This window comes from Aptenodytes patagonicus, chromosome 13 (genome assembly GCF_965638725.1).
Source record: "Aptenodytes patagonicus chromosome 13, bAptPat1.pri.cur, whole genome shotgun sequence".
Classification (NCBI taxonomy): domain Eukaryota; kingdom Metazoa; phylum Chordata; class Aves; order Sphenisciformes; family Spheniscidae; genus Aptenodytes; species Aptenodytes patagonicus.
This window is the reverse complement of record NC_134961.1, coordinates 1126935-1410328: the sequence shown is the minus strand read 5'-3', so window position 1 is coordinate 1410328 and position 283394 is coordinate 1126935. Positions and strand designations below refer to the sequence as shown.

Below are 283394 nucleotides of genomic sequence, written 5' to 3'. Positions count from 1 at the left end.
TTTATAGCCGTACTTACTAGGACTGCCATTTAGACAAACATTTTCAAATAAAATCGATTGCCATATAAACTGCACCAGACAAAAATGCACTAAGCAGGCAACAGTACACATCTTACCTCAAACACAGTCAAACTGTACATCATTACATAGTCGTTTCTTGTACTTGACAGGAAATAGAGGCAGAATCTCCAGGCTCCTATCTGCTGGGCAAAGTTATTTAAAAGCTCCTCTGAAAAAATAAAGTATTTAAAAATTACATTAAAATTCTTAAGCTGTAAACAAATCCATAACAATGTATACTGGTAGCACAATAACACTGAGCATGGGAGAAACCCCGTGTTCAGGGAATGACTCGAATAACCTGGAGGAAGGGGGGGGGAAAAAAAAAAAAAATCACACTCCAAAGTATTAAAAGCAATCTAACAATAGGCTTTAATGAAAACAAAATAGGCATGTCATTTTAGAATACAGTTTGGACATAAATCCTACACCAGACTAATAGCTGAATATTAAAACAAATCACACAAAAGTTACATTACGAGCATTACCATTTTATCTATAAAAGCCAAGCGTTGGGATACTAGGTCACTGTGAAAGACTAGGAGTACTTCAGATCACAAACAGCGTTATAAAACCCCCTTGTTTTAATCCAATTGCTCCAAGAGCCATTGACTTTGTTGTAGGCCAGCATACCAAAAACCTCTCCAAACACGCAGGTACAGGATTTGATCATCTCACACCAAGTGACTACGTACCAAATGCAGCAAAGGGAAAAGCTGCAAGGGCTGTTTTACAGGCTAATCTAATTTAAGCCTTAATCAATTGGTTTTGTTCCTGCAACTTAAGCAAGAAAATGGGGGATGCTGAAGGCTTTTACCTTTTCCACAGTAGGAGATCTCCACAATAGGAAAAAAAACCCCACAGCTTGCCTAGTTGCTTATTCTTTATTTTACCAGATTTCTGAGAGAAGTCTTTCATGCTGATCATACTTTTGGCACTGAAGTTAGAGATGACAGAAGATGAGAATAAAAGCAAACAGCCTATTTACACCCATTAACCACAGATGCAAGAAGCTAATCTAGAGCACCTGTAAGATCTCTGCTGGTTTTCAGGAGGACATATTTAATAACACCAGCCAAAATGAAACCTCACTGTTTATTCCCACTTGTCATTTCATATTAACTAGGACAGTCTTCTGCTTTCCCTTCTTAATGCTGAACAAATCTGAAGTCCGTGCTCCATCTCTAGGCAGAAGGTAGAGGTTTTCCAGGACACTAAATTCAACAATGTACAGGCAGAGAAAAACGTAACATCCTTCTCCTACCCTAATCAATTTACTACCCTTGATAAAAAACTACATCTCCATGCTCACAGCAGTAGAGAGTTACTGCTTATCTATAGGACCTGCCATGGGATCTCCAAAACCCAAACTAAGTAAGCCTTTACTTCAAGTTCATACATAAGCAGGAGAGGCTAAGATGCTGGTTCGGTATCAGACAGAGCGCTTTCATCTGCTGTATTTGTTTAACGTAACCAAGTCACCTCTGCTGAGGTCTGCGGGCAGCAAAAAGCAAAGGGGACCATCCTTTAGAAGTGGCATGAACTCACCTATCTCGCGTTTCCGCTCATTCGTTGTGCAATTGTGGAAAAACTCTGTCATTAGACTCTCCAAAGCCCGTAGCGAGGCCTCTTCAGATGCCTGGGAACGACATTAAAAGGAAAGAGTTAAAACTAACTTCCCCTCTGACTTGCACTCAGGAGGTCAGTATCATTCATGTCACAGATGCACCCAAAAACCAACAAGAGCACGAAGTCCAGGTGGAGGGCAAAATAAGCTGGAATTTAAACTGCTCATTGATGTCAAGTAGCAACAAGAGTTGTCCACTGCAGGTGAAAGCTTTGGACATGAAGGACCATTTGCTCAGCTGCATTAAGTAACAAAAACAACATGAGAAGGTTTTTTTTGTGTGGCATTTAGTAATTTTAAGTTAGCTCGTCCTTGTCAAATAATTCTCACAAAGACAGCAAGTTCAAGTGAACATGCTTTCACGATGCTTTCAGATGTTTAGAGATAGTAAATACAGCGATAGCACGGGGAGGCTGTGAGAGAGGACTCCTGACACCTATTCCTATCTTTGCCTCGGTGCCACGCTGTGCCACGCTGCCACCTGCCACACCGATGGTGCTCAGGAAGTAGCAGCTTGGAAGATTAAGGAATTTCCAGCACTTTGAAAAGCAATATACAAGTATTCAGCAATTTGAGTCAAGAAGAACATCCCCCCCATCCCCAAATTTAGCTTTTATTACCGGAATTCATCAGTTATAGCTCAGTGTTTTATAAGTCCTAAAAAAAAATTATCAGAATTAGTATACAGCCGTTGCAAGGTCACTATAGTTTTGCAACTCTCTGGAGTTGGGATGGTTTTATTCTCGTAACAGCTCACCACTGAGCTTAGCCTTTCTAGCTGCACCGCGCTTCCCTTACGGTCTAAGCCTGATAATGGATAGCCTTAGAAACAATACTGCTACGGTACAGACCTCGCTATTAGTCATTCCTCTAATGTTTTCAACACATACCATCAATAATAAATGCATCAAGATTCAAGCCCTGACCTTCCTCTGCAAAGGGGCAAAGAAACAAAGTAAACCATTAAAGAAAACTGAAAGTTCTGCCTCAAAAAATAAAAACAGAAGCAAAAACCAGGTCTGGCAGTCTTCTGCAAGAAGAGATGAGCAAGTGAGACAATTTGCAGAAACACTACGGGCTTCTGCTAGTTCCCGTTTCCACGTACAGCGGTTTCCCCAAGGACCACGGCAGGGCCAAGCAGCAGGAGACCCTCCTCAAACAGCCTGGGGTTGGATTAACCCCCCAGGAGAACCAACAGCTCAACACAACAGTGTGGGAACGCAAATTCAGCTCTGTTCTCCAAACAACTGGAAATGGATGCTCTGTAGGACACCGTGCATTTTCAGTTACTTAGCAAAGGAATACTGAATTTCATCCCACCTTCCCTCTTCCTTCCCCTCCTTTTCCTTTTTTTCTTTTTAAAGACCTGCTCTAGAAAGCAAGGACTATTTTAGCAAGAAACACTGTTAGTGGGAAATTGGCTTAAAATAACCTACAATCAAATCAAAGCCACTTTGCCAGCTTAAGCAAGATCAAGCACCCATTATCACCTCTTTAATCCATTCATACATGGTCTCTGCAAACAGTCCCTTGCACTGTGAACTTCCCCTTGAAGCCGGCCAGTCAGCCACCGAACAGCCTCCTCCTCCTCCTGCCAGCCACCATTTCCTAGATAACAGCAACACTGTGGATAAGAGCCTCACTTTAAAAAAAAATACTTGATTAAGTGTAGTCCTTAACGGCGTTAGGATATAGCCAAGCTGCCATTTCGATGCATTTCTTTCTGGGACATTGCACGCTGTTGCAAGTTCCTCCCAACTAGATCCAGACATATGTATCCAACATTTTCGTAAATCCCTGCAGTTTACTTCTCTGCGGCTCAACACGGAGTAAGTCTCACCAGCAGTTTCTGATGCCAAACCCCCAAAGAGGAGTTTCCAAACACTGGGCAGATCAATCTGATGCAAATTCCTCTGTAAGAAGCACTGTTCTCCCACTCCACCCCTCCACCGGCCAAGATCAAGATCACCTCAATTCACAGAGAAGAGTTAGCTCTTCACACAGGATTGGAGGGCTCAATCATTTTCGGATAGTTAATTCAATCCTTCTTTAGGAGAAGTAGTTGAGATAAGTCAATTTTGAATCTTTTCCAAGATTCAAGATTTATTTCCTACTTTTGGAAATAAATTGCAGAGTTCTCATAAATCCTGAACATCCAACATGTCCTCCACTGACTTCAAACTGCCTCGGCACTGAGATTTTGAACGTGACAGAGCCTACTCCTAGGAACACACTTAATCTTTTATATAAAAACACCACCATCACAATGTTCAACGTGTCAAAAGCAAAAAAGAAAACACAGAGAGCACAACGCCAGCATTTTATGTAAAAAGCCCAGGCTGGCCAGAATCCAAGGCCAACTCAGGCAGAAAGAAACAGCGTGACCTCCGAGATTGTATTCTTCTCCTATTTGACTTCTCCCGGTTCTTCCAGAGGTTTGGCCAAAGGAAGGTGGAGTAGCACAAATTGTCTGAAGCAATCAAAACCCAGCCCACGACGGGCTCTGCAAACAGGAGAGCCTCCCAGGTCTTCCCCCAGGTGCTATCTCATGGCCACACCAAGCGCACCCCCTTTGAGCTATTGGCAGGACTTAAAAAAAGGTAGAGCGCGGCTGTTCTCCATTTGCTAATACTTTTGCATATTCCTCAAGTTAAGCATTCCCAGAGCATGCGGTAATCACCCACCTTCCAAGCAAAGGCTCTGATAACTAGGTCATTGAGATAAAGAGGACACATGCTGCTGGAGAGCTGCAGAGGAAATTTACTGTACCTATATCCAGACACCGCAGAAAGTAGATTATCTAGTGAGGCTATAATAAAAGTAGAGCTGTTTGTAGGACCTGTGGCTGTACCTGTCTGTAATATTTCCAGCTGCACCTCAGTATTATCGCTCACGTTAATATGCAGTTTGCTTTCTTCTAGAGCTCCGCGTTTACTCTGCACTGAAGAAAAGAACAGGCAAGTATCACCGGGGTCTGCGAAGAGAAATGCCGATGGATCCTGATACCGAGCAGCAATGCACGGACATTAACGACTGCCTCAGACCCGCACAGTCAGGACAAGATCACACCCCACGGGCCGTCAGAACCAGCAGCACTCACTTCACTTTGTCTGGGCTGAAATTCAGCCATTTGGGTCATATGCAAATTTCATTTTTAAAGTTTTTCAAGGAAAGCCATGAAGCCTGGACCCTCATTAGCAGAATTTACTTACAGACTTTCTGGGTAAGGGCTGGCAGTTTGCCTCACCTTCATGAGGCATTACAAAGTATTCAATTATTAAACCAGAAATACTTCCCACTCATTTTCACAAGTTGTAAAATCTGACCCCTCCACCCCCAATGTCTCAGGCTACTCAGGGCTGGATCAAACTGCCAGGAAATGCTGTTTGCTCTCTTCTGTCAACCATTTAAGAAAAAAAATGCTCAATTCTGTGAATCCCGTTTGCAGCGCAGGTAATGTGAGCTTTTTACCCTGAAAACCTTTGCAATTCACTAAAAACAGTCACGGTAAGATGTGACGTGCTACCATCCACACTAGCTCCGCTGCTCCCGATTGCCCAAATGCTATGGCTGAGCTCAGACCTGCAGGCTGCTGCAGGGAGGATCTCAGCTGCCAGATTCAGCAGCTCCTCCAGCCAAAGATGATGTCCTCAGTCACAGCTTGGTTAGGTGAACAAGTTAGTGTACATGCAAGTAAGCAAGCGGGTCTAAATGCGAAGTGCACCAACAGTTCCAGGTTCCTGTGTTCCAGCAGGACATCCACACTTTGACCTAGAAATTGTTTCCAAGATAGCATCTCGGAGAGATGTCTCATAGCCGATTCTCCCCAAAATAGGTGCCATCAACTGCTGCTGTGCTACACTGGGGCCGCACCGCATGGACCCGGCAAGCGTCAGGTCTGCCCCAAGTCTGCTGTTCCTGGAATTGCCCCGTCTGATCTGAGCATGACTTGGTATGGGTCAGGGTGGGAGAGAGCCACTGTCAATCTACATCCTTACCATCCCCATTTTTGCCTCGTTACGTTTGCTAAAGGTGTTTCATTAACAGTTATCAAACTAGAGGCGTGTAGCTGCTTACTCATGCCATTTATCTATGAACTCCAACCTTTAATAGCAGTCTCGTACAACCAGATAAATGACAGATTCACAGCTGAGACTACAGCTTCCTATTCTGACAGAAATCATGAGATTTGCTACCAAGAACTTGCACATTCAAAGACATTCCCCATCCACCAAAGTACCAAAAGAAGGATCTACAAAACCTGGATGTACCAGCTGATTTCAGGGCTATCGTTCAATTACATTTTAAGATGTATGAGCCATTAACTGATTTCTGTTGATTAAGGAAAAAAAAAAATCAATAGCTGCTAACTTACTGCATTTTAGGCTGTTCAAACTCCAGTTCACTGCACCTCAATAAGGCTCTAGAGAAACAAAATCTTTGTACCTTGCTGCTTAAACCAGGACTCCGTAACAAGTTCGGTGTAGCCTGTAGCCTATGACTAAAGCATTCGGGTAGGACGAGTTACTCGTCCAACTCTGGCAAAGAACAGATTTTTGGATTGCAATTTGGACATTGCACATTTACTTTAACAGACAACACAACACTAATTTTAGTTTCCATACAGCCAAAGACAACCCCCCGCCCCCGCTTAAAAAACGTACCTGATCATTCTGGAAGATATGAAAGTGCTTTATAAAGCTATTTCAATTTTCTCCAGAAGTGCTTTCATTTAGAGTTCACTTCCTACCTTTTTACTTCATTTTACGTTCTCTAAAGCGATTGTTTCTTTTAGAGGAAAGCTTTTGTCTAATGCTTTGCCCTAAAAACACAAGCTGTTAACCTTTTAATGTTTGCTATTAACAGCTCAGTAGAGTATCGATCATACAAACGATGCTCTAAATAGGGCAACTCAGGCTGATGACGACTGTAAGGGGGGGGTTATGTCTGTTGATTTTTTTTTTTTTCTAACATGTTTGGAAATGGATATCGCTCCAAGACAAAATTAAGGTAATCCCTCTACAAAGCTTTTTTTAGTAAGATGTTAATTGCAGCTGCAATGTTACAAAGGTGACTTCAACCACCCTTCAGGCAGCACTGGAACACCTTCCTCTGAGGCGGAAGAATGGATTTTACACCACAAAAGCTGAACCTTAAAAACACCTCTTTCAGTGGCAGGTAGGAAAAACGCTTGCACCGCTGAACCCCAGAAGCCTTCACTGCAGATCTCAACCCCCTTCAACGTCTCTACTCTTTAAGTAAAGAAGATGGGATCCCTCTCCGTTAGGGAGCTGTTATTCACCACCCCTCTGCACCCCATCATGTTTTTAATTCAGACGCCCACTCTTGTTCCATCCCTCCCTTCAGTACCTGCAGTGCTGCAGCGCTTTTCACGCTGTATCTAACACCTACCAGCCCATAGAGCCTCCCTACACCATATATTGACAGCAAATGTAGATATTTTTCCAGCACAGCCCTGACTTCCTAATTTTTTTGGAGCCTGCTTCTACATCCCCTTCCTATCCAGCACGTCTCCTACCATCACCAGTGCAAGACACACAGCCCAGCACAATTCAGCGTCCTCCTGCTTATCAGGGTTTGGATCTTATCACATCTTGCCCAGCTCTGCTAAAATGAGTATCGGCTACATCTACCAGCTTGTGCTCTTAACTGGCAACTCTTCCAGGAGAGCACACAACGTGAAACCCCCTTGTCTGCAGTGCTCCCAGCAGGAGTTGCTACAATGCCACCAAGAAGCCAGTGCACAGGGTTAAGAAGGGAAAAGAAAAATCAGGGAAAAGAAAAATCATGCACACACCACAAAGGCAGCTGCTAGTATAAAGTAACTCATCATCACCGTGCCTTCGCTAAATGACACTGCCCCATCCTCTTCCAACTCGGAGCCTTCTGCTTCCGATTTTTTGCAGCTACTTAATAGTACAGTTATACACACAAATGCAAACCACTACACTTTAGCTGCTGAATTTTCTTCCTTCCTTTTAGTGTTGTAGATAATTTTTAAGGAAACTCAGTCGAGGCTAATTTAATAATACATATACCTAACATGCGCATGTACTAAGGTAGTAATTTACGCGTTTAAGAATTACCAGGGTGTCTTTCAGAGCCCCTCCCTGCCCAAGCCCTAACATAACATGATAACGAACACGTAAATTAGTAATTACACTCTCAGAAAGATGGTGGGTCATTTCAAGCCTACTTATGTGGGTCACAAAAGCCTTCCTTTTGTAGCTGTCAGCAAAGCACAGATATCACCACCACTTCAGTGAACCCCTGGAACAGCCTTGGGTCACTCGATGCAGTGAAGTTCATGAAAGAACTGAAGCACGCTATTATTTTTAGCAACAAAAGCAGAATTATGAAGTGTTTTAGAGAGAGTTGTACGACACCCAACACATCCTCTAGAAAGGAGGAATGCACGCTACCGAGACACAGAGCTGTGCAGCTCAAAGGCAGGGTTACTTACGACATTTAATCATTTCCAGCTAATGATTTTAGAAGGCTGGGATTTCACACTTATTCCCAGGGTCTCCTTAAGAGTATAACTCACACAGAGGTCTTAAATTAGGAGACAGCACGCAGACCCTGCAACATACGTGCTCCCGGCAGTACACTGCTGATGGTATCAAGACACAGCTCAGCCTTTATTCTCAGTTTCCTTGTTGCATTTCAGACATGTTTTTGTGGTTTAATGAACTGAAACTAGGCTCTGCTTCACTCTGTGCTTTGAGAACAGTTCAGGCTCCTGGTGCCATTTCAAGAGATCTCCTGGCTGCAGAATACAACCCGCTTATCTGGTTCATTTGTTTCAAGAGCCACAACTTTGGCAGCTCACTAATGAGACGTAAATTTTGCAACCTCATTTCTGTTATACCACAATTTAAGCAAAAAATCTACTATAAAAGTCACGAATTACTGTTCTACCTCAAGGTGATCGACGGAGGAATAAAGGCACTACGCTACTCTCCATCTCCCTGCTGTGATGAAGCTGATGTCCGGCACCAGAGCTGCTCTAGGCCCTTCTGCCTGTACAACTCACCACCCCAGACTGCACTCCAGAAATCAATGTATTTTATTTAAACATCAGCTAAGGACTAAAAATGACCACAGGCTGAACTCTACTGCGTGGAACAGGCTATGGAGAGCCAGCAGTGATAATCTGATTTCTCGAACAGGACAGAGAGATCATCTTACCTGTAAACACTGCCTGCTACACAAGTAATCAGGCACCTTTTTGAATACCGAAGAGATCTGATTTCTTAAATCCTCTTGTACAGGCAGGTTCAGTTAACCAGGCTTCAGGTTTTAAGGTTGAACTTTGACTAACAGGCTCAAGTGTCCAAGCCTGATTCTTTCTAAACCACTAACTCTTAATTGACATAATGAAGTCCAGCAGCCAGCGTGTCCTCTACCAAGCATTTTGCATTTACTTTGCTGTTTACAAAAGACTCTCGTTACATGGAAACACAGCAAGCATAGAGCATTAAAATTCAACACCTAGAAATTCTCTTAGAAACCCACCGAAAGAATAAAATAATCATAGCAAGCTGGCATAAGCAAAGTAAGATTTAGACACAGCGCCGTTACAAGCCACGCTCTTGCCGAGGATGAGCACAAGAGCAATTTATGGGCCCCTGCCGCCCGGGGAAGGCAGGCTTGTCACGTGCCAATGACTTGCCAATTGATTTATTGTGGTTTAGCTGCTGGAAAAGACTTAGCAACACATTATTTCCCCAAAAAAGTAGTTGCTAAAATAATAATATACAGATGAGAAGTGTAGAAGCATCCAAAGCAGACTACTCGAGATCGATATTCTGCATCATACGACTGCACGTCACCATAGCACAGGGGTCGCAGGTGGGCACAGGTAGCACTAGAGTCACTTTTTGGACTTACGACTTGAATTTGACAATCCAGCTACAGTCATTAGACCTTCCTCAGCAGACACTCAGTTCAAGACTGTTCTCAGCTGCCGTCTGCCACTTTTTAAGCCACCACTGACAACAAATTTTCGGTTTGGGTGTTATCAGAAAAACAAGCCATAAAGTCACAGTATGCTCTTCAGATGGACACCACACAAGGTTGGTCATCTGCCAAGGGTGGTCAGCTGGGCATATGCCACTTTCTGGATGCTAAAATACTGCAAGGTGACTCTGGTTCTCTCCCAGATTTAAGCTCTTCCAGTGAAGTCTAGAAACTCATCTCTAAAGGGAACGGTTTGGGTCCATCCTTTCACCTCACCTCCTCCCTTTGCTGGGTCCCCCGGGATGTGCCACACTTCAGACGAGCCTGTGACACCTTGGAGGGCGATCCCGTCCTTTCTTGTAAGGAGATGCTCATGCAGGAGCTCCAGGACCACAGTCACAGGGTATAAATCACTTCCCTTTTCTCTGCGTAAGCAAATCTAGGCTTGCACAAACAGGACCACAGGGCTGGCCCAAGCAAACGCATGCAACTTAACTCATTTTGAGATAACACTTCCCCTGCCATTTTAGGTGAAGTAACCTGAGTTTTAAAAAGGCAGGTGGGAAAAAGATCCCAAGGCCATACTATTTTGGACACAAGTATGTTGGGGGGGAGAGTATTTGTAGAGGGAATAAAAAACTCCTTATATGCTTGCATCTTCTTACTCAAATGGTCCAGAACAATCAATAGATGAGCAGCAGCATGTAAAATGAACTTATGAAAGATACAAAGTATGGCCTTTTTAGTTGAAGTCCGTTTCAAAAAACACACCTATCTAAGTTTTAAGTGAGTCTTACTACAAAGAACACTATTCTTGCTTTTACAGATGGATATTTGACACTTACAAATGCTAAAAAGCTTCCTCCTCACCACTTGTTCAAATGTGGCAGCTCCTTTGACCAGAGAGGAGACTAGAAAAAAAGATGCGTAAGTGATAGGAGTCGTAAACCTGGTACTCTTGCACCAGGTACGTAAACCTGGTATCAGCACTAAGCCATCCAAGATTCATTAACAGATTTTTAAAAACACTTCTCAAATACTTTCCGTCTGCAAATCTGCAAATAAGCCTTTATCTATCTCAACCTACAGACAACTCACAATAACACCCAGACGAACACTCTGAATTGCAGATGTTTGCAATCCTAACTTAAGGAGTCTCTGAAAGTATGCACATATGCAGAGTTGGAAATGGAAAGCACTAGGACAAGCAAAAAAGAAAGCAAATGTAAGAAGAAAACAATTATTCAGCATATTTCTTAAAGTGGCACTTCTATTCGGATGCACAAGCTACAGAAAGGCAAACCCCCGCTGGGGTTCTAACTGCACTGACACATCCCAGCTGCTCATTTTCCAGGTAGCGCTCCGACATCCACTTCTGCCTGGCAGGATTAAGACCACACAAAGTGACATCAGTGCAAGGTTTACGGTAAGCTTGGGAGAAGGATTATACCTTACCCAGTATATTACACCAGCCAGACCCGATTTCCAAGGAGGTATGATTACACTACACAAAAATACAATATTTTGTAAGACCCTCACCCCCTGTCAAAGAGAAGAAAAAAAGACTGCGATACTGCAAGTTTAATTCCTGCAAGAGCATTAAAACTTGTGTTGGGCATTTAAGAGTGTACAATGACAGTATCACGGGTAACGCTTACCATGGGAATAACTCTGCAAGACTTTGTTTTAATTCTGAATGTTTCCAAAGGACAGCACATGCAGGAAGAACATCTAGTCCACTTAAAGAAAAACAAGATGTTGGTATCTGCAATGCTTCTGCACTTCGGGGTATTTCACAACAGCAGTCTGCTTCTCACCCTTGCATCTCCTGCAGCTCTGGGGCAACCGTCACGTGCAGCTTCCGGGGAAGGCTGCAGGGCTATCGTCCTCCCTAGGACCGGGGGGCTCCAACGGGCCAACACAGGGCTATCGTCCTCCCCAGGACCCGGGGGGCTCCGATGGGCCGACACAGGGCTATCGTCCTCCCCAGGACCGGGGGGCTCCGATGGGCCAACACAGGGCTATCGTCCTCCCCAGGACCCGGGGGGCTCCGACAGGCCGACACAGGGCTATCGTCCTCCCTAGGACCGGGGGGCTCCAACGGGCCAACACAGGGCTATCGTCCTCCCCAGGACCCGGGGGGCTCCAACGGGCCAACACAGGGCTATCGTCCTCCCCAGGACCCGGGGGGCTCCGATGGGCCGACACAGGGCTATCGTCCTCCCCAGGACCGGGGGGCTCCGATGGGCCGACACAGGGCTATCGTCCTCCCCAGGACCCGGGGGGCTCCGACGGGCCGACACAGGGCTATCGTCCTCCCCAGGACCCGGGGGGCTCCGACGGGCTGACACAGGGCTATCGTCCTCCCCAGGACCCGGGGGGCTCCGACTGGCCGACACAGGGCTATCGTCCTCCCCAGGACCCGGGGGGCTCCGACTGGCCAACACAGGGCTATCGTCCTCCCCAGGACCCGGGGGGCTCCAACGGGCCAACACAGGGCTATCGTCCTCCCCAGGACCCGGGGCGCTCCGACGGGCCGACACACAACTAGGCTTCAGTCAACACGACCCGGCCCGGTTCATCAAGCACCAGCAGGAAACAAGAAAAAGCAGCTGAAACTTTGCCACAAGCTGCTGCAAAGCAGCCTTTTCCTCCTTCACCTTTCCCCCATGACAAACTATTTCTCTTGGTCTCCTGGGTTGCTGGCGGGAGCAGAGGAGCAGCCGGTGCAGCCCTCAGACAAGGATGGGAGCAGGAACAGCCTTGCTGCTGAGCACCTACCTCACGCTTGCACAACAGAGATTCTAGGATATGGATGGCATCGTCCTCCTCTTTCTTCCTCTGTGTTTGCAAAAAGAAAGCCAAGGAATTGTAGAAAATCCAATCTTCTCTCCATGAGCAAAGGAACTGGGGAATGGTATGAGGGGAACGACAAATCTAACCACTACAGAGCAGCTCTCTCTACTGTATCCCTTCCAGACCTTGATTTTAAACACACTGCTCTTCAACACCAGCTACTACTCCAGGAAAACAACCACTGAGGCAAACTTCAGTGGAAGAAACCGCCCTCGGTCCCAAAGAAAAGGACTAGTGGTATTGCAATGCAGAAGAAATCTGGTTTTACCCATTGAAGCAGGAGAGAATCAACCAAGCACAACGCAGATTTTTCAGACAAAATTATCTCTCGTAAGAAAAAAAAAAAAAACCCCACTCTTTCCTCCAGAAGGCTGCATCCCCTGCATTCAATGCTGACTTTGGCGTCCTGACAAAGCCAGTATACAAAACAGATGAGTACGCTCCTTTCTCAAAAGAGGGGACAAAAAGGAATCATGACAATCCCTCTCGGAAAGAAATTCACGCTGCAATTAAAGCCGCAATAAAATATTAAGTCAAACTGCTAAAAATACACACAGGCTTGCAGACCCAGCCACAAACTTGGAGATGCTGAAACAAATAAAAGATAATTTGGGGCATGAACGCAGGGTGCTGGGAAATGGCAAAAGAAATGTAGTTCTGGGCACAATCCCCATAGGAGAGGGATCAGGGAAGATTAGGGGGAAAAAATTAAGGAATTTGTGATGTTGCTAGAAGAGCCTGAAACACTTCAGGTGGAGTGAAAGTTTCCTGTCCTGATTGTAAATAGAAAACAGAAAACTAGATAAAGCAAGCAGTAAGAGACGTGTGTGTGTAGGGGGTACGGTTGGAAAAAAGTTGCTTCACCGCAGAAACACCTTTCATAAACATTAGGCACTCCTGAGCCCAGGCTCAGAGAAGCTGCACCGTTCCCGACCTTCCAGAGGGCAGAGGCTCTCACCAGAGGACCCACTCCATTTCTGACCACAGGAAAAAAAACCCCAGGGGCTGCCTGGGTGAGTAAGCAACTTCTTGAACATCATCATCATCAGTAGGTGAAAAAGCCAATTGCTACACACTTTACCTCTATAAATGGTATTCTTAGCATTTTATTTTGACAGAACAAAGCTGGCAAACACCTTATTTTTTCTCTAAAAGTAGAAGACTGCTATGTTAACACCTGGGATGCAGTAGTGACCCAAATACAAATACAGTTACTAACAGGAAATATCTGCTGACTGATAAAGGGTAATGATTTGGAAGGATTTTAGGACACATTATCCTACCAGCCAGGTATCAGTCTATACACATAAAAGCTACATTTTTTTTTTTATTTAGCATATATTCTTAACATGTTAAGAAATATAATAATAATAGCAGCTCCTTCTCCCTAATCTAAATGGCAACACCTAATAACGTGCATTAAAATAACCAAACAGAACACAAATTCCTCGGAGCTTTTGGGTATCCGCACACTGAGCGATCTCCTTGCAGCGCCGAACCCCACTGCATGAGCTTAGTAGTCCATGCCAGGTTTTAATGCTTTTCTACTAAAATAATCCCAAGAACCAACACTCATCTATCAGCGGATTGCCATGATCATCACCTAGCAGAAAGAGGTTTTTCGAGCTAGCTTAGTAGACCTTGAGGCTCAACAATTTTGCCTTAACACCTTTTAGCCCATCTGGAGACAGCGCAGCCTACATTTAGCTGCCCAGGTCTTTGAAATACAGCATACGTACTGTAGTTATAGATCCTGGAAGGTATTATGTATAACCATTCCACTAAATCAGCTATTTTCTTCAGAGAAAAAGCTTTCATTCTGGGGGAAGCATCCTTAACAGCCACGCTCGAGACCAGCTTTCCTGCTACAAGCTCAGTTCTGATTCCCCTTTCTTCTAACTCTGCCAAAAGGGACACACAGGTTCAGCCTTCACCCAGGGCCACCGCAGGCAGACGCTACTGCCGAGGGTGTCAGTGTCAGAGCAGGCAGAGCTGCCCACCCGGCCACGCACCACACCGTGCTGCGCTCCGCAGCTCCGCAGGCTTTGCTGCAGAACGAGTAAACATGTGAAACAGTTCACCAGCATTAAGTCTCGGCTCCCGTTTCATGATTTAATAAAGCGGGGATAATAAAGGGGCACAGAAAGTTACGACGTGACCTGATGGCCAAAAAAGGAAGCCAGATGTTGGAGCTGAGGCTAGAACTTTTAAGTTCCTATTCTCTTGTTTCTCTACTCAGTAGAGTGAGTCAGAATGGTTTTAAAAAGGGTTTACTTTTATTTTTAAACTATGTACTTTAAGGGGATATACAGAAAGCTGACAGAACTTCAGACTACTACACCACAGAGGTCTAGTTTTGATGCTGCACATCAGCTGGCAGTGTCGGAGCAGGCGCTGCCTGGAGGAGGGGACGACACGCTCCAGCTCCCTCACGGTCTCAAAAACCTCCCCGTCAGCCCGCCTGCCACAGCACAGGCAGCATGCTCGGTGACAGGGAGCTCTACCATCTTCTCCATCTCTTGCTATGGGAAGATATCCCCATAGCTCACCTGCTTCAGGACCAGGCGGCAGCAGCCCAAACACGATTTAGGCGTCTCTAGCACGACGGGACAGCCAGGCAGAGGGTTTTTGCAAAAGCAAGAAGCTGCTGCCGCCTCCTGCCCCAACGATGTCCTCAGCCACCTGCACAGTGGGCATGAGGAGTGGGCCCACAAACACAGGACAGTTCACAGCCCACAGACCTGATCTAGCCTTAGGGCCACCAGCTCAGCTACGCTGACGTACATAATAAACGTGAGCTATTTTGGTAATTCAGCAGCAAGCTCCTTGGTAACCAAGAGTGCCAGAATAACCTATGGCTCACCAGCAATACCTGGCTAGATATGCTGCAGTCCAGACATACTTTGTTCCTTAGCAAATGGAAGGCTTAAACCATCGTCGGGTCTCCAAAGGAAGCTTTAAGCCCAAGAAAATGACAGCACTTGCTGCTAAAAAAAATTGGAAGGTGATAATAGGGGCTACAAAATAAAAGCTAGGATGCTGCTGTGGAAAACTTAGAAAGATTCAAGCTACGCACGCCCACTGCCTGCTTCCATTTTTGCAAGCTATATTTGCTTCATGCAGAATAGGGACACAAGCTTCTTTGGATCTGCTGTTGCTACTTCTATTGTCTGCTTCCTTCCCGCTTTGCTCCATGTTTATGAGGCCTAGTGATAACCTGAAAGAAGAGTGACTAGTTTTGTAATTAAAGCCAACATCTTTATGATGAATTCTATGATTCTATGATCTTTGAGAAGCCTGTTTGCAGTTCTCTGACCGAAGGGTTGACTTCATCTTTAAATCTGCTACCTAACACAACAGCATTTCCCGGAAGAAGTCCCTTTTCCTAAGCTGCTCTTCTAGTTGCTGCCAGGATACGAGTCCCAGATAATTGAAGAATACATTCGCTAGGAGGCAATCACCTGACTTCCAACCTCACATGGGAGTTACAAATGCCCTTGCCAGCTGACTGATACGGCTCAGGAGATCATAACTGAGCTCTGATGGCTTCAGAGGTGGTTCATCTTTGCTAGCGGAAGCAGAAAAAGGTGAAAGAACGAGTGATGAGACAAATGCATAGCTTATTTGGATGCAAAACACAAAGGCATTCAAGGACTAGGTCCACAAACAGTATTTATTTTGAAGCTGTTCACTAAAATCATCTAGAAGGATCCTAAAAGTTGACTAGGAAACCATATTAATACTTTCTGCTCTATTAAAGAAGAGAAAAGCTTGAAGAGTGCCACCTGAGCGCATAAGTTGGAGGTAGTTACTCTGTGTTTAGAGGTTAACTTGACTCCACAGAAACCCACTTGAGAAGCCTGTATTTTACAATGCTCTATTTTCTCTACAAAGATGCCACAACATCATCAACATTGACACATCTTTTTCACAGAAAGCCACAAACTGGGTGCTGTACACGAACTATTTAGCAGACATGCAAGTGCATTAATAGCCTGACATGCCACAAGCATGCAATAACCAGCACAGATGGTACGACGACCAGAAAGCTTGACAGCAGGGCTGCTCTTTACAAATTCCTCAGAAAGCAAAAGAATGATTCAAGCTTCCTGTGAAACTAAATAGCTTTTTAATGGTGGCTTAAGATTTCTGAGCCGTCAGTGGCATCTAAGCGCACTGAACTGGCACCTGTTCTACAACATGTGTACACTTTCTGAGCACATTGCGCATCACTGGTTTCCCCTCCTGCCTTGACGGGTGCTCTGACTTCACAATTTGTTTTTCTTAACATTCCTTCCCAGTTAATCAAGCTCTAACTCATTACCGCTCCCATTGCTTACTCCCTTCCATATCAACCCAATTCAACTTCAACCAATAAAATCTGCCTCCACAAGCCTGTACTTTTGACAGCAGACTTTAATTATGTTTTATTTGTTCCCAGAACGCCTTACAGCCTCTCATCTTCACGCTTTTCTGACTGTTTCCGGGAAGGAGGGTACACCAGCAGCAGAACGTGCCCATCTGTAAGCTCCAAGGAAATGGGAACATAAGGAAAATCTTGCATGGTAGTCACGTGATGAGTTACAACAGTAAATTCTGCAGTATTGCCCGATGACGGCTTCTCAACTTCCAACGCCAGTACTCGGCTTGTAGCTGAACCAAATATTGGATGTTCAAAGAGAAAAAGAAAACAAGCTGTAATTCAGGAGGCTAAATGCGCGTATCTGTATGAAGGCAAGGGAAGAACTAAGAAGCCCTTTTGCCACCTGCAATTATTAGTGCACACCCTGAAGCACAAAACTCTCCAACCTCTTCCCACGTGCAGAGCTACAGTTTGTTATATACGACTGGTCTACCAAATTCTCCGAACTTAACCACAGCGTTTATTCATCCTCGTGAACCAGGGGTATTCACTAAAAAGAACCCACCTCGAGAATATCACCCTTTGCTCTAGCTTTGGCTGAAGCTAAATTCAGAAAGACCTGAGACATTTGGCAGACAAGTCAGGAGTCCGTCCCGAGCAGGTAGGTACATCCCTCGGACTGATCAAGGTGCATGCAGACCCAGTAGTAGCAGGCTGCTACTTGTATTTATCGAGGCGATCGTATCCCACCCCAGCAGACGCTGTATGGAATAGCAAAGCTTCTGAAAGGGACTAATGAAATTCATTTTAAATGGGCTACAGAGAGCAAGGTTTCAATAAACTAGCAATAGATGGTACCAGGAACACAGCAAACAGCATGCAGATGTGATTATTTCGGCTCTTGGGTGAAGAAATTTGCAACTGCAAACCAAGATCCCAACTTCCTGAAGAAAAGGGGTGCAAGGCCTGAGCCTACATTATCTAAGACAGCTTAAGCTAGAAAGTGGTTGAAAACTAGATCAGTAACTACTGCCTTGGCCCAGTGGGGCTCTCTGGCTGAAAGAGGACAGGAGGCAGTTTTCCATGAGCAGATCCAGGGCTGCGGAACACATGTCTACTTGCTGATCAACTGCAAAGTACATGTTTGTGGCTTTCCTTGGTTAACCCAGTAAATTTTGGGATATAAGGTTTCCCTGCAGGTAAAACAAGGGAAAAATAAGAACAGCAGTTGTCACTTAGCGTACCGCTGCCAGCGCTTGGTATGGCGACAGTGAGCAACATCCCCATCCCCTGAAGACAGATTTCCGCCTACCAGCCCTGCAAGCCTGACTGCGTGCACCCAAAGGATCGAAGACGTCTTCTTTTGCTTCTTATCAAGAGAAAAAAAAGATTGTGCAAATCAAAGCATGCCATATCTCAGCTCTGTATCTCTCAGTAGGATCGCACGTAGCTGCGACTGCCGCTGCTGGAAGGCGGCTGAAGACCAGCATCTGCAGCGGAATTAAACAACGCTCTGCACAGAAAGGAATCCGGGTCATTTCTGCAGCTTCTCCAAGGCTAAATTGGAGGCGAACGGGGCACGTTCACGGCTGGCGCTGGAGAAAACCTGTGACTCTCAGCACCCGCTGGCACAAACGCTCCCAGGAAGAATTTCTGCCTCCGCAGCTTTTTAAAACTCGTTACCACGGCGGCTCCGGGGGTGAAGGCCGCCCTCACCACCCGCAGGCCCCTCGGGGCCTCCAGGGCCCGCAGCCCCCCGGCCGGGACGCTGCCCAGGCGGCTCCCCGCTGCAGGCCCCGGGCCGCCCGCTCCCCGTGCCGGGGGCAGGCCCTGAGGGCTGGCGGGCCCGGGACAGGCCGCAGGCCCCGCCGGAGCGCCGCGGAGCACCCCCCCCCACCCCCGGGCTCCGCGGCGGCCCCGCTCCCCGCCCGCACTCACCATGGCTGCCGGCGGCTCCCGCGGGGCGGCTCTAGGCAGGGCGCCGCGCTCCGCTCATGTCATGGCCGGCGGCTGCCGGCGGCGGGGCCTCCCCGCCCATGCACCGGCGAGCCCCCGCCGGCCGCAGAGCCCCAGGCACCGCGGGCGGCCCCCCGCCCGGAGAGCCGTCGCCGCCGCTGCTGCTGCCGCCGCCGCCTCCCAGCCCCCGGGCCTCCCCCGGCCGGCGGGGACGGGGAGCCCCGGGGCGCTGGGACGGGCCGCCGCAGGGCAGGCCCGCGCGGGCCGGGAGGGCGCGGCGCTCGCCGGCGGAAGGGACGGGACGGGGAGCGGGACGGGGAGCGGAGCGGGGCCGGGCCCGGCGCGGCGGCTGTCGGTGCGGCCGGTGGCTACGCCAGGCGCATCCTGCCGCGCACCGGGGAGGCGGCTCTGCCGGCCCCGCCCCGCCCCCCCGCCGGAAGCCGTCGCCGGGCCCCCGCGGCCAATCAGGGCCGAGGCGGTGGTGCCGGCGCATGCGCACCCCGCCGCGGCACGCCGCCGGCCGCCATCTTGGAGAAGGGCGCGGTGCCTCGCGGTGCGGGGTGGGGGAGGCAGGGGGGGAAGGTGCACGCCCGGAGGTGCGCCTCGCCCCGCCCCAGCGCGGCTGCGCATGCGCGAGAGGCGCTTCCCGCCCGGCAGGAAGCGGCGGTCGGGGCGGGGTCTGTGCCCGCCCTTTGCCCGCGCGTGTCAGAGGGGAGGGAGGGGGGACACGACCCCTGGGGGCGGTGCTCCGTCTGGCCGCGCCCCCTGAAGGCGGGGCTTGGGTGCGCCCCGTTGCCAGCCGCCGACCGCGGGAGAGGGGCACGCGTTGCCTGGCAACGCGGTGGGGCAGCCGCGGGCCTGGGCCTGCGCTTGGGCCCGCGCCCGGGCCCCTACCCCGACCCTCAGGGCCGCCTGTGCTGCCTCCCGGCTCCCCCGGGCCTCCCGAGAGAGTTACAGACATACAGGGACGCTGTCTGTGTTTACTGGCTTCGTGCCCGTGTGACTAATTAGATAATTAAAATGAACTGGGGAGGGGGGGTGAGGGAACCCCCAACCCTGCAAGTCCTCGTCAGCAACGATAACGAAGCTACATGGTGTAGAAACCCATTCCTAGACACCTATTCCCATCCCCCAGTTTTAACTCAACATGGGGCTCTTTGTGGCCCTCGGTTTTCCAATGCCTGACGTGGCCGGGAGAGAAGACGTTAACGGAGAGATCCAGAACAGCGGGTGAATTTAAGAAAAGGAAATCCAGCCCCTAACCGCTGCCTGACAAAACCAAGGAGGTGGGACCAACCGGAGCCCCAAAGCAGCGACGTTAATGCAGACCAAAATACTTCTTATGCTTCCCAAATTCTCTTGTGGCATTCGCTGTTACAAGAGATCGCTGAAACCGGCAGCTTAATAGGCTTTAGAGGGGACAATATACATATGGGGATATTGCAAATGCTTGCAGCTACATTAGAGGATTAAACAAAACCAGAGAGGGAGGAAAATAAACCCTCCATGGGGGTGTAACTAGCCACGAGGCTCGGCAAGAAGATTATGGTTGAGCAGTCCCGCGTCTTTTCCACGGCAGATTTTCTTCCACGTCCACGCGTTGAGCAGAGCGCTGACCCCACGGGCCCCCGTCCCGCTCGCCCCGATCAGCCTTTCCCTGTGGGTGGAAGCGCTGTTCCTGGGCCGCGCAGGCTGATAAAAACTCACCGAGAAGGAGACGTGCGGCTTGCAGCCGAGCAGACACTGCTTGGACGCGTGGGATGTACGTCTGTTTGCTACCGCGTGCTGATGAATGCACCCCCAGGCAGAGCACCATCTCCAAAACCTACCTCTCCAACACCTCCAAAACCCCTCCGGCATCTCCAAAACCCCTCCAAACACCTCCAAAATCTCCCCAACGCCTCCAAAACGTTTCCAACACTTCCAAAACCTCTCCAATGCCTCCAAAACCCCTCCGACACCTCCAAAACCCCTCCCACACCTCCAAAACGCCAGGCCGAGCCAAGCTACGTGCCGTGCCCGCCAGTGTGTTTAACAGAGGCTGGAACTGCTTTGAGACACCACCTCAGTGATGGTTACATCAAGATATTGCAGCTGCGCTGGCAGAGGGCAGGTTACCATGGTGACCATCAAAAGGATAATCTTATTATTGCCGTTTGTTATTCCAATGGGGTTGTTTGTTGACACGTGCTCCAAAGTGCACATTGCCGGCTGGGGAAAACCAGCTGCCAGACACGGATCCGCTGAGCCATGCACACCTTGCCTCCGAAGCCGTGGAGACCCCCTTCTTCCTCCGCTGTGTTTTTCGGGGCGGGTTTTGGGTTTTTTTTTTTTTTTGGCTCTCCAAACCAGAAGCGGCTCCAGATCCCCCGGGCTGGGGCAGGAGGGATCTGGCGTGCTGCAGGCACAGGGCAAGCTGGTGGGGACCAAAAGAAAGGAGAGGAACCTTCCACCAAACCGCTGCAGGGAGCTTTTCTCCTTTAGTCCTATTTCCCCTGCAAAACCCAAGGGGGGGCAGCACCTTTTAGCACGGGACTTGGGGCTGACAGTGAGCTCCGAGCTGTGCAAGCCTTCGTCCCTGCGTCCTTCTGCCCCAAGGCAAAGGAAGGCGTCCTTGTGCCTCGCACTGCTGTGGCAATAACGGGTCCCACCAGCCCCGCCTGGGACCTCGCGGTGGTGTTGATCCGGGAGAAAACCGGGTGCGAGGACCGCGGCTGCCACCAGCGTCACTGGAGCGTAAGGAGGACCGCGTCCGGGAACGCTGCTGTGCCAGACCCCCTGCCTCCTTCATCCCATTTCTGGGGCTCTGCGCATTGCTGGAAGGGCCATTTGTTAAAGACAATAAATAGTCACCCTAACCACTGGCTGTCTGCAGCCCTTACATTTTAATTTGGGGCTCCTCCATCTGTTTCCTAAAGAGGGAGGCAGCAAGGCTCAGACGACGCCTGAATCAGCCCCAAGATGGGAGAAGCCATCAACTTGGGTGGGGTTTTTTTTTTGGTAACTTCATGTTTTAAAAAAACAGAAGGAAGGGAAATACCATGGAGCTGAATGGCTGCATTGGGAGACCAAGGGAACAGAATTCGTGAAAATCATTTGTTACTGCAAGGTTTATCCCTCAATTTTTATTGTAAACACACACAGAAATGCACTGGAACATGATTTGAAGCCCTTTTATCAAAGCCTCCTGCCCAGCTCCAGCCTTGATTCCAGCCCGTTCAATCACACAGTCAAATATTCACCACATTTAATTGCTTTATTCCAGTTTTGCAGAGTTTGGGTTTTGCCTCCAGGGTTAGTCTGAGCCTGACACCAACCCAGCAGCTGGCAACGCTTCACTTCGCATCCAGCCGCCTATCTGTTTCCATCTCCTTTTATTGTTCCCACCACAAATTGAGCTGTAACTCCTTCTGAATGCGATGTATAAACGAGCATCTTACCGCCCCGCCACCTAATATAATTTGGTGAAAAAAGGGTTAAACCGTATTTTATAAGTACAGTAAAGCAACTTTGAAATGCGAGGGAAAGTCTTGTGCAGCAAACCCCAACCACTCCCTGTGTCTCGCAAGTGGCTTCGCAATAAGTTTGTTTATTTAGCAAGCTATAAAAAATACAGCAGGTTAAGGCCCTGAGTACAAATACCTGTGGAAAGTACAGATGTGCGTAATTAATTTAAAAAAAAACACTGCAGCCTGCTGCTCCGGGAAAGGGGTGCTCCCGAGACGCCTCTCCCCACGATGGGTGTCCTTCCTCCTCCGCCTGCCATCGCTCGGTGCCGGGTGTGGGCACCCATAGCCTGGTGTCCCAGGGGAGGAGGGCGATCAGCCAGGGCTGTCGTCCCGCACCGTCCCGCATTCCCATGCTGGGCAGCCCGGTCGGGACTGTCCGCCCCGGCCAGGGTGGCTGCGGTGGGCAAGGATCTTCTGTGGCCGCCACGGCTCCTGGCCAGGTCTTCCTGCCTCCGCTCCTGCTCTGCTCCGCACCCCGTTGGGATTAATCTGGGACTATTTGGGTTCTCGGGTGCTGTGCTTTCAGCACACTGATTATATCGCCGGGAATGGCTTCCCAATTCCCGTTGAAGGACAGCTGCTTTAGGCTGGGACAAAACAAGCCCACGGGACCAGGGGTCTGAGACATGACAGGAGGTCATAAGCAGGCACAGGGGGGAGCGCAGGCAAGGCCATGCTTCAGACAGGCCTTGCAGGTCCAGCGTTTCATGTCTGTTTGAGAGGGAGGCCTGGAAATTCATCCTGGTGTCCAAATCGCCCCTTCCAACGGCCCCAGACCTGGAGGAGCAGGGTGGGAGAGGGGCAGCAGGCAGCCAAGGCAGCTTGCTCTCTCCGATAAGAGACTCCACTTCTGTTACAGGCAAGGGAGAAAGGAATAGTTTTGGGCTGTGGCTTTTTTTAAACCTACACAAAGTTCAGAGTCTATCCCTGCCATCTTCCTAGACTTCAAAAAAACACACAGGCAATGCAACAAGATGTCCCGACCTGCCCTTCTGCGCCTCTCCCTGTTCTCAGCCTCCCACGTTTTTGGGAGGGGACCAGCAGAGGTGCGGGTGGTGGCGGAGGAGGACGGTGGAGCTCAGGCTCCCCTGGGCAAGGTCCCACCCCGAGGGGTCTGTCACCCACCATGAGCCCCTGTGGGGCATCCACCAGGAGCCACATGGATTCGTGACTGGCCGCTCGGTCCCACACTTTGGCGGGCGCTGGGAGGCAGTTAATGGGATTTATCGAGCTGGGTGCGGTGAGGGGGAGCGGGGTCCCATCAGCCAGGTGCTGCTGCAGACTGGCAAGGTCTCCCCTTCTTCCAGGAAGCGTGGGGTGGAGGGGGCTGCGAAGCCAGAAGCCATTAGGGGCTCCCCGGGGCTGAGCACGCTCGCCTCTTCCCTTCCGTGGGAGAGCAGCCCTTTTTCTCCATGTTTCTGCTCCTCTCCGCTCGGCCCATTAGCCGAGGCATTAAATTTTAACATTTTTTGTTGCTCTTTGCAGTGTGTTCCTGGTGAGTGGGTGCCTGGGTGGGTGCCAGGGCCCTGGCGCCGCACCCAGGGGGCCTGGGAGACAGTAGGAGGCTGGCTGCGGCGGCGGTACCTGCCTGCACCCCGCGGGCAGGAGAGGGGCTCCCCCAGTGCCGGACGCCTGCGGGATGCTAATGCTTCTCCCAGCTCCCAAGGACCGGCACAGCAGCAGCATCGCTGCAAACACACTGCACAGCCCCATCGTCCCGGACCGACATCCCTGCTCACTCCCCGTGTTGGCAGGGGGTGACAAGACAGTGCTGAGCCCCCATCAGCCCAGCCAGCAAGGGCAGCCAGAGCCCGCAGCATGGCCAGCCCACAGGCGATGCTGCCTGCAACCCTGCCTGCTCCCACATCACCTCTGGGATGAGCAACCACCCTGTTGCCCAGCCCTGCAATTCCCCGTGCCCTGCGGGAGCGGTCCCTGACCCTGACCGCCCACCAGCTTCACCCTGTGCCCCTGCCGATGCCCCCAGCCCTCGCAAAACACCCAGTGTAGGTGGGAAACCAGTAAAGGGCAAGCTCTGCTTGCAGGCACAGCCCACCGCTGCTGCTCTGGAGGGGGTTTTCGATGCTCCACGGCTCCCATGGTGCAAACCGCCCCAAGGAGCATGCAAAAGGGACCTGCTCTCCCCACCCCATCGCACAAGCTGTCCCCCAGCCCCTCTTTGCTGTGGGTCTCCAGCGAGCGCCCTGCGGGGTGAGCTCCGCTCGCCATGGGCAGGTCCAAGGAGAACACGAGTCCTTGAAGTGCCTTGGGGTAACGGATTCGGCTTAGTGGCGGGAGAAACGCTCAGGCTTGAAATAGCTGATGGAAGTGGACGGCTCGAGGAAGAGCCCTGCTCTGAATCACGCCGCTCCCGCCGCTCCCACCTTTGGGCAACGTGCGCTTGCCCGGCACGGCCGTGCACACGCGTGTACGCGGAGCTCAGCTAATGCACCTGCAAACACACTGAGCAGAGCTGGGCACGCGGCCGGGCGCTCAGCAGAGCCATGCACACGTGCAGACGCACACCAACTCCAGCCAGCCCCGCGTGTAAGCACACCCACAACCATGGCAAGAGAGCACAGGCAGCTGGGCTTCCTCCCTGTGCACCCCTGGGGGGCACGTCTGCCGCGTCTCAGCCGGCCACAGGCGCTGGAGGCAGGTCTGCTGGAGGCAGGCCCGAGGACTTGGCCGTGGGGCTGGGGTCTCTGCTGAGCCCCGGCTCTCATCCCGGATCAGGACCAGCGCGGGCAGCTGAATCCTGCCAGAGCTGCGAAGCACAGGCACCTCACAGCCTCGCGTGTGGGACCTTCTAGCCCAGCACCCTTCTAGATGCATGGAAGAAGGTGATGGAAATGAGTTCAGGATAAACCACCCTCTAGGTTCGGTCCCCTCTCTCCTGGGGCAGCTCTGCAGTGAGGACGGGACCCGTGAGCAGCACAGCCAGGAGCTTTCTGGCCATGAGAAATTAAAAAGCCATTGATTTTTGCCATTAGAGGGGGTGTGGCTGGAGCAGATGCGCTGCAAGCAGAGCCGCGCACTGAATAATTCACGGCAAGAGATGACGAAGCCTGTGGCCAGGCTGGGGAAGCCTCTCCGTGTCCTCCCGCTGCTGCCTCCCAAGGACGCGGCCTTTGCTTCTGCCCCAGGGCGTTGGATGCGGGCTGGGGTGAGGGACCAGCACAGCTCTTGGATTCAGGGACCTGGAGGGCCTGCGCTGGTCCCTGAGCTGGTCCCAACAGATGGGGAATGGCAAGACTCCAGAGCTGCTCGGCGAGGGCATGTGGCCACGTGGGCGGGGGGGCTCCTGACCCAGCATGCTGCCCCCGAGGTGGCCTGGCTTGTCCCCCGGGAGTAGCCGGACATCGCTGGCATGGCTGCCCTGGCTTGCACCAACGATGCAGAGCCACCCCTTGTGGGGCAGGGACACCCACTGTGGGGCAAAGATGCCACTCGTGGGGCAGGGACACCACTTACGGAGCAGGGACACACATTGTAGGGCAGGGACACCCCTCGCAAGACACCATGATGCTCCTGCCGTGCCCAGCCAGGACTGGTATGCTGTGCCCTGCCATGCCCCACCATGCCCGGCCACGCAGCAGGGAGCAGCCCCTCCGGAATGGCTCCCAGGCCACCTTCTCCACCATCGGCAGGGCGCAGGGCACCCACAGGCACCCATGAGCACCCGGGCTAAGAGAAATCCCATCCCTGGTTGTGCCATGTGTCCCGTGCCAAGGGCTGGCTAGGGCAGAGCCCGGCGAAGGGGAAGGACAGGGTGCCAGGGGACAGAGCACGGCTCTCTTGGTGACACCTGGCGCGCCGGGCGGGTGGGCTGAGTTTGCCAAGTCTCAGCTGCGGCGCTGGCAAGCCCCAAGGCAGCAGCGCAGAGCCGGGAGAGGGTGGCTGAAGCCTGGGCAGGGCCAGCGGCGGCAGCCGAGGAGTTAACTTCCCAGCCTCGCCGCATGAATCTGGAGCTATTAATACTCGCACGCTGGTTTAGCTGTCAGAGCGAGCGGCTGCTCTGCCGGTGAGACGAGCCCCACGGAGCTGCAGCTCGCTGACGACTCAACTTTCCTCCGTGAGCGTGCGGGGCTCTCAGCCCGGCCGCCTGCCTGTCGGACCCTGCCAGACCCTGCCGGACCCCACCTGCTGCAAGCCCCTGCGCAGGGGACACTTTGCCTGGCAGTGCCACGGGCACCGTCCTTTGCGCCTGCTACCGTCTGGTGCCACATGGGCACTGGGTGCCGGAGAGGGGCAGCCGCTTCGCCTGGCCTCTGAAGCACTGCACTGCGGGGCTTGGCTGGGGCCTCGTCCCACCCTGCCGGACCCCTCGGCCCAGGCGATGCCACCCCAGGTCCCTGCCCACAACCCCTGAGGACCAGTGCTGCCTCCGGCCGGGCTGCACAATGGGTGCCGGGGTGGCATTGGGCATCGCCTGCCCCGGAGCGAGAGCGACGTGGGACACGGCACAGCCCAGCGCTGCCTCTGTGCGTGGTGAGCAGCCAGCCCCAGCACTCAGCCCAGCTGCATGAAGGGCTCCCCGACACCACGGCCCCGGGCGGGTGAGCGTGAGCCTCTGGCCACCAGCGGCACTGGCGAGGGGGAGGAAGATGCCAACACCCCTCTGGCGCTGCCTGGCCTGCGGTCCCCCTCGCCTGGGCACGGTGGCCGCCAGAGCTGAGCGATGGATTCCTTCTGCTTCATCTGCTTCCAGAAAGAGGAGCTGCAGCCCCTGCACCTGCACAGGTCAGTGCCGCGGTGCCCGGCTAGGTGGCACGCCGCTGGTGGGGACACGCCGCGAGCCCATGAGGGTCATGGGAGCACGGCATTGAGCCGCGCTGGGAGACAATGCCTGGCATGAAAGCCGCCTGCCTTGGCCGTGCCAAAGTTTCCCTTGGAGCAGGTGCATCCTCTCCTGGCTGGAGGAGACCGGGGCCCAGCACTGTGCCATGCCGTGCTGTGCCATGCCGTGCCATGCCATGCTGGGGAGAGGCTGTGTGCACAGCACGTGTGCGCATCCGGCATGTGCTTCCCCAGCAGCAGCTCTCCAGGGCACGGGGTGGGCGTCCCGTGCCGTGCTGTGCCATGGCAAGTGGTGCTGGTGTGCCCATGGGAGCAGGGCTGTTGGCAGCGGTGTGCGAACCCACGGCATCCTGGAGCCATCCCACCCACTCCTGCTCACCTGAATAGGGTCCCTGGCTGGACTCTGCTCCCAGGGCCTTGCTGCTGCCCCTGGGGCAGGGGCTGGCTGGGGGGTTAGGGAGCCAGGGCAGTTGGGGCGTCCTTGAGGAGGGCCAGGAGGCTCCCCAAGTCCTGGTCCTCTCGGCAGCGGCGCTCGCCTCCCCCCGTCCCTGAAAGCTCCTCTTCCATCCGTGCTGCTGAGCGGCAGCCAAGGCGAATGTGCTGGTGCCGGAATTAGCCAGGCAGCCGGCAGGGATGCGAGGTGTGAACGCCGGCACATGTCATGCCCAACTGCTCCTCTGTGGCACCAAGCCACTGCCGGCTCCTGTCCCGTGCCGCCACTCCCGGAGCAAAGCTCCTGCCCCGCCGTGGCCGGGAGCCCCCCACAAGCACTGGCTGCCCACAGCGAGGTCCGGGGGGCGGTGGTGCCGGGCTGGCGGCCAGGCAGGGCTATCGGCTGGGCTGTGGGCGCGTGCCAGTCCAGGCAGTCTGTCCTTCCTCCCGGTGTGCAAGAAGCCGTAGGATTTGTTTTGGTGTAAATCATGTTTTTTGGAGCCTCAATTCCTGTGAGTCGCTGCCCACGAGCTTGGTGCTGGCTGGGAAGGTGCCGGGAGGTGGGGGGGGACTGGGGGACCAGGGATGGGAGAGGGGCCTTGGGTGTGGGTGCTGCTGGCTGGAGAGGGGCGCGGAGCATGCCTGGAGCTCCTGTCTCACAGCCCGACCCGGGGTTGGAGCCGACCGGCTGCATCCAGCCTGTGCTGGGCCACAGGTGGCACGAGTTTGGCATTCTCAGCCAGGGAGGGGAGCGCCCGGAGTGGCAGTGTGGTGGCCCGAGGTCCTGCGTGGTGGCTGCAGGGACCACCCCTCCCTGCGCAGGGGGACGGTGAAGGATGGACACCCGTGGCTTGTCCCCAGAGACCTCTTCCCATCCTGCCCTGCTTCAAGGGGGGCTGCGCCGGGGGGGGCTCTCCCTGTCCCTGAACGCCCCGCCAGTTGTCACCAGCCCGTCCCCAACAGCCTTTCCCTGGGCCTGCCTCCAGCCCCTGGGGACAGGGCTGTCATCGCCTGCCACTGCTGGCACAGCAGCTACTGGGGTGGGCTCCCCCCGGGCTCTGGCTGGGGAGTGCCAGCAGAGGGACCGACCCGCTGCTCCCCGCTCTGCCACCGACCCACCACCCAGCCGTGGGCCTGTCACCCTGAGCTGGAGGGAGCGCGTGGGCCCACGCACGTGGGTGCCAGAGGCAGCGTGCCTGTCCCCGCAGCCTCGCTAGATGGTGCCAGGAGAACAGGCTGCGAGTGGAGGCGGCCGGCGGGCGGGCGGTGCTGGATGGTGCCAGGCTGGCCGGCGTGCCGGGGTGCCGGGGTGCCGGGGCAGGCCCCAGCCTGGCATGGCTCTCCCTGTGCTCCCAGTTTAGTCCTGCTTGCTGCTTTGGCCCCAGTTGGTGATGGGACGGGAAATGCTGCAACGGGGAGCTGTGGGCACAGCTGTGCCGCGGCCCCAGGCAGCGATTCAGCCGGCGTCTGTGGCTTCAGACCCAGATGGGGGGTGGGAGTGGGACAGTGCCGTGACCCCGCTACACCCCCAAATCCCACCTCCCTCATGAATAAACCCATTTCTTCTTTTCAGAAGAAACCCATTCAAAAGAAAACCGTTCTGTTGCCTTTCACCCCAGTAGCTGAATAGTCATCATTATGCTCCAGAGTCAACACCATGTCCAAGCTCCCTGCAAGTGGCCGCAGGCAGATGGTGCTGTAGGTCCTAACCCAGCCTGTGCTGGGGGGGGGGCAGCACGCAGGACGCTGTGCCCCCCGCCTGGCTGGCTTGGGTCCATCCTATGCCCCTCCAGAGCCTGGGACGGGGCCTGGGGGGGCTGCGGGAGGGGAGGCAGCACCCCAACGGCCGCTGGCAGCGGCTTGGCACGTCCCCACCACACAGCTGAGCTGCAGATTGTGCCCCACGGCGCCTGGGCTGCATCTCCTCCCTGACCTTGAGAGCAGCCGCTGGGAATCTTGTCCCGGCAGCCACAGCAGGGGATGGCAGCACGCCGCTCGGGGGGACCACCGAGGTGGGGGGCACTTAACCCCCTACCCCAGTGCTCCAGGAACCAGCTCCCACCAGCCCCTTTTCCCCTTGAAATCCCCCTGGCTGGCCGCTGTCCCCGGGGGCCGAGGGGGCACCCAGCCCCCCCAACATGGGTCGTGCATCCTGGGCTGGCGATGCAGAGGGGTGCCGGGCGAGCAGCCCTGGCCGCACAGGACGGACAGCGGGCAGCGAAGGTCGCGCCGGTGCCTGCACCAAGTGGTGAGGCAGAGCGAAGGGCTGGCCCGACCACAGCAGCAGGGCAGGAGGTTTTGGGGCTCGGTGGATGCTCGGTGCCGGGGGGGGAATATCCAAAAGCAGCTGGGAGACACTGCCGGCGGCTCCCTGGGCTGAGCGCATCCCCTCTGCTGGCGCTGCGGCTCCCGGCGTGCTCCGCTCCCACGTCGCCCTCCCGCCTTCCCTCTCCGCCTGCTCCTTCCCAGCATCCCTGACAGCATCTTAAGGCAGGTTTTAGCTCATGTCACCGGAGCGTGACAGGCTGCGGGTGGCCGTGGCACCCCGACCCACGTGCTATGCGGGGCACGGCCCCTTGGCTCCCACCCTGCCAGGGGGGACCAAGTGATGGCAAAAGGACGAGTGACCTTCTCGCTGAATTTGGAGGGGATTGGTCTTGCTAGAAATATTTTGGGCTTTTCAGGTCATTTCCCCGCCGCCCGCCCTGTCCGAGCACGTCCCCCGTGGCACAAGCCAGGATATTTCCTTTCCGAGCAGAAATCCTGGGGGCATTCGTGGTCCCTTGGGGAGCCGTGGGCTCATCGCATGGTTTGGAATTGAGCTAGGTGATAAACATGTTTGATCCGGCTCCTTTCGTCTCGCTGATCTTAATTAGTTACTAACATTCTCTAAGTGCTTTGAAGACCACGAGCTCGATGCAAACACTAACTGGTGCTATTGGTGTTACTATTATTCAATCTGTGTGTGACCCACGTGCTGGCGATGTGCCTGTCTGCAGCCTGGCAGCCGCAAAATGAGCCTCGGAGCCCTGCCGAGCCCCACAGAGCCCCACGGAGCCCTGCTGAGCCCCACGGAGCCCTGCCACAGCCTGGCTGGTCCCCCACCGACAGCTCAGCCTCTGTGTACCTGGGGCACGGCACATCCTCCAACACCGGGGCGGTGACACCGGGAGCCGAGCCGCGTGCGGGGCGTGTGATGCTGTCCCTGTAGCCCCCCGCGGTCCCGTGCAGGCTCCCCGGGCACCGGCGCCTCACGCCTGACCTAGAAACAGCCCCGAGCTATAAATAGGGCGAGTCGAAGGAGAGCTCAGAGGCGCAGCTCGAAACGCTGCGAGCAGGAGGCTGCGGGAGCCGGGGAGCCGCAGCCGGGGGACGGTATGGCAAGGGCAGGCAGGGGACACAGAGAGACGGGTGCCTTGTGCGGGTGCTATGGGAAGGGGTGAGGCTGGACCCACTCCATCCCCAGCGGCTGATGGAGCGGGGCGTGCGAGAAAGGCTGCGGTGGCTTTTACCAGCTTACGTGGCAGCACAGGGAGCACCCCAGCTCTGCCCCATCTCCCACACTGTGCCCGTTGCCGGCGCCTTCGCCCCTAAGATGCTCTCCTGCCCTGTGCCACCCCTTTCGCAGCCCCACAGCGGCTGGTCTGAGCACCCATCCAGCACCCATCCAGCCTGCCCTGGCTTGCTGGGTCACTGGGCTCCGGTGACACAGGGGACGGCATTTCTCCTCTCGTGCCACGCGGATGCCCCCATCCCGGTGGGGATCATCCATACTCAGAGCATCTGAGCCACGGGTGCCGGGAGCTGTGACGGGGACCAGTGAGCGGAGGAGGTATCGAGGGGACCGGCAAGCGCTCGCGAGCCACAGCCGCCTCTCCCACTGCCCAGACCCGAGGCCGGCCATGCCCCGTGCGGCTGCCGGATGGGAGAAGGGTGGCAATGTCACAGCAGCGCCTGGCACCGAATTAAAGGAGAGTGTCAGAATGTGATTCAGCCTCTTGCTTTAAAGTCATTCATAAAAAGACTAATTGCTCTGCGTGCTAAACTGGAAGCGGATTAGAACCGCCAGTGAGTCATGGCGATGGCTCCACTGCCCTCCCCGGCGGCGGGGGGCTCGGGTGGCAGCGGGACAGCCCCGGTCCCAGTGGAGAGGGCGCAGCCGGCTCGCACGGCCCACGTGGTGCATGGGAACAACCCACCGTCACCCCTTGAAGCGTGGGGCAGCCCCACGGCTGTGGGTCAACTCAAAGTGGCATCGCGGGAGCGAAGGGACCCGGCGCCCAGCTAAGAGCCAAGGAAGCCCCAAAGCAAACCATGACCTGTGTTAAAACGTCCCTGCTCAGCCCTGGCGAGCACAGAAAGAAATCCGGAAAGACTTGATGTGCCCAGGGATGCTCCGAGGAGGAGCGCAGTGCCTACCCCTCGCCTTCCTCCAGGAGAGCTACCACCGTCCCCTGGGCTGGAGGTGCCCGGGAGCTCCTGGTGCCCGGCTCTGGCATCGCTTGCTGAACGTGTTGCCAAACTTTAACAAGGCTGAAAGGAAGCCCGCGCGGCGCGTCTGCCTCGGCCGGCTTTCCCTGGCTCGGTCCGAATGGTCCCGCCATTCGGGAGTGCATGGGGGGAAGCCGCGTGTCCTGCACGTGTTTGGGAGTGGCACTTCAGAGGGGCGAGCCGGGTGCTGCCAGCGCCACGGTGGGCATCACCCGTGCCGGGGGAGAAGAAATACAAAGTCCTGGAAGGCTCAGGGAGAGCAGGAGACGGGGAACCTGCCGACAGCGGGATGTGGTCCTGTGTAAGGACATTTCTGACACACGGTGCTGACAGTGGTGAACCCTAGATGTTCACCATCTATCGGAGGTGAACTATCGAGTTCACCTATATCGGAGGTGAACTATCGGAGCTATCAGAGCCTTTTTTGCTGCATGCAGAACGACGAGTGGGGTGGGGAAGGGGTGAGGAGCCCGATCCCTGGGCGAGCAACTGCAGAGGTACCTGTCCCAGCTGCCGCTCGCCGGCGCGTCCCGCCCGGGGGGTGGCTCCGCCGGGCTGAACCCCGCCGCGCTCGGAGCTCCGAAGGCCGGCGGGGAGGAGGAGGAGGAGGAGGGCTCTGCTGTGGCCCCCAGCTCCTGCCCCGGGACAGGCCGCTGCTCCCCGCACCGAGCAGCCCCGGCTCCACCCGGGCCAAACCCACCCGCGACCCCCGCGTGGGCCTGGACCCACGGGCCGGAGGGGTGCCGGTGCTGGGGTGGGGGGACTGCCCGAGCGGCCGGGATGGGGAGCGCCCCGCATCCCCACCAGCGCCCGGGGGACCGGCGGCGGAGCCCCCCCCCGCGCCTCCCCGGGGGCTGCGGGGCGGCGCCGGTGCCGGGCGGAGCGCGGGGCGGGGCGGCGCGGGGGGCGGCGGGCGGCGCTGCCCTGCCGGGGGGCTGCGGGGGGCGCCGCTCTCCGTTCCGCTCCGCTCCGCTCCGCTCCTCCGGCGGCGGCGGCGGCGGGGCCGCGGCATGAGCCCGGCGGTGCGGGAGGCGAGCGGCGCGGCGCGGCGCGGCCCCGCGCGGGGGGCGGGCGGCGGCGGCTCCTCTCCCGCCGAGGACGGGGCGCGGCGGCTCGCCCCACCGGTAAGGCGGCGGCGGCGGCGGCGGTGGGGAGGGGGCGCGGGGGGCGCCGCCCGCTCCGGTACCGGCCCGCGCCTTTGTGGCGGGGCCGCCCTTTGTCTGCCCGCACGGCGCGGGGGGGGGAGCGTGGGACGGCGGCGGCGGCGGGTCCCCGCCAGCCAAAATAACCATCACGGTACAACCGGGGCTCCGGGATGAATTGGGGGGGGGGGGGGGGGGCGTCGCCTCCCGCCGCTCCCCGCAGAGCCGGGGGGGGATGGGGAATCACCGGGCGATGCGGGTGCTGCCCCCGGGGGCTCGGCCGCCTCCCCGGCAGGAGCGCGGGGTCCCGCCGGCGGCCGCCTCCCGCCGCCGGGTCCCTCCTCCGGCCGCTGCCACCTGCGCCCCGGCCCGGCCCCCCGGCCCTGCGGCTGCGGGGACAAACTCGGGGCCGGAGACGGAAGCGGCGTGAGTCACACTTGAAAGGAGTTTGTGCCGGAGCGGGGATGGAGCCGGGGGCCGGGGCGGCGGCGGGGGGGCTTGTGCCTTGCACTTGTTCCGGGGCCGCGGGCGGGGCCGGTTTCCGAGGGAGAACGGGGTCCCGGTGAATTTGGGGGGCGGGGGGGGGGGGAGGCTGTGGAAGGATGCGCTGAGATAGAAAGCGGCTGGAGGCAGGGGAAGGGGAGCAGGGAGGGGAGAGCGGGCGAGAGGTGGCCTCGGGGGCAGCTCAGGCCATCCCCCCTCGTCGTCTCCCCTCGTCGTCTCCCCCCTCGTCGTCTCCCCTCATCTCCCCTCGCCGCCAGCGCGGTGCGGGCGCGGGAGCCGGCCTCCAGCCCGCGCCAGCCTCTCGCTGGCTGCGGCTCGGGAAGGGGGAGCGTGACCCATTTTCCTCCAGGTCCGGCCTCGCTGGCACTGTGGCCACGGGCGGGCGATGCCAGCCGGGAGTCCTGCCGCAGTTCAGGGATGGGTGAGCGGTGTGGGGGGCCGGGGTGGTTCGTTCTCAGCACCCCTCTGCCCTGGATCTGGCTTTGGGGTGTCGCCTGCTGGGAGGCGAAGCCACCTCAGAGCTGGGTGCCCACGCGCCGAGCCCCCGACCCACCTGGCTCTCGGCGTGACCGCGGCATGGCCGTGAGCGGGGTGTTTCCGTACCCTGCCCGGGATGCTGCGGGAGGAGGCTGCCTGGGGGGCGAGGGAGCGAAGGCGAGGCAGGGGAGAGGTGGGAGCATCCCCCTCGGCGGGGGCCACCGGGGCGATGCCCGGGCTGCGGGGTTACAGCAGCCCCGCAGCGTGTAAAGGCCGTGAAGCCCCTTGGCATGGAGACAGGGCTGGTTTTTGCAGCAGGGTGACGCGCCCCGCTGCCCCCGAGAGCGAGAGGGGCCGGCTGGCCCTGCCGTCGGGGACTGGGCGGGCGACAGGCAGGTGCCGCTCGGGGAGTTTGTCTTTGCAGATCCCAAATGCACGATGCTGCCGGCACTGGTGGAAGAGTTTTGGGAGGGAGATGATGACAGGCTGATGAAACCAATCAAACAATGAAGTAATCATAAATCCCCGGTGCTGGCGGCGAGGCGCGGCGAAGGCGGGAGGAGCTGGAGGCTGGAGTAGCTGAGGTCGTAACGAAGCCATCCCGCTCGTCAGGAGAAACCCCGGGAGGCCGAAGCGCTGAAAGGCGGCCAAGGTCCTGCTGTCAGGGGCCGATGGACAGAGACGGCGCGGTGCAGACGAGGGCAGGGAAAATCCCGCTGGCAGCTCCAGGAGAGCAGTGCGGAGGGCACGGAGGATGGCAGCGGGAGGGGAGAGCGGTGGCTCGCCGGGGAGCAGCAGCTGCCTGTCCCTTGGGAGGACGGCGAGGGCTGTCGGAGGAGAGAGCCCAGGCGCTGCTTTATCTGCTCTTCCCAAATTTTTCTTGCGGAGGCTGTCTGTGAAACCTGAATCCTGGGACCAAAGGCTGAAGAAGCTTCTCACGGGCTCACGGCTGGGATGGGAGATGATTCCTGCTACGGGGGATGCTACGGATGGGTGTGACAGGGCCTGACCCTGCCCCGCAGCCGAGACGTCCCCGCCAGGAGAGCAGCTCCCGCCTGCTGGGAGCCCGCACGCTTCTGGGTGTTTGTGGGCTTTGCTGAACCCGATCCTGGTGCCGGGCAGTCTGCTCTGGTCCGGGCAAGGAGCCGGTATGAGAAACTCCGGATAACTGGGAATTCAGTACCATCGTGCGGAGAAGTGTCCCAAACTGGGAGCACTGGGAAGTCACCATTGCTGCGGGTGCTTCGGCGGAGGTTTGGTGCTGGTTCAGGCTCGTGGTGCAAGTGGCACTCGAGTGTTTCCCAGCGCCTTCCCACCGCCACGGAGCCGGCAGGAGGTGAGAGGATGTGGAGACGTGCCCCATCCATCGCCTCTGTGGGGGATGGCTGCCCCTCCGGGGTCGCAGGATGCTGGCAGAGGGGCTGTTCCCAAAATGCTGCCTGCTTGCAGCCGCTGGCCGGTTTCCCTGTGCTGTGCGTGACCAGCCACCTCCCGGACACACTCAGCTTGTCTTGAGCGGCTTTGGACGGCCCCGGGGTGGTGCGTGGGCGAAGGGACCCTCTCCCCGCCCGCGTTTCACTGCTCTTGGGTTGGGTGGGAGGCAGTGGCCGGCCCGGGTGGAGGGCAGTGCTGCCTGCAGGCAGCCCCCTTGCCCAGCCCAAGGATGTCCGGATGCGGCGGGTACCCGTGGCCCTGAGCCCCCGCGAGATGCCTGTTCCACTCCCGTGCCCATGGAGACATCGGCCTCGTTAGGCGAAGGTGCCTTTGCGAGCCCTCCCTGGGCGCCGGCATGCCACTGCCCCCGGGAAGCGCAGCTAATAACGCCTCGCACCGGCGCGCTGGTCCCAGCGGCACGGAGGAGATGAGAGGATGTCCTCGGAACGGGGTCAGGCAGGAGCGGAGGCGGCGGAGGCTGGAAATGGAGCGGGGCACTGGGAGGCAGCAGCTCGGCACAGGGCATGGCCGAGGCACTGCCTGCCCCCCTCGCCCCGGCGGCACCCGGCTGCCGCGCGGGCAGCACCGGGGCGGTGCGGGAGGTGGGGGACCGGGAGTGGGAACAGCCCCGGCGGGGCCAAGCGCTCGCTCGGAAATTACTTTGCCAGCTCAGCGGGTGGTCTGGAGAAAATCGGGGAGGTTTGAGAGCCGGCTGGGGTGCGGAGGGAGTGAGCTCCCTCCCGACAGGTGCCCTGGCCTCCAGCCTGCCGGGCTGGGGGGGAGTCAGTGTTACCCGCTAATAACTAATGTCAATTACTCCATAATTAATGAGCACGCTGCTGTTGTAGTGAGCGTCGCAGCAGCGGGAGGGTTTGGGGGTGGGGATGGGGGGGAAATCAAAGCTCTGCAAAACACGTGGTGCGGCCGGGGCACCCGCAGGGGCAGAGCAGCGTGTGCCTGCGCCCGCCCCGCTGCCGGGTATTTCTCATTTCTCCCCTCTCTAAAGAGAAATCTGGGTCCTGTAGAGACCCTAACCCTGCCCCGCGTGGTTTTTCCCTTTATCTTCCCAATTCCTTGCCCCAGAGCAGCCCATGGTGCGAGTCCTGGCCCCTCACCGGGCTTCCAGCGCGCCGCCTCGCCATAGAGACCCCTGCGTCGGGCTCAGCCCGAAACCCTTTTCCTTTGACCTTACTCAATAACGGGGTTGTTTTCCTGACCTGTCGGTCTCTGATGTGGCCGGAGGGGTGTTTTTCCCCTTCCCCTCTTAATTTCCAAGCAGCCGCTGCTCCAGCAGCCTCCTCTGCCGGGTGCCTGGGGCAGCTTTCCCGCGCGGCCTCTGCTCCTCTCAATGAGCTCTTAATGAATTTGCAATTACTTATTGGCAGAGCCGATGCGCCCAGGGCTGGGCGTGCAGTGGAGCGGGATGCGGAGCGGGATGCGGAGCAGGGGAAAGCACCCCCTTGCAGGGAGCAGCGTCAGGGTGGGAGCGGGTTGGCGGTGCCGGCCCCGGTGCCCGGTGGGATGCTGGGCTCCGGATACGGGATGCCATCCTTCCGGGAGCTGCTCCGCGGTGCTGGGGATGGAGCCGGGGAGGTTTGGGGAGAGGAGCGGCAGTTGCCGACAGGAGACGAGTGGCTGCCTATAAATACCTGCCAGGGAGCGAGGAAGAGGTGGGTGGATTATCCTCCTCACTCAATGAGATAAATGGTTCTGAAGCTTAAACACAGAACAATTTTAGTCTGAATAGTAGGAGAAATGGTTCAGGACGCGGAGATGACGGCATGAACCACCTGCGGTGAGCGGTGGGGTCCCGGTGCCGCTTGGCAGCATCTTCGGTGCTCCTTTGCCCTTGCCCGGGGTCTCGTGCCGCGGGAGCCTTCGCCAGGACTCAGCCAGGATGCACATTGTTCCTCCCCGCTTTTAAAAGCTCCTTCTTCAAGAACACCCAAAACAACTGAGCCAGAGACCGTGTGCTGGGAGGGCGGTTTTGGCTTCCTTCGGGCGCGGCGCTGGCTCCTCTCCTCCGGTGCTTCGGGGCTGTGCCGTGGAGGCGGGAGAGGAGCTGGTGTGCTGGGAAAAGGCCCCATTTCTGCTCTGGTGTGACCTGATCTGGCACGCAGCTGCACGGGCGGTTGCGTCGGCATGACTGGCATGGGCACAGAAGGCAGCCAAGGACGCGGGACCTCGACCCCGGCCATGCCAGGCTGGCGGCATCTCTTGCCGCGTTGGCACCGTCCCTTCCGTGTCCCGCTGTCACCCGCCGTCCCCGTGAGCGTGCAGAACCAGCTGTAAACAAGCCCTCATCCCCTCTCCCCGCTGCTGCCCCGCTTTGCTGCTTACGTCAAAACCGACATGTTTTCAAAAGCGTTTCAATTTTTAATGAAAACTTCTGTGTTTACGCTTTTTTTGGCCTCGGCACGTTGGTGTTTTGGCCACCATCGCTGTTTGGTTTTCTCCGGGGTCGGCGTTGGCTCTGTGCTCCCGTTAGCCTTGACAGAGTGGGGTGTGTCGCACCGAGCCAGCAGGAACAGAGGCACCGCGGCAGGATCCCGGCAGCGCCCGCGTCCCCGGCAGCGTCCCCGGCAGCACGGCCCCGTGCCTGCCTCGCCGACCCGCACCGCAGCAGGTTTGCCTGCTCCATAAAGCACCGCAAACGCCGCAGCCACAGCCCTGGGGCGGCTGCGAAAGCCTGGCAGGCAGCAGGCAGGCGGGCAGCAGGCAGGGGACCTCGTGTGGTGGGACACCCGTTTCTGATGGGCGTTTCTCCGTTGCCGGTCGGAAAGGAGCTGCCTGCAAAACCCAACAGGTTTAGCCAAGGGAAAAAGCAAATAGCCCTTGACTTGGAGAGCTCTTTTAAGCAGCCGTCAGTCCTTCACCTCCTCTCTCCCGTCCCACCAGTGGGGTTTTTTTTTCGCAAACCCCAACTTTGCCAACTTGAATAATTGCATTTCAACACCGGTTAATGAAGAGACATTGACGAGCATGATTGTAAATTCAAGTGTAGACAGAATTCTTCTTCGCAGGATGCTGGGAGCTGTTTTTAGTCATGCATCCATCGAGCTGCTGCGCTGATCCACCTCCACCTCCAGCACCCAGACGCTGAAATGGTGCTCCTCTTCCAGGAGGCCAATAAAACACTATGGAGATGAGCTGCTTTGGAGATCTTATGAGTCAAGCCGTTACATTTTTGGAACATCATGATGTTGAAGTTCCTTTTCTATTTTTTGCCCAACTTCCCGGGGGGAAAAAAAAATAATAAATTAAGAAGCTGAGCTCTGCTTTGGGATGAGAGGCAGCACGGTGGTGGGAAGAAAGGAGGGAGAGGTCGGACATCAGGCTCAGCCTTGTTGGGAAAGGGCTGGGAGGATCCTCGTGCGTCGGGCAGGACCCTGACCCCGGGGTGCTGCGGGTGCTTCGTGGGTGCTCGTGGGGCGCCTGGCACCATTTGGGGTGGCTGTCACAGCCCCTGCGTGGCTGTGGCACGGGGCTCAGCCCGCGGGCATCGCCTGGGCTCCCTCCCACGGCAGGGCGGTTCACGCGCACCCTCCGGCACGGCTGCTCTCGGCCTCCGTCTTTCGCAGCCGCGGGCTCGCTGCCCGCAAAACACCCATATGGGTGTTTCGTGGGCGGCGAGTCCACGGCTGCAGCCGCCGAGCGCCCGCGCCACGTCCCCGGCTGCCCGCACTCCTGGCTCCGTCCTGGCGCCAATCGGACCCCCGGGTGCCGTTGGTCCCAGAGGCAAGTGGGATTCATTTTGAGCAGGAGTTTTCTTTCTCCCCCCCGGTGAGATGCTGCATTAAAAATCTAAATATAAACCAGCGCCCGCTCGGCTGCTGCCCCATGATTTTTGTCAATCTGCTACCGAATCAAAAGCAGCTGGATTTATCTGCCGAGGTACCCACCAGCCCTGGGGGGCCCGTGTCTCTGACGGGGCTCGCTCTGTGCAGGGCGGTCGTGCTGCGTTCTCGTGTGTGCTTGCAGCGTGGGGCGGCTTGGCGGGGCACTGGGTTCGCGCTCTTGGGGGGTGATGGAGGGCGATGCGGCGCCCTGAAGACATCAGAGGAGATCCCGGGGTGGTTTCGCTGCCACGGCGGTGTGGCACGTGAGTCCAGGCTCGGCTCTCGTTGCGGGGATGGCCAGGGCGAGGAAGAACCGCCGCTGGTTTGTCGGGAGTGAGAAACATCGGTGCTGTCGTCCGTGCGCTGCTGGCCGGGCTCTGCACCAGAGCGTCCGGCACCCTGGTAGGGGAAAGCCGCGAGTCGGTGCCGATGGATGGTCAGAGGTATATGGCGGAGTGATTTGCTGCAGAGCCATCGTGTCCGGCTCGGTGCCTGCGGCATGGCTCTGGCCCTGCTCCGGAGCATCGCTGGCTCGCGGGCAGGCTCGGCTCTGGAGGGGGCTCAGGCGCTCTGCAAAGGCGGGAGGGTGGAGGGGACAGGGCCAGCTCCTGAGGTCCCTGTGGGGGACTTCGGCAGCAGGGGGGAGCCCCAAAAGGCCTCAGCTCCCATCCTGTGCGGTGGCTGTGAGCACACCAGGGCTGAGGAAACGTGTGTGTGTGTCTGTGTCTGTGTCCCTGCCCTCCTGGCTCCAACCCACACGGCTCTGCCGTGCCCTGAGCCCTCGCTTTGTCCCCAGACATACCCCCGAGTCAGAGGTGCGGGGACCACTGCACCCCCCCGCCCTGCCCCGCATGGCTGCAGCCCCGCCGGAGGCTGGAGCATCCTCTCTAGAGCCATTGGGTTGGTGGCCCCTGGGGACAGAGGGGTGGCACCCAGTGGGTGCTGCTCAGCACCGCCCCGAGCAGCCCAGTGCCCCTTTGCAAGGTGTCATGGCTCCCAGCCCCGGGGATGGGACGGGACGGGACGGGGCGCGGTGGCTTTGCAGCACCCACCGAAAGTGGTGACGCGCCTCTGCCTTGCAGCACAGCCATGAGCGCGGGTTCGATTGAGCAAGAGCCGTCGCGCAAGCTGGCCTGCTGCGGGGTGCCCCTCATCACCGAGGACATGCAGTCCCTGGCCATCCGCACCCTCTCGGGCACCGACATCAGCAAGCACTACGACCTCATCCGCGAGCTCGGCAAGGGCACCTACGGCAAGGTGGACCTGGTGTCCCACAAAAGCACAGGTGAGGGGAGCCGGGGGGGGCGACGCGGGGGTCGCGGCTGCGCTGGGAGCGGTGTGCCCGGCATGTCCCAACCGTGCCCTGGGCTCACCCCCATCCCCTGCCCACCGCAGGCACCAAGATGGCCCTGAAGTTCGTCAACAAGAGCAAGACGAAGCTGAAGAACTTCCTGCGGGAGTTCAGCATCACCAACACGCTCTCCTCCAGCCCCTTCATCATCAAGGTCTTCGACGTGGTCTTCGAGACCGAGGACTGCTACGTCTTCGCTCAGGAGTATGCCCCCGGTGGCGACCTCTTCGACATCATCCCGCCGCAGGTGGGAGCCCCCACCCCTCCCCGGGGAGCCTTTTTGGGGTGTGGGAGCTCAGTATCCCCATGGCGCTGAGCAAAGCTGCCGCTGTGCTTCGGTGGCCACGGGGGAGGGGGCCCCATGTGCGGGGACTGGGCATCCCTGTGTGGGTCAGCCCCGACCACAAGCGCCTACAAGGAAGTCTGGGACCCATCACTCTTCCCCTGGGTAGCCTGAGACCCATCACCCATCTCCTGGGGTGGTCTGGGACCCGTCACCCATCCCTAGGGTGGCCTGGAACGCATCACCCGTCCCTAGGATGGTCAGAGACCCATCACCCATCCCTAGGGTGGCCTGGGACCCATCACCCATCCCCTGGGGGTCCTGAGACCCATCACCCATCCCTAGGATAGTCAGAGACCCATCACTCATCCCTAGGGTGGCCTGGGACCCATCACCCATCCCCTGGGGGTCCTGAGACTCATCACCCATCCCTAGGGTGGCCTGGGACCCATCACCCATCCCCTGGGGGTCCTGAGACCCATCACTTGTCCCTAGGGGGGCCCGGGACCCACCACCTGTCTCCCTGCCGCAGAGAGCACCCCAGATAAAAGCAGCCGCGACCGCGTCGGATGTGTAACGACATACAGATATGGTGGTCCCCGAGCTGGGTAGGATCACCACGGGGTTCGGTGGCGGGTGGCTGACGCCGTGTCCCCGCGCCCACAGGTGGGGCTCCCCGAGGAGCTGGTGAAGCGCTGCGTGCAGCAGCTGGGCCTGGCCCTCGACTACATGCACAGCAAGAGCCTGGTGCACCGGGACATCAAACCGGAGAACGTCCTGCTTTTCGATCGCGACTGCCGCCGCGTCAAACTGGCCGACTTCGGCATGACCCGCAAGGTGGGCTGCCGGGTCAAGCGCATCAGCGGCACCATCCCCTACACGGCGCCCGAGGTCTGCCAAGCCGGCCGGGCGGAGGGCTTTGCCGTGGACACCAGCATCGACGTCTGGGCTTTCGGGGTGCTCATCTTCTGCGTCCTCACCGGTAACTTCCCCTGGGAGGCGGCGGCGGCTTCCGACGCCTTCTTCGAGGAGTTTGTGCGGTGGCAGAAGGGGCGGCTGGGGGGGCTGCCCTCGCAGTGGCGGCGCTTCACGGACAGCGCCCTGCGCATGTTCCAGCGCCTGCTGGCCCTCGACCCCGAGAAGCGCTGTCCCGTCAAGGAGGTCTTCTACTTCATCAAGTGCGACCTGATGGCCGAGGTGCGGCGCCGACCCTCCTACCGCTCCCGCAAGCACGCCGGGGACAAGCTCCCGGCCGGTCCCCATCGCCACGAGGCGGCCGGCTCCTGCACCCCAGCCCCGCTCAAGAGGACCGTCCTGACCGAAGGGAGCGGACCCCGCGGCTCCGAGCCGAGCGCGGCCCCCCCGGGGACGGCGAGCAGGACAGACGGACGGCAGGACAAAGGCAAAGGGCAGATGGTCCTGGCCACAGCAATAGAGATCTGCGTCTGACGGCACCGGGGTGGCACGCGGCGGCCGCCCGTCCCGTCCCCCCGCCCCAGGGACAAGGATGGGGGAGGGGGTTGCTCGTGGCGGTGGTGCGAGCCGGGACCAGGCTCCGGGTCTCCCAAAGCAAAAAAAGAAAAGAAAAACAAAGAGGAAAAGGACAAAACTGGTTGCGCTCCGTAGCGCCGAGGATGCTGATCCCCTACACCCCGCCCGGGTGAGGCCGGCGGCAGGAGCCCGGCCAAGGGCACCGCTCGCTGCCGGGGAGGACGTTGGTGCCGCCGGCCCCTGCCACGGCCGCGCTGCCCCCTCCAAGACTCCCCCCAGGGTGGCACAAAGAAGGGTCTCCCAATATGGGGAGGAAGAGCTGGGGGGGAGGGGGCAGCGTGGGTGGGGGGCCACTGCCCAGGGGTGGGGGGGGTCCGGGGCAGCCAGTGCCCACCGGCTCTCCCCCACCCCGTGCCCAGCCCCCAGCCGGGGCGAGGGAAGGCCGATGACCCCACACCGTGGAGGAGGCCTTTGGGGAGGTTTGGGTGGGCGGTGATTTGCCCCCTTCCACCGGTCCCTGCCCCGCTGGTGGGGACCGGGAGGGGATGGGGAGGTGGGCACCGGGCCGGTGATGGGGAGCCGGGGGGGGGGGGGTCGCCGGCAGCTCGGGACCCCCAGCAGCCCCGGCTGCCTCCCCACCGCGGGAGGTGCTGGCAGCCATTGATGTAGCAAGTGTCCCTGTCTGTGTGTCGTCGTGTGTCCCAGCCGCAGCCGCTGGCAGCCCCTGGCAGCCCCTGTCCCCCCTGCCCTGCCCCGCGCGCTGGCCCCGGAGCCCCGGCCGGAGGGACTGGTCCCCTCCCAGCCGGGAGCTGTGCTCCAGGCTTCGGCCGGTGGCCGCAGTGCTGGCTGCCCGGCGGGTCAGAAGCTCGGGGACGGGCTGGCTCTGCCGCGGTGGTGTCCCCTCGTCCCTTCTGCAGACTTTTTTGTACCCAGGGATTGGAAAAGGCGGTGGTGGCGGCACATCGCCAGGGCAGGATCTGGGGAGCAGGGGAGGGGGCTCCAAGTGGCCTCCTGAAGGTCCCCATGGCTCCCTGCGCTGTCCCCATCACCCTCCTTGCTGTCACCCCTTCCCCAAACCCCGGTTCCCCTCCCCTGGGGCTGGCAGGGAGGAGGCAGCGGGGTAAATCCCCCCAGGCTGGCTGCAGCGAAGCGGGGTGGTGGTGGCAGGAGCCGCCGGTGGCCCCTTAGTGACAAGATCATGGGGGGGGGGGGGGTGTCACAACCCCCCTCCTGGTTTTAGGCACCCAGGGCGGCGGGGGGCTCACCCCGCTGCCGGGGCAGGGAGGCTGGGGGGCACCCTGAGGCGGCAGCGCTCAAGCCCTGGCACGGTTCGGGCTTCCCTCCCATTGGGTGGGTGCCGTGGGGACCCCCCCCCCGTCCCCCCAATTCCCACACAAAGGGCTATAACGCTATTCAGCAGCAGCAGCAGCAGTTTACACAGCAGGCGGGCGCCCGGCCGGACCCCCCGCCACCGCCGCTGCCCCCCACCCCGTCCCCGTGGCACCCACCCCTGCCCGCCCGCGGTGCCAGGGCCGAGGGCCGGTTTTAGAAGTAGCATTGCCCTGATGTAGAGACGCTAGGCGCGGTTTTTTCTCCTTTTTGCCTTAGGTCCCTCGATGTCCTCGATCTTTCGTGCAATAATGTAGATAAGGGATCCCGGCCGCCCCCGGGAGGGCTCGGCTGTACCTCCCCGGGCGGTCTGTCCCGCGGGGGGGGGGTGCCCGAGGGTGATTTCTGTTCCCGTCGAGGTCGCTGTGTCGGTAGGTTGTTGGGTTTTTATTTCCAATTCCCTCGGCTGTCGGGTTTCGGACCTTCTTCCCGTAGGAGAGGCTGTAGTGTCACAGACGTTACCTCAGTTTGTCACTGTTGAAAAGGATTAAAAAAAAACAAAAAAAAAACCACAACAAAAAACTAAAACCGTAAAAAATGACAAAATACATAGTTATAAAAGCAACAAAAAAATTCTCAATGGCGGTGAAGACTTTTCTTTTTTAAATAAAACAAACGTGATGCTGCTTGTGCAGCCGCGGGCGGGCGGGCGGGGGGCACTGCCTGCCTTTGCCCTGCCGTGGCCTCGGGGCTCGCTCTCCCCCCACTTTCACCCTGTCCCCGTCCCGTCCCGTCCCCCCCCGGTGCCCGGCTGCCGTGGCCACCCCAGGGCGGGAGGGAGGGAAGGGGAGCGGGGAGCAGCACAGTGGGGCCGCGGGGCAGGGCGGCAGCACCCACGGGTGAGGGGCACCCAGCCGCCCTCGGTGCAGCCCCCCCCCCACACAGGCAGGGCTGCCTGACGCCAAATGTATTCCAGCCACGTCCGCAGGCTAATTTCAATTTCCTGGTAATTATGCAAATGAATGTGGATTTAATTAAGGGCAGATTTCATTAAAGTCTTCTTGGGGAAATGAAACAGGGTGGGGGAGAGCGAGGAGGATGAGGATGAGGATGAGGATGAGGATGAGGATGAGGATGAGGATGAGGATGAGGATGAGGATGAGGATGAGGATGAGGAGGCAGCGTTGATGATGACTACGATGATGATGATGATGACAGGGAAGGAGAGATGAAGGCAGTGCCCGTCCTGGAAGATAAACAGCTGCAGGGGATGCCGATGGGACGGGATCCCACCCCTTGGGAGCGGGGGTCCTGCCCGCTCCCTGCCATGGGACCCCCATCGCGGGGGCGCTCAGGGTCCCCAGGCCAGAGGCGGGGGGGGGGGGGGCGGGCTGCATGGGGCAGGCGTGGGGCACGGCTGGGGGGCAGCGCCTGGGATGGACCCCGGGAAGATGCAGCAGCGGCTCCTCCGGTGCATCTCCATCCCCGCTCCGGGGACGAGAGCAGCAGGCAGCGAGCCCTCTTCGGCTGCCGACTTCAGCAGCGAAGGCTTTCATCTCCTTTCCCTTCTCATCAGGGCAGGGAAAGCATTTCTTCGACACGCGATTCAAAATTTTTTTTTTTTTTTTTCTTCCCCCAGCTAAAAATACAGATTTGGCCACGCCAAAAGGTCTAGGAAATCAATGTCATTGTCACCAGGCGCTGGCTGGAAGGACCCTCCCCTCCCCGATGGCAGACAAAAAAGGAAACGCTGCCATTTGACGTCTTTGAAATGCACCACTCGGGTTGCTTTCAGCTGAACTGTCTTTAATTCAAAGTGAAATGGCTAATTTTATCCCAGCAAGGTCGGGGATGCTGAGAGCCCGTCAGCGCCGGGAGGGCGGGGGCTGCTTGTCTCCAGGTGAAACCTTCAGACCCAAAAATGTGGCAAAAGCAGTGGCTCGGCAAAGCCATCGCCTGCCCGCGTCCCCTCCGAGTTTGCTCCCGGGTTTGGCTGGGAAGGCGGCCGCCCCCGTGCCGCGGCTGCTGACCTTGGGCAGTCCCCGAGCGATGGATGAGCGGCGCAGGCGCTGCCCCGAAAGAAAATAACTAATAGATTTGTACAGGTCCTTGAGCCGGACGCGAGGCCGGAGGGAAGAGGCACGGGGTGGCAGGTGTGAAAACGACGTGGGTGCTGGACGCAGGATGGGTGCGGCAGGTCCAACCCCACTGGCGTCCGGTAAAACCAGATCCTTCCCGAGCTGGGAAGGCCAGGGGGTCCTGGCCATGACACTCGGCGAAGCCTGCCCGCCTCTAATTTCATCCAGCCCTCAATTTCTGGAGCTGAATTTTGTCTGTTTTTGCTTAGAGATGCTAAGTGAGCCACTGCAGCCCCAGCTAAAATACTGGAGGCTGAGAGTAAAAATAACTGTGAATGATCCGCTCGTTTGGAGCACAAATGATCAATGCCAAGCCGGCATCGCCAAAAAAAAAAACCCCAACCCCAAACAACCCCTTTAAAAGGAAATATTTTGCCACCAAGACGCCGCTTCAGCTCCCCGATGATTCGGGAGGGGCTGCAGGCTGAGGCCCACTGCAGGCGTCCCATGCATCCCGAGCCGGGAGGGGAGCGCAGGGTCTGGGCTGCCGGCGGCTTCCCCAGCCGCCGCACGGAGACGTCAGGGGGACGCGAGCCCGGTGTGGCGAGAGTATTCATTAAATGCGCTTCTTAGGGCTGATCCGCTTTCAAAGAGTTTCCAAAAATAGCGACGGCACCAAGCTGAGATGGGCGTTGGAACGAAATGTGACTCATGTGCTACCCAGCGCCTGAGCAAAATCGGACGAGCTCGAGGCCGCCGCGCAAAATGAGCCACCCGAGCGAGAGCACGAGCCGACGCTCAGGGATGCTGCCGACAACGGGGTCTGCTTTAGGACGCACAAGGGCATCCTGATGCCCTTTCCGGCAGCTGCAGAGCCGCCTACGGAGGGGATGCAGCTCGGGCTCATCCCCTGCCTGTCCTTTCCGCAGGGCCCCTCCCCTGTCTGCGTTTACCAGCTGCCAGGGAGATGACAGACAGATGTCAGTCAAAGCCTGATGGCCTGAGAGGGCCCCTGTGGGGACAAGCTGCCAGAGTCAGGCAGCAAAAGCCGTCCTGAGGTGGAGAAAAATCCAGCCCCGCGCCACGTGGGATGGTTCAGCAGGGCCACAGCTGGTGGCAGAAGGGAGAGGTGACCTTGTGTGGCAGATCCAGCCACCTTCGGACAAAGGGAGAGCGGAGCTGGCTGCGCCTCCATCCCCATCCCTCCCTATCCCTCCGCAGCCCATCTCCCGGGCAGGTCCCTGCTCGGTGGAAACAGCCCCACGAGCATCCCACAGGGAATGGCTTTGGGCCAAACCCTGCCCGGTGCCGACTGCCTTCGCTCCAGCCTCAGCCAGCCGGGAGGATTTTGGCACGGGGCAGAGGAAGGCAGGAGGCCGCCGGCATCTCCGGCTTGGCTGCGTGCTCCCTGCAACGGGTTTGGACACATTTTTTTCACCCAAAGGTGTTTCTTCCTGCGAGAAACCCAGTGTTTTTCACCAGGGTCTTTTTGCTGAAAAATGGGTGGGTTTGTCAGCTTTTTGATCACAATTTTGGGGTACGGTGAGGCGCCAGGGCCCAGGGGAAGCGATGGGGAGCACACCCAGCCTTACACAACCCCCCGCCACCCGAACAGTTGGGTTACGGGCTCCGGCTCCGCAGGCCTCCCATGTTGCCATGGCAACCGCAGCATCCCAGCCTCGGCAAGGACAGGAGATCTCCGCCATCCCCACCACCGCCTCACCCAGACACGGCTCAGGATGCCGGCGCGGGCAGAGGCAGCACCCCTGCCCTCAGGCCCAGCTGCCAGCTCAGGCTGCCAGGGGCAGCACCCCAAGCCCACGGCTGAGCGTAAGGTGCTATTTACGCTGGCTCCTGCGGAAGCCCGCACCCACCCACCGCTTCATCCCTCTGCTTTGCACCTCCCCGTCTTCTCTGCTCCCAGCACTGGACCGTCCCAGACAGCGATTTAGATCCCCCTCCCTCAACCTCCTCTTCTCCAGACTGACAGAGGTCCGGCTCCCTCTGCCTCTGCTGGACTCGCTCCAGCTCGTGGCAGATCTGCAGCCACTGGAGGGACTGGCCCTTCTCCGTCCTGGTTTGAAGAGCACTGCAAGGACCCCGTCCCAAGGACCAAGGTCTAGTTTCAAATCCTTGCCTGCTCCGGATGGGGCACCGTGGTGTCCCGCTCTGCGGAGCTCCTCAGTCACATCCACCCTCACGGGCACTGCTTGCTGAGGCTGGCCAGGATCACTTGTACGTGGCAGGACTGACTGGCTGACCCAGAAGATGCCTTTGGGACGCTTGCTTGGCTTCAAGTCCAGGAGGACTTCAATATTTGGAGGCTGTCAGACACGCTGGCTGAGAGACTCTGGAGGCTGGGCATCAGAATACAGTCTATGATTGTTTGAAAAGTTCAGCAGCAGATATCCAGAAGACAGTGGTAGTTTAGTGGTCAGGAGCTTCTTGGTGGTCTTTAATTTGCTTCATAGCACCACCGTTCAGTATGTTCGGGTCCCTGCGTTTGGGTATCTCCCTTTGGGGGAGAGGAGCAGCTCCGCAGGACCCAGCGGCACTTTGGTTGGCATCAGCTCTAGCCGGTTGAAGCAGACCAGGATTCTCTGTCTGCTTGCAGGATCAGGAACTGAACATCGTCTTGGCTGGCTTCCAGGCTTCCCGAGGGAGGCTGGATCTTGTGGAAGGACAGGCACGGGGTCAGAGACTGGAACCAGCACAACAGTCACATTAGTCTTACAGCGAGCTCCCTGCAGCGTGAAGTATCCAGCTCCGAGTCATTACCCAGCTTTCGACTGGAGACGACCCACAGCCATTCTTGGGAGCCACTTGTTCACGGCAAAGCGTTCTCTGCTCTACCATGGGGTGAGCCTAGTCCACTGCAGACCAGATCTGCAGGTCTGAACAGCTGCTCCACGGCTCTCAGGTAGACATTCACTGGCCAGGCTGCTTTGAGAAGGTATCAGCATCTTGGTGCACAGCCACCAACAGCTCAGGATCTTCTGCCAGAGCACTGGAAAGGATGAATCCCACACCCAAAGTCACTGCTCAGAGCATGGAAACGCAGCTGCCTCGCAGTAAGAACTTCACAGCCATGCGGGTGCCTGCAGCTGTGTAGCACGAGCTAAATGCATTCTCCGGGCCCGAAGCAGTGGCTGCCAGCTGAGGGCTAACGTTCAGCTGAGGCAGAGGGGCAGGGACATCCATTCCGCCCTGCCCTGCTCCCCCCTTCCCTCTCTAGGTCAGCTGAGGAAGTCTCCCAGATTGCAGCCCCAGACAGGTCAGCCAGGACACCGCAGCACTGAGATCTCCTCTGTTAGATCAGCACTAGCTGCATAACAGGGTTATGTTACCCATAACAGGGTCTGCCACAGTGCACAGGGTGGCTTCAGTCCAGAGGCAGCAAACACGGAGCATCACCCGCAGTGGAGGAAGGTCTTGGGCAAACTGGTCACAAGCAGGTCCACTGGAGCCACCTGAGGATCCCGATCAGCTGTGGCAACGCGGCGATCTCGCTGGAGACAAGAGCCTTCATCTTCAAAATAACCTTTGAAAGCTCACAAAGATCTCAGGAGGGTCCTGACGGCTGGAGAATGGCAAACATCGCACAGGTCTTCAAGTGGGAGGACCGCAGGGGGTCAGTACGAGAGGTAACCCCCAGACCCATCCGGTCACCCGGCAGAGCAGCCGGGCGCAGCCCCAGGGCAGGGCCAGGACCCCGGAGCCCAGCAGAGCCCCACCGGCACGAGCCCCCCGGCCCACCCGAGGGCTTATATACCCCTCCCGGCAGCAGCAGCTGCACGTGATTGGCCAGGGCAGGAGAGGGGAGATCTGGGATTGGCCAGAGACAGCAGGGCAGCGGGGGATTGGTCAGGAGTCCCCGCCCCCCGGGCCAATCCCAGCCTGCGGTGGGTCTCACAGCCGAGGCCCGGCCGGTCTCCTCCTGCAGGACCTGGGCCTGCGGCTGTTTTACACGCTGGGCGCAGGGACGGGCGGGTGGGCGGGCGGGTGGATGGATGGATGGACACAGACAGACCGACCGACCAACTGACCAACCGACCAACCAACCAACCACCCCACCTACCCTACAGCCCCTCCGCTGAGCTCCCCAGGAGCACTTGCAAGCCCCAGCAGCCCCCAGCTTAACCCCGCCCCGTGCGAAACCCTCCAGGCAGAGCCTCTGCCCCGCTTTAACGGAGCAAACCCGTCCGCTCTTTGGGACGGGGAGCGGTGCTGCCGCTGGGTCGCGGCCGCGCCGGGGCCAGGTGAACCCGCGCAAGGCGCTGCAGGCGCCGGTCTCCTGCACGACCCAGTTAGAGCAGTTCAAAGAGCTCCTCGTGCACCGGGCTGGTGCTTCTGCCTGAGCCATCCGCTGTTCCAACCAGTTTAATTACCCGCGTCTGAGTCATCCCCGGCCCTGCTTTATCAAAGCTTGCAGCCTTGCAGACAAACTGCCCGTTGTCCTCCTCCAGCCCCCGTCGATGGGGAATTGCCAAGTACCAATTAATCAGCGGCTCCTGCTGCGACGGGCCTGGGAGATGGTGCCCCGGGAAGATGGAGATCAAGGAACGGAGAGGGCCCACTGCCCGCCCGACGGGACAGAGCTGGGACTAGAGCCCGGGTCCTAATCCCACCCCAGGGAGACGATGGGGAGGCACCTGCTTCCCCCGGCGGGGACCAGCCACCCGCCACCCCTGCCATACCCGCGTCCTGGCCGCTGGCCTCGCTAACGCCCAAAAGCATTTCAGCTCTCCGGCACGGCCAGGCCTCTCGTGCGGTGGCTCAGCAAGCCCTCTAGCTGCAGAGACACCTGGAAATCCAACGGTGGAGGCCCTCGGCTATGCCAGCTGGAGCGAGGCAAATATTTGTGAGCGTGGGATCTGTGCGGACCAACACCATCCGGCCCGGTGAGGATGGCCGATCCGGCGACAGCTCCAGCAGGTCCGTCAGCTCCTCCCACTTCCCAAACCAGCCGTGGGCCTCCGGAGATGAAAATCGGCGCCCAATTTCTAGGCCACGCCTATGCAGTTCACGGGGGAGGGCAGTAAATCCCGTTTGCTGCGCGGCGATTTTCAGGCCGGCAGGTCTGAGCGGTGATGTGAGACATCCCCGGTGCTCGGCAGGGCTCATGTGCATAGGGCTGGAGCAGAAACAGGATTTTTGGGTGAATGTAAATGTTAAGGAAGAAAATAAAAAAGAAAAAGAACTATTCCGGCCCAAATCAAATCCCCGTGTCGGTGTTAGGGGGTTGTTTCAATTCCAGGTGTCGCATGTTTTCAAATCTGCTTAATACAGCAGAAGGTAGGTTGATAGGGGAGATCAAAGTGAAACACCCCCAAGTTTTGCTCCGAGGTGATTACTTTTATTTTGGGGTTTTCCTTGTCATTTTAATTCGGGGACGGGGGGTGGAAGAGTCAGGCTGGCCAGACCGCAAAACCTCCGAGCAGCTGCTGAGTCTGCACCGGTGGCTGAAAGAGGGTCAGCAGGGAGATGTCACCCACCTCTACCGGCAGCGGCTGGACGCCGGCCCTGACCCAGGGACGCCTGGAGGAGGGCAGAGCCGGTGCGTGCTCACCGGGGACGAGCCGCTCCTGCAGCTCCCCGGCAGAGCGGAGCGGGAGAGCGGATCGGCTGCCAGTTTTGCTCCTCCACCTGTGAATCGCAGGGTCACGTGCGCGCGCCTTGCTTAGTGGTGATAAGGGAACCGTTACGGCCCTCCTCCGCTCAGCCGGCTTGGTATCGGTGTCCCGCTGGTGGCAGCCAGGTAGCGATTTCTAGGCCTAATTGAGAATTAGTTAAATCTGTCCTTGGCACAAAGGGGAACACAGTGAGCTAGAAAGCTACGACGCGAGCGCGGCTCTCCACTGCCTGAGCCTGCGATAGGGAAGAGCACCCAGCACCTCTGCATCCCTCGGGACACAAATTTGCTCTAAGGCGGAGCGAAGGGCTGGTGTGAGAGCTACCGAGCTCTCCGCGCGGCAAACAAACACAACGTGCCCGCACCTGACGGTGCTGGGGCGCAGCAATGAGCTCTGCGCGGGATGAGGAGCTGCTCCGCACCCCGAGGCCCTTGCCTATTGAAGGGAGGTGATGACTGGGCCGGAGCACGCCGGGAAAACGGGAGACCGGCACCGGGCGCCGCGCTCCCATCTTTCTTATCGCAGGACCCTAAGGAGTTAACACAAAATGCCACCTACTGTATTTTATCTCTCCTCCATTGAGGCAGCTCTGACACTGGCAGCAGAACAATGCTAAATTCTGATTAGCTCTGGTTTTCCAGCAAGAGGAGAAGCACAAGAGGGTGGGGAATTAATACTATTCTGCATAATTTTTAATCTAAATTCCATTTCTTTTCTTTTCTTTCTCTAGGAAGCAAACAATCTAGGGGGTTTTGTACTCAATTTCTTGCTTTCATAATCTAAATGAATTGTTTGCAAGTAGGAGCCAGCTGCAAAACTGGCAATCTCAGATCAAATCTGCCTTTCTCCTAGTTCTAGCAATCATTAATTTGCTCCTCAGCTCTGATTAGCTAATCCTGGCTGCCTTGTGGCAGTTTGCAGGGAAAAACAGCGTGTGAGCTGCAGCTCCCTTTGACAGAGCTGGAGCTGGCAGCGGGGCGATGGGATTGATTTCTGCCGGGTCCGTGGTGCTCCTGGTTGTCAGCTCTCCGGAGAGGAGTGGGGTGCTCTGGGAGGAAAGGCTGGCAAGGTTATTTATGGAATCCTGGCATTTTGGAAATATCAGAGGATGATTCTTTCCCCTGCTCTGTGCAGGGCGTGCTAGTTTGTTACACCGAGACTAATTAGCTGGCCTTTAAAATAGGAATCGAAGACACTGCAGCAGCCTCCCGCTCAAAAATATCTGGGTGCTGCCCCATTTTTATGATGTTGCTGGTGTGCCCAGGGGACGTGGCGGAGCTGTTACCTCTATTTCACGCATGGGAAACTGAGGCACGGGTCTTTGGGTGTTGGTGGATGGCGGCTCACAAAGAACAAGCCTCAGCAGCGGGGCTGTCTGGCAGGGGATGTGGTGCCTTTTGTGCTAGGCCCTCGTTTATTACGTGGCGAATTGAGTCGTAGTCTCAACTCCTGCTGCGAAGCTTGGAGAGCTCCTGCCTGCTGGCAAGCACGGACCCGGCCAGGGGTGTCCAAACGGGAGGTCACCTCCCCAGGCTGACTGCTGCCAGTCACCAGAGCATCAGCTCCTGATGTCCAGCTCCCCGTGATCCCGTTTTTCACAGATCCAGGGGCTCAGGCGAGTTGGACACGGCGCTGCTGGCCCGTGTGCCGCTACGCTGGCTGGGTGTAGGGCTGCTGCTGGCCTCCCGTGCCCCTTTCCTGCACGTAGCTCTGCAGGCCTTGTGTTTCAGCTGCTATCTGGCTGTGTTTTATTCCGACACGCTCCTTTTTCAGATCAAATTCCCCAAGTGCTGGGGGTGGATCCTTTTAATTTTCATTTGTTTCAAAGCCGTACATGGCTTACAAGCATGACAGAAATGCGCCTGAGTGCAGGAAATGGCCTACTTAGCTGCAGGAGCAGAGCAGGCTTTTCCATCACGCTGACTCCCGGGACCCCATCCTCCCGGAGGACCGGCGCAGCTGCCTGCTTCCCTCGTGGCACGCGTGTTTCTGGAGCTTCTCTTCAGGAGATGTTCGGTCCCACCATAAAGCCCAAACAGCCTGTCCGGGCAGAACGGTGCTGGGGAGCAGAGTTTTGGAGGGTACTTCCAAGTTCTGACACGTAACTGCTGTGTGAGGTCAGGGCAGGTCCCCTGTCCGTGTCCCCCGTTCACCCAGCTGACCGTGACAATCTTTTTGCTGTTTCAAGGTAGGTTAGAGAAGGGGAGAGACCAAGGCAGGACTATTACCAGCTGAGGAAGCAGAGCTTGCAGGGCCAGACCTCTGACAGCTTTTGGACTTACTGGACACTTTCAGCCTGGTCTGAAAGGGGACAGAGATCTGAGAGGTGTTGAATTCTCACAGTTTGTGCGAGCCAATGCCTGGGGAGGAGGAGGACTCATGCCAGGCTCTCACGGAAGGAAAGGCTGTGCACAGAGGGGGTTCACCCTGCCAGCAGCACCCAGAGGTGGGCTGGCCAGCCAGCTGCGCGCTGCTCTGCCTTAATACCACTTGGAGAATGCACAGAGACTGTTCTTGCCACGCCTGTGATGTCTGGAACTGGATGCACGCGCATGCCTAAGTCTTTGCCATAGCAGGGCACACAGGGACATGAGGCCTCCTGGGCTGAGAAGAGTCTTCCCCAAAGGAGCTGAATTTGCGCAGTGGGTCCCAGGAAGACTGAGGACCTTCGTGTTAATGCCAGATTATTTGCCAGAGAGCTCATAGAAAGGACTCAGCCAAGGAGGAATTGCACTAGGATCAGCGGCTGCTGTAGAAGGAGGAACAAGAGGCAGGGTTGTGTGCCCATGGGAGGGCAGTGAGCTGGCGCTGGGCAGAGACAGGGCTAACAGGGCTGCCGGAGCAGAGGCAAGTGAACGTTAAGCTGTCCAGCTTTTAATCTTATTCAACAGCTCTACCTGGGGTACTGAACGCTCCAGGGATCCAACCTTCCCTCAGACTATTTATATTTACTGTGGTTTTGTCTTTGGTTCAAAGAACATAGTAGCAGCAGAAAATGGAGTCTCTCCATAACGTCTTTGGGGCCTGGGGAAGACAGAGTCCCCAAGCACCTGAGGGAAAGACAGCAGTGAACCCCTGCCCCTATTTACTTCACTTCCTGAGTTCTTCCCAGCCCGAGGAATGCTCCAAACCTTGCTCCATGAACGCAAGCAGATTGTCTCTGAATGCACTCCACTAGAAACCACGGCTACGATTCAGAAAGATTTGTTCTTGGGCACTGATCCTTCCTCCCACCACTCTCATTTATCTTACTGATGCTAATACCATACTTCAGACTTTATGTTTTAATGACAAACAAATATCAGTGCTCTTAGAGGCTGGGAGTCCCCTGTGTGTCCGTCTGCACAGATACCCACAGTGGCATCCACCCATGGGCTGCTTGGAGGCCTTGACCATCTTGGTTAGCAATCCCGGGATTCAATTCGGTGGATGCTCTCAGATGTCAGGGAGTCAAAAAGGCAACAGAGCAGCTCTTCGGCCTGGGGAGAAAAGAAGGAAGGTGTTGGGGGAGAGCTGCGATTTCTCTGCATCGCAAAGAAACTTCTTTTCAGATGTAGGTTTCTCGTGCGTGCTGCAGGCAGGCAGCATAGTGAGGACATTTACCAGGTTGAATTAATCCCAGCACAGAGGTGGCTATGAGTGTCCCACAGCAGGGAAACGTCTGCTAGTTGTAACCATTGTTTGGCCGTTCTCAAGATTCACATTTTCAAGGAAATGAAGAAAACCAACAACATGCAGAGTGCCGAGCGGGAAATCTAACTCCCTCCCCCGGCTGCTCTGCCTCCCCTTCCCAAACCTCACTCCTGTGCAGCTCTATTGGCGTGGCTCCTTCAGAGATGGGGAGGCCAGCTTGGTGCCAAGGGCTTCAGGACCAGTCTGTAATTCTGACTCTGCTAGTGAACACCATGTTCCTCTAAAGCATTATACATGCTGTGCTGACAGTCTACCCCACACAGCCCTTGGGGCCCTCCTCCTGCCAGCACTCTGCTTCTCCTCATAGGTTTTTAGGTCTCTCTCATAGGTCTCCAGCCCTTCTGCCTGCTGCTGAGGGGCTAAGGATCATGCCAAGAGTGGCTGGGATGTGTTTTCCCTGTGTCGCTCTGCTCCAGACCCAGGCTTCAGCTGTCTCTGCAGGGAGGGCTCCGGGCAGAGTGGAGGGATTAGCGCTGCCTGCCAGTGGAGGTTCAGCTGCATATCCATGGGCTTTTACTGAGGAACGGCTGTGCAGAGACCATGCCGTCTCCCTGCTCTGACCCGCTAATGTGGCAGGTCAATGACGTACTGCACCGTCACTGAGGGACGGCCACCCCAGCCTCACGATCTCATCCCAGCCATGGTGCAGAGCTGCATGCGAGGAGAAACCGTTCAGCCGCAGGACATCCCAGTCGTGAGGCTGACCGCAGCACTCCCTGACAGCTCTCTTATTGCTGGGGAGGTTCCAGCCTGGGTATGGACCAGGTGCAGGGACATCTGGGACCGCCTCACAGAGGCCCTCTGGAAGTTCAACAGCCCCTTAGCGGTGGCACCAACAAAATGTGACTCTATCACTTCCAGATGTGAGCTGCTCTGCGTATGTCCAAGAGAAGCCTGCATGGGGAGCAGGCACCTGCAGGGTCACTGCCTGAGAATAAGGAACTTCCAAAGCATGAATTCATCTGCTCCTAAGGCAGATGTTTCAAATAGGGCAGGTGAAAAGTGCTATAAATATGCTTGCTTCTCTCAGTGACTGCAGAAGGAGGCAAGACAACTAGCCCAGACACAGATGTCAGAACTGAAATAGTCCACGTCTGGAAAGCTGATTTCTCATCCTATTGCCTAGTCCCAAATCACACAGGGAGCAAGTATGAAATTCCTTTTCACTTCCATGGCTCGACTCCACCAGTAAACGCTGCAGCTCTGAGCAGAGCATGAGGATTTGAAATCCATGTTCATTTAACCCTCCTGAACTTTGCCTGATATCATGTTGTTGCTCATTAGCTTTGACCTGGAAAGCCTGGCTGACATTTCATAAACTCATTAGCAAAAGATCAGAGGATCAAACATCGTTCCTAGGGACATCCTTTGAGGGTACAGTCTTTCCGTGGTGAGCTTGCTCCTCAGATCTTGCTCTCTGCTTTCTGAACCTACTCTGAACTTTGGAGCAAAAGGCCCATTTGAAAATAAACATTACTTGCCGTTGTGCTTCTTGTAACCCACAATGAGAAGTGCTGCACCCACCACTGTCCCAGGACTAGACCCGTGGTCTAAACTCTGAACTGCTGTGAGTAGCCCCTGCTCCCACCAGCGCCAGAGGGATTTGATTCAGTGGCCCACGCTGCCAGAAGCAGGGAAGAAGGGCTGAGCATATTTGCTTTTTCTCTTATCTATCACAGAAAGTACTATAAGCCTCTTTGATAGGCTGATTCCCCATAGCCGTGAAGCAGAAGGGATTTTATGTCAGCCAGAGGTATGTAATGTCCTTTTCAAAGCAAATCAGAAGACAGCCTGGACTTGCTGCCCTGTCACATTACTTGGCAACAGCCTGGCACCCTGGCAGCAGTAAGCGCTGTGCTATGACAGCCTTGCAGCTATCGCAGAGCTGTGCAGGCAGACCTTCCCAAGCACTGCAGCGCGTACAATCCCAGCTACACCCAGGGAGAATTTTACTGTGCCTTAGGGAAAGCTGCTGAAAACAGCAGCTGTATGACTTTTGGGAAGTTTGGGGTAGTTTTGCCTGCGTTAAAAGCAGGAACACAGACTTCCAAGAGGGCTCTGTGTCTTTTAAGGATCAATCCTTAGAGCACTGGTACTGAAGGCAGCAGCTCTGATATATGAGGTTAAAAACACATCTCACTCTCCTGCTGGGGTTTCTTGGGAAGCAAAAGGGATCCACAGGAAAGGCTTGTTCACTTGCTACTGTTTCTCATTCTCCCCAATTCTTTTACACCTCGTAGTTGTATTGAATGTCAATTGAATTGACAACTCTTGATTGAATGTCAACTCTTCAGGCACTGCCTCCTGTATCTTGTTTGTTTTGTACTAAACTTTGATGATAACAGCCAGAGTTTTAAAGGTGTTTGTGCAGTTTATTCCCATTAGGTGCCCACATGTCTTTAAAAACCTGGAGCTTAGTGTTTCCTTTCTTGGGATGAGCTACTGAGAAAATATTCAGCTAGCCCATCCCAGGAATGGCTAATGGCTTAATTTCTCGTCTTCCATTTGGACTTGGGCTTCTGAAACATAACTTTCCGAACACAGGACACGTGCCAGCTTGGCAGTCGGGCTGAATGTACATTTCCTGTCACTTATTGACAAGTATCACAGATATCTTACTAAGTGTTGATTCTTCATAAAAAGTAACTGACATCTACAGAAAATGTTGAATCTGTATCAAAGTCTCAAAATATTTTGATTCAAAGTAGTGCCACTGGTGTAATGTGGAAGGCAGTTTGACAGGGTTTTGGTCCCACCTTCCACCATGTGCTGGGCTCTCAATATAAGCCAAGGCTTGGGGCTGTCATGAGGCACCACCTCTGTCTCATACAAATTGAAATTTTCTACTAAAATTCAAACAATTTGGCAAGTTTCATTCATCACAGGGGCACAAAGGACACATATCTATACCATAAACTGCTCTACTTGCCTGTTTCTCATTTTGGGGATAAAGGAGATGCTGCGCAGTGTCCAGGACTGACTGCTTCTGCCAACAGACACTGGGGGTAAAGAAAAACAGAAGCCAGTGTTACTTTGCCACCCAAGCTGTCAGAGCCTGCAGATGACCTAGCTTTGAGGAGGACTATGCTCTGTGCCAGCAGCTCTGGCCATGTGCATCTGTTACTGAACTTCTTTACACAGATAAATCCTGGGTTTTACAAAGCTTTGTATAAATGGATTTGGATTCTTAAAATATAAGACTTCAAACAAACAGTAATGACCTGTTGCATAATGGGGTCTCTGGGGCAGTGGGAAATACACATAAATGTAGATAGTTAGCTCTGTGCAGGAGTCTTTTTCTCAACAAAGATAGCGTGTGTGTTTTCCTCAAAACCTAGGACTTTCTAAGCTGCTTCACTAGTCCTTGTTTTGCTCTGGTCCAGCTCAAGCCACACACGAGTTGACCACAAGACATATTCAAGAGAAATTCAAAGGCAAGATACAAATTTCAAAATTGCCTTTTAAACTAACTCTATGCTCAGAGTCTTAGGCTTGAAAACTCTCCAGAGGCTTTGGAAGCCACTCCCTGCTCCCTGCCCCCATATCCAGGTATTGCGCTTGGCAACAGTTTTCCCTTCAGTGGTTTTCAACAGCTCCGAGATTTTACATCTCGTGTGTTCATTTTTTGATTTCTACACCTCCTTTCCCTCCAAAGCTCCCAGAGATGAGCTTCCTATAGGGATAACATCACTCCCTGCTAACAGCAATTAACACTTGGTAAGAATGTTTCATCAGAGAGAATAACATCCAGCTAAGCTCCTAAACACTTGACTTTTGTTCTGATTGCATTACATTGTCTAAAACCAGGAAGGTATAAGGCCTAGTCTACACCCCGATTTTCTTCTGATGCAGCTAGGTTTTCGGCGTGCTTTAGTCAAACACTGCTTACCGGGTTCAGTACCACATTAACCAGGTGAGTTCCTAAAGACCGTGCACAATATAGTTAGGCCCTAACAACCTTACGGGCATCTGAAAGTACTTTTTAAAAGCTCAAATAACTACAGAGGAGTAATCGCTATTAAATCAGTATCACCTATTAACGTAGCTAAATCTAGTTTGTCACGCATAAAAAGCAGAGCATGCCTTTCTTCCAGGAGTCGCTTTGAATCTTCCCTCTGCCACCCTGCAGCTAGGAAATCTGGCTGCAAAAACAAGTTATGACAGGGAAAATTCAAATGCTTTATACTGGAGGTCCAGGCAACCGGATGCTGACAGAACAAGAAAGGTAAGTGTCTCACATCATTTCTTCTTATCTGCGGATAGGGTTGTGTCACTTTTCTCTGGATTCTCCCCCCACCCCCAGTCCCCACTGCTCTTAGGCTGTGCTTCAGCTTCCCCTCACCTCTTCCAAACACTTACTTCACTCTGCCCTATGAGTTGCCCTTGGCACCCTCCCAGATTCTCACTTTGACTCCACTCTTTGCAGTCAATCAAGCTCACAGGCTGCTTTTGTGCCCCCACCTACATAAATTTTGTCCCCTTCTCTGTTCTTCCTGCCCTTTGGTGCAGAAATAATGCCTTCATAGATGTCCGGAGAACGGACAGTGGGCACTGCTGCTGCTGAACAATAATCACTACACAGTTATGAGGGTCTGTGTCTGTCTTTAAGGCAACTGCTCTGCACAGCACATCCTCCAGTGATTGAATGTCTCTCCTTGATGTGCCACTGCTAGAGCTGGCTTAGGAAAGCTTTAATAGGCTCTGAACTACGAGCAGTTATACTAGCAAAGCCCGCATAGTTTCTCTCAACACCTGATTCCTTCTTATCACAGCCCATCTCTGACATCATATCCTAGGCTTCCATACAGATGGCAACGTTTCTCCCCGTGGCACAAAGCCTAAGTAATGTGGCTCAGCTGTGAATCAACTCCCAGGGCCGTAAAATAATCTCTTCCACCATGGTGCTTCAGCAATGCAGCTGAAATGCAGGCCAGAACCTGTGCAGGTATTGAAATCCTGGGCCGTGGCAGTAAGAGTGAAATAAATACACAGTGATTTACTCAGTACAAGAAAGGTCACGTGGCTCCTGCTGACGGAGTCATAAGTGTAATTAACCTCAGATGTTATTTTGAAATGTTTATAAACTAGGCAATGAAGATGTCTTAGCATGAAGTGTCCTTATGAGACACTAGTTAAGTCAGGCTGGGTTTTCAAAGATATTTGCAAAGTTGATTTTAAACATTATGATGGCTTACGATACAATAAGGCTATGAGTTTACTGTCGGCTAAAGTTGATCTACCCGAGGATCACTGCCTCCCCTCCTCCCCATCCTTGGGCACACCTTGCTGCCCCTCCCTTCCACAAGTGTCATCGATCATGAAGGCAAATATTTTTTTTGTAGAGCTGGTTTTAAATGGCTGCATGATCACTAGTTCTGGCACTGGGGTAAGAGGCAGAGTGGATCCTGCCATCTGGGAGTGCCTCCTGACAGCCATAATTTATGCACATGTATTTTGCAGTTCGGCAAGGAAGTTTATCCTTTGTACAGAGAGCCATACTGGCACAGACCAGGATGAGGGGTGAAAGACACAGCTGAGACTGGCACCTATTCCTCCCCGCTTCCTTCTCAGCCCATCGGCTCACTGTGAATGGCAGTTAGAAGCCACTGCGAGGTTTGCTCTGGGGGTGCTGCCTTGAGACTGGCAATCTTAAAACATATCGAGTTAAGCCTACAGAAGAGGGAAGCACTGGGTCGCAGCTGATCTTGTTATGCAGCACCCATGACTCTGATGAGCAAAAGCCTGGGGAAAATAAAGAGGTGGGGGATCTTGTACTGGCTGCCGGCTCTGCTGACAGCCACTCTCCCAGAACTACCTTCAGCAGTGATCTCTGGGGTTCCCAACAGCTCACTTTTTCCCTGTAAACCAGGGAAAGAGTGGGAGAAAACTCACTAGAAAGGTCTTCGGTAACTTGCTCTCTGCTTCCCATTAGTGCTGTAACTTGCAGGGTGAAAAGTTTGGGATTTGGCTCCCAAGGGTGTGATTTGGAATGAATGGGAGCAGTATCTAAATTTTGTCATTAGCTTAAAAACATTTTGAAAAGTTACCGATGAAATTTGTTCCAACTATTCTTCCCAGGTGTGGCCTTGTGACCGAGCATCGTAGCATTTCATCAACGTACGAGAACTCCAAGGTGTCTACCAACTTGGATGTTCAGATTTGACCCCCTTGATGCTTGTAAACTCCAGCATCCTTGAATTCCTTATTCCTGTCCCATTGACAGTGTTACCTGGAAGTCCTCCAGATGGTACAGCCAAAGTCACGACAGTCTTATCGGTGTGGCTGCTGGACTGCTCTATACCAAATGTGTCAGAAAAAAACCTCTCTTGGCTTCCTTTCCCAGAGGAAACCATGTGCATGAATTACACATCGCATTGCCAAATACCAGCCCCTGTGCAAGGAAACTTTCCCTCTGGGGAACAGTGGGTTAATTGGCCTGATAATCATTCTATTTCACTAATCAGTCCCTGTAGAGGGGTTCTGTTTGTTTTACCAGGCTCATACATCTTCTACCCAGCATTTCTGGTGATTTATTTAAGAGACTAATTTTTGATTTTGCTGTCTGGCATTTATTTTAAGGTTTTTTTTTCATAGCAAACATAGAATCTGCTAAGATATTTCTCCTAGGAATTTTATTGATTCAGCAGGTCTATTCCCAATGTGAGTCCTTATTTCAGAGAATTCCCTGTATTCGTGGAACCACGCCACCAAGCCTCACAGACACTCCAAGTCCTTAACAAACAACACAACTCAGTATTTAAGGTCCTGAGTATAGGACACATGACTTTGAAACTGGGGAACACTCTGAGGTATTGACCCATTAACAGCAACATAACTTAGGAAGAATGGGTTGCCTTTGAGTGGCACCTGACCTCATGGGAGTCTGAACTGGAAGTGAATTACAGAGAAGAAAGTCAGCTGCCCTCCTTCAGATCACAAGCTCTCTAGCAGGGGGCTGAGACAGCGCTGTTAAAGCGATATTGTCCTCACTTACCTGTCCAGCAGGGAGTCGAAGCAAATGACCGCATTGTCTCGCTGTGCTGCTAGCACCAGACACAAACCATCCATTAAGAGGGAACACTACAAGAGAGGGAAGAACAGAGCTTTAGTGTTGCTATCCACTTAAATAAGTCTGTAAGCCTCACTGACGAACCACTGACAGTATAGATAACTGCTTGTGTGCTGTGTGAGGGGATGAGAGTCACAAAGCAACAGACCCTTTCAAATCGAAAGAGTATCATGTCTGAACTGTTAGCTATCCCGCTCCTATGGCATGCTATTATTCCTGTTCCCTTCTCTCAGAGTGAAAATAAGCAGGCTACTTAGGTGTGTTATTCAGTCACTAAGTCTGCTGGAAGCAGGAATACGGAGATAACGGTAAATGTTGAGATATTGTACTTGAAGGAGCCCATCTCTCTTCTGGCAAAGGAAAGCAAATGCTGTAATGTTCACCTTTGGCTCAGCAGTGCCAGACCCTTCTGGAAACGTGCCAGCTCTGCCCAGAGCAATTCATCTCTGACAGGAGGAAGTGTTTCCATCGCCAGGAGAGCAGTGCCGCTGCCATGGCTCTCCTTCCCACACGCTGATTCGCTTTGTCCTTCCTAGAGAGCTGTGCACATTCCCGTGTGCAGAGGGATGGCGTCCTCAGGGGAACCGCAGGGGAAGAAAGTAGTGCTTAGACTAATTGGATGCTAGATGTAATTGCTATTCTATACAGAGGTACTTCAAAGGGATGCTGTCAGTTTAAAAAATCACAACCTGAAAAGATCTTACCTGTTCTTATTACAGATAACACCTAACATTCTTATAACTGAAAGGCTGGAAGCAAAGCACAACTCCAGCTGTTTCATACCTTTGCTGCAACACTGCACTTTGCCCTGCTTAGTGTCTCAGAGATGCAGTGAGCTTGTGGTCCATCCAGGACAGTGAGGCGTACTCCAGTCACTGTGAAATCTTTGCCAATAAGCTGATCAAGCAGTTCGACATAAGGTGGGTGCTCTGAACCCCGAAGGATTATCCCAGGCAATACGAAGCAAGTGGTTTGGCAGAGGTTATCAAGCAATGGCCGATCTGATGGGAAAAGATCAAAACACAACAGATGCTTATTTTATATCTACCCCCCTCAACTGCTAGTCCCCTAAGTAATTCTTCCCTGCCACAGACAAGTAACTGGAAGATCAGAGGCTCTCAGGCATTGTTATATCGTTTGGGATGTTCACAGATGCAATTGCTCATCCTGAACTGCCCAACTGCTGTATGCCTACGTGTATGTATCTGGAGATCACAAGACAGCAGTAGTGACCCCATTTCAGGAGTCAGACAAGGACAGCTGCTGGTTTGCTACAGGAGATACTATTCCATTTAATTTCTTCCAAGCAAAGAAATCTGTTAATCCAGCTGCTTTTATAATCCAAAATGTAATTCTCATCAGCATACATAAGACAATGTATTTCATATTTTCCTCATGATAAATCTGTGTGTCCATTAGGCAGCAGCTTTGTGACAATTATTTGGTGAAAGGAGAGGTTTCTTTGTGTGCAAGAGCTACCTCTAGTGTTCAAGATGAGACCATAAAGTGAACGATGGGTCTGCCTTGCTGGAGGCGCTTACTATATTGTGCCTGACAGTTCAGAGATCACGTGTACTTGCTTTTCCAGGACACTAACTCTTTGAAATACATTTTCTGAGACACAAACACATCAGGGCTGAACACTGTTTTCCTTTTTACTCTGCTTAGACATCTTCAAAGCAAAGAGATCCTCATGCAGCAGGAAATTAGGGGCACATATTTTGAGATTTGCTCCCAACACTGGGCTGTACAAAGCTTGCAGAATACTTGTGCTCTCCCCACAAGCAGCTATTTCTTTTATTTTCTGCAATCTCTTCTAAAAATCAAGAAGCACCTCAGTCACAGCAGACCTGTGCTACAGGCCTGGCCCTTTCCCATCGTGCAGTAAGTTGTTGGGGGAAATACCCTGCCTGTCAGCAATAGCAACACAGGATATTTTGGACTGGGAACACCTGCAAGTCTCCTCTCACTGCAGCTTTGTGCTCTGAACACAGCTTGAGCTGACATACAGGAAACACAATGATGTGATCACATCTCTGCAGCTACCCAGACGAGAAGGTCAGACAGCTACATGCAGAACAGCCTGGTCATCTCAAAAAGCTGCTGTTACACACACACAGTTGCCAATCTCTTGTTTCAGGACTCATACAACGGCTTGGGAATGTCAGTAACATTTCAAGATAGGCCTCACCCCTCACCGCAGGCATCAGTTAAGTCTTAAACCTTCATGCAGTCAATCTCTGATATATTAGTGTGCAATGTAAGAAAAGGAGCTTGCCTGAGGATTTGTGATTTTTGTAACGACCATGAAGCACGCGTAGGGCATAGCCCAAAGCCAACATAAGACAGTGGAAAGAATTCATTGCTCATTACCTTGGGAAAAATCCTCCTTCAGAGATCCCCTACACAAAAGTGACGTGGTGCCTACCAGGCAGCTATGCTGTCATTAACGCGGAGCCCTTGGCTTACCACCATCCTCCTGGCACCTGCTGGTATGGGGTCAATGCCCAGAAGTCCTGTATCAGTAAGGGTTTTAGGTGGGAGCTGACGGTCTGTAATTCTGTAGCATTTTTATCATACTCGTCTGCCAGTCCACAACAATCTTGTGGTTTTACTGCTGGGATTAACAACTGCAGCAATCAGGTGTAGGACAGGAACATTTTCTCAGCTGCCCACCCTCCCGCTTGCCAGTCACATCAGAATTCAAGCTACAGGAATGAGAATGACCCGGTTCTAAACACATCTGCTCCACAGTGTGGAGAGATCCACAGGGATGCTCTACCTGGTCGCTGCTTGTTTATAAAGGCTTGGGATCAATCCACAATATCCCAACGTGGAAGCATCCCCATGTGTTAGTTACAACTCCTGACATGTATGCTGCTGCATCACAGCCTGCGTTGTATACATGCCTATCAAGTAAAATCTACAGAAAAGCCCAGAGAAACTGTAGGCATCTGAGGGAACTGACAGGCTTGCTGAAGCTTTGACTTCAAATCAAAGTCAGACCAGCGACAACTGAAAGTCATTTTGAGCTGGCAGCTGTTCAGCAGCTAGTGGGAATTGAATGAGATCTCAGCCCAGTTCCCGAGAGTTAGATGTCCACACTGCCAACAGCACTCCCTGCATAAATTGTTATTTATCTACTCACAGAACGAAACGTCTCATAAATGCCCATCGCTACAGTGTCTTGGCCTCTCCTGTGGCAGGCTTTGAATGGACATGCAAACCACCGTGGCCAAGTTGGTGTTGAAACGCGTTGTAAAATTTCAGCAGAGAAATGCCCGCTGTTGCTTACGCTAGCTGTGTTGAAAGTGTTTGTTCTTCCGCAGGTGATAAGGTCAGCACCTCTGAACAGCCCTGTATTTAAACTCATGAAAGCACTGCCAGTGGAAAGGCCTGGCAGGTAAACAGTTAAATGGCTGGACTCCACTGGAGCTGTTCTTTGCAGCTCAGAGCTGTCTCTCCCTTCTGAAAGGACATCAATACCAAATCTTGCTGCCACCAGATGGTTTGTCTTGCTGTCCAATTAATCAATAACAGTCTCAATCTATAACGAGAGTTATGCATTTCCTTACCAAGATCGCATGGTTGCTCAGAGCCCAATAAATTGAGTTGCCCTCCTGTTTCACGTTTTATGATCTTGCGCTGCTTGTTGATTTCCAAACTGACTATGGGGTCACGTTTCAGGTTATAGATCTGCAGGAGGGAAGGGAGGGAGAGAGAGGCAAGTCATGTGAGCACCATTACCTAATCAGAAAGGGTAACACTTCTTAAGAATTGACTCAGGCAAGCTGTGAAGCTTTTTTTGGTGTTGTGTACTTCTGTAATTGCCAGCTTAGAAAACACCTGCTTGTCTGGAGATACAAGAACATTTTGCATGTGTTCTTTTTTTATTGAGGCTTAATTCAGTATGACATCTTGTCATCCTTTTAAAGGTCCTACATCCAGACACCTTTCTAAGGTCTCTGCTCCCAGCTTTTCAAGGCCAGACAACTTTATCCAGTGCCACACTGATGTGTAGCGGCTCCCTTCTGTCTCTGAATGAACTGGCACATCCACATGTCCCAGCACAGCGCAGTCACGATGCTCTGGACTGAGTTGCAGAGGGAGGGCATCCACATTAGCAAAGCATATTACAGATGTGGCCGGCTGCTTCCACTTCCAGAGCTAATCTCCTTGGACTAAACTCAGCTGGGTCACCTCTGTGCCACGTGGACATAGCAAGGCTCAAAAACTTCTCTCTCTTCATTGGGCATAACCCAATCATTTCAAACTCTGGTTTTGAGAAGAAAACAATCAGAGTGGAAATGACATACAAAACTAGTTGAACTGGAAAGATATTGTTTCATTTTAGCCATTGGCAAATTACAGTGGTTTGAATCAGAGACCAGCAGCTACATAGTGTGAAGGGCCAGACGAGCAGGAGCGGGCCACACCAGTACTGGTAGGCTTCTCCGCACTGCCTACAATGCAAGCCAAGAGGCAAGAGTTCAAGTCTTTATGCCTCTGTCTGTGGGCAGGGAAGGATGCCGACACCCAGCAGCTCTGTAAACTGCCTGTACTTTACAGCATGAGATGTCTTACATGAGACGGCCCCGCCCTTTTCATTGCTGTGGACTGGTACCTCTGCTGGCAGGGCACAAGGGACAACACCCTTGTCACACAAATAGGGCAGTGCTTCTGAAGTATGAGCCCTGAGCCCTCCTGAATTTACGGCACGGGTTACTGAACAAACATATCTGAAAAAGCACTTTTCCACCGAGACTGTCTGGGTCAATACAAAGTTAGCACATTGTGGTAGGAACATCCACAGGAGAAGCAAAACTCGGCAGCTGGTGAGACACAGCAAAAAAAGCATTATCTAAAGCATAATAGGAAAGAAGTCATGGGATGGCAGGGCCAAAGCCATTGCTCTGACACAGCAGGATACTTCTCAGGAAAGGGCAGAATCCTACCTCTTCCTCCTCTAATGTCTGACACTCAGCGCAGCACAGCCCTTCTGGGAAAAACAGCTTCATATCCCGGACAGCTATTTGATAGGATTTGGAGCCTGAGAGATAAATACAATGAGAAGATTCTCTCAGGCCATGAATTAAACATTCTCTAGACTCACACTCATCTTTCTGAGAGATTGATGATGTGCAACTTACTGAAGTAATTGCTTTAAAGGCCAGCTGTTCTGTACAGTAATAGCAAACATTTAAAACCATTATATTTAGAAAAGTTCCATCGCCTTCTTGGTATTTTGATTCTGTCCTATTATCGCTCAGCTTGTTCTTCATGTGAACGAGACTCCTTCTATTTCCTAACAGTGTAGTCAAGGGAATCGTGTTAAGGAGCCTGTGAAACTCTTCAATACCAGCTCTAGTCCCCCATTGTTGTTCTCTTGCTTCTGGATCACATCAGGCTGGCCTTATGGAATAGGAAGGAGCTACTGGTTAGTAAAACAACTGTGCTTAGTAACAATAATGTAAGCCTCAAATATGCTGGGGGCTCTGATTTACAACAGAAATCAGAATTAGTATGAGACATTGCTGATAGCAGTGTATTTTTCTGTTCACCTGTGGTCACAAAAGGTAAATGGAGACTGGAACAGGTACAGAGAAAGAATGTGAGGATCACAGAAGGAATGGAGAATCATCTAAAGGGTTAAAGCTAAAAGACCTTGGCTTGTTTGACCCAACATGACACAAAGCTGAGAAGGAATCTGATTTCTGGTAAACACATCACGGTGGAAAAGGTCAGAGAAGAAAAAAGAACTACTTAACATTAAAGTACAGGTATTGGCACAAGAACAAATGGATACAATCTGTATATGACTATATTTAAGTTTGAAAATGTAAGAAGATTTCTAGCTATCAGAGCAGTGAAGTTCTGTAACAACCATCCAACTGGGGTGGATGCTTATGAAAGGGAATACATGATGGGGTTGTCTGTGAGAGAATTAACTGAACTCAGTGACTTGAGAGGTCCCTCCAGGCTTAGCACCTGAATATTTCCCTATAAAGCAACAGTGTTATAAAGCACTACTCAGAATGTTTTGAGATTTGTGGGTGGAAATTGTTAGAGAAGGAAAAGCTATTTCTATATAACTGGAGTTCAGATAGATTGTCAATGTGCTGGCACAGATTCATACTCCTGGGATACCAATACACAAAACGCAAATATCCTCTGAAATATTACCACCTTTGCAGGCTACCCATTCAAAGAATCATGTCTTACTGCTCTTAGAGCACTCAGCCCCGTTAGAACTTCATAATTCTAGGTATTGTATAGCCAGAGTCCTTAATGCAGTAGTTTACAATCCTAAGACTGTGTAAGTCACCAGTGTGTAAGTCATGCTGTATCCTCTATGTACCTCTCTGTCAAATCTTCCTTGTTTAAATCATTGATGCTATTACAGAGGACACAAATGCTCCCAAAGCTAGCAACATTTTACCCTTGCTTTGCTCAAGGTGTGAGACTGTATAAGATGCATGTGCAAGAGCTCTTTGGGTTCAAGAAAAAGCACTATACAATGACTTCATAAGACCCAGAAGAGATGACAGGAGTGCAGGTTTACCTCTGTAGCTGAGCCTCAGAGTATTAAAACTGCATTATTTGGTTCGACCGTATCACTGGAACCTGGTCTTCATCTTACTTGAATTTCCCCAGTCACTTCGGGAGGAAACACACAGCTAGAGTTTGCTCTACTTCAGCAAGATGGCATTAACTAGAAATCCTCCTCAGCTGGAGCGAAACTGAGAAAACTTGGTATTCCCTCCTAGGAAAGGAAGATGGTCTTCCACAGTCCCCCAAATGATTACTCACGCAATGATTAAGCTCTTCCTGCTTAACTTGTAGGTAAATGTTTCACCCTTATTGGAGGACAAGCTCTTGGAGGTGCAAGGGGTTATGAACACTCCTTTCCTTATGGACAGACACCTCCCTGGCACAGCAGCTGGATCAGATTCTTGAGTCAGAATTACTGAGTACGTTAGCTACAACTGCATCCATTTTCCTTGAATGTGTGCAAGGATGGCTTTGTGAGCCAGCTATATAGCTGGCTCCAACATAACGCACAATCTGGTCTCAGAGGGCAGGTGGTGGCCAACTAGTTCAGCTCTGTGCTCAGCCCAGTCTTAGAAGGAAGCAGGGATCTGAAGGAAATCCCTAAGCAGACATCTGAGGGTTTCTCTAACACAGTGAGTTCTCTGTGACTCCCAGCGAAAGACAGGATGGGACTCAGCCTCTCTTGCTAATATAAACTAATCTTTAACTGAGTTATGCTAGGGATGCTCTAACCATAGCATGGGTATCTTAAGTTTTGGGTATGTATCACCCATTCTTAGCCATGACTCATTCTCATTCTCAAGGCAACCTGGATACACAATCCATTAATCTTAAGAGCAAAAGAAGCAGAGGCTGATAGTGGAAAAGTATTGGCTGAAGAGCCCTGACCATTTCTTTTGTGTAGGTAGATCCTGTTCTTTAGCCACTCCCACAAATGAGATCCTGTGAGTAACCACGGGGAGATCTCTCTCTCGGTTTAGTCTTGGTCCTAAGGATTATGATCATATCTGATAAAAAAAGATTCTACATTAAGGGGTTGATTCTCTTCCCCAAGCTGTACGTGGTGGCTACTTCATTCCCTACCAGTTCTCCTCAAAAGACCACTTGATATGAACGAAAAGAGGGAGTGATTTGACAGCACAGAATACAATAGAAAGAGCCAAATAATCCAATGGATCTTGACAGGAAAGTTCTTCTGGAACCTGAAGGCATATAGTGCCTGCTTGCCTCACCTGCTTTTATTATTTCTATACTCCCTTAACTACATACAGCACAATCAGTACCACACTGAGGAAAAAACACTGTTCATGGGCAGTGAACTAATGATGCTTAATTCCTCATGAATTTTTGAATTACATCCTTCCCTCCTTGTGGCAATAGCCCAGGCCCCCTCCAGCAATACCCTTGGTTCTCTATAGGCCACTCTCTCCAGCAATACTTCCCATTTTCCCATCCTTCACCCACACTCTCGGCTATCTGTCATCCCACCCACCCCACATACACACTGCAACATCCTAGTTCCCTCCCTGCTGGCAGATGAACTGTGACTGGTTCAGCACACTGGGGATGCTGACCAGCTGGTGTGCCTCTGCTGATGTGCCAGCTGGCAAGAGCCTCTCCGAATGGAAAACAGCTGAGTTTACCTGCTTTCCTCAGCGAGAGCAATTTTTGATCACCTCTTTCTAGCCGGTCATTAATGTTTTGAGATGTTACAGGAACTCAGTATCTTGGAGTCTTTTATCCCTCTGTGAAATCTGGTTGCAGTTGGCCAATGGGTTATGAAGTTATCAGGAGGGGACTCACAAGCAGATAGAAGACAGATGGGTTCTTGGGGATAATTACAAAATAACCAAGCTAAAAGTAGAAAATGACCAAGCAGTGAAGAGATCAAAGGAAATCTGTTCTGATGGAAGACAGATCTAGGGCTGTTCTGGGAAGAAACTTTTTTTTAACATATCTTCTGGGAGAATATTTCATAGCTTGAGACATACTGAGCTCAGCCACCAAGAAAAAAATGAAAGCTTTCTAGGGAATAACGGTCTCTACTGCCTGCCAAGGCCAGATCTGTATTGACAATGCAGGAGGTAACAGTACATAATGTATTTTTTCCATTGGCATATCTGAGCCTTCAGACTTTTCTTTTACAAAAACCTACCGTAAAATCCATTTTGGACTGTGCTGATGCCATACTGAGCCCTCCAGAGGAACGGATCTAGTGCTTGGGCTAGTTTAGGATCCTCTGGTCCCAGTAAATCTATCAGCTTCTTCACGGCATTTGGCCTCTGAAGACACAGCACGAGAGCAGTGCCTGAGGTAAGGTAGGTACAATGAGCTTCTAAAACAGCAGGATCCTGAAAAGAAATAACAGAGATGGAACAGGTTATAATGAACAGTGTTGGTGAGCGCTGGGTACATCCCAGCTTTCCTTCGGCTAGACCCATCCCTGTTTGAAGCAAACAGATCTGCCATTACTCCTTGCTTTCTCTCCTCTTTGTAAAATATGTGCTAGTGGTCTCTGCAGGCAGAGCTTCCAGATATATACCATGGCCGCCAAGCCGGTATTTGTTGTGACATCCACCAGGTAATAGGAGGTCTAGTTCCCACCCTGAGTCCACGCAGAGCTAAAGAAAAAGTTAAGCACTGAACTTAAGCCATAGCAGCTCGTGGTTTTAGTCCCCATGGTCATAGATCAGCCAATGGTAGTTTTTACACATGGTAGTTTTTACACATACGAACAACTTTAGCAGTAATTTCCTAAAACCTTTTGTAAGAAAGGAAACAAAATCCTGTTTCTAAAAGACAGAAAAGCCTTGTGCTGTGACTTGTTCTGCATATCTGTACACGCTAGGTACTGGAGGTGGAGTTCATTTTCAGGGGGTAAGGACAAAAACAAATTGCTACTCTGCAGTTTACTTGTCTACTGCTGAACTTTTGATTTATGCAATACCCTTTTCACAGTACCTTCAGTGTGACATATGGTAGGGTGGAACCAACAGACATTAGCAATAACAACAGGGTCATAAATGCTCTGGGATAAGGAGCCACATTTAATTCTTCTGCTGATATAAAATGATGGATTACAAATACCAGAACTTTTCTTTTTGAATTCACGAAAAGGAGGACCCCCACACCCATCCTGCTGCTACAGCCCAGCTTCTCCCAGAGGGTGGTAAAACACTAGTTAGGATCAGGACTACAGAAATAGCAAGCTTAAAACAAGGATGCTCAGGACAGGGCACTAGACGGGGGCTGAAAGAAGACAGTTCACCCTCCTGGCTTTGCCACTGATGCATTGTGCTCCATGACAAATTTCTCTACCTCTGCTTCTTTTCCAAGTGCCGTCAGTTCAGCCTGTGACCACTCCTGAGCAGAGATGTTCCTGAGGCTGTACAGGTCACAACACCCTGGGATCTTTATTTTAACTACGGATGAGTGGTAATGATAACTAGCAACCATTGCACCAGTGAGAAGAGTCTGATTTGTAGGCTGGAGACAGACATAATGATTGAGAAGCACAGGGAAAGGTAGCAAGTGCCTGGGGCAGAAGGCTACCGAGGGGCAGCAGAGCACTCACAGCCTTGCTGACTGTTTTAATTAAGCAAAACCTTGGAAAGCCAGGCTTGTTGCAGATGTCTCCACTGAGCCTGAGGTCACGGTGCCTCCTCCTGCCCCCTTCATCTCAATAAAGTGGCAAGAGCACCCAGCTCTGCCTCCCTGCACTCCACAGTGTGGCAACACCCATGCCGCAGAGAAGCTCCATGCCAGCGCTGTATGTTCTGTGCAGCTTACAAACAGCAGCATTTTCAGCTCGCTGGCTGAACCAACCCATGGTTATTTACTTTTTTCCAATTTTTGAGGAAATGAAAACAAGGGGGAAAAAACCCATTTGATTCAGCTGAATCATATCATTCAGCCCCCTAAAGGTTTTAATTCCTCTATTTTTTAATCTTCTAGAAGCACCAGCGTATGGCAATTCTGCAGATAAAACATTTCCAAAAGAAAATCCCATCATTTCATTTAAAAATATGGAGATAAAATACTTCAAGGCCTCTTTTGCTTTTCTATCATATGAAACCATTCACTGACTTAGACCCAAATCTTCTCTCACTCGCATTCCTCCTAAACTGCATTTTCTAAGAAGTAGGCTATAAAGTGAAAACCACGGGCTCAATCCTGACATTCTCCCCTGTATTTGAAAATGCAAAATGATGCATGAGAAAGCCCCCCATTCTTAAATTGGTTAGTTATGTAAGGGATTTGATACAAGTTGTGATATTTGTCAATCCTCCAAATGCAGGGCAAAGGAAACCCTGGGACGTCAGTCACAGCGCACGACTGCACATGCGAAACGTACAGGAAAGTTTCACAGGCTCTCCTGTGATAAGAGAGCTCTGTTTAGATGAGGATGAAGAGTTTCAGCATGTCATAGTATACTGCAAAATTCTGACATTCATTCAGTTCTGTGTAATACAAAATAAACCCTTTTTGCTTGAAAATTTTTGTTAGTTTAAAAAATGTGTATATAATCCACTTTTCTAAGGGCCTTCTCTTTGGGAGATGAAAAACAGTGATGGTGACTTCATGAACTTTCAAAAGGACTGGATATAACATACCAACATTCATCCATGTCAGAAACATCTGCAAAAGAAAATGTTCAAAGACATAGTTTCTGTTAAACAGAGCATAATAAATGAAACTATTTTGTTCCAGAGCTTCTAAACAGTGCTTTTAGATCTACGTAACAAAAACCTTTTGTCTCCGGTTCCTGTCTTTCAGTTGTTCCCCAGCAAACGTGCAGACTGTGGGTTAAAGACGATTTTGTTTCTAATTGCTACCGACGGTGTCAGTGAGTCAAGGTGACTTCTTTCCTTCTGATAGATCCTCACATCCGCTCTAGACTCTGCCAGCCAAATGATGCCTTTATTTACATCCTGCCTCCGCACCGTCTTCAAACCGTGTCCTTGCTGATACCCGAGCAGCTGCGGCGAGATTGCACATGTGCCGCTGACTTGAATTCAGTGAGCAATTTTGTTGATGCACACGGAGAGGAAGTTCCAGCTGTGCGCTGGCTCCGGAGGACTAACGGGATTAAAAAGCAGCAAAATTCTCCTTCTGCCTCTACCGTTAGAATCACAAGATAGGACTGGAGGGAATCCGTCAAGTTACTGAGTCCAGTGACCTGCTACTGCAGGCAATCATAGCAGGTAAACCCCAACAGCATGATCAGCTCCCACTGTAAAATCAAGCTTGCTAGCTAGCATCCAAACCCGCGAATCTCTGCAGGACTGGATCTGCTGGATAAGCGCAGAAAGGAGATACAGCCTCCACAGGCAGAACTCCCTCTGGGAGCAGTCGCTTCTCACAGTCTTAACATCATCAGGTCATGCCAGGAGCTGAGAAGGCAATGTCAGCTCTATTTACCCGACCTTTAATTTTTGTTTTTATTATTAAACTTCAGATAAAAAGTATTATCGTGGCTCCTGTGATTAGATAACCTCAGCAAACAGCAGACCAGTCCATTATTTATTGTACGCCAAATGCCAAAAGCTACTTAGAAGCTGAATGTTAGTATTTAAATTGAAAAAGCAATCATGTGTCTGAAATCATGCTGCTGAGGATATCTGTCAACGTGCATGTAAAAAATACATTTGAAAGCGGAAGGAGATGCTAGGTAGTCTTGCTACCAGTGAATAAAACCCAAATCTGCTATCAAGTACCATGTACGCAAAACAAACTGGCACATCGCAGAGCACATGGGAGTTTTCTAGAGATTTTTGGAGACTGATTTTGGATCAGGCTCCAGGTGAGAAGGACATTAAAAGCCCTGGACAGAATTTCTAGAAGGGTCAGACACACTGGCTCCATGTTATTCAACAGGAGATACTAAATTTCAGCAATTTGCCTCCATATTAAGAGCCTCATTTTAAGAACAGCACTGTATCCTGTTGTCTCCTAAACTGAGAAACAGATCAACAATGAACATCGCTCCAATTCAAATGCTTTATATGAAATTCAGCTGTGAAAAATAGTTCTGCCCCCACCAGCTGCCATTGTAACAACTTACATGCCGGATTTTCAAAATAACCCAGTCCCTGAAGCATGCTGAGGCTTTTTGAAAATCTACCTACTTATCCCGGGAGCTCAGCCTTTTTCAGCCCTCATGAGTGAAAGACTTTCAGATGTGTTCTAAAAATGAGAAGGAGCCCCTGTACAGCAGAAAGCATTTCCTACTGTCCGTTCCCCCTTGCCAAAGGCAGTCTATTATCTCTGCTTTCTCACTTTCAAAACCTGCTTTTTTTTTCCCCGAACAAAAACCCAATAGTCTGTAATTTTTAAACTCATTAGTCACCAGCTCTTCAAGGAAACTAAATCAATGCTCAACAGCTGCTCTAGTGTGTTAGAGAACTCCAAAAACAAGCAAGAGAAAATTTTCATGAAACAACCTCTCTTCAAATTTACCCTGCATACATCTGCATTATTTCCCGAGGTAGACATTTGGATTTTTTAAAATGTTTTCTGTTTCAGATGATCAACTAAGCATTTTTGTATTTAGCAAATATCTGTGTATTTGGATACATGGATGTATTTAGCAAATACATCCAAACTGTATTGGAAAGCACTTCCCCATCGACTCTAATAGCCACTATATCCCTCTTACCAATGGTCTGTAAATATTTTAAAATCAAATGCTTGTGCTCCATTGCTTTGCTATCATGCAGAAGGCATTAATTGTTCCTGATTGATGGTTATGTTAGAGCACTGTCCTGGCATGTTCCTGTCGTCTTCTGGAAGACTATTAAGAATTTCTACGAGAGAGTGCTATAAACCCTCCCAACGTAACCCAAGAGCAATATTGATTTAAAAAGCTTGTTTTCTGTAAAATTTAATTGGTTAAAGGTCTTCATGAAAGCAATCAAATAACAAGAATTTTTTTTTTTCCAAGGGTAGGGGGAATCTAACTCCTCTAAAATGCTCAGCTTTCAGTTTCCTGGCTTTCACAATATCTTTACACTCATCTCAGGATGTTTCAGGTTGGGAAAATAATAATTTCTAATGCTATAAAAGAGCAGAAACATAAATCTATTTTAGCTAACAAAAACCTGTAACGCCCCAAGATTCAAGAACCCTCTTTATTGTCTATTAGACATTAGAAATGACAGTAACTCAATTTTCTCTCTTTGCAGGTCATTTTTACAGACTCTTGAACACATGCCCCTGCAACAAAGATTCAGCTGTATATGTAATGTAATAGAAGGCAACAGGGCTCCAGGGGTATACATTCTCTGGCAGTGCAATGAATGTTTCCCAGCTCCCGGGTTTAAACACATGGAAGGAAAACCAGGCACACGTGCAGGGTGTGTGGTATGCTCCTTAGATGTACCCTACCTGGAATGACCTTGGGGAAGAAAGAGAGGACACCTGTTTCGCAGTTAAAGAGTCAGCATTGTAAATTAGCGACTAAACAGATTCCTGGGAGGTCTGTATTGCCCATGTCCTCCAAACTTCTGTTTTAGAGAAACCAGGTCTGCTTCTTTATGGCATGCGATAAAAGAAACCGTCAGCATGTCAGCTTTCTTTGTGTCTGATACCGGTACAGATCTGATCGTTCTATATAGCTCACTTCTAACAACAACTCAGAAATCCCGGATGGGAATTTTTGGTTTTTTCAGGAATGGACTATTCACTAGCTAACATATTTCCCCACTCTAAACCTAAGCGTAGCCACAGACCTGCCAGTTTCTTAACAAACCTGTTTCACTTCAGAAGAAAGGAGTCCTAAGGCAATGTCTGGTTCCAGGTGTATGTGTTTCATTCCAACCACACTGAATTTTTCTAGGTCTAGTTTTCGGAGGATCCTTGCAAGACTATGGCTCCAGGCACCAGGTTTGATCAGCAGCACTGTGCAAAGAATCTGGGCTCCTGTAACAAAGCACACTAGTGAAACCCAAAGCCGCTCCTAAAAACGGAGGTAAACCGTACAGCGATATTTTTTTACCAGCCTGGACAGACATCTGTGGAAGAGGGTTATCTAAAAGCTGGCATGAAGTTTATAAAAATTTGAACAAAACAAGTCAATTAAAAAACCCCCGTGCATATAGGATTTTGGGTTTTTTTTTGTTTTCGTTTGTTTTGTTTGATTTTTAGTTTAAAAAAATACCTAAAACAGTCTAGGCTTGTAGATTTTTGTTTTGTTTCATTTTTTTTTTTCTCCAGGAAATCTGCTCTGAGTCCAAAAAGTTTATGTGGCAGGTCTGTGCGATAAGACTCAATCCTTTATATTATATATGAAAGTTAAGAGGGATAAAATATTCCCTTTTAGTGTAGTGATTATGTGATGTAATCCTTAAGGCAGCTACTAAATTCTTATTCCTCACAGTTTTTCTCTTAGCGTTCTGTATCTCTCTGTTAAAGGTATGTTTCAGAGAGGCACTAACAAGTATGACAGGTCCCAATTAATGTTATAAACCTATTACGAATAAAATTGTGTTTACTAAAATTGGAATTTCAGCAAAAACTTTTTGCTTCTGACAAAGCCCTCCCAGCAGAGCTGCCAGCTAGGTGCAGCACTCGGTGTGCTACGAGAAACAGAAAACAAAACAGACCAAGATAGTTTTGTTATCTGATGATACAAAATGTATTTAAAGGCAGAAAATACATAAATTTCATTTTTAAATGACGGCATTTTCAAATTATTAGTTTCACTAATCTAAAGTACCTTACTACTAGGAATATAGTTAAGATTTTATCCTAATAACATCCTTTGAAGATTTATTGGCAACTGTAGTGTCGGAACCAGTCAGCTAGGACCCATTAACTGCTGGTGCCTAACCTTGTCAATTAGCATGAAGCATGAGGTAACAGTACTGCAGGCTGCTAAAATTGATCCATGATTATCTGTTTGTGTACATAAAATGTCATTTTATGTTTCCTGTACTCCCCACTACTAATTACACAGATGTCGATGCAACGAAGCGTCCACAATGCTACATATAATTTAATGCATAGTTATTTTCAAATGGCAAGAAGCATGTTGCTGATTCATGGCAGAGAAATACGGGATCAAAAATAAAAAGCAAGATTACTGCCCCCCTCACCTGACATGGAAACTTAACCCTTATCATGCAGGGAGCCCTTCTATTAAAGATCTGCTATTTTCTTCACATCATTCTTGAACAGAAAGGTTTAAATGCCATAGCAACAGCCTGCAAGTGCAGAAGCAAGCCGCTCAGACCCACTCAGCTGCTCGCGTATCGAAGGGCAATCTCGACTGTATACTGTTACATAAGCGTTCATTGTCCTCCAGATGTTTTACTCACCATCTGCTATGTTTCTGGGCAAACATTCTCATTCTTGTGGTATGTGAATCACTACATGCTGCGTATTTATCTACTTTAGACACTTCAGGAGGGATTTGTCTAACGTCACTTTGCCATCTTGGTTTGGTCAAAGACAGGCGTGGAAAACAGGTGGGACACCTTGCCACCTAGAGTTGGTTTTCTCTCCTCGGTGATTATAAGTGACAACAGGTAGAGAAAATACCGCTATCTATCAATGGAACAGTCTCTACTGATCATGAATTACCAGAGGCACCTGTTTGGCAGCCCTCAAACATGCCTGATTTCCATCTCCAGTTCTGGCTGTTTAGTGGCCTTTCCAGTTTTGCCCAGGTTGCCTGGTCTTCGTTATGTTTTTCTGCTTTGTAATATTTTTTAGATCCCTTCCTCACGGCCAATGATTTTTTCCCTAAAAAATTATTGCATAGGTTTTGATTTCATAGTGTAACTGTAAAAAATACTGTTTATTTTATATACTATTTATATACAATACTTTAGATATGTGTGTGGCTTAAAACAAGTGTAAACTCAAGAGAAGCAAACATCAGATTTCCTGGCATGCTTAGAAAAGAGAGTGTATATCACTGCCTGTATTCAAGCCTAAGGGAAAAGTTGGTATAATCCTTTTGTTTATTTTTGGCTGGTACCAAATGATGAGAGTTAGATGAGTTAGTTCCACAAAGTCCTTATCAAACCACATCTTTCCATTTGCTCTTCTCTCACCTGTTTGCAAGTAGGTAAACAGTGATTCTGCATGGCATCTCTGGCTCTCTCCCACTAAATAAGAAAAGCAGATAGATTTGAGTAAGCGGTATGCATGTCCTGGGACAGTAATTTGAGGATGTTGCTATCATCTCTACATAATGCAGCCAACATTGCTATGACACACCGTTATTTTAAAGTGTTATACTGGGACACGCATGGCTTGATTTCAGACGTTCAGATGTATTGGGACGCTCTGGGAGATGTCGTACTTGCCACTTCTCCAGTAAGCCCAATAGCATATGCTGAAAAGGACTGCAAGTACTAAATCATGTTGATTCTTGATTACCTTTTCCGTGTATTTCAGGGAGTGGCTAATGGTCGTTTTAAGCTACCTTTGTGCTCCCAATATTTCACAGTCAAGTTAGAAGCTGCCTTGTCTCCGGTGTAAGTCCCAGAAGCTCAGGTGTTTTGTTTAATGTCCTCCCTTGTGCCCTTGGAAGCAAAGAAGGGCTGTGTATTCTGACTACACACCTACTGAGCCCAGATCTGTTGTTCAGTCCTTTCCTCAGCTCTGCTGATAAAACCTCACTGGCATTCCCCAAGCAGCCAGGAATGGTCGCTTCAGTGATTCTTCATAAGAGCAGAGCAGTATAAAAGGAGTCTGGTGAGTCAGAACTTATGACTGTCCTGGTTTCGGCTGGGATAGAGTTAATTTTCTTCCTAGTAGCTGGTGTAGTGCTGTGTTTTGGATTTAGTATGAGAACAATGATGATAACACAGTGATGTTTTAGTTGTTGCTAAGCAGTGCTTACACTAAAGTCAAGGACTTGTCACCTCCTCATGCTCTACTGAACTGAGAAGTTATCCAGGACTGGGGCACAGTGAGGAGAAGCTTGCATCAGATTGATGAAGGACTTCCTTTTCCAGTGACTGGCAAGTTTAACCAGTGTGACATGCAAGGTAGATAACAGAAAACTAAAATCTGTTCGTCAAAATAAAATCATTACCATTCTTTTGTATTTATTACTGTCTGAAATCCCTGTATTTCTATTTCCCAGGGCAATGTACCTGGAAGGTATCTAGCCAAAGTGTTCTTTTCTTTTAATGAGCCCTTCTTCTCTTTCCATGTCTGTCTTATTTTGCTGGAATAATAAGAGTACATATAAAAGGTGGAACCAGCTCCGAGGTCCTTGCTTCATAACGTTTCAGCTCACATCCTCACAGTACCAATTTTTTTCTTTAGTACTGGGGTTATTTGAAAGAACTTCTAGGATCTGTGAATTCCGTGGTGACTTGGGTGGCACTGTAATGCAAATGACAGAGCCCCTATCTGAGACTTAGGAAATGTGCATTCTGCTCTGATTTCTGTCACCCACTTGTCGGGCAATGGTGATCAACACATTTCACCTCTCCAGGCTTCAATTACCCCCTCTGTAAAACATAGTGAAACTCACCTTCTTTGAGATCTACAACTGAAAAGGGCTACTAAAGAGCTGGCATTAATTACTCCTCTAGCCTACATTCCCTACCAGCCCTAGATAGATCATCCAGGCAGGCACAGAAGAATTGTGTAGAAGAAAGGTGATCTGGCAATACTACCACCTTCCCCCAGTACCAAGTGGACCCCTCTGGCCTTTTCTTCCTAATTGCCTGGGATTATGATGTCTAACCAAAGGTTTGCTAATCCCATTTTAATGACTCTGACAGAGGACACAGAGTTAGAGTTTTCTTCAATCTATTTTAAGAGTATAAAATTATTTGGTTTTATCCAAGAGGCAACTGGTGCATACTTCTGGTCTTACCTTCAGCCCTGGACCTCTTGCCAGGTGGTGGCAGGTATTTCATAGCAGGGCGGTGTTCTGCATCTGTAAAAGGAAGGAGAGGTATTTTTATGGATTCACAGATGGGGGACCTTTACTGTTTGGGGGGTCGGGGGCGATGAAGGTAATTTTATTTAGCAGGGGAAATGGCAGATGTTTGACCAGCTGCAAAATACTGAAGAGCTGTTCTCTAGCACAAAGACGTCTCCATTCCTCCCACAACAACAAAAACAGGAGGGAAAAATGTAATGACCTTATAAAAGAGAGAGTGCAGGATGCTGAAGTCATGCTTCAGCTATGCTCCTTTGTTCTTGACAATGGCTTTGGTGGGAAAGGCTGGCACTGTGATTACAACCTCCCTCAATAAACTGATCTCACAGTTCTGCTTTCCTCTTACCCTGCCTTTTGGTCTCAAGATAACTTTAATGAAGGGCAGCAATGCATGAATTCTTAGTTTCATACACTAATTTGGGATGTCTGATGCGTTCTTTTTTGAAGGCCTCCTCTTCTCGCTCTCCAATCTCACATAAAACACCCATGTAGTTCACTGTCAAATCTAACTTTTTGTGAGACTAAAATTAGTATCTTTTTCCAGACACCATCACATTTTCTTCTTTCTATTCAGTAAAGCCAATTTGTTACTCCACACTACATAAGCACTGTGTGTTTGACACAAGCATCTAAGTTTGTGTTGACAACAAAGGACCTTTCTTCCCTATGAAAAGATAGGGGAAGAGCTATAAATTACAAAGCATGAATGCACTTATGAAACTGCGTCACTCCTCCTCAGTTGATACACAGTGTTACCACAATCTTGATTTCTCTCTGTTCCTGAATAATCAGAAATCGTCAGGCTCAGAACTGTTTATCTTTAGGTGTGAGGAGTCAGGAATCCCCAAGAACGGAGGTGATATGCCAATATATTTCACATTAGAAGAAAACAGTGGGAGCTCATACTCTTCTGCTCCAAAGCATCCAGTATCAATAACACCACAGTCTGCACAGTGATTTAGTTTAAAGAGGCGTGGCTATACATTTCTTGCTACAGGAGGAAACTAGCAAGTTTACTATGCTGGAAGATCAATGCTAGCATATATCACTGAAGTCTGAGAAGCTTTTGACAGCAAAGGTCTCTGTTCCTCACGAACTGTTCATTCTTTTCCAGGATAAAAAGAAATTCTCAAGAAATCTGCTTTCTTCAGCTCTTGCAGATTGGTCGTACCTTCATCTCCCTGAGTACAGGGCAAGGCCGGGACATCTAGCCCCAACACGTTAGGCACCACAATTAGGTGCCCACATTTAGGTGGGATAGATCTTGGCCTCTGTTTCTCAGTTTCTCTTATATACAGAGACAGAACGCATAGTATTATTTACTGGTCCTGCCAACTGCTCTAATATCTATTTAGTATTTATGAAGTACCTTGAGATCTTCAGAAAGGGCACCAGGCCATGCATAGCCACAGTAAATTAATAGGCCAACTTGTAGATGACCTCAGCTGGCTCTTGCTGATTTCATATCCCTCATCATTATTCAGCCAAGCACAGAATTTAACCCCAAATTATTCAGTTTTTCTGTGCCTGAGAAAAACCCATAGCACTGCATTCCTTTGTCCAAGTTCAATAAATTTCCAAACACCTTATACCTGAGGACATTATAAACAGTAAAAACATGTCTTACCAGTTACAAAATCCATCTCTGTGAAGAAGAGGATGGCTTGTCTGAATGTCACCTCTGGGGTCAAGGCCATTACTGTCTGTAGAAGACTGCCACTTTTGCTTAGCTTCTCCCTGCATTGTGTTAATCTCTTCAATGCATCTGCAAGAACTTTGAAGGCATTGATCCGCCGTAATGCACACACAAGGACTGGGTTTGACATTAGTGTATCAAGGCTTCTTTGCCAGGAAGTATCTCCAACCTCAAAAGGGGTTATTTCTCTGGCCTGACGTCGAGTGAGATGGGGCAACCACTTGAGACCTAGGAGCTCAAATCCTGAATCGGGTTCTTCTGCAAGTCAAGAGAAATCTGTTTAGCATCAGTTGACAGCACGTGTTTCATAGAAGCTGTGTTTTCTTCTGGAGACAAGTGTTCTAAATTCACATTGATTTTTTTACAAGACAACAAGTTCCAAAGCTGCTTTGACTTCGCCCCCTGTTGCATCCAAAGTGGACTGTAATGCAGATATAGAAATATACTGGGAAAAACCACAAGATACAAATGCTAGGAAACTACATTACAGCAAAAACAAAAAATGGGCTATCTGGGAAATCAACAGGGAGCCACAGAGAATAAATGCCATGATTTGATTAGAGAACACAGCTAATGGAGAGGAGTTGAAAGGGAAATACTGAGAATACACTGATAACAATGTGGTTTGACACAGTATAATCCATAATTATAGATATTTTACCACCTCTCATAACATTCCATTTTAAGCTATATTCATTGTAGTAATAAGGTACAATTTAATGCTGACTTGTCTCTAAAGTAGCTTAAATGTTGTTGTGTTTGTAAAGTGGTCTTACTTCCAATATTTAGGGGCTCAATCCATGAGTGCATGTTGCTGGAAGTTTCTGTCAGCTAGAATCTCTTCCTCGCCTACCATGATACAGAACTTACTCCGTAGTATTGTTTCAAGAGAGTAGGAAAGAACATAGCATAAGACAGGGTGCCAGACTTCTGCCCTTTGTTAGTACACTTCCTGTACTATTAAACTTCAGTGCAATCTGTATCATGAAATTATAGAAAATCATCATCCTGCTTAGCACTTGACAGCAGTCTTCATGCATTCGTAAGCATTTAACGCGAGGGATAGTGTCGTTATTCCTCCTGTGCGCATGAGGAAACAAAGCATGAAGTGGCGAAGTGTCTTGCTTCTGATCACAAAGGATGTCAGTGGACAGAATAGAGTTTGTGATTTCTGAATTCCTGTTGCTGTGCCCCAATTACACAGCTGCTTTATCTCCCAGTACGTAGAGAAAGACACAATGCTCTGGATTACATAAGAGGCTTAGTAAGCCTAAGCACATCTTTGAACTAATTTGACACTCTCTGAAGAAAATTATGCCCACCTGAGCTGTTTGCAATATGAAAAGTGGCCTTGCCCATGACTAACTAGCTATGATAAATTCTTCAGTTCTTTAGGCAGGTAAGCAAAGAAACCTGTCCTCCTTCCTGAAGCCCCTTTTCACCACATTTTTCATAATGTTCCTGCTATAACAAAAATAGCTAGACAGTGTAAACTTTCCTGACCAACTTCTGCTGCCCTCCCCAAGAGCTGGGATCACCTGCACTCTGAGATTGATTACTGTGCCCGGGAAGAAGAATCTGGTGAAGGAGCCCTCCAGCACTCTTCATAGCGTCCACTCCGACCAGCGTCAGCATGACAACTTGCTCCATTTCAGGCTCAGAAGCGTAGGTTCGATTGCAAAAAAGATCCAGAGGAATGTTACGGGGGTCTGGCACTGCACTGAGATTTCCTCCTAGCCAGGGAGATCATCAAAATAAAACTAGTTACCCCACGAAAACAAATCTTACATCTTTTTCAGTGTGAAGGAATTGACTAATTCTTGATTGAGCAAAGGCCAGTGCCTCACTGTGATACTGCTCCTCACACTGCAGCTCAGCATGGCCAGAAAAAGAATCATGCATGAGGAACAGTATCACAGTGAACCCTTACTAATTAGTCACACTCCCTAACTGGAATTACTTTTGCCATGTAAAGCAAATATATTCAATCCCAATTTTGATATCCTTATTCATACCATTAAGCAGAGTTGGTAGATTTATACCAAAACGATTTAAGGCATCAATTTCAGGTTGATAACTAATGACTGACTTCACATTAAATTGATACTTCAGTTTGCTTTCTAGGAGATTACACAGCATACAATTGAGGGCTAAATAGGGGACTGTTATAATACCATGCATATATCCACGGTCCTATCTGGAACAGTATAGCCTGCAGAATCCCTGGCCCATCAGAAATCTATGTTTGATTCCATGCTGTTTCACTACATGATTATTTAAGCAATTGTATAGTTTAACACTTATTTGCTTAGTTATTCCTACATCTTAACATTTCATCATGCTACAAAATGGTGAATGACATGCATTTGATTATTATTTTTCCTTATAATTTAGTGTGAATTTGGTTTTGGAGAGCAATATACTTCATTTAAAAATCCTGATATCCAACATTTAAAATAATTTAACTAGTTAAATAAAACTATGTTAACCTCCTGAGTACGTAAGAAAACACTACCTTGTAGTCAGTGAACTAAACATCTGATTACCATGACCTCCAAGTGTATAGAACTAGTAGGTTTAAGACTCTCCTACCCATTTGAGTCATAGTGAATGTGAAAACACATTTACTTGCTTTTTCAAGTCCTATCAATTTCCCAGCTTTGAATGAATGAGTTACTGAAGTGAACTCAACTGTATAAGCTGAAAATAAGAACATCTGAGTAAAGTAGGAAAATCCCCTAAGAAGGTTGTCAGACCTTGTAAAAGCCAGAACAATCCATTTCCCATAGCTTTGACCTACCCAGTGTCTGCAGCAAGGTCTCGGTGTAAGGAGCCACATGAAAACACACGGAGGGGTCCAGCCCAGCAGCGGCAGGCAGGTTGCTCTGCCCATTGCCAAGGAGGCCTTGCTTTGCCAGTTCATTCATCACTCCTATGCACAGAACAAAAGAAAACGTGAGGAATACAGAACTCTGTGACGCAGTCTGACATGAAAACACTCTTCTTATCAAATGTTTTGATTCATCTGACCACAGTCCCATTACAGAGACATTAATGTGGGCCATGCTGAGCTTACCTAAGAGACACGAAATGCAACTTAATCACACTGTCTCCCCAAAATCATATTCACTTACAGTGGGACAAGTAGCTGTTGAAAATTGAGGCTTGGCCACAGCTTTCTCTGGAGACAGCTCTGCTTTGTGACCAGCAGCCCAGTTGTTTCTATTACCTTCTAACTCCTGCTGTGAACTGAAATGTGGAACATAGGCATAGAAGATGCTACATAGCTCTTGAATTTTAGCGTCTTAAATAAGTTGGTGTCCACAAGGAAGGGAAGTCACAAATCTTGAGCCTAGTGCTTGAGTGCAGGCCCTCAAGGTGAGCAGCGAGGCCAGTGTCCTGCATCCTACACAGCACCATGTGGCCACAGAGGCGTTGCTAGGTTACAGACCTGAACAGAAACATCCCGTTCTGCTCATGTAAGTCCCAATCTGGAAATGCCACTTTTACAGACGCTAAGTGCTTGAAACTAGCAATCTCTCAGTTCCCATTCTTCCTCCAAAAGGCTGGGCTATGCACAGGCAGTGCATTAAGGCACTGGCATACGGTACACTTCCACAACAATTGGTTCAGCCTTCTGTAGTAATATTTCAGACCACAGTTTTAAAGGCTTGTTATTTTTTAAATTACTTCATATACATTTGATTGCTGTCAAAAATTTACTGTAGTGTAGCATGGGAAATGGACTATTAGTGCTAGAGGCTGATGCAAACCTCAGACGTCAAACGTGGCACTGACAAGAGATTTGAGCCTGTACCACTGACAATCACCTATCTGCTTTTCAAAATTCAGGTGGCATGAGTAACCAAAAAACGTGCCATCACTGCCACAGCAGCATTACCTGCTGTTTATTCAAACTCAATGCATGGCAAAAAGTAAAGCTTGGACAAAAGTTTACGCGTTTGATCCTCAAGACAGAGATCCATTACCCAAAGACACCTACCTGCTCTATTTCATGAATGATTGTTGAATTTTTCCTTGCTTGAAAATTGAACAGTGTTCAAGACCTTGAAGGGGTAACTGCTTTTCAGGGGTATTGATTACAAATGCAAAACTTTTTAGTGTGGTATTTACCCTACTCAAATCCCAGTGCTATTCTACACTTTCCAGAGGCCAGACCAAAGCTTATGTGGCAAGAATGTCAGCTTCCCCTCTCCAGGGCTCCGGAATATGGAATGAGGTATCTCTCTGGATCAGCTCTGAAGCAATCACAGAACACATGGAAAGAGGCATTCGCAAATTCTGTCTACAAACACAGCAACAAAAAAAGAGAGTTCTCTACAATGAGGGAAAATATTTTACCTTTCTGGAATACCCTTTGTTCCAGTGTCCACCTATATATTTCTAGTGGAAATGTCCCCGTGCAAAGCATGAACACTGTAAACATCATCTGTGGCACTCTGCGAGAAAAGCAGCAGAAACTGTTCTTCTTTAATGAGCAACTTTCCTTGGGTCTACAGGCAGCAGGTGACACGGTGCTGTAATTAGTCTGCCATGATTAATCCACTGTGTCTGTACGTGTTTTCAGAACATTCTGTGATAGCCTCAGGAGAAAAAGCAGAGGACTTTTTGAATTGTCATTTTTTTTCCAAACCTCTCAATGTTCTTTTCTACTGTGGATGGACTAAAGGAAGCAATCGGGCAGTGGATGAATGTCTCCATCATGAGCTATTTGGGGTGGTGTTAATGGAGGGGTCAGCAACAGTGATCCTCTTCTCTTAGCGATGCTGTCTGAAGGGGAGGTTGCAGGAAAACAGATGCAGGAATGGACTCTCTTGCCACAGGCAACACGCCCACTGCCAGAGCAGGAAGAAGCAGTCAGGGCAGGTTCTTTGTTCCCTGCTGATCACTGTTGTTGCTTGTGATCTTCCCCACTTGAGACCAATGTCAGCTCATCCTTAAGAAAACCAAATAACGCTTTTCCTGAACCAGAGCCTCAGAATAGAGTCTGACTCAAGTAAGAAGATTTGGGACAGCAACTTGTCTGTTTTTTGGCAGTCGCTACATATAAAATGAGTTACAGTTCAGATGCTTGGAAGTCACAGGTATGCAGAACTCAGGGCTGAGGTTGATAGGATCAGATGCTATCCTCAGGCTCAGTGGCACATACATATTTTTGCTACCCTACCTCTCCGTGCAATAAGAATACCTAAGAGGAGGTTACTGAGATGATGAAGCCAGGCCCATTATGGAGGTGTACAGTGGGAAGCCAAGAGACAAGGTTCACAAATTCAAACAGAGGAGGTTCCAACTTGACATAAAGGAAAACCAGTTCCCCATAAGGACGGTCAAGCATTGGAACAAAGACCCAGAGAGGCAGGGAAATCTCCATCCTTGCAGATTTTCAAGACCTGACTGAAAAAAGCTCTGAGCAACCTGATCTCAATTCATTGCTGATGCTGTGTTGAGCAGGACATTGGGCGAGAGACCTTCTGAGGTCCCTCCCAACATGAATTACTCAATGATTCTAAGTTCAAGAGGACTCCAGTGCTAAAGATCAAACAACTGACAAAGATCAACCTGTTCTGTTGGATATGTAGTAGTGACTGATTTACACGTGGGTCTGAAGATACATACAGCAAAACTATCAGGCCCTGTTATTCTCAATAAATCTTTCCTGCAATGTAACAGCTGTGGTTAAACTGTTAACGTTTAGCTCACGCACTGAAATGCAAACCTTCTTTTCTGAGGTTGTTGAGCAGTGAAAACATTACCTTTTACCAATGCGGGAATGTGATAACTAGCATTCTCCTTTCTCAGCAACAAAATGAGACAGTGCATGCGTGGTTCAGCAGAGAGCTCTCCTCTTGCAGAACTGGTATCAGGTGAACTTGAAATCTTGCTAGGGCAAAATACAGCAATCTGAAATAATGAGGGTGAGATTTGACTACTAAATCCATATGTAATCACTATAGGGCTCAAGCAAATAGTTAAGTTACAATGGCATAACAAGATACACCAGCTGAGCCATAGTAGCTTCCAGTAACTGGGTGTTCATGCATCATCTATTCATGAGACACAGGAACTTAATTTAAACCTCAGGGAAGAGGCTTAACGTAAAATCGTTCTGCCCTGCAACTGTGCTGGACTAAAACCACCACAGTTATAACTCAGCTGATATCTGGTACCATCCTAAGTCACTCATGCAAAAATGATCTTGAGTCCCAAATGAAGGGATGATTTTTCAGAAACATTTAGCTCCAAACAGCACATTGAAGCAATAGTTGCTGCTGATAACTTCTTAAGTGGCCGTTTAGGACTATGCTCCAAATATTTGGCTATTTGGGCTGTAGTATTCCATAAATAAGTTATGTTTATTCTACAAAATGTTATGGGCAGGGAAAGTGTTATTCCTCAGGCTTGATCACAGAACAAGCAGAAAAGAGGGGCTTTGTACACAGTTTAATTTGCAAAATGATGCATTTCCTGATTGACATAGCAAACAATCCTAAGCATGACAATTTAAATTAAGGGCTCCACTCCTTTGTAAGAGAAAGTGTCATATGATTCCTGGGTGAGTTATTGTGTAAGAAGCGCAGAACTGGACTTCTTGCATATCTAAGTTTGACTGAAATCTTGCATTTATGATTATTGCTGCTTCCTTAGGCTGACTTGTCAAAATGCCAGCTGCACTCTAACTCAAATCTATCATCATGTTAGACAGATCTTCAGAGAAAAAGAAAAAACAAGTTGTTATTTTTGACAATAGGAAAGCTCTTTTTGCAACCCATCTGGAATACACTAAAGTAGGGGACTTCATGCTGAAAGGTGATATGCAGTCCCAGAGGGACTGTGAAGTATATAATCAAACATCAGTCTGTTAGAGGAAGACTGTTCTCCTGAATACACGTTTGCAGATCAGAAATTGTTATTTTGGTTTATGTGGCTACTGCCTGCTCTTGCTTATTTTGAGATCAATGGTAAAATTCATGTTTGCCTTAGTAGGAGGAGGCCCGATTATGAATTTACACTTCTGTTCTCAGTGAGAGGCTGAGGCCTGGTGGGATTTTCCTACTAAAGAAAAAAACACCACTGAAAGCAACCAGAGTACCATTCACAGGAATACAGAGAACATAAGTGCTGGCTAGCTAGTAAAGAGAGAATGAGTGTCCTTGAGAACACTTACTAGAGGAGTGTCGGCTCACACATCCATAAGCTCACAGCATAATTAGTTTCAGAACAACTGGTAACCCAAGGTATACAACTCAGCTGTGCGTTCTGTCTGGTACCTGACTTGTTGTCATGCTCAGCACAATGGCTTGCTTGGGTGAAAGCTGCAGCTGTCTGATTCCTTGCAGAACAAACCCCCGATGAGTACAGACCGAAATCACGTTACCGTATGCATGAGGAGATACCACAGGTGACACCATCAAAATGATGTCCCCTAGATCAAAAAGAGGGTGAGAAAAGCAGCATATTATTTTCACAGAAGCTGTGGTATCAATGCAAGGCAACTCTAACAGTGGCTAGTTCCAACTTGAAGCGCATCCCAAATGGTGACATTGTATTTTACGGTTTATTTGCCCTATCCAGCTCATAGTGACTGCTATCAGAGGCCAACCTAGAACGGAAAAGCTTATGGCATCATCGGTGATATCTTTATGAATCATCTACCCCAGATAGTCTGTCTCATCAGTTCTATCTAGCTATCTACGAGCTATTAATCTATCTTTGAGGTATCTATGCTCTCAGTTCACGTGCTAGCTGTGCGTCAGCCCCTGCCAGGCTGTGTTTGAGCTGTTACGCTTACAGCTGGCAATCCAACAGCAGTCAGTTCCCTCAAGGACTAAGGACCTGATAAGCCTGGCTACACTGATGAGTTAACTAAATAAGGTCAACAAGACCAACTGGCGATTTGTCCACTATAAAGTGCATGAAGCAACTCCAGCCATTCCTCTCTGCTGTTATTGCTGGTCCTAGCCTGTAGCTAGCTTCTACAGTCTCGTTCAGCAGGACCTTCTACTTCCTCTTGTCCCTTCTTTAGTCCTGCCTTTAACCTTCATCCCAGAGCTTGCCCTGTGGCACGGGCTCCTGAATCTTTGGACCGGCCTGTGGTCACGACCTCACCTCACTCTGGTTTGGTACCATCTGTGGTTTCACAGGTTCCTGTCCTTGGCTATCATGATAATGGTATCAGCCTGCTCTCTCCTACCTGACTCGCATCTATTAGGTCTGGCTGCTCGTGCTCTCCTTGTATCCCTCAACCCAGTAGATAAGGTTGTAGAAGCAACTGGAATTTACATTGGGTTAGAACCCTGGGTTTTTAGACTCCTGTTTTCTAAGAACACCACCAAACTCACTGCCAACAGGGTGGCAACATGTGCTATGAGCAAGCTCTGGAGAAAGAGCCTACAAGACCTCCTGAGCAGTGTCTAAGCCCCATCTTAGGTGCTACAGGACAAGCTCAAGACTTTTCCCTGAAGCCTCTGATCTATCTGAGGTCTTTGCTTTGTTCTAATCTTATCTTGGGTCTCTGCTTTTACCATCACCTTCATTATTACACTCTCCTAGTCCTAATATAGCTTTTTTTTCTGTACACGATGTACATTCAGATCTCCATAACCTGCCGAGAGCAAGCTCTGAAGACAAATCCTCAGTATCACTTCTACATGGGTTTCCTCTACACTGCCCCATGAATTTCTCTTAGCTCTAACCGAATGATATAATGGGGTTGGAAGTATTTTAGTCTCTGTGTTCCAATTACACTTTTTTGGGGGGGTAGGACTATCAGCAGTGAATGTTTCTTTTAGTTCTAGACTTCATGATATGGATATCTATCCATAGATAGATATGGAATCTGACCAAGGCTCAGCCTGGTAGTTCAAAGCAACAGCAATAAAACAAGGGAAAGCTTGTGTTTATTACTAAGGATGGGACAGGCAGAGTGTTTCTTTGCCTAAAATTTCTATTTGGCTTTATGGCTTTAATTTTGCAGGCTTTGAGCCAGACTGACATTAGTGCCACATTCATTATATGTGAACTGTCAAAATTTAGGGTTGCAAGTGATAAGATTTTGGTTCTTCTCTAGTTGATAACACTTTTAAAAAAACATTTTTCATATACACGTATCCCAAATCAACAAGAATACCTGCTAGGGTCAGTAAAACTTTGATTACTGAGAAGGGGCAAGATATACCTGGTGGGAGCAGCAGTGTATTTGTTCTGCATGCTCTGCATGGGTATATCTTCCTCTCTCCAAGAGAAGCTGCTAGAGACCTGAGGGAAGAAGTCAGTGAATGCTTCCTTTCCTTAAAACCCCATAGGGCGTCTGCTCCCAGACCAGATTTTCAGCTTCTCTTCTGAGAGTCATGATACAGTTATCTATCCGAGGAGCAAAGCTTGAAAGTGACTTCCTGAGCCCAAATACAGATGGAACGTGGTGTGGTGTAACTCAGCAGCCCACATCAAATGTGAATCATTAATGGCCATAAAAGGAAGGGGAGGCAGAAAATGTGACTCATTCTATCAGCAGCAACCAGCTGCCATCAATACCAATCCCAAATAACACAGAGCCAATGGCTGTCTGCCAAGCTGCTTGAGTTAACATGCCCAGTTATACGAAAGAGTGTATCTCAAAGGTGAGACTTTCTTTTTTTTCCCCTCTTCTTTCTCCCTTCCCCATTTTCTGTCACCCTCTCTGTCAGTTTCCGCTCCTTTCATCTTTTTGGCTTATGCTTTCATTCTTTTCTCATACGTTCTTTCCTTTGGCAATATAATTTTCCATGCCTTCTTTCTATGTCAGTACAACCCTGCTTTCCTTCTGCCATCTTCTCCCCAACAGCTGCTGAGCTTCCACACCCCTCAGGTTTTTTTCCTTTGAAACTATCTTCAATTGTGGGAGTAGAAATCAGATAGCAATGCTCTAATAGCATTGTCTAAAAATCACTTGAGCCTGAGATCTGCTGTGCCAGGCCCCACTACAGAAGGTTGTCAGCACGTTGGCCTCCTACAGCAGACACCCCTATACCATACAGACCCTTCTTAGCCCGTTATAAGGTCTGCATGCCCTGGCAGGTTTCCCTTGAACACAGCAAGCTTGCTGCTAGTTAGGTATGAATTCAGAACCTGGAAGACTATTCCTACAAAGGGAAAAGGGGGATTTGGGTGGAGCCAGGTGATAGCCAGTTAATATTAGCCCCATGAAGTGCTTTCTTTTCTGATTGTGTGGTCGGTCCTGCCCCGAATGAAATCTTAACCATTTCATACCCACGATGATGATATTCAGCTCTTCACCAGTAGAGGTAGATGATCTCTAATCAGATAAACATGCAGTTTAAGGACACCGTTAGGTCTTCACGTGACTGTTTCTTTGATGAACAGGCCCCTATGTGCAGAGATTTCCTCTGGGGTGTTTTTTTGTTTTTAATTTTTTTTACCCTTCAGTGAAACCTAAGCAGCCTACAGGACTCTAGCAGCTACTCCTATGAGGAGGATGAGGTGATAACATTCCTCCGTCACTTCATTTTAGGCAACAGTGTTTCACTAGAAATTCATTCCTGGCTCTAGAGCTGGCCAGGTCACAGCACTGAGAAATCCAGGGAGGCAGAATTTCCTGAAATGGGTGGGCTGGAGTAAGGTAATACTGTCAGTGAAGGAGAACCATAAAACCTCAAGATTCATTCCCTAACGCTGACCTTTGGTAGTCGAGACAAGCATTGCTGGAGGTCGAAGCAGCACCATGCCCTGGAGATCAACCTTTTCTTCATCTGCTTCTGCCCTAGTTGATGAAGGACTCTGAGAACTAAAGAAAAACAATAAATATTAAAAGCTGTTACGCCAGGTTCTGACTCAAACCTACCTTCTGCAACAAACCCAGGGCCACAGAAGCTTCTCTGGTAAAACTACTTTACTGGAAAAGCCATTTCAATCCCTTGTCCGCGACATGAGCTGCGTCAAGGTCTCTCTGACTGAACATCTCTTTGTATTACTCCCCCTGAGGCTCTCTGTGTTCAATTAAAAGTAGCTAATGCAAAGTAGCCAACTTGGCAAGGAAATCTGGGAATCAAGAAATATGTCAGGCTGTATTACCAGAGCTTTTCCTACCCACAAATACATCATAGTTGCTATTCACTTCTGGTTCTTTAGCCAGAGCTTAACCCGTTTTAAAGGTTCATGTTGGGCAACAAGCACAATCAAGTCTGTCAGAGATGTTCATGGCAGTGAAACCTCTACAACATTCCAGCATACCCAAAAGGACCAAATCACAGCACGGTGAACATAAGGTCTGGTTCTGAAAGCCAGGGACTGGAAGCAACTCAAACTGCAGTCGGCGAAACAGTTTGGCTAGGTCTGTGAAGTGCAGGCTGCTCAGGCAAACCTGCCTGCCTCAGCCCCTGCCACCACTGAGTTGGCTGGAATACATCCGCTTGTTCGCTTCCAGGAGACCACAGCATTTGCAAGTATAATCTGAAAACTGCAATCCGAGTTGCAGTTTGTATTCTTCTCTCCCAATGGACCAAATTACCAGCATTAGGAGAAAGACAAGTGCATTATTTAGAACGTAGCGCCACTCTGGACTGGCTAAGTTATACCAGAGGAGCAGAATCCATCACCTTTGTAAGAGGAAAAAAGCATCCCTGAGAAAAATAAACAAATAAATAAAGAGAATGAAACTTCACTAAATTGATTTTTTTTCAAATCTTAAAAGTAAAAATGATGAGAGTCACTGTTCATGGCCAAGCAGAACAGAACTCTGACACATAGTCCCTCCACAAGCATCAGATTAATTCTACATGGGTGCACTTTGTCACTCTGCAGAAAGCACCAACACGACTGCAGATTACCTCACCTCTAGCCTGCTGCCACTGACACAGTGTGCCACACTGCACCCAGCATCCAGGATCAGAAGGGATCTTTAAAAACCTGTCCAGAACTTGCAGGGGCAGGGCCTTGTCTGAGCTTTCTGCAGGGGAGTTTCACCACAGCATCATTTATTCAGTTCAGCAACATTAAAAGGAGATGCCCAGGGCCTGAATACCCCAGTGTAGAGGCTGGCATCCCATGCGATTACACAGGCCTGTGTGACAAGCGTGACAGCCAGGGAGAGGGGATATGTAGTTTGATATTCTCCCGGTTGGTGGAAATTCCTTGAAGCCCTAAGCCAAATCTTTTGATAAAGCACTGTAAAACAAATGCTTCAAGCCACCACAGGGGTGTCTTTCAGCAGCCAAAAAAAGACAAGTGCCTCTTTTCTTCCCTCTGCAGGCCAGTCTACTCTGATCCTCCAGAGGAAAGGGACCTCTGAGTGCAGCAGAGCCCTTCATTTACACACACAGGATTAAATGTGCTTCCTGTGTCCTTAGGTTTGAGTCTCTGTCCAGGAAGTTGCAAGATTGTGAGGAAGGGAAGTGATTGTCCTGTGCTGCAGAAAGTACTCATCTTCATCAAGGAAAAGCTGCAGAGAGGGTTTGGGAACAGAGTGCTGGGAAGGAGTGCAAGAGAGTCCAGGCTACTGATCCAGCCTTCCCTCTGTCTCTCTGCAGGTGCAGATGGTGCGCAAGGGCCGCTCAGTGCCGATGTCCACAGAGCTACCGAAACTTTGCTGCCTGTCCCCCACCCCTTTCCCTCACGCACCTCTACTCTGCTGAGTAAGGCCAATAGCAGGCATTCTGGCAGCCTAACATCAATGTTATAAACCAAGCAACTTTAAGATAAAAAACCATTAGGTAAATCCATTTGTGTCCAAGACAGTCTAAGTGAGTCTTTGGGAGCTGTAGTCCCCCTCCCTGTAGCACTACACAGCAGGGCACAGACAGTCTAGGTTGCATGATGGATTAATAGATGCTTAAAAGCCCAGTTCCCTCTGCAGCCATATCCAGACCCATCTGAGAGTGAGATTCCAGACTCCTGAATGTCACTTGTTCCCAGCACTTTTTGGCACCCTATTGCTATGCCATCAGTTCCTAAATTGCATTTCTCATGCTGTTTGCTAGAGTTAAAAGTTTATAAGCCACCCTTCATTTTCACACACTTCTGTCACAATCCTCCAAAGAACCTTTTCCCTCTGAAGCCCCTTATCTCTAATCAGTCGATATGGAAGGGACATAGGGCAAAGTTAGACCAGGCTTTCCAGCAAAGGGCCACTCAGTGGCACACACTTGCAGCCCTTCTCCAGCACCAGGCACAGCTGGAAGAGGTCTCAAATCAGTCTGATCTGATGTTTCAGGCACAGAGGGCCCAAGAGCAGGTGCTGCAAGTGTGTGAATTACAGGCCTAGCTACCAGGGAACAAGTGATGGGAAGCAACTGCAAGAGTCCCACACCTGACACCCTGACACATCTATTATGTGCTGCAGAGGAGACAGTCCTGTGAGAGAGGGACTTTTGCAGACTCTAGCAACTGGTTTGGAAATATAAAAGTAGACAGATTGCTCCCACCCTGCACTCTCGTTCACCGAGACCTTTAGCAGAAGACTGATATGTAAAGACAAAGCATGCTAGCTGTGTGCCTGCCTGGCCTCCTTGTCACACTTTGCATGTGAGAACAACCATAGTTCAAAAACATCCAGAGCCATCACCTTGCTCTGTTGTTGCATAGGGAAGCTGGATCCAGGACACCAGCATGCAGTGCTGCATCAGCAGCCCTCCCTCCAAACCAGAGGCACAGCTCCCTGTGCACACGGCTGTCCAGGTGGGGCAGGTAGACGAGAGGCTCCGCTTGGCTCCTGCAGTAGATAGCATTGAGGGAACTGCAGTCCGTCATGCTCGCCAGCCGTGGGTCAGATGGCCCGATGATATTCTGCAAGGCGCTACGTGCTTTAGGCCCTCTCACGCCTAATGCCAGCACTGGTGGCACCTTGCCAGTCTTTGAAGTATAGGAAGGTGGCAGCTTTTCTGTGAAAGACAAACATATGTGTGACTAAAACATGGACCAACCCGCCCCGAGGTCATTCATTCCATCAAGTGCTCCTTTCAGATCTGTCATAGCCAGACTTAGACAAAGTAACCTACTGTTTACCTGTCCTGTGGGTGATATGCTGGCAACCAGCTTCACATTTTTACCCAATAGTAAATCTGAGATTATTCAAGGTAGTCTCTTAAAGAAAGAGGAGTTGGTTGCCTCATATTTGCTGTGGAAAGGAGTGTGCAGAGGGTTAGTTACTATGGAGCAGCTGATACACTAGAAGTCAGCACTTTAACTTCTTGTACAGTATGTTGTTCATGCCAGCAAGGAAAGCTGGGGGGATTGAAGGGGAGACAGGACAAGAATATGGGCCTGAGGATAGGAATGTTTTCTGTAATTTTTATTAGATATCGGAAAACTGGGAAGGGGATCACAAACTGGAAATCCGTAGACCTCTTTTCTAGATTATTTCCTTCTGCATCAAATACAGATTTTGTACTATGTTGTAAGATGACATATCCAGGCAAATATTTGATTAGCCACCCTTATTTCCCTGCCAGGACTTGAACTGTGACTTTCCTTATTTCCTGCAACAACTCTTCCCTATGTCTCTGGTAAACCTTTCTCCATGTCTACTGTCAGCATAGTTGGGGTCCAGTAAGTAACCCCAGAAAAAGAGCAAATTTGGCTCCTCTGCAGTTCTTACTGCGGATGTTAGAAAAAGAAGCAAGGTGTGTCATTTTCTTCCCTGAGGTTTAAAAACATATTCAATGACATTATTTGTTGCATAAGAATCAGAAGCCAGAACATAAGTCTCCAGAGCAGGTAGATAATGGAGAAACTGGCTGTAAATATTTAAAAATATAATTTTAAAGTTTTCAAGCTAAGGGTGAAAATCTAATTTACAAACTTGCATAGCAGTTCTCAGCTCAAATGAATTGTCTCTTCATACGAAATGTTCCTAAATAATGGTGCACAGCACAGAGCGCTGAAGCAGATCTGCTGCCTGTCATCTCCTAATGACTGCTGATTTTATGGTTTTCTTATTCATTTCTGAAGTCCTCCTTCATTTCTCCAGCTATCAGGATGAATGTATTACGTGCACAGCGCTGAGACAACCGCAATCCCATTTCTAAGGCAGTCTGCTCCTATTGCTTTTAAATGTAAAAACGGAGCAGAGAGACTGGAGAATTTTTCTCCCATTAAGCTGGTCTTCACTCATCTTCTGCCTGAGGAAAAGGAAACCCATTTCTCTCACTCTCAGCCTGCCTATACCTTTCCCCAAGAGAAATGGATTGCCTGTATTCGTGATGGTGCCACGCACAAACCTTCCAGGAGAACTTCCTGGCTTAAAAGAAAGTACAAGCCATAATATACTGCAGAGGCAATGGCTATATTTTGCGGTTAATGTAACGCCTGTTCCTCTAGGGTTATATTGCATTAGCAACTAATAATATTCCATATACCCTTTAAGACAGGCTTCATTATCTCTATTTCACAAATGGAAAAAAAATGAAGACTTGAGTGGTACAGGCCAATATTTGAAAACATTGGTGTCTAAAGTTAAAGACTTGGTGATTTGAGTTCAGAGACTCATATAATTTTTTTTGCCTTATCTTCTTGGTCTCTCATCTCAGACCATCTTCTACTGGCAAATGTGACATCTTGGTGATGGCTTATCAGCCAATGCAATTACAGGATGGCTAGATCAGTACTTTCCTTTTGCCCATGCTTCTGAAGTCCCAGAGGCAATGGGATGGGCGGAATTGAGGAAGAGGGAGGCTGGATCTTCTGCAGCTAAAACCTTCAGGAAAAATCAGTGGGAACTAATTCCGTACATTTAACTCACATGAGCCTAACCCTGAAGCTCAGATCTGGGAAAGATCGCTGCGAAGGCACAACAACTAAAGTGGTTTGAGACACAAAAATGTATCCAGGGTTAAAAATTCAACTCAAGGATATTGAACACTGGGAATAGAAGGAAAGAAACAGCCCAAGATCTTTTATAATTTCTTTTGGGAAAGATATAGGAACTCATAAAGCAACATGCATGTAAATCTGATACCCTCTCCCCCATGCCCACAGCACCACATCGCTCTTCACCTTAGTACGTTTACAGATCTTCGCCTTCACCTCGGTATCATCACATGATGGAACCTCTGAAGAAAAACTAGACCTCACCTGAGCCAGAGAGCAGCACATCCTGCTGAGGATAGAGCAGGCGGAGTCCACAAATATCCAGACCAGAACTGAATACCAGCTGCAACATGTGATGGGTAGCTAGGGGACTTTGGAAGAGAGTTTCAAACAGCAATACCATGGCAACCTGAACAGCAAGAGCACATTGGAGAAATGAGCCAAATGCTTTCAAGCCCTCAACGACCACACAGCTGTATCTCTTCTGCTCACCTTCAGTTCCCATGCTTTATCTACATTGTAAGAGCCACAAAGAGGCTTTCTTTTATTTTATTTACATGCAGTTCAGCACAGTAGACTCTTAGCTTCAGATTGAATCATAACTATCTATGATAATTATGACTGAATCTATTTCTGCTGATACAATTGTGCCTTTTGTCACATAAACCTACTAGTAAAAAACTGCAAGTTCTCTGGGGCAGAGACTGAAGCGTATCACTCCTGCTGTTTAACTTTGCGTACTACAGAAAGATGGTTAAATAATAATAGACCAAACGGTTGTTTCTTTATACCTACAGAAGTGCCAGTATCAACGTTAAAAAAAAATATCAAAAGGCAGACACATCACTGGTACTGTCCCAAATTTACATTTTGAAATCTTCTTTACCAGACTAATCCAATTCAGCCCATCCTGGCATGTAGGAAGACATACACCAACACATACTGAATGTCTATACCCAAAAGGGAAGCAAATTACTATTACTTTCCCATCAGAAGAAAGGTATTGTTTCAAAAAGCAGGTGCTTTACAACAGGAAGTTGTGTGGTGCCGCGGATAATAAATTGTCTAGCTGTAGATCAAACAAGCATGATTGTACTGGCCTCAAATTTGTGCACGGTTCTCTGGGATGTAAAGCAACACAACGCTACACCCAGCAGCAAGCTTTATGGCTGCAGTGAACGCCAAATGAATTCATCGCTATTGGACACTTTAAATGAAATGCAACTCCCCCATAAACACATTATGAGGCTTATACCATCATGATAAATGAAGATATAAATTTACTCAAATCATAAAAAAGTGGTCTAATTAGGAATAAAAGCTCTATTTCTTTATGATTGTCTAGCTCAAGCTCTCCTGATATTAACCCAATATTCACAGCAGCCAGTAAGGAATTATTTTTCTGTAGCTGCTATAAGAGTCCCTGGGGCTCGGCTGCCTGGGCTCAGGGCCAACTTTGATAATGCAGCCGTCCAGCATTGAGAAACCACAGTAACTGCCTGTCTCCCCTTTGCTTCGGAGCCAGACGCTTAGCTTTGGTCTCCATCTGAGCTTTGTTGCAGGTATGCCTTGGCCCAGTCTCGTATGTCACTGATTCTGGCCGTTATCCTAACCCGCTGACTTGACTTTCTGGCTTGGCCTTGCCACTGAGACCTCTTGGCTGACCCTGGTTACGGCTGCTGGACCTGCTCTGCTCTTCTTGCTTGGGTAATGTGGGACTGCACCCTGCCCGTGAGGTCACTGGCCCTGCCTGCTTTGCTGTCAGTCTCAGCTCTTGGCTTGCCTTCCCTTACAGAGCACCCTGCCCTTGCTGGGAGAAGGTCTGTACAGACCCACTAACAGCACTCCTCAGGCAAGTCGAGGAACTGTAACGAAGACATGAGGCATTTCCTGGCTGCACCAAGTGCCAGGTATCTTCAGCTCCTAATTGTGGACTTCAACCATCTTCCAGGAGCAAGCCTGGTACACTCTCAGCAACTGGTCAGGCTCGCTGCCTGTTCAGGAAGAACTTAATATATCTGCATCTCCCTGAATCAATGCTAACAGGAAACTGAACTCTGTCAGATCAAACATGCTATGTTTTGTGTTGCACAAGAGCTAAGAAAGGTTGAGTTACCATAGTTAACAAGTTATCGTACATGGGTGGAGGTCCAGTACATTTTGATATGCACTCCTAATCAGGGGTAAATATCAGCTAATTTGAGTTACCTTAACCTTCTCTTCTTCTAGGGTAAACTAAGTAGAACTACCTCCCTCTTGTTCATACAACACACACACAGTTACTGTAGGTCAGGTAGATAGTACCAGAAGCTTCAGAATTTTTTTTTAATGTCTCTGGGCACAAGTTTAAAAAAAGTTGTGTTGTATTTTGGCTTGCAGTCAAGTGGTTTTGGGTTATCAAAGTTTTGTCTACTGTCACTGATTTGCACCTGGTTGGTAGCAATTTCTTCAACCCGCACATTTCATAGTTTAATCTTCAGTGGCTCAGAGCAATCAGCACATCAATACTGATGACACAAAATACTCAGCTGATATATTTAGGTCTGAGTGAGAAATACTTCAAGATCAGTATTTGTACCAAACCTCAAGATTGAAATATTCCAGGTCGCTTAATCGTCTCTCAAACTTCCCACATCATCCCACAAGTCAGAAAGGAGTGGTTTGTTTGTTTGTTTTTACCTCAGTGTCTATATCTCTGCAAGCCTTGATGTCGCTGCTATTAGGGAAGTATTTTTCATCAGTTTCAACTGTCTGCCAGTAAAATCCATTTGGCACCACAAACACCTTCTCCACTGCCTGAAATGCACAAAGGACATCTTTTACCTGTATGTTATCTTGATCCTTCAAAATAAAGGGCTAGGAAAAAATAGTATTTGATGGCTAGAGAGCACATAAGGATGCATGTTAATGGATTAAACTCATTAGTTCAGTGCTGTTAATCTATCATTTGCTTTCTTACAACCATATCACTAGCTCTAATTAAGTGATATCCCAAGAATATGAATCTGCAACTGCTTCCTGAGAGACTGAACGTTCCGAGGGTCCAACCCAGTGACCCTCCAACATGCAGAGTACCCACTGGCATGAACAGGAGTTGCATGCAAAAGGCACTGCAGGATCAGGCTGAGCAGCTCGAGACCTTGATTCTCCGTGATTCTGCTGAGCATCCAGCAGAAAAGGGCTTTGTAAAAGGAACGCTCTAATTAACTAATCAAACAGAAGGGTAGGGAAAGAATTGCATGAACTTCAACATGCCTGTAACCAAAATCGGACATTTCTCCTGTGCTCGTGTCACCACAAGTGACACATATCTCTAAGTCTTATTGTGCCATATACTCATGGATAGGCAAAAAGACTCTGGCATTTAGGTCACAGCTTTACGGAAGTGTAGTGTTTCCCAATCTCAGCACCTTATTTTGTTTCTCATACGTTTTCTGGGCAGCCAAGCAAGCAACTTGTACAAGTGCAAGTCTAAGGATGTGTCACTCATGAGAATTCGCTGTGACTGCATGCTCAGTAAGCAAGGCCATAGTCCAGGAACAAACGCAGCTTTTAAGTCATGTTTGTCAAGTTCTGGTTTGGGAAGAAGTGATGTTCGTAGCTATGCCACAATTGAGCATTCCAGAAATATGAATACATTTAGGCAGAGTTCACACTTAGCAGGATTCATTCCAACACTGGAAAAAAAAAAAAACCAACAAAAAACCAACTGTCATTTTTGAGACATAGGCTCAGGTGGTGTGAATCAGAGTAGCTTCACTACCTTTAAAGACTCTACTTTGATCCACAGCAGTCGTTAATCTGCTCTAATCTCATGTGGACAGAGCTTTTCAAAAAAGAAAAAAAGGAATTAAATTTCAACATGGTCTCATCAGGACTTTTATTATGGATAGAAAATGGACTAACACTGCATGAAGAAGCATCCATTCTGGATTATGAGGTACGTATAATGCTGTTTAATTGTGTAATCACCTGAGTTTTTTTTTTTGCGCTGCTTGGCAAATGATAGACACTTCATATCATTCTACAAATGTTTAAAAACAACAATCAGAAAATTACATTAATTTGAATAATATTAAAAACCCTCTGACATGTGCCTTTCTGCTTCAGCAACCTTTTGTGTTTTCTCCTTCTTCTATTTCCTGTGCTTCATGAGATATTTGCCTAAAAGCAGAACTGGGGATTTCACTTTTCATCTGGTTTCAGTCAACACAACTACACCAAACCAAGAGTTTTGACATCTCTCAATGGATTTGTCCATTTTGTCCTGCAATTCATCATTCACCAGCCTCCACTTGTGATATTACACTTGGTTGCTGTGGAAAATATCATCAGAGGAAAAGCAAGAAATTGTTGATTTAAGGGAACAGATGATCTTCTCTGTTTCCAATGTTTGCTGCCAGGTCCTGCATGCAACACTGGCACAATGCAGTGAGCACAGACAAGCCTTATAAAATGGGAATGCAGCAAGACCCCGGTCTTCTGGGGTTCAAGCTGTTCCTTGAACAATCCTCAAGTCTACGAACTTTCAAGAAGAGGGAAAAGAGAAGGGACAAATGTGGTCAAACCAACTCCAGCCTACATTTCCATAGAAACCTTCATTATAATCATCCAGCCCCAGTTAGGACACAAGAGGACGCAAGTTGGGAAATCCAAGGTAAAAAGCTGACCTTTAGGAAGTACCATGGTGTAAGCTGTGGATCAGCTGTGATCCCAGGCACGCTGCCGCATGGTCAGCCCCCCTCCCCACCAGAGCAGGGACCTGGCCACACCTATAAGGGAATCAAGGCCTCTGGAAAATTGTTACTGTGATCTGTCAGACTCTGTTTAGAAAACAGCAGCCAATCTGAATGTGATTTCACAAAGCAACAGAAAATGAAGCTTGAAAAGTCTTAGTTCTCCTAGAAAATCCTTTTCCTCATGGGTAAGAAAAGACATATAGATGGCTGCAGCACAACAGCCCCTGCTTTTTCCAGTCTAGCTAAAATGTACCAGTGGAGGAGAACTCCTGACACTGCCTTCCTATGCAATGCACAGGAAAAACAGGGAGAAAGCAACTTTCCATGCAGGTAGGAGAGAATTGCATCTAGTCAGTTGTTATAATATTGAGATGACCCCTATTTGACATATAATGCAGTGACCCTCCGCAGCCAGTTGCATGACCCCACTCTTATTGAAATAATTTTGGTGATTTTGACACTATTTATCTTTATGCTACTTTGGTGCTACTTTTAATGTTCCACAATGAGAGAGAGGGTAGGCGTGAGAATTGTATTGGTTTCACCTCAGGGCTGGTTCCTCTCATATGCCTCCAACAACATCACAGCAGCTGTAAAGTTTCTGTGCAAATACAGCAGTTCAGAAAGTCTCTCTCAGGATAGCTGATACATTATCTCTGAATGCTGACCTGTCTCTTGGCAGGGAGAAGAGGAGACTCCCTCCCCATGCACTGTGCAGAATGGTGAAGAGTCAGTCCAGCCTTCAATACCTATCTGAAATTTCTTCTTCTCTAAGGCTCTGCAGACTCAGAGCACTGTAATAATCTCACATCTCATGGTAAAGGCATTATACCAGGGAGGAAAGGTACCCTACAGCCAGCCAACGGCAGCTACAGCAGCCCCAGGGATATTTTGACTTATGCTGTGACAGGCTTCAAAACCCAGAATCATTAACCATAACCACTTCCATGACTGTCTCCCCCACCCCCTGTAAGAAAGCAGGGTTTCTTACAGCACCGATATCCTCTTCATCCATACTGCCGTGACCAGAAAGAGCAGGAAGGGAGGGCATGTCCATAACCTCCCATTTGTAGTTATTCTTTTTTGTCAATTATCCTTTTTCTTATTTATTTTGGGAGACAAATTATGATTTCTGCTACCTTAAGACACTGGAAAAGAGCAATTTGTACCATAGCTAGGATTGAATGCGCACCATTTTTTCAAAAAGTGTTAAAAAGAAACCCAGAGCTACTGCTTTGTTTCAGACAATATTACCAAGATGAAGCCAGACAGTTATGGGAAAGAAATTCACAGCAGAACAAAAACGTGTTGTAAAATACTGAACGGAAACAAGAATAAGCACATTTTAGAGAAGACTGGAGCTGCATGCAGCAAAACCACGAATCTTTAACTGTCATACAGAAATATGACCAAATCCAATCTCTCTTCTTCTTGCTTACAGTGTATTCTGTTCTCATTTCCTACACCAAAGAAATAGCTTTTGCTGTCAGATGATCTAAGAGAGTCTTTTAAGTTGCAACGAGTCTTCTAGACTGCTTCCCAGTCACAGCAGGAAAACAGAAACTGCAGGAAGAATTTCTATGTACTCCACAACCTCATCTCCTCACATGCAAGGTACTTTCCAATGCAAAGATCTGCTCAGCCATTATCACTATGAGACAACACCCAAAACCCTTGCAGAAAGATGCTGCATCCTCCACTACCTCTAGAGACAGACTGTAAATTCTGTATATATATAACTTCTCCCCTTCAGCTCCACTGACCACATCAGTGGCAGCAGAGGAAGCACTAACCTCACTCTAGCAAAGGCCCCGACGCTAACACACAGGCAAGGCTCATGTCTGATGTGATTCACCGAATCACGCCCCTGAATTAGGCAGCATTATCCTCAACTCTCTCCTCTCTCTGCTGTCGTGAATCCCAATGCATTAGTGTAGTATTCCTTGTAGAATGCAGATTAACACAAATTTGAATTTGTTTCCTGCACATCTTCCCTCCCCATTGCGCATCCTCACTTCAGATGGCTACAGAATTTAGTATAGGAAACGTGGAAGCACAGTAGGAAGATCCCAGGCAGCAAAAAGGCTGGGGATAGAGGGGCTAATTAAGAGCTTTGCCACTGAAGATGTACAATTCTGGTGACTGTATTTCAGGCAGTTTGAAGATGTACCTCACTTTCCGTTGCCCCCCTTCTGGATAGGGAAAGGGATATCTTAAAACACAGAAGAGAAAGGATGAGACAATAACTTCCACCCTTTCTGTCCATCATGCGCAATACTAATGGCTAAGCACATTAGCTTGATAGTTCTTTTAAGCTGCTCTTTTCTGGAATAATTAGCAATGGCCGCAATTTAAATGTGAGCTATCAAATTTTAGGAAGAATGAAAAACTATAATGGTTTATTCTTCCCCAAGCTATGCCTTCATCTTTCTGCCAACTCTGGTAGACATCATTGTAGTCCTTTCTCCTTTTAAAGGTTAGGGGTTTTTAGTTACAAATACCAATGACAGCCTGAACTCCTGGCCCCACTAAAATCAATTACAAACTCCAATGGGACTCAGCTAGGGCCAGGATGTCACCTTCTCCCTTCTGCCTCATGAAGACACAGCCATGCAGCTACTCTGTGTCTGCAGCTATGGGTTAATTTCTATAAATGCATATAGATGAGGCCCCAGGACAAATGTCTCGCCCACAGACGAACCATATCCGTGTGGAATCATCAGTCAGATGACGTGCTCTCGCCAAAGCTGTTGATACAGCTTTATCAGGCTGCACAGCAGGCTCAGGGTGCCAGACACGAGACCTGTCCCTTAGCACCAACTCAGATAAAGACAAGACACGGGCAAGATTTGGAAAGCAAAGGGCAGGATGAACCTGTCCTTTTGAACCTCCTGTTTTACAACTTTAGCCTAGATTTCAGACCATCAAGCCGCTGGTCTTAGGGGCTGGCACCTGCCGTGCTGCAATCTCAACATCCTGCTGGCTCTGGTTTGGGGAAGCAGATGCAGAGATGCTGTTCTGGGTGTTTTATCCCTCCCTAATGCACATTTCAGCTGCCCAACAATCAAGTCTTTCAAGCTTTGGCATCAGGCTCAGCAGAAGCTTCAGAGGAAGAAAGCACAGCCCTGAGTCATACACTAAATCTGAGAGCTTACAGCAACATATGGATCAGGTCTAACAGCTGGCCAAATTGCGTCGCACTCCAGGTAGCTCAGTCTGTGCTCGCGACCCACAAAACATTACACAGCCTAGCTTAAATACTGCTTAAAGCTGCTAGTTTGCTGCTTCTCACAGAGCATCAAAGGAGAAAGGGAGAACACATGGGGCCACAATAACCCAAAATCAAAACAGCATAGTTGCCAACACCATGAGGCACTGAACCACAGCATACCACCAGTTATTACAGTTTGAGACGTGTGAAAGGCGATGCCCACACTGCCAAGGGCCTCAGGAGAGTTGGGTGAAAAGCTGATGTGGTACTAAGCAGCAGTTCTCTGAGCAAACCTCTAATTAGCATTGAAGTTAAAAGAAGTTATAGTAAAAGACAGTGGAAGATGCTGAAGCCACTCAGCAGGGCTAAGGCCATGATGCTTGTCAATGAAATAATGTCACAGCATTCAAACTCTAAAGCTCACAGCCTTCTTGTCGAGCCCACACTAAAACACAGATTCACAGATTGGAAAGATCCTCTGGAAATGCCTCTCACTCCCTCTTCAGAGACTATACACAGAGTTAGGGCAATCACACATCTAAACTAGGTGCCTTAAGTGCACAAAGTAACAAGTGATGCATCCGGACCACTTTTCCACAGCATGAAACAGTGATGTCTTAATCTCATCAGCAATGCATAGCTTTTCTGCTACATGGTTATTTCAGTCTTTGAAAAAAAGTTTGCAATTTTCAAACCTTCTGTGTATGTGTGTACATGTAGAGCTCCTCTGGTAACACAGCTGCCATCAACTCTCTAGCAGGGAAATCCCAAAGGTCTGAAATACCACGTTAAAGAACTGCTGTACTTTCTGCGAGTCCACTCCCATACAGCAAACTTCCTGTTAGTTCGGTCTGTGCTGTTGGAAGTTTTTGGCAGCATTGAGTTACAACATCAGGGCAAATTTAGCTCCCTGGACCCAGTTCTGGAATTCTTATCTCTGCTTAGGCAAAACTGCATTAAAATAAAAAAAGGAGCTTTGCTTAAGGGAAAAGCAAGGAGGGAACTTTGTGTAGACCTGCCCTTAATCAGTACTATTGTCTCAAGAAAGAAAACACAACCCTTGTGCTGGAAGTCAGCAGGGAAACTAACTAAAGGAGCAGCAACTAGGGAACTGATCACCAGGAGGTGCAACAAAATCAATTTTCTGGAACTGAAAGAAAAAAAAAATCTCATTCACCTTGACTTAGGGATGGAGGTTCCCCTTCTTCCTTGAAACCTCACTGACACGATCACCCATGCAATACTGCTATGCCCTGACTCCTCTGCCATGGCAGGCACCTGTATAGGCTGGGAGTTCAAGGAGATGCTCTGGAAGGTGACCAAAAAGATGGTGAGCGTTAGGGGTTGCACCCTCTGGGCAAACGTCCCCGTGTCCAGAACAACTGAGAGAGAGCAAGAGAAATCCAGTGTGCCTTAATGGAACAAACAGGCAGAGGAAAAGAAGCATCAACACTGACTACGTATGTTGTCTGTATCCCTAAGGTTAATGCTTGCATCCTAAGGCTTAACAGGAGAAAGTACTTCTATTTTATGTTAAAATGAAGCAATCCTCTTTTTGCTGACAAGGGACATTGCAGTTAATAACTTCCACAGGGATTATGTCACTCCTAACCTAACCTGGGGTTTTAATGACTGCATTGTGAGTTTACTCTTCATATCAAAAGTGAATTACTGCAGGTTAATAGGCTGTATGCATAGCATTAATAAGAGAGCCTCAAAGAAAAATAGCAAGAGAAAAGCAATCTGTCTGGGGTCCAGAACAGACTGAAAAAACACTAGACCAATCGGCTGAAAACAAGACATTGGCTCATGCACTAACAAACAACGTGCTTAAAGGTTATTACAATTACTGCTACAATTGCTCATGAAGTCATACACAGAGCTAGTCAGTACACAAGCAGACAGCAGTTTTACCTGATGTTCCCTCTCCCTCCACACCTACCCATTTGTTTCATCAACCTGTCAGGATTTTTGTCTCAGACGGTAAGCTACCGGGAGCAAAAATAGGTATTTGCTGCATGCTTTTCCAACATGTAGTAGCAGGTTCTTTGGTCTACTTAGTTTTGTATACACCACCTCAAAATAAATATAAATGTATAAAAAGCAAGCATGGATCACGGCCTTGTACAAAATCTTCAAACCAATGAAGTTAAAAGAATATATTGAATTTTCTATACAGCACTTTTTGGTTGTATTTTAATGACATTTGGGAACATTCTCAGTTGGTACCACTTTGTAAAGCTTCGGGGCAGACAACAGGGTTAGCTGCTCCCTGCCGAGAGCCTGGTTCAGTGAGGCTTGCTTTGCAAAATCAGCCTTTCTGTTTAGCTGCAAGATACATCTATCAAAAAGCCATGATACATAGTGACCTCAGTGTAATTCAGGTCTGGGAACCTGGACAGCACAGAACATTCAAACTTAGGAAGAGAATGTGGTCTTTAAATTGACTCCAGTTTTTCTATGGCATCAAGGCAAAGATCCACCCCCAGAAAGTGCCTGCTATCTTGCTGTTCAATTTCTAATGATTTATAATTCCCCTAATAAGGGATTTGCATAAAAGCCCTGACTCTTTTAAATGATGCCTTATTTTATGCCTTAAAAGTGTAGAGCAGATTTATCTTTTACAAGTACGTCAGACGGCTTTATAGCACTTGCTTCTACTTGAAAGCTACGCTGACTGCAAATCAACAGCATTAAGCCTCCTTTTCCTCCACAGAAGTGGGATAAACCTTTATTGCACTGCTAAGCCCCTAAGCTTTCACGGCATTGATTCTCGCAGAGTAATAGTAATCCCCAAATCTGGTTGAAATTGAAGGAAAGTTCTCATGCTACTTTATTTTCAGAACTAAACTTCGTTATGAACCAGAATTGCAGTCTTCACCATTCCCTGGAATTGTGTCTCAAGGTTTTCGTTGATTTAGTAATATTGGGAAAAGACCATCATTGTCCAAAGGCTGGTGATGTCATAGGAAAGAAATAAGTAAAACAATCCCTCAAAAGGTATGGAAATCAGGTCATATTCAGTGCTTCTTTGAAAACCTGGTCTAAATATTTGCACTAAGGTAGGATAGGCTGTTAAAGGCCTAAAAGCAATGTTGGATGCCCTCGAGGAATAAACTCCCCCAACAAGTATAATGAATTCTTGTAACATTTCATTCACTTGAATATTTGTTACGGAGCACTTGCTAACCTGACAGAAGTGAAAAAGTTAATCATCATTCTACTTATAGACAGCATGAGGTGAATGTTCTTGCAGAAGTCTCTAGGCAGGCAAGTGATTTTAAGCACTCGATTTTAAGAGGTGCTATATCCTTGTAATCTCATACACTCCGCTGGAAATCTACACTGCTTAGAAGCGTTTGTTTTCAAACTCTGCTTAAATCCTTAGCTAAAGCAAAGAGAATACCTTTTAACACTGGAAGAACAACTTTTACTGGACCTAATGAGAAAAAAAATTACCGGAAGTCCAAGCATTTCTGTACAGTACCTGAGGATCAGGATTAACAGCAGTGACGTAACTAAGCAGGACAGAGGGAATTTCAGGAAGAAGCGGACACAGCTGGTTTTGGAAGTGATTGGCCAGTTCTGCCCTCCACCAGATAACATCCGGAAGCCATGTACAGGCTAGAAATGCAGAAATCTCCTGGTAAAAAATGGATGTTCCTTGTAGATCTTCTTTAGTCTGCAAAGAGTCAATGGTTAAAAAGCATTGATGATGGCCTCAGGAACTTTCTGTTCTGTACCATGCACCTGTGGCAGCTCTTTCTCTGTCTGCAACCATCCCAGCCTCATGCTTCACGCATCTGCCTTACAGCTGCACTTCAGATTCTCCAAACCAAACCCCTAATGTAACAGCCCTCAGCCTCCCAAACCATCACACCCTGCATCCCTGCAACCAGAGCTCTAAACTTGTCCCCTCACCCACAGAAAGCACACTCCTCCCACGGTCCTGATATCACCCCACAAAGTCTCTACTCCCAGGTCCAAAGACAGAATTGAAGGTCCTGATACTGTCGGGGTTCCTGACCCAGGAGACGGGAGAACAAAACTGGTGACCTCAATGAGACCCAATTAGAAATTAACAGAATCAAAAATTATGCAAAGCATCTTCTCTACACCAGCTATTATTGCACCTAGAATAATAGAGCTCAAGCAGGAAAAGTCTGCAAAAAAGCCCCAAATCCAATGACAGAGATCACGAGCTCTTCTGAGCCACCACAGAATTGTTAAGTGATCAAAGTGTACAGGCAAGAACCACGTTGCTCTGCACAGTGCTAGTGTGCCTAATCAGGAATGCTTAGTAGGTTCTTAGAAAGCATATGCTGTACAAATCTAATTCCCATCAGACATGCTTGTAACTGCACCTTGTCTATCAGCATGCAAGAATTACAAGAGGTGAGAGCATAAGCATTTGTTCTGACAAGAAGTCAAGAAAGCAAAGTGATGCAGGGATGTTCAAATTTGCCTCACTTCTATCAGTTGTTTGGAGGAGGATAGAAATGAAAAAAACAAACTAAACCCCCAAAAAACTGACAAAAATGTGAGGAAACATAGCAGAACCACTTGATATAGGAATAGATGCCATCCTAGTTGAATAAGCCAAAAGGCTTATTGATCTGCTAAGAACAGGAGCTTTTGCCTTGAGAAACTACTCTTATATTTGTATTCATAACCATCAGACCTTGGGATGGAGAAATAAAATGTGACAAACAATAAAAGACACACAGATGACAGTGAAGTGGCCAGTAACTAAAAAGTTGATGGCTTAGAGGTCTGGAATATAGCTCAGCTCCAATTAATAATAACCGGGAAAAAAAAACCCAAACTAGACCAGCAACAACCTATAGTAACATGAAACTAACAGGCTGCCTCGGTCCAGTTCTCGGTGATGAACTGTACCCCATCATTAGAGCTGTGACCCTATAGCAGGCAACAAGCCACAGGATCAAATAACATCAAAGCCAACGAGACTGATAAACGCGCTCAGCGTGTTCAATCACACCAGGGTTGGGAACTAACAGGGGGGCAAGCTGGGGAAAGTGAAACCTTGCCTCGTTGATACAGATAGGTCCTTAGGCTCTTAGACTAGCAATCCCATGTCTGCTGTAAAAATCATATTCATATTACAGTCTGAAGAAAATCAATGGACAACTGTCATTTTGCTGCTATTATGAGATACGAGTACAGATATACAGCGAAAGATGGGCATTTCCCTCCTAGCATCAAGCAGGCACAAATCTGTACCCAATATGTTGTGTAATCTTGTACATACCCATCTTTGGCACTGAAAATGGACTCTGGACTCTACACATTAAGAACATTAAAATATCAATTTGTCATAATGCTTCTGGTTAACATTTACACTACTTGGTACGTCTTTTTTACAGAATCCAAAAAAAGTAACTAAGATTTCCCTACATTCTTATAGCAAATAGATGCAGCAGAAAGTCATAGTTTGGAGGTAAGCCTCGTAAGTGGTTCTCTCTGTGCCCATAGGAGACAACTGGAACAGGAACCAATAAGTGCCACGACAGAATTTTGTCATGTGATTCAACCATTAAAAAACTGTACATTAACACTACGGCGAGAGACTGAAGACTTAAGTGTGAAGAGTAAAATCTACCACATTTCTCTCCAGCAATAGTTGAAGCTGCTCAAGGGTCAGGAATGGGAAGATAGGACTAGTTGCTGCTGTTTTTCCTTGTCTCTCCTGTGGCTGACATTTCTGAAAGCCTTTGGTGTTCCTATCAGCTTAGATCTCTGTCGGGGAAAGCAGCAGCTTCACAAATGCCTCAGGAAAGCGAAACTGACAAAAGTCATTGTTACCACAAAGACATACGGTAGAGCCTCTAATGAGAGGAAACCTCAGTTACACATAGTCTTGCTTTGAGGAACACTGTCCAAATGCCTTGTATGTTCGCTGCTGTGCATACTAGCTGAACTCAACAGCACCGTCAATAAAATGGGGCATAAGAATAGCATTTACAGTTTATATATGGACTGAAAACTCTGTGTGGCTTGTTCCACCAACTTGTGATACAACCCTTCCCAGCTCCAACCAAACGTTCACAGCAGCCCGAGCCTGCAGCTTCAAAAGTTCATCAGTTGCGTAACACTAGATACATATTTTGAGCATACTCAGTGCTCAATAATTTTGATGCTTTGGCCAAGCCCTCAGCTGAAATCAGCAGAGAGCAACAAGGCAAGTGGACAGAAGGCAGGTCAGTCTCTCTTCCTCCATTTTCTTTGCTCCATAGAGCAAACATTTTGAATTCAGTTGCCTTAGACAGAAATCAACATTAAGCCCTTGTCCAGTCTAGCGGGCTGCTTAGTCTCATTAGCCCTCCTGCTTCTGACAACAGGTGCTCAAACACTAACGGAAAGGTTGCTTATTGTTTTGGGGTTGGGGTTTTTTTGGTAGTGTTTTAATCATGACATTTGTTACCAGCATCAGTCATTTACTTGCAGGAGCACTGGAGCCACAGCTGTCATACTCCAGGCCTTATGATACATCATGGGAAATTAAATGTTTACTGCTCACAGGCAGGCAGCTGCAAGTGAAGAATGCTTGCTGCAGCTGAGTAGGGGGAAGCTTAAGCATGTTTTTAAAACATGTTTAAACCTCCTCTTCCATTTAAACTTCACATGATGTGTCCAGCAGGTGTGACTCAGATACCTGGGGCCCCCCCTAAGACCACCTGCTATTGGGTCCCATGGGGTCTTTTCAGCACAGAGGAAGTGTCGAGAATGAGCACATCTATTGTCACATTCCTGTTAACATCACCGGGGGTGAGGCAGGCAAAAATACAGTAGAAAATCCACTACCAGCTCGCTAAAGCCACAAGTGTTGCTTTGAGCCACCTGAGAGAAACTCACCAGCCTCAACAGAGCGCAGGGAGAGCATCTCAAAGGTTATTCAGTACCAGGATAGTTATTCAGGCAAGTGACCCACAGAAGATCTCAGGCACACAAGGATCGCTACTCCCCAGATATACCTGGGTACATTTTCCAGCAAGAGTCAGCTATACTGCATAGGTAGGATAGGTATTTATACCAGGCAAGAGTAGCAATAATACCTAACAAGCTGTCTCCAAAAATGAAAACAGAACAAGATGCTCAGAGTACCAATCTGTATCACATTAGCTTTGTGAAAAGACAGAACCAACAAACTAGGACCCAGAGCTGCTATTTCGTAGCTCTGCTGTTTTCAGGACACAAGCTCATATCATGCCCTATGTTACACTGTGCCACCTACATGTGCTAGATTTTCAGCTTGTGTGCTAGACCTTTCAGCTTGGCGTTTTATTGCACAGCACAGACTCTGTAGTCTACCAGACTTGAGGGAACGGAGTCTCAGGTCCTGCCTCCAGGCCTCAACTCCTGGGAGCCAAATAGCAAGACAATATTCCCCCTCGTGGGCCACACTTTTCACATGGATAAAATACAAGAGCAAAAACCATAATGCATGCCAAAGATACGTCTCCTCTGAATCCAGTCAAATTTCTGCACTGTGGGGTTACAGCCACCAAAAATGTATTAACAGCTAATGAGCAGCAGAGACAAAAGACTTACGCCATAAAGAGCTGGTTTCTCATCTGCACATAATCTAAATTCAGCATAACTGAGGACAGCGTGAGTTGGCAATTAGCTGTAAGCAATCTTTCAGTTCCCACAGTACTGGGCTGTTCCCCCATTCTAATTTAGAGCAGCACTTGTGCTGCTCTATCCTGGCTCGCTGAAGTTTGAGCTTGAATTGGCATATCCAAGCCTGGTCCTTAGTCAAGAACAGTGGTAACCGCCTATGGCAGCTGTGCATGACTAGCAAGTGTAAATGCTGCTACTCACTTCTATCTTCTGGATCTTGGTGCTGTTCTGGGCTGAAGACTCATCTGCTGGCATCAGACAAGCATATAGGGCCAAGCCATCCTCTCGCCAGGCCTGCTGCAGCCCTACTACCTGGAATGGAGCTTTGGGTCCACCTTTCATTTTCACAGGAGGCACCTGTAAATCCATTTGAACATAATTTCATTTTCAGATGGCCGTATTTAGAGACTGAAAATAACCCTTTATCTTGCTCTGTTGCTTTTGAGTAGGGCCCCATAATATACAATAATCCAGGGAGCACTCTCGCTTGATTAGTGGATTAGCTGTGGTTTAGTCAGTAGAAAAATCAATAAAGATCAAATTAAATAGGAATAACACATAGGTTTTGATAAATCATAGGATTTATTTTCTCAATGAGGACTTGCAAGCTCCAACTTCCACCAGTTTCACTGTATGAAAGCAAGAACTTGCATCAGTTTCCTAGTCTAGCAAGAAATGAGAACTGAGTCCCTGTCAACGCTGCACTGCATGTTCTTGTCACAGTGGCACCGTGTGCTGCCTTTATTAATGATAATGAGATCAATCCAATCTCAGTTCAAAAATCAGTGCTAAGTGATTATGCCATTCTGAGGAGCTAGTGCAGGCTTCTTTAATAAGCCTTTGTCTTCTCTATTAGTGATCACTAATAGCCAAAACCCCATCAATCCCTATCCAGTGAATCCACCTTTTAGTTAGATTGAGGTGATTTCTTTTTGATGGATTTTTTTTGTGCGCACACGTGTGTGGGAGGCAAACATTCTATTTTCCAACATACATATCTGATCCAAAACAAGGAGGGTAAAAAGCAACTTCTGCCAACCCCAAGATGAACACTGGACATCTTTTATCGTAAATATCAGTTTAGTTCCAGAGAGTTCCAGTAGGATAGACCACTCATTGGTTCATAAGGCTGCTCAAAGTATGCTGAAACGTGATGCATTTTAGCACACAGAATACATGAAAAACCTTATTACAAGGCAGAAAAGAGATGGGAAAGATACCTGAAACAGACTGGGAAGGCACTGTAGTGCTGCAAAGCATCCTGAAACCTGGGTAGCCAGTGAAAGAAGGCAGAAGGCTATGGGAAAGTCAGACACAGGCAACCAGCAAAGCCAAGAGAAAGGAATAGCAGCCATGTGAGGCAGAGATGCCTGAACCAGATCACACACTAGATGAAGAGACAGGCAAGTTTGAATTACAGGACTATAATTCCTTCCCAGGATTCTGGTGAATACAGAAACCCCTAAGTCTTGTTCTCATGGTTTATACGATCACCACAATCTCTAGACAGATTAACAGCCTTGCTATTTACTGCATATATAAACCAAAACTGTTTACAGTGAGATAAATGCCTTTAGAAATATGTTCTCAACACAGGGCCTGAGTGGATTTTCAAACTGTTGCATAGGTCAGCTGTATCACTCGAAATAGCACTACCAAGTCCTTGACTGCTTTGAACACTGGTTTCACACGGGAAGTTCTGTAGCAGCTCTGCCACAGGGGAATGCTCACATCTGGAGGATCGTGTTCTCAACTGGTAGAAATCAGCATATCTCCAATGAAATCAATAAAGATATGCTGATTTACACAAGCCAGGAAGCCGGCAAATCAGCAGAATTACATAGATTATGACCAGATGAGAATTTGGTCTAAAAATGCCTCAACCTTTCCACTTTTTTTAATTAAAGAAATGCAGACTTTTTCATTGCTATCCAACAGCTGTTTGAGAACTTGCGTGAAATAAACTGGTGGATTTTACCGCAGTTTCTACTGGGCACAAAGTCCATCACAACATTTGACCCTATAGTCTCAGCAGAGTGACCCTGAGCCCTGGAAGCTGAGATACCCTTTCAGGCTTGGAGAGAGCTGCTACAAGTCAGAGCTCAGGTTTTTCAAATGGGAATAACACAATGGAAGAAAGCCCACACTGCAGCTGGTCATGAGCTAACTAGTTTCTGAATGGAAGATTCAGACTCTGGGGCTGTTCAAGTGGCAATTTTCATTAGCATTAAACTAACATTAAGGAATGTTAGCAATGTTTTAATGGAAGTGTGAACATCATTAATAATTAATACTGTTTAAGTGGAGTTTAAGTGATTTAAAAGCCTTTGTGCAGGCTGTCTGCTCAGGATGAAATCTACCTTGAGTGCATGGATTGTTATTGGTATGCCAATGTCTTTAACCATGGAAAAGAATGAGGCCAACGTGCGGGGTGGGGAGGAAAAATACGCATTGCCTCTTTTGCCTAGAGGAAGAGGCTAATATGGGATGAATGGGAAGAGTGAGGAAATGGTGGTTTCTTTAGAGGAGAAAAATATGTGATTCAAAGGGCAATTAAGATGAAACAGACCACCACTTGTTTATAGCCCTCTTGACTATCACAAAGGATCTATTCTTAATTAGAACAAGTGGTAAGAAATAGGCACCTGTGTCTGTTCACTTCTTTTGCCAGGGACAAAGTATAATACTTACACAGCCCTCTACTTCCAGTAGTCACTTTTGACTACTGCATGTCTTGCTCAACAATTTTTTTACTTTCTGTGCCATGTTCTTTGTAAACTACAGGCACAATCCAGCTCCCACTGACTTCAGCAAGACTTTTATTTACTGACTTTAAGGTGAGTTAGAACATAATTTCCCCCTTGTTCAGCCACTGTTTTATAGCTGTTGGAAGAAAGAGATTTCAAGAAGGATTATATATTCACTGCAGGGCAAAACACAGCCCTAATCATGCAGAACCTTCTTTTGTGCACTGTCACTGCACGTACTCACCAGAGAGAGAAGCCACGTCACAAGGGCCTGGTAGATGTTGGCTGCTCTCAGCACCATGTTAGGCACCTGCCCACCGCACTGATCTGTAGCTACTTGGCCACAACTTGACAGCCAAGTGGTCATAAGCAGCACCTCATTTTTCATACTGTGTGGTCTAGGCAATGTGTCAGTATCTGGCAAATAAGAAGCTTCCTGTCAAAAAAAAGTATGAAAATGGAAGTCATGTGGATTACTGGAACTGCATTCATCATCATGAATGAATTACATTCATTGCCATCACACGAGGGGCAATTAATATCTAGCAAGCATTTTTCAAAGAGGAAGCATGAGCCATAAAAGCTAGGTCATTATATCAGGGACACCTTCTGGAGCACTTCAGTTTTTCGTGGAGAGCTGTCACCTGGGTCTTCATTTAGTCAAACACTGCTTGGTGAATGGAAGATTACGTGGTCACAGCTGGAAATAGTATGATCAAATTTATTCTGCATTCTTTAAGATTCAGTGGTGGTGTTGGTTTTTTAAATCAGTAAAATGGCTTCAAAACAAGCCTGATAGAAGTGTCAAAACTTTCATTATTTTCTGCTTCGTCTAACATATGTCATTCGTAAATGATGTTACATTTAAGTGAACTCATCTCCTTTCTTCACTTTAGTACTGAAGCTTGATTATTTAGGATGCAAATTCCCTCTCCTTTAAGAGACCTGTTATTTAAGAAACAGCCCCAAGCTCGAACTGTGGGAGTTATAGTTTATGGGATCTCTTTTGTTTTTCCAAAGATAGAGTAGCCACAGCTGTAATTATTAGCCGGCTCGCTATTCCTATCTATATTCAACTTGCTGCCCCTGACATTTCTTTTATAAATTAGGAAGCTAGTCCCTAAAACTGCAAAGATTCTCCAGTATACATAAGAGTATTGCTCCTCAACAGTTATGATCCTTTAATAAGAGCCCTCAGGTCCACCCCCCCAGGCATCCTGAGTGCATATATTCTACAGGCATGGACACATGTTCATTTTGCAAATAGCTGGAGGTGTTTATGGGGTTAACTTTTCTAAGCTACTTGTTACAGCATCAGCTAAGGGCTATGCTCCCCACTGCAGAGTCAAAGTGCAACACGACTGCATTTCCTGTACATGTCAACGCAATCAGCCAACAGACTAAACTGCTAATTAAGGTGAGCAGAATTAATCTGAAATAACCTACCTTAGTATGAGACTAGCAAGCACCCCTTTCTGTGAGCTGAGTTGTGGAACACCACAGGAACACAAAGGGAGCAGGAGGGTGTTGAGGAGCAGCTAAGCAGTTATGTTTTCAGTTGCTCCAGGTAGCCCTTAATGATAATGTCTGCCCATACCTTTACACTGAATTAACCTTAATTTGATTTACCTGAATTTACTTTGGAAGCAAAGTAAGTTAAATCCAATTAAAGCTTCTTTAATTCTGAATTAAAATGTCCACAAAGGTGTTTAATGACTAATCCACTTGACAAGTTAATGTAGCTTGACTTCCGTGCCTGTCCTCAAAATAGACAATTCCTTAAAACGGTTTCCACAAAAATATACTAATAAAAAGCCCCAAGCAGATCTATTGCATCATCCAGTGCTTTGGTGCCGAAACATCTACCACAGACACAGCACAAGTACTAAATAAAAATTGTAATTAGTAATAAAGGAAGAATAGCCATGCAAAAGTTTCTGATGCTGCAGATCTGCATTACTAATGTTACTGTAGTCCTGGGGAGCTAACAGAATTGATCAGGGCTTTGACCCTACCATTGTAATTCTCCAAGGAAGAGGCCTTAAAAGAAACTGGGAGACTTGCAGGAAAAGATGACCTTCTATATCTTATATTGGAGAAATGATTCTTTCTTCCTCTTTCAAGAAGGGTGTGGGGATTAATGACAGGAGGTAACTCGAGCTAAAGATCAAACCAGTATCTACTAATGCTTCAGCAGGAAATTTCCAGCTATTCCAAATTTGCTTGGCCCAGCAGCAGGGGTAGGCTCAATGGGGTTTCTGACCAAGATCAGCTAAGAATTTTACTTAGCAAAGTTCCTTCTGAGAATGAGTGAGGTTTTGATCAATGTTGGCCCTTCCCTCTCCTCCCTCTGCCAGCCTCCTACCCCAACAAGAAACCAGGTGTAGAACTTCTTAACTCATTTCAGAAATATTGAGGCTAATGAACAAAAAAAGGAGCTAATCCTATTTAATTCTGGGCAAGAATTGCTGAAGTAAGATACATTCAGTTCTTTCTTGGTATGCCTCCCCACAGCATTGCACAATTTACCCTAGTCTACCTATGAAGAGAGTTCAATTTACCTGTGTGTTACACTGGCTTTTATTTGTGACGGTATTAGATTATAAAAAGACTAAAATTGCTCAAATGCTGGGCTATTTTTGGTTGCTCTGGCTAGAATTGTGCTGTCAATCACAGACAGGCTTACAGCTGATTGTAGTCAAGTGCCAACAATTACCATAGAGTAAATAAGATAAAATTTCTTATTTCTAAAGTGCTTGCTATTTTATTTTGCAACTACAGTTTATAATATTGCAACTTACAGCCCTTCAGCTCAATTTTCCAACCACCCCTCCACCCCCAGTTCTGGCCATCTTTCTCCAGTCTAACATAAGGACAGTGCAAGTAGAAGCAGTCACCACACTAAGCAGCCAAGGAATAACCTCCCCCCAAATCCACACCAAAAAAGAAATGAGGAAAAAGGAATTGCAAGACAACATAAGGATACCCATATATTCTAGCCTTCAGCTACAGCAGCGTTGAAGTTACACACACAGAGGCATAGCCCCAAAGGAAACCACTACTCATAAAAAAAACCTGTAATGTGAAGGCATCCATACAGACAATCATTAAAAAAGTGGCATTTTACCTCCATATTATCTTTTTTTTTTAAAAAAAGAGCTGTTTATGATCACAGCAAGCCGAAGCTTAGCAGATACAAGTTTGTCAGCCAATATTAATGTCATTTTGTTTCTAATAAAATAGCTCTAATTGGTTAAATGATGCTTTTGTTGATGGTTTTTTAAAAGACTAGTTGGCACTGCTTTTACTACGCCTGCATACAAGATTGGACAAACAGCTCTGTTGCCCTAACACTAGGAAACATTATCAAAACTGTTGGAGGCTGGAATGACCAAGCAGCAGCTCGGGAGCCAAGAGGGCCAGGTGACAACTTTGCTGCTGGTTTCCAGCTAGGTACAAGGCTGATAGCAAGTGAGAGCGGTTGCTATCAGCTGCTGTTTGGGAACCACACTACATTACACGTTTGGAAAGTTCATTTCGCCACACAGACCCCAGAAAGCAGTTCGTATTTCCCAGCAGAATCAGCTCACCCAGTCTGAGGGTTTCTCCCAGTGGAAGGATAGGCCAGGGAGAGGCCATTTTTTTTTTTTTTTTTAATAGATACAGTCTCTCTTTTGCAGGTAAACAAAACTTCATTATTTTCCCTTCTAGCACCTTTTCCAATACTAAACTGATGCTGACACTGAAGCAAGGTATCATATTCAATCATATTCAATCAAAAAACACTCTCTACTGTGTTGAGCAGATTCTACAATAGTAAGACCTAAATCAAAACATCCACCGCACGTAAAATGTTATGCTCACACAATCTCCTCCGTCTTTACTGGAGGGGGCGAGGGGGAAGGGGAGGAATAGGAAGAATCTTACTCTCATTGGCTGGAGGCTTAAGCAAAATAATTGTTTTCAGCCATGTCTAAATTCATCCTTCTATGTCATCTGCACCCTAGCTTGGATCACAGATTTAAGAGGCAATCCCTGATGAATGGCAAGTTACCGACTGCAGAAATCTTTTGCCAAATGATGCATCTGCTGTACGTTTGTAAATGTGAGCAGATTTCTAGGTACTTTAGCAGCTCTAGCTAATTTCTCTAATGAAAATTCTATACTCTTATGCTGAAATAGCTCTACCATTGCATGTTCATGCTTCATTATAGACAGAACTCACAGTACAAAACACAAGCATGTTGATTATGTGGTTATACATCTATTTTCCACGCAGTCATGTTGCTAATGTAGGAGAGGAGATAGTTAGGACACATTTAACAATTCTGTCCATCTAAGGCAAAGCAAATAACACTCTTTCGTGGCTTCTAAAAATTCTTGCATTAGATGAAGACATATTGGAAATGTCAAGTGTTTGTTCATTTTCATTCTGTGGGGAACAAAAAATGATGACAATGCCATCTGTGAGATTATTTGAAATTCCACATTAAATTGTGGAATAAACCCTGAAACCATTCAAAGAACTGCTTTATCATTGCAAAGTGGGAGCAAAGGGTAAGAACGGGGAAAGTATCTGCATTTCCTGCATGCAACTGGCAGAACATACTGTAATTAGGAAGGCAACATTTAGTGACAAAACAGAGTGTACGATTGATGTTAATGGTCTGAATAGTCTTTCTGTTAATGCATTTTTGTACTAGATTCACTCTCTATAGCACCAATGGCTTTCTGAGTATCAAACATGCTGAGGTTATGGATCTGAAAAATGATGGTGGCAAGATGTTATTGAAACTTTCTGATCTGAACTGAGCGTCAGATTGCTAAAATGGAGGAGTTACGATCCTCCAAAGCAGATATCTCTGCCAAAGTAAGATTGCAGAAGTTCAAAGAGCTGCGTAATGGAAGCATTATTTGCTATGAACTCTGTAGTTCTCCAATTCAGTTAGGGCGTTACATATCGTATGAGTTTAAGTTAAAAAAAAAAAAAAGAAAAAAATTTCTTTGCTGAAAGTTATCTTCTTATTCTGGACAGTTATTCTTAGTCTTGGACATGAAGAATATAACCTCTCCTGATTCAGAAGAAACCACTTTTCCATCTCTGGCAGCATGAGTGTGCTAAAGCTAGACAGCGTCTCTGCTGGAGCATAAAGAGGGCAAGTGTCAAAGAGAAACGTCAGCTTGTCACCAGAAATTACCGAATATAGGAGCGCAGTTCAGATGTGACGCACAGAAGGAACCGAGCTCTGCTCGGCACAGGACCAAGGATAGCAAAATTCACCTTGTATACCTTTTCACATTGCTGCCAGCTGAGCATGGTCAACCCCAAGTGCAATTTAAAGTAGCTTTACGGCCACCACAACACTGGCAGTTGATGATAGCTAGGATCAGTTACATTTCTGGCTGAGGACAGTCAGTGTTCTACAAAAATCCCTCTTCATCCTCTCCATAATCCCTCTCAACGCAAACGAGGACAACAGAGATGGGATGTAGTGTGAATTACACTGTTCTATGCCACTTCTGCTTTAGCCTGCATTAAGGGAATTCTCAACTGCTTCACTAGAGTTAACAGCTCATCTGTGCTATCAAAGATATGCATAACCTCTCTGGCAAGAGTCAAGGATCTGGCCCATAGAATGTTAGCAGAGAGACGCTGTGTGATCACTCAGGACCACACAGGCAGAAAGTATTTTTGGCCCAAAATTCATCATACATTTATTCTGCTATCTGCAGTGAAAAATACAACTCCACAGCATCAAGCATTTTCTCCTGAGTAAGAAGAATCTTGTACCCTAGAGTGTGCTCCCTGGCCTAACCTGCATACTTCTGCTTGTCCTGCCAGTACTCCTGATGTGAGTACACAGCACTGCCCCTGCCACGCTGTCTTTCTTGTATATGCTGGTGTGTCTTACTGTGATCTCTTGCTTTGTCCTGTCCTGGAACATTACTACTATGAGAGAGTCCTACACAACCAGCTAGTGTTCTTTTTTGGACAATATCTTTCTAGTCAGTCCGAGTTCACTAGACCAGAGTACTATGAATGAAACAAGAATACCTATCAGTCAGCACTGATAAGCAAGTACAGTTAAAGCAACGGTGACTTCCTTGATAGAATTGCTCTGGAATTACTTCATTAGGCCATAGAATGTTCTAATTAGTATTTAAAGCCAGCTAGGAGCATGTGTCAAATACCAACCTAGCTTTAAGATGACTAAGGACCAATTCCAACGTAATTCTAATGTTGATTAGAACACAGAACATTCACATGGTTGTGAAGTATGTTAACAAACCAAAAATGTTCGAAAAATGGGCATTTGCACACAAATATGTTCAAGAAAAATTGTGCAAATTGAGGCCATTTAGCAACAATTCTGAGTGCAGCTAAAAAACATTCAAATAATGGCACGAATAACTGGTAACAAGCAGCTTCTTTATTTGATAGAAGTAGGAACAATTTCTTCTTTATTTGTTAGAAGTGGGAAAAAGTCTCTGACAAAGGCTCAACTCCTCAGGTAAACAAAGAACTGCTCTGAAAATTGCACTGAAATTTAAATCAAAGTAACATTGAATCCTAATTGATTTAGTTTTCTTTCCGAGACATAATTAAAAATGATAAGTGCCTTTTCCATGATTGGTGTTTACATGCAATAACACTTAGAGAGGCTTAGAACAATTCATAGCCTCATTGTGCTGGTGTTCTGAGTACATGTAACAAAAAGTTCCTCCTCTAATGAGTTTACACTCCTGGTTAATGAGAAGCAGCTGAAATAAGTAAAAGAAGTTTAATTACTTACAGATTCCATGTGAGCACAAGACTGGGAATCAGGAACTTGTGCCTCAGTCCTGGCTCTGGAATGGAGTATTTCTCTGTGAAACTGTAAAGTGAGGATAATATTTCCTTATCCTAGTCCCTGTCTAGCTGGATTAATTATCAAAAGCCTGTAAAACACTCTGAAGAGGAACAGTGTAAGATTATCAAGAAACTTTCAATATTAATCTCTATTCCCTTTGACATTCCTGAAACAGTATCATGTCCTCCAAAACCCGAAGAGTAGCATCTGTATCTTCCATAGCATTGCTCTTCAAATGATTTCAAACTGCCTCACAAATAAAATGTGCTGTGATTTCCAGACCCACAGCAGAGAAGGAAATTGTACTCGGTCACTTTGAAATGCTACGATAGAACATGGAATTGGTCCTCAGCCATCTGAAAACTAGGCTGGTATTTGGCACATGCTCCTAGCTGGCTTTAAATACTGTTGAAATGGCTCCAGTTTGATACTCCAGGAGATTCACCATATACTTACTAACTTGAGTAAAGCCTTGTTTTTCCTAGTCTTTAATCTATTTATCTTGTCATGTATTTCCCCTGATACTCTATGGAAATCCCCCAAGAAAAAAAGAGGGGGTGGGTGCAAACTATGCTCAGCTGCTTCAACAGGAAGTTTTACCAGAGCTCAAGCGGCTTGCTTTTCAAACTATCAACTTCCAGTTTAGGAATGGATTGCATCCAGTTTGTCATGCAGGCTCTGTGATCTTGCATCCAGCTACAAAATACTATGCAGATAACCCTTCAAGACCTGTGAATTCTCCAAGGCAGTAAATATGGGGGGGTTTGCGATTCTGAGAACTGCTAACTGCTTACAATGTCTGCTGAAGCTTGTGGGAACTCCAGGTGCTTGGCACATAGCTGGACAGATCTCTCTGTTTTTAAAATAAAAATAACTGCATGATACTTCCACTCCATAATCTCAGATAAAACCTTGAATTCCATTCCCTGCCACTAAGAATAATAATTATGGAAGCATTATTTGTGTAATAATGTGTTTACAAGTTGTGACCAAGCTTATCCCCCAGTGTGTTAAGATTTGGAACTGTAGTCCAACCTAAGTCAATGCTAAACAAGAAGGCACGAGAAAAAACTAGGAATACAGTTTAAATTATACAGCTTTTTTAACGGTAGCATGGCTGTGTCAGACAAGCCTGTACAGCCCCTTTGAAAAACAGAGGGACAGATTCAGCCTCCTTTCATCTACAAATAGCATCACTGATCACAGCCCTGAGGTAAGGCCAGGAGTTGTGAATTCTATTCTGATTCCAAGAAAGAGATGCATGGCAGAAAGTATTTCTCTATATAATTAAACGTGACTGGCACTTGTTCATACACATTGCAAACTTATGGAAGCTATTCCTTCTGCCAACAAACACAGGACCTGTCAAAGAGCAAGACCGGAGGAAACAAAAGGTACAGAAGTGGTTTTTTTTGTCCTCGTGCCCTCTTCTAAATGAGAAATAGAATTTAGCCCATGGACATTTTACGTTATTGTCTTCTCTGCAAGTTTAATCTGAACCATCCTGCTAATGTGAATGGAGGAGTATTTAGGACCTCTACTGACAGCAAGTTCATGCATGTAATTCTGGAAACTATATTCTTTTTACTTATATTAACCTTTCCCTTAAGCAACAGCAACGTATGTTCCCATCTGTCAAGATCATGCATAAGTACATTCAAGAATAAGCCTAAACTCATTTTAATCACTTCCAAGATATGCCAAGGAATATAAAGGATTAAATATTTCACATTTTCCTGGGGCCATTTCAAACTCCAGCACTGAAAGCAGCCATTTCTTTGTAAAGACCTGACTGTTCAATTCATTCCATAGCTGGAAAGTGCATTGGACAAAGGTGGGAGCCCCTGTGAAACCATCAGACTGGGTCTCCACACAGAAGTTTAAATGGAAGTTTCTCTACAGCTTTTTGGTAGTCCTGTTGCATTCAGTACGGAAGGTGAGCTTCCTGGTTCTGAGCATATATGCAGCAATTTGGCCAAGAAACCTATTGAAGCAGACAACAAGTTATTAAAGCAGGATTACTGCATGTCATTTTTTAACTGCTCTGGTTGTATGAGCAGAACTACTGAGAAGAGTCATCAGTCTGTAAAGTTCCTGACTTGCTTTAATCTGTGCCTTAAGAGTACCAAAGCACACGCTTCCATAACATCTCTTACTCAGAGAACACAGAGAGCAAGCAAGCAGACTCTGCCCGTGTAAAGGAAGTTGTTTGTAACAGAGACATTTAAGGCCTAGATTCTCTGCTTTGGCTATTAAGGCAAATCCTTAGGCTAGATCTGTGCCATCCTGGGCCATGGCAGAGGCAGAAGCAGCCTCAGCTCCTCTGGCTTGCTGACTGCAGCCAAGGAGACCATAAACCAGCTAAACTCAACCTAAGCATAGAGTGCCGTGCCAGCAAATCCCTCTCCATTTGCTTTCACTGGTACCAAGTGGGAAGATGAAGAGGAGGCCAGAAATACAGGCTTTGTGCCAGCTAACAGTCGCCTATGCTAGAAAAACATTTTCTTGGGGACTTCCATGCTATTCTGAATCCTGTGTGCTGGACTGGTGGTACAAACAGGAATCTTGGCCTTCTGTTTTTGCATGCTAAATTTAACTACGTCTCTAATTGCCTTAGTTTATTTTTAAGCCCTTCTTGAGTTGAGGCAGCAGGTTCATTAAGTACAAGAGATTTTAATCTTGTTTCAGGAACTCATTAAAGACCTCACTGTAAAGAAAGGGATGAATTCAGGGGCCATCTGCTGGCTGTTTGGCACATCACTACTGGTCGCAACCCCAGAGTCAGTACAAGAGAGTGAGAAGACCTAGAGTGAAGCACAAGCCAAATTCAGCTCTGATGCCAGAAAAAGATTTAGTGTAGGAAATATTTTGCAATTTACAATTTTTTTTTAACTATAGTAAAATAATAGTAAGGGCTAAATGCTGGGTTCAGTTACATTTGCACAGGTGCAAATACAGCAGTTGCTCTGGTTCAGCGTAAATGAAAACATTTGGTCACAGGGTGATTTACACTTACAAGATCAGTTTTGGAGTAATACAGATATAGAAAAATTCAGTTACTGTGTCACAAGATCTTTATAACTGAAAGAAGATTTCACAGTTTTCCTCGACTTCTCCAAATATGTCTATTGCACCACTTTGTAGGAGATAGATTGGCATTTCCATACAGAACTAGCACAAAACCTATCCCTTTCATAACTGGTAGATCAGGCCCTCGTACATTCTTTCTGCTGAGACATGAATTTCACTTTCTTACAGTTCCTTTATGCACTTTCTACCCAGCAATAAAAATGGAGAATTTTTAAATACTGCTTAGGACATCACCTAAGTGCGTTCATGTAAGCAGCTCTACAATGGAGTTGGTGAGATGCCCAAGCAGTATGGTCCAGCTGGTAAACTGTTAGGTCAGGATCCGGGGACTCACAGTCAATGTCCTCAAACAACCCTTTGTGCTCAGGTAAGATGTAAGAAAAAGGCAAATTCCAATGTTGATACCAGCACTACTGCCTTAAAAAGATCAAGACACCCATACAATAGTAAGGGAAATCACAGACACCTATTTGAGTAAGACAGGTAAAGAATCAAAAGCATTTCACTGACAACTGTGCAGATCAAGGCACCTACTACATAAAAAACCCATATGGGACCAGTAATGGAACTAAAAATATTTCTACAAGTTTTGGAAATCAATCTCTACTTTCAGTCATACTGTGCTAATCCAGGGTAGCTGTCACAGTAACTGAACACACAATGCTTCAGCACTACTCTTGATGGTAAGTATGACCCAGGAATTTTGTCAGGGATTTTTCCTATAGAATTAATATCAGATCAAAGTGAGAATAAGGCAGTAAAAGGGCAAGGAAGACTTTGACCATAGTATATTGTTAATTTTAGCTTTGCGGGAATGCAAGCAGAAAATCTTTTGGTTGAGAATTTTACCTGACATCAGTAAGCTGAGTCAACAGCATATTAATATAAAAACCCTACCAATTTTGACAGAAAGGTTATAGAGTATGTTCACAAGCTAGAATAGAAAGTACCCGCATAATATATTTGTTAAGCCAGAATGACTCGCTTGCATGCCTGAATGCTTTTGTTTTGTAAGGCAGCTGTAAGGCTAAGCTGCAATAAGATCATGATCGTGGTAATAGAATTACTAATACAAGGTTAGCCAAAGTGATTGTGTAGCCAAGAAAAATTAGACGCCTCAGTATGAGTCAACACATTCATTTTCTAAACAGTTTGGCTGTACAAGGTAGATAAAACAGTGTTTATAAGGTACTGGTAACAAGGTGGTTCCTAATAGCTTTCAAATGACATTATCTTGTTCTACCATATCACAATAAAGCAATAAAGGTAAAGAGAGAAGCAAGCTGAAGCCCTATTGAAAACACCTATTTTGTCCCAATAATAAAAGAGCTTAATAAAAGCTAAATGCTATTTGCTGTCTGTTAAATTAATTCCAAAGCTGGATGTAAAGTATCAGGGCCACGAGCACCACCCCCTGCAGTGGTTTAGCTGCCTGTGTTCAAGGCCAGTTCTGACACAAGCTCAGGCGTGCAACTTCAGATGAGATTGCTGTGAAAAGAGCTGTGTGAAGCCTCTGCTGGGCCCTAACCCCTTTGCTTGGGAGCTGTATTTAAGCTGAGACACTTGCCCTTGGTCCTTGACTGAGCGACGCTGCAGCTATACCTCTGCCAGGCCACGTACCTCACTCATCTGAACCCTGTCCTTAACGAACCGATTTGACTTTGTGGCTTGATCTCAGACCTGCTTCATCACTACAGACTTGCCGGGCGATCACTGGGCTGCTGGCTGACCCTGCGTACTGCCACTGAACCCAGTCCTGTCCCTGACTTGACTTTCTGGCCTTGATCTTGGACCTACCTCATTACCACAGACTTGCCAACTGGTTCCCCTCAACGGACCTGCTCTGCTTTTCCTGTTTGGGTACTGTGGGACTGCGCTCCTTGCTGGTGAGGTCTCTGCCCCTGCCTGCCTTGCTGTCACCTGCAGCTCCTGGCTTGTCTTCCCTTACAGAGTAACCTGCTTATGCTGCTCCCCAACATAAAACTCATATCTGAGCCTGGCAAAAGTAACAACTATTACCTGGATCCCATCTAATGGGAATGTAATACAGCATTAGTACTGAGTTACTCTGTCATAATACGCAAGATGAATGAAATGAGATCAAACCCATTTCATTTTACATCCTCCACTTACCTGTTTTACATACTGCACAGCATTCTTTGTCTCCCTTATCAATTACTCTTACTCTGCTCAAATACTGAAACAAACCCTATGCATGTTACTCTAAACCATTAATTCAACCTGACCTTACAGCATGGATCACGATCCCCACTCTGCTGGCTTTCAGCAGAACTGTAGATGCTTGAATCAGTTCCGAATTAGATCCAAAGGTTAAAATGTGGTTAAGGGGCCCATTTTCAGAAGAGATCAACTCATGTCAGTCTTAAGTTTCACTGAAAGTTTGGGTGGTGGAGGGGAGCAGGAAAAAAAAAAATCATTTAAAAAAAATCAGGTTCTTGAATCTATTTTTAAAAATAAGAGGTGGGCCAGGTTGCAAGAGTATTCAGACACCAAAAAGTCACAGACCTGACAGGCAGAATTCTTAGAACGAACCCACTGATTTCCAGGGGAACTTGGTACTTGCATGTCTTGAAAATACCACTGGATATCAGCCCCTTCTTTAGATGCTGAAGTACTTGTGAAAGTTAGTTCTGAGTCTCCTAAGTTACTTGCACTGTTTTGAAAGTGTTCTTCCCAAATCTGATTCTCATATAAATGAGTGCTTCCCACAGAGTGAAGCTGAGTACAGAGCTTGACTGAACTAGGTTAAGAAAAAAAAGACAGCAGCATTAAATCTGAATTTCACTGCTTTTAAATTTTAGACAAGAACTCTAGTGTAACCCTAATGCAGCTTTTTAAATTTCCTTTGTGTTTCTTTCCCAGCACCTCAGTTACAGTAATTGCACAGTTTCTAAACTTTCCCTCTGATTATTATTCAATTCAATTATTTATGTACATAATAAATGGTCAGAGGAATTCTGGAAACTATGACAAGTGTTCCAGATCTGAACATCTATCATTGCCAAAACAAAGGACTTAAAAAACAAATTTGAAAGCATGCTACTCTGTCAAACACCGTGGCTTGTTCTTTGAATATACATGTTTATATATAGATATTAGATATTTTCACTGAGACACACAGCTGCCAAATTACAGCTTCTTTACTTTTAAATGTCAAAACATTCAAGTTTTTCTGTCTTCCTATGTGCAGCAAAGGAAAAAAGAAAAGAAAAACCTGTCCTAATTCAAAGAAAAAATGCTGCTGTCAAGATGAATTTCAAGTAATCTTATAAATGACTGTTGTATTTGATAGATGATGCTGATACATTTTTCATTCTTAATTTTAATAATGAATATTTCTGAAGAAGAACTAAGAGCAAAGTTGCTCACAGAACACAGTTATTGCGGGTTGTGCTGATTTTTTTTTCCTACCAACAGTGCCTTGTAAGTTCAGGCAGGTTTCCCTCAAGCAGGCTGTCAGTTAGTTTAGGTACCAGTTTGCTGTTTCTACAGGCATCAGAAGCTGAGTAAATCCTGGGCTGGTTAGCTTATGCCAGTGTCCATGCTGCCATGACTAGCTGGCAGTAGTATCATTGAAGCTATTACCAGCATGTTTACACTGTGATTCAGTTACAGCAAGTCTACAGTGTAGATATCCCCTGAGCTGTACTTATCTTCATTTTATTGGCTATGGGAAATGACCAAGATACAGACCAATTCAGCAATCACTTGGTGCATCGTCAGGAATGAGTTAGCAAGGCTCAAGTAGATTTCTGATGAGCAAGTAAGTGCCTGCATCTTAATAAGGGCTAACTGGAGTTTGGTGGTACCTCCCAGCAGACTGAGAAAAGAGCAAGCCTGAAGACTAGAATCACAACCCTTGCAACCTTCAAAACACAGCTCTGTGCAGTGCACTGTCCTTGCCAGAGCAGGCTGACAGAGGGAAATTCAGCTGTCAGTTTGTTAGTCCTTTACTTCTCATCAGTGATTACTCCAGTGTTAAAAATGAGCTTTCAATCTGCAGAAATACACTAGTCAATTGCTTACAAAACAAACAAATCAGAACAGTCCATCCTGTTACAGTTAGGGCTGTAAGGTCTTTCAACTTTTGTACTGACAGAAGAGCCTCGTTATTGCTATTAACGCAAATAAATCGCGATGGTGGACCCATGGACAAATTCTGGAGTTTCTCATCTCCTCTTACCTTCTCAGCTGGCCTTGTGTTCAGTGAAATCAGTACAAGGATGAATTAGGACTACGTATACAAATCTTCTCGGGAGGCAAAACAGCCCTCTCCTCCGAGCCATATATTAGGCTCTGGGAAAAACCAGGATAATTTCATACTCCCTTAATCAGGATATCAGCCAAAAGCAAAACCCATTACTAAAACCACAATCCTCAAAACCTACCCACAAAACTGAAATATAAAGCTGCTAGGGGCAGACAACCAGGCAGGACTTAGCATAGGCTTTGCTTTAGAAGTATGACAGTAAACATATTTCACTTTTTCTAAGAAGTTATGAAAAATCACGTATGGAAGTCTGGCTCCTGTGAAGTAGATGACACTGAGCCCACTGACTTCAGCAAGCCAGGACTCCTGCCATACCCCAACACTTCAAGCTTGGTGGGCAGCTGTAAGGGGAGCATTCGCCATACAGGAAAGGTGAGAAAAATACTATTGGTGTGAGACAAGAGCTGTAGGACTGCTCATCTCTTCAGGTAACAGTGCTCCATAACAAAGAGGTTTTAAATAATGCAATGAAAATTACTTTTTGCTTCTAGGATCACATATGCATTTGGCCAGGAAGCCATTCTAAAAGGGACAGTCCTGCACTGAACTACTAACCATGTGGAACAAAACAGGGGTTTTCTCTGCCATGGGCTGCTTTCCAGTAACTGACTGCCGAGGCTGCAGTCTTTCCAGCTGCTCCTGGAAGCTCTGTCTCCTGTGTCTCTCTTTCATCTGTTCTTCCTTTTGGGATAGCTCTCTTTTACCTTCTTCTGCCCTGAAAAATATACAGATTCTGCTTCGCTTAAGCTTTTCACTTGGGAGAAAAAGCACCCTTGTTCATCTGTTTGCGTTTCTTTTTTCTTATATTTATACCACACACTTGAGGGTGAATCACGACATGAAAGGCTAAAATAGATTTAGAAAGCGCTTATGGTGTTTGCGGGGGGGACACAAGAAGTTGTCATTGGATGAAATCATCTCTCAAAAAAAAAAACCATCAAAGAAAAGGAGCAGACCTCAAACCTCTGATAAGTGGTGACAATCGATTTGGAGACCGGAACTCCATTAAGCAGAGGCGTGTTTGTGTTTCAGTCCCCACCTCCACACCAAAATTCTCAGTCTAACTCCGTTTCCTTTCCTATCTGCTATAATACAGTGGTAAGTTTCCTCTGAACCAAGGCCATCCATCTTTCTATATTTTGATGTCTGCAGAAAGATTTCATCTGCCATTTCCATGGCAAATATGGAGTTCAATTTCTTCTGAATTCTTCAAGCCCCAGGTGCCCCAATAATAAATAGAATAGCAAGAAAGAAAACTGAAATTAGTTGAAAACGTTGTGAGCTATTACTCAACAATAATAACCCAGATTCTTGCCAATCCATGGTCTGCCATCTATGTTGCAGGCTAACAGGTAGACAAAATGGAGTTTTATAGAACTGATGGAAGCCTCAAGCTTTAATGTCAGGAATCCTATAGAGAAAAAACCTGCAACCAACCATCTGCCATTTAAACCAAGTACACAGTAGCTGAAGTGTCTAAGTGGCAGGATAGGCAACTGTTTAACACTGAAAAAGTAAAAGTCTCTAGAGCAAGCAGATTCTAATTCTTTCAAGGGCTCATATGTCAAAGTCAAAATGTTAAATTTCACTCTAAAAATAGCAGGCAGAATATAACCTTTGGAAAGTCAGTATAATGGAGCTCTCCCAAATAGCTGGGCAGGTGCATAAGCCAACCACCTGATTTCACTTTAAAATTAGACCTTATGCAGAATACACTACATTAAACTAAGCCCAAGGAGGCAGAGGCCCAAATAACTCTGCTATTTCCTCAATCGATACTATTTTTTTGGTGTGATACCTTGGCAATTCAGTGGTAGTTAGAGGAGACTCTGGAGCATTTCCTGAATGTTGAACCTTCTCAACTTCCATCCTATTTTCTTTTTCTATGTCAGCTCCATTGCCCCCACAGCTTGACAAGGGGGTATTTATTTTCTCTGGTTTCAATCTCATCAGTTTCCTGGGAATCACCTTATTTGTTTCTTGCCTCACTTTAAAATACTGGTTTTGACGTATTTTAGAGGAACCTGTCTCTTCCAGACTTTCTGGATCCTGTTTTATGCCTTCAAGTTTTTCAGCTGGGGTAGACGTTTCATGAAGAAGCTCTGAGGCTTCTTTTTGGGCTGCACGGAGTTGTTGCAGTAGCAGGCTTTTCCCTGAGCAATTCCTCCTGCAAAGAAAATAAAAACCTGATTTAATCAAGATAGAGCATTATATGAACAAATTCAAACTCTGAGGAGCTTCTCATATGAGGAGTGACAGCTCAAAACAAGGACTGGGCATCTACACAAGTAATAGCTATTGGTAATAGAAGCACCAGCACACAGGCAACACATAAAACACTGTAGCTGAAAAGTACACGGACTGAGTAACAGATTGTTTGAGCTGGATATTAATGATGCAGTTAGGTGGTGTGTATGACTACACAGCATCATACTGCTGTACTTAACTAAATTAAACCTATGCTTTACAATTCTTTCTCCTTAAAGATGTCATGCCTCCTGCCATCATATCCAGAACCATCAAATCAACATTTAACACTGATGGCTGGACTCCTAAGGGGTATGCCTAAGTAGCGGTAATTTTAGGAGAGCGCCGTGTATTGGAGAGCAGCCCTATGGTATAGTGCTAGAGATGGCACTGACTACCTGAGCACTCCAGGGATAAGCCAACAGCGTATTTTCTAGGCTAAGTGCCTGGAGATCAAGACGACTAACCCTCCAAGGCCCTAATACGTAGGTATATTTACCACAGAATATGTAGCCGTTTAATAACTCTACTACAGAATAGGTAGCCCTGTTTAATAATTCCATCCAGATAAGAGTGAAACTGGCATTGACCCCTCGTGAATGAGATCAGAATCTTGCCCTGCTGAGACCATAAGACTTTCTTATTTCAAAACAGAACTGAGTAACATTTGCCAGGCATTTCATTTGTGTATGTTCTTTAGCAACATTAAACCGAATCAAAATCCAATCAGCTAAGCTCTGGTCTCCATCACTCCAGATTTACACTGATGCAACTTCTGCATCTGCATCACTGCCAGGGAGAGTTCCCCAAGCATCATCCATCATCTTGTCCCTGCTTCATGCTGGCTTTGGATTAGATGTTCTAAATTATATTGAGTGTTGAGGCTCTGTTCCTTGTCAAATCATTTATTCTTTCAAACCATTAAAAGAAAAAGTAATTGGCTGGCACAACAATACAAATGTTCTGCTTGTCCTCTGCACTGCTGTAATATGAACTTACTACATTTATGCTCTGGATTACATTTAGAAGTCTGATGTATGTAAGATGTTTTAAGCTTGACATATCTGCTTCACATTAAAAACATCTAACAACGTATGGGTATGAATCAAGCCCCAAGTTTAGCAACAGGAAAAGGCTGGCATCTGCGCCTATTGAAGAATTTACAGTTTAGGATTCCATCCATCACACTCTCTCCCCTTTCCCCTCTTCCTCTCCCCCCCAATTAAGGAGACTTGAGAGCATCCCTGCCCACACAATGTATTCAATATTCTCTTTAAATCAACATCCATTCTAGCCTATTTTATTATTTCTAAAAATAAAGGTTTGTCTGAGTCAACTCCCTACAACATTTTCAAAGCTTGTTTCTGAGTCATTTAAAAAAAACTGTTCTCATGTCACTCAAACATGTCTGGAGAAAGAGTCAGGTTTCCCAGCCACCCAGGTCTACTCTATTTGTCTTTTGAGCTGTTTCCATGCAGCTGTACAGGAACAAGGTGCTATACTGCCTCAAGGATCAACAACTATTTTCTAGCTTTGGTATCTTCACCATGCAACAGAAGAGTGATCTCCTGGGGCCAGACTGAAGCACTTTCATTATTGGGCTTTTTTGCTGTGAAGACCAGGAACAGATATTTCAGTACACGAGCTCTCACTCTAATCACTGTTAAGGCAATTATTTTAGTTTCAGAAAAAATGAACATCATATTATTTGAACTAGGGTCCTGGTAAAGAATCTTACATTCTCCTTTCTGCTTGGTCCTCAATAGTCATTGTCTCTTCTTCACTGGAGCTGTCGCTTGCACTATGAAACAAATTAGAGCATATTAGTTAACTCTGACAAAAAGCCAACACTAGAAATGTTCCAACTGAACATTTCTAGGATGCAAATTTAGAACCATTATGAAAAAGGGAGATATGATACTTCCAGGTGTTATGGATAGTTCTTTACACTATTACTCTAGCAAAAAAAAAATTCAAGCAACTACATCAAGATGTGTTAGCTGTTTATTAACTATTAGCTGTTTATTAACGACAGGGTTTCTTCTGGTGACTGTTTTCTTTAACCCCTTGCTGCAGCAAATATACATCCTGAGAAGGGAGCAAACAGCTACCTCAGACACCATCAGCTCTCGGGGAAAGGACATGTTTGCCAGAATCTGTTGCAGATTGAGAAGAATTTGGCCTCCCATAACTGACTATATAAGGCCCTCTTATCATACAGGAGACAAATCAGCACCTACAGTTTCTTGCCAGGAACGTAGTCAAGGATGTCCATTTTGTACACAGCGCTGTCAGAATGCTAGCCCAACTCAGCCAGCTGCAACCATTGCTCTGCAGTCACTGCCCACTCCTTTATAGATGGAAACTTCCTAAATGTTATTTCCCTGGATGATTTGCATGTCCTTTCTGTGCTGCCTGCATCCCCACATATTTACTTGTTCTGAGACAAGTTATTCTCTCCTGAAAATACATCTGTGCTCAGGTAGGGGCTATGCCTTCCTACTAAGGTCACAGAGGTGTGGAAGAAGAGAACACTTTTAAAGTTAAAGTTATTTCAGAAGTATGAGATATAGAGAGAAGGTTTCAGTTTCCTACTTTTTGTTACTTACTTCTCACTAACAATAAAGTCAGAATTTACCTTTGTTTCTCATCAGGAGATGTTACTGACTTCTGCAGTTTAGCGTCTCTTAAATCTATGTACACTGTTACAGGCTCTGGCAGGCACTGTAATCTCATCATGTCCATCCTTAGGGAACTTCGTGAAGATGATAGGAAGGCAACATCCCTAAGTATAGAAAACACTGTTTCAGCATGTCCTCTGCCTTATCCAGACAAGAAGTCCTGCAGGGTGTGGATTATGATCAAAATTGGATTGTGAAAGGAGCTTTGTGCTTGGCTACTGTACAGATTCAAACTCTGCTTCTGCCTACTATCCACCACCTTACAAAGCTGAACTCAAAGATTCAGCTTCCCCCGAGGAATACAGATCACAGGCAGCATGATGAGGGATATTTAGTTCTTAAAAACTGACAATGTCAAATCGTTCTGTAGAACAAAGGTAGGCAGTTATGGTACCAAAGAGCTTACAAGTTTTAAGAGCCCAGTGTCAATCAGCAAAGAGAGGTCCCTTTTTCCTCTCTGCCTCCTTTGGCAGTTCTATTTTATCCTTCAGAGCATACAAAGTGCAAAACATCTTCATGGCTCTCCCCGCTCTGGAAAAGTATCCTCATTGCACCTTCCCCTTTACAGGCTTGTTTCACTATTGTTTCCTCTGTGCTGCCACCATTGATGTTGTTCCCTCTGAACAGTCTGGAAGTCTACTTCCTTCACACAGAACCCTCCAAGATGCACTGACATTTCCACTGATACCTACCAAAAAAAAAAGAAATCACCCTGTATACTTTAGCTAAATTGAGGTGCCAGTAAGAGAAACTGGTACCCTAGATGACAAAAAAATGTCACCATGATAATTTGCTTAGCCTGTTTTCCTGCCTTTCCCATTTGTCCCAAGTGTCTGGTAAGGTCTAGACAAAGGTGGTGGTTGATGGAGAATGCTAAGGTGGCAGGATACTGACTGTTATCATCAAATGTACATGAATGACCGAGTCTTAGTTTTTCCCTTTAACATCCCTGTAGCATATTCCAACTACACTTATCAACTTTCTGCAGAGGCTACAGAGAAAAGCACCTATAGAACACCATGAGTTTCCAGCTATTCCTACTGGCAGTCATGATTACCTAGTGTATATGACAGAAAAGGACCTACTTATTTGCTTGCTGTTCTTGAGAGGAGGAGAGCTTGGCTGATGGCCACCTCCAGCATGGAGACACTGTCCTGGACTGCCTGGCACACAGCTCTTCTAGCTTTTCCATGAGCTGGTTTTCAGACCTACCCCTGAAAGTCTCTGTGGAAGAGCAACAAAAAGAATCACCAGTTGTGGTCTTCTGCCATGGGATCACCCAATATATCCTTTCCCCATTTCCACATTGTCCCTTTCTCTACCGCCTGTCAGAAGGGGAAGGATAAAGATACTATTGTCATCTGGCTCTGACAAACTTACTTCAAACCTTCATCCATCTTGTCTGATTCACTCTTAGGCCATGACAGGCCACAAAGCACTGGTTTCAAGCTACAAAAGCAAGATGAAATCTTGAGGGAAGCTAATTAATTAAAAATGTGTTTTACAGAGGCATTAAAAAACCCACTATGATTTCAACATTCAAGATGATGCTGCAGGGAATGACATAAACACGGGAACCTGAGTTTTATTTATTTTTATACACTTTCAGCCAAGTTGGTATTAATTTAGCAGCGTTACCATGATCTGCTGAGGAGAAAGCAACTTCTGCATGAGTGTTATCTTTCTGCTGCTCCAGCTCCTCAAGAATCTTGTCTAGATCCCATTTCTCGATGTTCTGAAAGAAGACAGTTGAACTGTGATGGAAAATTCACTCCCAAGAGACTGCTACAAAACAAAAGTACCTTTGGCTCACATTCTTTGTGGTAACTCCATCAGATTCTTCTGGTGCATACAAATACACAAATGGCATGGAAGTTCACCTTACTTGTCTCCAGTACTATGCCACTGTCACTTACCAGTAGATGAACCAGTGTGTCGCTCCGGACACAGTTGCTTCAGCATGAGCCTCAACAATTGGCATGACTAACAAAAGGATATTTCCTGTTTGAACACTGCCTCATGTCATTGCCAAGACTAACAAAAGGATATTTCCTGTTTGAACACTGCCTCATGTCGTTGCCAAGGCTCTGCACATCTAGCATAGGCAAGCGCAGTATAATTACTAAGAGAAACCAGTGAAGGATTAACCGATGTTCATTCAAATATAACAAAGGTAGAGTACATTCTCCTTCCCCACTTAAAAAAACTGCAAAGTCTAGAAGACATTTCTAGAATGGACTGAACTGACAGTTCCTTAAAGAAGAAACATAAGCCCATCCTAAGTATCCACCTGACCCTTCTCTCCATAAGCTGGGACCTAACTCATTACCTCCTCCACACGGCTCAGTCTTCCACATGCATTCACATGGTGGATTCTTTCCAACAGCAAGTACTCCCCTTCATCCCTCAAACCCACTAACAGTACGAGATCCCCACATATTTTATTTCCTTCTGTCCATCCCTCCAAGTACCTTTCCTCACGCTTTCACCATCTCCAAAAGATGATGCCCCTAACTAGATTGGATGTAAGGAAAAACATATTTACTGAAAGAGTGGTTAAACATTGGAAGAGGCTGCCCAGGGAAGTGGTTGAGTCCCCATCCCTGGAGGTATTTAAAAGACAAGTAGATGAGGCACTTAGGGACATGGTTTAGTGGGTGGTGGTGTTGGGTTGACGGTTGGACTCGATGATCTTAGAGGTCTTTTCCAACCTCAATGATTCTATGATTCTATAACTACACTGCCAGCTTGCTTTAAGCAGTTCCACAAGGAAGTGCTGTAGCAAAAGAAATGCATTTACTATATCTCTTTGGACAGTGCATCTGTCCAGCTGCTTCATCTACTTCTGTTGAGGCTTTTTCTCCGAGAATCATGAAGCCTTTTGATATAGGCTACAGAAAACCACTGGAGATAGTAAAATAGATTAAAAGATGCCTGATACAAGACCAAGCATACATATTCTGATTCTGAATAATGCCACTAATATGAGAAGGACTTTTGGCTTTTCAGTTCTTTGAAGTGAGGCCTGCAGCCTTTTCCTCCCCCTCCAACTTCTGACCAGGGCGGATTCCCATTCTTCTGGGTACAGTCAGCATCAGCTGTGATCTCACAGCCGCTTATCCCACACTGAAGATAGGATCAACAATTTCATTGCTATGAATCACATACACTAGCTGAGGGTATGCTCGCACTGCACACTGTTAACTTAGGTATGAGAGCCAGTCTGCGATGACAAAAGTTCACACGCATTTAAAATGCTGATTGCTTTCCCCTCTGAATATTATTTGAAATGAAAGTTTTCATTAAAAATATCCACATCTGTCTGAAATATCATCACCAGAACTTAAAGTACTCATGACTTCTTTTAAAAGGAAGGTGACTGTCAATTATGACAATTATGTCACAGCTACAATTAATGTGCATTTCATATGACCACTTGAGCTTTAGAAAAGCAGAAGCAGCCTCTAAAACATGCAGTTTCACCTTGTAAAAACCTGTCATCTGCCCCTCCCATTTAAGAGAAGATTCTCACTCTTTCCAGAGCAATAAATCTTCACACATACCTGAACCATGATTAGATCTATTCTAATATTACAAGCTGCAGCTGACGAAGGGTAAAAGCCTGATAAGAGTCACAAGCTGAAGTCTCTCACACCAACACAAAGCTAATACTGGTTCAACAGTGTCATTGAGATGTTTTGGTCTAGAAGAGTGAAGAATGACTGACAACTGAGCTTACTACAATGAGAACCATGTCACAGGTCAGTACAGGTGATGTTTTATCAAACAGCCTGAAGGTAAAGACAACATATGCATTTGCTTTAATTATGATGCAGTTGGTACTAAGCTTCTTTTTGAATAATAGCACTTAAATACAAACCATTACAATAAAAAGATCAAACCACCATCTAACCTGCTGTATTAAGGCTTTACCCTCCTAACCCTTAACAGGAACAGCACTATTGTAAGGTACTATACAGGGTCCAGAAGAAAAAGAAATGAAGATTTGCACAATTCCATTTCTAACACATAAAGAGACTGAAATATACTTTAAGAAAAAAAGTCATTTTCAAATGAACTGATATGATTAGAATCAAGAAGAAACTGTATATTACTTTTAACAACTTTACTTGACATAAACTGAGGTATCTTGCCGAGCTGGGAAGTAACAACCAGCTCTCAAATCTAAACACTTACACACAAAGGATACAGCTTTGCCCTCACTTTATGAAAGTGAGAATACACTGAGCCTGGTCTCAGTACTCACCCAAAAGCATCAGACTTCAGTTCATTGAAGTCAGCGATATCAAACATGTTCTGAAAGGAAAATCATGACTCCTGAATTAATAGAGCAACTGACTTATATGAGGTGAGATGGGAATTAAACCTAGAACCACTTGAAAAAGATTCCCTCCAATAATGGCATGATTAAGTGATGCAGCACAATTTAAAAAACAACAAACAGGTGAGCACCTGCATTCTTTGCCTACACTAGAACCATTCTAACATCAAAAAGTTTATTTTTGTGAGCGCAGATGAAAGGGGAAAGGAAACATCTGTACTCTGATTCTATAGAAGGCTTTGAACAGAAATATCAGGCTCATGTTCTGTGCTGATTAAGTCCTAATGACCTTAAAAATCAATACAGGAAGTAGAGCTCTAACTATAGTACTGAAGAGAACCACCTCTGCATGCTGGGGTCACATACCAGCTAAGCACACACGAGCTGGTCAGCCCACAGACCTAGGCACCTGCCTCAGGTGGAAGAGATTCAAGATTTCAGGAACAACCCTAACCACCTTCTCTTCTCACCTCCAGCATTACCACAGCACTACAGAAAAGACAAGATGCTGGAAGGCCGGAAAGCTCACTGTTTTAATGTGAAGTCTGCCAGAAGAGTTCCCTGCCTTCCCAGGGACAGATGTTGTGGCTGGCTTTCCTGAATGAGACCATGAACCATGCTGCTGCCCCAGGGCTTTTGCTACCACTATGGGCTTTTAATGACAGCTCTACGAGACAAAGATAGTTTGTTGGTAGCTCATATTGCACATGACCCAACAAAACCCAAGTTCAGGACAACAATGAAAGCAACAAAAGTAGCTGTGGTGCATGCAGAATTTGGCATTTCAGGTCTTTATTTTAGTAGGATTCTGCAAGCAATGCACTGTGCCCCCTACTCCACAAGCAGCACTCCCCAAAACCATTTATTTGGGCCACTTACCTGCAACGACAAATGGGTTAGTTCTTGAAGGTGATCATCTGAGGAGGTTTCTTCCTTAGCAATTCTTTCTAGACTGTTGCTAATGCCATCTGAGGGAGGCTTGACATCTAGCTCTGGGTGGCCTGGTGACGGCTCCAGAATTATTTTGGAGAGTATCTTTGTTTCTATCTGCTTTCTTCTCTCTTTTTGACTGTCCAGCTTTTCCACAGACAATGCTGTATTAAGCCAAGAGTTCCCTCTTTCCCTGGCCTGCTTCCTGCCCAGTTCTTTCTCTTCAAGGTGATCTGTGGGATCTGCAAGAGACTCTTCACGAACAGCTCCCTTTTGGCTTGGAACGTCTTCAGTATGGCCGGCAAGATTGGGAGTCTCACCTTTAATCATCTGTACATCTTCTTTTGCAATGACTTGGGCACCATCTGTTTTTTTCTGAATGCCAAAACTTTCTAGATCTTCATTCCCGATCTCCCATGGGTGTCTTTCTGTTTCCTGGGTTTGCTACAGGTAAAGAAAATACACACATGCAGAAAGTCACATCTCCCTAAGCTTTAGAAGCTGACAGTAAAGCAAAACAAAGTGATTGGCAGATAGCAGATCCAACTCAGACACCATCTGGTAACAGCACACACCATATCCATCACAGAAAACAGTAAGACTGTTTACTTTTCAAAGTCTAACTTCAGGAAGTATTAAACATCCTTGAAATTAATTTCCCTTACAGCTGCTCATCATATGACATTTCTTACACCAAGATAAATAAATGGAAAAGCAGCACAGTAAGTTAGTCTTCTCATGATGAAACAACAGGGTCAGCTGGCTTCTCTGCCAGCTCCCTATGATGGCTAGTCTTCATCGCTGCAGACACAATGTAATCATTTTATCTCAGAAAAGCTGCTCAAGGGATAAACTTCATACTCATCTTCCTTACTTAGGACCCACTGTTCTAACTAATTCTACATTTTCTAGATACATAAAATGGTGGCTGAAACTACTTCAAACCTGAGAAGTTTAGGAGTCGTTGCACAGTGTTACTGTTAGCGCACAGGAAAAAACAGTAAAAGGACAATAATAACTGCAAGGAGATGGGACAAAAAAGGTCTAAAATCTCAAGAACAGAGATTTTAAAGGGTCACTGTATAAAGAGAAAGAAAGATCTAGTCTCTAGTGGGAGAAAGTACTGGGGACTACACTCTTCTATCACACAATTCAAATAGGTCAGATAACAGCAGCTACCCACACTGGAGACAACCAGACGAGTGGGGTTACAGTAGTACAGCCTGCACACAACAGTCAACAACCTGCATGTTTGAGTCTTCCAGGGAAAACTCCATCAGTTCTTCTGACAGGTCAGGAATTAAGTTTGGCTGTTCCCGCTGGAAGATGAAAAGCTCCCCATCACTTTCACAATCAGACTGCAATCAAAAAGAGAAATTAAATGATGGACTATAATACTCACCTAAATATCTGTTTTGCAGTGACAAATCTTACGTTGTCACTACTTGACTGAAATTCAGAGACAAGAAATTTCTCTGCAGTTGCATCTTCACTAGGCAGTCTGATAGGCCAACACTCAGCAATCTAGGCTGTGTTACATGGCCTAACATTTGAGCAAGCTATAGTTGTAAAAAAACCATGTAAAACATTCAATTACCATGGAGGTTGATGACTAACATCCCTCTGAGCAAAGCGATGACAAGAGCAGGCAAGTTCTCTAACTCCCAAGTGATTCTTTGTACTACCTCATTCACCATCACAGAATAGCAAAAGCAGGGCTGCTCCCTAAGGAAAGGGGAGCTGGGCAGGGAAGCACGTAACTGGAAAGGCAAGGGCCTCACCAGCCAAAGTCCAGCCCCACAGTACCTAAGAGGAGCAAGCAGGACAGACCAGAGGTAGCGACCAGGTTGGGTCAAGAATCCAGATCATAAGGCAATATTGTGGTGATAAGGCAGGTCAGAGATCAAGCCCGAAAGTCAATTCACAGGTGATAAGCCTGGATCAAGCAGGACCACAGCTAGAAACCAGTACTCCTCCAACATAGCTCAGACAAAGAGTTAAGGCCCAGAGCTGAGCTTAAATAGAGCTGCTGGGCGTGTGGGTGGGAGCCCCAGCTGAGGCTGGGCAGGGCCATGAAGGCTTATTGTTGCAATCAGGACCCTGACATTCACTATTCAGAATGCAAAGCAGTATCTATATTTGGTTGGACAGAGTTTAAATAGCTTTGAAAATCTCTTTTCTGAACATAAGATATGCATTCTTTTCTGAACATAAGATTGCATATGATGAATCCTTATGCATAGACACCAAAGTGAGATTAAGCACCTCCTCAGCAGTCAGGACACAGATTTCCTGCTTGTCCCTTTGTTTTGCAAGTGTACATTTTTCAGTAACTCACACTTCAGAGAATTCTGTCTGGTGTAATTAATTTTTCTTAACATGAAGCAAACTGCAACAGAACTTCTTTCCTCTTAATAAATTGCATATCAGGGTAATGAAAGTACTTCAGGGCATAAAACACATTTTTCAGTGCCCTTTGAATGCAGGAGCACAGCCCGCTGAGGTTACAGATCTCAAATGCATAAACGTATCGTCACACAAGTGGAAACCGCTCGGACAAAGGTGCAGCACTGAAACTGCAGGCTCAGCAGGCTACTGTTTCACATTAAGCAGGAGAGGGATTATACAACCAGATCTTTTGAATGCAAATTAAGGGTAGCATATTAAGTGCCAAATAGATTGCCTCAGTTCCTTCAGCAGGAAATTTTTTCCACATGTAATAGAAACAGAGAATTTGGAGATTGTTTGTAAGTAAAAAAAAAAGTTCAACATGATTTATAGAATGGTATTTGGCACCAAAGTACAAAGCTATCTCTCTGTCTTAACCTTATTGTACACTTATATAACAAGAATGCCTAAAAATAACTTCTGAGTGTTGGGCCTTAATCTATACTATATAGACACATATTAAAAAGCAACGGTCATTTTAAGTAACTGAAACAGAATGTAGATAGAGGGGAACTGAGAAACAGTGAGGCAATAGAACTTGTCCAAAATGTTAGTGATAGAGCCAGGTGCAGAAAACAAGTCATGGAATCCGTATCAACACTTTATCCACTAGATCACACTGCTTCTGATGACTGATTAATAATAAGTAATAAATACCCCATGGAGGCATTTCTGGCTCCTTCACTGCTCACAAGACTCCCTTTGTATCATTAAGGGCCACACTAAGTTAGAATAAAATACATCCTTCAAGTGTTCAAAAATACTCTTTCAAGTTTATACATGTTTGAAAAGTAACAAAATATTCTGATTTGGGCAAAAGGCCACTAATAATTGAGTCTTGAGACACATTATCACCTTGGAAAAGTCAAAGCCAGAGCTAGCATCTTGGACTAGAGAGGCAGGCACTTTTATTATTTCCACCAGATTGTTGCTGTCCTGTGAACAGAGTTCTTCAGCAGCCAACAACATCTATCAACCTTATGCTTTATATTAAAAGGTTAGTGGCATTATGCTTCTTTGCAGGTAGAATTGAAGCACAAAAAGGCAACATGGCTGGCGGAGAACTACAGGTGGGGAAAAAAGCAGAATCCAGGATTGAAATATCTGCCAAATGCTTTTTCCAGTGGACCACAAAGTCTTCAGGAATATCACTTTCCTGTGATCCTCATACATGGAAAAACATACTAGCAGGCCTCCTGTATGGCAAGTACATTATTGGAATGAATAGCATAATACTCTCAAGCATAAAACCTTATCATTTTAAATCTGCAGTATGCTTCTTTCATACTGTATTTTTGACTGAACAAACTAAGAAGAAATGCGGGCTCATTCTGCAAGATGCCCACTACCCTCCCCTTCCCAACCTAGGAATACTCATCATCTGGAAAAATCAGTCCCATATTCAAGTTCCAAAGAATACAGCGAGAGGAGATGGCAATTACACTCTGACAATTAGAGATAATCCAGAAGGCTGTGGATTAATGCGCAGTGTTACAATGGTCAGAACAAGTAGCCCATCTAGGATACCATACTCGCTACTCAGAAATGCCTGGCTAAGGTGACCTTCTCTTGCTTTTGAGAGATTTTTCTAAAACACAGTGAGAAAGAAAGGCAGGTTCCAGTGCTTACTGTGTCAGAGTCCAGAGATGGGAGCTGATCTTTCACTGCAGCGAGTATGGCTCCCCATTGAAATGTTCTGTTACACTGAACAGGAGTTGCAGGAGGCTCAGATGGATGCTCTGTATCCTCACTTTGCCCTCGTGAGGCCATTCGAACGGCTTCCCTTCAATCAAATGAAAGATGAGCTTAAGTACACCTCACGAAAGAACACAAGGGATAACATCAGTACAAAGCCAGAACAAAGCATATGCATTCAGGGTCAGCATAATTCTCAGCACTCCCAGGGTTTTCACTGTCAGCAGTGAACGATAAAATCTGCATTTTTGGAGTCGTTCCTTCCCACCTGAGTTCAGAGGGCTGAGAGCTTTCTGCCCTGCACACCATATACACCCATAATTGGGGCCACATGAGGGGCAGCTTAGCCCTTAATTTCTAAAGCATTTTTGGGATTCTTAGCCAGACTGACTTGTAACTGTGTTCTCAGAAAAGCACGTTCTCACTGCCTGCAGGGAGAGGGAAGGTACGCAGTGAAGGCAAGGCCGACACCTCTGCTCTCAGCTGGTCTTTTCTCCCCTTTCCTAGTTGTCTCACGTTCTGCTCCTCACTGCTCAAATGATAGATAAAATGATTTATGTTTGCTTTTTTTTTTACTGGATATGTATAAAAATAGTTGAGAGTAGGCACGCTTTGGGATTTTGACCTCTCAAAGTGTTTATAAAGTGTACTCTTTCCTCATGTTTTCCTTGACATGCATGAGGAGTAGAGACAACACAGTAGGGACTACGGCTGTAGTGACAAGTTAGATAATTAATCCTCATGGAAGACCTTTGCTTTTTAAATTTTATGCTACAATTGCATGGTTTCCTGAGGAATCAAATGTGAGAGTAAATAATTTCTGTTTGGCAAGAAAGATTAAGAGATTTGTGACTGTATGTTGTTCAGTACTGAAATAACTGTTCATATGATTCAACTGTCACTATTATTTGCATTGGCACTGACCGACAACACTCCTCTGAAGTTTCACATGAAGTGAAACTCATCTCATGCCCTAGGAAGTTTACAACTTGCAAAGTGCCTTTGCAAATACTTCATATCCCATATCCATACAGTGGCAGCTTTGTTCATGCGAGACAACCCCTGAATCTGATTTAGGTAAAGTGGAGGGAAATCCCCAAGGCTGGAGTACTATGCTCTGACAGGAAGCAGAAGTTGCCAAGGGCAAGAAGAGCTCCATGGGGATAAAAACAAACTGCCTACTGTGGCTTCCTCTGCCAACTTGGGAGAAGGTCAGTCCCCCAAGGTTAAGGATATTATACTGGATCTGACTTATCAGTCATCTAATCCAGCATCTTCTCTGGGAGCAAGCAATACTCTATGTTTAACACAAAGTGCAGACTTGTTAGCTATAACACAACAGGCGCTTGCTGGAGAGCTTGGGCCGACTGAGACGTGAAATCCTGAGCTTCTCCGTGTCACTAGAACTGACATTTCCTGTCACGTCCACCTCGGGAGCCTCGCTGCCTGGGCGCGATGGCAACGAGGGAGCAGCCAGGAAGACGAAGGCAAGGGCGGGAAACACACCTTCGCTTCGGGGCGGTATTCACGGGCACGCAGCCCGCCGCAGAGCAGGGGATGAGCTAACCCCTGCCCTCAGCACTCGTCACGCCACACCGATGGGTTTCGGGACCCGCAGTGCGAGGCGGACGCCCCGAGGGAACCCGCCGGTGGCGTTCCCCGACAGCCACCAAAATGGCGGCCAGGGCGGCGCACGCGCAGCTGCGCCAGCGCCCCCGTCGCCCTGGCAACGCGGCCAGAGGCTGCCCGCGCTCCCGGCCCGCCGTCCCGGTGCCGCTCCCCGCCGCGGGCCCCCCCCTCCCCTGAGCCGCCCCTTCCCCTCACTCACAGCACCCACCCGGGCGCCTCCGAGCCCCCTCCCGCCTCAGCCCCGGCCTGGGGTCCTGGCAACGGGGTAAAGCGAACCGACGTGACTTATAAGATGAAGAAAAAAACAGGAGGGGCCGGTCAGCCCCAACGCAGCTCTGAGACCTCCGCGATCGTCGCTCCGCCCGCTCGTATCACTTCTGCTACTCTTTATTTTCCCCCGTACCTCAGCCACCGGCTCGGGTCCGCCCCGCCTGCTAGAACCGCCCGCCCTCCCGCGGAGCCCGAATCTCATTGGCTGGCCTTCGCTCCGCCTCCTCGCAGAGGCACCTTCTATTGGTCCGGCGCCGCAAGGGGCGGAGCCTTCCTTTCCACCGCGGAGGCTCTTGGGATTTGTAGTCTGGAGGCTCGGCCGGGCGGCGGGTTCCCAGCATTCTTTGCGCGGGCGGGGCGGCTTCCGATAGCGGAGCTCACCGGGTGTGCAGGTGAGGGCCGGTGGCGGTTCTCCGGTGACTGTGGGGAGGGCCGGCTTGGGCGTAGCCGCCTATGGGGCCGTCCCCAGGCGGTCGCCGGTCTCGGCGGGCTCATGGCCGGAGGGGTTCCGGTCCGCTAGCTGAGGTCTACCGGCCCCGCGGCGGGGTAGGCCGGGGCACCCCAGCGGCGCGGGCTCCGCGCCGCTGGGGTGCCCCGGCCTACCCCGCCGCGGGGCCGAGACCGAGTTCCTAGGAGGGCCTCGGGGGAACTGTGGCCCAGTGAGGTGCAGGGATAACGTGTCTGGAAACCGTTTTGCTGTGAGACTTCTGGTAACAACCGCGTAGTTACTGGTTTGACAGCCACAACCGGGCTTGTGCCTCTTCAGGCGCATCGCTGGGCGACTGGAGCCTGCCCGGCACCGAGCCCCAGGGGCTGTGGTGTCTGGCTGCCTTGGAGTGCTGCACCTTGCCTGGCATAGCCCCTGTCCTGGGAAATGCGCTCCCTAATGTGGCTGTAAAGTGCTTTTGTGCCTCTTATCTTGTCTTTTTGGGAGCGTATTATGTGCTTTAACGTGCCTGAGAGTGCCAGGCTCGTGGTATGGATGAAGAGCTTGGTGTCTTTTCAACAGGCGTGCGTAGGATTGAACCTAGGTGTTGCAGGTCCTCAGCTGGATGGAGCTCGTGCTGCAGGAATACTTTCTCTCGCACACCACTGTCCTGTGAAACCTGATGCGGTTCCTACAGCTGTAGCGCGTGTGCCCATCTCTGGTCAGTCAGCAGACAACAGTAGTGTGAAGATGAGGTGTTCTGGCTCTGGGAGTGCTTGTTGTTCTGACTGAGCTGGTGACAACTCTTTGTACCTATACAAGGATGTAACAAGGCTTCTTATTTCCTCCAGTAGGTTGTTGCTGAATTTAGTGGAGATAGAACTAAGTCAGGAGCAGAAGTGAAGCATGTTATCAGCTTGATGGCTCAGTTGGAAACTCCAGCAACCTCCACGCTTGTGCTGTCTTGGGTGTCTTGTGGGACAGAAGGACTGTATGGATGTTACCTGTGCTTGTGGAAGAGGGTGTGAGAGAATGAATTTAGCAGAGCCAATGCAGCTTAATGGTGCCTGATGAGTGGTGATTAATGAGCAGTGTTGGTTTTGTTCTGCGTTGGGGACTGGTTGCCTCAGTTGCTTCTCAAATTGCCTCCCATTTATTTTAGTATGGTTATTCTGCCACTCTTCCATCTACCGTCTCTTGTTCCTTAGGCTTATCCTCCAAAAAGGTATACTAAGGTGCTTTTTGCTGCAGTTTTCATATTAAGTTTTTATGGTGTATTTCTTTTTTTCTGCCTTCTGGTTTTTCTCATCTGCTCAGACAGCAAACTCTCTGAATCCAGGACAGTGTGGTGTTTGCTACCTGCTCTGAGTCTCAGCACGGTAGAGTTCTGATCCTGATAAATAGCTAGGTGTTGATGTAGTAAATATAACTAATAATAACAGCCTCATGGGGCTGAGGAATGTCTCTAACAAATGTTAAATTAATTGCTCTGCCCCAAAGCAAGAGAACAGCCTGTAAATGTTCAGGACGTCTTTTTCTAGCTTATTCTTAGCAACCGAATCGCTGCTGGTAATCCATCTCAGTACCCTTGTTTTCACTTTTACAAGGATTTTTGTGGTCTTTAACCAAAATCTACCATGCTACAACTTAAGACTGTTATGTCCTGTCATGTTCACCATGGCCACAAGGAACAGATTATTTCTTTTGTCCTCTCTGCAGCAAACATTTATGTATTTGAAAGCTGTTATCACATGTCCCCTCCAGGCATCTTCTCTTTAGGCCAGACAACTCTGATTTCATTTCACCCAGTCTTTTCATTTCAGTCCTTAGGGCTCTGATCACTTTTATTGTTCTCCTGTAGATTCTGTTCAGCTGCCTCCTGTTATTTTCTCAGGTGCTTACACAGCTGACATCATGCTCCAGTTCAGGCTGGGGTGAAATCTCAGAGTTTAAAAAAAACAAAAACAAACCACAACGAAAAAACCCACAAAGACCTAGGCAGTTAGAGCACAGTGCAGGTGGTAGGAATGAGGCTGAGTCTCTTGAATATTCTGGAGTCAAGCATAACCTTTCTGTCATGTCAACATTGCCCTGTTGACTGTGGATCAACTTGCTAAAGTTGTGTTGGTAACTAGTACCTGATGTGGGGCTGATTCTGACAAAGACCAAACATCCGTGGTTTTTTTATAGTTAAGGTATCCAATTAACAAGGAGGTCTGCAGAGAGAATGGAGAGTTTCACTTTCATCTGAATGCTTCTACAAACTGTCCTGGATTTTGCCTCCTTCAACTAACTGTGAACATGCCTCTTTGCCTTCCGGGGGCAGCTTTAATCTGTTGTAGTGAGAAATGCTCCTACTTTTCCCCCCTTATGATCCACTTAAATCCACTTATATCTCCTTGTATTTTGACGGTGAAGTGTTCAGGTCTTTCATTTGTGTTCTGCCCTGCATATTCTTGCCTGAGGCCTCTGGGTTGCCAGTGTAATACAAATTGCTGCTATTACGTAAAATAGGTGCTTTTGCAGATATCTTAAGAAAGGAATCATTTATTACCAGCACACGCTGATTAGGTAGAATGGGTGGTGCTTTTGCAGTCTTAACAAACTGAAGAAGGAGGAGTGGGGAGGAAAAAGCAAGGTGTGGGAGAAAGGATCCAGATGGGGAGTGAAGAGGTAGGAATTAAAGGTGTTTTGCTTATGTTGTAAGAAAAGGGGCTGGTGCTTGCAAGACAAAGACTCCCAATTCTTTAGAAAATACAAGTACGGTTTTGAAATGTTGCAGCTGAGGCAATCTAAAGAGTAACTGCTGCTGAAAAGCATGTTCCTGCTCCCTTTTATTCTTCACCAATGCCAAATCTGACATTTGCACGACCCCAGAATGAATCAGTCTGAGGAATTAAATTGGCAAGAAATTATCAGGAAAAAGAAAGAATACTTTACGTTGGCTTAGCTGCCCGACATGATATGTAGTGGGACCGGGCAAACCCCAGAAGTGCTGCATGGTGGGTGGTGAGACTACAAGGAGGGGAAAGCGCTTCCCATTGGATTGACTTGGGTGTAGCCTGAAACTGCAGCTGAAGACCTCAGATGATAGATGCAGCTGCGTCGAGCAGCTTTTTATGAAGTGCCAAGCAAGAACACTCTCCTGTGAGTGGTTAAAATGATTAATATGCAATTGCTCCCTAAGGCTAGGGATGGGAAATAAACCTTTCAGACAGTCATGAAACTGTACGAGCTTTGTAATTAAGTTACAGTCTGCAGGACGGTGGACATGCTCAGATAATGAATGGGCAGGTGCACTGCTGCTCGAAGTGTTTCAGCAATTTCCAAGATTCACAGAGACAGGACTGGGCTGCTTCTGAAGTGCTGAAACAATAAGTGGTAGAAACAACCTACTTACAACCTGATGACACAATGAAGTGTGCACCCGATTCAAGTGATATTAACTACTTTTGAGAGCAGCGGACAGTTGTCATTATTCATGACCATGTCTTAATTTAAGCAGGGCCATCCTGTAATAGAAGACAGATGGAGGAAGAGCAGGAACATCTGACACATGAATTCTTAATTCTCTCTCCGAATTATAAAACACACAGACCAAGAACTACAATCTTTTGTATAACACTAAGCATGCTGTCAGCACTTAAATAGGTGTTTAGTCTTCTCTTGACGAGGGTATCCAAAGCTGCCTTAGGCATATTTTGATTAGAAGGGGAGGAAAGAAAGCCAGTGCCTCTGAAGTCTTAAAATGAGATTTGAAAGATGTTTTTTTTAGCATTATTGGCTTTTATTTTTCCAGTGTATTCAAATCCCAGAGTCCACTGCAGCAAGAAAGAACTGCCAGCAAAAACTCCTCAGCAAGTCTTATTGCTTCAGGCTAAGGAGGCGATCAAAGTAGAGGTAGGAATTTGAAACGCTGTACCTCTGAGATGACGTCACCTTCCAAGCCCATGGCACCTTGGAGCTGTAGCGCCGATGGGTGTTGCCATGTTCTATAGAAAATGGAGAGCAGCAGCTAAAAGTTCTGCTTTGCTTTGGTTACTCAGGGTGGGATGTCGGAGCTGAGTGACGAAGCCAGTGAGTCGGAGCTGCTGAGCCGCAGCCTTTCCATGTGGCACGGGGTCGGTCAGATGATCTGTCGGGAAGAGCTGGACGTTCCCCTGGACTTGCACACGGCCTCCTCCGTCGGCCAGTATGAAGTGGTGCAGGAGTGTATTCAGCGGTAAGGAGGGGCTGGGGGGGGCACAGGTCTATGGTTACTGCCAGTTATGTTTTTTCACCGGCTGCTATACAGGTCAATCTAACGTTGCAACGGGGGCGCATCACTGGAACTCCCGAAGTGTTCTTAAGCACAAGGTTTCAAGGGAAAAGTCTGTTGATAAAAATTATCTCCTTAGTGATTTGGTGGAAGTTGTTCTTGAGCTAATAGGAATTCCCATGCAGGCTTCAGTGCTAGAATTTTTTTCAGCTTTCTTTCAATACAGTGATGGTAGCAAGCAGCTGCAGAAACCTACTGTGATCTACAGCTCCAGGACGGTAGGTCAGCTGAATTCTTTTCTCTGTTATTTAGTGGAGATCTGGATTTAAATAAGAGGAATTGTGGTGGCTGGACTCCACTGATGTATGCCTCCTACATTGGCCACGACACCATTGTGCACCTGCTGCTGGAAGCGGGAGTGAATGTGAACATCCCAACGCCAGAAGGGCAGACGCCGCTCATGCTGGCCTCCAGCTGTGGAAATGAAAGTGTTGCTTACTTTCTTCTACAGGTGTGTATCCCATAATAAATAGGTAAAGCCACACTACATGGTTTAAATTCTCCACCAGTTGCAACCAAAGTGTGCAATTTATGTTCTGTTGCGAGTTCAGCTTCCTGACAGGGATTTAAACTCTCTTGGTATCACAGTGCAGAGGGGCAGTGGCTAAGAGACCCAGCAGAGGGGGTGCAGTAAAGAACATTCTCTGTTCTCTTGAAGCAAGGCGCAGAGCTGGAGATGAAGGACATTCATGGTTGGACTGCCTTATTTCACTGCACCAGCGCCGGACATCAGCAGATGGTCAAGTTCTTACTGGACAATGGAGCAAATGCCAACTGCAAGTAAGGAGGAATCGTGTCATTTCATTTCTCAAAAGATATTTCAGATATGGAAGCAGCAGTTGGCTTATGAACGCATTCGAACATGGACAGGGAGAAGATGCCTGCTTTTGTCTTTCCTCCTGTACCTTAGAAAGTATGGCACGCTATTAGCTAATGCAAGGACAGGTGACCTGCGAACTGAACCGTGAAGTCTGCCCACGTTGTCACTGTTTATTTAACTAAGATCGAGAGAAATTAGATTTACTACTTGTTTAATTATGGGCTAAACTCTGAAAGCAAGCAGGTGCAACGCCTTCTGAACTCAAGTGCGCTTTGCAAGTCTTTCTATTGAATTTTCTGTGTACTTGGAGTTCAGTTTGTTTTTCTGAAGTGCGCAGTGCATTCCTGTGCCTTGGGAACTGCCTGTACATTTATGCATATTGAATTGCCTGAGGTCAACAAGAGGTCCTTGCTTTGTTAGCTCCTGCAAAATTGATTTTGCTACTGGAAGGCAGATGTGTAACTGGAAGAGTAATCTGTTGCTGTGCAGCCAATAGAGTAACACTTAGTGAATCTCCACTGGGGGTTTTACTGAGATAGACCAGAGTGCAGTAGAACAGCCAACACATGGTACAGTTTGTGATCAGCTGAGGGTAGAGGCTAGCGATGCCCTATTAGGGTATGGCGAAAACTGCAGCATATTTCAGTTTTGATTATGATAGTCCATGTGTGCGTGTTTGTTCTCTCTCTAGGGAGCCTGTGTATGGATATACGCCTCTGATGGAAGCAGCCGCTTCTGGCCATGAGATAATTGTTCAGTACCTTCTCAATCACGTAAGTGTCTAGACAGTTCTCTGTAAAGCTGGAAATCTGTGGTTCCAGCCCTTAGAGAGGAAGAACCACAAGTTCGACACCGGACTTTTACAGTGTTATGTTTGATCCTTGATGACGGTCACCTCTGAAGTCCCAGACTTCCAGGACTGTTCTCAAAGTATCTGCTTTCTGAAGGCTAGTGCTCTGATTTTGCACTGGCCTTGCACGAATTGGGGTGATGTCTAACTGTCCAGATTTAACTGAATAATGACTGAATTAGAAAACAGATAGTGCAGTAATCTCCATATTGTTTATGGGCTTGCACGCTTGGGCTAGTGAGCATCTTCCACCTCCAAAAGCTTATGAGCATGCATGTCTCTTGATGTTAAACAATTCGTTTTTAATATCCCATTTAACTGGTCCAGCTTACTTCCAGAAGGAGGCAGCAATGGAAAACACTTTTCAGATAAAACAAACTAGGTCCCCGTGGTAATGCACAAGAGCCATATTCCTGGGCTACTTGGCATTCAGGGACTGGAGAGACTGTGGATAGGGCAACAAGGTATTAGTGGAGCTTGAACTGTCTGTCAGAGGTGAGGCTGTATTTCTGATGGGCTTGGAGGAACTAAGACAATTCTTTGGCTCCCTTGAATTTTTGTATACAGTGCCCTCTGCTATGTACATTTTAAAGATGATTTTCTTCTATAGGGGGTAAAGGCAGATGTCAGAGATAACACTGGAGCCACAGCACGGACACTGGCCATGAAGTATGGACATACGAAGATTGTGGGGCTGATAGATTTGCATGCAGCCCCAGTGCCCAAGGTCTTCTGCAGGGGTCCAGGTAACAGAGATGTTTTACCTTGTTCATTTTAAGATAGAACCTGAAGAGAGGTGCTTGATATTTTGAAAGTATGTTACTACGTGTATGGGGTAGTACTAGCTGGTCTGTCCTGGAAATTCCAGCATTTCTGAGGATGGAAGAGGCATATGGATCCAACAATTTTTTGTCTGCTGGCCCTTTTCTGACCTGGTTAAACTGTTTCACCCTCCCTCTTTTAACATTTCCTTTTTATTTCCACTGCGTTTATAGGACCAGTAGCAAATAAAGTAGGTAAATGAATTACTATGCTGCTAACAATCTTTGTTTGAACTACAGGAAAATATGAAGAGCTGAGTTCCTCAGATGAATCGTGTTCTGCTCCCCAGAGACAGAGACCTGTTCGTAGGACCAAGGGTCCTAGCATCCACGATGGGCCCCAGGCTTTGGCTAAGATAACAGCAGTTGGAATCGGAGGAAAGAAGCAGTCTCGCTATGGTAAGAATAGTTAGAAGCCTAATTGAGAGTCCTTTGAGGTCTCTCAAATGCTATGCAGCTATTTCTGTGCCAACATTTTTTTTCCTTTGATTTGGGATTCATGTGTGGCTTGTACCGAAACAAAGATAGCGAACACCACCGTACACAGCTATCCAATCTCTGGTTTAAAAAGAAAACCCCTTGAACTCTTGTCAGGGCTGGATATTGATGAGTGGAACAAATACTTCTCTTACCTCAATTACTGTTCCCTCTTGAGAACAGTCCAGCTTCCCTTTTTGAGGTAGGCTCAAAAGTTTGAGAACCCTTCTCAAGCTGACGACGGAGGAAGTGGTTACACAGGCCAAGAAATCATTGATCATGAACGTGAGCTCGCTGCTGCTAGACCTGTCAGTTTTGTCTTCCCTGATGCTTGAAATACTACTTAAAAATGAGATTATAAAACCCTTGCAATAGGCCAAGAGAAAGATCATCCCAGTTCAGACATCAACCCCTGGATGCAGCGGTTTGAGTTTTGTTTTCTTGTGCGCGTGTCATAGCCATAGGTATTTCTCAGGCTGATTACCTAGTTGTCTAGAATAGCCAAGAATATGGACTTAAAAGCATGTTCAAAGTTTGGTTCATTCTCTTAATACAGATACATACTATCCCACAGGCAGTGGCTGTATTGAAATGATACCGTCAGCTTCTGAAACAATAGTGGGATGCTACTAGCGTGTTAACACAGATGCAGAGGGGTTGGCTTTACAGGGTGTGCTTGGCTGGGGATGGGACATAGCTGGCACCCTGATCTCTTAAGCAGATGTTTTTTCCCTTTGATTTGGGTATGAAGAGGAGAGGAAATGCTGAAAGCTGCTATTTAAAGTGCATCTCTGCTATGAGGCTGTTTCCTCTGACTTTTTTTCGGTGCAACCACTTAAATCAAGTACAGCTGATGTGTGTTTGTGTGAGGGAGGCTGTAGACATATGCATTTCTCAGGGTCCCTTCTAAAAAGCACACAGAAAAACTGCTAGTTGAGAAAACAGTCTCTTCTTTTGATTATTTTCAAATCCCTGAGTGGTCACTTTTCCTGCTGGAGCCTCCCTGGTAACTTGCATCCTGATCTTTATTGGTTCTCCCTTCCTCTTGCACACAGAGCAGGTCCCTCCTCAGGGCTACGTTACCTTCAATGATGATGGCAGCTGTGAAGCAGACGATATCCGGAACCGGGACGTTACCTCTCCAATTAATGAGCAGGATGTGGAGAGCAGCAGCAGCAGGGGTAAGTCACTGTCTCAGAAAATAGTCTGGCTTGCAATGCACACCTGGATGTGAGACCAACCCCTTGGTTTGCATGTTCCTTTCCCACTAAGATGTTGAGGATTGGAGTATCTCTCATGAGGAAAGGCTGAGAGAGCTGGGATGGTTTAGCCTACAGAAGAGAAAGCTCAGTAGGGATCTCATCAATTTGTACAAATAATCTGAAGGGAGGGTGTAAAGAAGATGGAACAAGGCTGTTTTCAGTGGTGGCCAGTGACAGGACAAGAGGCAATGAGCGCAAACTGAAAGACAGGAGGTTCCCTCTGAACATAAGGAAATGCTTTTTTTTCTTTTTATTTTATTTAAATACTGTGAGGGTGACTGCACACTGGGGCAGGGTGTCAGAGGTTGTGGAGTCTCCATCCTTGGATGTGCTCCTGGACATGGTCCTGGGCAACCTGCTGTAGGTGACCCTGTTTGAGCAGGGGTTTGGACAAGATGACCTCCAGAGGTCCCTTCCAACCTCACCACTCTGTGAAGCAGCACAAAGGAAGGATCTACGGGCAGTTCCTAAATTAATAAAGGATAGCGTGGCTCTGCATTGGCTCTGGGCTGAAGGAAAGGCCTTTCCTGAACTTTACTAATGGGAGTGCAGGCTTGGTAGTAATAACCCACTTTTCCACCCCATAACCAAGAGCCTCACAGAAACACACACACTCAGCCTTCCTGCTCTCTGTGGTACTAAACAGACTTGGAGAAAGATTAGTGCCTGGGATCAGACGTGATATTTCTGTCAGAATCGTCTTGTGTCATGAGTGCTGCATATGAACCCTTGCTCTGGGTTTCTCCTTCCTTTACACCTCCAGCAGGTTTTGCTGGTAATTGTGTAGCAAAACCAGCACTGAGTGCAAGGAAGCTGAACCTCAAACTCTTTTTTCATATTCCTTTCCAGAGGATAATGTTTTCTTCACCAACAACTTAGCAACCGTCAGGAGCAGCAGCAGCAGCAGTGAATGCCTGACCAAAGCCCTGGGGGTCAGCAGTGAAGGCTCCTTGGAAAGTAATGAGGTGGGGTTTTTAATTTTCCTTTCTCTGCCTTCAGCTTGACCAGTGCTGTCACCCTTCCACAGCCTGCTATGGCTCTACCTCCACAGGAGGCTGTAGTACCAGGCTGGGTGAGGAAAGGTAGTATTACAGGGACAAGAAAACCAATTTCCATATTTGAAGATTATGGATTGGCTTGTTTGATCTCTGGCTAGTAGCCAACTCTCAGAGCACATTCACTCTAGAACAGGTGGTTGGTGGCTAGTCAGTAATTTTTAGGTTCTCTCCAGCTTCTGAACTCTTTGCAGACTTCTAGCTAGGCGGTGGTCAAGAAAGGATGTGACTTGCTAGAGCTGGGTCAGTCCTTGAGCTTGGCGAGATAGCAGGCAGTATAGTAAGATTTAGAGAAGCACAGCAGTGCTGTATTGGCATTTCTGAAGTACAGAAAGGGGAAGAGGTTGGAGGTTACTCAGTGGTTCAAGTCACAGCTCACATGGTTCAAGACGTAGCTCTGGGGCTGATGTACAGAAGGGTGATATAGCTGAACGTGAGCAAAAGTCCTCTATCTTGAGGAGCTTCTCACAGGTGGAATCTCAGTGCGTTGTATTGGTTCAGGGAGGATTCAGCATTGCTCTTTGCTCTGGCATGTTGCTTCCTAAGCTGGGATTGCAAGAGCCTCATACCATTCCATGGTAGCAAGCTGCCATCTTGGGAGTGACCTGACTCAGCCCTTCCTAATAAAGGCTTTGTTGGTCTTTGTTGCCTGTGTTTGTGGACCACGACCTGGATTTAGAGCTTGGGACTTGGAGGAGTCTGCGCTTGTTAGCTACAGTGATCCTGGCATCTTCGCATGATCATCCTTGGCCTTTACATTTTGTGGGTTTTTTCTTTCTTTTTCAGGATTCTGACCATGCAAACAGTCCCCCAAGTCGGAAACAAGCCAAGAGCTTTAAGATCAAGAATCGCTACAGCAACAGTGATAGCCACTGGACCCACTGCCCAGGGAAAACTGGGGGCTCTAATCAGCACCTAATCCTTCCTGAGCCCCCTGCCTATACAGGGCCCCAGGTAACTATGCACAGAAAGTTGTCTCTGAAGTAATGCAGACCACGTCACTGTATCAAGCTTGGGAGGCTTTTCCAAGGTTGCCTAAGCTGCTTTCTTGGCCTTCTCAGATAAAAGGGAGGTTGTCACCAAAACACCTTTGATTCCAAACCTCTGCCCAAACTTAAATGCTTGTGAAACAGCAATTTCTTGTACAAAGAACCGTCTGCTTAGGTGTTGCTCTTGCTTGGAGGGGTATTCTAGACTCTCAGGCCTGTGGGTGTGCTACCAAACATGGCTGTGGTGGGGGCTAGGGTAGATGTTGGTGTGTCTGTCTTCTCCGCATTTGTTACAAGAGGCAATGGCTGCAGCAGACAGGCCAGTCCTGTTGTGTGACGACGAAGAAGGGCAGTTAACCAGGGGGAGTCATGATTGCTGCTAGAACCCAGGAAGGCATAACAGCAACATGAGGAAGCAGGTGCTTACGATGAAGAGGCATGGCAATGCTTCTGTTTGTGAGGGTATAAATAAGTTTGTTTTGGATGGGCTGCAGGACCTGGCAACGTTCCTTGAGCAGATTGGGTGCCTGAAGTATCTGCAAGTGTTTGAGGAGCAAGATGTCGACCTCCGGATCTTCCTGACCCTCACAGAGAGTGATCTGAAGGAAATAGGCATCACGTGAGTGTCTGTAATGTAGTTCTTATCTTTCCCCTTACAAACCATGCACGCAACCTGGTCCGGAAAGTTTAGCTAGTGAGTGCTTTTCTGTTCTGGCTGTCTCCCACGCAATTTTGACATCCCCTAGTTCTTGGCTGCAACAGGCTCCTGTTTTTGGAGGTGCCTTGGAGGACCCAGGAGGCTGCAGAGGTCCTCATGGCATCCCTTTGGGCCTAGGGACAGACGACGCAGTGTTTGGTCCCTGACAGTTTGCCATTCTCCCACCAGTCTGTTTGGACCCAAGAGGAAGATGACTTCTGCCATTGCCCGATGGCACAGCAACGCTCGGCCACCCAGTGATGCCCTGGAGCTGGCCTATGCAGATCGGCTGGAGGCTGAGATGCAGGAATTGGCCATTCAGCTGCACAAGGTAAGAAGTCTGCCACGAGCTGCTCAATGCCTTATCACACTGCAGTAGGTGATCAGTAGCATATTTTTATGTTGTGCCTCTAATGGCCTGGGATAAAGGAAAAGACATAACTTTCAGTGGACGCGCTTGGTGTCAAGTAGATCAGGTAACACCGTGAGTGCAGCTTATCCACTCCTCATCATCTGTGCTCCATGCTTGTGAAGCCTTTATGTCTCTATTTCCCATCCACCTGCGAACTAAAAGGGCGAGTGGGAGGAATTGAATACCCACTCTTTTTCAGTAGTGTTATTTTTATGGTGAAGTTGTGCAGCCATTAGTGAACAGACTTCTGTTGATTTGGGAAATTGGGCCTACTGAGTATCTTTGCAAATGGAGAGGAAGCGGGAATTGTAACTGTGGGGCAGGTCTTGGTGTGGAGAGAAACTGTGTTCGGTGTACAAGCCTTATCCAGCTTCCTTTCCCGCTGGGTTGGGCACACTTTTGCAGGAACCCTCGGGCTGTCTGAGCCATTAAAATAGCAGGGACCCCAGGAACGTGTCAGAGCAGGCACATACGAGAGTGATGTACAGTACTCCCAGCCTAATCCTCTGTTCTGCTCTGCTGTAGAGGTGTGAAGAGGTGGAGGTGATGAAGGGCCAGGTGTGCCAGGAGCAGAAGCTGCGTGCAGTGGCCGAGAGCTGTTTGATGGAGCGGGATGAGACCTGGAATGCTATCCAGTGCCAGCTCAGAGAGGCGCAGGCCATCACCAAGGATGCTGGAGTCCTACTGGATCAGATCAAGTAAGTCACTCCCAGGAAATGGCACTGAGGCTACTAGGAAACGGGATTTGGGCTGTACAGAGATCATGGGTCACATTGGCAGTCTTACAGGTGATGCTTAGGGTAAGGCAGGAGAGCTCACCAGACATCTGAACCCATTTTGGATCCTGCCTGACTTTCTCTAGTAGAAAGCCACAGCCATGTGAGCAGATGCGAAGCCTTGATCAGATGCGCGAGCTATAAATGGCCTGACTTTTCAGAGATGCTGAGTGCTCCTGTTTCAACTAGAAGGTGAAGGCACTCAGTTCCTTTGGAACCAAAAGGCTAAGTGCTTTCTTTGTGCTCACATGAGACCCAGTGACCAGAGTATAACTTGGTGATGGGGTGAACGCAGGAAAGAGTTTCTAACTTCCAAACCATATGAAAGGACTTGCAACGTCTAGCCCTGCCTAGTGGAGAATACTTTTCTTGCAACTCTGACACCTAACAGAAAAACCTGCCCTGTTCATTCACACCACTGCCTCTGAGTTCTGTCTTCCCCCACCTCCTAATATACCTTTGCCTTTGTGGTGCTTTTCTCCCTGCCCCAGTTGGACTCCTGTCATGGGTCCTGTTCTGTCCGCTGATAGAACAGACACGTCCTTGAAGGTGGCGTTAATCCTACTGCTATAGTTCCTGGCCCAACAGGGAATGGGGCCTGCTCACTGCCAAGCCAGGGTGAACTGGGATTGGCTTCCAGAAGGACAGCAGAGCAATACTCCCAGCTGCCAGGGGCAGAGCACTTGTCTTTTCCCCCTGACTGAGATGCTGAGGCTGTCTGGTAGAAGGGCCCTGTCATGCTCTGAGGACACACTGTTTGAACTGGTGGTGTGATGATGTTAGCCAGAGAACTCTCTTGCTTTAACCTGTTGCCTGTCCTGAGGTAGCTTCATTTGCCCATTAGAAACCTTGGATCAGGCTTGATTCTCATATAAACCAGGCGCAGCCCCTGGCTTGGGCTTTCTACTGCTCACCCTGCCCCCTCCTTCTCTTCTCCCCCCGCAGCTCCTCTGTGGACAGGGGCAGAGATTGCTGTGGAGATGGGGCACAGTGGAGAGCGCCCCGAGCTTTGTCTGGGGCACGTCTTCCTCTTCCTGGGAAGGAACAAGGAGCAGTTTGTAACCCAGGGCGTTAGATGCGGTCCCTCGGCACCCCAAGCAGGTACTTGCAGGATGTAGGAGTGCACAGACCGGCATGTTGTTCCAAGAAGTGTCCCTGCGCGCTTCTGATGGGCTTTGTCTTGTTTGGCAGATCCTGTCAAGCAGAGCTGTCCTCCCGGCTAACCCAAGAGCAGGCAGTCAGCAGAGTGCTGGACGCAAAGGTGCAGCTGGGAACCAGTGAGAGCAGGCGGCCTGGTGAGCGTCCGGGTAAGGAACAGCTTATCAAACTACACAAATGGGTGCAAGGAGTGGGTAAACAGCAGGACACCCCAGAGCAAGCCACATGCTTGTCTTTCATTGCTGAAAGGATGAAGTTAGAAGTGATTTGGAAACAGATGAGCAGCCAAACCCTTAAATTTAATGTAAAAATTCTTGCTCAGGGAAAGCATTTAAAGCACTTGGGGCGTTTGGACTTTAACTGCAGCAGAGTTTCTCAGCTGCAGTTGCAGGAGCAAGTCGGAAGTTTTGGGGTCTGGCAGGTGTTTGTGGCTAAAAATGCAAGGCTGTAGCACAGGCACCCAGTGGCAGCCCTGCTTCACTGGCCTGTGGCTTACCCTTCCTATGCTGGCAGCCTGTGGGCACCTCGGGTGTGTTACCGCACTGTGCAGTAGAGCGAGGTCTGAATCAGAAGCCATGGTTGGTTCCCTAACCCAGTCTGGGGGATTGTGCTGTTCGGTCCGTGGGGCAAACTGCTGTACACGGCTGGGCAGGCTTGGCCCACCAGCTCCTTGTCACGAGGAGTTAGCAAATGATCCTGCTGCCCGTGACGTGCTTCCAGAGATGTGCTCTTTGCTGTTCGTGTCTTAAAAGTGAGACAAGTAGAGATCCTGTTGATTTCTGTCCATTACACTTAATCTCTTTGAGATTCTCTTAATATATAACCCAGCCAGTATTAAAAAAAAAAAATAAATAAATTCCTAAGTGGTAGAATTGCCAGAAAAACCCCTCGGTTTGTCACAGGCAGTTCCAGCTCTCTTCACACGTGACACAGGACCCCTAACTGGAACCGCTTTGGGTATGGATGCTTCACAGCAACACCAAACCCTTGTCTGTCTCTGCTGTGTCACAGAAAGCGTGCAGATTGATTAAATGTGTGGTTCCTCTTTCTTGCAGTGCTGGAAGGATGGCCACCTTCCTTGAAGTCTCTGAGCTTGCCTGAGCTGTCAGCTGTCCTAGAAGAGCGTGTGGGAGAAATGGGTAAGGTGGGGGAGGACTCTGGCCACATGGAGCGACCGTTGTGCTGGAGGGGAGGCATGGCTGGGCAGGTTTTTGATGATTTGGCAGTGGTAGGTTGGAGGGACCTAACAGTCCCTCCTCATTCAGGGAAGTCTGCAGGCTCTGAAGTTGGTGCTGGCATTTTCTTGCACTTAATCTCACTGCCGATCTTGGGCTCTGCCTCATCCTCTGCTGACAGGTCTGGGCTGAGAGAAGGGGGTACGTGTCCCCCCCCGCAACTCTTCTGCTCAGTGGTCAGAGCTGCTTGTGAAGTGGTTCCCAAAGCCTGTGGCCTGTTCTCCTGATGACAGGAGCTTATCCCAGCAGCAGGCAGTCAGAGAGCAGAGACACTCCTGTTTTCAGGGCACTGGAAGCTGCGGGGAAGAAGGCAGCACGGAGGCAGGAAAACAGTGGCTGACGGCAGACTGCAGCCTGGTCTTTACCGCTTGCTGGCCTATTGCTAACACTGATTTTTTTCCTTTTGGTTTGCCCTTAGGAAAAGCTCTGCAGACTGTGACTCAAAACCTCCAAAGGCTCCAGGCCCCGGGGCAGAGCGGGCAGAGCTGGCTAGAGCCATAACAAAGCAGGAGGGTGAGTGGGAACTAATGACAGCCACAGAGGGCTGTGGCATTGAGGGGGACATCATTCCTCGCAGCAAGTAACAGCCATCTGCTGCTTGTGCCCAGTGCTCGCTCATAGCCTGCACGCTGAGGCTCTACTCTAACTAGTCCTTATGTGCCCTCTGTTTGGTTTTCCCTTTGGAAAATCCTTAGTCCCCTTCTCCCTCTGCCCCATTGAAAGGGTGACTGTCCTTTTTTTTTTTCTTCCTGTTTTTTTCCAGGAATACTGACGTCGGGTGACTGTTCCACCCGGAAGCTGAGTGTGCCTGGGAGAATGAGCGCGAGGGCCGTGCTGGCAGCACCGCAGCTCTGCTGGGAGTGCCACAGCAGCTGGTGGATGCGTGGAAGAAGGTCTCAGCCATCAGAGAACGTGCCTGGGAGAACGAGGGACAGCAGAAGACAACAACCCAGCAGCTCTTTGGGCCTGACTCTTGTCTGGGTTCCCAGGATCATTGTTGTTCATACCAAAAGGTTAGGTTAAGAGGAGAAGCACTGAGCCCAAAAAGTTTTTCTGCCTTAAGCTTCCTGCAGCCCTTGTCATTCAGGGCTGTGTGGTGGTAGAAAGCTGACAGTTACCCACAGCAATCAATTATCCTGTTCCACGTCCTACCTCCCCAAGGCCTCTGACGCTTGCCCTGGCCCCTTCCATGCCATGTGGATTGCTCAGGAGCTGACCCAGAAAATGTATCTGAGGCAATAAGGAAGGCAGGTTTGTTGTGGATGGGTAAAGTGAGTAGAGTTTGTAATGTTTGGTTCGTTGAGCTGCAGTGAAACTCATGCAGCCCTAATCTCTAGCAGGAATGTCTGCTCTACTGCCATCCCAAGTCTGTGCTTCAAAACCTCTCCCTCCAACCAGCCCACCCTGGTTCGGTTCAGATTCTTGGCCCCCCTCAGGGGTTGTTTGTGATCATGTTATTCAGTCCCAAAGAACTCGTTTTTGTGGTAAATGCTTTACAGCAGAGACTTGCAGGCTGGTTTGTCAGTGCCAAGATCCCAACACTGACAGTGGTTGCGAGGCAGATGTTCCCCTGGAAGGACATGAGAGAGAAGGAAGAGCTCGAGACTGTTCAGTCTCCTGTGCCTCTGGCAGGCAGCAGACTGCCAAGGCAGGCAGAACAAGAACTGAGGGATAGATCTCTCCCACGTGGGAGATGGGCAAAAGAAATCACGTCCCAGATGTAGCTGCGGTGCAAAGCTTTGGTCCTCAACCACTGCCTGCCTTTGGTTTCTGGGCTTTAGTGTTTGGAAATAGTCCTGCCAAGGCATTCTGGTGTGGGCGGTGTGGGTCTTTTCAAAGGGCAGACAAATGGTGCAGGAAGAGGCTGCCTCCCCAGAGAGACTGCTCCATCTCTTGGAGCTGGGCGGGCAGCCACAAGGGCTCTGGTGACAGTTGCGTTGATGTAAAATGATTGCCAGTGACGTTCTGTTCCTGTGTATTGCTGAGTCCTGAGGGGGAAAAAAAACCCAAACAACAAAACCTGAAGTCTGTGAGCAATGGCCTTGATGAGTCTGGAAGAGTGTTCTCTTTGCTGGGAAGGGGAAGAAACTGTGTGTTCCTTCCGGTTTTAATTTTTTGGACCTTGATCACAGATGCCAAAATACAAAAATCCATTTGGGCTCCATCCTTTGAGCTAGACGCCCCTTCTGATCAGCTGCTCTGGGACCACTTAGGCAGGCTTGAAAGCTAGTCTGCGTTTGGTAAAGGTAACGTCTAGTTTGACTGTCCCACTGAACGGGTGTATCTGTGCTTCCGGGGGACGGTCCTGGGGCAGCGAGGCAGGTATGGCCCACTCTGATGTGAATCTGCCCTGCTGGCAGCCTGTATGTCCTTGGCAGCGTGCTCAGCCGTGGGGTGCTGCTTTCTACTCGTGTTTAACTCTCTTAAACTTAACATGGCACCCTATTTTTTCATCTTTAGGAAATGGCGTGGGTGTATGCACGTGGGCGTCTGGTGCTAGCTGCGCAGCAGGCAGTGGGACAAGGCTGCAGGAGATTTCACCCTGAAGAATTAGTTTTGGTGAGGTGGAGCCAGTTCTCCTAAGGCAGCGTCCCTGAAGCTTCTCAGAGTATTGAGGCTGTGCTGGGAAGAGTATTTTGGGCTTTGTCCTTCATTCCCTGTTGCTGGAGGAATGGTGGGGAGTGCCAAGGCAGGTTGCGCTGCCCTCTCCCTAGCCTTGGCGGTGTTTCTGGCTGCACTAGTACAGTGTTGTCAGTGCTGTGAAGCACTTGGAAGCCCAGGCTTGAATTTAAGGCATAATGTCTGTGGGGAAAGGGGAAAAGTTTTCATAGAAGCAAAAAAAAAAAAAAAACCAAACACCCCAAAAACCCAAGCGAAAGGGCCTGGGAGCATCTGGAGAGCAAGGGCAGCCCTGGCTCAGCAATGCCTTCAGCGCTGGGTAGGCTGTGCGGGAAAGCGGGTGGCTGGAAGGAGGGACTACGCAGACTTGGGGCTGGCTTTGCTGGGTCATAGGGTGGAAGAAAGGGGTTTTGGGGATAAGATGGTACGTCCAATAGATCGTAACGCTTGGGGGCCTGGGAAAAAAGGGGTAGGGTGAGATGCAGCAGTGTACGTATGAAGGAAAAGGAGAGCCCCACAGAAAAGGTGCTGCAGGAGCCCAGCTGTAAAGGCTTAAAGGGGTGCTAGAGTAGCCCAAGGGGGGACACCAGGAAGGAGACTTTATAGAATGGTGTTTACCTGAGGAGGCAATCCCTTAAATGGAGGACTTTAAACAGCATACATTGCTGAAAGGGTTGCTGTGCAGGCAGCAGGGAGTCTGGTCCTACCCTAAGGCAGGCTGTCCAAATAAAATAGTATTTGCTGACTTGGATAAAATAATAAAAACTGAAAACCTGTTTCTGGTGTGTGGGTTTCTCTGGAGGGAGCTGGGGTTGTTGAATCGTGAATGACCTCGCTGATTGATTTCAGGACAATCGGGAATACATACAGTGCATTCCAGCTCCCTCTCCCAGGTGGTCGCATGCTGAGGGGTCTGGGGCTGCCTTATCCGCAGCTTCCCAGCCCTGCCTGGCTCCTGTCGGAGGTGACGCCCTTGTAGCACTAGCTGGGTGGTTGATGTGGGAACTCATGGGGTCAGGCAGCGCCAGAGCTGCAGAGGAAGGGCATGCATAGGTAACAAAGCATGTGCTCCTCTGAGGGCTCGGCTCTCTCCTTCCTGGCTGGGGATTGCCACTTTTGCCCCCAAAAGGTCCCAGTTGCGTGACAAAAGTTGTCTCTGCACTAATTCAGAAATGAGTTTAGGCCTTGTTGAGTTGTGTGCTGGTACTTTCCTCTCGGGATGAAGTACTGATCTTGTGCCCAGCTCTGGTCTGAGCCCGTTGTGAACTCTTGGTGTGACTGTGCTCTCCTAAACCTTCAGCCAGCCTCTGATCTGTCACTAGAGACAGGCGCTCCAGAGGACAGCATTCAGCAGCTATCACAAAAAGTTTTAAATAGGGCAACATAAAAATCTCTTTCCGGTCAAAACTAAAGCTCTTGGTGTATCTCAACACAAATTAAGCTGAGTTGGGGTTTAGACTGGTGGGAGTGGAGCAGAGTCACTCTCGGATCCCTGCCGTGTCCTACAGCGGCAGTGGGCCAGTGTGCACAGCCAGGGCTTTCTGTCTCCATACCCAGTTTTGAAACTGCCAGGGGAGAACTGGAAACGGCTCCCCTCTCACGCTGTGATTCAAGGTCCTTGGTGGCGAGAACTGTTACTTGTCTTTTCTCAGCTCCGTCTTGCACACAGCAGCACTTCAGGGAGCGCCTGGAAGCACAGGACGCACCGAGTCATCAGGGAGACTACCTTGGATCTCGAGAAGAGGGCCAGCTTTCTCCTCCCGAGGCAGCGTGGCCTCTTACAGCATCAGCTCCTGTAGCAGTGCCCCAAGCACACACACCGGTGCTGGGCTGCTGGAGCTTGCGGCACCCGGCAAAGAAGCAGAGGAGAATCCAGACAGCAATCCAACTCCTGTCCAGGAGAAACTACCTGCTCCCTCGGCCTGTGTGCGACGGCTCTGCTGGTACCAGAGCTGGCGTGTGGTTTGGGTCGCTGTTTCTGTTTATCACCATCTTGTTAAGTGTTTTATTCTGCTACTTTCCTCCTTGTGTAACCCGTAATGTAATCCTAGAGAGGGGAACACGGTGCTATCCGAGCCAGGGGCTCTGGGTACCTGTTTAATACCCCTGTAACTGGGAGCGTGTGTGCTCAAGTGCAAATTAGTACCCTCACATACGCAGCCCGAGAGCTGTTTCCCTCCCTCAGAGCAGACAGAAGCAGCATGCTCTGCTTGCTGAAAAATAAACGTTTATTTACATCTGAAAAGAGTTAAATGTGCAAAATGGTTTCACGGGGGTTACATCGATCCAGGAAAACTCCTTCATGACTCTCCAGCCTTGAACCCGGCTGCCGCCGAGCCTGGCGCAGCCTCTTGCCTTTCTGTGCTCAAGGCAACCCTCCTTGAGACACTGCACCTGCAGGAGGCTCTCCCCCAGCCCGTAAGCGAAGGGGGCTGGAGGTGGAGAACCACCTGTGTCCACTTGCATCTAGTGGAGAGTGAAAGCTGCTTTCTCCCTCCTGGAGTGGCCTTTTCTGCAAGGTAAAGCATTGCGCGGTAGGAACAACAGACGCAGCAGCACGTCTGTCCTGCTAGTGAAGGTAAGAGCAAGGGGGGGGCTGGGGTGGGGGTGGCATCTGCTGCTGCTCTCGGCTCTTACTAGAGAGCACCAGGGCCGGTCCCAGGGTGGGAGCAGGAAGCCAGATGCGTGCAGCCGTGCGTGAAGAGCACGGCTTGAACCGCACAGCCTCGGATGCTTCGCTTGCAAAGGCGGAGGTGTAGGTGCTCCTGGGTTTCCTAGGGTTCACCAGGCTGCTTGGCCAGGGTGGGCAGCTGGTGTTTTGGCACCCTGCTGGAAAGGAAACATCTCGAACCCCAGCTGTTGCACAGCTGGGCTCGGAAATGCCCGGCCTTTTGTCAGCAAAACGATTCCGGAGCCGAGGGTGGTTTCTGCCCGGGACTGCACAGCTCTCCCTGCTGCGAAGGGGGAGGTGGCTGGGCTGTCCGCTGGGCCTGGGATGTGGGAGGTTGGGCTCAGCTCCCAGCTCGGCTGTAGGCTGCCTGATGCTCAAAAGTCCTTCGCTCTCCCTTCTGATTTCCCCCACCACCACCAGGAGAAACAATGCTGCCCTTAACGCATAGGGTAAATACAAGAGTCGGTGCTCGAGCGTCACGGGAAACTACACGCGTGCCTGCTGCCTGGGCTCTGCTCGCTGTGAAGGGGGGCTCTGGGGGGATCTGCTGCAGGAGGAGCTCAGAGAGCTGGAAAGCTGGTGTTTTGTGCAGCTGGAGAGCAGCAAGGAGGGCGGCAGGTGCTGATGCCGTGTATCAGTGACGAGGGTGGTGAGAAGGTGCAGAAGCACCACCTCGCTACGAAGAGGAGCTTTGCAGGATGACTCTGGGATGGATGTCTCGGAGCTCTCGGGGCGTTGGTGAGATGGTCCTTGCTTAGGGCAAGGAGAACGTGAAGGTGATGCCCTGGATTGGAGCGGTGGTGGCATGGCCCAGGGCGCAGCAGGAGGTGCTTGTTCATCCGGGCAGTGGGGCAGCGGATCTGTGCAGCGGTGCCGGGCTGACGGGTCTCCCGTTCCCCGCTGCTTGCCCTCTGCTGATGGCGATGGCCAGGCTCCCTCTCCAGCCACCGTGATCCCCTCCTGCAGATGCCCAGGTTGGTGCGGATGGGAAGGGGGTTTCCCATGAGCACGTCTGGTGGATGCCGACAGAGGTAGCTGATGGTGTACAGGCAGCGGTAGACGGCAGCAGGCGCGTCTCCCCTTGCAGTTCACCAAGCCCAAGCGAGGTGAGGCTCTTCTGAGGGGGCAGCGATGTCCGGTAAGAGCCAAGGGTGCCTGCTTCCCCCTCGGACCGCAGCGGGGGGACGTCCCCTCCAGCAGTTCCAGTGCTCTCAGGTGCGGCACGGCGGAGACACTGGTCCCAGCCTGGCCATCCCGGGTGGGCGCTGCTGCAGCACGGCCTCCCCACGGCCCACTGCCCTCCAGCCGGGCCCCCGCACCCATCGCGGCCAGCAGCCCCTCTCCTCTGGCTCTGCGGGGCCGGTCGCCGCATTACTGGGCGCAGCAGAGCACCGGGTGGTCGAGCTTCCAGAGCTGCCACTTCTTCTTCATCTCTGATTTCACCTGCCGTGGCGGGGGAGAGAGCGGGGGCTTTTCCCTGGCCGTGCCCTCCCCGCAGACCGAGCAGGCAAGGGGTGGGATGGCAAAGCCACCGGCCGAGGCAGGGCTGAGCCCCAGCGCTGGGCAGGAGAAGCTGCAGCGGGTACGTACCTCCTTATTGGCAAAGCAGTACAGCACGGCCACCAGGAAGCCCTGGAGGGAGAGCAGGGGAGTGAGCCCCCAGCGCCACCCCCTCTCCTGGGGCTGGGATGGGCTTAGTCTCCCCAGGTCGTTTCTGGGTGCTTTTGGGGCCAAGGTCCCCCTGTCACCACTGCCTCAGAGAGCACAGGAGGCACCATCACGTACTCAACAACAGGGCTGGGGGTGGGAGAGCCGGTGTCCCCCTCCCTGAGCCCAGTCACAGGCTGGGGCACCATGGGGAGAGCGAGCTGGATGAGGGACCCCCTAATTCTTGCTCCATGGTGTGCCCAGAGCAGAGCAAGGACATGTCACGCTCCCACCTCACCTGGAAGGAGTTGAGGAAGAGGGTGAAGAACACCTTGACGTAGCGCAGGATGCCCGTGGTTTGCTCGTCAGTGGCGAAGATGAAGACGACCTCGTGGATCCCGAAGAGGGGGATGAGGGTGAGCGTGGCTTTGGCCAGCCTGAAAGAGTATAAGGGGACCCCTCCAGCAGCGAGTACTAAAGGGCTGGGGCACAGGTGCAGGCAGAGACGAGCTCTTAGTTAATCTCAGGATGGTTGTTTAATGATGTGCAGGATGGAGGAGCGAGGTGGAGGTGGCCGTGGAGGTGGATGTGGAGGTGGTGTAGCCCCAGGACCAGGGGGGATCCACAACCAACCACCCCCTCCCTCCCGGCTCACCGTAGCTTGTAGTCTGCGTAGCCCTTCTGGTTGGCACGGAGCTTGGCCAGGATCACCTTGAGGATCCGCATGAAGATCAGCAGGTTGATCTGGGGGGGGGGGAGACAGTGCAGGTGCCCAGCACCCCCACCCCTCGCAGCCCACCCTGGCCATGATACGCACCCTCGGGGGCCGCAGGAGATGACACCCCCCCCTGTACTGCCAAGGCTGCTGCAGCCCAACAGGGCTGGGTCCCCAGACGTGCCCTTCCTCCCCTCCCGCCATTCCAAAATCCCGGCTAGGAAGCAGCAGGGGCCACCCCTAGTCCCCTTCGCTGGGGCTCAGCGCAGCCCCCCCTGCACAGACCCCTGGAGCCTGGGGGTTAGCAAGCTGGTGCAAAAAAAACCCAACCATGTGCATTTAGCGTGATGCCTTGGAGGCCAACCCCTCCCTCCTGGGCTCTGCGGGGAGCTGCCCTGGGGGTTGCTGCCCCCCCCTCGCCCCCCGGGGCCGGGAGCCAGGGGCTGAGCTGCTGTTCTCCGAAAAGGTGTGGGGCTGGCAGGTGCCCCCCTACCAGGGAGGCGAGCAGGATGGGGATGCGGATGATCCACCAGTAAGCCATGTTCTCATTCAGTGCCCAGCACCTGCCCAGGGAGACACGGAGAGCAGCGCCATCACGCCGTGCCAGGGGGTGCAGGATGAGGCCACGAGCGTGCCAGCCCCGGCGAGATGGGTCGGGGTCCCACAGCAGTCTCCGTCCCACTCCCCAGCCGAGCCCCAACCCCAGCCTAGGGCTGAGCATCCCGGCGGGACCCCCCCATCCCTCCCCACTCACTCCGCGTTCTCCTTCAGGTACTTGGCGGCCATCCAGGGCACCACGAACACCACGGGGGTCCCTGCAAGTCACACAGCAAACCCTGTAAAACCAAGCACCCGCCTGAGCTGAGAAACCGGCCCCGGGGTGGGGAACACCATGGGGGGGACGCCCAGGGTCGGCAGAGCCCCCACCCCGCACCTTCCCGGGGCCGGTTTGGGCCGCGGCGCTCGCCAACGCAGGGCACCATACCCGGCCCCACCCCACGCCTGGGTGGCCCCTACCCCAGCCCAGGTAGAGGTAGAGCCTGTAGTAATTCTTCTCGGAGAAGACTGCCCCGATCAGCAGCTTGTAGAGGTAGACGGCTTCCACCAGGAACCAGTAGTGGTTGGCCAGGATGCAGTACTGCATCAGCACCTGCGCCGCCCGGCAGCCCAGCGCGGCCTGCGAGAGGAGACCCGCCGTGGGGCCGGCAGCGCGCCCATGGGGGCACGGGCACCCCGAGAGCTCACCCGGAGGGCTCACAGGCACCCCAAGAGCTCATCCCATCAGGTGTATAGTGCCGCACGGGCACCCCCAAGAGCTCGCCGGGCACCCCAAGAGCTTGCCTACTGGGAGCACAGGCACCCCAAGAGCTCAGCCATGGGGGGCATGGGCACCCCAAGAGCTTGCCCAGAGGGTGCACAGGCAGCATAGGCACCTTGAGACCTTGTCCATCAGGTGCATGGGCAGCACGGGCACCCCAAGAGCTCATCCCTCAAGTGCATGGTGCTGCACAGGCACAGAGCTCACCCACCAAGTGCGCAGGTACCCCAAAAGCTTGCCCACTGGGTGCATGAGCAGCACAGGCACCACAAAAGCTTGCCCACTGGGAGTATGGGCACCCCAAGAACTCGCCCACCAGGTGCGCTGGTATCCTAAGAGCTCGCCCACCGGGTGCCTGGGGCTGCAAGGCCACCGGCACCCAGCTGCACACCCCTCCCCGGGATGAGGGTCCCCACCCCGATTCCAGCCCAGCATTGAGCAGGGCCCCCCCGGGGGGTGGGAGCACTTGCCTCGTGGCTCAGCAGAGCTTCCCAGTCGGCCACCTGCACCACCTCCATGCCCCAGCGCTTCTCCAGCAGCGCGTCCTTCACCATCACCGAGGTCGCCCGCAGCCCGAAGGAGGCGAAGAGGTTGGCGTGGATGTAATTCCTGGTGCAGCGCAGCTTCCTGCCGAGAGTGAGGGTGTTGGGGGGCCAGGCAGGTGGTGGGGGCACCCCTCAGCTCGGCCATCACCATCCGGGAAGGACGAGGGGCAGGACCGTGTCCCCCCCAGCTCTCCTACCTGATGACGGTGAGGACGAGCAGGGCAGAGACGAGGGTCAGGAGCGACAGCGAGTACCCCACGGTGTAGAGCACCTTGAAGCTCACCATCAGCCGGCGGGCACCCTCCTGCAGCAAGCACCGTCCTGGTGAGCCTGGGCGAGCAGCACCCGCCTGTGCAACCAGGGTGCCCCTGCCCATCCCTGCCCCGCAGCCGGGCCAGGGCATCCCACCTCCTCCATGGTGGACTCCATCTCCTCCTCGCACTGCGAGTAGTCCCGCCAGGGCTGGCTGCCATTCACCGTCACCCACTGCCCGTCGGCACCACACCTGCGGCTCACCAGCCCGTGTTTCACTGCGGACACAAAACACTGGTGTGTTCCCTCAGGCTCCCCCAAACCCCTCTCCTGGGACGATGGGTCGGACTCTACTCAGCCCCAAAGACCCTCTTCCAGGGCAGGTGCAAGCGGGGCACGAGCTGGCTCTGCTCCGTGCCCCGCATGTCCCCTTACCCCCAGGTCTGCTCGTGGGTCCCTCTCCTGCAGGCAGGAGGGGAAACCCCGAAAGCCTCTCCCCCCCCGGCATGGCTCAGCCCTGGCTTCCAGCTCCGGGGTGGCAGAGGGTCATCATCACCTTTCTCAAACCAGGGCAGGTAGAAGGGGCAGGAGACGTTGACAGCAGTGCCAGGGCTCCCGTCAGGCCAGCAGGCGTACATGTCGAATGTCCGGTTGCAGAAGAGCCCTTCCAACAGCAGCAAGGGGGGGAAAAGCCGATGGTCAGACGCTGGCGGCACAGCCACATCCATCCCCGCCATCCCAGCCAGCTGCCAGCACCTCCAAAGGGGCTGGCATCACCCGGAACGGGGCCCTGGTGCCCCACGCCAGCCTCGGCCCCCTAGGGCATCCCAGCCCTGGGCATCCCACCTGAGATGTGGAGACACCCGTCAGCCCCTGGCTCGTCCCTCTGTAGGCGACCAGCGCAGAGGATGCTGAAGGAGGGATAAAACCCAGCCCCAGCCGTCGCCCAGCTCCGCATGTCCCCACGTCTGACCCCGAGCTGGGGCACAGCCGGGTACCTGCCGGATAGGGCTCGCTTGCCATCCTCCTCAAGCACTCATCACGGTACCGCATCCACTCCTCGAAGGTCTTCTCCAGTACCTTGGCCCCGCCGTGCTGCAAGCCCAGAGCTGGGTCAGAGCCTCCGGCTGGCCGCTGCACACCAGGGCACGGAGCCCGTGTTGGCCTGCCCGCCCCACCGTGGCACCCGGCGTCTCCCCACGCCGGCTGCCTGCATCCCCCCGATGAACTGCTGTGTGCCGGCTTCCTCGAGACAGGCAGGAATGTGTGACAAAGCCAGGACCGAGCCCGTTCACAACGGGTCAAAGCCCAGCAGTGCCAACCCAGCTGCCCCATGGGCCAGCCCCAGCTTGCCCCTTACCGTCACGGAGGAGAACAGGCACATCCAGGCAAGATGGACGAGGCTCCGCCGGTACCCAGACCCGAGCACGTCCCTCATAGCTTCCCCCACCAGCCCGCAGCCAGTGCTCCCAGCGCCAGGGTGTGTCTCCAGGCTATGCTGGGGACCTGGATCCTGGGCGAGAGGTGGAGAACTGAGGACGGCACAGCTCTGCCGGCCGCCCACGCTGGTGCGGACGAGGAGACGTGCTCCCCGAGGCAGCGGAGGAGAACTGGGGTGTGAGTGCCAGCCACAGGGATGCCCTGGGCTGCCACAGCCCCAGGTCACTTCCCTGCCAGAGCCAAAACCTTGGGGAGCATCAGGCAGAGCAGCCGGGAGCGGGGGCATAATTGGATCACACCTCTTGGCTGAGCCTGGCCAGCTTCCACGCCACTGCTGCCAGCCCCCAGGGCGGCTGGCCAGTGAGGGGGCCATGATGCTGAAGTTGGAGGGGAGCAAAAGCCATCCCGGTAACCGATGTGACAGCCCTCGTGCCACCACTGCTCACCCCGGCAGGCGGCCGGCACCCCACGGGTGCCCTGTTGCCACCAAGCCCCGGGAAGGGGCCAGGGCTGCAGGGACGACCCCAGGGGAAGGCAAGGACACCTCTCCGGGGGCTCCCCTGGGACCCGCCGTGCCGCCCCCCCACCCCGCTGCCTGCCAGCCAGGATGGGACCCCCCAAATCAGCTGCACCCCATCGCCTCCCGGCCCCATTCCTGCCCACAGAGACCACCTCCGCAGTCCCCCCGCCCTGCCCAGCCCAGCCGGGGGGCTCTGGAGGGAGAAGCAGCCCGGGGCCCCGCCGGGACTCCCCGGCCACCACGGACGGCCCCAGTCCGGGACCCCCCTTCCAGCACGGACGCCCCCCCGGTCTGCGCCCACCGGTGCTCCCCGGCCAGCACGGATGCTCCCCGGTCCCTGCCCCCCCGGGGCTCCCCGACCGGTCCCGCTCGGTGCCCGCGGGGGTCCCGTTCAGCCCGGGCTGTCCCACCGCCTCCCTCCGCCCGCTTACCCTGCGCGGCGGCGGCTCCGCAGCCTCGGTATTACCGGCAGCACCGGCTGCCGCGACGTGAGCGCGGCGGCGAGCGAGCGGCGTCTGCGGCGGGGCCGCCTCCCGCCAGCGCCGTGCCCCGACGGGGGGGGGGGGTGGGGGGGTGCTGGGGGGCGGCACCGCCTCCCGGGGCTCGGGCCGCCCCGACGGGCCCCGGGGGGTCCCGGGCGCCGCTGCTCCCGCCCCCGCGGAGCTCCGGCACGGCCCCCACAGAGACCCCCGTTGCATCACACAAGGACGGGGATGAGGGTCCAGCCCTGCCCGGGGTCCCTGCTTGGGTCACACGGGGATGGGGATGAGGGTCCAGGTCCAGCCCCGCTGGGGGTCCCCAGTTGCATCACATGGGGACAGGGATGGGGGTCCCAGCCCTGCCCGGGGTCTCTGGTTGCATCACATGGGGACAGGGATGAGGGTCCAGCCCTCAAACTGTGGGTCACAGGGATGGGAACATGGTTCCAGACCCCCTCGGTCTCCCCCAGAGCCCCCCCCACCCCCGCCATGCAGCCCCAGGGAGAGTCACGGGGGTCCTTCACCTTCCAGGTTTGGCATCCCGATGGCTGTCCCCTGGGCTGGGTGCTGTGGGGTGCCGGCATGCTGGCAGCCCCTCGTCGTGCAGAGCCCTGCACAGGCAGGGTGGGGTGCTGGGAGTCACCCTCCCCTGGGGACAAGAAGCAGGTGGCCGCGGGGACGATGCTGGATCCGGCACAGGGACACAGCCCGTGACACGGGTCCCATTGTCCAGCCCAAACAGCAGGGAAACCACAAGGGCAGGGACAAGCCGTGGGACAAGCCCGGTGGCGCTGGTCACGCTGCCTCCCCGGCTGCCCCACGTCTTCGCAGTGGGGAGGGACCAGGCCTGTGCTGACCCACCGCCACCGCCCAGGGCAGGGCTCACATCCAGCCTGGTGAAGGGCAGGTGAAAGCGGTTTTCCTATCAGTGGAGCAGGCGGAGGAGATTTAAAGGACGGCTGAGCCCTCCCTGGAAGCCCCTGGGGACCCTCCAAAGCCCAGCAGCAGAGCCCCTCCAGACTCCCACCTCCCTTCCAGCACGGCCGTGCCTTCCTTCCGCCGCGGCTGGCGAAAGCGCCGGCAGGCCGGTGCTGGCCCTGCCCCGCAGTGGGGCGCCTGGTTTATGCCCTAAAACTGCTGCTGGCTGAACGCATCAGAAAATGCATTTATTTTGCAAAAATGGGATGTTTACCCCAAAACCGTTCCGGTGGGCTCAGAGCAGATACAGTGACTCAGACGGATGAGGAGTTGCATCTGTTGCTCTAGCGAAGCGCGCGGTGTCCGGTTATTTCAAGTGAAAACTAACCCGTTAGCGGAGCAGCCCGTGGTAATGTTTCGCTGTTTTGGGGGAAGCCGAGCCCTTGGGTGCCTTTCTCAGCGTGAGCTGACACCGGGCTCTTTCTGGGGCCTCTCCACCCTGTGCCTTTGCTTATAAGCAGATTATAACACTTTTGTGAGTCTGCTCAACGCGTACAGATGGAAAGCTAAGAATAATGCACTTGAGATTTAAAGAGTGGAGCCTGGCTGGGTTTTGGCCAGATGTGCCTGCTCCAAGACTCCCTGATGCTGGAGGGTCCCCGGGCGAGGTGTGGGTCCGTCTGCAGGGTGCCAAAGCCCTGTTAGGGAAGGGGAGGCGAGCGGGGGGACGGTGTTTGAGGGTGAGTTGACCCCTCTGAGCATCACAGCGGTGTGAGGGCCGTGCACGGGGAGTGGGTCCTTCCACCCCTGCAGCTCTTCCTGCTTGGGAAGCTGAGCTGGAGAGCGGCCCCAAGTCCGTGAGAGCTCTCCCGGGTGCACCAGAGAGGTGTGGGTGTCTGCACCCCATCTGGGCACTGGCGTGGTCACAGCGGTGCTGGTTCGTACTGGGAAGCAGGTGCTGGGGTGATGCCGCGCTGCGACGGGCTGCATCTCCCCTGCAAACCCGCCGTCGGGCTCAGCACCAGCTGCCCTCCTGCCCTCCAGCGCCGCAGTGTCGGGAGCCGCAGCTCAGCCACCAACCTGCTGCTGCACCGCGGAGGGTCCCCACGGCCAGCAGCAGGGCAAGGGGCAGGCACCGGGAAGCTGCCTGGTGGGTGCAGGCAGGGAACGCGCCTCTCGGGCGTTTCTAAGGGGACTGGGAGAATAAATCAGTTTTCTGGCTGGATTCGAGCAGCCTCTGCATGAGGAAGCACGTAACGCATGAGTGCCAGGAGCCAGTTCTCCTGCAGGAGCTTGCCTGTGTCCCCAGGTGTGCGGTGGCCATGGCCTCGGCTCGGCTGTGACACAGCCCAAACCCGTCCTGCTGCTCCCAGGGTGACACCCCGGGCCAAGCCCTCACCTCCCCTGTGCCCGGGCCAGCAGAGCCATTCAGCGGGGATGCCGCTGTACTTGCTGGTCCCCAGCCAGGCTCCCCAGTGGGCCGGGGTGCTGGGGAGCCCCTGGGGTGCTGGGGACCCCTCTAGTGCCTTCCCAGGGTGGGCAGGGCTCATGCTGGGGGGGTCCAGGAGCTGTGAGCGATGAACTCTCAGGCTGTGCAGGTGCAGACCCTCGTGTCCCCGCTCTTTCAGGGCCATCTGCCCTCAGCTACCGCGTTCCCCGGGGCTGTGTCCACTCGTACCCAGGCAGAAGGCAACCTCCTCCCACCAAAACTCGCCAGGAGCCTGGGACAGCAGCGACGGGGGTGAGAAATCAGTCTGGGAGGGAGGGCTTTGGAGACAGGGGTGGGTGCCGGAGAGATACCAAGGGTGGCAATGTTTCCATCAGCACCTATTGATATGGTTCCTATAGGGGGAGGCCATAACCTGCAGAGTCCCAGCACGAGGGTGGTGTGACCCCAAGGCTGGTGTGACCCCGGCAGGTTATGGAAACACCTGGGCAGAAGGCAGCACAGTCCTCGGACACGGCTGCCAGCTCCTGCTGAGGGAGCTGGGCTGATTAATGCTCCAGAACTGATAACTCCTAATGAAAAGCCCTAGGCGCCTCTATTAACCCTTTGCAGGACATTTCTAGGTGGACCCATGCATCTGGGTCCCTGCTTGGGGGCTTGAGGAAAGGCAGGCTGGTGGGCAGAGGGGACAGGAGCCCCATCCAGGTACCAGGGATGAGGAGGTGCTGGCAGAGCTTGCGGGAGGATGTTTGTGCGTGGCACTGAAGATGGACAGTCGGAGAGGTCTGGCTGAAGGACAGGGGCCGTGGGAAGGGCTGGCCGGCCCAAGCCTCAGTGTAAGGTGGGGAAACAGTGGCAGGAGGCAGCTGGTCTCACACGGGAGTGATGCCACCGAGACTAGGACAGAGCGACACCACTGGAGGTGGAGATGATGGGATCGTAGGGTAATCCCGGCTAGGAGGGACCTCGGGAGGTCTCTAGTCCAGCCCTGGTCACAGTAGGGTCAGCTCCGAGGTCAGACCTGGCTCAGGGCTTTACCCAGTCTGGTCTTGACAACCCCCAAGGACAGAGATGGAAGATGGACCACAATCGAAATCTCTAAAGCCTCCAGAGAGCAGATAACCCGAAAGAAGAGAGGGTTTCCCATGGGGTTTCTCTGCACAAGCATCACCAAGCGCATGGGATGGGGCACAGCCCAGTGCTATGGCTGGCCACCGAGGAAACCTGTAAGCCACAAAGGGTGACGAGAAATAAGCACGCGGGCCTGCAGGCAGCTTTAGCTGATGCAGACAGAGATGCTCTCCCCCCGTTACAGCCTTGCTGGAAGAAATGTAACAACTATTAACACAGAGAACGGTTGGCATCACCAACCGTGATGGCCGAGTAGCAGAGAAGGATGGGGATGAGAAGGAGATGTCACCCCAGCCATGCTGCTGAAGCACTTTTTCTGGAGATTTTGTGGTTTTCCTCCTTGGTGGACAGTTAACTCTTTCCCAGGGTGACAAGTGCTTTCTGCATAAGCATATAATTCCCAAATGGCCACTGAAAAGTGACTTTGCCCGAAGATTTTGAATCTCCCGCAGCACCTGTGGAAACGAGGGGGGATGAGGACCCGAGCCCTGCCCGATCCCACCCATACCGACTGGCCGGGGCTGCCCCTTGCAGATGGTGGCACTTAAACTTTGCTTTTTCGCTGTGATTTTCTGCCCCCCTCCCCCCCCATTACAGTGGGCAGCTGAGCGTGACTCACCGGAGCTCGGTGGCTCATTTTGCAGTCTGAGCTCCAGATGGTCTCCCCCGGCTCGCCCTGCCCCAGGTACGTGTCGCCTTGCTGCCGCTTGCAGCCTGGCTCCTCTTCCCCCGGCTGCTTGTCGCTCCGGGTAAAGAACCGATTCTCCTCTTTCTCCTCCACCTCTCGTCCTACCTGTTCCCCCCCGGACAGGCGGCAGGCATCGCTCGCCGGGCTGCGGCTGGCCGTGTCCTGCTTTGCCCCTCTCTCCATGGGCTGATGTTGCCACGTGATGGCTTTAGTGTGGATGGGGAAAGTGGGGAGGCAGCGTCTCGGCTGCTGTGTGCGTCCTCTGCTGCAAATGGTTGTGGAGCAAGGAGGATGCCCAGCGGGTCAGAAAGCTCCTGTACAAGGTCTCCCAAAGGGATTAAGACTCTTGTCTCCGGGGGAAAATTGTGTGAGGGGCTTCTCTGCTGCTCCTATGTGTCACCCTGCCACGGGGCCGGGGCCGGCTTTTCCAGGGTTGCATCCTGCCCCACGCAGCCATAACATGGTCCTGGAGCACCTATGGAGGATGCTTCCAGCCATGTCCCCCTCCCCAGAGCCGGGCACCCTCCGGCTTTGCCATGCTGCCCCGTAGACCTTCCTGTGTCCCTGCGTGAACCCATCTAATGCTAGCAGGACCACGGGCTGGGCTCATCCCGCAGTGATGTTGAATTTGGGGGACAGCCCAGGGCTCCAGCATGCAGGTGCGTGAGCCAGAGCAGCAATTCCCCAGAGAGGGACCACAAACCTCCCGGCATCATCACCCGGCGCGGTCCCCGCTGACCCTTTGGGGCCCTGCGGGGTCGGCGGGGACCACGCCGGGGCAGAGGGTCCATCTGGAGGGGATTTGCTCGCTGGTCCTTTGAATGGGGATGTGAGGAACAAGCTGTTCCTCTCCATATTGATGCATCTCAGGCAGGGTCTCCATAGTGACTGCAGCGCTTGTGGCTCAGCCAGGGCCAGCTCCTGACCGTGGGGTGCTGCAGAGCCGGCTGTAGGCATAGGGAGGGTGGCTGGGACAGCATCTAGTTCCAAGCATCGCTGGGATGGATGTGGTGCTGGAGTCTGGTGCTCCATCCCCCAGGGCTGAGCTGCCCACCCACCCTCAGGACAGCCGTGTCCCCCCTGTCCCTGCCCAGGGACAGCCCCTCACTGCTGCTCTGCATTTGGGGGAGATGCACGGGCATTTCCCATCGGCAGTTTTGCAGTCAGACCATGTGCATCCGCATCCTGCTCTTGGCTGTGATCCTCGCAGCCCATCAGCACGTGATGGTGGTTTTAGCACCTCGGTCGGTGCTCAGCCAGGCCCCAGCAGCTCTGCAAGAGACACAGCTGCTCGAAACACCTTCCCAATTCCTTGTGCAATGGGTAAAGACCCTATGAGACCACCACCAACCCGCTCTCCAACAGCTGCTGTCCTGCTGGGGAGGGTTTTGGGATGCTGGCTGTGCTGCATGGCTGTCACCAAGGAGGCATGGTTGATAAATGTATATGCTACAGGCAGGGTTTGCTGTTAGAGATGGGAAGAGTGCCCCTGAATGGTCTCACGCATTGAAGGTGTTGGTGCCTCTTGGGCAACCTGAGAGCTGCAGGGGTGCTCAGGAAGAGGAGAGCATCCTCCAGCATCTGCCATCAGCGTCACCACGGGCTAGATGCCGAACCAGACAACTGCGCAGGGCTAAGTTCCTTTCTCCGAGGACCGTTACCAGGTTTACCAGCAGAAAAACGTCCAAGCAGGTTTCATTTTATCTAGCCGTTATTGATGGGGAAATTCATACTTGTGTGTTATTGTAGACTTTGCTAATCATGCTGCTTTGCTTCCCAATAAGAAGTAATTCGTAGAACAGAAGTGCTAATCAACACATCCTGACTTGCAATTATTCAGTGAACTTCTCAGAAAAGCCTGCCGGACCGTTACCAGGTAGAGAAATTCATCAGCATGTGAATGCCCACGAACCCACGTGAGGAGGGACATTACTCACTGCGGCTGATCAATTCCGCACCGCTTGCTGCTTCACTTGGGAGGCTGCTGTAAGCTCAGGCGCACCAAAGCCTTTTGTATATACTAAAAAGCAAAGTATTTTTAATATCAGCAGATGGTGCTATTAAAGATAGCTGCAAAAGTGCAGCCCGACGAGATGCAGAGGCAGACCCACGCGAGCGTGGAGCCGCTTGCCCTGGGGTTTGCTCTTTTCAGAAGCTGTTGCCTGCATCCGAGCAAAAGCTGTTTCTTGCTTGAACGGCTCTGATGCAGGAGAGAAATGACCCCGAGCTTTGCCCAGCCACAGAGCGCTTCCTCTTTCTGCAGGGCAGTGGTTTGGGGTGGGTCTGACCTCTCTGACACAGAGCAACAGCCTAATTACCTTCTGGGAGACATCGAGTCACTCCAGCCAGCGAGGGCATCACCGTGGGGCTGGACCATCACACCTCACCTCCGGGAGACTTGCTGCTTTGGGGCTTATTCCCACAAAGACCATGAGAAATGTAATGTTTAATACTATATTACATGCTTGAGCGTTTGCCTGATGGCTACAGTCTTTGTTACAATATGATTATAAAGAGATTGATAATATGTCAACCTGTCCACAGCCAGAAATCAGCCAAACACCGCTGCCATCCCAGCCATTTATGACCAGTTAGGGGATTTTGTAGAGAATCAGCTGCTTGGACATTTATTCCCGATAAATGCTGGCTTCAAGAGATACTGGGGGACAAAGGACTTTGGAGGGACAGGGAGAGATGCTCTTTTGAGTAGAGAAGGAAGAAGCTTGCAAGTCACGTCCTAAGAGATGCCTTGGAGGGTGCCCCCATCCAGCACCTTGCAGGGGTCGTACGGGACCTGGAGCTCTGAGCTTGGCATTTTGCACACCGTTTCCATCCCGTTTCCACCCTCTTTCCATCCCCTCAGGCAGCGACAGCCGTGGGATCCCACTCCATCCACACCGTTTCGCAGCAAAGGTCACTTCCAAGCCGGTGCTTCAGCGCAGCGTTGCCACATGCTCGTGATAAATGACTGTTCCCAGCTCATAAAGGCACTATTGAATTTGGCACTTACTCAGAGAAACCCTCAGCAGATGCCGTCCTTCTAGAGAGCCCCCAGGCACGCAGGTTGCCGGGTCTGTATTCAAAGCTGACCAAGTCCCTTCAGCTTCTGTTGTGTTCCTCGCCTTATTCAAGCAGGAAGGCTTAAACGATAAGATCAAGAACTTCTCTGAAAATCATCTATATTCACATCCTGCCCCGGAGCTGAACTCTTTGTACCCGTCCTCTGCTGAAGGGCACGGCTTGCCCTCCTCCATATGTAAAGCCTCGGCAGGCAGCGCAGCATCCATATTCCACGTCAGGGTCGCTATACCCCCGGCATCAGGAATTCAAGGAGCAGATAAGAGGCTGCATCTTTTATTTCCTTCCTGCCTATTAGAAGCCTGGTTGCAACTTCTTCTATTACCGCCTATTTAAGCAGAATTGTGCCCGACATATCACTCGCCTGTCTTCTCTTTCTGGCCAGGCTGGCGGTGTAGCCACATCCAGGGGAAGCAGCATCTCCTTTTCACCTGCTGGTGTGGAAATAAGGGCGGTCGACACCTTCCTGCGTGGGTGTGATGTATGAAGGGCTGGGGCTGGGGCTGGAGCTGTGCTTTGCTCTGCACCCAGCTGCATTTACAGCCCCGGGGGTAGAAATGCAGATGACTTTCCAAAGGTGAAACACATCCCTGGAGGTGACTTTGGAAAAATCCCTTTGGGAAAAAAACAAACAAACAAACCAAACCCTTTTCCCCCGGCTTTGAGCAAAGGGCAGCATTTTTGTCATCCTCGGGGCACGGGCATGGCCTCCCCCCGCGTGCCCTGTGGACAGGGTACAGCTGCTTGCCAGAAACAGAGGGGACACGAGCAGGTTTCCAGGCTGGCAGTGCCAGCAATAAAAGATTAAACGGTGGCCGCTGCGGGTGGGGTTTGCTGGGGCTGCTGCGGCCATGTCCCACCAGCTAAACCCCGCTCTGCCCCCGGCGGGGCAGTTACAGGTGGGTTTGGAGCAGGACTGTCCCCCCTGCCAGCACGTCCTGCCCCGCTCTTTCGTTCACCTTTTAATGCCAGGCATGAGCCGAGGCATCCCTGCACCCCACCGCTTGTCCTCCCCATCGGCTGCGAGCGATGGCTGCAGGGGCTCAGCCTGGCTGGAGGAGAGCAGCCGGGGTGGTGATGCTCCTGTAGGGATGTCCTGCACCAAAGCCACTTCTTTCATCGAGGGCTGGGCCTGACCTCTGAAAACCTCTCCCTCCGTCACGCCTGGATTTGCCGGGTCTCCGTGGTCTGCAAAACCAGAGGCTGCGCTCCTCTTGGGAGGCTTCGCGTGCCTTCGTGGCTGAACTGCAAAGAGCTCCAGCACCAGCCGAGGCTAAGGCTGTTTTCTGAAACGTCAGAAACCATTTGGCTCTGGGTCCGCTCTCCCTGAGTTTCATTTTTGTCCCACTGAAACGCAGGTAAGGCAAACCCAGAAGTTTTCTCCCAATGAATCAATTTTAAATCAAATGCAAATTCTTCAGCCAGTGCATGAAAACGTGTTTTGGAGTAGCTGAGACAACGTGGATGAAGGGGAAACGGCAGCGGCTGGCCTCCCTCTGATCACATCTCTCCCAGATCATCTCCTCCGACTGGCAGCTTGGATTGGTTTCTGATCTCTCCATAGACTTGTGTTCACATCATCATCTGGCTTTTTCTTGATTTCTTTTTCCAGTTCCTGTTTATAAAGGCCAGGTCCAGCCGTTAAAAAGGTAACGCCGGATACCTGCGCTGCGGGGCCGGGGTGCTCGCTGCAGGAATACCTGCCTCTGCAAGGACATTAGTAAAGAGCTGATGATACCAGTAACGCACTGGCAGTCCTCTTGGAGAAGCGCGTGGTTCAAAGCACTCTACAAATACTGTGTCTGTGTGGTTTTCTCCCAAACATCTTAGCACTCACATTTTTGTACCCTCCCAAATGACGTTATTTCACCTTTTCACCCAGTTGGGGTGAAAATTGACAATTTCTGGCATTTCCCAACAGTGAGAAATATGGATTCAGGGCAGCGCCGGCCCCGGTGGGACACCTTTTCCCATCAGTCATCGGAGCCAGGCACATCTGGGGACACATGGACATGGTCCCACCCCACCTCTTAGACATCTCCCGTGAGTCTCTCGGCTACGGATGAGCCAGCACCCGTGATATGTTTTGCAGACCAGTGGCCACCACGGTACCTGTGACAGACAGGGACTTGTGGATGTGGGGGAGGACAAAGCTGTGCTCCTCGCAGCGGTGGCTCTGCTAGGGACTGTCCCCTGCAGCCACCACTGATCCTGGGCATGGCAATGACCTGTGTCTTCAACCTCCATCCCTACTGACCCCACTCCAGGTGAAACCACTGTTCAATGTCATTAAGCTTAATTGTCATTAAGCTGGGTAGGGTCTGGGCTAACCCCAGGTGTAATCTCTTAAAGGCATCTTCAGCAGAGCCTCCCACCGACTACTTTTGTGCTCCGCAGGGTTAAGGCAATGCTGTTGTACTCCAAAATGTTTAAGGGGAAGCTGGGCAGCCTGGAATATCTTCTCCATTGCTTGCCAAAATGCATGTTTGCTGTCACTCTGAGGAACAGGTCCTGCCCGTGAAGGCATGCTGCTGCCCGGCTCCCCCAGCCCGGGGGCATCTCCGAAGCCCCCCTCTACAAGCAGAGGAGCAAAGGTGGGCACGCTGCACGGGCTGCTGCGGCAGGTATCTTGTGTGTGCCCCAAAAGTGGCGCTGGCCCTCAACTGTTTTGAGGACAGAGATGTTTTCTATAGGTTTGACATCCTATTTTGCAAAACAGAGACAAATAACTAGGGGCTTAAGAAGCTGCCTTGTCTTGCAATGTGTTCTGGGTCCTTCCCAGCCTTCCAGCTGTCCCAGGTGTTGGGTCTTTGCCACCTTATGGTATAGCGTGATGGAAGAAAACATATTTTTACCCAGGACTGTAATCCGCGTGACTCTGTTGTGCTCAGACAAGGGTTCACATCACTCGGGCCTGCAGGGTGAGGGGTGCTCTGCATTTCCTTCTTGCCAGCAGACCTGAAGGAGCTTTCAAAACATAACGCAAGGCTGCCAACCCCACTTGTGATATGTAAGATGGCTTACGGTTGGGGAAGCAGAGGCACTGAGCCTGTAGAAGCTGTGTTGTGTCATGGGGCAGGTCATTTGAAGTGGGGCTGATGGGCTCTGGAATCCCAGCTACTGGTTGAGATGTCAGGATGCATCTCCTCCAGCATCCTGACCAAAGCCCACAGGTTTCTGAGGCTGCAGCCTGCCGGGCATGGTGCTTTATCGCAGCACACCTGGGGGAGGTCCTGGACGACTGGAGGCTTGCCAATGTGATGCCCATCTACAAGAAGGGCCGGAAGGAGGATCCGGGGAACTACAGGCCTGTCAGCCTGACCTCGGTGCCGGGGAAGATTATGGAGCGGTTCATCTTGAGGGCGCTCACAAGGCATGAGTGGGACAACCAGGGGATCCGGCCTAGCCAGCACGGATTCATGAAAGGCAGGTCCTGCTTGACCAACCTGATCTCCTTCTATGACCAGGTGACCCGCCTAGTGGATGAGGGAAAGGCTGTGGATGTGGTCTACCTGGACTTCAGCAAGGCCTTTGACACCATCTCCCACAGCATTCTCCTGGAGAAGCTGGCGGCTCACGGCTTAGACAGGTGGACTCTGCACTGGGTCAAAAACTGGCTGGACGGCCGGGCCCAGAGAGTTGTGGTGAATGGAGTTCAATCCAGTTGGCGGCCGGTCATGAGCGGTGTTCCCCAGGGCTCAGTACTGGGGCCGGTCTTGTTCAATATCTTTATTGATGATCTGGATGAGGGGATGGAGTGCACCCTCAGTAAGTTTGCAGATGACACCAAGTTGGGTGGGAGTGTTGATCTGCTCGAGGGTAGGAAGGGTCTGAAGAGGGACCTGGACAGGCTGGATCGATGGGCCCAGGCCAATTGTATGAGATTCAACAAGGCCAAGTGCCGGGTCCTGCACTTCGGCCACAACAACCCCATGCAGCGCTACAGGCTTGGGGAAGAGGGGCTGGAAAGCTGCCTGGCGGAAAGGGACCTGGGGGTGCTGGTCGACAGCCGGCTGAACATGAGCCGGCAGTGTGCCCAGGCGGCCAAGAAGGCCAATGGCGTCCTGGCCTGTATCAGAAATAGTGTGGCCAGCAGGAGTAGGGGAGTGATCGTGCCCCTGTACTCGGCCCTGGCGAGGCCGCACCTCGAATACTGTGTTCAGTTTTGGGCCCCTCACTACAAGAAGGACGTTGAGGTGCTGGAGCGTGTCCAGAGAAGGGCAACGAGGCTGGTGAGGGGTCTGGAGAACAAGTCTGATGAGGAGCGGCTGAGGGAACTGGGGTTGTTCAGCCTGGAGAAAAGGAGGCTGAGGGGAGACCTCATCGCTCTCTACAACTCCCTGAAAGGAGGTTGTAGCGAGGTGGGGTCGGTCTCTTCTCCCAAGTAACAAGCGATAGGACGAGAGGAAATGGCCTCAAGTTGCACCAGGGGAGGTTTAGGTTGGACGTGAGGAAAAATTTCTTTACTGAAAGAGTGGTTAAACGTTGGAACAGGCTGCCCAGGGAAGTGGTGGAGTCCCCATCCCTGGAGGTATTTAAAAGACGTGTACATGTGGCGCTTAGGGACATGGTTTAGTGGGCGTGGGGGTGTTGGGTCGACGGTTGGACTCGATGATCTTAGAGGACGTTTCCAACCTTAACGATTCTATGAAAAGTTCCCCCTTCTCCTCGCTTTGGGGAAAATAAAGTAAGAAAGTGACTCGCTGGCTTCTTAGCAGTTCCTTGCATGTGTTACTGCATGAGCTTCCCAATTAGCTGCTGGAGTAGGCAGATCTGAGGCTGGGCTGCACCCTGGGGTTAGTGGAGCAGCTGCTGTTCGCTGTGCTTCTCTTCTCTTGCTGTTTGCAGGGAGAGGGCTCCTCTGCTCAAATGCAGCTCTCCTTTGAGGCTTGAACATGAAAAGCCTGGGCAGCTTGGCACCTGCTGTTGTTCTGGGCTCTTTCTGGCATCGGATTTCAGTGTATGTACAAAATGTTCACAAAAATGTGGGGGTTTGGGTTGTGTGTATCTAAAGGTGTCAATAGACGCCGTGAGCTGCGCTGAAAACAGCCCCTTGGATTTGTATGTGTCATCCAGGGCTGCTTGTGTGCGACTTTCCCTCTGATGATAGAAGGGCAAATTAATCCTTATAAAAAAATCAAGGCTGCATAGTCCCCGGTTATTGCTCCTTCCCCACTCGCTCCCATTTCTTCTGTTGCAGGGAAGCTCTCCAGGAGCAGCAGTATGGACTCCACGCCTTCTGCCTCAGCAATTTCTGTCTTCAAGGAACTTTGCTTCCCCACAGAAGAACAGAGAAGATTTTTAGCTCTCAGATACTGGCTGGGCTCCTTCCTGCTGGGCATCACCAGCACCAGGGACTTGCATGACTCGCTCAGAGGGTGCTGCACGCAGCGGAGGACTCGCGTGTAGTGATGGGGTATTAGCAAACCCATTTATTGATGAGGTGCAGGCAGGCATGACCCCAGACTCCTGCTCTGCAGCTTTCCCACCCTGGAGGCCATCCTCCCGTGATTCAATAGGCTTTGGACTAGGTTTCAAGTGGTATTCACTTCTCTTTTAGTTAATGAAACCTGAAGCTGGGTTCACTGGCAACGTGATGTATTTTCTGGAGCTCCAGTACAGAGGGATTTCTGGATGTACGAATCACCTCTGCTCATAAAAAGGCATCATCATGAGGTTTTTTCTGATGTGACCAGAGATCTTCCAACAGCTTAACAGCCGATGAAGGCACCCAGCCTGCAGAGAAAACAATCTATCACTTGCCCAGAGAGCCAGAGATCCTCGTTACCGAACTGAGGGGGGATAATAATTCCCCAAATCCCATAATATCTGCAGTGCAATAGCTTTTGCTTCAACAGCAGAGAGTTTATAAGGTCTCCCTACATCCGCCGTACGCTCCAGATAGAGGCAGGTGACAGATGCAGCGCAGACAGCTGCTGGGAGCGATGCTGAATTCATCTAGGAGGAATAGCTTCCTCTAGGCTCAATTTCACAGTTGAGTGTATTTTTGCAATAGAAGAAGGTAGTTACAAGAAAGGGGTTATTTTCGGATGAGGCACGTCCCTGCTACTGCTCGTCTTCTCCTTGCGACCGTGCCTGGCTTGGTCTGGCTGGGGTTCCCGCCAGGCGACGAAGCTGGATGCTGGGATCCCTTCGGCTTTGCTGAGAGGAGGAGAGCCAGGGTCCCGCGGGAGGACTCGGCAGTGCCAGCCCCTCCCCGGGCACTGTCACCCACCCATCTGCAGGTAATGGGGTTACTTGGGTGGCAAAATCTTCTGCCACCCCAGCTGTGCCCAGTGCCACCCCAATGATCTCCCGCTTCCTCTTGCAGCACTCCGGCTGCGCCCCATCCCCTGCCTGATGCCCCTCCATCACTTCCACTTCAAACAGTTCCTTGTCACAAACCTATTTTTAGATGTATTGAACACAAACCAGCTGCCCTCACCTTTTAACAGAGCAACGCTTAATTCTGCTGCTGAGATCACAGGTTTCCGCCAGCACAGGGACATAAAATTGCTGGACTGGCTCAGCCCCAAGGTCTGTTTATCCAAGACCCCAACTCCCCCTGCGAGCTGGGACTCATGGAGAGGCTGTTTCAGCCGATGATGGTTTAACACCGAAGCAGCGCTGGGAACAGAAGACAAACCCAGCTCCCAGCACTTCAGGACTTTCATTGCAGCTTGATAAATCCAAAAGGCTTTTAAGCAAGCTGTTTCTTCTCCTGGCAGCATAAAAGGTTTTTTTGCGCTGAAGCAGCTGCTCGCTGTTTCAATGCTGATATTATTTCTGTGTTTCCTTTTGGGCTCTTCCTCTCTCTTTTTCAGAGGACAGGGCTCCATCCCCATCCCACCGTGGCTGTCAGCAGGGCTCCTGCTGTCCCGATGCTGGCTGAGCATCCACTGGGCTCCCCATCACGTGGCTCCCCCGGCTGCGGTGGTCCCCAAACCCACCCGAGGCTGCGTGGTGGCGGCTGAGGGCACAGACCTCCATGATCCCACCAGCCGCTGCCAGAAAGCAGCACCCTGATAGCAACAGGGGAGGATGGAAAGCCACGCTTGGGGCAAAAAATGGGCAAAGGGGGCACCTCCTTTGGTGTAAGGCAAGGAGTATTTGGGATAATCCATAGAGCTCTCATTTCCACTCATTTGTGTCCCTAGTTTTGATGGCGGTGCCCAAATGATGATTGCAATTAGTTAAATAACGTGGCTGTGCCAAGACCAGAGCCTGGAGAAGAGGACCTTGCCCAGGAGGGCTCGCTTCACCCTTGCGCTGTGCAGGGCTTGTACTCCTCGCCTGTGAGAGCAGCGTTTTGCTTGGTGATCCTCATCAAAAAGGGGCAAACTGGGTAACTGGTGATAGTGTCCTTCCAAGCCTGCTTTGACTCTTTCTCCTCGTCACCTTGGCTGGTTGTTCTCCGTACGCTTCCCTCCAGGTAGGCCAAGAGCCAAAATGCCGGTGTTGCAGAAAAACAGACCAAAACTTTTCATGAGAAAACAATGATTTTTGGATCCCTTTGCCTTGTAGCGAAGATGATCTGGACTTTCAACTCCCAGGGACATCATAGGGAGTGCCATGTTGCCTATAAATCAAGCCGGCCATGCCATCTTAAATTGGACACCCAGAAATTAGGCAGATTCTGGGAAATCAGCACTTCGTGCTGGCTTCAGGCGGGCCAAATGGCACTCGGCTTTGGAGGGCGCTAATGGAGAGTGGAAATATAATCTTGTTTTTCACTGCATATAAATGAGAACCCAGTCTCCCCTCTCCTGACCTGTCAGCCAAAGTCTGAGATAGGTCTGGAAATCTACTTGCCTGGGGATGTTTTTTCATCCTAAGTAGCTTCTCCTGCTTATCTGCTGAGTGATCAAACAGAGGCTGTTGATTTATTACCCCTTCTGCTTGATACATGGGCTGCTGCTTATCCTGGGTACCGCACTCTGCTCTCAGAGCTCTTCTCTAATGCCAGCTCATTAACAGGGAGGGAGCTGCAATGTAATTACGGGGAATGTGACATTCCTGGATATTTTCCTTCCCCAGACACAAAGGCTCCAGATTTCCCCGGGTTCCTCGGCACAAATAGCATTTCACCTTCCACCAGTGATCCCCAGCCATTTCCCCTCCTCCCAGTAGTGGTTATCTTCCCTTCCTCGCTTCTGCAGTCATGAGGTTAATGTTAAATAACGTGGGAAGGAAGAAGTTTGCTCCTGAAACTCTCTTCCATGCCAAGACCAAGGAGTTTGCAAGCTGAGCCAGCCCTCAGCAGCAAACAGAAACCTTGGATCGTGTGGATGGGGGCAGCAAATGTTGCAGCCCAGGGTTGAAAACAGCCTTTAGGTGAAAATTAATCTGTCCCAGCTGGGTAATGGGGGAGGCTCTGACAGAGGAGCAAAAATTGATGCCCAACCTGCAAGGAAAAGCAGGAAGTGGATGCAAAAACCTCATCATGAAGTGTCTGTGCGACACTTCCACGTACCAGCCAAATGGAAACCTCATCATCTCCTACCCTGCCTTTTTTTTTTTTTTTTTTTTGCACCAGCCCCTCTCTGAGCAAATTACTCTGGCAGCTTCCCTTCCCAGTCTCTCCAGCTGTAAAGGGTCTATTTGTAAAGCTAATACCCTCTTGCAGCATTTATCTAATGGGTAGCTTGGGAAACAACCCAGCAGAAACAGGTTTTATTTTCTCCACCACCAAGACGACCACATCCTCATTTTTTTTCCGCAGTGTGTGAAAGGTGACTTAGAGTATATTGAAGCGTACAGCGACTTCACACGAGGGTCTCCTGGGATGCAAAAGCAGCTTGAGGCCTTTTTACCCCTTTTTCCCAACAGGGAGGGCACAGATGAGTGTTTTGTTATTTTGTGCTTGAGGAATCTGAAGAATCATCTCCATTTTTTTATTCCCAATTTAAAAAACATTAGAGAAATCAGAGTAAAAATTACTTGCTTTCTCACTTGATCATATTTTCAACAGCACGTTATGTCCTAGCCCTGCCAAGAGCTACAGTCCTGCCATCCCTGGGATTGAGGACTGAATTGGCAGTGCGAGAATAACCAGGTAAGACAACACCAGAAAAAGAGCAGGAAAATCCTGAAGCTCTTTTTCTTTGCTTTGCAGGTCATTTTACAGAAGGGCACCGGGAAATGAGGGGACTCAGGTGCTGCTGGAGGGAGGTTTGACCACGCCGGGAGCTTCCGTCTGCTGGCCAGACCTCCCTTCCAGCACAGCCTTCCCCGGCCCCCGGGGCAGTGCTGCTGGGGGGGGGGGCTGCGCTCAGGCTGCCAGAAGCTTTTTTTAGCTAGAAAAAGCTCTTTTTTGGTTTTAGACATGTGGATTTCTAGACAGATACCAGGGTGCAATTTTGAATGAAACAGGGGTACAGTCTGTTCAAGGACCCCAGCAGGAACCGGCGTGCAGCCCGACCCAGGAGAGCTGGGCAGCCTCGTGCCTGTGACACCGGCTTGGGGACAAAGCCCCGTTTCAGAAAAGCCTGGTTATCTTCCCTGTTGTGTGGTCCTGTTAGAAACTGGGTGATTCTGCATCTTTGAGGGCAAAATCAAACGTAGCTGCTCTCCTAACGCACAGGAAACCAGGTGATGGGACGGGGGGAAGAATGACAGTTCATTTGCGACAGGAATGCAGCAGAGCCATTGCTGGAGGCACGCAGCAGGAGGGGCGCAGATGAGCGTCTGAGCAGGCAACGTGGATGCGGTTTTCCTCCCGCTCCTGTGGTCCAGCCTGTCCCTGGGAAGGTGTTTTGACCGCAGTGGTGATGCCACTACCTGCCCTCGCACTCCCTCTTCCCAAACTCCCCGCCAGGACGGCTCGCCCGGCCGCTGCGCACCGCTTCTGTCTAGATTTTAAGGCGTCAAAAGAAAATCTCCTTTCCAATTATCTGGCAGAGACACCACGGCTGCTCCTTGGGGCTGTCTATGAGCTGGAACAAGTCCTGTCTTCACAACTGGCCCATGGCACTCGTCCGCCTGCTACATCCCCGAGCACGGACCCTCAGCGAGCGTGGTCCAGGTCAGCCTGACTCCAAGTAAGTTTGCCCCATGGTAATAGCATGAAACAACAGCTCTCCACGAAGCGTTATTCCTTGTTACCGGAGGAAAAAAATGTTTTAGGACAATCTGCCAAGTACTATAATGTAAGGATGTGAGAATTTGACTTAAAAACACGTGATAAGCAACTTTAATGCCAAGCTCTGCCAAAAAAACAACCTGGGGAAAGAACACTAGAGCACTAAAAATAAAAATATATATATTGCCCCCAAAAAAGAAGACTTCATCTGCAGGAAGATGGCAACAAGAGTTCAGATGGCTGAAAGGACTGACACAGGGAAAGATTAATAGAGCTGATTATTTATACATTGAGAACCTGACAGATACCGGGGGCGGGGGGGGACGTCCTGAAGGGATGGGGTCGTGCGCAGCCCGAGACGGGGAGCAGCTGCTGAAGGGTGCAGCCAGCACTGCTGAGGTGAGATGGGAGAAATGAAAAAACGCTGGCTGGCGGCCAGGAGACTCTGACTGCGAGATCGATAACGCTGTTTTAGATGTAAAGAGTGTTTGGTGAACACAGCGAGGAAAGGGGTCTCAACTGGCAAATCATAAGATTTATTTCTCTGGTCCTAAAATGGCAACAATAGGGTGAAGCAGCAAAAAATATATATGGAGGTTGTACGTTTTAGCGGGGGATCCTGTACGGGCAGATGTGGCCAAATTGTTCTTTCTCCCCAAGGGCTGTGAAAACAGCTCTTACAAACAAGCAGAGGAGCCTAGTGGGTGCCACAAGGTCTAGCCATCCTTGCAGCGAAATGGCTTTTCCTTCCCATATCTCTTTGATCGCAGAGCTCATCTCCTGCCTTGGTCCGGACACCGAGGCTCTCCCAGTGCACGGAGAGGCTGTGCACAGCAAACTCGGGCACTGTTCTTGCTAAATTGGGAGCTGACACAGAGACATCAGGCTGACGGGATATTTGAATGATGGACTATTTAAAAGCACACCGTGCTAACCACACTCGCGGCAGCCAAAAGGGACCTGATGGCATGTAGCTTGGATCAATGATGTTCAGCTGCCCAGGTCAATGGTTTTTCAGTGAAATCTTTGATTAATGGATGCTCATGAGCCAAAAGACTTCAGTGGTGTGTTTGGGGATGGGTGGGAGCCAGAGAGAGGGGCTAAAAGGTGTTGGCGGAGTCCTGAAACCAGAATGGAGGCAGTAAATAGGATGAGATGATGCTAACGGCCTGGGGTGTGGAAGGGTTCGCCTGACCCCACTTGCAGCACGCATAGCACTTGTCAGCCCTACAGTGATTTGGGGAGCCCCAAAATTCACATGCACAGCATATGAAACAGGCAGAGAATGATATTATTTTCCATGAGGTCTTAAATAATAGCTGTTGCTAATGATCTCTTGTCATCCCAGCTGCATTTCGGAGCAAAGCTGGTCACTGCAGGGGCTGCTAATTCCTTATCACCAGCGGTTCAGGCCGCAAGGTGGGGTCACCACCTTCTGCTAGAAACCAGCCTGAGTGGCAGTCAGTGCCGCTGGATGCTTACACGCCACTGGGATGGTGTTTGCCACCCCTGGCTGGGTTCCTCCTACGCCTCTAGCAGGCCCCCAGCAGCAGTTGTGGCTTCCTACAGCCCTAAAGAAATGAAATTTCATCTAAATGAAATTAGAGGTTTGGATGGAGACCAGGCACTGCAGATGTGCAGTGAAGATATTACCATCTGTACGCAGAAGCCACAATGTCATCTGATAGCCCACCCATTGCCACAGAAGCCTGTGCCAAAATTTTAGATTTTCTTTCCTTTCCAACAAAATTTTGTAGCTTTTGCAGCTTTTGTAGTGATGAAGGGAGGGAAAAACCCGTCCCTCAAAAGCATGAACTGGGCTGTGGAATGGGAAGCTGTTTCCATGGAGGTTAGTTCATGCATCTAGGGAACGAGTAGAGATGTGTAGCATTTTTTTCCTTTGGGTGTGGGTTTCTAGAGATGGGAAAGCGGCAGGGAGAAAGGCTTAGCCCTCGTGGATGTGGTGTGAGCTCCTGCCGTGGTTATATGGCTGCAGTTTGCTCCTCTTTGGGCCCCTATTCAGTTCAAAGCTACATCCACTCCATCTCCAGTGGCGCGTTTGTGCTGCCTAATATTGATATATAAATATTAATGGTATTTCTATGAAGTGAAGAGCTGAGGTAAACAGTACACTGACAACTTATTTCATTTATTTTACAGCTTTGGCTTTCCCCCACATATTTCATCCCACTTGCCTGCTAGTCAATGTAACACAGCAGTAGAGCAGGGGAACGTTTCCTTCCTTCTCTGGTCCCCCTGCCCAAGTTATTGGATGGCTGATACGCTCTTGAACTAGTGAATTATTTAAGGTTTGCTATCTCATGGCTTTCTGGCATAAGAAACCCAGCCTCTAATCATGTCTCCTATTTTCTAATGTAACTATTTCATTTCACTATTTATTCATTCTAGGATTTATTGCTATTTCCTTGCTTTTGATGACTTTTTCAATCATGTGGACAGGGTACTGCTCAATATAGAGCCCATGTGTGCGTGTCTTATGTATGCTTGGGCAGTTAGAACTGGAAAACTGTGGACTGCTCCGCAAAATGTCCTGGGATGTCCATAGATCAGCCTGACATGTAGATTATTTTCAACTCATTCCACCCCGCGATATTGATGACCCTGTCAGTAAGAGCTGCGGCCGCTCTGTCCGGTGTTTCTGCAGAGTCTCGTGGTCAGAGCTCCTGTTCCTTTAGGACATCTGAAACCACCAAGTGTTAGCGGAGAAGCTGTCATACTGTTCTTCCTTGATGCATCAACATGAAAACTGCTGTTGGTTATGTCTGTAGGGGCAAACTCCAAGGATGCCAAGAGCCTTTAAGAAGTTTGTTATGAAACTGCTGACAGGATCAGTCAGTGTCAGTTGCGGGTAGGAGCTGAGAGGTGGCGAGAAGCCGTGTTGGCTGGCCCGGGGACACCGGTTTCTGTGGGCGTCTCTGGGGACGGACAATGAATGCACAGGGGTCTGGCTCTGCTGCCGGGCAGCCATGTGCAGTCCGGGCTGCGCCAAAGACCTCTTGTGCATTTCAGCGAGTGCTCCGCGTTCTGCAGTCGCTGTCTGTGTGGCTGTAGCACCCTGGATGCCCATCCGAAATGTGTGACCGTAGAGAGGAAGGTGTTCCCGCCTGCCTTCCTGCTGGTCCTCCTCGTCGGCTCCCCCTCCAGCTCAGCCCTACGACGCTCGAGCACCCGGGCAGAGCTGCGCGCCGGGCTCCTGTCCTCGGAGAGATCTGAGTCCTCCTCTGCAGAGCGGGTGGAAGGTGGACGCGCTGACTCCAACGGGACTGAGAGCCGGGGACCCAGCCCCCCGGGATGCGGCAGCGGTGGGTTTGTGTCCCGCTCGGGCGAGGTGAGGACATGGGTTTTCACATCCCTGGTGAGTGTTGTGCCGTCCCATGGGGGAGCACGGCCTTCTCCTCAAACCACAGCAGCCACGGTTTAACGTGGCACAGGTACTATTGGGTCTTCTCTGAAAATAACCGATGATGGCTCTTAGCCCTCCCTCCCCGCTCCCTGAATAACACATTTAAGACAGGCTGAGCAAAGCTCCCGTCCCGGCTGGATGTCGCCTCAGGCAGAGCGCTGGCGGGTGGCTGGCGTGTGACAGCAGGGACCCGCGGAGTCCCGGAGCCGTCTCCCAGCGCACAGGGAACGGCCACGACACGCAAGTCGTCCCAGATTTGGCCCGGGCAGCGGGGACAGCCTGCACCTCAGGGGCAGCCCATCTCACCAGCAGCCCCCGCCACCCTGTAGAGCAAAGGGGAGGCCGGGCGCCCCACGGAGCCGCTCGCTTTCGCCGCCCCGGCTGGCGAGAGGCTGCCCCAGGCAGAGCCAGCGCCGTCCCGGCCCGGGAGGGGCCGGGGGCCCAGGGCCTGACCCGCCGCCATGGCGCTTCGCTTTCCGCGGGAGTTTGGCCCGGCCGCTGCGCCGTAGGGGGGTTGCCATAGAGACGGGCGGCGCGGCCTAGTCCGGCGGCGGCGGCAGGCGGAGGCCTGCGGACTCACCCGGCGATGTCGTTCCGCGACCTCAGGAGTGAGGAGCCTCGCTGAGGGGCGCGGGGTCTGGGGCGGGAGGACGGGACGGGACGGGGCGGGACGGGACGGGACGGGACCGGACCGGACCGGTCTCGGCCCCGGCCCCCCCGGGCTGCCGCGGCTCGCTGGGGCCTGCAGAGCAGCTCCGGCCCCGTTGGGTGCCTCAGCAGCCGAGCGGGTCCCGCTTTTCCTTTAAGTTTTGCCCTGTAGCTTCACTTAAGAGATCCAGGAGGCAGCGCAGGCGGGTGAGGGGCGCTTGGGGTCTCAGGCGAGGGCTAGGGGGAAGCCTGCTGCGGGGTTGGAGCCTGTTCTTTGAATTGACTGGCAGGCTGCGCTTTAACAGCGCCTCGTAAACGCAGAGGACCGGGATAGCACAGCCTCTGCGGAGTGGTGATCACCGCAGTCCGCCGTTAACTTCATTTAAATGGTGTGTTTTGTAGAGAGAAGCTGTTTTAACGTCGTTTCTGCCCAGCGAATCTCATGCTAAAAAGTCGCCTTTTTACTCAGGCATGTTTTCTATTGAAATGATACTATGTTTTAAATTAATCCATTCAGGATTTTTTCTAACGGTGCTTTGAACAGGGCATATCTAACGGTAAATGAACAGCATGCTGTGGGAACCGGAGTTCTTGGTAATGTCCATGTTGGATATGTAAGAAGGAATCCCTGCTCTTGCTTGTTTGTCAGATTTTACTGAGATGATGAGGGCACTGGGGTATCCCCGGCTCATATCTATGGAGAATTTCCATACCCCAAACTTCATGCTTGTTTCAGAAGTGCTCCTCTGGCTGGTGAAAAGGTTGGTGATGAGGCTAACAAACGTTGGGGCTGGTGCTGGGATGCGATACGTGTGCTTGGAGCTGATGTTTTGGTGTGAAACTGTATTAAGAAGTTTAAAGAGGAACATAATGCTGTTTAGCCATTCTTTGAGATCTACTCTTCTAAAAATCAGATAGAAAATGTGGTAGTTAAGTTTGCAGGTTTTTAGTTTAATTATACAACCAAAAAAAAAAAAAAAGTGTTTTAGTAGCTGAAGTAGAAGAGACAATGACTCAGTCCTGGCAGAGATTGCATCCTGAAGGTGGACATACTTACTCAAAAGTAGCCGTATCTCTTTCACGTATTCTACAAACTCCATTACCATTCTGCCTGTATCTGACCTTGTACCCCAAACAGGGTGAGATACAGTGAGAACTTACCAAGACGCAGTTAGTTCTTACCTTGTTGCTACAATTGTTATTGGTCCAACCTGGTATCGTCTAGCATCCATGCCATGTTTAAAAAAAAAAAAAAATGATACAGTACTAATCTACTACTATCCAGTTGTAGTTTTACACCCACTTAACCCATTGACAGACTTTGGTTAAATATTTATGAAACTTGAGGCGCTAATCAAATTATACATAATCTTCTTTCTCCAGTGTAAGTGAAAAAATAAACTAAGTTTTTTAAGCTGCTCATAAGGTAGAACATTACAATTGAAAATATGACAGTGACCCATTTGCCTGATTGCTATTTTTTGGCCTGGATTCATAATTAGTATCCGTTAAGTTTAATTACCGAGTGGTTAGATATTTGCTGAATACTGTTGCAATTGTAATAACATAGGGAAATACTTACAACCATTCAAATTTACTTGGATCAAGTTACCTAAATATTCTTTAAAATACTGCTGTTACACTGAGGGTCTAAATTACTGGTTGTTTTCAACTCCTGTGTAAAAACATAAATCAGTGTCCCCCCTAGTATGTAACAGTAAAATAACAGAGAAATTGAAAGAAAACAAAAATACCGTTTTAAAAATATGTTTCTGTAATGAACCTGAACACTTTTAAAAGGGCAAACTTCTGTGTTATAAGATTACTGGGAACCCTATGCCTAATAGTGAAGTGCTTCACTTTCAGACCAAATAGCAACCGAACGCTGGCATCCTTTTCTGTTATGGGTCAGAATTACGCTTGATGCAGGCAGACAGCTTTTCCAGCTTCTAGAAGCCTTTTAATTACACTTTAAAGCAGAGAGGCTATTTTGCACGTGCCTTGCTCATAATTTCAAATGTGATTTGGAAGCAAAGATGCTTTTTTGCCTGTCTGAATGCTGAAAATCTCGAAGCCTTTTATGAGACTGGGAATTTACTCTTCTTCTTCCCTGGTTCCTGTAAGCTGGTGACTTCTAGAAGTTTCTGCATTTCACCAGCGTTTTTTTTAAAGCATTTCACAATCTTTCCATTTGGTTTTTCATAAGTTTCATTTACTTTTGAAAGTAATATGTTTGAAATTATGTCCGAGTGTGAACTTTTCCTGTGTATTTTGAGGGTGTGGAAAAGCGTCATAACATTTTAAAGGACAAGGTGGCTGGTTTTGTTATTGCCAACAATAGTAATCTAGTCCAAGTCATTTTAACACACCACCGGAAAGACTGGGAGTATTAACTCCGTCGTATGCCTGGTGTTTTAAATTGTGAAGCCACACATGATTAAGTTGAGTTTGATTTATATAAGCAGCTTGTGATTTAAGTAGTAAATTACTTCTGAAAATAAGTATTTCACAGACTTGATTGAGCCAGCTAAATTTTGCTCCTTTGCGAAACTGACTGAGAAGAGGTATTCAGGACCCCGCCGTAACAATTCCTTCTGGAGAAGTGTCTCAGGTTCTACAGCTTTTGCAGTTTGTACACAAACCTGCTGTATGCATTCCAGGGTCTGGATACCCCAGTCTGCAGTAGGAGCTAAAGATTTATTTTCCAGTCTCATACATGCTTGTTTTGTTTGATATTTTTTGCCTCACAAATGAACCAGTCTCTAATATTGCCCATGTATTTCTTGTCAGAATCTACGCGTGCTTCTTTCCACAGGTATGAACCTCAGACGGATATTCCTCCTGATGTGGAGACAGAACAGGACCGGGTTTTCTTCATTAAGGCAGTGGCTCAGTTCATGGTAAGTCTGCCTAAGGAGTCGTGCTTAAGCACACTGAAATGCTGGTTCCATATTAGCTTTAATGCTTTCTCTCTTAACCCCTTACTATTTCCTTGCGATGGGTGCCTGAGTATATATTGTATTCTTGCGCTGTATTGTGTGTCTTGTGTGGTTCTGAACTTCAGCAGGCCAGGGCGTGCTGTTACTGAAATCATGTAGAGTTATGTACGTCCCTTTGCAGAATTGGGATCTAAACATCTAACGCTAAAACAATATTCATCCTTATCACTTCATATTTATAAAAAGGTAATAGTGGAAGATACAGCTGTAGCTATGAAACGTTTTGAAGCCATTTAAATGGGTTCAGAAGAGATTCCATCATATTTATTGCTAACTTCAGATGCCCGATTCTTTTGTATGCTTGAATAGTCATAATTTCTGATTGTTTTCGTTGTGATATAGAGCCATATATTGGTATTCTGTTGTATGAGCCTTCTCACTTACTAGATCGAGCCATATTTTTCTCAGATCAAGTCTTTTATCATGTTATGCATGAGCATACTTGAATTGGGCCATCAACTTTTTTAGCCTCGTGGAATAAAATAACATTGTCCTTCATATCATTCTTGTTATTTTGATGCAGCATGAGCCTTTGCTGTTATGACACGCTATTATAGCACTCTTAATCAGGTGGAAAAAACTTAATGGGGCTGCAGGTGAGTCTGGAAGCAATGGAAGTCTTTATGCTAATACCAAAGATTAATTTCTTATAATACTTTTTTGAATTTTTAATATATATTGAAATGACATTATAACCAAGCCAGCTTTTCCCTTCTGATTTGTGATGATGTCCACCATAAATTTTCTTAATTCTTAATTTTACTATGTTCAGAGCATGTTACGCTTCCATACATACCAGAATGCACTTTTGAGCCCTGGAGCATCATAAGATGTAGTGAACAGATCTGTTTTGTTTGGAGGGATCTCCCCCCTCCAAATCAAGCATGTTTTAAAAGGACAAGTATGGGAGCAGAAGTAATGTTACGCATGCGTTTTCCTTTTAATAAGTGATTTCATGTAAGACATCCCAAGGGTTTTGAAGAATTACATAATATGATCCAGAAAATGAAATGAATGGAAATTTCTTTAATCATCCTGTACTTACTCTCAGTTAATATTACAAGATAATATGGGGATTATTGTAGGTTTTCAGCATTTTCAGAATGAGAAAAGCTTGTAGACATTTCCTTAATAATTCACTGTCCATGGAATCCACAGTTATCTTCTCCAGTAGCTAATAGCTTTATGCATCCGTAGCCAGATGTGAGATTTGATGGAGACAGATTTGTCTCAGAAGAGAATATCAGGGTAGATTAATCATCATGAAATATAACTAGAGTATTGCTCTCCTTCACTGAACAAGGAGTAAAGATGTGTTTAATTTTTTACACAAATTACGTATTGCTCTGTGTTACTGGTAGTTTGAGAACTTGCCAAATGTCTTCATTTTGGACCCAAAAGGTCCTGAAGTGTCTGCAGGGTTGTCTTATGTGGTTTTTTTAATCATTTGCTCACCTAGAACTGCCCTAGTCTGTGTGGCTCAATACCTGGCTCCTACTCGAGCCCACTTGGATCCAAATTTGAGGTAGAGTGCAGCAAAAAGCCTCTGATGAGTTTAGTCTCAGCAAAACGCATTCATGAAAACATACTTAGCAAACCAAGGTACCAAACTTTTTGCAAAGGGCAGACATACTTGTTTTTTAAAAAGTGATGGGAGAAGCAGTTGATGTGATCTTCCTGAGTGATTTCCGGGAAGTATCACGTGTTCAATTCCCATTTCAGCCTGTGGAGATTTAGAGTCACTACTTCAGTACCCGGGAGACTATCCTAAGTGTTAAACAAGACAGGGAGATGAGAGTAGTCCTAATTCTTCCTATCGAGAATGTGCCGTTGTACAGGAAAGAATGCAAAATGTTTGGGCTAGACAGGCTAAAGACTACGACTCTGCAACCGAATGGCTGGAGCACTCAGCTGGGAGTTCTGGGTCTTCCCTGGGCTGTTTTTGCATTTCCACCACGCTGTCAAAATTTGGCTCTATGATAATAATAAAGCAGATTTTAAAGTAAAGCAGACTTTCTGGCTGTTGATGCCGTTCTTACAGTGTATTTCTATTTCTCTTTTCTATTGCATTGTAATAATCTGATCTTCAGAATAGATGGAGGTGATTTTTAATGATACTTTAAAACTATTTGGAGTTGTTATAAAATAGGTGGCCGTCTCAAGCTTTCCAAACATGAAGTTACCTTCTTGAGTAAGCAGTGCCATTATGCCAATCTGAAAAATATATGTACTTGCCTGCATATTTTTTCCTCTTTTTAAGTAGTCTTTGAGTGAAAAAAACTATTTTTTTTCCTTTTACTAGACATTGATTTTTCTCTCTTTTGGGGTTGAATGGAACTGAAGCTGGCATTCCTGTCTTTAACAACATCCTTTATGATGTGGTGCATTAGTCTTCTTTGTGTAGGGGATGTTTTAACAGATTCTGTCAATTTAATGACCTGCTTCTCTTAAAATTTAATACCTACTGCTTCTACAATTAGTTTTTTAGATGCCTTCTACTGGAAGGGAAGGAAGGAGAACATATCTGGCTTTCCGCTTTGTGTATTGGCTCATTTGAGATCACGCTGGTCAAAATTTTCAAAAGCGATTAGGGGTTTTTTTGCACCGTAAGTCTCGTATTCCCCTGGCTCAGGGTGTACAACATCAGTAACCTGTTCTGGAAGTTTTGATTTGGCTTTTCAGCTGAGTTCCTGCCGGCAGGAGGCAGATGTAGAGTCAGTTTCCTCTGCTGGGTTGAGATTTTGGGGCGAGAGAGGCAAGAGGTAAACATTTCTTGGAAATGGAAATCTGCTTGTAAAGTCATAAAGTTTGACAAGATGCATACGAAGAAACATGGGCCAACAACGGTTTGCTTTGTTTCCTTTGTTCTTGGAAAAGTTGGAGCTAAATCCATGGTTTGAGATGTGGTCCTTTCTCTCTTTAGTTTCACGGGAAATTTTCCTGCAGTCAATGATTCAGTGAAGCTCAGTGCAGAGTGGGCAAAACTTGTACCAACCATTTTAATGTGTGAGTCCTTTACCCCGGAGTGAAGGTCTTGCCCTGTCAGAGCCCTAGGCGCGTGTGAATTGCTTACGGTAACACTGTAATACCAAAGTTGTGTAATACCGCGAGTGAATCGTGAATAGATTTTCTGCCACAGAGTATTCCCAAAGGATAAATATTTTAGCAGGAGTTTCATCTTAAAAAGATACTGGAAAGAAGATGTTAAGTCATTTGGATGCTCAGTTTTTGTATTCATAACCGGTGATCAATTTTTGTTTGCTTGCTTGTTTAGTCGTGCCATCAGGAAGACTGCCTCAAAGTTTTACCTGAAGTTTGGTGTTGGCTCCTTGTGGCCATTCGTTTATAACATAATCTTGTCAGCAATTTCAAGAACAACATTTGTGTCCTTTCTGTGACAGATGTATCATTTCGATTATGCTCTTTTTTTCCCCTTCATTATTTTGAACTATAAAAAGATAATATTATAATTTTTAATGTTTTTTTCCTTACTGGTCTGTCTGTACTTTTCAGAGATGGAAGACAAGGGAATAAAATCACTAATATTGTAGCAGGGAAAAATTTGAGAGAAACAATAAAAGATTCTGAAGGTACTGCTGGAAGAGAAGACAGTTAAATTAGGATAATTGATCTTATTCTTATAACTCATTAAGGGTGAAATTTACCTCTCTGCAGCATCATCACAAGACCTGGGCAGCACTTACATTCCACTTAAGCTTAATTTGAATTTAAGTGGTGCACAGGGTTTTTGCTGATCTTCATGCAGGGAAGAATTAATGGATAGTTTGAGTTATTTCATTCTGGCAATTATCTGCAAATGTTCTGACATGCAGAAAGTGCACACGTTTCAGAAAAATTTCTTCTAGAAACATCAGTAATATGATGAGGCAAACTTGTGTTTCCAAATGGGAAGCTTTATTTCCGTAAAGCAGGGCATGGTGCCCCCAAAAAGAGCTTTTGAGTGAAGTGTGAAGAGGTAAATGAGGATTTTGTTCTTTGTGACGCAATGAATTCATTCTTTCTTCCCAAAGGCTACCAAAGCTCACATAAAGCTCAACACTAAGAAGCTTTACCAGGCAGACGGCTATGCAGTGAAGGAACTGCTAAAGGTCACCTCTGTGCTTTACGGTGCTATGAATACCAAGGGAGTGGAACGTGCAGATGTGAGTGAGGAAGACAGCAGCAAGTTCAAGTTTGACCTTGGCTCAAAAGTAAGGATACCTTGTACTCTTGTTTTGGGCAGGGGTTTTGTGTTAACTTATGAAAAACAAATCCGTTTTCTATCTGAAACTTAAGTAGAGAATGTTCTCGCAAGGGAGTGGGCATGGTTTTAGCTCGTACTTTCTGTAGTTGAGGTTATATGCTATGATTTGTTTTAATCTCTGTGAATTCTCAACCAGAAGCATAATACAAGGCAACAGTGGCACAAAATTGGTTATCTTTAGTTTGGACTGCTGTTGAAATCAGAAATATTGGAATAGGCCGGAATAAAGACTATTTTCTATCTACTAACCTTGTTGCAACAGGAAGAGTTTGCAAAATACTGACTGAAAGTTGGTTTTCAGCCTGTTTGCATTGAAGGAAAGGGAAATCTTCATGTTACCCTAAAAGACATCAAAGCTGTTCAAGCCCTTAAAATAAATGCCATCTCTAGATATTAAAAAACCCCAACAAATCAACACTTTGTTAAATAAGAGGAATTCCTGTTACTGCTTTTTGTTAGTTTTAGCACGTCTTCTATATCCTAATATTTTTAGTCTTTGATTCTTTTATAGCTATAGTATGTCATGCCTGCTTGTTAGGCAACTATGCTACCATTCTTGGAAAAAATGGCAGAAGCACAAGCGATTTTTCCGCTGTGTAAGTCTGGTGTGTCTCTCTGAAGAAAGCACCTGAAGAAATAATGAAAAAACACTTGTAGATGATCAATATTCATAGAATCATAGAATCATTGAGGTTGGAAAAGACCTCTAAGATCATCGAGTCCAACCGTCAACCCAACACCACTTCATTACCTATGCAATGTGCGAGTCACATACCTTTTGGTGTATATATACTTTTTACTTTTGCATATGAAAAAGGTCATGTTTCCCTCTGCCCTGGGCAGCACATGAACCAACAACTAGCAGAGTCACAGTTTTCAGGAGGTTTTTTGGGTTTTGGGGTTTTTTTGTTGGCCTAAAGTGGCTGAAGTTTCACCCAGAAGCCTGTGTCTAAACAGTGCCTCATCTAGACTATTTTAAAGCCGAGAGACAGGCTCACTCTGATTCCAGTGGACAACTTCTTCAATACTATAGTAGAGTTACGGCCACTGTGCTGGCCTGCTGTGCAATTTTAACATCAAAACGGGAAAAATCTGTCGTGGATTTTCTTTGTGATATTGGGGATTCTCTTTTGCTATTCAGTGCTGTTGCTGTGTTTCCAGATTGCTGACTTGAAGGCAGCTAGACAGCTTGCTTCTGAAATTACCTCCAAAGGAGCCAGTCTGTATGACTTACTTGGCAAAGAAGTTGAACTAAGGGTAAGTACACACTGGAGAGTGTATAAGAACTTGTGTTCACTGGGTGCTGTAAAGGAAAAAGGTGAGAAAAGTATCAGTAGTTGTTCTTAAGGGCTGCATTTAAAATAAATATTCTGTGAGTTTGAAGGAATGGGTCTGAAAGTTTGCATTTCCTTCCCACTCATATTCATATCTGGATTGCAGTAAGCCCGCAAGAACAGTTTGGCATTTTCTCTTTAGCAGGAAACTGAAATACTCTCTGTAGAACTGTTTGGAAATACTAACTTTATATGTACGTTTTAGTGGTGGGGATAGATATATTCTGAAAGATAAATGATTAATGCCATTCGTTTTCCACGTGCAAGGCTCATTATTTCTGTTACAGTAATTGAAGGCCTCACAAGCCTGCAGGGTACGTATTCTTCAGCTTAGTTGTAAAATCACAAGCTGTTGCATGAAGTCACGAAGTGTCCTGAAACACTGCCAATAAGTCTTTCAACTATTTTCTTAAATGCGTTTATCTGCAATGCTGGAGGTTATTCATTTTCTGAAAATAGACATTTAAAGAAGGGAAACCCTGAATGTTGTAGTACTGTTTTTGGTAATCTTCAGATTTGCAATATCTGAGCTGTAGGAAGTGCACCCTGTAAGAGCCGTAGACTGTGTGTCTTGACGATTAATACTCCCAGAGCCTTGTTTGATGGAGTACAAGTGTTTCAAAGGATAGGTGATATACAGGGAAGATTATCTGTGGAACACTGCCTTTTCTGCTAGATATGTAAGTCAGCATGGTATGCAGCAGTGTGAAAGGCATTAATATTTAAACGGGAGAGAGAAGTGATATACCAGTTTAATTCAACATACACGATTGTCACAAAACCGTTAATCAGTCACTCCTCATCTTGCATTCTTTGCTTAATTTCTTGGCTTTGAAATAGTTTTCACATGAATGCTACCTAACGTGTTAATATTTGCTTCGGAGCATTAAACCCTTTTTTCTGTGTACGGCATCCCTAAGAACTCCACTAAAAAGTCAAGTATAGGTCAGTATAAGGCAACATTTTAAAAAAGTACTCAAGCACTTGTTTGAAATTGGGCATTGTTTAATCACTTTAAATCAGGGCTTTTAGGTATCCAACTGACTCTAGAACTGGGCCCTAGAAAAGGGACTTGCACAAGTGCAGTGTGCTGAAAGCATGAAATGAAAAATCAGGAGATGAGTAAGTGCTTCTCTGCAGCCACTTCTCATTGGGTCCATTAAGAAATCTTCAATGGAGGACTATTTAAAGGTGCAATTTCTAAAAGGATGGTATTTCTTATATACAGTAGCAAGCGCATGTTTCTTGTGGCATAATGGCTGAGTGCACAAGATGGGGCTAACTAATCCTATATAGATACACAGTTTATATTTTCCAAAAAGGTTTGACAGATTGAACTTGTTGTCTTTAAGAAATCCTGTCTTAGGAGAGATGACCTTTGCTTATGTCTCATTAGCTCTGAGTTTATATCCTAACAGCACAAGATAACACTATGACAGCACAGTGAGAACCTCCAGAGAGCAGCAGAAGAGACTTGCACGCTCTCTTCCTTATGATTTGTGACTTGTTCCAGCCTTCTTCAGTGATTTGAAGAACCCATTTTTTGCTTGTGTGTTAAATGCCAAGTTTGGTACATAAGCATGTGACAAGTTTGAAACTTGAGCCCGTAGCAGAGCAAATAGGTTTCGTGTTAAAAGCCATGAGGTTGCAGTAACCAGTTGTTCAGTGGAATTTGTCAAGTTTCCCTTTTTTAATTATAAGCACCCAACTCTGCCTTTCACTTGAAGTATGAAATTTGCTTATCAAATGGGAGGCTTAGAGCCAAACGCTGCTCTTATCTTCTATCGCTGTTAGGTCTGATAATGGCTACGGAAGTCAGCGGAGCTGCAGTTCTTGCTAAGTAGCCAGTGTTGAGGGCAGTAAGGAATTGCCCTTCTTCATTTCACACATCTTCCCTGGATCCTTCACGGAGTTGGCGAGGTGCTCAGATCACAGGGGTGGCATCCTCTGCCTGCCCTTCCCACCCGGTTCCAGGTGGGCAGAAGTAGAAGTGCAGTTAATTCTGGCTTCGTGTGGGGAGTTAGAGCTCTGTCTGTGGATATCAAAGTAGTTGCCGTTAATCTAAGGTTACTTTTATTATTTTTTAATGTGAAGATTATTGATTTCCATTGCTTATTTTCTTTTGATGTTGCGTGGCTAAGTAATGCACGCAAAAAATTGCACTGGCAGAGGGATTGCGCTGTTAAAGGGCGGTAGGAGAGCAGTATGGTTTATTTTTTCATTACATTTTACATCCTGAAACCTGTTGCATGTACTAAAATCATGGAATCATAGAATGGTTTGGGTTGGAAGGGACGTTAAAGATCATCTAGTTCCAACCCCCCTGCCATGGGCAGGGACACCTTCCACCAGACCGGGTTGCTCAAAGCCCCATCCAACCTGGCCTTGAACACTTCCAGGGATGGGGCATTGACAGCTGTGATACTGTTTGAATGAATTTGAAAACATGGTAGTTTTATGTTCCCTGAACCTCTTTTTTTTTTTTTTTTTTTTCTTTTTCCAATCCATCCATTTCCACATATTTAAATGAAGGATCTTCCTACCTAGGCTTGGACAGGCTGATGTATCTTGTTTCTATCCTGAGTGAAGACTGCTTCATTTTCTAGTGACTGTAAAAGAAATGTCAGCGTTTGGCACTAATGGGTTGACTAGGTCTGTTCTCATAGTCTGAGCAGCTTTTGGGGAAAGATCATTAGGGAAAAAGTGAAGTAAAACTCATTATTTCCTTTAGAAATATTGACTCTAATTTGTGTCACAACCTTTACTGTCTTTATTGGAGTTCTTTTTGCACATAATTTGTATAGAAACTGTGGAGTTTACACGTTAGATAAATTGTGTGTGCCTTACACGTTAGATAAATTTTATTGCTCCAAGTCATGGAACACTTTTTTTTTTTTAATAAATTACTTTCTGAATGAAACAAATTTCAGCTAGAGAAGAGTTTATTAAGGGAATAATAGAAAGGAATAATAGAATAATAGGAATAATTCGAATAGAATAATAGAAAGGAATTCTATTAGATGTACTGTAGGTACCTAGTGATGTAAATGTATGTGCGTGTTTATTGGGAAAAGTTTAAGTCTGTATTTGTTTTCTTGGAAATGTGGTACTGTGCCTTTCTGATGCCTTTGCAAATACTTTATTTCCTGTCTGAATATATAGTTCTTACGTATATGTAAACTGCTTTCAAAGTTAACCTATAATGTAAAAAAATCTTTAAGAACAGAGGAAGAAACAAAACCTACAGGTATTCATTTGCTGAATTCAGACTATGATGCTGTTAGTTAAGATTTTGGAAAAAAAAATACCAAAAGCTATACTTTTCTCATCAGATGAAAATCACAAATGTCATTTTTGGTTTAAAAAAGAAATCAGATTTTATATTTGAAAAAGAAGAGGAAGGCATTTCCTGATTAACAATCCTAAAGCAGCAGAAAGCTTAAATGTGAAGAGAAGCCATTTGGTTCCAGTCCTGCAGATGGGTGAAGAGATTTCCCTTCCCGCTGTCAGCGGATCCCAACTTGTGCAGCGGGTTGTGGAGCACCACGTGTGGAGGGGGAGAAGTGCAGGCGATGCATGTGCGTTATTACAGCTGCATCACCTGCTCTGTCAGGCAAATTGTTAAACGGGGGCTTGGCCCGGTTAACCTTGGGGAGCAATTCAGCACTAAGGGGGAAAGGGATGAGAAGCCTTGCTTGATCAGAGGATCTTTGGAGTGAAATGTTGGATTCCATTGAAGCTGTGTTGTTTCTAGACCAACTGTGGATGAGCACAGTATAGGTTGTTGGTGTCCTGTGGCAGTGCAATGGTGGAGACACGGAATTTTTATTATAAAATGCATCTAAGTCTTACATTTGCAAGATAGTTTGCAGTTTCCAGTCTTACTGGTCCAAGTCTTAGAGCCCAGAAATTGCAAAGTTGGAATTTGTAGAGTGTAGTGGAGTTGATGAATGAATTTTGGTACAACACAGTGAGATCCCTAGATGAAAAGGAAATTCTGTGCACGGAGATGTATGTCTTCATTGTTTCCTTTACTGCCAGGGGGACTTTCTCTGCATTGCATTATTATGTAGCCTTAATTTTCAGAATATTTACAACTAGCTTTGGAAGAGTAACTAGGCACTTTGAGTTCTGGTTTTCTTTAATCTGTTTTCTAGCCTTTTTTTTGGGGGGGGGGAAGGTGGAGGTTGATTTGGATTTGAGGTGGGGATGGGCGATTTTGTTTGGATTTCTTTCTCTTTCTTCATACACTCTACTAAATGCTTAGGATGATTAAAAGAAGTAGAAGTTGAAAATACCAGTGCTGTGATTAAGCCTGTTAAGCTCAAAATCAAGAAAAGCAGCAACAGAATTAATGTCGGTACTGGGGCAAAATGCAGCACCACTTCGTTATGCGTTCACTTTGGGTTTCACGTGTGGTGGCTGCCTCTGGACCTACACAGCTAACTGCTGCAGTCTTGTAAGTGGCCAAAAGATGTTAGAAAAGTCAGTGGTCCTCTACCCTACAACAGCCGGTGATCGGTCGGTCGTTCATGGGGAAAATGGCAAGATGATTCTGTGGGGGGAGGGAGGGGTGATGAGGTGATCCAAATAATTCTTTAGCACAAAATAAAGCAGTAATGACTTTCAAGGTCAGCTGGGATCAGTTGTGGAAGGATGCTCCTGAGTTACCATACATTGAACATCCGAAATCCAAAAGGAAAAATTCACAGCTATTTATAACACCTCAGCGAAGCTGACTGACTCCGAGTGCCTGTCACTTTGCATCTGCCAGAGGTCCTGTGGACAAATTAGCAGGAGCCTGTCAAGAAGCTGCCTTGCTTAGATTTGCTAAATTATTAGACACAGTAAGATAATGAAGGAAAAAAATTCCAGAATAAAACTGCCTCTGTGTTGGTGGCAGGCATAAAGATTTCTGACCTTCTCAAGGTTGTTTTCATTTTATTTACCTCTTAATTAGCTCTAAGCCATGTAAAACTGAAGAAAGCTGAAAATAATCTTTTTTTTTTTTTTAATGTACTTAGCTTGTGCTAAAGATGGGCAGCGCAGTGGGTCTGTTTTCTAATGCTCCTCTTGGCACTTACTCTGTCTGTGACCTTGAACAAACTGTTTATTTCCTGTGTATCTTCTGGTGTAAATAAAGTAATTTCTGTAATTTTGTAGATTAAAGCTTTTAACAGCCAGGTAAAGTGTTTTCCAATCTATGAAGGATAAATTCCTAAGTACGGGGTATTGCTATGAGTGTTATTGTTATGTATGCACACAGTATAAGCTTGTTCCAAAACTGAGGGAAGTCATTAAGAATCTCTTTACTGACTTCAGTTTGTGAAACGCTTGAATTAAACTCTTAGGAGAGCCAAAGGCGTTTAGCTCCAGCTGTGGAACTGAGATGGTATTAGTTACAATGAAAAGAGTTGCCACTGAGGACGTTTCACTTGGATCTCTTTATTCGCAGCTTTTTGATTAAAGAACCCTTCCTCCCTGCCTCCCCGCTCACACTGTTGTAGCTTGCCACCTACTCCTTCTGTAGAGAGGTAGATCTGATTTGAGTGACGGCTGCATTATTCAGTACTCTTTGAAAGTTAACTACAAAAAAAATATTTTATTTGTAACGTTGGAAACATTTTCCATCTGCCAAATGTTAGTTCTGGGTACAAGATGCTGCCTGGGGGAGGCTGATAAACGAATTTATTTCATTTCCTGTGCTTTGGTTACAAGGTTGCCACACATATGATTTCTAGTGGAAATCTGTAACTTGAAATTGCCAGAACTCTGGAGAATTACCTAGTTTGCTTCAATTTTTTTGAACTGTCTTGCTTCTAACCAAAACCTAACCTATCAGTTTTGAGGAAAAGGGCTTATTGCAAAGTGGGAAGGCAAAATTAAACCTTGCAACTGTAAGATATAGTTGAATCAATACTGTCATATATTTTAGATTGCTTTAACCATAACCATGGTTGTTATGCCACATGGATATAACATTTGTGGATATGTCTTATGTAAGAAATGATTTTGTAGTGAACTTCCCATGAGTATTTAGCTTGAAGACATAGCATCAGCTATAATTGACGGGTGGCACATTTCTCCTTGCAGTTTGGGGAGCAGTTATGTCAGTGCATTGATAATTTTGTCAGCTATTTGGAAGATCTGAATTCTTGTAGCTCCATTCTAGACTGTTTTGAAAAACCATTCTAGTTTGGTGGGGAAGAAAATCGCATTTGAACCATCTTTTGTATGTCACAGCATTTGTCAAAACCTGTATGAGTCTGCAAGAAGTTCCACTTAATTGGGCTAAATCAGAAACACTGTCTTCTGAATATCTGGTGAGGTTTCAGTTGTTCATTATTCCTAACCTTCCTTCACGAGACACAAAATATAGCCATGTCAAAATTTTAATTACATAAGAGGAAAACGTGCTGGCTTAAACATAAGGACAATGATTTTAGCTATTTTTAGCTATTTAAAATGCCTTTGTTCCTGCCCCAAGAGAGCCACCCGGTATTTCTGTTGCTGGAAATCAACAGCCACCCCACTTACTGCTGGTTAAGCTTTGCTGAGAATGGAAACCCGAGTTGTATAGCAATGTTTACTAAAATCAAAGGCTTGATGTGAATTAAAAGTTTAAACTATCTCTTTGGGTGCTATTACTGCGTACACAATGCCTGTTCCTACCTTTTCTGCAACTTTGCATGATGTCTTCATATATCTTTGAGGTCTGAAAAATATACTCCTTTTTGTTGCTGCTTTTCCTAAGAAAATCATAACCCTTCCTGAAGTTTTCTTACATGTTATCTATAAGGAAAGGAAATTCTATTTCTAATTTTGTTACAGAAGAATGTGGATAAAAGGAGAAACTGAAAAGATTTTTGCCTGACTGGGTATCTTGCCTTTTTGATTAAACTACTCTTTTTCCCTTTAAAAAACCAAAAAGCAAGCTCCCACCCGTCCATACTGCCCAAGGACATTTCTGTTTATGTTAGGAAATTCACTCACAAGCCTAGCTTTTGCTCTGCTAGAAGAGATGTGTTCCTTGTCGTCTTGCCAGACTCTGGAAGAGACATCACAAGCCACCTCCTGGTTAAGGACCCATTAAGCGACACCCTGTAGTCCTGTGGACTAATCCAAGCTCTAGCAATGCAGCATGCCACGAAACCTTACGTGAAGTAAATTAAAGGTGAGGTTTTTAAGGGTGTAGGAAGATAACAGTAAGCATGTGCTGGGGTTTGTGAGCTGAGGGTAATTCAGTGGAAACAGCTCTCAAACCAGAAGACCGGTGGACCTGGAGGGGTGTGTGGGGAGGAGACAGAGCAGCGTAACTTCACTCCTGTCAGAAAGGTTTAAAGTCTGTATGCCACCATTTGTAAGGGGTTTCTTCTGTCATAAAGCATATGTTCAGATTACTTCTTACCTGGCTAGGCAGGCCTTCTGATTTCTTTTTGGTCTGCAGAAAAATTATGTTTTCCAGTTGGTTCTCTGTCTCAGATCTTCCTGTGGCACGCTTTTTACACATCGGGATAGCCAGGGGGTTTCAGACACTGTCTTTGATCGAGGGCTCTGCATTGCCGAGTAGGGAAACGTCTCTGTGGATTCCCTTTGTGGACTGCTGAAATGAGCATACAAGAAAGCAGCATAGCCTGGAAGCAGCAAAATTCTCAATTATCTTGAGCTTTAATCTCTTGAGGAGGAAAATAGGCTATTAGGAAGTATCAGATTCCTTCAGAAGGTCTAGATTATTTTTAATGTCCCTCCTGTACCTTCCTGTTCATATATAACGATGCCTAATGATCCATCCCTATGTTGGCTAAATGTGATCACAGTGTGTGTTAGCAAACTCCCTGAATAATAAACTCTTCAAAAGGAGAGCTTTATTGCCTGCATAGACAGCAGTCGTTGCAAAACCCCTATTTGCAGGGAGTAGGGAATGTGATGCTTCCTGGACTAAGACTGAAGGCAACAGTGGCAGTGAGGAGGTAACTTTCTGTACGCATCAGGCTTATGAACTCCTGAAAAACGAGGAAGGATTTAACCTGTGGTCAAAAAATGTTTGGTGCAAGACCAGTGTGTTAAAAAAAAGCTTTGATTCTGGTCCTTATCACAAAAAAAAAAGGTGTTCAGAAACCTCTGCTAGACCTTAAGCACGTCGATATGTGTGTATATTACACCACATTTATCGTGAGTGACTTGTGTGCTGGTCATGCTTAATTACTTGCCTTGGTTTCTTACTGCAGTTCAGAAGATATGTATGGATAAATGGATGCACATCAAGCATGCAGGAAACTGGTTTATCAGTTTTTGATGTATAACGACGGAAAACCATTACCAGTTGAAAATGCTTCACTGGGCATATTTGCAGAATGGATTTTGCAATAGTGGCTCTTCACTGTTAACCAAGTATAAAGCTCCTGGGGGAAAATTCTCAGTAAGGGAAGTGGTGGGGTGCATTTGCAGAGATGGTAGCATCCTCCTGCCCCCACTTTTGGTGGCTAGTAAGCGCATTTGGCTTTCTGCATGGTGACATTACTGTGAGGCAAAGGGAGTGTGTCAATTTAGGATGGCTTCAGTGTTCCACGTTAACACTACAGCACCCAGGGAGACAGGAGTATCCACAGGGGTGTAATGAAGTTTCAGACTAGATACAAGGAAGAAATGTTTTACGCTGAGGGTGGTGAAGCACCGGCACAGGTTGCCCAGAGAGGTGGTGGATGCCCCATCCCTGGAAACGTTCAAGGTCAGGTTGGACGGGGCTCTGAGCAACCTGCTCTAGTTGAAGATGTCCCTGCCCACGGCAGGGGGGTTGGACTAGATGACCTTTAGAGGTCCCTTCCAACCCAAACCATTCTATGATTCTATGAAGTTGAATGGATTACCTCTTGCACATTAACATATTTGCTTAGTAAGACAATGCAAAGTAGCAAGTGCACTCAAAATTTGCACCTTAGTTCACTTTGCAGGAACCTCCACATATAGAGAAGTGCTAGCATCACTGCTACTACCTTGACAGTCGACTGACTTTCAGAGCTCTTCAGGTTTCAGTAGAAGGCCAAGCGATAGTACAGCTATTTCCCATTCTAGGTCTGACATTTAAGCTAAGTGAGCCAAGCTACACCTGAATCCGTGAAAGTGCTTCTAGATTCCAGAGTGGACTCACAACATTATCCTTTGTATAAGGATTCTGAATCAGATTGTAACACCTTGCACGCAATGGAAAGGTACAATGTACCTAGGAAGCGCTGTTTGCTGTTACCAGTTTGCTCCTAAGGTCAGAAGATGCTAGGAGCTGTATCTTGACCCCCTGCCAGTGCTTGGTCTGTGGAGTCTGTACGATACTTGACAACATCCCGGTTCCCTCTGTAGTGTTTACTGCTAATTCTTGATGCTTTTGGAGAATTTTGTCTTACCTTCTCAACAATTTTAATTGTTGGTATAGAATATTTCTTGTCTTATATTTGACATGGAAGTGGGCTGAAATCCAAACTTTCAGGAACTTTTATCTGTTTTTTTTGTTTTGTTTCGGGGTTGTTTGTTGTTGGTGGCGAGTTGTTTTTTGGGGTGTTTTATTCAGGAAGATGACAAAAGCCGTACTGTGCTTTTTTGTTTGTTTGTTTGTTTTTATTCAGGAAGATGACAAAGCCGTACTGTGTTTTTTTTCATCTGCAATACAGGTGCCTAAATATAGGCATCTAGTATCATTTCAGATATTCGAGGGCGTCCAAGACATTTGAAGAGGGTAGGCAAATATAATATAGGACTTAGGGCATACCTGGAAGATGACAGTGAACACATTTGTTCAGGCAGTGGAGTCACCTGCATGTTAGCATGTATTTTGGAGATTGTGCACATACCCTAAAAGGGACTCTACTTTCAATAAAAGGTAGGTATTCCCTAATTATCCTGGAGGGGCAGAGAGATCTGCGTGTTTCCACATCCAGGAAACGTAAGGCTGCAGAGCTTTGTGGAACAGGTCTTTAGTGACAGGAAAGGCAAGTCCTGTGCTGCTTTTCTGTATTTTATATTTCAGCCAGCCTTTTTATGTTTAGCTGGCTGTTTGGCAGTGAAGCTGCAAGAGGGTTTGGTAAGGTTTCTATCTGTATTTGTATCCTACAGGATGCTTTTTTGCTGCGCGAGGTAGAACTCCTGGTTAGATGAACCAGTTGCTTCGTTATCTTTTGGGAGAGAGAAGCTGTACTGTGACACTAACCTGAGTGTTGCGAGAATAATGGTAACTTGTGGTCCTGTGTCAGGCTGACTTCTCCACCAAGAGGTGGTTGCTGCAGCAAACAGCCAGAACCGCAGCTCATTGCCTCTTCCAGAAGGCTGGCTGCTGATCTGATTCCTGTGGACAGAACCTTGAGCTTCTGCTCTGAAGATCTGCTGTGGCCTTCTCCCTCGCTGGTGTTTGACCCAGGGGACCATCGCTCAGCGGGGATGCAGATTTGAGACGAGTAAATTCTTTAGACAGATGGAGTTTTGAAGGCTTTAAGACCAGTGTTATTTCCTGAAATGACTGCAGTACAGTTTTGCTCTAAGGAAATGTATCTTTGCTTTTGATGCCAAAACTGGTGCAATTTGGGCAGCACTGGCTTCAATGCTAACCTTCCATGTCCTGTGGGGAACGTCCTGTCAGGCTGTGCTCTGTTCTGCTTGATTGGGCAGTCAGCTAGTCTTTGATTAGAAATCTTTCCTACTTTGTAATGAAATTCTCATTTCCAAAGAAAACGAAGTTTTCAAGAGTAAACCAGCCAACTAATTCGTTAGTACTTCCAATTGGCTTTGTCCAAAGTGAGATTCAAAACTTGAAGAATTAAAGTCTCAGCCCTTCCATGCAGCACCAAATATGAGTCCAACCAGAGAGGATAAATAATGCCAGAAAATGGTGTCTCTTGTGTGCCTTCGTGTGTTTTCTTTAATAATTGTCGGCTTTAGTTCATCAAAAATAATTTTACACTTGGCTTCCCTGATTTTTAATTAGTATTTATCATGTAAAACTATAGCCAGGGAGCTCTTGGACACTTTGAACAGGAAGCACTGGTAAGTGGTAAACAATCAGCTTGTTCATGAATACCTCTCTGGTTGCGTATGTTTGTTTTCTGAAGTCGTAATTACCAGGCGTAGTCCTAAATTGTTCTGCTTCTTACCTCCTCTTGCCTTGATAATTTTTTCTATATTTTTCATCTCTCCTGAGAACTCTATTTCTAATGGTTAATTTAAAGGAAACCTCTTGTTTATTACAATGTGTATTCCCATTAGTACACCTAATTGCAAAGAGTACATTACTTTAAAAGAAAATGAACGAGGCCATATTTTTCAGCTCAGTTTCATTTGCACACTTTTTTCAAGCACAAGGAATTGTGAGTACAGCCAGCGGCAATGTAATACCTGGTATTTGGACAAATTTAGAAAATTGGTTTTGCCTTCAAGTATACAGCCTATTTGTATCCACAGATTTAAGCACGAACAGAAGAGCCTTTGTGTAAAGCCAGGTTTTAAAAATCTCAGTTGTCGTGTTACTGCATATTTTATTTTGGGTAAGAAATACTAGTGAGGGTGAGTTGGGCTGTAGGAAAAATGTGCTTTATTTGCTCACGTGGGGAGTCAGAGATAGTCAAAGTGGTTTTGTTAAATTCATTTTCTTTAATTTGCTAATGGCTTGACAATGTTTAAATTGACCAACTCTGGTATTTTAAAGTAAATGTTTTTCCTAATGTCTTCATAATCTTTGTGGGGTATTTATTTTTCTAATGTGATCTGCCTTCCTTTTAATCCTCTTCTGTATGGCCAGTTGCAGGGTCTTTCCTGAAAAGATTATTAAAATAAAAATAAAAATCTTATTTTTAATAAGTTTTCTCTTTGAGAGTTTTCATAGGATAACAGGAAATGGCCCGGTGATGGATACCCAAGGAAGCTGTTACAAACATCCATTAAAAATTTGTCAACAGCTTTGATACCCTCAATATATATTTATTTTTCAAATATATTTCCATTATATATTAATATAATGGTCCACTGTAATGGAAGCTGTAATGGTCCACTTGGATTCTCCTCTCGGTCTGTTGGGGTGCGAGGAGGTTAAATGCCCCGACGTTCTCCTTTTCCAGTTTAGGCCCGATTCAGCAGTCTGAAAATACAAATTTCTGCCTTTACGGTACTCTTCATTGGCCTGACACATTTTTCCAAGCAGGTGTGACTGTAGGACTGAACCTTGTTCTAGAAAATGATGTGGATTTCTGCGCGAAGACTGTGGTCTGTACGTGAAACTTCCATGGGTAGTAGAGGGAAGGCAGAAGAAGAAGAGACATTAAACTTGTATAAATTATTCCGACTTAAAAGGGTAGATCCTCAGAAGTATATCTAAAACCCAGCAGTTACCCTGACCCAACATACACTGCAGTGCCTTGTGCATGTTCTGTGGGTGTTTTACCAGGCTACCGAAAGGAAATTGGTAAGGGAGTTGTTTATAATTAAAAATGAAGGTCCTTGCTGTTTCTTTTATCTCTTTTGAAAGTAGGAAGAAAATAATTTCCTTCCCCCTGCTGAGTGATGAACTATTTTGTTTGAGATATGTTTGCTCTGTAGCAGAGATCTCACTGTTGCCATCGGAAGAACCAAGTACAGTTGGCAGGGCAGCGCCTTCACCAGGCTGATCCTGGCTGCCGTTGCAGTTCAGGCAAAGTCTTCACAAACAAATAGGCATTTTGTTGAGCTTGGTAAATGCATAATGTTCTCAGAGTAGCTACTGAGCTACATTATTCTTGTCCAGTCTTCCTCCAAAAGTGTCTGCCTGTAGGGTTATTCAGGAATATGTGTTGTGCAGACTCTTTGTATCTCATTTTCATCCAAATTAACTTTTTGCTGCTTGGAGCTTGTATTTCTGTGTGGACAGAGAATTGTTGACAAGCACTTTAGGCAGCATAAGCTGTCACTGCCACTAACAGATGTAGCTCCTGTCACTATCCCCAACATAATATTTCTTCTACTTCTTTTCTTGTGCCAGAAAAAAAGCCCTTGTGCAGCGTGTGGCAGGCTCGTTCAGGGAGCTGATCCAGCAGAGGATCAGCTCAGCACAAAAAGGTGATTTGTTGGCTGGATGAGCTCCCTGACTGGGTTCACCATGCAACTCCCTGAACTTGAGTTGGTGGGGAGGGAGCTAGGCTGCCTCTGCTAGTACTTGCCTATGCAACCTGGGGTGTCTGGCATGGTAACTTGACAAAGTAATTGTATCTGCTTCTAGAATTCATCTTGTAGTAGGCTGGGTACAGCCTGTTGCAATGTGTATAAAGCATTTTTAGATTCTTAGTCAGATGTTCTCTAGAGAGATGCTATTTCCATCTTTATCCACCTGTTACCAAATGGTTTGCCAACATAAGATTACTTTTAAGGACATTCAGCTGGAAAAATCTCTCCCTCTTCTCCTCCCAGTAGCAAACAAGTAATCCAGAGTTTTCATATAATGACCAGGTCAGTGTTGTAAGACGTCATACAAACAAGTGCACACTGAAGACCCCTAAGCCCATCTGTCCCCAAAACTGCTGAGAGTGGAAGAGGCTTTTTCATCCTTTGGGATCTAAATAAGGATCACTGGGGTTTTTTTGAGAAGTCTGAACCACTTGGTTATCAGAATTGGAGAAGCCCATACATCTGCATCATCTGATTTTCATATGGGCATAGGAGGCACCTGCTGACTGTCCCAGCTGCCTGGCAGAGTTAGATGGGTTCATAGTGCTTGTTGCTCCACAGTTTTTGTGACACTGTGCTCATCTACCTACACTATTGTTTTCATGGGTCGTGTTGTAAAGATGATGAAATCTTCTGTGCTATGTTGCATACCTTGCTCAACAAGTAATAACCAGTGCAGTTTCCAAAAATCTGCATTCAAGAATACTTGCAGTTCAAACGGTAGCATTTATCTTGTTTTGAAAAGATACCTGAATTGCTCAGTGTTAATCTCAGTCTCACTTAACTGACTTTTTCATCATCTCCTGTTCTTTAAATCATCTGAGCCTTGGTGAATAAATACTAAATCCTACTCCATTTATTATGCAGATGATCATATCGTTGTTGCTTGACCACCCTCAGTTCTGCATATGTTAGTTCCTTTGTGTAGTGTTTAAATATATTGGTGTATTTTTATTTCATAGGAAGCGAGAACAGAATCTATCGCCAGACCTTTGGAGATAAATGAGGCTGAGAAGGTGATGAAAATTGCCATTGACTGTGTTCTGGTAAGCAAAATTATATTTATTTAATTGCAAAATTATCATTCCTCTCCTGCAAGAAGAACGTAGCTCTTTTTATCAACAGCCTAGGGTTAAGAGTGCTGAAGCACACAATCACCTTCAGCTGACTGGACCAAGTAGTGCTGCACCTGGTTAGTTAACAGCTAATGTTGAACTTCAGTTAATGGCTAATGCAGACTTTGGTCTTTAGGTAACATCAGATGTGTGAACAGAAGTTCGTCAAGGCAGAGATCAGTCTGTGATGACTCCTTGTGTTGTGGTAATGAATACGGTCACTGATGATCCTTATGGTTTATTTGGGAAGTCTTGTGTTCAAAGTGAACAAGCATGTTAATTGAAACTGATAGCTTTCCTGGCAGAGTGAATGAGGTGTCAGCACAGTGACGATTGTGAGCTGGCAGTCAGAAATCACAGCCTGCAGCAGAAAGGGTAAATGATGTTAGCAGCAGCACCTAGGAGAATATGTTAAGACCCGCTCTGCTGTCAGACTGTTGCACTGTATAACTGTGTTGGTTCAATATGCAGAAACATTCCTCCAGTTGATGCATCAAAGAACTGCACTTGGCCCCCCTTGGCCTCTCTCTTGGGAGAAAACACATTTTAGTCATATTCCCTGCCTCTGTTAGGAGCTCAGTAGTAGCCCCAGAAGCTCTACAGGAGGGATAAAAATTGCCTAAATCAGCACAGAAATCTACACCCCACCTACATTGTCTAAGCTGTGTAAACTTTGCAGAGTCAGGGCTGCAAGGGGTGCACTTGGTAACTCAAAACATGCTGGTACCTCAGGAGTTGTGAAGTTGGGCTGTGGAAGCAGGATGGCTGTAGTGGCCAAGGGGTGAGAAGAACTGGCACTGTGCTAATTAGTGCCATGCCAGTGCATCGATACAGTTCTCATTTCAGAGGGCCTTTTGTCTGTCCCAGTCTTGGCAACACTGTCCTTGCTCCAGTGCTTGGGTTCCTGTATTTCTGAACCATTAGCCACACTCACAGCCACTGTGCAAGTACGGTAGTTAATTAAATCCTAGTGATTGCTATAAGTTATTTAGCTGCAAACTGCATCCAGTCCAATTGTATAATTACAAGGAGTGGAGTTTGAGATTTAAACAGCCAATGCATAATCAATAGATACTCCAGGCGATCTTTCCTTATGTTTCTGCTCCTACTCGCAGTCTATATGAATTCTGAATGTTGTTAATATGCATTGCTATTCTAGGCAGTAGTGCTAATAAACTAACAGCAGCATAGTAGGGCAGTTGGCTTCTTGGGAAATATCAATAACACGTAGATCAGCTGGTTTAGTTCTGGACCGGTTAATGAAATGACCTATTGTAGCTGACCAGCACCTAACAGTTACTGCTGGCATTTCGGCAAGTGTGAGGTTCTCTCTCTCTCTCTCTCTCTCTCTCTCTCTCTCTCTCTCTCTCTCTCTCTCTCTCTCTCTCTCATTCAAAAGATGCTCGTGGTTTCCTGAGCATGAGCACACTGAATGTACTCGGCTCATTTTAATAAGCTGGAATTTTCCCACTTCCCCCTCCTGATTCCTGTAGCACGTGTTGTAATGTTCGGGATGCTTCTCAGATTTTGAAAAGATGGATAAAGCAAGACTTAGAAAAGGATGAAGATATTCAGATAGAGTAAGTTCTTTATAAAAGTGACTTTTATCTTGAAGAAAAAAAAAATTGATGGAAGCCTTAAAATTCTCTAAAATAGTACCAAGAAATAAATGCATTTCTTACCTGTGTTTATTCAGATACTTACATGTTGAGAGATGTCTTTATGTATCCTGTCAGATTGTTTTGAGGAGGCTTCTTTTCTTCCTATCTTTTACTGCTTTTTCAGTGAGAAGGAAAAATAAAGTTAAAGCCCAGGGCAAGTTGTGGGGTTTTTTCCTTCTTTTAAGAATGTCTGGGAAAAAAATTAAGGTATTTTAAATTTGTAAATGTCCAGTTAGTTCATTATCCTGGCCACAAGGAACTTTTTAATTTTCATTGCCTGGCCAGTTTATGTTCTAGCTCATAGTTATAAAGTTATTTGATAACCTGAGATGTGAGATTATACAGAAGAATGGTCAGCATCTGAAAGATAATTCTAATTATTCCAGTGCAAGCCATGGTTCACCATCCTTCTCTTTTAGGAGCAAGTCCAAAAGACTAAAGACATGTTGAACAACGTGGCGCTGGATGAAGCCAATTTGGAAGCCAAGATTGAAAAACGAAAATTGGAACTGGAAAGAAGCCAGAAGAGGCTACAGACTCTACAAAGTGTTCGGTAAAGATTATGAACTGATTATCTACTGCATAAATGAGTGTTAGCATAAATGATGGAACTGTGCATTGTTAATGCTTAGAGCAGCGAGGAGTGAAGTCTGTAATGAGATTGAGATGATGGCCTGTGGAAGGGAGAGATTCTCTTCTCTAGAAATGCCCAGTCTGGATTGTAATTGTTCATTTTTCCATTACCATGTATTTGAAATCAGAATTTCAGGGCTGTTAAAAGTGGCCGAATATTATCTGGTGGGGTTGCTTAATTGCTGCTTCAGCTGTACCAAATGGCCAGGTAGCATATCTTTTCTTTTCCTTTGTCATTAAACATAGATGGTGTCAGGTAGTTCTCCTGAAAATGACAACTGGTGCAAACGTTCCCTCTGTTCCCAGGGGCTTCTAGCGTTCTCAGCCACCAATAAAAAAAGTTCATTATGCATCCCTTGTTAAGATCGGTTCCTCTAGGCAGTGATACAGCCTGCTATAAAATCAAGATGTTCGGATTCGCAGTTTGGGTTGATTTCTTGCCCTTAATTAAACTGCAGGTTTATACAATCTACAAGATCATGCTCTTTTTTTGACCTCATATGAAAAAAAAAAAAAGGAAATATTACAAAAATGAGTGGTGGAAGGAATGCCATTGATTCATATACCTGTTTTGATCAGTAACGCTCCGGAGGAAGTGTATTGGGTAGATGTGAAGCATCAAACAGCAGTAGAGTTCTTTGGGGTGCAACAGTTGGCTCTGTAGTATAAGGACATCATCACCTACTGGTGCCAAGTCTAGTTATGCTTGTAACAACACAGCACAGTCTCCAGCAAAGTGGGTGATTTACCAGCCATGCTACAAGCTAGTTTTTTGGAGTCGTGGAACAGCAGGATAATTAACTTCAATTCGTCTGCCAGAGGGGCCAACATGCTGCCTGTCTGCCTGTTTGCAGAGGAATGGCAGTGGGTACACAAAAACCTGTCCTTTGCTGTATATAATTTTTGCAGGATAGGTTAGTGGGGTTTTCTGTCTTATCCTTTTAGTCTCTGAAGTAGTGCGGAACCTTAAAAACAAAAGGTCCTTTTAGATTTATTTAGTAGACATGGAAAGATAGCTGCAAACCCAGAAATGCTTATTTCAGAATTCTGCATGTACAGGTCAATATTTCGCTGAGTAGTTTGTGCTTGTTCTCTCCAGTCCTGCTTTTATGGACGAGTATGAGAAGATTGAGGAGCAACTGCAGAAACAATACAGTAGTTATCTAGAAAAATTCCGTAATCTGACCTACATGGAGCAGCTCCTGGATGATCATCGACGGATAGAGCAAGAGATGTTCGAGGTAAGACAGCTTAGAAATGCTCAGCAAGACTGTATATCCTGTAGTTCTTGGCTTCATAACAGAAAATGTTTTAATATCCCTTTGTCGAAGCAGCGCATTACTAGTTGTAGAGCCAGCTCTGAGGGACTGGCGGTTTACTGACAATGCAGTGAGTGTGACTGCTCTTGGACAAGCATGATAGTACAGCTTTATTTTTTGAGTTAGTGAAGTTAAACCAGTGTAGTGATGCCCCTTTCCAGTCTCTGACTCCCCCTGACTCGTTTTCAGTTGATGTTTTTTGTTCATGAAGAATGTTTCAGCATTTCTAATCTTCCTTCTGCTACATACAATGTATGCGCTAAGAGTTACTAGGCGCTTATTTTTATCGTCTGCCAACAACTGATGTATAAGGGTTTCTCAGCACAAGGCTCTTCAATTTCCTCACAGTAGTCCTCTTCAATGAAAACAGCAAAGAGTATCAGTGAAAAGATCAGATATGCTGGAATCCTCTCTCACATAGACTTCAGTTTTGTTTGGCAGAAATTCTATTTTCTGTTGACTTGCTGAATTGTATCAGTTCGGTGCGATTCTCTATTTTGTATCCTGCTGGATAATCTGCATCTGTATCTCGTCTTGCTCCATACTTTTCTTTGGGGTGTTTATTGGACCGCAGTGCTTTCAGCCGACCTTTCATTCAGCTTCCTGTAGCTTCACGTTTTACTTGTTTGGCTTTTCATCCTTCTCACAGTCATTACCCAGGGTATCCTCTGTTCTTCACATGTTTCGGTGAACGATCTCCCCTTGGACCTTAATACTGGGGGGTGTGCTATACCTTGAGTTAACCAGTGCTTCCTCTTTCTGGATCGTCCTATCTTTCACATGCAGATCATGTTTTATTTTGTCAACACAACTTACTCTTGTTCCTGGCAGAGATATGGGAGAGCTGTGCGTAACGTTCCTTCTATCTGACTATGACTGCATGTTTTGTTTTTGCCGTGTCTGTATGTGTCTACTAATGTGAAAACAAAGTAGTTTGACCCCAAGTTTTTTAGTCTACTCCTTTAAAGTATTCATACCTGTGTTTAGTTATAGTAAAATTTTGTGACCTGCGCTTAGGCTGCAAATAAGGCTCAGTAACTTTATAGTCCCCCTTCTCCTATAATCTGTCTCTCTTGCATCTGTGAGATATCTTTTTAGAAAGCCTTGCCGTTCTGTAGAACTGATTGTGCCGAGAAGCCTCCCCTGTGATGATCGCCTGCACTCTGTTCCTGCCTGTCTAAGCCGCACAGTACCATGTACAGGGGGGTTCATAACCAGGCTTCAGGCCATTCTGCAGTCTGGAGAAAATATGGTAATTTCCATCACCTTTTGGACATAGGAAAAGGCATGCTGTATTCTGTTGAGAAGTCTCAAATATTTTGCTGCATTATTTGCTTGAGGGATAAAATAACCTGTCTTTTAAAAGATAACATGGGCTTTTGACAACTTGTTAATCATTGTGAACCAATTTCCCATTAACCTCCCTTTTTATAAGCACTGTCTCTGTAGATGTTATTTCACATACTTCTGATCTGTAGTCAGCTTGGTATTTTCATGTCTCTTGTTTTATAACGTTGTAGTTCTTCCCCATATCTTTGGCCAAAAAAAAAAGTCCTCAATTAAATCATAATCTTGAAATGAAGCCTAAAATCTGATTTTTTTCCCTTCTGTTCAAATGCCATTGAGACTTAATACCAAAAGTAGAAATGTTTTGAACTGAGTTACCTGAAACTGTTTATAAATTCATGCACAGAAGTTAGTAATGAGTTGGCGTACAGCTCTTCAGGGGATTTTTGTTAAAAGATAATAAGATGAAGAAAAAGCCTTTGTCATTCAGGGCTGTTCCCATGCTTAGCATATGGAGAGCACTTTTTATTTTCCTTTTCCTCTTTCTTTCTGTGAGACACCTGGAAATCTACCGATACGGTTTGGCTTTTCATTTACTAGGATAAGCAGGTAACAATGCTTCAGCATTGTGCAGAATTAAAGAGCATAAAAGCTTGTGACAAAAAGATGTGGGTTTTCTCTGCACACTTCTATCACTTGTTACGTGCAGCATGCATTAGCAGGCATCAGAACTGGAAACATCTTTAAGATGTGTTTTATGCTAAAACCAAAATGCCATCAGGTCTTCTGCATTTGGAATGCGTTCTTGCCATGTCTGGTGGTCTGTACTTGGGTGTCTCTAGCTATGACCTCAAGTGATCAAGTTGCTTGTGCTGAACCCTGTATCTGTTAAATAATTAAAAATCTGTGTTAGCTTAAACCAGCATGAAGTTCACCTGTCGAGTCTAGTTCTATAGCTTGAGCTTAACCCTGAAAGTACCCTGAGATCCTTTCATTTCACTTCCTGTATATTAGTCTGTTAAATCTTTTCACTAGGGAGTGTTTGGGAAGACCAAAATAAAAAGGGGAAAAAAAAAGGTACATTTGACAGCTGTTCTTCAGAACTGGAGAGAGGAGCATGGGGATCAAGAACAGCAAATTGGAGTATCTAAAAATACTCCAATTGGGCAGCAATACAGTGACTCAAGTAGCCATGACTGCTTTGTTGTAGAAGCTGTTTGTTGCTTTGGTAGAAGAGGCGGCTACGCGTGTGTGTCTTGTTACAGCCAGATTTTCAGGAGTGCTGGAGTCCAAACTATTATTTGAAGTCATTATGAGATGTCAGTGCTCAAAATCAGGCTCCAGGACTTGGTAACTGAAAGAGGATGAAGAATCTGGGTTTGAGCTAAACCAAGGGACTTGCTGGTGCATGCCTATTTCCAAACCAGTGGGGGGACTTTTTTATTTAAAAAAGATGGCTCACTGGTTAATCCATTTCAGATTAGTCTCTTGCCAACCTGGAACACCAAGGTATTTCTCTCACGTCTTCTGTCAGTCTTGATCTGCTTTTCAGGTGGTGCTTCGTCGCCTTTGGCTACTTGTTGGTGAAGCAAAACTGTGGGTCATTTATTACATGCTTGAAAAAAAAGCAGTTTGCTCCAAAATGATGCTGCATGTTGTCCTAAAGTTTATCATCTCATGTCATTTTCAGAATCAACAGAGGAAAAAGTAACAAGGATAATTACATTTAATCCATTTTAATACACACTCTCTCCAACTGTCAAAAAACACTGAAAATTATGTTCATTTTTTTTCAACGCTGATTTATCTTTTGTTCCACCAAACAAATCTTAATTATCTTCTGTAGTAGAAGTGAGAGTCAATTCTTTTATCATCGCTGTGTATTTTGTTAAATAGCTTGCCAGAAGAAAGCAACAGCAATGTAATTAGATTAATCCAGCACTCCGTGTGCTGTTCGGTACTGAGGACGGATTCCTGGACGCCTTTCCTTGACTAGGTGCATGTTTTTAGGTGGAATTTTTGTTCTGATTGAGAGACTGTTGCTAAATAACAAGACTAATCTCTAGTGCACTTAGACTCGAAGCTGTTTTGGTACCCTGCTGACGTTGCACAGCTAATGACCTGGGCCAGAGTGCATTTCCTAATTAGAAAAGTGATTTAAAGATTGTACCCAAGCACACAATTTTTAATTAAGTGACATTGAGCAGTTGAAGCACTCCAGCCTCTCCAGAATGCAGTGCTGGTCGTTTGTGTGGATTTTTTGGGTTTGTTCTTTCGTGTGGTAGGTGTACAGTTGCATGGAGAGGAGCACTCTGTAGCTCCTGTTGTTGTCTTGAGCTTCCTGTTCCCTTTGCCTCCCAGTGTCCGTAATAATACGGAGCGGTGGTTGGAGAGCAATCGGCAGGAGTCACCTGCCAGGCACTGGACTGAGAAATCTCTCTCTGTGTTAAAAGAAACTTAGGCTCGGTGTTGAGTCTGAACTGAATGAATTGCCAGAACTGAACAGTTAATTGATGATGAAATTACCACCTGCACAGCATCTGCCCGTTTGATGTGGAAGCCCTTTGAAATGTATGAAAAATAGGAAATTCTTCAACTCTCATTTGTGGAGATGTCAGAAGTCCTCACATGACTCTTCCTTTGAGTGAGTTTCTCTCACTTACTGACAAACTGTCATGTACTACTTATTATCGGGTCCGAGGAATTTAAATAAGGGTCTTTTGTCTTTGCAGTTTCCTTAGCCTTTTTTCATTTTCAGCCACCTCTTTTATTCTGTTTCTGTTCTCTTGTGCTGCTCGTGGAATTAATCCATCTTCTTGCATTTCTGTGCAGAAGCGGGGATTTACGTGCCGTGTCTCCTCAAAGATTTGTGCTTATTTTTCTACTTTGTAAAAAGATTCAGCACACTTCGTTAATTTTTATCCTGTTTTTAAGATGAAATTGTTTCTGATGTTTAGACATGAAAGCTATTAGAACTTTGGCTGCTCTAAAAATCAAAGTTTCAGGAGTTTTCAGATTTAGGGGCTGACATTTTCTATGGACTATAAATGAATGCCTCTCTTTTAAAGGACGACACAGAGTAATACAGTTCAAAAAGGCATTTTTGAAACTAGCTTGTGTAATGCCAGAATAACTTGGCAATATCCTTTAGCATTTGCCTTTTCTCTAGACAGAATATGCTTATTCTTTCTTGTGCTTCTCAGAGGACATCCCTGAAGTACGTACTTCTTCAGCTACTTTCTCCTAAGGTCTTTTAAGGCTGCTTTTATGCTGGGTGCTGTGAAATCTCGACTAAGGAATACCATGAAGTGGTGGACACGTGGAAGAGGATGTTCTAAACCACTCAGTCATTATCTTTGGTTTGGGATTGCTTAAACCGTTTTTCTTTTCATCATTATGATACTACTATCAGTAAGCAGTCCATCATGATTAAGCACGGAAAAGCCAAATAAACAGACTGTATTGTGACTTTCCCTTTACAACCCACCTTCCCCAAATAAAATCCCCTCTTCATTAAACTAATGTTTTTTTAGCAGAGCTCCATACCTGAAGCAGATGCTTTATTCTGAGTATGTGCATAATAGGGATATCTGAGTTCTGCTGCACTCTGAGATACTCCTTGGTTCTGCTGCTTTTCATGTCTTTTTGCATTGAGCTATCCCATTTGAAATATTAAATCTAGACACTCCCATTGCGGTGTCTGCTTACTGAAATAGCCAGACAGAAGGTTAATATGAAAAGCGGTTGGTTACAGTCTTTAATCTTCCAGCTAATATACACTTGAATTATGACTGTTTGGTAGCATTTTTGTAGGTACCAGGAGAGCACTCCTGGTCCAGTGTTGCTGAATTATATTGAATGTCAGATGTAAAAGTAAGTACAGGCATCTTAATTGTTGATTGCTTCTATTTTGGCATTTAGTCCAGTATACAAGTATGACAGTATTGGTGCACTGAGACACACAAATCCCATAATGGAGAAATGTGGAAAAAAATAGAGGAGGAGGAAGGGAATGCACAGGGAGAGAGTAGGGGCAATGGAGCACAGGAGAAAAGGACAGAGGAAATTGCTGGCCTGAGAAATGATGGTCACACAAAAGGAGAAGATGGAGATAGAGAAAAGGTGGGAGGGCATGTGAAGAGTGTGTTAGAAAAGATGCAAGTTTTGCTGTGTGCATTCATTCCACTGAAACAAAAAATCTGTAATCCCCTACCAATACCATGGCAACTAGATCTAGACTCTCAAATGTACCTCTAAATGCCCTGAAGTAGTTGTGTGCATACCTGCTCCTGGTGCTTTATTGATACTGTCTCCCATTAAAAGCTATAGGAAAACCTTTTGGGAAATGGAAACAATTGAGATCGGCTCAACTGATCTCAATCGGATCCATCAGCTCAGTGCTTGAAGATCCACGTATTTGTCAGGATTATCTTGACATCTGATGTGCCAGATGGGTGAACAGGCTTGCCTTAGGATCCCAAATTTGGGGTCACTTGACTCACGGCTTCAAGTTCTTCATGTCTGACAGACTTTAGAACTTATTTTTTCACAGACCTAGAGCTCAAACAAGAATTGATTAATGCTCTAATCATCACTTGCAAGTTTTTCTGACCAACGGAAACATTCGTATTCTGCCTTCAGCAACCCATGAACTCCTTAGCAGAAGAGGTAGAGGTTCCTTGCGCATCAGAGCTTGTTGCTATGCCTAGATATGAACCCTCTACATAGGCTACTCAGTCTAGTTCTTTCTTGCTGCTCTTGTAAAACTGTGCTAATTCTGTTATATACGAAATACTCTGCAGCTGGGGAAGGAACACAGGGAGAGTATCTACTAAGTCTTGCAGTGTACTAAGTCAGGGTGGGTTTCCCTGGCTTGCCAGCAATTGCTTCTGTGAAGTATGAGATGTATTGGCTCTCACTGATAGTGTAGCTTGGAAATCCGTGAGTGATTTTCATGAATAGAGATCAGAGAGTTTCTGATCTCTCATACTTTCAGTTCTTAAGCTGTCTCACGGAATTTCTTCTGCAGTGACTCCACTCTAGAAGAAACATTGCATGAAAACAGTGTCTATTTAGTGCATTCTGAATGTACTGCCTTTTAGGGTTTAAGTATTCTCTTTATCTAGTTTTATTTGGTAGGAAGATAGAGCAAGTGGATTGTTTATATTACAGTCTTTCTGCCTTTCCTCTCGGCCTGCATTATGCTTTTGAATATTCACAAGTACTTTAGATCTGCGAATTATGTGACAGAAATCTAGCTTGAAATTCACTCAAAGTAGGAAACAATCAGATCGCTTGAAGCAACATTGATCAAGCAGATCAGGTCATGTGTGTGTCCCCCCCCCAAGGTCAACACATAAAAATCATTATGAGAAACCTTTTACTAGGTGATGAAAAACTAAGGAATTGGTTGAAAGAAACAAAGTTAAAATAACTCTTATTTTGGGACTGATGTTTTGCAAGTGATTTGCACCAAATGACATAAGTAGGTAATGTTAAAATGAGGTATGTGAAATTTAGGAGGTTTATGCTCTGCTACTGCACAAGGTACTTAGCAGCAGAGAAAAGTAGCTTTGAGACCAGCATTTTGATTTGCACAAGCATGTGTAATCTCGTAATGTGAAAAACCATAAGGTTTCAGTTTTTAAACGTTAAGTAGTAAAATAGTTCTCAGTTTTCTAGCTGTGTAGAAACAATTTCCAGTTCAATTCTGTGAAACATATGAAAATTAAACACTGTGTACGTATGAACAGTAGACCTCTAGGAGAGATGTTCTGGCAGAACCGTTGTGTAACACCCACCTAGCGCACGGGCTGGCAGTGTGAGTTACTGCACCTTGCACAGTCATTGCCTTCTCCTCTGAGAGCTCCAGAATACTGTCGGGATTCTTTGAAGATGGTTCTGATATTGAGATACCAGTGGGCCAAATTGTGAGCCATACCATTTCAGAAGCATTGCAGCAGGGTCAAACATCAGGACTAGGGAAAGGTAAGAAATTCTAGGGCAAACAGTTCACCTTTCTGCCCAGGGACTATGGGTCATATTTGTTTTGCTAGAATTCCATTCACGTTCTCATTTGGGCTTAGCTTGAGCACAGTGTAGTCCTGAAATCAGTGGGAACCTCCATTTTAGGCCACTAGACTCTCTGAGAGCCTGCTTTTTTTAAATTTGTTGACCTGGAGAGGTATATGCCTGTCTCCTACTCAAGCTTTGTTGCATCTTTGAGAGGACTGATGAGAAACCTGACTTGATGTCCTGGTTTCGGCTGGGATAGAGTTAATTTTCTTCCTAGTAGCTGGTGTAGTGCTGTGTTTTGGATTGAGTACGAGAATAATGTTGATAACACACTGATGTTTTAGAATCATAGAATGGTTGGGTTGGAAGGGACCTCTAAAGGTCATCTAGTCCAACCCCCCTGCCGTGGGCAGGGACATCTTCAACTAGATCGGGTTGCTCAGAGCCCCGTCCAACCTGACCTGAAATGTTTCCAGGGATGGGGCATCCACCACCTCTCTGGGCAACCTGTGCCGGTGCTTCACCACCCTCAGCGTAAAACGTTTCTTCCTTATATCTAGTCTGAATCTCCTCTCTTTTAGTTTAAAACCATTTTAGTTGTTGCTGAGCAGTGCTTGCACTAGTCAAGGACTTTTCAGCTCCTCATGCCCTGCCAGCGAGAAGCTGGGAGGGGGCACAGCCAGGACAGCTGACCCAAAGTGGCCAAAGGGATATTCCATACCATACGATGTCATGCTCAGTACATGAACTGGGGGGAGTTGGCTGGGAGAGGGGTGACCACTGCTCAGGAACTGGCTGGGCATGGGTTGGCAGGTGGTGAGCAATTGCGTTGTGCATCACTTATCTTGTATATTCTTTTATCAGTTGTTGTTATTATTTTTTTTTCCTTCCTTTTCTGTCCTATTAAACTGTCTTTAACGCAACCCACAAATTTTACTTTTTTTTTCCTGATTCTCTCCCCCATCCCACTGCGGGGGGGGAGTGAGCGAACGGCTGTGTGGTGTTTAGCTGCCTGCTGGGTTAAACCACAACACTTGATAAGAGCCCAGCCTGTTAAGCAGGGTCTAACTCACTGTGGCAGTGCTGCATTCACTTTACATACCTGGTGGTGGCCGTCTTCTAACAAGAAACCAGGAGTTCGTATGGTGCATCCTACATCTCGGTTCCTCCTCAACCACAAGGATTTTTAAACCAACAGCTCCTGTTTCTTAATCTGTAGAGTAGGCTGGAGTGAAGCTATCCCGTCCCCCTACTAGTTAAGCTGGGTGATTATGTGGAGAACACCACACAATTATTGAAACTAAAGAAGAAGGATGTGTAAGGTGAAACCTGATGTTGTTGTAGATCATTGGTTGCCCAGCGAGTATTACCTACTTGTTTTGTATCAAAGAATCATAGCCTGATGCATGTGAACAGTCCTAGAAACAGTGCTTGCCATTCCCTCTTAAAAGAGAGATTTGTCTGCATCATTAGTCATCTTTACTTTCTTCTTCTCTAATCCACCACAAAGAGATATTTAAAAATAGTTTTGTCCCTGTCTTCTAAGCTAGTAGCTAGAGCACTGTCCTGGCGAGCAGGAACTAGGAGTGCAAATGTTTTCAAGCTGGAGAAATCGTAAAAAACAGGTCTCTAATTCCTGTGCTAGGGCTCTAACAAGACTGTTAGAGAGAGGCTTGCTGGTGCCGCCTCTTAATTTGGGACTTGACTGATGGGAAATAAGAAATAAACTGAAGTGTGTGTCAGCCACCTGTAGAAGAGAGTCTTTGCTGTAAGAAATGTGGGCTGTATTGGAGCTAATTGATCTCAAGATGGAAGGCAGCAGATTCTGTTATCAATTCCTGGAACCATCAAGTTCACCAGGAACAACAACTCTTTAATATAATAAACGCTCTCCTTGAAAAGAGCGAATAATCCTGACTCCCCTTCGAACACTTAAGGGTTTGTGCTACCTGTGACACAGGGAGAGGATAATTCTGATGTTAGATTCTAGCAATGATGCGACAGCGACTGCTTTATGGTGGTGAACAAGACACAGCTGTGACTACTAACTTCCAATCAATATTAATTTGGGTGATAATTTCTTCACACACTGCAAACTGACCTCAGGTTTACATTACAGAATTGTACGTTAATTCAAATAAATCACACATCCAACCAATATCGCTTTTAAGCTTGGTACAATAAATGTGTAGTACATGAAAGGAATGCTCAATGAGCTGTTATTGAGTCATTATGATTCATATCTTCCACAAAAGCGAACAGGAAAAATGGAGAGGAGTTGTCGTTACGGTAAACTTGCATTATATCTAATGATGAATACATTTGATTCACAGGATAAAGTCCATCCTCTGTCATGTTATTTTAGGCAGTAGTGAATTCCTGAGTGTTAGTGCTGGCTTGCATGAAAGCATTTTAACTGGAAAATTCTGGGCAGAAAATGTTAGTCTGAGTCTTTTTTTTTTCCCCCCTTCTTTTTTTTCTCAGTTCTGGGGATGATTTAAAGGCCTGTGATCTCGACTAGTCTCATGCTGCAATCTGTGCCGGTGCCTTACCAATCCTTTTGTCTTCTGTCTCGTCACAATCCTCTGGAGCTATGCCCTGTCGTAGCCAATCACATAAATCCTCAGCGGCGTGCTCGGTGCTGTGTTACCTCTGATGTTCTGCTCCCTTGGCTCTGACCTGTGGTTCCTGGATGGTTCAGGAGTATTTCTTACATCCTACTGGGGCCTTTGACTTCAAGCCTCTAGCTAGCTTTATTGAATCTGGATCTTGCTGAATCTGAAAGGAAAACCTTAAACTAGCGTAAACATGCTAGATGTACATGTAGGCAGGATCCCTATGCTGCTTTAACCAATGAAGAAGGCATTTATGCTGGTACTTGTTTTGGTGAATCATGACAGCGCAAAACTCCTCGCTCTCAAAATGGCCCAATTTATGTCAATAATGAGATGGCTGTTGGTGGTGGCACAGCGAAGTGTGCTCTAGGAGCAGTGTTGGAAAAGCAGTTCAGCAGAAGCATTTGGTATACGTGCCATCTGTTTTTATGAAGGCTTCTCCATATTCATGGTGCCTCTTTCCCGTTATTGTTGAATGAATGGACATAGGCGAGGGAAAAGTTACATCAGTCTGAAAAGAAGTGATGCATACTGTGCAAAATGCACACAGAGGTGTGAGGACAACTGGCTGGCCCAGGAAGTAACAAAAATAGGGTGCATGTGTGCATGCAAGAAGGGATCCTAATCATCAGAGCTTCAGAAAGAGAGGGGAGGGAAGGCCGTGGAGTAAAGGAAGACTGTTCTAATGGAAAATGTGTAAAGTGTAGGCCCAGAAAAAAGTGGAGTAACCTGTGCAGAAAGCTTTTATATTGCATCAAAAGTTGCTTAAGAAACATGCCACTGGGAGAATTGCGTATTTACTTTATGAGGATAAGAGGGGAGAGCTGTAGAGAGAAGCAAACGGAGTTCATACAAAGCATGAATATAGCACCCTGGTTGGAATTCGTCCCCCTGAGCTAATTTGCTCTTTCTATTTAGTCTGTTCCTTTTGAGTTCCCAGAGGGAAGGTATTAATGTCTAGGTGAGACCTTCATGCACAGTCTGCTTATTCAAGAGGAACAGTAACTGATCTGCCTTAAGTCTCAAGACGCTACCTCTCAACTTCAGGTTATGAAGTGTGCTGTTCACTTCCAACTCCAATTTATCTGTTCTGCGAAAAGTGGTTATTGCAGTGTTTGAGCTGGACGTACTGAAGTCAGAACTTGCTAAGTAATTATGGAAGCTTTAGGAAGAAGTGTACGTGAGAAATGTTAAACCAATCTAATTTTAAAATACTTGCAGTGGATTGTGTTGCATCCTGTTACTTTAAGTGTGTTTTTTGAATGCACTTCACTGTCTGGCTTCATGTAGCCTGAGCGTGGTATCATTAAGAGCTGCTATGTTAGAATAGCATCAGTGTAGGTATCCTAGGCCATAAATTGCATCTTTTCCTGTCTCTGCCTTCTGCTACTCACATGACCCCATGCAAAGGCTCAGCCGGGCACTCTGTTCCTTGCTCCTCTTTCCCACAGATCCCTGATAGCAGTTTACCTTCCTAAAGACTTTTCCCCAAAACAAAATCATCATAAGAGCCCATGCTAGATTTTTTTACTATGATAGCTTTCCTTTATGATACATTTCATTTACATTAGAAAACATTTTAGCTTTTTTCCTAATTTTCATGATAGCATGAATGAAGTTCAGTTAATTAACATGTATTCCCTTGAAAAGATAAACCTTGCAAGAAACTTTTGAGGTATTTTTGTGACTTTTCTTGATGAAACTGCACTTCAGTAGTGATCTAACAGATCTGATTGTTTATTTTGATAAATGTGATCACTGGAGTTGGTGTCTCAGAATTTATTGGGGGAGGATGCTACGTCCTGTGGTGCCTGTGTGCTGTGAACTGACAAACATGAATGCTGTTTGGTCTCCTACTGACCGTACTAAGTCGGACTTGGTGTTTCACTTGGATAAGTGCTATTCCGTCAGCTTGAATGACTAATACTCTTCTGCCCCATTTATTGAAGTACTTTTACTGTATCTATTACAGTACTCTTGCGGGAGAAGTGTTCACTGAGAAGCAGCGAAACCCAAGGTTAGCAGGGTTTAACACGGGAAAAGAATAACCTAGAAAGACGGAGTCATGTTATAAAGTAGCATAAGATTTGCGGGTTTTCAATAGAATCTATTCTATTGAAATCTATAAATCTATAAATTATATAAATCTAATCTATATCTAGATAGATACATCAATGACAGATACTGGCTACCTGGGACAGAAGAAGAGTTTCAGGATAAAAAACTTTCTCTGAAGAAGGACAATGAATCAAATTAATAATTTGAAATAATGACACTACAGCAGAAATGTATCCCCATCCCCTTCCACCAACACTGGTGGTGCCAGTCTTATGATAACAGTTGGTGAATTTATGGTGAGTATCAGTTAAGTGTATAAAATACTCTCAAGTGTGCTTTTATATGTGTTTCAATAGAAACGATTACTGTAAAATGACTATTAATGATGAGAGACGATGACTGTTTCAGCACATGAAAGCAAGGGAGAAGATGGGAATAATGAGAATAAGGAGGAGACAGATGGTCTTGTAATAAGGGCTGATGATTTTCAATTCATTCAATGTGTGCTCATCCACTGGAAGGATGACCTCTAAAAAAGTTTAAATGGCCAGGGGTGATGGCTTTCAGGTGCTCCTCAGACCAAAACAGTAAAGATATATAAATGTCTGTAATAGCTAAGTATTTATTAGTATGAACCTTGATGAGGGATCCAAAGAATCTGCTAGAACAAGTTCAGGTTTTCTTTTCTGGTGCAGAACTCTGTATTTGGAGCAGTGGCTTGTTTGTTTGAGACCACATTCTCCAAAGCACTGTACTCGATTTAATATTGGGGGGTGGAGGCGGTTGCTGCTCCTGTATTCATCAGAAAGCTCTATCACCGTGATAGCACTTCATAATTACTGAGGTGGCATAATCAAAGAAGAATAACCTCTAGATGCAAAATCTGTCTCTGTGCCAGAAGGCCAGGGTCCTGCTTTATTGCTGTAAGCCAGCTTCACTAGGGTTCTACGCTATTTGCTGAGTGCAACATCGTGTGATATGGAAAGGAATTTTTTAATTTTCAGTTTTGGTAACTTTTGTAGGAAAACGAAAGTCCCGGTCAAATGACTATAGACAAGAGATGGGAAACCAAAGGACCTCTCTGGTATTACTGCCAGCGGTGACTTTTGGATTTGTTTTTTTACTGCAGTGAGGTGATCTGCTAACAATAAGCATTTAAAAGTTCAAGGTTAAAATGAATATTAGTTTATGCTGCATGATCTGTGTTGTTTATAGGTCAGCAGTTTGTCCTCTGATCCTTAACCATAAACCCTCAAAGGGCTCATCACCTATCACAAGGCAATGTTCAGCGTGTTCAGGCTGTTCCTTTGCAGAGGGAGCAGCCCCTCCTCCTCACCTCCCAGCCCGTCCTTTCTAGAGTGCCTATATCCAACTAGTGCAACCCTCCAAACATGGAAACCCTCTCACCATATTTCTGTAATCCTGGTGGATCAAAGCTATGCACCTTCTAATTCCTCCTATGTTGTTTCCTATGATGTGTATACTTGTGCACAGGCACTTGAGATGGGCTCCCGCTTGCGGTGCCTTCACAAGGAACGTACCAGAGCTTCCCCTTCACTGTTCACAGTGCCCCTCCTTCTCATCACCCTGTCATCATCATCATCATTCCCTGACCACCAGGGAATTCACCATTCCAGGTTAGCAAGCCTGTCAGTAAAGATTCTTCTGCCCCACTTTTTCAGATGGGTCTTATCTTCTCTCCCATAGTCTTCATTCCTCAACAGAATGAAAAGGTAAAAAAACCCGTAGCATTGCAGTCACTTTTAGCCAAGCATAACTATAGCCATGTTCCAATTCAAATCGTAAAGCTGGACATGAATTTAGGGTGAGGTGTTTAATAGTGCTTCAGCATGATATGAAGCATCATCTTCAATTCCTAAAGAACGGCTCCGGGTAGGTTGGCACCCCATGCTATCGTGAACTTTAACTGTGCAACCTCGATGTTGTGTTCACTTGCCTTTCTGTTGTACCTAGCAGGCTTCCTCTTATTAAGAGTACTGTCACATTCTCTGTTCAGGCACCGCACAATTTCTCCTCGTCCTTATCTCTCACCCCTGCTGAATGAGTGGCAACACTCTATTATGAAAAACAAATCCCATTATGACAAACAAATCCCATTGTGTGCATATAGCAAGAGTTAATCTCAGCTGCTTTGTTCTATAACAAAGCAAGAAACAGCTGCTGAGATTAATAGGCAAGGTGAAGATGAGGCAGTTCAATCCATCATCAAATTGGTTCACTTCAAGTGTACTAAGAGCGGTAGGGTTACCACTATTCTCTAGCAAATCCCTAGGGAAAAAAAAAAACCAGAAGGAAACATTGTTTTCCCTTGCTAAGATGAAAAGGTATATGTAGAGAGAGATGTCTAGAGAGATTTTTGGGATTGGGAGGATGTCTGAGAACGGAAGAAATAGCTTAGGCAAAAATTGAAATGTTAGCATCTGAACAAAAAAAAGTCAGCAAGCTCCAGTTGTTGTCCTGTTGTTCTTTCATACTTATCCGCTTCCTATTTTCCCCATTTCTTTTCCTTTTCTTTCTACTTAATGGTAACCGTGTTGTCTGCCAGCTGGCTCCAGGGCACAAATTCTTTGTATTCAAAATCCGGCTAGTGTTTTCTCCACAACTTTCCCAACAAAACTTTGAGGTTAACTTAAAAAAAAAAAATTTTGAGATATTTTAAATTATCAAATACTGCGTCATTTTTGTTCTTTCTGGTTTTGAGCCCTTTTAGACTTGCTGCTTTGCAGTCTGCAGGGGCATAGAGTTGTCTTCTATGTTGTGGTTTTGGCAACTTGATTTTATTGTTTAAAACAACATTCGGCAGCATTAGGTATACCATAAAGGACTGGCAGTCAAGAAAACACGTGGCTTATTCAAATCCTGGATCACTTGCCCTAAGGCAAACACCGAGTCAGTGGCAGAGCTAGTTGTCTGTGGGTCTGCTGCTGGAGGATATTCTCCATGGTGGCATATTGGCCTCTGTTTTAAAAACAAAAAACCCCCCAACCAATCCCCCCACCCCAGACCCTGCACATAGTTGTGTGTAGTTTGCATGTAGTTGTAATTGCATGCTGTTTAATAATCCTTCTCTTTGAGAAACTGTAACGCATGTTAAATAAAAAGCCAATAAATGGAAAAGCATTTCTCAGGCTCTGCTTTTGTATAGTTTTCTGTAAAAAGATTTTCAAAGCCAACTCCCATTCACCCTGCTGTAGGAACTCACAGCTGACGTTTTACTTGTCTGTAGAGCAATAGGTTAGATTATATTAAAACATTCCGCCAAACAGCCATGTGTTTTGTTTTATTGCTGTTTTCCAAAGACTTTCATAGTCAGATACGAGATGGAAAGCCATCTGCTTTGCCAGTTAAAGTAGACTGAGATACAGAATATCTGTATTGTGCTTATTCAAACTCCATCCTACAAAAAATATACATTTGTCTTCAGTGCATTCAGTGTGCTGTAGAAGTCGGGTAACATTCTTGCTGAATAGGGCACAGTTGATTGTAAACATAAGTGAAATTTACTGGTTTTAAAAGCCTTTGTTTGTTGTAGTATGTCAACAAAAGGTTCTTTATTTCCTGTTGCTATTGACTGTATATAGACCGTTTGTTTCTCTGTCACGAGATAAGGTGCCTGCTATGGAAAAAGCTGGTGACATAACTGGTGACTAAGGTGAACTTGAACTCTTCTTTGCTAAAAGACATGGACAAATTACTAGCAGTGAAAAATAGTTCTGACTTGATGATATAAGGAAACTTTTCCACTGTTTGGATAGTCAGGTATCGGAACAGGTTGCCCAGACAGGTTGATCGGTCTCTCTCCTTGGAGGTTTTTAACACCCAACTAGCTCAAGCCCTGAGCACTGTGGTCTGATCCCGTTGCTGATCCTGCTTTCAGCAGGAGGTTGGGTTGGGGACTTCTGAAGGTCCCTTGGAGCCGAGGTTGTTCCGCAGGTCTAAGCGTTAGCAATGAAGTCCTGCCTTGCTGCCCATTTCACTAGGCTGGCTGCTCTGAGTTTGCGAAGTGATTGATTTGATTACTCCTTAAAGGGCAGATTTACACCTAGGAAAGGCTGCATAATATATGAGACAGAGGAGGATAAGTTCCATCCCAGCAGAGATCTGTCTGCCTCTAAAGCAGGATTTTCAGCCTCAATAATCTGTGGTGTCCTGAAAGGCCTGGGCCCTCTCTGACGGGGCAGGCTGGCTCTGATTTTGTGTTAATTGGCACTTTTAATTGTGTTAATTTGACACTGTGGTTCCACAGTGTATGCTGCCACTTAATTTGGGTAAAGTTCGATTGTAGAGATACGTGCAGTGTTTGCCTGTGGCATTTCAGTCTTGTTTGTTTACTGGAGAGACTGAACAGGGCGCTTAAATGTTGGCTCCTGCTCGTACAGCGTCTCGAGGCACCCAGGCCGTTCCCCGTGGGTGCTTCGCAAGGTCAAGGCCACATCTCTTGTTTCATAGAGCTGTCACTTTGCCACTCTGCGCAGAAAACCTGACTGTTGTCCTGTGCGGAGTGCTAGTCTATTAAAGTCCGTTGTATGACATTATGTGTTGAAAAAGCATCTATGGCGTTACGGTCCTCACGCCCTTAGCTTTGTTCCCTTGTCACATTTCGGAAGCCCTGGGTCACGCAGAAATGGCCAGCCTAAAATAGAAAAACATCTCTGATTAGCATGGTCTTGTTTTCACTGAGCTGATACAAATCATGTCTGTTAAGATCATGTGAAGTGTGGGGAGTGGTGTCTGCAGTGAAGGTGGCAGCTGGTCAGACCAAAAAATGCAGCCTGATGACTGCAGTCATTAAAAGCAGCAGGGAGAAAGAGAAGCTGAAGTTGCCACTGACTCAGCTGTTTAAAAGTTGTCATTGTTTTTAAACCCAAAATCGTAAACCAATGAAGCTGTTGTAATTCTTTCAGTAATTTAACAGATCTAAGATTTCTCTGCAGATTCTTTTAAGTGAGTATGTAACTTCAAAAAATTACGTGATTAATTTTGTTTACTTCCTATGATCTGCCATCGCTTCTGCCCCCTCCTTTGAAGATCTTACTTGTTAAGGACTGTAAACGGCATTAACTGATGCTGTCCTGGTTCCAGCTGGTTTGAGGCTGTCCTTTTGAAACAGTTTTTGGTGCTGTAGTTTTTGATAAGCTTTTGCAGGCTGTAGTCTGGCAGCACAGCTAAACTGACGCAGTGATGGGCTGCAGTTGAAAGGGACGATGTTGTACAGTTTCAGCAGCTCCCTTGGGCTGACAGCGGCATTTGACCGACCATGCATCGAGCTCCTCAGAGATCTAAACCAGTAGAAAATCAACAGTCTTCTTGCCAGTTAACTCTGGGCTGGCTTGGTACGAGGTCAGCTGAGCTGCTGGCACCAGCACAAGGGAGAGGCTAGAGGCAAGGGGGAGAAGTGGCTCATCTGTATGGTTAAACTATTTTCTTGGACTTCATTTATCTTGTATTTTAAGTCCATGAACAGCACTGAAGCTGAAAGAGAGTACCCCATCATCTTATCCCTGTTATTTTTCCCACAACTGCAACACCCTGTCCTCCATTGTGCCAGTTAAGAATTTGCGTAGCCAAATGCTGAACTGCAAAATTAAGCCAGGCAAATTCCCCACTGTTTTGATGGATTGGTTTTCACCAGGTTTCTTTTGTGTCGCTGCACAAATGCTTGCACCAGAGCAGGAGGGTGATAAAGGGAAGAAGCGAGTGGCCCAGGGTACAGGGGAGGGTGACTGCTTATTTGACTGAATTTGGATTGCCAGCTTCAGCTGTCTTAACTTGTGCCTGGAATTACAATATTAGGTAATGATTATATCTGTACCCAGTATTTCACTGGTCCGTGAACATTTTAAAAATGTCCTTTCCTTTTTCCTCCCTGTAGATTTTCTTTGCTATATGCACTGTGCAGGCTGCAACAGCCCATGGGGTTGAGATTCAGGTGGCTGACTGATCCCTTCCTTACTCCTTTTGTCCCAAGGACACAGCACAGGAGGCTGTATTGTAAATGTTTCCTGGGGCAGGGGCAAGACTTGTTTAAATCACTGGCTATCTTTAAGTCTTATGACTGGCTGGGAGAAACCAGATAGGGAGGAAGAGGTAGGGAAAGAAGATAGCAACTGTGAGGCTCAGTCAGAAAATGTTGGGACCCACTGTTGCGGAGGGAGGTCTTGGAATGGGCGTGTGCTACAGAGACCGAAGGAAACACTGGTAGCTAGAAACCTCTGAAAATTTTGCCTCGCGTCCATGTTCATTTCGACTTTCATCAGTCTTTTTAAAAAGGCTTTGCTAACACTGAGGGGGATGGAAAATGGTAATCATTGCAGTGGTTACCCTTCTCAGTGGGACTGAGCTGTGCAGGTTTGCAGGCAGTGTGCAGATGCGTTGCTGCTATACGGAGGTCGCTTGTATTGTGGTCAACAGCATGGATCAAGAGGAGGCAGGTAACCTTTATTGGCCCACTTACCATAACCGCATTGTCCACAGCATCCCTGCATCTTCCCTTTCCTTTAATCTTCAGTCACTCTCTTTTGTCCTCACTGTCATTTGTTCCTTATAGAAGGAATTAATAAAGAAAAGCAGTTTCCTAAATAGGGTATTTAAAATGTTCTGAACCTACATGAAACAAGTTATAAAAATATGCTTCTGTCTTTTCCTTCTTCATTCTTGCAGATGGAATTAGCTTCTCCCTGCAGAATTATATATCCATCACTTCAGGGATTTCAGTAGTTTATATTGTTGGAAGTTGCTGTTGGAGAGTCTCATTCAGAATGATTTTGCATCATGACCTTTCTGCTTTATAGCCCTGGAAGCTGTCATGCCTGCTGTGTTATTTCTGTTCTTTATGTTATTTTCTATATGTTTTGCAGTGTTACTTCTACAATCCCAAGCCATCATTAGCAGTCTTCCTAGCATCTGTGGGGCCATTGTCTCTATTAGTACTGGAGAGTTCGTCCAGCAGACACTTTGCATAGTTGTCCAAAGCAGATTTTTGGATCAGAATTTATTCCCTCTGTGGCCTTGAGAGAGGCACTGAGCTGGGTTTCTCACCAGGTACAGGGGATTTACATCCCTTCCCCTTACCACCTGTAAACGTCTTCTCTGCAAGCTTTTTCAGCGTGAATTTCAACTCCCAAGACAGAGATGTTTATGCAAGTTGTGATGCATCATGCAAGCCAGTCCTCAGGCCGCTGTTTCCAGCAACTTCCTTGTGTGCTGGGTGGGACTTGGTGGTTTGCTGCTGCCTAGAGGTTGGTGGGAGGAGATTTTCCTTTCTCAGCTAGCACACTATTGCCATACATATGGATACACATTTCTATCTGAAAGTGTAAAAAGGTTGCCCACCGTTCAACCATTTTCAGATGCTCTTCTTACTTCCCTCTGTCCCACGGATATTGCAGCGAAGCCCGTGTTTCCGTTCTGCAAGTGCACTGTAAATGTGCAGATTTGACCATGTCAGAGCAACTGGTGTCTTTTTATTTTTTTTAATTGTATGCATATTTTGCATAGAAAACCAAAGGCTCAGAAAATCTTAGTTCAATCCACAGTTAATTAGCGTTCCCATCTATTTGTCTTGCTTGACTGGAATTGCAGAAGAGACTAAAACTAGCAAAATTTGCGGCAAAATCCTTCCATCAGTTGTTTGCCACCTGTTTAGTATTGTAGGTCCTGTCTGAATCTGATTGTCTGCATTCATATCCTACCTACTCTATTGATAGTTTAGTTTGCTATTCACCATTAACATTACCCAAACTTAAACTAGATGTCAGTAAAAATATATCTTTCTGTTGACACTGCTATTGGAATAGCGAACCTTAGTTCCTAAAATTCAGTGTCTTGGTATCTTTGCTAGATTTTAGTCCTAACTGGATGGAGAACTTAATGAACTCAGCGAAACACCTCCTACAATTGCTTTGTGTTGTTCAGCATTCAAATAGTCCCTTTAGTCTACCAGGTCTGTGATGCTCTGCAAGTGCATGCCTAGAAGGTTAAAATTACTCTCATCAGTTACTGTCTACAGAGCCAGCCATGTTTTCTTACTAATCCATTATGCTGGAACGAGAATGTCTGTCTTAACTGCCACTGCCCCGCTGCCATCAGCCTGCTTCTTCCCTTCTGGGCTGTCACATTGCTTACTCAGTTGACTGTGCAAGACTTAGGTTTTATAAGTCCTTGTGGGCCTTCTTGCAACATTTTCTACATTGGCCTTCATTTGAATGGGTTGAGACTTGTGATTTGCTTCTCTTCCTCAGCGCAGCAACCACTGTTCTACCTACCTTTTTCCATTTGCTCTGAACTGCATTTGTCATAACTTTATCATGCTGTCATTACAATAGTGTTTCTCAGCATATTTTTATCTAACAACCTGCTATATTCGAAAAAGAAAATCAACAAACCACCTTGTGCAGTCTTACTGTCATGGGTCTCCTTTGCACCCGAACACTATAGTATAGTACATGGCTATACTTCTCCAGCTTATTGATAGGGCTTTTTGCTCCCGCTTTGTTTGCATGCGTGGAAATGTGAGAATTTATTCTGGTTTGGTTTGTGTATTATGAAGTTGCAGTCACTTCACAAACCACTCCTGTTTAATGGAGTATTGGTTGAAAACAACTACCAAAGACTGCTTTCCAAAGAAAGCCCCTTTCATTCTGTAACGGCAGTAATTTTCTGTGGGATGAAGACAAGTGAACTCATTTTCAATGTGATAAGTGAGGTTTCAGCCGGTGGGAACGTACGGTTGATTTTCAGTGCGCTGTTTTACGTAGGTACATGCTTTATATCCTGACCCTCATGGGCAAAGTAAGTAGGAGCGCCCATGTTTCAATTAAGACCTTTTTTTCATAAAATATTTTTGATGCTGAAATTTTCTATTCTTATTCTGCCTGTGAGTGCCCTTAACTGGTGTTGTAGGACCATCCAGTTAGCTACTTGACTGGGCAACGTGGCAGCTTTTCTAATTCAGTTGTTTTCACCTCTTATAGGAAGCAGCAAACATGCTACATCTTACACAGAACAGGCTGAAGGAAGAAGAACAGCGCCTGCTTAAGAGTGGAAGTAAGTGGGATTTCTTCACTGCTTGTATTAGCCGAAAAATTGTGAAGTACTGGCTACTTTATGTATAAATATCCACTTACAAGCCTGAAGCGGAGGGGACGTGGGATAGATGACAGAGTCAACAGGATATATTAGAAAAAGTGGAGTGATAATAACTTTAAAAGGACAACAGTGAAATAGGGAACCTAACGACTGTGAAATGCTTCTCTGCCTTGTAAATCTTAACTGCAGTACTGAGGGATGGAAACAGTCATCCACTAAACAAGCTGTGCAATTGCAGCGAGCAGATTTTAGGCTTCATTTTACTATTATCAAAGCCTATATGGGCTAGCACTTGTCCCAGCACGATGGGATCGCTGATGAAAGGTTGGTTTGCGAACAAACCCGGTTAGAGGATTCTACCCGGCCAAATGCTTGCGTGTAGGTGAGTAGTCTCATTGGTGTGTGGGACCGCTTGGCTGCCTCGTATCACACATGCGCTGGTGTGCCTTGCAAAACTGGAATATAATCTCTGTCCTCAGCAGCTAGCCTGCCACATTGCATGGCATGGAGTTCGGTTATGTGTTCGGATTAATTCTTGGTGATGTGTCTATCAGATCGTAACTTTCGCAGATGAAGAACTCTCAGCTTGAAATGCTCTTCAATAGCACTGACCTTCAAAGTGGGGTCCACGATTGCCTGCTTGCATTTGCTTGATTTTTGTGTACCTGCAAAATGTGAATGCAATTAAAATTTGGGTTTTTTTCTTTTTTTCTAAACTTATTCTTAATTAAATTAGAATTCTAGCTGAGGATCAGAAGGGAATAATAACCTCTTGAGGTTTTTCAGAAAGCTAACAAACCAGATTTTGCTCCTTTTGAGCCAAGCATTAGCAAGAACTTCCTCATTAATTACCCCTGTGAATTTAATATTGCAATATGTGCATTTTTATATGGTAGTGAGGAAAAATAGAAAGGGAGTTAATTCTCAGGATCAGAGGGAGAGTTCGTGAAAGCTGAAATTGAGTAAAGACATAAAAATTGCGCTTCACTGTTTGTTTGCTGGCAGAGATTTTCAGAGCAAGCTCATGAAAGGAAATTCACTCATTTCTGCCCATCTTTGATCTCAGCTTCTTATGTCAATGCAGTAAAAAGTGAAGAGGTTTTAGCTGAAACATAGGATTTGTAATATAAATTATAAGAATGTGGAATTGTTTTAAGGATTTACTTGAGTGAAAAAGTCCAGGTCCTGCTATCTGACAGTTTCCAGGATAAATAAGTTCAAGAAGAGAAGAACATCTATCATCTGTAATCAGCATTATGAAGTATAACGTGAAAATTTGCTGATCTGCTTTCTCCTCATCTGTGGATTTTCACTTGGAAAACTATTAGTCATTTTGCATAACTGAAATGATATGAACCTTGCCTTTTAGTGAGTGATTTAAACTGCCACCTAAGAACATGTGGTTATGACTTTTAATGACCTAAAAATAGTGCTATAATATATCTTTATTCAAGTACTTAATTGTCATAATTAGTAATTATTCTAGTGATAAGAGCACCAGGATCCTGTTTTTCAGTGCTGGCTTGTCTATTGATTGTCCCGTAACCTTGGAAAATCAAGTCATCTTTGTCAGCTCCAGCCTGCCTTTATCTGCACACGGTGTGGAAGTCTGCAGAGTTGCAGAGGTGTAACAGACAATAAATTTGGCTCTCAGAGGCTGTTTCCCCAGTCACGAGCATGGAGCACGGCTTCATTACTGGGTGCTGTAAGGTTAATTTATTGAACGTTGTAAAACTCTCCGAGACCACGGTTTGCTAACGTCAGGTACCAGGCTGTGCTTTTTCCTTAGACCAGACCCCACTCTCCTCCTCTCATTATTAGTGAAATGATGCCCTTTATACAATTCAAAACCAAGAGATTTACTTTGGTAAGAGAATGCAGAGGTTGGCGTCTTAAATGGCATAGTGCCCTGTCAGGGATAAGTTTACAGAACGGTTACGTTAATCCCAGGATCCTCCTCACAAGAAAAACACATTATTTGCACAAGAGGAAACAAAGAAACAGCAGCAGAATCGATGCAGCATCACTGAACAGCTTTGCCTGCCCACCCCCCCCCCCAAAGGTTAATAGTGAAATTCACGCTAGAAATAGGAAGCACGATAAGGGATGGGGGTTCTGCCGTAGAGGATTCCCGAGAGCCCTTGGTCTGGCGGCTAGTGATTTTGTCAACGAGTACTGTGAGCATTGTGTGTATTGTGGGGAAATGGTACAGGCATGAGCACTTAAACCTTCTTTCACCTATGTTTGGATATTCTGCTGCTACATCCTCCTTCTAAGCTAGGATGTGCCCTGTTAATGAGACAGACGCAAGGAAGATTAAAGAAGGGCTTTTCTTCGCCATCAGAAACAACTTTCTAAAGTAGGTTTTGGGAGGAAAAAATACTTCCTTAGTCCACTTGCATTTTTGAGTAATGCCCCCCACACAAAGCAAAGTGATTTTATCCTAAGTTTTCTTCCATCTTCAGTTTGTCAAAAAATTTAGGACTTTGTTGTCTGGGCCTTCAACCCAACGTTGTGCCTGCTCGCAGGACTGTTAAAGTAGACCCTGCTCTGACTTGGTCTTGCTCGTGCATCGGGTTCTGGAGACAAAGGGATTAGCTTCTTCCCCTTGCAGCTCCGCTCAGTGGAAGGTGGGCAGGCTGGCCTGATGTCTCCCAGTATCCTAAGACTCTCTGCCTGAATCTTGAAGGTCCGGGGTGGTGGAGTGAGCTTCGTTTGATTCATTGCTTTTCTACACAGAGGGGTAGCACAGGGCCAGTGCCTCCTGTGAGGAAAAGGGAAGGTTCTCTAACTCTCATTACACTTTGCCCCCGAGAGCTGCAAAACACTTAATGAGGCTCTTCTAACAGCATAGGCTGGAATCTGGTGATAAATTTGTTACCATTAACTGATAAAAGTCAGCATCCATTCTGCCCCTGTAAGCACTCTTACCTTTGTGTACCTTCCTAATTGATGCAGTTCTCTTGTTGTCTGGATCCTTTGACCTTATCTCCTGCTAATTTGGTAAGAAGGGTTGCAAATTAACAGGTCATTTCTCTGCAGCAGAAGTTGCAGGAATTCTGGACAGCTCTCAGTTGAGTTTCAGGCTGAACTAACACCAGAGAAACCCAAATCATATTTCTTGTAAAGAAGAGCTGTGGAATGTAGGTTGAATTGCGCAGGTCTGTTAAGAATATAGAAAGCCCGTGGATATGTCATGGTACATGCATAAAACTTGCAAAAATGTTTAGTGTAATTCAGAAGCAGCCTGGTTATTTTTTTCTTTTGCTAGCATATGTTGCAAATCATCTTTTATTTCTGACAGAGCATCCCCATAAAACGACTGCACTAAAAAAAAAGAAAAGCTAACACTAAGTTATGTGAAAACCCATTCTTAAAATGTGTAAAGATGTTGAACTCTAGATACAGATCAGGCTTTGAGTGTTACTTACATGATGAAAATATACGAGATTAAGTATTTGCAGCAGTACAGAAATGTTTTTTGTGATGAGGGGTAAGTAACTCGCTGTTATTTTTGTAATCTTTACTTCACATAAGATGCTCTTAGAGAAACCAATATGCGATGTGGTGTTTTTCACACAGCGTGCTGCCCTTGTGGCACATCCAAGGCTGGTGCAAAGTGACGAATGCCAATTGACTGAAACTCAGGGCTCGGTTTCCTTGCGGTTCTTGGTTTCCAGTGGCTCTTAAAACATTCTATTAGACACTGCTCGGATGAGCACCGTGAAGGCTGTTGATAGAACTGTTGTCAGGTGTAGATACGTGAAGGGTTCCTCTGATAATGGCTTGGTGTGAGAGGAGAGGGCTAGGAAGGTGACTGACCACAGCAGAAATTCAAGATGTTTTGTCAGGTTCATCCAAGGTTGAAAAAACATGTTTGCTGAGCAAAAAGTAACAAGTGGAAATGTTTCTAGACTGAAATACATTTTTTCAGACTAATCAGCTTATTACATTTACAGATCTTTCTTTCTCACTTTTTTTACACACTCTTTCATGTGTGTTTTCTCGCATTCTTTCTAAGATTCTTTTTTTGTCAATTTAAAAGCAGGCTATGTAAACTATACTTAAAAAAAAGTAAAATGTTTTGTTTTGAAAATACAAAAATAAACCCTTTTAATTTTTCAAAATACTTCCTGTATTTCTTTTGGGTAACGCTATGCCCAGGATTTGATTTCAGTTTGCAAAAGTATTTGCTGTAAGACTGCATTTTTCATTGACTGTACCACTTTCTGGTGTGCCGCTCCAGTCAGCCCACCCTGCATACTCTTGCTTGGTCTGTAGAATGAATAAACATCCATGTTACCCAGCATTTTGAAATCTGCACTACTTCAATATTGTTCAGCAATAGCAATGGGGTTAACTGATGCTCCTGGAGAGCTTCAGTTCTGCTCGATACACAGCCAAAGTGTTTCCTTGGCCAGTTCTACTGGCCGAGCTAACTCTTTCTTTTCTGACAGCCAAGCAAAATGTGCTTAGCTCTATCGTCTTGCTGAATTAAACAGAGCAAATAGATGTTGCCCTTTGGATAGCAAATCGCATGGCGCTGTTGCAGTTTGGTGCCGCACTGAATCTCTTGTACCCTTTCTACTCCAGAACTGAGGCTTTAAAATCTGACAGCAGATAAACAAAAAGCCCCATTGCAACAATTGCGGCATTTGAAGTGTAGCAGTGAGTCGCTGGGTAATTCCCACAAGGGCGAGGTGCCTGGATGATACTGCTGATGCTCAGCACTGTCACCAGCAGGGTGCTCAGACCATCCATCTTCTTGTAATGGACACTTGGAATTTGTCCACAATAGTCTTGTGTTTTGCTTGTTAAATAATTGCAAATTCATGTTCTAATTTAATAGTACGTTGATGGATTCTTGGCTTTTGAGATCATTAGAAATAGTTATGGTCTCTGAATATGACCTCTCTATAAAATGGGCCAAAAAATATCTAAGCTACTTATTCCTGTGCCAAGACTACAAATCCCAGTTTAAATGCAGCTTATCATCGAGAGTTATTTTTAATGACTTCAAGTGACAGAGACCTATCGCTTCCCTGGGCAGTGGTGAATCATCCTTACTGTTAAAAATGGGAGTTTGGACACTGTAGCAATGGACCATTTTAAAATGACCGAGCGAGGTAAGAAAGTGCACTTAGACCTCTAAAACCTACTGGTTGGTGTTTGTTGGTATGTTCTTGCCCAGTTTTAGTATACGAAGGTCTGAACGTCCAAGCTTTCTGCTGAAGTTAGTAGGAGCCACAGGCGTTTGGACCTTGATCCAAGCTCTCAGTACCAGGATGAACTTTCCTCAGAGATCACACGAAGGATCTCAGTTTTGTGCTAAGGACAAAGGATGTTCCCTACTGAAATTTATATATCAAAGCATTTCTTCCTGTTCGAAGTGCAGAGCTGCATAATCCGTGAGTATTCCGGCTGATGTACACAACTAGTGTCTCTGAGTTTGGTGAGACACGAGTATGCGTTTGGTAGAACCAAGGCTTTCAAGTGGGAACTGAACTTCACCCTCCCTTTGGTCACATTAAAATCCCAATCCACCCCTTTTTTTTTTTTCCTGTTCTAAAACTTCATGCTGTTTGTTAAATGGATTTTATTTTGGATCAAGTGGCTGTCAGTTGCCCACTTGATTTTTTTTCATGATGTTTTTTCACCAAAATCAACATCCCGCTGAATCCAGTAATTGCTGTGGAGCCAGCGCCTGTGTTTTCAAAGCAGTGATTTTTATTATGAAGTGGAACATGCTAAGCAACACTTACATCTAATTCTAAAGCATATCAATAACCAATGTCCTTTGTGCTCATTATCTTCAGCTGTGCTGGTTTTGGCTGGGATGGAGTTAATTTTCTTCACAGTAGCTAGCACGGGGCTGTGTTTGGGATTTGTGCTGGAAACAGTGCTGATAACACAGGGATGTTTTCGTTACTGCTGAGCAGTGCTGACACAGAGTCAAGGCCTTTTCTGCTCCTCACCCCACCCCACCAGCGAGCAGGCTGGGGGGGCACAAGGGGTTGGGAGGGGACACAGCCGGGACAGCTGACCCCAACTGACCAAAGGGATATCCCACACCATATGGCGTCATGCTCAGCATATAAAGCTGGGGGAAGAAGGAGGAAGGGGGGGACGTTTGGAGCGATGGCGTTTGTCTTCCCAAGTCACCGTCACATGTGATGGAGCCCTGCTTTCCTGGAGATGGCTGAACACCTGCCTGCCCATGGGAAGGAGTGAGGGAATTCCTTGTTTTGCTTTGCTTGTGTGTGTGGCTTTTGCTTTCCCTGTTAAACTGTCTTTATCTCAACCCACAAGTTTTCTCACTTTTACTCTTTCAATTCTCTCCCCCATCCCACTTGGGGGGAGTGAACAAGTGGCTGTGTGGGGCTTAGCTGCTGGCTGGGGTTAAACCACAACACCACCACAGTACCTTCATATTTTACAGTTGGATGCATTTACTTGAATATTTATGCAAACTAACAAATCTGTAATGAAATCAGTGGTGAGTTATTAAATCATGATGTTTTTCCTTCAAGCGTTGCAAATTACCAAAAATTAAATCATTTAAATATAGTATTATCGGTCCAGGTATCTGCTCTGGCTTTTTCTGGAAACAGTGGGTGTGCTTTAGAACAAATAATGCATCTTCTGAGAGCAGTGTTTTTCAGTTGTAACCGGGATGTACTTTTTGTGGCTGGACTGCTTTAAATGAAACTAATTTAGTTGACTGAAACCCACCTTTACGAAATGGAAATGTTGAAATGTAAGGCAAGCAGGGTTTAAAATCCCAGTATATTCTCTCTCAGGTAGTCTGATGTTTTGCCAGCATTCTCCGTGCAGTAGAGTAAATCACAGCGGTGGGGAAATGGGCCTAACACAGTTTATAGACTTGTTCTGTTGATTACCTTTTCGTAGTAAAAATACAGGAGCTTGTTAAAATACCAGCCTTAAGCTCCAGTAAGCTGCCAACGTTGGCCTAAATTTGGGCACGTGGATTGCTGAATAACAGTTTATCGTGAAAAGTCAAATAATCTTCACGTAAAACCATGCAAATCTTGTAAGCCAGCTGCATTAGAATGTGTTCTGTACTCCATGTACTAGTACGTGGGAATTTGTAGTAATACGCTTTATTACCTTCGTTGCTTTATGCTGATACTAAGAAAAATCTACCTTTTCTCCATAAAGAATGTTCCTTTTCTCCCCGGAATTGATGCATTGTAATTTCTGTTATGCAGTATTACACAGATGTGGTTGTGACTTCTCCTAGGGCAACAAGTAGTTTCATTCTATATGTTGTTAAATGAAACTTTCTGAATCGTCACCTTTTTATGAATACCAAGAATATTTTGTTGAAAACTGGGCACATACAATGAGGGACGTAGGATGGTGGAACCCTGTAGAGTGCTCTAGTTAGGACGGGTCACACACAGCATTAGGTTAGTCTGCCATTTAATCCCGCTAAGAAGCCCGTACTCAGCTTGTGTATTTAAATAAATTTTCAGCAACATCCTCTGCTTCTGTGTCCTTGGGATTTTGGCCCAGCACGATTCTGCTCAGCTGATGATAACTCGGATTGTATACTGGATAGAGCCGGGCTCGGTGATAGCAGCCATTGAGCTGGGTTAGAGCAATACATTTATTTTTTTGTAAATGAAAAAGGTGCTTTATGTCTTTCCAAGTGGTGAGCAGGAGGCTTGGAGGCACAGATTTTACTGTTGCTGAATTTGCATTTGCAGCTGCCACTTTTCTGATCCTCCGGCGTGCGTTCACTGTAGCAGCATGGTGATGCTTCGTGTTGGCGTATGTGCATCAAAATTCCAGCGAGGCTATTCAAAGAAAATCCAAACTCTTGCCATAGATCCATAACAAGATGTGTTTCAAAGTCACAACTTGGTAGAAAAAATTATGCACTCTGCTTATATGCTGGTAATTCACCTGATTAATCTTCTCTTCATTTGTATTGAAAAATAATCCAGGATTTTTAAAGGCGTAAATGAAAGTTAGGCATTCAGTTGCTACTGGCTTGGCTTGTCGAGCACACTGCGAAAGACAAGAGGTAGAGCTGAGACACAAGGCATGCTTTTCTGTGGTATTCTGTGGCATCCATGCATGGGCTGAACAGCAGAAAACTGCGACTTCATCACTGACAGGCAAGGGTTACAACATCTAAGTTAGTGGGGGAGAAGGATAAAAGAAATAGTGTGAGAAAGAGGGGATTGAGAATAGCAGAGAACACGAGGGAAAGAAGAAAAGGGCTGGGTGAGGGGGGAAAAAAGCTGTGTTTAAACCATTTCCTTTCACAAAGCAGCAGCTTGGGGCCCTCCAGCCACTGATGCTCTCGCCACAGTAGGTATCACTCCTATCGCAGGGCACTTACTCACCGTGGGATCCTCCTGCAAGTCCCACTTTCCAACAGAAAGGTACTGTGGGGAATTATATGATGAAACGAGGTTCCTTTTTGCAAGTTGAAATGGGTCAGAAATGGCTGGAGTGCCCAGGAGTGCGCTACAGGGAGCTGGAAGGGTTCACGTGGTTCGGGAGAGCATTAAGCCGTCAGCGTGGGTATTAGGGAAGAGAGCACCTACACACAGCAAAAGGAAGATGGCAGATTCATGCCTGTTTTATTCTTGTCTTCTTACCACTGCTTTGTCCCAAGGGAAATATATTTTACATGTTATATCTGAGAGTCTGTTACCACAGGAGTTTTTTTAAAAAAAAAAAAAAAAGGTTCCCAGAAAAGTGAAATGTCAAATTAAAGCCCCATGTTGTTACACCGGGGCCCCCACGCAGAGCAGAATCGCATTGCTATGCCTCTCTGCTCTTAAGTCCTGTCCCCGAAGTGTGTTAGCTGGGTTTGCCACTTTGGGTTGTCAGCGGAGAGCACTGGCTCCATTAGTCCCCATCTCAGCTGGCAGCTCATGCTCAGGAGATCCCAGCGAGAAGCAGAAAGTGCTAATGGGGATGAAGTAGAAGTGGTTTGGCAAAGTAATCATAAGGGCTCTGCGGCATCCTCAGCTCTGGCCAGTGGTGCTGCATAACAGGAGGAGCACAAATGGCAAAACCTGAAAGGGAGGAATTGCTGCTCAAAAAAAAAAGAATAAAAGAAGGGGGGGGGGGAACCCACAAAATAAGAACGGGGACATTTTAGTAGTAGCAGTGACAGCCATCGCAGGTGAGGTAGTCTCGCTCTTTAACAAACAGACAACGAACCCGAATCCTTTATTTAGGCTCCACATCGCTCTTCCCAAGGAGTTTGCCTGGGCAAAGGCTGAACAAAACCTCGCTTTCCTGAATACCAGGTAAATGGGAACAGTATTCAGGTCACGCAGCAGTGAGTGATTCCTTCACTTGCCAAAGAAGAAAGTGCAACACAAATAGAAATTGTAGCTAACGTTGCTGGAGCCTCGTAATTTTACCAGGGTATCAAATACATCCCTTGCCGTTATATTTTGTCATTAACTTCATATTGCAATGAAAAAGATTATGGAAAAATGTCTAGTATTTGTATATTGTTTGATAATTAAATACTGTAAAGATGTGTCAGCTCATTACTAATCATAATTAAAGTAGTTATTTCCATTTTCAGCTCGGACGTGTGTGTAATTAAATGCACCTGGGAAAGAATTGCCTATTTTCTCTAAATAATTAACAGCTATTGTTGCTGTGCTGGGTGCTGGCCTCACACGGGGTCCTGTTGGGTTTGCTATAGCACTGCTAATTCCATCAGCTCCTGCAGGCAGGCCACCACACAGCATCAGCGCTGAGCTGTGGGATCAGCTGGTGCAGAGGGGCTCATCTCTACCCGAGCGAGAAGAGTTCATAAGATGATAAGAGCTGAGGATCTGGCTCATTGATTGAATGCTTGAAGAGGGAAGTAAATAATCACAAGTGGGCAGTAGCTGGAAAGCAGAGCTTGGTCTTAGTGAGCCAAGGAGCTTGCACAAGCAGGCAGGCATGAACAAGGAGAGAGGGAAAAGCTCATGGGGTAGAAGGAGACTTAAATGGCGCAGAGCCTGCTCCAAACGTTCCACACACTTCTGCGCCAACTTTCCACCCACTGTTTTCCTTCAGAGTAGGCTCAGAGGAGAATCAGTTTGGTTGACCGTGAATGGGAACCTCAAGGTAGGACTCGTAGAGCTGACATGGCGAACAGCCTGCCCTTTTCTTTGCAGGCACTTTTAAGTATCTGAAGACTTTTGTCATCCTTTCAAACATCTGAAGGACAATTTAAGCTAAGTCCTTTAGGTTTGTTCCAATTTGGTGACTGGGGAACCAGGAGTAAAGGACTAAGTAGGCTTTAGTTTGGATAGGAAGAAGAAGACGAAGGCAGATTATGAAAATGTTGGAAGAAGTTCCTGCATCTTGGGAAGCTTTTTTGTCTCTCCAGCCATCTTGGGTTTGGCTGGAACTGCCTTCATTTATCTGGAGATGTCTCACTGTGCTTTTCTAATGCGTGATTAAATGAAAGGCAAAGGGTCTAAGGGGACGGGTTTTGATATTGCTTATGTCAGGGTAAAAGACTAGGAGTTGTATTAATAAGCCCACACTTTCCAAATGCTTTTAAAAGATTTTTATCTTTAAATCAGTTGCTGAAATAGCACCTTCTGACTGTATGTATGCTTCATACCCAGAGAGTGTATTTAGAGCAGCACCTTTATGGTACAATCTGAGGATTGTCCCAAGACAATTGTTTATACTGTATGCTTCTTTGGCACTTATGTGTAGAAGGATGCCATCCTTAGGATGTGGACGTTGGCTATTTCCCTGTGCTTGTCAGTAGAGCCAATGCTCTGTCTGCAACTGCGTTTTTAATTAATCTTGGACTTGAACAAAGGTAGAGACTGCTAGCATCTCTTGCGTCCAACTGCTCTTCTGAGTTGTGGGTTGGTTTGAGTGATACTTATCAACTGCTTTTGTTTTAACCAGAAAACGATGATTCCGACATAGAGATTCAAGAGGATGAAGGATCTGATAGTGAAGTGGAAGACGGGCAAATCATGAAGCAGCGCACCGCCACAGAAATGCTACTGCAAGGTATCTTAACCTTTCCTTAGTTGCCTTTATTCAGAAGGACGTGCTGGAATTATCTGAGTAATCTTAAATGTAAGAAGACCCTGTTTATCGTTCAAGGACATTGGCGCTGCTCAGTTCTTGTGAGCTGTAAGAGCACAGTGTCTTATGGATTAAACATAGTGCTTTCAGGGGAGCAAATTAAGGAGTATTTACTGAAAAAAGTACCATGTGAGGAGAATCCTTCCTTGGTATTGCCTTGCAGATTCTGAAGCTTTTTATACAAAGCCGTAGAAAAGTAATACTATTTCTCATTGCAAAGCAGTTATTTCCCTTTAGCTGTTGACACTTCGTCTAGTAGAGTCTTCTTCAAAAGGAGACCTTTAGCGAGTCCATAAAGCCACCTGCACTGACACAGTCACGGGTGCAACACACCCGAGTTATTTATTTCAGGGAAGGACGTCTGGCTTCTGCCACTGTTTATGTGGAGTGGAACTGCAGCCTCTGGCTGCTGATTCCACTAGAACCCTGGTCAGAAGCAACTCAGAAACGACTGTCTGAGGGTCTGTGTTTCACTTAGGTGGGAAAAGAAATGTTCTGCTTAGTCGATAGTCAAGCAAATTGAAACCAGGAAATCAGGTTAGTTCTCCTTGGCGTTCTTGTTAGCGGTGAGTGATTCTGACCATCAGCAAAAGCCTCTCTGGGATCCGGATGAAGTGCCTGTGTGGGTAATTTCATGTGCCACTACTTCTGCTGGAAGCTGTTACTTAGATAAACTGCAAATATGTGTTTTTTCCGAGTTGAATTCTGCTCTCCCCTCTCTGACTGAGACCAGAGCAAGAAGCTGAAGTTCTCAAGTCAATATAATTCAAGCATTTTTATCCTCAGTTCCTCTGTTTTTCATAAAACTTGAAAATTCTTGAAAAGTGCTGGAAACGCTAATATTTGCTAAGAATTTTTACAATGCATTTTCTCAAGGAAAGGTTTGTACGCAGTTTTTAGAGCTTTGGAGTGACTATGTAACTGTCTGTGATGCCTCATCTCAGAGGACAGCATAACCTAGTGATACGGGTACTGGTTGCAGCCAGAGTCAGCTCTTAATATCAGTTTTAGGAGCGAAAAGCTTTATTATAAAAGTTGTAGATTTTGTTGCAAGTAGCATTTTTTCTAGGAAGAGCTTTGTTATCATTAATTACACTTACTGGAGACTCAGCATTAGCTTGTCAGACTTAAAGCAAGCAGTTCAAATCCCTGGGATGTTTTCTCTGCCATGCTGTTTAGATTGCTTTCTATGCTTTTGTAGGTCTCTTCCTAGTGTTTAGTAAACTACTTCTGGCAGATAATTATGCTCTGACTTTTGCATACTCTGAGCATGCTGTTTGCTGGCTACACGGTCGCCATCCCAATCTTTACTCTCCTTATCTCTGTGTAAGTTGGAAGCCTCCCTTGAGCTAAGGCTGTCCTCTTTTTGCCTCTCACCTGCTACTGAAGCAGCTCCAGGTATGTTAAATGGCTCCTGAGATGCCTTTCCTACAGGTCCTCCAGAAGGAGTAAGGTTGTATTCCCCCATTCTGACGCACAGCACTTCAGTCCTACAGTGCTCCAGTGTAATCTCTGCTGGCAGAGATGGATACAAACATTGTTAGGCTCTTAAGGGAAGGATTGTTGGCTCACTTTTCTGCTTTGCAAAGGTTACTCATCATCATCTTGGACAAGTCCCCCAGTTGCTCTAGCTGTAGCTACACCGTGAGATTAACAGTGAGCACTCTGTCCGTACTGCTGGCTTTGGTTCAAAATGCCTACGCTTCTTCTTTAGGAAAACTCAACCTTGGGATATCTCTGCTTGTGGTGTGTCCTGGTTTCGGCAGGGATAGAGTTAACTTCCTTTCTAGTAGCTGGTACAGTGTTTTGGATTTGGGATGAGAACAATGTTGATAACGCACCGATGTTTTAGTTGTTGCTAGGTAATGCTTACACTAGCCAAGGACTTCTTAGTTTTCCATGCTCTACCGACTGAGCAGGCTGGAGGTGCACAAGAAGCTGGGAGGGGGCACAGCCAGGACAGCTGCCCCAAACTGGCCAGAGGGACATTCCATACCATGGGACATCATGCTCAGTACATAAACTGGGGAAAGCTGGCCGGGGGGGGCCGCTGCTCGGGGACTGGCTGGGCATTGGTCGGCGGGTGGTGAGCAATTGTACTGTGCATCGCTTGTTTTGTGTATTATTATTATTATTATCATTTTATTTCAATTATCAAACTTTTTATGTCAACCCACGACTTTTTCTAACTTGTGCTCTTCCAATTCTCTCCCCCATCCCACCGGGTGGGGGGGAGCGAGCAAGCGGCTGCGTGGTGCTTAGTTGCCGACTGAGATTAAACCACGACATGGTGTTAGAGTGAGCTTGCTCAGTCCTGCCCATTCTTATCTGTCCAGAACATACAAACAAAAGCTTGGACTGTGTCAAGACACCAGTCAGGCCAACGCTTTCCTTCGGGAGCTCCAGCCTGATCCAGAGTATGCGCTTATGTGACGAACAGTTCTAGCCTTGAGAACAGTCTCAGATCTGCACCTCTCTGTCTGTGTAAATGGGCCCCTTTGGTCCAGGACCCTCATCGATAGTGAGGTGATGTGTTTGACTGCGTGACCCTCTCACCAACTGAAGCGCTGGAGACATGTCAAGACTTGAGATTAATGTCAGGTGCGTCAGCTTCTTTAGAAAATCAGGCCTGAACATTCACTTTTGGCCATTTGTCATTAAACACACCAAGAATCTATACATGTACTTCAGCACAGGTAGTTTGCATTTAAAATGTACTTAATTATTAAGGCAGCATGACAAGAACATTATTTCTATTAATTACTGCTTTTTTCCTTGACTGAATTCAAGAGATTTCAATTGCTTGCTTTTGAAGCATTGTGTCTCCTTACACGGTGGTGCTTCTGAGCCGTATTTGCTCTCAAACTAAGGAGAAATGGTCCACTGTAGTCAGTTCCTGGAGTTGCTGTGATCCAGTTTTACATCTCTAATTTCCAGGTTATTAGTATTGTAAGAGAAGACTTCCTCCCTCTGTAATAAGTGGGGAGGTATTCCAGTGTGTTTTGCCATTACAGAGGCAAGATTCTCAGGGAGAGATAATCTCTCTTATTAGGTCACTTGGTATAATTGAGAAAAATCAACACACTTTCACCCTCAAGAGTCCTTTCATCAGGTCTGTCTAGATGCAGCAAAATTCAAACTAAATGCAGCTTTGGCAATTAGCCAATTAGAAGACTTGAAGGTATAGGATTTAGTCCCCCATGGAGCAGAAAAGAGTGTTAGCAGGGGGAAACACGACAGGCTGCTAGCTCCCGTGGTACAGAAAGAAAATCGAACCCTTATTCCCCATGTACAAAGAGGAATAGGCAGTAGCAGGTTAAGGAGGAACCTGTAATGCGCTGTGGAGCTTGTCTCTCCTTTGAGTTCAGTGGTTCTGATTCAACAGTACAGCAAACCCAGTTTTAGGAAGCCAGGACAGCTTCTGTACAAGGAGGGAGCAGGCTGGGGGGTGAAAATAAATGGCTAGGAAGATAGTCGCCAAACTGACAGATGCTGGCTTACTGGGTTTGTGAAACTACAACCTGTTTTGTTATCACAATATCACAGTTGCAGGCAAGTCTCCTCCTTGATGGGGCTTATTGTAATAAATCCATGTGTCACTAATCATTTGCTTTTGTAAGTAAGAGAATACATTGATTTATCATCTGTAACTTTTAATTTGAACAGAATTCACGTCCACTTTTATTCTGTCTGGCAATAGATAAGTGAGGTTGTTACACAAATAAAATAGATGCATGGACTTCCCTGAGGTCAAACTGCGAGTTAGCGATGGCATTTGGAATAAGACTGTTTTGTCAGAGAACCAAAGAAAAAGAAATTCTTGCCATGTTGAAGGTCTTAACCATCTGCAGTGTAGAGAAACCTCTTGCCTGAGACAGGCCATAAACCAGTAGTTTGCAGCAGGATGGTTGTTCATGTGCAGATGGGGTGGACATCAGGGTGAAGAATGCAAAGCCTTGTCCTAGGAATGTAGAAGCTGCCATGCCAGGTCAGGCATGAGGTCTGTCTAGCCTGGTCTTCTGTCTCCAGCACTGGCTGAAAGAAAATGCCTGGGCAAGAGTATAGGAACTTCCCTCAGGTTCCCTCCCACTCTCAAACTGTTTCAACCCTCATCAGGATTTCCTGAGTTGGATGTGGTTTCCACGAATTTAGTCTAACCCTCAGTAGATTTTTTTTTTTTTTTTTTCCTAAGAGCCTTCCCAGTTTCCCCTTGAACTATGGTGGATTTTTTTCATCCGCACTATCAAAAGTGGCAGATTTTGAAGCGACATTGTGTCTACATGTGTAGATCCATCTTTCCAGTCTCATTCGGACCAGAGTTCTGAAATGCATTTTCGAATCATGAGCAAATTCAGGATCACTCCTCTTCCCAGCGATAGCACTGGCTGAGTGGATAGGCCATGGCAGACTGTGCCTGCAACAAGGTAGGCAGTGGAAATGCTACTGAATGAAGCAGAAATGATCCGCGCTTGCAGAACTGTGGGACTGTGCCTGTCTGTAGTAAATCACCCTCTATTCCACACTGCCAGGATCTTTCAGCTCCTGTAAACCAATTGTCCGAATGCTTTAGCTCTTAGGTTTCCTTCTGTAATGTTAGTGTTAAGGGGTGGTTTTGTCCTGTTTGGACCACAGAGACCATTTCACTACCGAGACAGTAACAACTTCAGTCCCATTTGGTCTTTATTGTAAGAAGGCAGCTTTATAAAACTCTGAATGTTTTTCAGTAAACAATCAGTCCAAAGTCAAACAGTGAGAGAGCCGCTCTCTTGGAGCCTCTTACCTTTGCAAAAGTGACCCAGAGGATCGATGTGGTAATGATGTGCTGGCAGCCAGGTTAGTGAGTGTACTTTCTACTGAATGGATAAAATCTTTGCCTGTGAAAACCCGCACTGTTTAACATAGCAAGAACAAGTAAGTCTCTGAATGCAGCAGTTGAGAATAAAGGGTTTTTATTAAGAAAGCAAAGGGTACCTCATTGGAGGAAGTGGAACCAAGTACGTGATAATCAAACTGGAGGTGAGTTCAGGGGCAGACAGAGAGCGTGGTCCGTGTCTCGGTGGATGTGGGCTGGCTTACCAGCACCAGCTGTTCCCGCGCTGTAGCCAGGCCTGTGGGATTCCCCAGTCCTGTACAGATGCATCTCGCAGGGGCGGCGCACGCAGAGCAGCACATATTGAAAGCATGATGATGATGCTGTTGTGGCAGACACTCAGTGTTTTGAGATGATGTCTTGGTTTTCTTCTTAAACTTGAGCTTGTGATTATTAAGTAGGAGCTGGCTAGCGGACATTGGGAAAGGGCCAAAAGTACCCTGCATACTGGGGGAAGGCTGCGGAGGCTGAATTAGCCCTCATTTTTTCAATCCTGTAGGGAGAATGGGAGCTTTGACATAGTAGCAAGAAATCTTCTCAGGTGAGCCTACACGGTCCTGTTTCCAAATCCCTCCATACAGCATGCAAGCTGAAAAGTAGGAAAGTCCTGTTCTCAGTGGAAATGGTCAGACTCCGCTTGTGGAAATTCTCTCTCCAGCTTGTGGCCATGTTCAGATTTCTGCTACTGAATTTCTAGAATGTTTTCCTTCCCTGTAACCTTCCAGGTGTGTAGAAACCACAGATGTGCCATCAATGTGCAGGGGAGGGGACGGATTCAATTAGGAATGTGCAACAGCTGCCTGCTCCTTGTTGGATGTCTTGTTCACATTCAGTTCCTGTAGCTGTCACCTGCCTAATTTTTAAAAACACATGGTAAATAACTAGTCTATTTCTTCCCTTCTCTCTGGTTCCTAAAGGAAATTACATCTCTGAGTCCAAGACCAAGAAACGTATGCAAGTGCATTTATCTTTACAAATACAAGATGATAACAAATCTGCAGGTTTTCTCAAAATGTTGCTTTCTTCTCTGTTGTGGAAATGAGTCTTGATAAGAAAAACATGCTGAAGCCCACTGCAGTTGTCTAGGCATCATTCCAATGCTGTGTGATCCCATCCCTGATCTCTCAGCTTCATCCGTAGGGACAGCTGCCTTTTACTGGCCTGCAGCTTAGTGCAGGATGTGGTCTCCCTCTTGATTGTGCCCAAGTCGTTCCCCCCAGTCAGTCTGTTCAGAAACCCTTAAGAAACAGCGATCAGGGTCTCCCCACTGCTGCAGTCGGAGTACCTGGAGCTTGTGTTTTTGAAAAAAAAAAAAAAACAAAACCCAGAAGAAAATGTCTCGGTCAGAGTCATGCCACACTTGATAACTAAAGTGCCACCAGGGAGGATTTGCCAAGGGTGTTACATACGCAAACTTCAGCCGCAGACTCAAGAAACTGTCAGTGTCCTCCTGATGTCCCAGCAGTTCCAGCATGGGAAGGCCTGAGTCTCAAAAATACCAGAAATCTGCAGTTCACGCACTCCGTGGGGCTTGCAGGTACTCTGCATCTCATGCTTTCAGAGGCCAAAATAGATTCTGATGTCTGCACAGAAGGGAGACCTATAGACCTTGTGTGGCGTCAAGTGGGCGGAGGTGAGTCAGATAAGAACAGCAGCCTTGACACACTCTTCTTACCTTTCCTTTCCGTGTGGGATTTGTGAGTATTGGTTTTAACCCCAGAGCTCCTTTGAAAATCCCCGCCTGATTTCTTGGCAGTTAACAAGAAGTACAGAGCAACAGAAACAAAAATCTCTTCTAACCTGGCCAGGCTGCTCTCTTCCTGATGGTTCTTCATGAGCCCTGGTGTTTGCAGGCATCTCGTTGCATGTGTCTGCCTTGATTCAAAGTCTGTGAAAGTGAGGAGATGAGTGGGTCCGGATTTCGCACGTACCGTAGCGGTGGCAGAGGGAGAAGGCTGAGGCATAAAGAACGGCTCTGGCGGGAAGGTATTTGGCTGTCCATTAGCAGGATTCAAGTTCTCCAGCTGTTTGATAATGTATGAAGTCAAGGGGAAAAATTTCACAAATGCACCTGCTCTCAGAGCACCTCAGAGGACTCTACCAAACTGGTACTGCTCTCCATGAACTATTAAAAATAAATTCCTTCCCTGTGAACTTCACAAAGTGCAATTTTACCCTGGCTGGGGCTTTTTACACATGGCATACAGTGGGTCTTTGTGACTGTGCTCCTGGACTGAATATACATTTCTAGTAAAGCAAATCAAGTTCTAACTGTAAACCTTCTAAAAGAATTTTGGAGAGTCAGATTAGTCTCTTCCTTGCCTCTTCAGGTCAAGTGGGAGGGAAAAAACAGTCAGCACTAAGTGTTTGAGCCACTGGGTCTGACTGCCAGTGCTTGGAGGAAACCGATCTGGGGAGGGAGAAAGCTGATACTTGAAAATGGGAAGAGCAGTTGTATTTCTATGTGGATCTCTGCAGATTCCTGTCCCCCAGATAAAAGTCTGCGAAGTCTTTAGTTTCCTGATAGCAGCTGTTGGACAATATTACCGGGCTCGTGTAGCTGGGGAAAGGGGGGCAATCAAGTGTGTTTGGAAACACCGAAAAGGGGCTGCAGTTTGGAATTCAGAGAAATGAATTTGTCTTAACTTGAAATAGAGCTTCCTCCCACCACCTTGGCATCTGCTCCCAGCAGAGCTGTCTTTGGCTGTATGTTTTGTGTCAGCAAAGTTAAGTGCTCCCTGGGAGGGAGGAGGTGTTTCAGTACGCTTTCAGCCTGTATTATGGCCACTGCGACACTGGACCTGGTGGAGAAGGAGGAGAGGTTTGTAGGTCTGAAGGGACTGAGACAGGTGACTCACTTCCGAGCAAATTTCCTTTCCATGGAGGCTGTAAGAAATAAATAGAAGTATGCTCATCCTGGGCAGCAGCTGTAGTGTGCTTAGTTCATCATTGTGCTTTGGCAATGCCTAGAAAATGCTGCTGAGATCAGGGCCTTGTGCTAAGGGCTATGCTCACACTTAAGAACACGGTGCCCAAAGGGCATGCAGATCAGAAAGATCAGGCAGATTTTCTGTGTGCGGAGGTGATGTGGAGGGAAGGGAGGTGTCTTACCTGGGCTCATGCTGTGAGTTTGCATTAAGAGCTGGAGACTGAAGGCAGATCTCCAAACTGGGAGCAAAATGTCTTAGCTGCAAATCTACCTTCTCCTCATGGTAGGTTGTCCTAACCTCTCAGGTTAAGTGTCGCTTCTTGCTGTCAGGCACAGGGTTAACATATACCCACTGCTGGGTAAGAAGATGTAAATCATTCTAGTCCTGTGGATCCATTGTAGGCAGCTGCACGGGTTAGTACAATGGCAAGCATCACACGCAGAGGAAAAATGGCAAATGCTCACAGGCTTAAAATCGTGGATGCACGTTCACTTCTGATCTTTGATAGCTCAGTGGCTATAAACCGTGGCGATGCACGGAGATTAGATTTGAATCCAAAGGTGCAGTGAATTACAGTCTGTTCATTACTAACATTTTACCTAATTATCACTTTGTACAGCCTGTCCCAGCTGAATTCACATTATCTGTAAGTAAACATAACAGGCTCTCACCCGCTTGGAAGCTGCGTGAGCCTCTGTGGCCAAAGTGGTGCAGCACTAATGCCGCAGCAAGCTGAGCCCAGCTAAATTGAACCCAGGAAATTTCAAGTGACAAACACCCCCGTACCTGCCAGCTCTCCTTGTCCTGTGCAGGCGACTCCTCCGTTTCCTGCCTCCCCCCCAGTGCACACGGAAATGCACCGCAGCCATCCGTCACTCCTCTTGCTCCCACACATGGAAACTTGGGGGTTTACGATCTGAAAGTTAAAATAATGCTCCCGCCTTTGTCACGGAAGCTCTTCTACCCATGTGGAAAATCTGCTTTCCCTCCTGTTTAGTCTGCAGCGTAGTGCACAACCTGAAGCTCCAGGCCCTCTGCACCCTGGGGTGTCTCCTGTGAGTGTCCCAGGGTTGGGCTACAGGACCTAACCCTGCTGATCCCACAGTCGCTAGTTCCAAGAGGTGCTCCTGGCTTAAACGATGTAGGGATCAAAGTCTGGGCAGTACCTGATTCTCGTCTTCCTCCAAATGTAAGCAGTTAGATGCCCATAAGGTGTCCTTACTGTTTCCACGGATGGAAGAGCAGCATCCTGCAGACCTTCTGTTAGCATTCTCTAAGCTCTTCCCTTGGCACATTTGAACTATCCTATTTCATCAGCTCTCCTTATGTGATATCTTAACTCTTTTATATTCAGGATCTCTCTCAGCTTTGTCTTACCGGTAAATTTTAGGAGCTCCCTGCTCCTTTCTCCTTTTGAGTTAATAATTCCCTATCTAACACTTTATGCTGAGCCTTCTACGTAGCAAAATTGCAATTAAACTCTTGGAGCCATCTGTAGGCTGGGCAAAAATGTGATTCCATTGTCGTCTAATGATGTCAGTTGTAATCATCTCCAAATTTACATAGTTTAGTCTAGCGTAAATTAGAGCAAAAGCCTCTAAAGCCTGAAGAGAGATCTCCTGTCCAGGAATCTTCTTATAATTCCATCTTCACTGCCTGTGTTATCAGCAACCCGATGGATAGAGGACACCGCTTGTTATTTAAAGACATAAGATCCTTTAAATTATCTGCCTTGACGCACCAAGGGTTTTTTGGTGACTTCTGGATGAGTTAGCCAGCTTTTTGCTACAACTAACCCAAATCAATCTGCAAAGGGGATGAAAGGGACCTGTCTTCTTTTGTACTTTGGGAGGTACAAAGGAGGTTTGGCAGGATATATTTCAAAGTTGCTTTGTTTTCATGCTAAAAAAAATAAAATAGAATTTGTCTACATTGGAAAAATCCATATTTGACATAGAGGAAACTAGTGATGATGGGAGATAAACAGATGGTGAAATGCGATGGTCACGGCAGGACTGTTAAATAGGCATCCGGTTGGCGCTGAGTGACTTCTGGTGGCTGCAGGAAGCAGGGCTGAGTCACCCAGTCAGCCCACACGCAGAATTTCCCCAGTCACAGCTCTGCTATGCCCATTCCCAACACCTTCCGGGCTCCCTTCCTAGCAAAGGAGACCATGCTAGCGTCTTCCCCATTTCATATGGCCTCTACATAGCCAAAAGTAACAAAGCAAGGCGCAAGTGTGTTCTCCCTTTTCAGTGAACTCCCTACAACCCTGAGATCTCCACCTCCCTCTTCAGACTTACACATCCAACTCTCAACAAGAAATTCTTGAGGTTTGCCTTGGCCCTGCCTGGGATTCCTGTCAGTCCCTACTGGAATATCAGAAAGGATCTGAGGATAGCGAGCTCTCTAAAGGACAGAAGGCTTACCACACGGAAAAGACGGGCTTTTGTTCTCTGTGTACCAAAGCAGAGGAAGGAATATGCCAGTTCACAGAATTGTTTAGGTTGGAAGGGACCTCTCGAGATCATCTAGTCCAACCCCTGTGCTCAAACAGGAGGTTTGAGCAGGTTGTCCAGGACCACATCCAGTTGGGTTTTGAATATCTCCATGGATGGAGACTCTACAACTTCTCTTGGCAACCTTGTTCCAGTGTTTGACCACCCGCACAGTAAAAATAAGTGGCGGCTTGTGTTCAGATAGAATTTCCTGTTTCGTAATGTGTCCATTGCCTCTCGTCCTGTCAGAACTGTCATACCGGCATAGGGTAGCTCTGGAAATACCATCCTGACTGGAATTACTGTCAGCCTTACCCTCTTCTACCTTCTCCTGAGCTCTAAGGCTTAACAAGGGGGGTGACCTTACATGCATTGGGATCTCATCCTCTCACTGCCATTTGACTAGTCCTCTAAAATGTACACTCTGAACTTTATCTTTCATTCTCCCTCAGTGTTAACCATGAGCCAGGCTTTACGGTGACTCTTTTTGTTCTTGCAGGAAGAGCTGGGGCACGGATTGTGGGAACAATGCAAGGTGGAGACACGGAGGAAGATGTAAGTAACCATCCCATGTGCCTGTAGAGCTTCTCTGACAGTGCTTTAGAGCGACAGCCCTCTCCTCAGCTAGAGAAACACCTTTTTACCTGCTGAATCTTCATGCCCCAGGCCTGCTTTTCCCTTCCTTTCCTCCAGCTGCCTGCTCTCATTTGCATAGACACATATTTTCCTATTTTTCTTTTGCTCTTGGAGTCTCTGTGCACTGCCCTGTGCTTTAGCCTCAGCCTGCAGTACATAACTAGTGGCACACGGGCTGCAGGAATGCTGTTTCGTTAAGCTGTTGGGGCAGATTGCTGGGAAGAGGGGATCAGTGCAGTGTAGCAGGAGTTAGATGCGTGGGTCTAAATCCCCTGCATTGCTCTAAAAACACACTCCTTGGAGCCTTCTCAGTGGCTTGTTCAGTCCTCCGGATGACGGGACAGGGATGAGAGCAGAACTGAGCTGTGCCCCTTGGGATCTTGCATCTGGTTACGGTTGACCTGGTGAGCGGACAGTGGCTAAACAGGTACACACAGGTTTGTACAGCAGGCACTTATTCTGACTGCTGTGCTCAGCCTTTGGCATATGTGGGCAATCTTTCTATGCCTCTGGGCACTCTTAAGTGGCTACATCTGTACTAAGAAGCTGAAGCCAGCTGCTGTGATATGGTTTGCATCCATACAGTAGGCTCTCCCCACCATCCCAAAAAGGTGCTGGCATCCAAGCTGCCAGCCAGGAGCAGTGGGGGCTGTCCTATTCTCCAGGTGATGCTGGAATATTGTTTTGGAGAGCGCTAGTTGGCACAGGCCAAAACTGTGCTAGGAAATAGTACAAACACTTAAAAACTATGACGACTGTGAATTTGTGTTTGAACCTGTGCTGTCTGTTAATTTCCTGGTGTAGATGTAGCCTTTCTCTCTCACTGTCCGGCAGACACCCCACCCAGTGCTGCCTGTCTAGATGAGGAGGGCATGCTAGGAGTTCAGACATCTCTGCGCCCAGCAAGAAGTCCTGTGCTGCTTGGGGGATTACCAGTCTCTCTCAGTACTGCCCTGCCTTTCGCTGCCTTCGTGGCATAGAAATTAAGCCTCTCTGAAACAGAGAATTTGCTTTTCAGAAATCCCCTCACAAAAGCCCATTACAGACGCCAGACCCTGGGGAAGCAGCAAAGCGCTGGCTTGGATCAGGAAGCAGAGGTTAACGGAGCTAGCGTGGCTTGCAGGGTCCCCAGGAGAAGGTTTAAAATGGGAGGTAAGCAGATGGGGGAATCCACCTTTACAGGACATAAGAACAGTAGGAAACTCCCAATGTTCACCACCACATACAAAAGCCGTTGGCCATGGCTGGCTGACACTGCTAGGTTAGCCGTGCAAAGCTCTGGGCAGACTATTTCTCCTGCAGGCAGGGCCGGAAGAGGGAAGATACCGCTGCTGTTAAGTGTTCATTGCAGAGACCTGCAATGTGATAAGGGAGTTAAGTCTCTTGCTGGAGAGGGAGGAGCTGCCCTTCTTTCTGCCCATCCTCACCTTTTTTCTGGAAAGGAACTTGCAGACCATGCTCTGCTGTTTGCTTCAGCCAGATTGGATGTGGTTAAGGCTGTTTATTGCCTTCTAGGGAATTATTTATGCCATTGGCATTCAGAAACATTTCTGGGTGGGATCAGGAGTGCCAGTGCTGTAGGTGAAGATGTTGTGACCTTAGTCACGGTGCTGCCTCATTGTCCTCGACCATGTTCTTGCCAGCTTTGGATAGTCATTCTCTGCAATTTCTCCTTCCTTCTGACTTTCCTGTTCACAGCTTTCTCCCATGTCTCCCTGTTGGCACAGCCCCAGCACATCCAGGTGCGGAAAGCTAAGGCCTTCGGCCTCTTACTGTCCTCAGCTGCAGCCACTTTGGTTGTCTCATGGCTCTGCCCTCTTAATACAGCATCTCAGCAGGCACCAGGGCTGAGAGGCTTGCTTAGGGACCCTTGCAGGCATCTATGTGTCTGAGATCAGGGAAGGAAACTAGTGAGGCTGGTTTGAACCCCTCAAAGAGTTAATCGGGTTGTGGAGTTGAGAAGAGAGCAGGCTTCAGCCTGCCCAAGAGCCAGCAGCTGTATGCCCAGCCTCTGTCACTTGCTGGTGTGGCACATGATGCCTGAGCTATACCTGGCTTTGCTGCCTACTCCCCTGCTCCCATTCTGGTTACTTTCTGTTTTCTTTTATGTTCTTGTACTTTTTTTTTTCCTGCTCTGCCTCTCCTGTTCTTTCCACTCTGGTTCTCCAAGGGGAGATCTGCCCCAGCACGGCCAGGCACGTGCAAGATCATCACCAAGGCACAGGTGGGTTTCTCTCCTGCAGTTAATTTTCTTCCACTACACCTTGATTCTTTGGTCTTGCAATAGGTATCACTTTAAAGTTAAACACCCTGCAAGGTTTTTAATACCACAGTTTCAGCAGAAGTCAGGGAGTTTGTTTTTGTCAGCCCCGTGAAGTGGGGAAGGAGGTTTGCAATAAATTGAACAGAGCAGCCACTGTCTAGCAAAGTGGGGAGCTGCTGGTGAAAGCCATGTGGGCCGTTAGCTCCCGGAGGCAGCTGAGCTCCGGCTTTTCATTATTTTGAAAGGCCAGCAGCACAGCAGCCTGCGCCGGCACAAAACCTCTTGCAGAATCTGCTGCTGCTCCCCGGTGCAAGTCCAAATCCAGATCCATACCAGTCCAGACAAAACAGCCTTCCCCATAGCCCCCAGGTGTGTGATTGCACAGAGTGCAGGGGAGGAAGCGACTTAACGACAGCCAGCAGTGCCATCCTTTACTTTTGAGCTGGCAAAGATGCCTTGCCATCTGAGAACAGAACTGGTCATGAATTCTGTTTGCTTTCCTGCAGGAGGACTCGGGGGATAGTGAGATTGACCTGGATGAAGATGAAGATGAGGAGGAGGAGGATATGGAGGACGACAGCATGGAAATCTCCCCGAGCAAATCCAGTCACCGAGCAAGGAAGCCAGAGCCACTAGAGGAAAGCGATAATGACTTCTGACCCTTTAGTAGCAGGACCAGGAAGCGTCTGGAAATTAAAACTTGGGAGAGCATGCAGGCCAGGAGCTAATACCCTGCCATTTGAAAAGCGCTTGTCAGCATGAATTCAGGAGTAGGTAAATAATGTTCATTAAACTTGAAAATTAAACTTGGATTGCCAGTCTTGTGGCTCTCAAAGCATGAGCAGTTTATCCATAATGAGAATCACAGTAATGTGGAGTGCGGTTATTTCCATAATTGCATTAGAACTGGCCCTCATGCACTGCAGTGCCAAAAGTCGCACTCCAGTGAGCATCGTGTGCTTGATTTCCCTGCATTTTATTATGTCCAACCAGATTTTTTTTGGCTTAATAAAACTGGATGAAAAGCTGCTCTGGGAACACACTTAAATTTATTTTAAATCTGGCTTAAATCTATTTCTCCTAAACATATCCTTTACTTAATCAAGGGCTCGCTTCCACAAAGAACAGCACCAGTTGCACTAAGGGAGTGGGAAACTAGTGAAGGGGTCCTCAAATACCACCTTCAGTGCAGCATCTCTTCATATTTCAGCTGTGTCAGTGGGAATTGTTCTCAAACTTCAGTGGGTTGTGCTTGAGCGTTCTGAGAGCAGCCGTGCGAGACAGCACTGTAACTAAATCCATATGAAATTAGCCCTTTAATTACACTGGTACTTCTGGGACGGACTGAGATTCAGGCACTCAAATGGGCCAAAAGTTGGGCTTTTGTCCAGCCAGTTATACTGATGCCATCAGTGCAAGTGTATTCAGGTGAACGCAAAAGCTGGAGTTTGTCTAGCGTGTTGCCTCTTTTCTTTTAGCTCTGCTTTAGCGTCGCAATTTGTCTTCATGGGAGCAGGAATCAGTGCTTGATTAGAAGAGTTCATTTTGGTGTGTGTTCATCAGGGCAGACAAGAGCCCAGGCTCTTTTCCTGCCCTTCCGTTTTGGGGTTTTTTTTACATCAGCAAAGTACTTTGCTTTCCCCCCCCATTTGAAGTCTAGAGTCTGGTCCAACCCCTCCATTATTGTGCTGAAGGAAGGAATACATGCGAGTTACTTGAAAAACCAAAAGCTTTTTCACCTCTCTGTGTCTCTGGCCCCAAGGGTGGAAGCTTCACACGCAAGGCAGTTCCCCATCAGCAGAGCTCAGAGCTTGAAATGTCACGTTCAGGTGGGACAAAAGTTTACAGGTAAATACAGCGCAGTTTTTGTGTAGTAACGGGACATATGTGGGTGCAGTGATGTGCTGAAGTGCACGCAATCGTAGAGGCTTGAGCTGAACCGGCTGACGGTTAGGACACCTCTTTGCACCCTGCAAAGTTAACGGGCATTTTGCACCTCACTTCAAAGAAAGCAGACACAGAAGATGGTGCTCTTAGTGCTAGACGCCTGCTGCAAAGCCATCGGGGCGGTCCTGTGACAGCCAGCGAGAAAGCGTGTGCTCGCCACATCCCTCTCCCAAGGGATGAGAATGTCCTGATTTTAGGACCTGTTCTGAAAACATTTCTCCATGTTGCGCAGGGAATCTGTTCTGGTCCTCCCTGTGTGCTGAGATATATCTGACCCGTGAGAGAGATTTCCCACGAGATCGGGCCCAGTCTCCAAGCCTGGGCTGCAGTTGCAGAGTTATGGTTTTCTATGTTATTTCCTATATTGTAGGCTGAAATGGAAAGCTGACTTAATACCTTGCGTGCACAGAACCAGAGCCTCTTCAGGCAGCACTGCCACCTAGCCTTTCAGCGCAGCTGGCCGGGTTTTAGGGTAGCCGTGCTTTGCATTGCGGCTTCTCGTACCAGGTTTGAACAGCAGCACTGTTAGCAGCCACCCCCGCCCGGTGCCAGTGGAAATGCACCCTCTGAGCGCTTGACGCTTTCAGCTCGGAAGTGTTTGTGTATAGCCAGGTATGTGCATGTGCAGACAGATCCATTAAATGTATTTCAAATTGTTGTTAACCCCCTGTTTCCTGGAGCTCCAGGGCACGGGAGCTGTCTCGGGGTTGTTGATCGCTCCCTCCGTTGATGTTTCAGGTAACATTTCAGCTCAGGGTTAGGCACAGGCTTTGGGCAGAGCTGGACCCGAGCCTCAGTCTGCCCAGAAATAATGGTGAAAGAGGCAGGACTTAAATCACTCAGCGTCGCTGTGTCCTGTTGGAGAGCGTGCGCCAGCTCCTGACACCTCATGGAAAAGCCATGAGCCCTCTTGTCACACCGGTACAGGGTGTGGGGTCTCCAGCCGGGGCAGCGGAGCACAGCGCACCCGGAGTGTCACATGTAATGATCCACAACCAAGAGAGGAAGGCAGCACAAGGCAGCTCCTCAGCTAGGAACCAATTTATTTCCAAGTATGTACATATCACACAGCCCAGCCCCGCATTTCTCCAGGATCAGCCCACAGAGGTCCCTGCAGCAGTCGCTCACTGCCCTGACTGCAGCAGCAGCATGGCTCAGGGTGGGCTCTGGCTGGGGTGTAGTGGGGAGAGGGGACAGTGGCTGGAGGGGGGCCCGGGGGGGGGGGGGGGGGGGGGGGTGTTGCATAGTTTGGCTACTGGTCCACCTGCAAACCTGGCACCTTCTGGAGACTCGCTGGGTCTCTGCCACGCACACGAGGGCATCACCTGGCACCTCTGCTTTCAGCAGCTGCCTGCCCAAAAGGTGACCTGCTAGGGGAGGACCCTGCCTGCAGCCAGGATGTCGAGAAGGCACATCCCAAGGTCACACAGCTTGTCACTGATGACAACAGCAGGAGACCCAAGAAGTCCAGCCTAAACTGAAGCCAGGATTTCGTGATAAGGCAGTCCTGGTGTAGCACCGAGACACGTGTGCTGAAGACAGCCCATCCTCGTGCAGTGCTATTCCTCTTACGTTCACCCTCCCGCTCCTCCTCCCATTATCCTGAGGGCTCTTTATTTCCCAAGGTCTTTCTAGATGGTTCCACTCCTATGCCTTGGGATGCCTGTCTCTTCCGAGAGGCTTTGATAGAGAACAGCACTAACAAACGCTTCAGTCATGCTCAGCCAACACCAACCTGTTATTGAGGGCATGGCAAACACACAGGTTGCACTCGCTGCCTAGGACCCTGCTCTGAAGTGCTCAGGTCCAAAGCACCGCTCTCATCTGAGCAAGGAGACAGCAAACCTGTCGTCTCTCTCTGGGATTTCAGCGGTAGCCTGCAGGACTGGACTGTATTTAGCCAGGTGAGAAGGGGCTGCTGTGAATCCTGCTCATGTTTCACCCGCTTCTCCTGGGATCCCTGCCAGAACTAGAGGGAGAAGAGCTGGCGCTGGGAGCAGAGCCCTGGAGCCCCGGCTGGGGTGCTGCAACATTTGCCCGCAGTGACTCGGGCTGGGACAAGAGCAGAGCTCCGGGGCGGTCAGGATGCGCCCGGTCTGGGGCAGGGTCTGAGCACAGCGCTGTAACCCCATGGAGATCACAGGAGGGGGTCGCTGCTGCCGGCGGTGGCAGGTAAGTCACCCACGAAAACAAGAAGGGCTGGCATGTGGGATCTGCCCCCTCCTCCCCCCGTTTGCATTTCGCCCATTCCTTGAAGCTCCCCCAGGGCCTGGATGAACAGGGACGTGGTCGCACATCCCTCAGCTTTCTACACTAGCGAGTCTTGACCCTCCTGCACTGCTGATCTGGAGGCCCCAGGTCCTCCTGGGCCATGCCGGGGAGCTCAGGAGCTCTCCTTGCCCCAGCTCTCCTCCCTGAGACGGGCGGGCGGGCAGAGGGCTGAGCAGCTCCCTGCGGAGGCACGCTGGCCGAAGGGACCCACCAGGCCACGTCCTTGCTGTGGCCAGGCACCCTCACACGTCCACGACGCAGTCGGGTGAGTTTGTCCGGATAGCATCGGAGATCATCTTGGCTCCCGACTGGCCGATGCGGTTCCCCTGCAGGCTGGGAGCAAAGAGAAGAGGAGTTCAGGCTTGGACACAAGGCAGAGCAGGAACCTTGGTGGGTACGAGAGATGCTCCCCAGCTTTGCACCAGCATCCAGCATCATCTGCACCCTCCCTACACCACCCAGGAGCTCTTGCTGGGACCCCGGTCACAGAGGACTCTGAGTTTGAGAGCCCAGAGGCAGCCAGGTGAGAAGCTGGAGGAAGCCTCTGGGGAGCTGGAGGGGCTGAGCCAGCCCGTCCCTGTGACATTTTGGAGAGTATTTGGCTTTTGGGGCGGTTCTTCGCCCCAGAGGCATTCCCAGAGAGGAGCTGTGGGGTCTGGAGCTGTGCGAGGATGGTGGCTGTCACGCCGGGAGGAGCACAGGGCGCCCTTGCCCCCTGCCCCACTGGGGAGGTCCCTGTAGGGCAGCCGGGAATGGACAGTGCCACTGATGGGGAGGGTCCCTTGATGGTTCCCGTGGTCTCCCCCATCCCGGCCTTACCATCCAGCTCAGCAGCCACTTACTTCACATAGGTGAGGCCGTGGTTGCCCTTCAGAGCGGTGGCAATGCAGATGGCTCCGTCCATGCCCAGGGAGTTTTCCTGCAGGCTGCGGGAGGCGGGAGGATCAGAAAGCACAGGCCAGGGAGACGTGGCCACCAGGAGGGAATGCATGCCATGTGCATGGGCGTTGGGAAAAGCCACCAGCTCAGGGGTTTGCCCCACTGAGAGCTGCTGGCCTGGCCATCCCCTCGCTGCTCCCTCCAGGAAGGTCTGGAAAGGCTCTTTTTGGTTCCCGTCCCAGGGAGCGGGGTACTTACTTGAGCCGGCGGAGGCTGCGGTTCACCTTCAGCGCGTTGGCCATCGCCTTGGCCCCTGCCACACCAATGGAGTTTCCCCGCAAGCTGCGGAGGAAGGCAGGTGGTGAGGTGGGACAGCCCGGGACAGCCCCGTGCCGTCTGTGGGTGAGAGGAGGAGGTGGGAGAGGTGGCCTCACACCAGCAAGTCAAGGGACAGGCAAGGCAAGTCTGGTAGGACATGCTGCAAGGGTGGAAGCGGTGCTGAGCTAAGAACCAGGGTCTCGGACACCCCCAGGGAGTGGTGTCGCAGCCATGGGGACTTCGTGGCCCCAAAGGGCACTTACTCCAGGATCTGCAGGCTCTTGTTGACCATCAAGGCTTCTGCCAGGGCTTGGGCACCAGCCACGCCAACTGAAGCCACCTGCAGGCTGCAAGAGAACAAGGACCCTTCAGCGCATGTCGTGAGGTGGCTGTGCTGTGCTAATTAGAGAAGCTAATTAGACAGGCTGTGATGCCAGGGCCCTGCCGCAGCCTGGATACTCACTGGAGATCTGCCAGGGTTGTGTTGACCTTCAGCGCAGCGGAGAGGGCGGCCATTCCCTCGTCTCCGATGGCATTCTCCTGCAAGCTAAGACATGCAAGTGCTGCGTCTGCCCACGGCCCAGGCACCCAGGAGCAGGGAGACAGGCAGCGAGGGGCAGCAAGCGCAGAGCACGGTGTGCCAGGCTTTCCCAAATGGCTTGGGGGGGGCCCCCAGGCCACCATGCACTTACAGCATCCCCAGCCAGGGACATGCGATGGGGACACAGGATGGACTGGAGCGCATGGAGGAGGCAGCAGGCAAAGCCACCTCCCCTGGAGCAGCGTGAGGGCAGAGTCCTTGGGCAGGTCCCAGTAGGAAAACGCTGCCCAGGACCTGCCTGCCCATGTCCCCACTTACTCGAGGCTGGCCAGGCTGCCGTTGGACTGTAGTGCTTGTGCCAGGGCCGTGGCAGCTTTTGCCTGGATGAAGTTCCACTGCAAGCTGCAAACAGGAGAGAACGGGAGGTGAAGTCCGGGGCTGCGAGGACACCCTGATCCCTGCAGGCTCAGCACCCATCCACTCCCATCCAGCGTGGTGGAGGCTGGGAGGTGACCCATGTGCAAGACCCCGTGGGTCCATCTGGGATGGCACAGCACACCTCCCATGGAAGGGTGACCCGCTCTCACAGCCTGGAGGAGCTGAGGCCCAGGAGCACTGTCCCTGCCCTGCGCCCACACAAGGGGCTTCAAAACCATCCAGGTCCAAGGGGAAACTCACTGGAGGGACGTGAGCGCTCGGTTCTCTTTCATCGCTAAAGCGATGGCCTTGCCGCCTTCGTCATACAGCAGGTTTGCTGCTAAGCTAGAGGCAGGGGACAGAGGATGCAAGTCACGCACACAGAGTTTGGGACAAGTCCAGCGACATCGCGCAGCAGTGTGGGTGCCCTCCTGGGGCCCATGGGACTTACTCCAGCTTCCTGAGGGTGCTGTTGGTCCGCAGGGCGCGGGCAATGGCGGGGCCCCCCTCCTTGCTGATGGAGTTCTCCCGAAGGCTGGGCAAAGACACGGGGCTGGGGAGGAGTGGCCGAGGCAGGGCATCGGTTGCTCCTCCACAGCCCACCTCGCCCCCCGCTCTGGGGCTGAGACCATCTATTGCAACGGGCAGTCTGTCTGACTTGCATCCCCATCGGCATCTGCATCTCCATTCCCTGCATCTCCATTCCCTGTGCATCCTACAGCTGCGAGCACCGACACCGTTGGGGCTTTTTCCCAGCCTCCCATCCCTGCTGCCATCATTTCATTGCCAGACACGGCTGAACTGATACTGTCCCAAGGGGAGAAGGCTAACGACAGAGAGAAGATGCTCACAGCCAGAGGAGGGACAGGGGCTGCTTTCAGCATCCCAGAGCACTTGTGGAAACAACCAGGCACAAGGAAAAGTTCTCGCATCCCGTGTCCCGGCAGCAGCTTTTGGCCAGGGTGGCCGGAGGGACTGTCACTTACTTGAGGTTGATGAGTCCCTTGTTGGAGCAGAGAGCCGCTGTCAGTGCGGTGACCCCAGCACTGCTGATGGAGTTGCTCTGGAGACTGAGACAAATGGGGGAAGGCATGAGGACGGGCCAGTCTTGGCATCGCAGGTAGGCTGCGGGGTTGTGTTTGGGGTGAAAAGTGCCCATTTGCCCATTTCACTGAGAAACGGGCATCTCCCAGACACAGGAGATGGGGGGAGCCGAGGCTAAAGGACCAACTTCAGGAGCAGCCAGGCCAGGATTGGCATCCCCTGCTCACCACGGCAGCACCGGCCCCACCGAGCAGAGGTGACGGGGTTTGCCGGCACTTCGGGGCAGCCGTGTCCCCAGCCGGCTGTCACCACGGCTGCCAGCTCAGCTGGGGATGCAGTTCCTGCAGTCTTGGGGTCCTTGTCACACTGTGGGAAGCTAGTGATGGACCCAGGGCACAGCAGCTTGTCCCCAGGAGCCACCAGCCCTGGGGCGGGAGGAACGGTCCTCTCTGGCTGCCATTCCCAAGGGGGATGAAGGTTGCACCATCCCACCCTGACTCTGCCAGGCCCCAGCCTGTTACCTTCCTCGTTAGCCAATTCCCATCACATTTGAGAGAGAGAGCAGGCCCAAAGCTGCTAGTATCCTCCAAAAGCAGAAAAAAGATCATCATCTGGGTTGAGGATTAACTCCTTCAGTGCTCCCTTGGCGAAGGCAGGGCCAGCCTGGCTGCTGCCGGCGCTGCCTGGGGCTGCTGCATGGTGCTCCAGCCTGCACAGAGCACCCATGGCCCCGTGCTGCTCCAGGGGACGCCGAGTGGGAGAGACGTGGGGAGGATCTGGGGCGGTACGAGGGGCTCTGGGGACAGGGGAAGGAGCCTGGAGAGGGTGGGAGGTGCTGCTGGAGTGAGGAGGCTGGACTGGGCTCTGTTGGGCAAGCAGGAGAGCAGGCGTGGAGGGGGGACTTACTCGAGGCTTTGCAGACTGTGGTTCACCTTCAGAGCTTCAGCCAAGGCAACCGAGCCATTGTCTCCTACCGAGTTGCTGGAGAGTCTAAGACACAAGAGGAAGTGTGTCAGACGCTGCCGGCGTTACCGGCAGCCGCGCTGCAACCAGCTTAGATCTGCCGGCAAAGGATTCATCTCCCCCAGGCTCTTTCTGCTCCAGCAATAACCATGAACTTGCTGCGGTCTCATTTCTAACCTACATACACCTCTGTTCTTGTATGTTGGTTTTGAGCTGAAATAGCTTTTAATGTGTCCACGGGGCCTGGAGGCCTGCCACTTGCCTCTGCGGGAGAGAAGACTTGGCCTCTCGGTTCTTTACGTGGCTCCCTGCATCCCCGGAGATACGGAGAGCATCTCTGCAGGCTCACTCCAAAAGCAGCGCTGCAGTTCTTGCCCCCCTCCACCCACACCAACCCCTTTGGGCAAAGCTAGCAGAGTCCGTCCTGCCTGTGTCGCATGGCCCAGCCCCCTGCCCATCGCTCCGGCCCACGGATCCCGGGAGACGTGGCGCTGGCATCACCACCCCTCCGCCTCGTGCTGCTCTTACGTCAGCTCCTTCAGGCTGCAGTTCTGCTTTAGCGCCTCTGCTATTTTCCTGGCACCGTGGGCTCCGATGGCATTTTTCTGCAGGCTGCAAAGGTAAGGAAAGCACCCATGAATATTGGGTGCCACGTCCCCGTCGGTGGCACCTCGGTCTGCTGGGTGGCTAGGAGGGGGGGACAGCAGGTCCCAGTCACTCACTGCAGGGTCATCAGCCTGTGGTTGGTCAACAGGGCCTCGGCCAGGAAGGTGGCACCATCCTCCTTGACGGCGTTGTGCTGCAGGCTGCAAGGAGAGGGGAGCGAAGCGGTGCACGGCAGCCACCGCAGTGGGGCGAGGGGCCATGCAGGGTGGTGGTTGCCTGCCCTGGCGTTTGCTTGCCCCCGTCCCTGGTGTGAAAAGGGCGTCTGGCCCCCCGAGCATCCCTGCCCGGGAGTCTCCCTCCCCCCTCTCCCATGGGAGATGCCTTCTCCCATGCACCAGCACCCTGTGAGCTCCTGCACGAGGGGTGGACCTGGACCTGGACCTCGACCTGGACCCACTGAAGCTGAGAGGTGGGAGGGTCCCAACATCTCTGGCCCAGGGCTGCCCTGGTCACCGGGTCTCTGCCAGCTGCACTCGTGCTCGCTGCCCAGCACAACCAAAGCGGGTTGTGCCCAGGGTCTCTCCACCTGCTGGCCCTCGAGGTGGGGAAAACCTCGATGGGACAGGAGAGGGCTGGAGGGGGCTTGTCCTGGGGATCTGCTCCCAGAGGTGCTGCAGAAGTTGAGACTTACTTCAGGGAGAGCAGGACTTGATTTTTTTTAAGGGCATCAGCCAGTGCTTTTGCTCCGGTGGGGCCGATGGAGTTGCTCCGCAGGCTGGGGTGAGACGGGCAGAAAAGCCAAGGTTAGCGAAGCCAGAGTGGCGTGTGCCCGGTTTAAGCCAAACGCCTCCAGGTGGCACAATCTCAGGCACTGCTGAGGTGGGACATCAGGCCAGCAGCTCGCAAGAGTTACGTTCACCTCTTGAGCGGTGGTGGCTTTGGGGGCTGGAGACCCTCCCCAGGTCGGTCAGGCCGGCTGGGATCCGGCCCCGCTGCGGCCATGGGAATGGTTCCCGGTGGGGAACGCGTGCGTGGCCGGAGCTGGTAAAGGGGGAACACTTACTCCAGCACCGTCAAGCTCCTGTTCACCATCAGCGACCTGGCCAGTGCTTTGGCTCCCTTATTGCTGATCTGATTTTCTGCCAAGCTGCCCGGAAAAAGAAAAATCGAGTGTTTTTCAGGGGGAGAAAGAGGCTTTTGCAGCCCCGGCATGTCCCAGGACGCAGCTGGGACGGGTGAGCAGAGGGGAGCCACGGGGAGCGTTTGGTTCGTGGTACAACCATGCAAAGTGGTGGATGCCCCAAGGTCTGCTCTCCTGGGGTGGACGCCAGGCAGGGGATTGCAAGGACAGAGTGGAAGGGGAGTTTCTAGACTTAAAGTTCATTCGTGTCACGAAAAGGGACCTCAGACCGCAGCATGGGGGACTCTATGCGCAGCCAGGAAGAAGGGCAGGGAGGTGGGGAAAGTGGGGACCCATCTGTCTGGGGCGAGGCATCTCTCTGTGCGGGGGTCGGGAGCACGTCCCCTCCAGACTTCAGATGCTCCGTGCGGAGCCTCGGGTGTCCAACAAACAGCTGTGACCTTGGGAAGCAGTTTGTTGGGATAACCCATGGATTTCTACGCAAATTTTTAGGAACAGTGAGGAAGCAGCAGTCCCAGGAAGGCTGGGCAAGACAGCCTGCCCAGCCGCCGCGGGGACGCAGGGGGTAAGGTCACTGTGCCTGGGTGCAGGAGATCATGTGGGGCTGTCCTCGTCACTAGGCACCCTGGGGAGCCAGTGGGAGAGACGTTCCTGGAGGACCCTCACCCTGGTTTTGAAGTGCCCCCAGCTCCACTCTGCCTCCCCAGGAACAGCCTGTCTGCCCTGGGCCAGGTCCTACCTGAGCTTCTGGATCTGGCAGTCCTTCACGCTCAGCACACTGCCCAGCAGCTCCATCACGTTGTCCTTAAACTGGTTATTGTCCAGCCTGGAGAAGATACAAGGAAAGAGCAAAAGCAAGCGTTTGGAGAACAAAGTGGAGAAAGAACTACCCTCCCGTGACATCTGCCCATCACGGGTGGAAAAACTGAACCACAGAAGCAGAGCTGACCCAGTGCCAGCCCTAGGGCAGCTCTCTGCTGATGGACAGTGTTGGTGGGCCCATGTCTCCCATCGACGCCCGGGATTTTGAGTCACAGCCCGGCATCCCTGCTTGCTTCTCCCGGTGCAATCCAACCGGGACTCACCTGAGGTTGTGGCAGAAGAGGAGCTGGGAGAGCAGGCTCTTACAGATGTTGTAGGTGAGGCAGTTGGAGAGGTTCGTCTCCTCCATGCAGACATCAGAGACCTGCAGGAGATAAGCCAGGGCAGAGCAGTTCACAGGGGTGAGCCTCCCGGCCAAGCTCTCGTTCTTCATTGCTTCTTCCACAGTCTTAGCGATCTCCATGTGCTGAATTTCGTACAAGCAGTGCATGGTGTTGACTGTCCGTGAGGAGATGACGTAGTCGGTGTTCAGGCAGCCCTGGAGGAAGCTGATCGCTTGGCTCCTGAAGCTGTTGTGCTCGTCCTTCACCAGCAGCCACCCAGAGAGCAGCTTGTTCACCTGCGGGGAGAGGAGCCCAGAGAGAAAACGCACAAAGATGTCCAGCTGCCTGTCCTCTGCCTGCAGCGACCTCTGAACAGCACTCTTGAAGTGGTTGAGGAAACCCAACTTGGGCCAGGACATGCCGCTCTCCGTGAAGAGGTCGAATATTGCCCGCTTCGCAGCCGTGTAATAATAAATAGCCGCGAGAAACTCCTGTATGGTTAAGTGGGAGAAGTAGTAGGCTGTGAAGGACTGCATCTCTTCTTTGAGCAGGAGTCGACTGCACAAGCTGCTCTGCAGCAAGGAAAGGTCAATGCCGTACGCCTTCATGTCCTGCTCATAAAACACATATTTCTTTTTGAGCAGCCCGTAGAAGGCCAGTCTGCCCAGGCTGCCCACTATCTTCTTGCTGTTGTTCACAGCTTGCTCGATCCTGAGTGTTTCTCTTGGCTTTTCCGGCCAGTCGCTGCTCAGAGCCATTTTAAAATAATAGGAGTAGATTTCTGATAGGGTCTTGGGGACGGCAGTTGTTTCTTGGGATTGATCGGCGCTATTTTTTAGGTAATAACCGATTGAGGAGCCAGAAATCCAGCAAAAGCCAGGAACGGTGCACATGATGCGTAACGACCTGTTAGCCCTGATGTGATGCAGGACTTGGTCGGATAGGTCTCTGTTGTCAAGGAACATCTGGTCCAAGAAGTCCTTCATCTCTGCAGCTCTGAAACCTCTTATTTCTGTCATCCGGTCAACAAGCCCGCCGGGGATTTGGCTGGCTGCCGTTGGCCGCGACGTGACCCAGACAGAAGCCTCCTGCAGCAGGTTGCCACGTATAATGTTGGTGATCAGATTGTCCACTTGGATCTCCTTTTTGGGATCGGTGCATACTACCGTGTTGGAAAAATCCAAAGGAGTCTTGAACTCGTCCAAGCCGTCGAGGATCAGCAGGGTCCTGGCGGCTCCCGCCGAGATGCAGTTCGGCTCGGTGATGTGAGGGAACGCCGAGCAGATGAGCCTCTCGGCAGAGAGCTTCTCGTAGGTGTTGAGCTCCCGGAAGGTGAGGGGCAGCACAAAGATGATGTCCCTGTTGATCTCCCCCTTTGCCCAGGTGTAGACAAACAGCTTCACCAGTGTGCTTTTGCCAATCCCGGCCACTCCGATGGTGACAGAGATCCGAGGTGGGATGCTGACCTTGGAGAGAGGCAGGAAGAGCTTCTCCAGAGGGATGCTTTTGTATACATTTTGTAGGCCTTTGGTGGCTTCAATCTGCAGGATGTCATGCTCCTTCTGCTGGATATCAGTCAAGCCTTCCACCAGCAGCAGGTTCGTGAGTCGCTGGAGGGGACCCGTCTCCAAGCCATTCCCATAGTAGCTTTGGAGGCTCTCCAGGTGCTTCTGCACCATGGGTTCTGCACAGAGAGAAACGAAACGGGGGGATGATGAGGAGGGTGGTAACCACAGATTCAAATGACAGACGCTGCTTCACTTTTCTGCCATGCCCATGCAGAGGGGAAGCTGCACGGAGCCCTTATGTCCGGGCAGGAAGGTATGTGCCAGGGCCCGGAGGGCACTAACAGTCTTAAACGGCCCTGACCAGCCTCACCCATCGGTCTAGGAGCCCATTTAAGCTCAGCCCTGGGCCTTCAGCCCCTGCCTAAGCTATGTTGTAGGAGCACTTCTCTACAGCGCCATCGTGCCTGTGCCTGCTATGGACCTTGTTGATCTGGACCTTGATCCTGGACCTCATCGCTCTGCACTTGCCTGGTGACCACTGGACTGTGTCTGAACCTGGTTGCCCTCGCTGGACCTGATCCTGACCTCTGAATTGACTTCCCGGCTTGACCTCAGCCCTGTCTCATCGCCATGGACTTGTCTGATGAGTTGGACTCTTGGCTGAAGCTGGTGACCATCTCTGGACCTGTCCTGCTCACCTGGCTCAGGTACCACGGCCCCTGGTACAGCGTATTTAAACCCTCCAGCAAAGGCTGGACAAGCAGGGGATGGTGCTGTGAGAGATTCAGAGCAGACACCAGCCAAGGTTGGAGCCTTCCAACCAGGAGGGAAACCAGGGAAACCTCTCCTGGCAGAAGGGTTGCAAGGAGAGCCTGAAGCTGGGGCAGCCACCAACGGATGGGGTCAGGGATGCCCAGCTGTCCTCCTCCTGCCGTCCCCCCATTCCCAGCCCAGCTGCTGGGAGTGACTGGTGTGATCCGGACGTTGAGGACATTAAAGACTCCTCAGGCTACCCAGAGAGGTGTGCTGAGGGCAGCAAGGGGCCTGAAGGAAGGTCCCTTAGAACTGGCAGAGAGCCCTTGTCACCCGCTGGCTGTGTCCTTCCCCAGCGGAGACCCTGAGATGGCACCGCCACTTGCATGGACCCTCCCATCAAAGCTGCCAATGCTGCCTAGCTCTGTGCACATCTCGGGGTGCTCCAGCAAGTGCCCGCACCCAGGACGTGTGTGCAGACACCCCTAATTGGGTCCAAAGTGGACTGCCTACCATAGACAGTGATGTGAAGGTAGAGCTGGGAATTGGTGGTCTCGATGAAGGTCTGCAGGGACTGGGAGGCGTAGCTGCCCTTGCCAGCCAGGACGTCCACCACCGCCCTCACCTGCTCGGGCAGGGAGCTCGCCTCCTGTGCCCGGCCGGCCTCCTCCGCCGTGAGGAGGTCCAGCCTCCGCAGGTAGCAGATGATCTCCTCCAGGAACTGCGGCGAGATGGACCTCACCAGCTGCTTGCGGTAGCGATTGATCCAAGCCTCTGCAGGAGAGGAGAGCAGGAGAGTTGGGTCTTGTGCGAGCCCCGGGCATGTTGCTCAGGGGTGATGGGGAAAGGCAGCAGTGGAGCACCCCATCTGACTCTGAAGGTAGCAGGGGGTAAACCAGAGCCCTCCAGAGCAACCTGCCAAAGTCCTCCTCGAGATGATGCCATCCCAAAGTCGTGGCAGGCTGTTTTGTTAGGAGCTGCTTGGTCAAGGCAGCAGCTATCGAAATTAGAGTCAAAGAAAGCAAAGAACACAATCATGAAATGACGTTTCCTCCTGGAAACCAAGCCCATGCAGAGAGAAAAGTCTGAGCAAGATCATTTGTCTTCAGAGACAGCCATTACCCCTGAGCCAGCACAATGGTCCCCAAGCCCTTGGACCAGGAACCACTGTCAATCCTCACACCTTGGTGCCCCACCTCGTCCCATTATTTAATCTAAAACTCCACTGAGATGATGGATCTCCGGCTGCCCTGCCACCACTCACCTTCCATCAGAGGCCTCCCGTGACATGGGCGAAGATGCCTGGGCGAGGAGCGCTGTGTTGGCAGCAGCACGGCCGTCCCATGGACTGCCCTGCGTCCCCCCGGCCGGCTCACAGCATCAGTCGAGGCTCCTCAGCCTTTATCCATGTTCCTGGTGGAAGAAGAGGAGAAGCATCAGGAGCAGCATGGGAGGGAGCCCACCTCGAGCTAATGTGGTGCTGGCTGTGATTGAGCCAAGGGTTCATTCATCAGCTTTTGGCTAAGACCAGAGTCCCCAGCACGGTGGACCTGGCAGGGGCAGAGCTGGGACCATCACGCTGCAGCATCTTTGCCCAGACCTCGTGTGCCACAAACTTGGTGCCTTTACCACCACCACTTATGCTGGAGCCTTTCTCGGGCAGACAGTGATTGCATTAATTGACCAGATGATGCCCCCCGTACCATCCGCGAGCCACCCGGTGAGCGCCTGAGTGTCACTGGAGGGACGGCAGGGCTGTGAAATGCTCGCGTTTTCCTTCCCTGTGTTGTGAAGGAAGTCGTGGGGCAGCAGGCAGAGTGACAAAGGGCCCGTTTCGGTTTCGAACCCACCTTGCCGCCGTCCAGA

The 283394-nt window shown here is 48.2% G+C and overlaps 7 protein-coding genes across 17 annotated transcripts in view; 3 read left to right on the top strand and 4 right to left on the bottom strand.

The window, feature by feature from the left end:
- XPO6 (exportin 6) overlaps positions 1-18946 on the bottom strand; it is a 57567-nt gene extending 38621 nt beyond the window's left edge. For all 3 annotated transcript variants that reach the window (XM_076350661.1, XM_076350662.1, XM_076350663.1), the window contains exons 1-3: positions 18828-18946; positions 1609-1699; positions 117-229 (exon numbers count right to left, since the gene is read on the bottom strand). In XM_076350661.1, the coding sequence (XP_076206776.1) occupies positions 117-229; positions 1609-1699; positions 18828-18830 (207 nt within the window). In that variant the 5' untranslated portion in view covers positions 18831-18946. The remainder of the gene's footprint in view (positions 1-116; positions 230-1608; positions 1700-18827) is intronic.
- Positions 18947-26392: 7446 nt separating this feature from the next.
- Positions 26393-42900, top strand: SBK1 (SH3 domain binding kinase 1). Of its 2 annotated transcripts, none has more exons than XM_076350613.1 (4): positions 26393-27097; positions 40556-40758; positions 40869-41071; positions 41774-42900. In XM_076350613.1, exons 1-4 carry the CDS (start codon positions 27036-27038, stop codon positions 42554-42556), a joined length of 1251 nt encoding a protein of 416 aa, XP_076206728.1. In that variant the 5' UTR covers positions 26393-27035; the 3' UTR covers positions 42557-42900. The 2 variants fall into 2 exon arrangements, with proteins under 2 accessions (XP_076206728.1, XP_076206729.1); XM_076350614.1 differs by lacking the exon at positions 26393-27097 and adding an exon at positions 33154-33201.
- Positions 42901-54907: 12007 nt separating this feature from the next.
- DNAAF8 (dynein axonemal assembly factor 8) lies at positions 54908-147186 on the bottom strand. Its single transcript, XM_076350588.1, has 32 exons — positions 147132-147186; positions 145229-145382; positions 142396-142509; positions 141101-141595; positions 137518-137614; positions 136965-137103; positions 135837-135983; positions 134937-134999; positions 132750-133118; positions 131507-131666; positions 116964-117155; positions 114174-114329; positions 109816-110010; positions 101058-101174; positions 98643-98787; positions 96136-96451; positions 93254-93360; positions 89849-90003; positions 88334-88481; positions 85360-85491; positions 84098-84292; positions 82491-82817; positions 80795-80857; positions 79011-79064; positions 76703-76872; positions 71108-71303; positions 67356-67450; positions 65976-66096; positions 63184-63401; positions 62326-62411; positions 58261-58330; positions 54908-55117 (listed from the first exon to the last, which is right to left on the bottom strand). Exons 2-32 carry the CDS (start codon positions 145367-145369, stop codon positions 55040-55042), a joined length of 5061 nt encoding a protein of 1686 aa, XP_076206703.1. The 5' UTR covers positions 145370-145382; positions 147132-147186; the 3' UTR covers positions 54908-55039.
- A 370-nt stretch (positions 147187-147556) lies between these two features.
- ANKS3 (ankyrin repeat and sterile alpha motif domain containing 3) lies at positions 147557-165885 on the top strand. 3 transcript variants are annotated; one of them, XM_076350604.1, is made up of 18 exons: positions 147557-147585; positions 151420-151520; positions 151667-151842; positions 152191-152389; positions 152597-152718; positions 153450-153531; positions 154219-154354; positions 154670-154828; positions 155962-156087; positions 157018-157133; positions 158010-158177; positions 158707-158831; positions 159099-159240; positions 159847-160019; positions 161289-161404; positions 162311-162394; positions 162909-163003; positions 163254-165885. In XM_076350604.1, exons 3-17 carry the CDS (start codon positions 151673-151675, stop codon positions 162989-162991), a joined length of 2001 nt encoding a protein of 666 aa, XP_076206719.1. In that variant the 5' UTR covers positions 147557-147585; positions 151420-151520; positions 151667-151672; the 3' UTR covers positions 162992-163003; positions 163254-165885. The 3 variants fall into 3 exon arrangements, with proteins under 3 accessions (XP_076206719.1, XP_076206716.1, XP_076206717.1); XM_076350601.1 differs by lacking the exons at positions 147557-147585; positions 162311-162394; positions 162909-163003; positions 163254-165885 and adding an exon at positions 161043-161198 and having other exon boundaries at positions 151458-151520; positions 161289-161353; XM_076350602.1 differs by lacking the exons at positions 147557-147585; positions 151420-151520; positions 151667-151842 and having other exon boundaries at positions 152378-152389; positions 152601-152718.
- A 3266-nt stretch (positions 165886-169151) lies between these two features.
- On the bottom strand, positions 169152-174661 carry LOC143166344 (glucagon receptor-like). The gene is made up of 14 exons (XM_076350612.1): positions 174649-174661; positions 173618-173770; positions 173256-173352; positions 172814-172921; positions 172414-172535; positions 172203-172309; positions 171931-172087; positions 171160-171319; positions 170897-170957; positions 170636-170705; positions 170083-170171; positions 169726-169864; positions 169371-169412; positions 169152-169223 (listed from the first exon to the last, which is right to left on the bottom strand). Exons 2-14 carry the CDS (start codon positions 173693-173695, stop codon positions 169152-169154), a joined length of 1302 nt encoding a protein of 433 aa, XP_076206727.1. The 5' UTR covers positions 173696-173770; positions 174649-174661.
- A 21343-nt stretch (positions 174662-196004) lies between these two features.
- CLUAP1 (clusterin associated protein 1) lies at positions 196005-269023 on the top strand. 6 transcript variants are annotated; one of them, XR_012996392.1, is made up of 13 exons: positions 196005-196071; positions 196761-196872; positions 198927-199011; positions 203142-203321; positions 204536-204631; positions 218844-218927; positions 221077-221210; positions 222390-222531; positions 243578-243650; positions 254613-254720; positions 265596-265651; positions 266751-266884; positions 268502-268557. XR_012996392.1 is itself a non-coding variant. In XM_076350607.1 (13 exons), exons 1-13 carry the CDS (start codon positions 196050-196052, stop codon positions 268652-268654), a joined length of 1299 nt encoding a protein of 432 aa, XP_076206722.1. In that variant the 5' UTR covers positions 196005-196049; the 3' UTR covers positions 268655-269023. The 6 variants fall into 6 exon arrangements, 4 of the variants coding, with proteins under 4 accessions (XP_076206722.1, XP_076206724.1, XP_076206725.1 ...); XR_012996391.1 differs by lacking the exon at positions 268502-268557 and adding an exon at positions 267903-267952; XM_076350607.1 differs by lacking the exon at positions 266751-266884 and adding an exon at positions 267903-267956 and having other exon boundaries at positions 268502-269023.
- Positions 269024-272455: 3432 nt separating this feature from the next.
- Positions 272456-282818, bottom strand: NLRC3 (NLR family CARD domain containing 3). Its single transcript, XM_076350592.1, has 18 exons — positions 282793-282818; positions 282154-282302; positions 279208-280951; positions 278862-278948; positions 278045-278128; positions 277673-277756; positions 277098-277181; positions 276904-276987; positions 276319-276402; positions 275355-275438; positions 274820-274903; positions 274630-274713; positions 274270-274353; positions 273874-273957; positions 273674-273757; positions 273351-273434; positions 273056-273139; positions 272456-272546 (listed from the first exon to the last, which is right to left on the bottom strand). Exons 1-18 carry the CDS (start codon positions 282816-282818, stop codon positions 272456-272458), a joined length of 3189 nt encoding a protein of 1062 aa, XP_076206707.1.
- Between the last annotated feature and the right edge of the window lie 576 nt (positions 282819-283394).

What these genes read in the sequence shown, in the direction of transcription:
- SBK1 (XM_076350613.1), top strand. Translation starts at nt 27,036, where the DNA reads ATGGATTCCTTCTGCTTCATCTGCTTCCAGAAAGAGGAGCTGCAGCCC. An exon ending in CAGCCCCTGCACCTGCACAG is followed by an intron (nt 27,098 to 40,555) that starts GTCAGTGCCGCG and finishes TCTGCCTTGCAG; the next exon opens with CACAGCCATGAGCGCGGGTT. An exon ending in GGTGTCCCACAAAAGCACAG is followed by an intron (nt 40,759 to 40,868) that starts GTGAGGGGAGCC and finishes TGCCCACCGCAG; the next exon opens with GCACCAAGATGGCCCTGAAG.
- LOC143166344 (XM_076350612.1), bottom strand. Translation starts at nt 173,695, where the DNA reads ATGAGGGACGTGCTCGGGTCTGGGTACCGGCGGAGCCTCGTCCATCTT. An exon ending in AAGCGAGCCCTATCCGGCAG is followed by an intron (nt 172,922 to 173,255) that starts GTACCCGGCTGT and finishes TGCTGTTGGAAG; the next exon opens with GGCTCTTCTGCAACCGGACA. An exon ending in AAGCTCTGCTGAGCCACGAG is followed by an intron (nt 171,320 to 171,930) that starts GCAAGTGCTCCC and finishes CTCCTCTCGCAG; the next exon opens with GCCGCGCTGGGCTGCCGGGC.
- DNAAF8 (XM_076350588.1), bottom strand. Translation starts at nt 145,369, where the DNA reads ATGGCCTCACGAGGGCAAAGTGAGGATACAGAGCATCCATCTGAGCCT. An exon ending in CCAAGATCCAGAAGATAGAA is followed by an intron (nt 110,011 to 114,173) that starts GTGAGTAGCAGC and finishes GACTCTTTGCAG; the next exon opens with ACTAAAGAAGATCTACAAGG. An exon ending in GCTTGTCTCGACTACCAAAG is followed by an intron (nt 90,004 to 93,253) that starts GTCAGCGTTAGG and finishes TTTTTGATCTAG; the next exon opens with GGGACATCATTTTGATGGTG.
- CLUAP1 (XM_076350607.1), top strand. Translation starts at nt 196,050, where the DNA reads ATGTCGTTCCGCGACCTCAGGA. An exon ending in AGGCAGTGGCTCAGTTCATG is followed by an intron (nt 199,012 to 203,141) that starts GTAAGTCTGCCT and finishes TTCTTCCCAAAG; the next exon opens with GCTACCAAAGCTCACATAAA. An exon ending in CACAGAAATGCTACTGCAAG is followed by an intron (nt 254,721 to 265,595) that starts GTATCTTAACCT and finishes TTGTTCTTGCAG; the next exon opens with GAAGAGCTGGGGCACGGATT.
- NLRC3 (XM_076350592.1), bottom strand. Translation starts at nt 282,818, where the DNA reads ATGTCACGGGAGGCCTCTGATGGAAG. An exon ending in TGCCAGATCCAGAAGCTCAG is followed by an intron (nt 278,129 to 278,861) that starts GTAGGACCTGGC and finishes TTTTCCGGGCAG; the next exon opens with CTTGGCAGAAAATCAGATCA. An exon ending in AGCACCCTCAGGAAGCTGGA is followed by an intron (nt 274,714 to 274,819) that starts GTAAGTCCCATG and finishes CCCTGCCTCTAG; the next exon opens with CTTAGCAGCAAACCTGCTGT.
- ANKS3 (XM_076350604.1), top strand. Translation starts at nt 151,673, where the DNA reads ATGTCGGAGCTGAGTGACGAAGCCAGTGAGTCGGAGCTGCTGAGCCGC. An exon ending in TTGCTTACTTTCTTCTACAG is followed by an intron (nt 152,390 to 152,596) that starts GTGTGTATCCCA and finishes GTTCTCTTGAAG; the next exon opens with CAAGGCGCAGAGCTGGAGAT. An exon ending in CTGAAGGAAATAGGCATCAC is followed by an intron (nt 158,832 to 159,098) that starts GTGAGTGTCTGT and finishes TTCTCCCACCAG; the next exon opens with TCTGTTTGGACCCAAGAGGA.